The sequence below is a fragment of the Toxotes jaculatrix genome, chromosome 21, assembly GCF_017976425.1.
Source record: "Toxotes jaculatrix isolate fToxJac2 chromosome 21, fToxJac2.pri, whole genome shotgun sequence".
In the NCBI taxonomy this organism is placed as follows: domain Eukaryota; kingdom Metazoa; phylum Chordata; class Actinopteri; family Toxotidae; genus Toxotes; species Toxotes jaculatrix.
The window spans coordinates 19,401,862-19,690,219 of NC_054414.1; the positions used below are offsets into that span (position 1 = coordinate 19,401,862).

At 40.8% G+C, this 288,358-nt stretch overlaps 11 protein-coding genes across 22 annotated transcripts in view; 5 read left to right on the top strand and 6 right to left on the bottom strand.

The window, feature by feature from the left end:
- Positions 1–472: 472 nt before the first annotated feature.
- Positions 473–22,705, top strand: aatkb (apoptosis-associated tyrosine kinase b). 5 transcript variants are annotated; one of them, XM_041067168.1, is made up of 13 exons: positions 473–601; positions 6,491–6,632; positions 10,997–11,076; positions 11,785–11,903; positions 12,191–12,278; positions 13,224–13,357; positions 13,776–13,860; positions 14,309–14,430; positions 14,560–14,709; positions 15,074–18,629; positions 19,012–19,138; positions 19,252–19,458; positions 20,822–22,705. In XM_041067168.1, exons 1-13 carry the CDS (start codon positions 557–559, stop codon positions 20,848–20,850), a joined length of 4,884 nt encoding a protein of 1,627 aa, XP_040923102.1. In that variant the 5' UTR covers positions 473–556; the 3' UTR covers positions 20,851–22,705. The 5 variants fall into 5 exon arrangements, with proteins under 5 accessions (XP_040923102.1, XP_040923098.1, XP_040923100.1 ...); XM_041067164.1 differs by lacking the exon at positions 473–601 and adding an exon at positions 3,980–4,243; XM_041067166.1 differs by lacking the exons at positions 473–601; positions 6,491–6,632 and adding an exon at positions 10,026–10,188.
- A 38,738-nt stretch (positions 22,706–61,443) lies between these two features.
- On the bottom strand, positions 61,444–120,984 carry baiap2b (BAR/IMD domain containing adaptor protein 2b). 3 transcript variants are annotated; one of them, XM_041029427.1, is made up of 15 exons: positions 120,739–120,984; positions 104,303–104,378; positions 99,746–99,832; positions 87,275–87,336; positions 86,012–86,083; positions 84,743–84,880; positions 76,727–76,879; positions 74,088–74,324; positions 72,947–73,151; positions 72,079–72,280; positions 71,598–71,678; positions 71,141–71,309; positions 69,908–69,945; positions 64,377–64,420; positions 61,444–63,985 (listed from the first exon to the last, which is right to left on the bottom strand). In XM_041029427.1, exons 1-14 carry the CDS (start codon positions 120,811–120,813, stop codon positions 64,393–64,395), a joined length of 1,623 nt encoding a protein of 540 aa, XP_040885361.1. In that variant the 5' UTR covers positions 120,814–120,984; the 3' UTR covers positions 61,444–63,985; positions 64,377–64,392. The 3 variants fall into 3 exon arrangements, with proteins under 3 accessions (XP_040885361.1, XP_040885360.1, XP_040885362.1); XM_041029426.1 differs by lacking the exons at positions 61,444–63,985; positions 64,377–64,420 and adding an exon at positions 66,976–68,950; XM_041029428.1 differs by lacking the exons at positions 61,444–63,985; positions 64,377–64,420; positions 99,746–99,832 and adding an exon at positions 66,976–68,950.
- A 3,322-nt stretch (positions 120,985–124,306) lies between these two features.
- Positions 124,307–128,374, bottom strand: chmp6b (charged multivesicular body protein 6b). 2 transcript variants are annotated; one of them, XM_041029533.1, is made up of 8 exons: positions 128,177–128,374; positions 127,564–127,673; positions 127,000–127,087; positions 126,836–126,922; positions 126,678–126,743; positions 126,272–126,352; positions 126,011–126,078; positions 124,307–125,685 (listed from the first exon to the last, which is right to left on the bottom strand). In XM_041029533.1, exons 1-8 carry the CDS (start codon positions 128,237–128,239, stop codon positions 125,634–125,636), a joined length of 615 nt encoding a protein of 204 aa, XP_040885467.1. In that variant the 5' UTR covers positions 128,240–128,374; the 3' UTR covers positions 124,307–125,633. The 2 variants fall into 2 exon arrangements, with proteins under 2 accessions (XP_040885467.1, XP_040885466.1); XM_041029532.1 differs by having other exon boundaries at positions 124,307–125,683; positions 126,006–126,078.
- A 2,494-nt stretch (positions 128,375–130,868) lies between these two features.
- On the bottom strand, positions 130,869–149,649 carry abca5 (ATP-binding cassette, sub-family A (ABC1), member 5). Its single transcript, XM_041067061.1, has 38 exons — positions 149,523–149,649; positions 148,281–148,447; positions 146,775–146,961; positions 146,445–146,618; positions 145,756–145,853; positions 144,910–145,136; positions 144,654–144,795; positions 144,282–144,470; positions 143,828–143,975; positions 143,548–143,725; positions 143,071–143,129; positions 142,379–142,665; positions 142,125–142,244; positions 141,814–141,952; positions 141,213–141,303; positions 140,793–140,932; positions 140,394–140,513; positions 140,064–140,265; positions 139,546–139,712; positions 139,074–139,201; positions 138,680–138,817; positions 138,462–138,575; positions 137,822–137,992; positions 137,515–137,628; positions 137,131–137,268; positions 136,912–136,980; positions 136,727–136,818; positions 136,342–136,465; positions 136,034–136,151; positions 135,833–135,924; positions 135,454–135,629; positions 135,187–135,262; positions 134,872–134,966; positions 134,558–134,677; positions 134,319–134,471; positions 134,120–134,199; positions 133,941–133,996; positions 130,869–133,700 (listed from the first exon to the last, which is right to left on the bottom strand). The coding sequence occupies exons 1-38, from the start codon at positions 149,533–149,535 to the stop codon at positions 133,560–133,562; spliced, it is 5,043 nt and encodes a 1,680-aa protein (XP_040922995.1). The 5' UTR covers positions 149,536–149,649; the 3' UTR covers positions 130,869–133,559.
- A 77-nt stretch (positions 149,650–149,726) lies between these two features.
- Positions 149,727–153,772, bottom strand: asb3 (ankyrin repeat and SOCS box containing 3). 2 transcript variants are annotated; one of them, XM_041067283.1, is made up of 10 exons: positions 153,681–153,772; positions 153,279–153,483; positions 152,704–152,874; positions 152,420–152,532; positions 152,207–152,339; positions 151,863–152,040; positions 151,129–151,347; positions 150,711–151,013; positions 150,488–150,621; positions 149,727–150,394 (listed from the first exon to the last, which is right to left on the bottom strand). In XM_041067283.1, the coding sequence occupies exons 2-10, from the start codon at positions 153,478–153,480 to the stop codon at positions 150,162–150,164; spliced, it is 1,686 nt and encodes a 561-aa protein (XP_040923217.1). In that variant the 5' UTR covers positions 153,481–153,483; positions 153,681–153,772; the 3' UTR covers positions 149,727–150,161. The 2 variants fall into 2 exon arrangements, with proteins under 2 accessions (XP_040923217.1, XP_040923216.1); XM_041067282.1 differs by having other exon boundaries at positions 152,704–152,877.
- Positions 153,773–153,824: 52 nt separating this feature from the next.
- c21h10orf88 (chromosome 21 C10orf88 homolog) lies at positions 153,825–160,329 on the top strand. 3 transcript variants are annotated; one of them, XM_041066406.1, is made up of 9 exons: positions 153,825–154,016; positions 154,492–154,684; positions 154,997–155,194; positions 155,483–155,552; positions 155,724–155,915; positions 156,440–156,574; positions 156,910–157,033; positions 157,304–157,514; positions 159,655–160,329. In XM_041066406.1, the coding sequence occupies exons 2-9, from the start codon at positions 154,536–154,538 to the stop codon at positions 159,872–159,874; spliced, it is 1,299 nt and encodes a 432-aa protein (XP_040922340.1). In that variant the 5' UTR covers positions 153,825–154,016; positions 154,492–154,535; the 3' UTR covers positions 159,875–160,329. The 3 variants fall into 3 exon arrangements, with proteins under 3 accessions (XP_040922340.1, XP_040922341.1, XP_040922342.1); XM_041066407.1 differs by having other exon boundaries at positions 156,440–156,568; XM_041066408.1 differs by lacking the exon at positions 159,655–160,329 and adding an exon at positions 158,700–158,771.
- A 2,461-nt stretch (positions 160,330–162,790) lies between these two features.
- On the bottom strand, positions 162,791–181,502 carry htra1b (HtrA serine peptidase 1b). The gene is made up of 10 exons (XM_041066617.1): positions 180,930–181,502; positions 175,332–175,431; positions 174,851–174,965; positions 174,527–174,616; positions 167,201–167,395; positions 166,627–166,659; positions 165,988–166,102; positions 165,288–165,345; positions 164,526–164,621; positions 162,791–163,456 (listed from the first exon to the last, which is right to left on the bottom strand). The coding sequence occupies exons 1-10, from the start codon at positions 181,378–181,380 to the stop codon at positions 163,288–163,290; spliced, it is 1,422 nt and encodes a 473-aa protein (XP_040922551.1). The 5' UTR covers positions 181,381–181,502; the 3' UTR covers positions 162,791–163,287.
- Positions 181,503–188,393: 6,891 nt separating this feature from the next.
- plekha1b (pleckstrin homology domain containing, family A (phosphoinositide binding specific) member 1b) lies at positions 188,394–203,193 on the bottom strand. Of its 2 annotated transcripts, XM_041066620.1 has the most exons (13): positions 203,114–203,193; positions 199,724–199,909; positions 198,977–199,033; positions 198,594–198,639; positions 197,494–197,591; positions 196,828–196,953; positions 196,329–196,466; positions 196,082–196,150; positions 194,210–194,274; positions 194,021–194,084; positions 193,753–193,842; positions 192,307–192,380; positions 190,268–190,670 (listed from the first exon to the last, which is right to left on the bottom strand). In XM_041066620.1, exons 2-13 carry the CDS (start codon positions 199,862–199,864, stop codon positions 190,412–190,414), a joined length of 1,227 nt encoding a protein of 408 aa, XP_040922554.1. In that variant the 5' UTR covers positions 199,865–199,909; positions 203,114–203,193; the 3' UTR covers positions 190,268–190,411. The 2 variants fall into 2 exon arrangements, with proteins under 2 accessions (XP_040922552.1, XP_040922554.1); XM_041066618.1 differs by lacking the exon at positions 192,307–192,380 and having other exon boundaries at positions 188,394–190,670.
- A 4,378-nt stretch (positions 203,194–207,571) lies between these two features.
- LOC121201251 (wings apart-like protein homolog) lies at positions 207,572–232,491 on the top strand. Its single transcript, XM_041067001.1, has 20 exons — positions 207,572–207,867; positions 208,681–209,192; positions 212,636–213,383; positions 214,173–214,540; positions 215,197–215,321; positions 219,674–219,769; positions 219,906–220,076; positions 220,202–220,338; positions 220,514–220,625; positions 220,736–220,981; positions 221,537–221,648; positions 221,749–221,846; positions 222,444–222,520; positions 225,353–225,489; positions 225,690–225,805; positions 225,919–226,092; positions 227,014–227,230; positions 227,364–227,452; positions 228,007–228,102; positions 228,892–232,491. The coding sequence occupies exons 2-20, from the start codon at positions 208,703–208,705 to the stop codon at positions 228,955–228,957; spliced, it is 3,675 nt and encodes a 1,224-aa protein (XP_040922935.1). The 5' UTR covers positions 207,572–207,867; positions 208,681–208,702; the 3' UTR covers positions 228,958–232,491.
- Positions 232,492–260,038: 27,547 nt separating this feature from the next.
- LOC121201540 (stonustoxin subunit beta-like) lies at positions 260,039–262,484 on the top strand. The gene is made up of 3 exons (XM_041067418.1): positions 260,039–260,129; positions 260,234–261,694; positions 261,798–262,484. Exons 1-3 carry the CDS (start codon positions 260,039–260,041, stop codon positions 262,337–262,339), a joined length of 2,094 nt encoding a protein of 697 aa, XP_040923352.1. The 3' UTR covers positions 262,340–262,484.
- Positions 262,485–272,681: 10,197 nt separating this feature from the next.
- The window catches only part of grid1b (glutamate receptor, ionotropic, delta 1b), a 297,936-nt gene continuing 282,259 nt past the window's right edge, over positions 272,682–288,358 (top strand). Inside the window, exons 1-2 of the mRNA XM_041067268.1 lie at positions 272,682–272,763; positions 285,220–285,375. Coding sequence (XP_040923202.1) covers positions 272,682–272,763; positions 285,220–285,375 — 238 coding nt within the window. The remainder of the gene's footprint in view (positions 272,764–285,219; positions 285,376–288,358) is intronic.

Consider the following 288,358-nt stretch of genomic DNA (forward strand, 5'->3'; position numbering starts at 1 on the left):
AATGCATGAATTAATATACATCAGAAGGTAAGAATCTGATAAAGTCTGTGCTGCGTCTCCCTCTCTGTGAGGTGACAGTGATAAATCAACACATGCATTTTTAGCCTGGTTTTCTGTGCAGAGGTGTAATGTGGTTCATTGTGTGCTGGATAAATCTTCCAGGGCTCTGATGTTTCGGAACATTTCATTTTGAGCAAAAACATGACGCCAGGATATAAATCAAACATGTGAGTGTCTCTAAATGGAAATATAATCCCTCCTGAGGAAAGAGTCATTTCATAAGCTCCTGTATATTTCATTAGAAATGATGCAACGGAACACATCCCTTTATTGTTGTACTCTAATTGCTCTCTTATGTCATATGTGCTTTAATATGAATTTGATCACATGACTGCACTTCACAAAAACAATACAGAGTCTTATGCCTCAGTTAATGTTCTGTCTGTCTGTAACACTGCTTCCTGCAGATGGCGCTCCGCTGAGTGAGCTGTCCTGGTCGTCGTCCCTGGCTGTGGTGGCCATCTCCTTCTCGGGCCTCTTCACCTTCGTCTTCCTCATGCTGGCCTGCCTTTGCTGCAAGAAGGGCAAAATCGGCTTTAAGGTAAAGGTTCCTGAGCTGATGTACAGAACATCATTCCTCATCGGCTCCCACGAGAAATATGAAAAATGAGGCATAAACAAACTGACACAACTCTGCATCCTCATACACACACGCATTAAATCATATGAAGTTTTTTATGGAGTCTTGCGTAGAGATACACGCTCTAACTTTTTTGCCCAGGAGCATTACTGCAAACACAGAACATTCCCTGTCCTCTCACTCACGTCTATTATACTCTGTACGGAAGGTCTCCATCCATTTAGACTCAGAAAATGTTGATGGGATTTAAACAGAGTAGCAGACAAAGGTGGTAGAGGCAGTGTTGATGGAGCGGCAGGAGGCCTGCAGCTTTTCAGGATCATCTTGTGTTGTTGATGTAGACCCCATTTCTGAGCAGCAGGCTGAAATGGGTCACGGCCCCGGAGAAAATAGGACAGGAAACAAGGAAGAGTGTGTGTGTGTGTGTGTGTGTGTGTGTGTGTGTGTGTGTGTGTGTGCATGTGTGTGTGTGTGTGTGTGCATGTGTGTGTGTGTGTGTGTGCATGTGTGTGTGTGTGTGTGTGTGTGTGTGTGTGTGTGTGTGTGTGTGTGTGTGTGTGTGTGTGTGTGTGTGTGTGTGTGTGTGTGTGCATGTGTGTGTGTGTGTGTGTGCATGTGTGTGTGTGTGCATTGGACGGATGGTGGGACCATGCATATAACTGCAAAAATGCTTGGATGTGTGTCTATGTGAATGTGCTCTTTCTGTGTGAGTTAAGGTGCTGGATGTGGAAACGTGAGTGCAGTGTTCCTGCTGATTCACCTACAGGTTCAAACTTATCAGCTTATGGAGTTTTCTTGTTTATGTTTGCTGTTTTTCACCAAGTCTCATTGTGTGTTTACTTGAGGCTTAACAAATGTGATGGCATGTACATCACGTTACCCATGTGTGTGTGTTTGTGTGTCCCCTGAACATCAGACAAACAAAACGGGGAATCATCAAAACTTTGCTCCTGAGCTTCACTCGAGGTTAAGCTCTCCACCGTGCCTTTAACTGTCATTACAAACACAACACATAATACAACATGGACAATGTGACACTCTGATGTAGCACTGAAACTGAAAATTCAACAGCCGACAGTTGTAGCAGCTCTGTACTCAATGTGATCATAACGTATCGGACAAATTAAAATATTGACCCGATGAATGAATGACCAAAGTTATTACACTAATTCCACTTGGGACCATGAATGTCTGCACAAATATATCCAATAGTTCTTGATTTCAGTCTGGACAAACCGACAAACTGCCTGACGTCACCGTTTTCTTTGCTTTAAATCTTTGCTAACTAAATATCTTTTGTTTTTGGACTGTTGTTGGACGAGATAAAAAAAAAATGAATAAGTGACCTTTGGCTCTGGAAACTTATGAATTACTGAAGGATTATTAAAAACAACTGACACATTTATCACAACTAAAAACTAGTTACAGTCCCAATATAATACATTACACCTTTGGCCTTTCTTCTTCCATAGCATGTCTGTGCTGTGATTCATATTCCTGCACGATACTTGGACTCTGTCAGAAGAACATGAGTTATTCCTCCACTTTTGAATTTATGTCACAGCATTATATAAGCAATTACATACATAATTCAAGTTGCTTTAGAGGAAACTGCATGAACGTTTATACCAGTGTGAGACAATGAAGAGAACCACACGATTAACATGTCAGATGACTTTTCTCACAGAGTCGGGAACATGTAAGATTATTTTAATAATGACGTTAGTTCACCTCTGGGCACATCTCCATCTTCTCTACTCACTCTCTGTGCCTTCAGCCTTTCTTTCTTTCTTTCTTTCTTTCATTTCCTCTCCATCCTTAATGTGTCTGAAGAAAAACCACACTGATTACAGGAGTGTCTGTAGCCATATTACATAACATCCTGTTCTCTCTTGATCACTGTATGTGTTTATAAATGTGCATCTCAGTGACTTGTTTTGAAGCTGTATCCAAACTGACGTGTGTCAGATATATACTGTATGTGTGATGTGCCTCGTGTCTGGTTTGTGTCCAAGGCAGACTGGACCACCCAGGTCGGACCTGTCAGGGTGTGTCGGGGTGGGAGGAGGGGGAAGAGAGAGGGCGCGAGGGCGTGAGGAAGGGCTTACCCATGAGCCCACAGTGCATCCGGCCTCGGGGCCCCATCTGGAATTAGACACAGCCTCTCCCAGAGCAGGAAGAGGGAATTTCAGCGGTAAAACAAAAAAACAAAAAAACTTCAAGAGGAGACAAGAGAGAAAGATGACAGAAAGATGAGGAACTTCCTCTGGTGGTTCTCACTGCTGTAAGGGCTGAGTTTACTGCTGATAGGCAGTAGCATTTCCCCCTGTTTCCAGTGTTCAAACTCAGCTAAGCTAACAGGCTACTGGCTGTAGCTTCGTATTTACCATACATGAGAGCCACAACAGCCAAATCAAAAAATTTCAGTGCATTTAGAAGATGCAGGACTTTGACCTGGGGACCAGAACTAGAGCTGAATTCGCTTTTTTTAATATGGTAAACAAATTCAGACTCAATGACCAGGAGAAACATCCTTTGAATAAAATAAACTGCCTCACTCATTCCAATAATGTAGATACACATATTCCAACTTTAGTGCCTCAAATTTCTTTCAGTTTGTAAGATTCAGGGACAGTGGACCTAAATGAACCTTAATTCATGTTATTAAAAAGCCTTTATCATTAATTCATGCGAGGATTGAGGCACAAAAGCAACATTTGGGCAAACCATTTGTTTTTGTTACTCATGTAAATCCTCCTTTAATTTTAAAATGAAAGGTTTAAAGGGCTTTTAAGGTTTAAAAAGAAGGATGTTCTGTTGCCTAATGAAAGTAAAGCTTAAGGATGTCAGACTGTTTAGACTACAGATTAAATGAAAGGGCGAAGACTTGGGTGGAGTTGAGGGTGAAGGTCAGGTTCAGAGGTCAGGAAGAAGAAAGCAGTCAGTGGATGGTCCTCACAAGTATAGTGTTAACAAAACTAGGTGTGGGAGTGTGTTGGTGCAGTGGGGAAGGGGACTGCCCTGCAGATGTTCTTTGGCTTTTGGGAGAGAGAGAGAAAAAGAGAGGAAGAGAGAGTGATGTCACAAGTATAGTATGTGAAACCCCCCACCCCCTTCCTCCCCCTCTTCCTCCCCCCTCTCCCCACTTGTATTTTTCTCCCTCACATTTTTGCGGGGGCTCAGTTTCTCTCCTCTCCCTCAGGAGACGACCACAGGTTTGGTCTCATCTGTGAACTGGGAGATACTGCTCCTCCTTCTTCCTCCCCCCTCCTTTCATTTTCTCTCCCTCCATCCCTCCATCCCCAGCAGTCCCAGGGAGAGTCAGTGGTCAGCTACAAAGCCTCTTCCTCCTTTTCCTCCTCTCAGGACTCAACAATGAGACTCTCTCTGCAGAATGATGAAGCCTTTTTCTGCAGCCGTTCTCCCTGGCACCGCCAACCTCCTGCTGCCCTGCACCCATCACACCAATGGGAGCCCTGGGGGCGCAAAGAGTGTGTGGGGTTTTATGTGTGTGTTTGTGAGAGAGAAAAGCAGACAGACTTTGAGACGCTGTAACCAAAGCTGAGGCCAGTTGGCATCCTCACCCATGGACTCTGAGGAAAGGTAAGTTAGCAGGGACTCTGTGGGGTCAAACACTCTGAGCTGAGAGCTGATTGTTCTACAGCAGGAGTCTTTTTTTAGAATTCAGATGGGAAGGGGGATTAAAAGGACAAAACGAATCTATACATATTTTTGTCTAAGAAAGTAATCATATGATTTGTAATGTGTTTCTGCCATCACTTCACTCAGTCTTAGCAAATTTCTATGTGAGAAGCAAAATGGGAACACTTTCCTGCTTTGTTTTAAAGCAACTGACTGATTAGTGGAGTGACTGAAACTAAAAAAACAAAAAAGTTTAAAAATTCCAAACTCTGGTTTTATCTTTTCAAATTTGATGATTTCCTGCTTTTTTGTCTGTTTTATAGCAAAGTCCAGCAGCTTTGTTCTGTCAGTCAAAACGAGTCATTTGTAATGTTACCTGCGTTCTAGCAGACCTTTTTACTGCACGATGTGTGAAAAGTGAGAAACAATCTATTCAGTAAATGGGGTGTGTGTGTGTATGTTTGTGTGTGTGACCATGTGTGTGTCGATGTGAAGAGTGAAACCACATGTTGAATTAGAAGGGCGAGCAGGGCCGTGTGAAGATTTGGATGCGAGGCTGTGGGAGGGTGTGCAGTGTGCATGAGACTGCGTTCATTCTTAGGGGACGGGATGAAGTGAGAGATGGAGGCGTGTGTGTGTGTGTGTGTGAGAGCGAGAGAGTGTTTGTGTGTGTGAGTGTTTGTGTGTGTTTGTGTGGGTGTTGCATAGGGCCGCAACAGGTCACATTTTTCCAGCATTGCGACCCTGCTGCTCTCCAGCTTCCAACTAAGAGACTTTTATTCTGACATCCGGTCTGTGGATGCAGCCAACTCCCTCCCCTCCTCGTCCTCTTATCCTGTGATGTGTCACTACGATCAGCAGACATAAGGATTCTTTCAGGGCTCCTTGCTGCTTTTCCAGCTCAGGCCTCAATGTAACATGCTAACCTGGAAAACTCAGAAAAAGCAGAAAAGAGCCACAGAAACCTGGCGTGCGCATCTGGAGGGGTTTTCAAAAGCCAGAATCCAAAAACATTGATTGGTTTATTTCTTTTGGAATTCATGAAACAAAATGACTGTAATTAAATGATAGACTTAAGACAAGCAACCTGAGTTTGTGGCAAAATCTTCAGTTTTCAGCTTTTGAAGAGTGTTGCACCTTTTATTTTTCATAAAATGGTTTAAATTTTCTGTATATACCTTCCCGAGTTATTGTTTGGAGTATAAGGTTATTTAAATTTTATTGTCCATATCATTACTCCAAAAGCAGCTGTGTAATTACAGAGCAGTTTTTCACTTTGTGAAAGATGCTCCATCCAATGAGCAGATCCATCAAAAAAACAAGAGCAAGAGAAAAAAAATAATGCATGGATACAAACTTTACAAAGTTTCCTCAGGTAGTAAGAACTAGTTCCTCAGTTCATAGTGATTTCACACAGTTCAGCACAGTTTTATACTGATCTGTTTTGTACATAATTATGGTTAATACATATTAAAAGTTCTTTGTTGCTGGTGATGTGAGTGAGATCAGGCCATCAAGCTCTAATCCCTCTCTTATCCACTCAGAGTTGTGAGGATTTATTGATCACTCTTCTGCCATGTGCCATCTGGGGCCTGTTAGGCTGAGCACTGGATCAGAGGCCATTTTACTCAAGTGCAGGAAATTCAGTCAAAAGTCCTTTTCACTTTGCTCATTATTTTTGTAGATCTGCATGGTCAATCTTGATATATATATAAATAACATTCTTTCTGAGTGAGAGTGAGTCACAGAAATTTCACTGTTTTCAGAAAGTATCTCAACACTAAAATCATCCGGCTTAATTGTGAAGTAGAGGATTGAGATACTTGTAATCTTAGAGCAAATAATCTTTGGGTAAATCAGACTGGCTTTGTTTGCACTGGGATGTTCCAACAGTCTCACAAACAGCTCAGAGAAACACTGAGCTGTGCCAGGACAGCTTGCTTCACTTCATCCCAGTTCTGCTTCAGTGGTCGAGCCAAGTATCATCAATTTTCAGTTATGTTCTTGTATTACATTTTCTTTTGCTTTCAGTGCATGCTATGTACATACATTGGTGCAGATTAGGGCACGTTTGTGAAGTTTGTTTCCACGTTTGCATCTTCATGTCCTCACATCTTTGAACTTAGAAGCAAAGAACAGTCTAATTAAAGCAACCTGTTCTTTTTCATGACCTTTGACCTCTTCATTTTTTGTGCACGTGTGTTCCAGGAATTCAAGAATGTGGACGGGGAGGAGTACCATGCAGATATGTCCACCTTGGCCTCGCCGGCCTCCCAGGGCAGCCCCGACGTTTACATCCTGCCACTCACTGAGGTGTCCCTGCCCGTTGCCAAGCAACCTGCTCGATCAGGTGAGTCAACATTCAGTTCAGTTCAATTCAGATGAGTCCTTCAGTGGCTCCACCTGCTGTATACAAACTCATGTAATATGCAGCCAAGCACAAGGAAAATCGTATAGAAGTGAAATCAAAATGTTTTTAAAGAAAAAATCTGGCGTTTGAGGAAATATGAACAAAATGATTCAACAACAACAACACTGCCATATTTCAAATGGTGACACCATGAAAAAGTCTTGAGGTTTAAAGAATCATACAGAGAAATCCCCACTCTACATTTAAAAAGATTTACACTTTTTCCCTTTCTTTCAAAAGAGATCAAATTTAAGATGAACGGCTGGTCGAAGAAAATCCAATCATGATATCATGTTTGATGGTTTTGTCACTGCTTTGTAATTTATGTTTCTAATTCTTTGCTGCAAACTGATGCAAACCTTGCAAGAACTTTGTAGAAGTGCCAGAGCCATACACAAGCAAGTGTATGTCAAGGGTGTGAGAGTAATATAACAGTGAGGAGGGCTGTGTATCTGGCATTAGTCAAAGTTTGTCCCTGGAGTGAGCACCGCCCTCACGCTAGCCTTGGCCAGCTGGGTCTCCACCTATCCCACAATCCCGCACTGCAGGTCCCTACAGAATGAACTCTGTGCTCTTTAACTTTCACTCTCTCCCACAAACATCTGCCTGTTGCATAATAAAGTCCAGGCAGCCAGCCTACACTGCTGCTTGTTGGTATGTCAGGCATGCAAGAGCACAAAACCCCAGTGAGAATATGCCTCCTTCACTCTGTCCCCTTCTTTCTCGCGTTCTGCTACTGTGTGACAATGGGCCTTGTTGTGTGTCAATGGGCCGATGCCTGATAAACTTGACAGTGGAGTGTGGTGAGACTTAATGGATCATGCCCACGCAGTTAACTCGTGTACTGGTCCACATCAAAGCTCAGATGTAAATGTGAACATTTCCATAGGGTTTGACCCACACTCATCACGTGGGCAGTGCATAAAGGACCAACAGATAAGAGCTGGTTACTCCTTCTAGTATCTAACTATGCAGACAGGTTTGGTTTTATTTGCTGAAGCTTTGAGATACCAAAAAGAAAAAAGGAGGTCTCTGATGACACTTCAGTACAGGGAAGGTTAATGGAATTTCACTTGTGGAGTCCAGTTTATTGAAAAACCAAAAAAATGCTACAGTTCCTGGTGGGAACATTTTCAGAGGCAGATAATTCAAAACCTCAGCTATTTAAACCAAAACTATCTGATTGGCTAATTACCACTTGGGGTAAGTTAAACTATTTTCTCTCTATTGTCTGTGATATGGCTGAGTTGACCCTTTAACATATGCTTTGTCTTCTGTGAATAGTAGAAACCATTAGAGTTGTAGTAGAGGTCAGGGATTTATTACTGCACCTTGAGGACAGCCTCACCCAGTGACATCATTACAGGAAATTATTTTCTGTTTTTCTAGCAGAAATTGTAAATCATTTTATTGTACTGGTCATAGCTTTGTCTTAAATTTTTTCATCTGTGTTTGCTGTTGTTTTCTGTCTTTTCATCTGCATTTGGACTTGTTTTCCTTTGTGGCTCAGGTTTATTTGTATATCAACACTCTATATAAATGCAGTTCAAAGTGCTTTGCATGGTGATAAAATATTAAAACGAAAAAACTAAACATACAGAGTGAAGGAAAGAATAGAAGAACAGAGAATAGCACAAGAATCAAAAAAGCAAAGGGGAAAATAAAAAGAATGCATAGGAGCGGTGATTGTTCAAGTAAAAATATAAAAAATAAAAAATGTATGAGTACCAGAGTGAAAGGGTCTTCAGGTTGCTTTTAACACAGTGTATGTGCAAGTCTCAGATTTCCAATCTCTAATAATTCTTAAGATCTGAGGTAGGTGTGGAGATCAAGTTCTAAACAGCTATGAGTAAGTCTGGTTACTTTCAGCCAATGTTCCCATCTCCTCTGTCATCCTGCTGAGCACTGGGGCTGCTGAAGGACTATATAGATAGGTGGAGTTCCTAATGAGACGCCAGTCCTGTAAGAGCTTGGCTCAGTCCAGGGCCCAGTCCCCAGGATCCACCCTGATGCAGCTGTTCTGTGCTGCAGGCTGCACTGCAAAGACAAATGGAGCTCACGCCCACCCAGAGGACACATGTGAAAACACACAAGTTCTCATGTTCATGTACACACAAACACACACACAGACATTTCCTTCCACTCAGAGCTGATACATGTCCTCCATGGATCCTTCTAACAATCACTTGCATACATCAACCTCTAAATCCTCACCATGCAACCACGTCTTGTTGTGTTACACAACAACAATGGGCAAATGTCTTAAGTGACTTTAAATGATTGTCCAAGGACAGCACTCCAGCTCAGCACCTCAGCAGAGAGTGGACCAGGATGCACTGGAGTGAAAGAGGATAATGGGAATTCCATTTGGCTCTGAGTGATTTAGCTGCTGTGCGTCTTGCTAAAGACTTCCTGGCTACTATAGCGATTAAGCGAGATGCATTCTTCAGAGAGATGCTCAGTAGCACACAGCTTAGAAAAGGCCAGACAGTACTGTCAAATTTATATTGGGTTAGTGTATTGGCTGTAAAGAGATCTGAGAACTTAACAGGGTAGTCAGAGTATTTTCAGTCACAGTGAGTGTTTTTGAAAAAAATAAAATTGGAAAACACTGAGTGAGTGAACATTTTCCCTATATACTGGTGTAATTAAATCCTAAAAAAAAAATCTTATAACTGTAACAAAAACTCATCACTTGTTCTAACCCATGGACAAAAAATCAAGAAAGTTTTTTGTGAAGAGACAGAACAAAACACAAGACTGAAAACAAAACCCTGGCTGATGAAAAACATATATTATAGTAAAGTCTTTAACACATCCTGGGAGGATTGTTTCTCTCCTCGCTCATTGTTCCATCAGTGTTATGAATATTTGAGGTTAACATGATGGCGTAGGTTGGACCTATTGCCTGCTGCTGTTATCCGCAAAACTCAGTTCATTCCTATGTCAAGGAGCTGGTGGATAATAGCCCCAGTGTGTGCGTACTAACTGGTCCTAACTGGTGCCATGCTGCCCTAAGCAGCCAGACAATGGTGGGTATTCTGCTTTTGGATGGAGAGAGCGTGAGTGGGTGTAAGGAATGACCAGTCTGTGGAAGGAGACAGGGGTGTCCAATATGGCCTCCACACAGTGACTGGACTGTGTGGCAGTCTGGAGGAGGAACGCAGCACCACAAAGATGTGTCTGTCTTCCTCTACACCCAGAATCTCAGTGTCATCGTGGGAGATGCAGAAAGAAAGAAAGGAATATATGGTGAGGGGCGAGAGATGGAGGGACGGGGTGGGGGAGCTGTTGGCGTCAATCCTGTTTAATTTGTCTGAGCTGGGGCAGGACGGTCGGGTGTGTTCAGCAAGCAGGAAAGACTCTGGGGATGCTGACAGAGATGCATCAGGGAGTTGGAGGACAGTCAGACAGATCGGTGCCAGTGAAGGCTCAATATAGAATAAGACCATGGGCATCGTCCACTGCCGAGTTTGGATATTACATTATAGAGAAGGTTAATGTCAATCGATTGGACAGAGGATGGATTCTACTGTGGCCACTTAAGAACCTGGATGTGGTGCGTTTTCTCAGGTTACTGTTACGAGTTATATGTATAGACCTATGTTTATATAATTATTATTTTTTATTATTTTCTTCTTCTGTGTACTAAAGCAATAAGTCCCAACATCATATTGGAAATTAACTTATCTCGATATGAGTTCATCCATTTAACGTCAACTTAAAATTTTTAGTTCTCAGACTGATTTCAGAATTTATTTATGAAAGAAGACTTAAAATGGTGAGTGAATAAAAAGTGAAGGCTCTAATGAGTTCACTAATCATTAAAGTTCAGTTAGCATAGGCTACACTCCAGCCCACATTCTAAGTGGTGGGTTAAACACTTCAGGAAGTCTTACTTTTTTCTAGTTTGATGAAAGATTGCAGCACACGTACAATGTGTAGTGTGTCTTTTTATTCATGGTACAAAAATGGCTCCTAACTTAACATAAAAAGCAAAAAAAAAAAAAACAATTTAGTGGCCCTGAAACTAAAACTGAAAGAATATGAAAAGAAGGCAAATCTGACTGTGAAGCGTTTTTATTTACTGATATATTATTGTGATTATATAACTTGGCGGGACAAACACATTTGCATCTCTGTAACGCATTAGTCTTCAAATCAGTTATCTGTAATGGAACGTGTTATTTGTAGTAAATGGGATGAAGCTTGCACAACCACAAGTGTAAGTCTCCATCAAGAGGCGGCTGCTGGAGGATTCTCCATCACTGTAACTCCTCTTCCTCTCTCCTCTTTTCCTCCAGTCCAACTCCTGAAATCCACAGATCTCGGGCGACACAGTCTTCTCTACCTGAAAGAGATCGGGAATGGCTGGTTTGGGAAGGTAAGCCACTTCAAACACCTCAGTCTTCATAACTACCTGCTGGTGGTTTTAACAGTCGCTCCTGCTGTCCCTGCACCTACCTGCCATGTAGATGAAACGCAGCATCAGTGAGCCTAACATCACGGCTATTAGGTTTTGCTGTGATCTCTGCTGTGTTTAGAATGTGCTCAGTTAAAAATGTCCGACACGCTGTGTTACCTGTAGTGTCTCAGTGTGTAATACCAGCCTGAGCCTCGTGCCTTTGATGTCAGTTTGTCCCAGAAGTGATAGTCTTAGTCCTTGAGAACAAATTTTTTATACCTTGGTAAAATTAGTGGTAAAAAAAAGTAGTAGCTCTCCACTGCAGGCTGACCCATGAGGTGTGCTTTTACAACCAGATAACATGTTGTCACTCTCTCTTGTTCTCTCCCTCTGCTTCTTTGTCTGTTTCTCCTCCTTTTCATACTGTTCACTCATGAATATACATCCATCCTTTCCATCCTTGTGTACCTTGACTGGGTATGTCCATCTGTGTCTGTCTGTCTGCATTGTTCTGTCTCTGCGCTCTCTTTGAATTCTCTTTGCTGAACTCCTGCATGACTGCTTCATGTATTCCTGTCTGTCTTTGTGTAATGGTCACTCCCATCCATGCCATGTAACCGGTTTGCTTGTGTGTAAATGTCCTTCTGTCTTCTGTGTGCGTATATGTCTCTATCTGCACTGTTTCAGGTTCTGCTCGGGGAGGTGAACGCGGGCCTAAATACCACTGAAGTGGTTGTGAAGGAACTCAAAGCCAGTGCTAGCGTGCAGGACCAGATGCACTTCCTGGAGGAAGCGCAGCTATACCGGTACACATTTACCTCCATCACCTGTCTTTCAGGTTGAATTTATGTTTTGTCAGAGAAGTAACTCCTACACTTACTGAAGTACTGTACTGTCAGTTTTGAGGTGGTAGAAATGAATTTTCCTCCAGTACAGAATATTTTATCTTTTTGCTGCACCTTCTTGCTGGAGGGACCAGAAACCTTGTGAAGGCAGATTTTACTTTTCATGCCTGAGATAAGCTCATAAAATATTTGTGTTGCCAGGTGAAAGTATCAGTCTCATGCTCTTCCTCTGCTCCTCTGCTCTCCAGAGCCCTCCAGCACCCTGCCCTGCTGCAGTGTTTGGCTCAGTGCACTGAGGTCACTCCCTACCTGCTGGTGATGGAGTTTTGTCCACTGGTGAGTATCCAAACCCACAGGCCAGTGTGGTGAGAACGCTTTACAGTATGTATAAAGATATTTTAATTAAGATCTGAGATGTTATTAACATCTGAGATAATTACACACCAAGCGCAACTTCTGGGTAACATTTTCTTCAAATGGAGGATTATGAGAGGAGTACTATTTTAATGAAATCACCATAAATGTACTTTTGCTGCTAAAGGTTTTTTAATTAAGCTGTACCACATTTGGTGCATAGAGTGTTTTTAAAAACGACAGTATGAAATATGTAGTTTAGGAAAGGGCCTGTCAAGTTCTTTGACCCCTGTTTTTAATTGAAAGTCTGTATTACATCCTTTAATGGGTTCAGTACATTAAGTGGATTGAAAACATTTTTGTTAGATTTAATTTATGGGGATTTTTTTTTTTATTATTTTTTGTTAATTATTTTTGGCAATAAAACTTTCTTGGCAGCTGCTGAAAATATTTGGCAGCCAAGACCAAAGTTACCACTAAGTCACGCTACACTAACATCACTCAAACAGCAGCATAAAATCCATCAGCTCCTCTGGATTGATTAGCTCAGTGGATTTAAAACTTAACAGCACTTAAAGCCATGACTTCAATAAACCACTGAGATATACCTGAGGAGTCTGTTATGGTTTGTAGGATCAGACTTATAAAGGCCATAAGATGGAGGAAGACAAAGGTTCTGCCAAGCAGCAAATTTCAGTCCAAAAATGAGCTTCATTCACTGAGGAGGCCAGAATGATCCAGTCATCCCAGAAAAACAAAAGAAATCCCATGTACATTTGTAACTGAGGACACCAAGACTGTTAGTTGGTGGACCTCCATGCACATTCTGATTCCAAGCCATTTTTACACAATTCACAGCACAAAAACAACACTGCCCTCCAGTGGCCAGAGGTTGTAGCACACGTTTTATTTCTCTGTTGTATCCAGGGAGATGTGAAGGGTTACCTCCGAAGCTGCAGGACTGCAGAAACCATGACCCCTGAGCCCTTGATTCTTCAGCGGATGGCCTGTGACATTGCCTCAGGACTCTTGCACCTGCACAAACACAACTTCACGCACAGGTAGTGAGCAGTTTCTGCAACTGAATATCACATACAACTTAAACTCACTGTGCCAGTGCTGAGTTACAATCAGTAAATTCTGCCGTTTGCTTCTCGGTTGCTTCCTGGAACAATATCCTGGTGCTGCCTGAGTGCTCCCTACAGACTCCAGCATCAGTGATTTTGTTGCAGGCGGTGTCCTCTCATCTGCAGAACAACTCAAACCTCCACTCAGTCTGTGGCACCTTTTTCAGGAGTGGATGTCAAAGTGTGTTTTCCAAGACAGGAGTGTTGAACTAGGCCAAATCTAAAAGATTAATTATTTTATCTTGCAGTCGGTGTTAGTGCATATTGCATAGTGAATATTTTTGTGCCTCAAGAAATGTGACCAATGTGAACAGCTGTTTACCTCCCTCCCCATCACCCCCTCTGTCACCAGTGACCTGGCTTTGAGGAACTGCTTATTGACTGCTGATGTCTCAGTGAAGATTGGAGATTATGGCTTGTCCCACACTAAGTACAAGGTCTGTTTATCAAAGAAACATGCACACAGAAATATATGCAAACATAAACAGTATTATTCTGCAAGTGTATAATTTAATTTGTCCAGAGTATTTGGCTGAATTTGAAAAAGTCATAGATAAGACAAGCAAGGGATTCTGGTACAGTTTGTTGTCTGTGATGGATGAGTGCATTAATGAATGAATGAATGAGTAAGTGAGCTTGTTAGGGAGTTACTATCCTTACGTGCCTGAGTTGTTTTGCATCTACAAAAGATCTAACATTTACTCCACCCAAGTGAGTTTCTACAGATTATTTCATTCCTCACTCTCATTTATCGTCTTCAAGAATATTCAATTTACCAAGATTATTAACAACCCTGCGAATAAATTAGTTTAGAATTTTGGAAAAGTGACACTTTGTGAGTCAGAATTAAATGGCTGTTAACTTTTTACTCACGCCTCCTGTCAGGATGATTACTATGTGACATCAGATCAGATGTACGTGCCGCTGCGCTGGATCGCTCCTGAGCTCGTGGATGAGGTGCATGGAAACCTGCTGGTGGCTGATCAGACCCAACAGAGCAACATCTGGTAGAAACAAAATAACCAAAGACTATTTAGGAACTATTAGTATGTGTACATAGGGGGAACGATTCATACTTGTTCTGATCACTGTTTAATTTTTAATCACCACAATGTCCATGTTGTCCTGTGTCTCAGGTCTCTGGGTGTGACTATCTGGGAGCTGTTTGAACTGGGTAACCAGCCCTACAGACACTACTCTGACAGACAAGTCCTCACCTACGCTGTGAGGGAGCAGCAGTTGCGTCTGCCCAAACCGCTGCTCAACGTGCCCCTGGCTGAGCGCTGGTGAGACCCACACGGAAACGCATTTAGAAACGTCTTTAAATTATTTAACAGGAAGGACAAACACAACAAAACACAATTAAATCTCTTCCAGCATGAGTGGATTCTCATTATAATACTTATCCTACTAGTTTTGCTTTCCTGTCCTGGGGAAGTTTTTTTTTCAGTTGCCTATTTAGTCCTGTTATTACAATATTACAACTTAATCAAATGACTGATTAAGTTTTAAGATAAAGGTTTTTTAGTTATTTTACTGCAATGGGCCACATTACATGTATTGCACCAGAAATGTCAAATGTTCTCTTTCATATTTTGTTTCATACACGACTGTCTGTTTTTCTTTTCATCTCATTTTTGGGATTCTCAGGTATGAGGTGATGCAGTTCTGCTGGCTCCAGCCTGATCAGAGACCCAATGCAGAGGAAGTCCACTTGTTGCTCAGCTACTTGTGTGCCAAGGGGGCCAGCGAGGCAGAGGAGGACTTCGAGAGGCGCTGGAACTCACTGCGTCCCAATACTGGATTCAACAGCCACCGTGGTGCCTCTGCAATGTCACGAGACCACCCTTCATCAACCTCCTCCTCGTTCCCTCTCCTTGAGCAGTTTTCAACAGGTGATGGCTACCACTCAGAGTCTGGGGATGACATACTAACAGTCACTGAAACCAGCCATGGCCTGAACTTTGAGTACAAGTGGGAACAAGCCAGGGCAGACCAGTCCTATAGAGCCCCAGACTCCTCTAGTAGCCTGGGTCAGGTCAACCATCATTGCCAGGAAGCATTTTACCCACCAGGGGGCATTGTGGGAGGCTGCCCTATGGAGAGCCTCAGCCATGGAGTTTCTCCTTCCTACTTCCAACCAAAACATTTACATGCTCCTGGCGTACTTCCTGTCCTCAGTGCCCATAGCCCCTCAGTAAGCAGTGAATATTATATCCGCATTGAAGAGCCAGTGGATTGTAACATTGATCCGGACTATACCATGTGTTCCTACAGCCCAGACTATCAGGGTAGCAGTGGGAGCTTCCTTACTGGGAGTGCAGACTCAGGCGAGTGCATGGCCTGCCCATCACAGGCTAAGAACATGGGTCCCTACTGGTCAGCAGACATTCATAAGTCAGATATCTACGACTCCAATGACTCAAGTCCTGCCATCTCCCTGACAATGGAGCCCCTTTTGGGGCAAGTGTCGGACAGCAGCCCTCTGCGACCCTGGGAGTCTAGTCACTATGTGTCCTATAAAGACAGAGATGGGGGTTACTACTATGAGCACTCACCACCTTTGGGAATAGGTCACTATCTGGTTGGAGGTGAGCTCTCTCGTGAGCACCATCAGGAAAGCTGGGGGTCAAGGAGCTTGCGTCAGGCCTTGGGTGAGTTGGAGAATCCACTGGGTATATCCCCATCTGTAAGCAGTCCACCTCAACAGCCCTACAGAGACGCATACCTGGACACAAGTCAGTCCTCCATCATAGGAAAGAACGTGACTGGGGGCTACTACGACATGATGGGCTCCCTTAGGAAGACTATGCCCAGCCACACCAGGCACAACAGCCACTCTGTCAGTATCAACATGGAGACAGAGAGGGCACTCTTCATCGGGCACAGAGAGAGTGAGTCAGAGGAGGAAGAAGAAGAGGACATATTTGTGGAGAGACACACCTGCAACACCTGGCCATCAAAACACCGCCACAGCAGTGTGGGTCACCACAGACGGGCAAGCCACAGCTGCAGACAGGACGCTTATGTGGATTTCCACTACACAATGCCAAGTACAGACATTGAAGACTCCTGGCCGGAAGAGCACAGCCTGGCTTTCCACTCACTACCCAAACCCATTGATTATCTTGAGCCTCATCAGGCCAAAGACAATAGTGCCTGCCTTAGTCTGAGTAAACACCATGCTATGGTGCCTTCAGACAACTGCAACGCTTACATCTACTTGTGCCATGAGGGCGAGACTCAGTTGCCAACATCTGGAGAGTGCTGCCACTCCCACTTTGTTGACCCACTTACTGGCTTGCCAGTCAGAAACAACAGCTATAGTCACAGCTACAGTCACAGCAACTACATCAGAGATAAGATAATTGACATCCCAAGCAATGAGGAGATGATCAATCTATCACCAGCTCCAGGAGGTCCCATTGTAGCCAAACCTACCTTGATAAAGACTGAGGACAGTGGAGAGCAGTATGTTGACCTTACATCTGATGATACTCCACTGAAGGAGAAGAGGGAGGATGTAATCAAGGAAAATCTAATCATGCAAAAACCAACAGAGCCTAAAATAGAAGAGGTGACGCTGACAATGACCAAAACCACTCCTCCTCCTTCAGACAACTTGCATGTGATGGTGGCCCTCACAGATCCGCAGTCAGACTTGAGTCACACTGGAGATAGTGGTGTCGACCGAGGCAGCTCCAATGTTTGCCTCGCTGACATCCTCGACTGCAGTGACGACGACGACGATGACGATGACGACATCACAGACGATATCACTGATGTTACCTCAGGCATCTTCGCAGATGAGTCCAGTGAGCTGAACGCTTCTCCTGCCTTCAAGTCACTACAGAAGCAGGTAGGAACTCCTGATTCCATGGATTCCATGGATCTACCATCTGCAGCTGGGTCTTGTGAAGGCTTCAGCCCTGCGTCCTCCCACCCTTCCAGCTCGCCTAAAGCTATGGACAGTGGCTATGACACAGAAAATAATGAGAGCCCTGAGTTTGTACCCAAAGAGCCTCACGAACCCCGTGAACAACCTCTGGGAAAGCCTACCATTGATACTAGCCTGGAGGAAGATGAGGGGCTGGAGGAACATGGAGTTGAAGCTAAAGCAGTGTCCACAAAGGGTGAACCATCACTGGGTGAAGATTCGGCCTCACAGACAGGTGACCACATCTTCTTACCACTAAGTGATGAGACCCCATACAGAGACTCTGCTTACTTTTCAGACTATGAGAATGAAAGGCAGTCTAAGGATGAAGGGGAAGAATTATCAGAGAGAGTAAGAGATGAGCAAAATGTTGAAAAGGAAGAGCAAATGGAAGAAACAAAGGGTGAGAAAAGGAAGAATAAAGAGGAGGAAGAACTTAAGGCCACTTCAGCAAACAAAGACATTAAACTTGAAATGAAACACATATTAACAGGAGGAACAGAAATTTCTCCTCCACAAGAGATGGAGCCATATTTGACAGAGGAGTGTGGCCAGGATGAGGAACTGGGGCTGCCTCTGGAGCCCTCTGACACTGCTTCAATAACAGAAGGAGGACTGGATGAATGGCCATCCCAGGAGGAGAGCTCATCTCTAGGAGACTGGGCCGCAGAGGTGGTGGGGGCCATGGAAGAAGCCATTGGGGCCCTAAATGGAGATTGTACCTCTAACATCAAGGTAGAGGAGGAGGAAGCAGACGTTATGAAAGACTCTATTCAAACCTCAAAAACAACAGAAGAGCCAGAAATCATGTCAATTCAAAACAGGACATCAGGGACATCCAGTGACATCCCGCATACTTTACCCAAAGATGAGGTGGCCTTGCAACACACAACAAACACCAGGCGGTTTTCTTCTTCCTCTCCTCCACCTCCATCCACTCCCCCTCCTCCACTTCCTACAACAGAGGGCCGAGGGTCTCCGGCTGATGGGGAAGAGGCAGATGAAGAGGACGGTGACACAGATGACAGCGACGAGTCAGATGAGGAGCTGCGAACCTATAGTGTGCAGGAACAGAGCGGAGGGGAAGACAGCGAGGATGAGTGTCACCCGGTGCCCATTGTGGTGAGCGACGACAGCGAAGCCCACAAACTACGCAGCCTCCTTAAGATGCCAACTCTGCTTACAACAGAGAACCTGGAGGAGGAGCTTGAACGAAAGAAGAAGACTGTGTCTTTCTTTGACGATGTTACGGTCTATCTGTTCGATCAAGTGAGTAGCAAAGAGAGAATATACAAATCGTTAATCAAAATCAATTTTGTATTATTTAATCATACATTAATCAATACATATATTGGCATTAATCTGACTTACTGTAATGTGTTTTAGTGTGATATAAAAGGGTCATTCATAGTTTTATTTATTTTGCTGTGTCTGTGAGTTGTAAAAGTAGTCAACTGTTTGCTAAGATGTTAGTTATAACAATGAGTGATGAGCTAGTGGCAGTGAATCTGTGAGCTAGTTTAGATGTGATGCTACCCCCAATGGCACAAACCAAGTAGGACAGCTTTAACTGACACTTGCCCAGATCTGATGTTAAGTCTATCTAACAAATACTTTATCCATTTCTTCTACTTTACTTCACTGTCTGTAGGAAAGCCCAACTAAAGAGCTGGCTGAGCATGGCTTCCCTTTGGGGGCAGATGGTCAGAGTTCACGGAACAAATCCCAAGAGAAGGTTAATGCCTCAGATGACTCTGATGGGAACATCTCAGAGGAGAGTAAGTACAAGAATACAGTTTTAGTTTAAATACAGCGCTGATAAAAAGAAAGAGGTGATTAATCTGCTTGTATGAGCATCAAGAAAACTCATGTACTCACTGTCTTCTCTCAGGTGCAGGGTATGAGTGGGAGGATGACTTTCCCCTGCTGCCTCTACCAACATCCTCAGTATCCTCTGACTCTCCTCCAACCCGCTCCATCCCCAAGGCCCCGGACACCAAACCAGCCGTGCAGTACTCCCGCTTCACTGTCTCTCCCTCCAACGTGTCCCGTTTTTCCATCACTCACATCTCTGACTCTGATATGGACTCAGCAGGAGGTGAGTCCTCTAACAACTAAAATAAATTAAATTCTGTTACCTGTATTAGTGGCAGTATTTGAAACTGGCCCTTTAAAGATGCCATTGTTGGCTACAACATATTGCCAAAGAATCAGAGTTAAATGTACCACATAGGATTGGGCGGTAATAAGGTATTCCGCGAGGTCTTAAAAATAGCAACGTATCAGTTTCAATACGTCAGTAAAAAATGCAATGCACTTACAGTAAATAGGAGATAAGGATTAAATATTAAACATAATTTATTTAATGCCTTGTGTGGTTGAATTTTCAGTTTTACTTCAGTAGTATAGTATGTTTTACTTTTGGAGACGTTTGATAAAGTTTATGAACGTGACGTCATTACGTGACAGCGCGGAGAAGACCGTGCATGTTGTTATTGTTTCAGTATTTGTGTTTAGTGTTCAGCTTCTGAACGGTGCAGGCACAAGCCAACGGTTTGGTGACGCCGTCTGAGCCTTACGTTCATCATTTTTAATTCAGGGTTTCCACTCGAAAAACCTGGCACCGGACAACAACACCGGCAGGTTTTCAATTTACCGGACAAATGTTTTTATTAAATGTTTGTATTATCTGAATTTATTGAGATTAAAATGATAAATGATATGCAGGATATATAAGAATGATATCAAAGTATGTCAATTTAGAATCTTTATGTTGAAAAGTATAGGCTGTATCAAATAAGTGCCGTCAACTGACTCCCATGCGTAACTTCTAAAATAAATATTGCACAAAGCTGCGCTCTTTTAACATGAATATAAAGAAAGTACTCTCAGATAAAACAATTTTCATACAAAAAACACACCTGGACTGGCACATACCATATAAATAACGCGGCGTACTGCCAACTTTAAATAAAAAAAAAAAAAAAGTCCGTTCGCTATATGCGTATTCAAATAGCTCAGGGGTCGGCAACCTTAAAAACTCACAGAAAACTTGCATGCTATGTATAAAAACTATAGTGTGTTGTGTTGAACTGATACGGAGATTACGAAATTTATATTTGCTAAATAATAGCCTTACATTTAAAAAACGAACGAACTAAAATAAAAATACATTTAAATGAAATATTCATTCTTTATTTTCCAAAGTCACAGGGAGCCACAGCAGAGGGATGAAACAGCCATGGGTTGCTGACCCCTGAAATAGCCTATATATACAAACTGAAAAAGATTTTTTAATGTATTTTTGCTGCAGTGAATTGTAGGCTACAGCAGCTGAATTAAAATCAAAAGTGTGCAGTGTCTCTCCGCAACTTGCAATGTGCATTATCCCATAGGCGCTGTTTTGATGCGGTTCTGTAGTACTTACATTAATTCTTTCTGCCTCATTTTGTCTTTTGCAGGAAGCAGCGAAGATGGAGAGAAAGAGTAACGAGCTGTGGATATTTACTGCCTCACTCTGACAGCAACTTGGCCTGCTAGCATGACTTATGATTTATTTTTTAACGTCAGGTTTTAGAAACACAAGACAGTGCCTCTTACCGCCTGTGGACACTTTTGAAAAATCTGTCTTACCACAACGTCGGACTGACATAAGCTGTTTAGAATACTGAAAAGAGTATGGTTAATATATACAATTTACAGAATAGTAATATATACTGTGTGTATGATGTAAAGACTCTATGAAAGCAAATGTGTGTTGAATTCTGCATATGTTTCAGATTACAGAGACAAAATGGAAGGACATGCCTTTGGAGAGCATCACATTTGCCACCTCTTTCACTTCTTAATTTATGATAGGGAGTATTGATGAGTGTGGAACCACCTGGACAGTTTAACTGTTGTGCCAACTGTTGCAGAGTAAAAGACACAACATCAGCTTTTTGGCTTTTTGACAAAGGATCAGCACTTTGAACACGACTGTACAGCGCCACAGACTTTGTACTTTTTTGAAAACTGCTTTAACTTGTCTTAATGAAAATCAATGAGAATCCTTGAGGTATCACAAGTAATATAATGTTAATATTTGGGTTTATTCAGAGACAAAGAACATGCTAGTGTGACAGAAGGAAGCGAAGGGAATTTTAATGGCTCCTGTCGGTTACAGAATGTTTTTTGTGGAAACAGCTGATCGAACTCGGACAACCTGAAATTTTGACTGTGACTTTTTCTTTCTTTTATGTATCAGGATCACTGCTGTACTGTTTTACATAAATATGTGGCTCATTCTCTCAACCAAATTGAGCGCCACCACTACCAACACAACCAACCCTTCTTTGTTGAAAATCAAGCTCTACTCTGTCAATATAATAAGAAGTGAAGGAAAAAGTTCAAGATTTCAAGGTTTAACAGGTTTTTAAAATATAACAATGCATGGTTTCATGTAAGTAGAAAACAGTACAAGAATTTTCTGCTTAGAGACAAATAAGGACAGTGTTTTTGTTTTCTATTTTGGAGCAGAGACAGAAACACATGGTCATGGAAATCCATTTCCATGTTGCAGGTCCAAAACAAATTGGCAGCAAAAGGAGATATTCAGTATTTGGACTGCTACAAAGACACTAGTTCTGCAGTAATGACATGGGCCAATAGTCTTGGCAATACAGAAGAAATCTTCATCACAGTATGTGTAATACTATATTACAATAGTGATATACAGTGCATCGTGACATTGTACATTTCCTGAACTTCAGTTAAGAAACCAATATAATGTCTGTTTTTGATGAATCCAGTCAAGTTAAATATCTGACAAATCAAAGTACTTCATCACATTGATGCAAAAACCCCCGTAAATCCAACATTTCCAGAAAGCAGCAGTGCTAGTTGATTTGCAACAATATCCACAAGTACTCATACAGGCAGAGATATTAAAGGGACAGATAACTTGGTACAAATAAATCTTTAACATCCATACTGTATGTTTCGTAATAACGCCCAACACAACAGGCCAGTATTTCCAAATACAAACCTGCCCAACAGTATTAAAAGGCAGTGAAATTATATTTTTGTCAGCACAGAGGTTAGTCTGAACAAATGGGATTTTTACATATGTAAATCAGCACATTATACATCCAGTATTGACAAGCTTCAGCCCATCTCTACCATTTTATCTGTTTGTAAGAGAAATGAGAATGAATGCCTGACTATTGTTACTGACACTGTTGCTGTACATTGGCTACAATGAGCTTGTTTGGAGCAGTTTTATATGATTCTGTTGTTAGAAGCTGAACTGTTGGAAAAAAAAAACGTTTAAGTATAATTTGGTTTATTTAAAAAAGGGAGACAAGTGTGCAGCACATTGAAACAATAAGTAAAAACATTTAGAACTTAAAAGTTTGGATTAAATATTTAAAAACTTAAACTTGTTGAGCCATGATCCTTTTAGGTGGGACAGATCAGTTCAATGTTAAGTCTTATTTGTCTGATCAGGTGGTTGAAAGGTGATGGAGAGTTGATGTCAGGATCATGACTTCTTACAGTGCTTTGTTTTCTGTGTGTGTAAATGTCAGGAAGTTAAAGGGAAGGTGGGAAGGTGTGGTTGTCAGCTCTGAAGTGACGAATAAGCAGGATGTCACCTTTCAAAACACCCTGTGATCAACATGCAGTGTCTTCTGAGTGTTTGTTTGCCTTCCAAGGCTTTATTATTCTGTAAGAGTTAGCAGCATAGAAACCCTCTAGACCAGGGGTCAGAAACCCACGGCTCCAGAGCCGCATGTGGCTCTTTCATCCCTCTGCTGTGGCTCCCTGTGACTTTGGAAAATAAAGAATGAGTACTTAATTTAAATGTATTTTTATTTTAGTTCGTTCATTTTTTAAATGTAATTCTAAATTTGAAGATTATGGTGATCTTGTAACATTAAAATAAAAAGTTTTCAATTTTTTGTGGCTCAAAATACGCGTCACAACCGCCGATGTACAACACCCAGCGGCAACATTTTCAGGTTGACAGCTGAGTGCACACTTCAGTACCACTCTGCAGCGCCCCCTAGAGTGTGAAAATATTCACCGTAAGACCTACGGACTTGAAAATCGGTACACAGATGCATCACGTCGAGATGAGAAAAAAAGCCTCTTGGAGAAAAATTCCATGATGTACAGGAAGTCGGCCATTTTGGAAAGACTACACCATTTTGCCTTTCGCACTCGCCGTACTTTGACAAACTCCAAAAAACAAACTTTTATGACATTTTGAGGCCGAAAAAATTGTGACTTTTTTTGCCCGAAAAAAACGCCTTACTATACAATGACGTTTTTTATGACATTTTGAGGTCGAAAAAATTTTTGACTTTTTTTGTCCGATTTTGACACCTTACTATACTATGACGTTTTTTATGACATTTTGAGGTCGAAAAAAATTTTGATTTTTTTGTTCAATTTTGACACCTTACTATACTATGACGTTTTTTATGACATTTTGAGGTCGAAAAAATTTTTGACTTTTTTTGCCCGAAAAAAACGCCATACTATACTATGACGTTTTTTATGACTTTTTGAGGTCCAAAAAATTTTTGACTTTTTTGCCCGAAAAAAAACGCCATACTATACTATGACGTTTTTTATGACTTTTTGAGGTCAAAAAAATTTTTGACTTTTTTTGCCCGAAAAAAACGCCATACTATACTATGACGTTTTTTATGACTTTTTGAGGTCAAAATTTTTTTTGACTTTTTTTGTCCGATTTTGACGCCATACTATACTATGACGTTTTTTATGACTTTTTGAGGTCCAAAAAATTTTTGACTTTTTTTGCCCGAAAAAAACGCCATACTATACTATGACGTTTTTTATGACTTTTTGAGGTCCAAAAAATTTTGACTTTTTTTGCCCGAAAAAAACGCCATACTATACTATGACGTTTTTTATGACTTTTTGAGGTCCAAAATTTTTTTGACTTTTTTTGTCCGATTTTGACGCCATACTATACTATGACGTTTTTTATGACTTTTGGAGGTCAAAAAAATTTTTGACTTTTTTTGTCCGATTTTGACGCCTTACTATACTATGACGTTTTTTATGACTTTTGAAGGTCGAAAAAATTTTTGACTTTTTTTGCCCGAAAAAAACGCCTTACTATACTATGACGTTTTTTATGACTTTTTGAGGTCGAAAAAATTTTGACTTTTTTTGCCCGAAAAAAACGCCATACTATACTATGACGTTTTTTATGACTTTTTGAGGTCGAAAATTTTTTTGACTTTTTTTGTCCGATTTTGACGCCATACTATACTATGACGTTTTTTATGACTTTTTGAGGTCCAACATTTTTTTGACCTTTTTTGTCCGATTTTGACGCCTTACTATACTATGACGTTTTTTATGACTTTTTGAGGTCGAAAAAAATTTTGACTTTTTTTGCCCGAAAAAAACGCCATACTATACTATGACGTTTTTTATGACTTTTTGAGGTCCAAAATTTTTTTGACTTTTTTTGTCCGATTTTGACGCCATACTATACTATGACGTTTTTTATGACTTTTGGAGGTCCAAAATTTTTTTGACCTTTTTTGTCCGATTTTGACGCCTTACTATACTATGACGTTTTTATGACTTTTTGAGGTCGAAAATTTTTTTGACTTTTTTTGTCCGATTTTGACGCCATACTATACTATGATGTTTTTTATGACTTTTTGAGGTCCAAAAAATTTTTGACTTTTTTTGCCCGAAAAAAACGCCATACTATACTATGACGTTTTTTATGACTTTTTGAGGTCCAAAACAATTTTGACTTTTTTTGCCCGAAAAAAACGCCATACTATACTATGACGTTTTTTATGACTTTTTGAGGTCCAAAAAAATTTTGACTTTTTTTGCCCGAAAAAAACGCCATACTATACTATGACGTTTTTTATGACTTTTTGAGGTCGAAAAAATTTTTGACTTTTTTTGCCCGAAAAAAACGCCATACTATACTATGACGTTTTTTATGACTTTTTGAGGTCGAAAAATTTTTTGACTTTTTTTGCCCGAAAAAAACGCCATACTATACTATGACGTTTTTTATGACTTTTTGAGGTCGAAAAAAATTTTGACTTTTTTTGCCCGAAAAAAACGCCATACTATACTATGACGTTTTTTATGACTTTTTGAGGTCGAAAAAAATTTTGACTTTTTTTGCCTGAAAAAAACGCCATACTATACTATGACGTTTTTTATGACTTTTTGAGGTCGAAATTTTTTTTGACTTTTTTTGTCCGATTTTGACGCCATACTATACTATGTTTTTTATGACTTTTTGAGGTCGAAAATTTTTTGACTTTTTTTGCCCGAAAAAAACGCCATACTATACTATGACGTTTTTTATGACTTTTTGAGGTCGAAAAATTTTTTGACTTTTTTTGCCCGAAAAAAACGCCATACTATACTATGACGTTTTTTATGACTTTTTGAGGTCGAAAAAATTTTTGACTTTTTTTGCCCGAAAAAAGCGCCATACTATACTATGACGTTTTTTATGACTTTTTGAGGTCGAAAATTTTTTTGACCTTTTTTGTCCGATTTTGACGCCTTACTATACTATGACGTTTTTTATGACTTTTTGAGGTCGAAAAAAATTTTGACTTTTTTTGCCCGAAAAAAGCGCCATACTATACTATGACGTTTTTTATGACTTTTTGAGGTCAAAAATTTTTTTGACTTTTTTTGTCCGATTTTGACACCTTACTATACTATGACGTTTTTTATGACTTTTTGAGGTCCAAAAAAATTTTGACTTTTTTTGCCCGAAAAAAACGCCATACTATACTATGACGTTTTTTATGACTTTTTGAGGTCCAAAGAAATTTTGACTTTTTTTGCCCGAAAAAAGCGCCATACTATACTATGACGTTTTTTATGACTTTTTGAGGTCCAAAGAAATTTTGACTTTTTTTGCCCGAAAAAAGCGCCATACTATACTATGACGTTTTTTATGACTTTTTGAGGTCCAAAATTTTTTTGACTTTTTTTGTCCGAAAAAAGCGCCATACTATACTATGATGTTTTTTATGACTTTTTGAGGTCGAAAAAATTTTTGACTTTTTTTGCCCGAAAAAAACGCCATACTATACTATGACGTTTTTTATGACTTTTTGAGGTCAAAAATTTTTTTGACTTTTTTTGTCCGATTTTGACACCTTACTATACTATGACGTTTTTTTATGACTTTTTGAGGTCAAAAATTTTTTTGACTTTTTTTGTCCGATTTTGACGCCATACTATACTATGACGTTTTTTATGACTTTTGGAGGTCCAAATTTTTTTTGACCTTTTTTGTCCGATTTTGACGCCTTACTATACTATGACGTTTTTTATGACTTTTTGAGGTCCAAAAAAATTTTGACTTTTTTTGCCCGAAAAAAAACGCCATACTATACTATGACGTTTTTTATGACTTTTTGAGGTCCAAAAAAATTTTGACTTTTTTTGCCCGAAAAAAACGCCATACTATACTATGACGTTTTTTATGACTTTTTGAGGTCCAAAGAAATTTTGACTTTTTTTGCCCGAAAAAAGCGCCATACTATACTATGACGTTTTTTATGACTTTTTGAGGTCCAAAGAAATTTTGACTTTTTTTGCCCGAAAAAAGCGCCATACTATACTATGACGTTTTTTATGACTTTTTGAGGTCCAAAATTTTTTTGACTTTTTTTGTCCGAAAAAAGCGCCATACTATACTATGATGTTTTTTATGACTTTTTGAGGTCGAAAAAATTTTTGACTTTTTTTGCCCGAAAAAAACGCCATACTATACTATGACGTTTTTATTGACTTTTTGAGGTCAAAAATTTTTTTGACTTTTTTTGTCCGATTTTGACACCTTACTATACTATGACGTTTTTTTATGACTTTTTGAGGTCAAAAATTTTTTTGACTTTTTTTGTCCGATTTTGACGCCATACTATACTATGACGTTTTTTATGACTTTTGGAGGTCCAAAATTTTTTTGACCTTTTTTGTCCGATTTTGACGCCTTACTATACTATGACGTTTTTTATGACTTTTTGAGGTCGAAAATTTTTTTGACCTTTTTTGTCCGATTTTGACGCCATACTATAGTATGATGTTTTTTATGACTTTTTGAGGTCCAAAAAATTTTTGACTTTTTTTGCCCGAAAAAAACGGCATACTATACTATGACGTTTTTTGACTTTTTGAGGTCGAAAAAAATTTTGACTTTTTTTGCCCGAAAAAAACGCCATACTATACTATGACGTTTTTTATGACTTTTTGAGGTCGAAAAAAATTTTGACTTTTTTTGCCCGAAAAAAACGCCATACTATACTATGACGTTTTTTATGACTTTTTGAGGTCGAAAAAAATTTTGACTTTTTTTGCCTGAAAAAAACGCCATACTATACTATGACGTTTTTTATGACTTTTTGAGGTCGAAAATTTTTTTGACTTTTTTTGTCCGATTTTGACGGCATACTATACTATGTTTTTTATGACTTTTTGAGGTCGAAAATTTTTTGACTTTTTTTGCCCGAAAAAAACGCCATACTATACTATGACGTTTTTTATGACTTTTTGAGGTCGAAAAATTTTTTGACTTTTTTTGCCCGAAAAAAACGCCATACTATACTATGACGTTTTTTATGACTTTTTGAGGTCCAAAAAAATTTTGACTTTTTTTGCCTGAAAAAAACGCCATACTATACTATGACGTTTTTTATGACTTTTTGAGGTCAAAAATTTTTTTGACTTTTTTTGTCCGATTTTGACACCTTACTATACTATGACGTTTTTTTATGACTTTTTGAGGTCAAAAATTTTTTTGACTTTTTTTGTCCGATTTTGACGCCATACTATACTATGACGTTTTTTATGACTTTTGGAGGTCCAAAATTTTTTTGACCTTTTTTGTCCGATTTTGACGCCTTACTATACTATGACGTTTTTTATGACTTTTTGAGGTCGAAAATTTTTTTGACCTTTTTTGTCCGATTTTGACGCCATACTATAGTATGATGTTTTTTATGACTTTTTGAGGTCCAAAAAATTTTTGACTTTTTTTGCCCGAAAAAAACGCCATACTATACTATGACGTTTTTTGACTTTTTGAGGTCGAAAAAAATTTTGACTTTTTTTGCCCGAAAAAAACGCCATACTATACTATGACGTTTTTTATGACTTTTTGAGGTCGAAAAAATTTTTGACTTTTTTTGCCCGAAAAAAACGCCATACTATACTATGACGTTTTTTATGACTTTTTGAGGTCGAAAAAAATTTTGACTTTTTTTGCCTGAAAAAAACGCCATACTATACTATGACGTTTTTTATGACTTTTTGAGGTCGAAAATTTTTTTGACTTTTTTTGTCCGATTTTGACGGCATACTATACTATGTTTTTTATGACTTTTTGAGGTCGAAAATTTTTTGACTTTTTTTGCCCGAAAAAAACGCCATACTATACTATGACGTTTTTTATGACTTTTTGAGGTCGAAAAATTTTTTGACTTTTTTTGCCCGAAAAAAACGCCATACTATACTATGACGTTTTTTATGACTTTTTGAGGTCCAAAAAAATTTTGACTTTTTTTGCCCGAAAAAAACGCCATACTATACTATGACGTTTTTTATGACTTTTTGAGGTCGAAAAAATTTTTGACTTTTTTTGCCCGAAAAAAGCGCCATACTATACTATGACGTTTTTTATGACTTTTTGAGGTCGAAAATTTTTTTGACCTTTTTTGTCCGATTTTGACGCCTTACTATACTATGACGTTTTTTATGACTTTTTGAGGTCCAAAAAAATTTTGACTTTTTTTGCCCGAAAAAAGCGCCATACTATACTATGACGTTTTTTATGACTTTTTGAGGTCAAAAATTTTTTTGACTTTTTTTGTCCGATTTTGACGCCATACTATACTATGACGTTTTTTTATGACTTTTTGAGGTCAAAAATTTTTTTGACTTTTTTTGTCCGATTTTGACGCCATACTATACTATGACGTTTTTTATGACTTTTTGAGGTCCAAAAAAATTTTGACTTTTTTTGCCCGAAAAAAACGCCATACTATACTATGACGTTTTTTATGACTTTATGAGGTCCAAAGAAATTTTGACTTTTTTTGTCCGAAAAAAGCGCCATACTATACTATGACGTTTTTTATGACTTTTTGAGGTCGAAAATTTTTTTGACCTTTTTTGTCCGATTTTGACGCCTTACTATACTATGACGTTTTTTATGACTTTTTGAGGTCGAAAAAAATTTTGACTTTTTTTGCCCGAAAAAAGCGCCATACTATACTATGACGTTTTTTATGACTTTTTGAGGTCAAAAATTTTTTTGACTTTTTTTGTCCGATTTTGACACCTTACTATACTATGACGTTTTTTTATGACTTTTTGAGGTCAAAAATTTTTTTGACTTTTTTTGTCCAATTTTGACGCCATACTATACTATGACGTTTTTTATGACTTTTTGAGGTCCAAAAAAATTTTGACTTTTTTTGCCCGAAAAAAACGCCATACTATACTATGACGTTTTTTATGACTTTTTGAGGTCCAAAATTTTTTTGACTTTTTTTGTCCGATTTTGACGCCATACTATACTATGACGTTTTTTATGACTTTTTGAGGTCCAAAAAAATTTTGACTTTTTTTGCCCGAAAAAAACGCCATACTATACTATGACGTTTTTTATGACTTTTTGAGGTCCAAAATTTTTTTGACTTTTTTTGTCCGATTTTGACGCCATACTATACTATGACGTTTTTTATGACTTTTTGAGGTCCAAAAAAATTTTGACTTTTTTTGCCCGAAAAAAACGCCATACTATACTATGACGTTTTTTATGACTTTTTGAGGTCGAAAAATTTTTTGACTTTTTTTGCCCGAAAAAAAACGCCATACTATACTATGACGTTTTTTATGACTTTTTGAGGTCCAAAAAAATTTTGACTTTTTTTGCCCGAAAAAAACGCCATACTATACTATGACTTTTTTTATGACTTTTTGAGGTCCAAAATTTTTTTGACCTTTTTTGTCCGATTTTGACGCCTTACTATACTATGACGTTTTTTATGACTTTTTGAGGTCGAAAAAAATTTTGACTTTTTTTGCCCGAAAAAAGCGCCATACTATACTATGACGTTTTTTATGACTTTTTGAGGTCCAAAAAAATTTTGACTTTTTTTGCCCGAAAAAAACGCCATACTATACTATGACGTTTTTTATGACTTTTTGAGGTCCAAAATTTTTTTGACTTTTTTTGCCCGAAAAAAACGCCATACTATACTATGACGTTTTTTATGACTTTTTGAGGTCCAAAAAAATTTTGACTTTTTTTGCCCAAAAAAAGCGCCATACTATACTATGACGTTTTTTATGACTTTTTGAGGTCAAAAATTTTTTTGACTTTTTTTGTCCGATTTTGACGCCTTACTATACTATGACGTTTTTTATGACTTTTTGAGGTCGAAAAAAATTTTGACTTTTTTTGCCCGAAAAAAGCGCCATACTATACTATGACGTTTTTTATGACTTTTTGAGGTCCAAAATTTTTTTGACTTTTTTTGTCCGAAAAAACGCCATACTATACTATGACGTTTTTTATGACTTTTTGAGGTCGAAAAAAATTTTGACTTTTTTTGCCCGAAAAAAGCGCCATACTATACTATGACGTTTTTTATGACTTTTTGAGGTCCAAAATTTTTTTGACTTTTTTTGTCCGATTTTGACGCCATACTATACTATGACGTTTTTTATGACTTTTTGAGGTCGAAAAAAATTTTGACTTTTTTTGCCTGAAAAAAACGCCATACTATACAATGACGTTTTTTATGACTTTTTGAGGTCGAAATTTTTTTTGACTTTTTTTGTCCGATTTTGACGCCATACTATACTATGTTTTTTATGACTTTTTGAGGTCGAAAATTTTTTGACTTTTTTTGCCCGAAAAAAACGCCATACTATACTATGACGTTTTTTATGACTTTTTGAGGTCCAAAAATTTTTTGACTTTTTTTGCCCGAAAAAAACGCCATACTATACTATGACGTTTTTTATGACTTTTTGAGGTCCAAAAAAATTTTGACTTTTTTTGCCCGAAAAAAACGCCATACTATACTATGACGTTTTTTATGACTTTTTGAGGTCGAAAAAATTTTTGACTTTTTTTGCCCGAAAAAAACGCCATACTATACTATGACGTTTTTTATGACTTTTTGAGGTCAAAAATTTTTTTGACTTTTTTTGTCCGATTTTGACACCTTACTATACTATGACGTTTTTTTATGACTTTTTGAGGTCAAAAATTTTTTTGACTTTTTTTGTCCAATTTTGACGCCATACTATACTATGACGTTTTTTATGACTTTTTGAGGTCCAAAAAAATTTTGACTTTTTTTGCCCGAAAAAAACGCCATACTATACTATGACGTTTTTTATGACTTTTTGAGGTCCAAAGAAATTTTGACTTTTTTTGCCCGAAAAAAGCGCCATACTATACTATGACGTTTTTTATGACTTTTTGAGGTCCAAAGAAATTTTGACTTTTTTTGCCCGAAAAAAGCGCCATACTATACTATGACGTTTTTTATGACTTTTTGAGGTCCAAAATTTTTTTGACTTTTTTTGTCCGAAAAAAGCGCCATACTATACTATGATGTTTTTTATGACTTTTTGAGGTCGAAAAAATTTTTGACTTTTTTTGCCCGAAAAAAACGCCATACTATACTATGACGTTTTTTATGACTTTTTGAGGTCAAAAATTTTTTTGACTTTTTTTGTCCGATTTTGACACCTTACTATACTATGACGTTTTTTTATGACTTTTTGAGGTCAAAAATTTTTTTGACTTTTTTTGTCCGATTTTGACGCCATACTATACTATGACGTTTTTTATGACTTTTGGAGGTCCAAAATTTTTTTGACCTTTTTTGTCCGATTTTGACGCCTTACTATACTATGACGTTTTTTATGACTTTTTGAGGTCGAAAATTTTTTTGACCTTTTTTGTCCGATTTTGACGCCATACTATAGTATGACGTTTTTTATGACTTTTTGAGGTCCAAAAAATTTTTGACTTTTTTTGCCCGAAAAAAACGCCATACTATACTATGACGTTTTTTATGACTTTTTGAGGTCCAAAAAAATTTTGACTTTTTTTGCCCGAAAAAAACGCCATACTATACTATGACGTTTTTTATGACTTTTTGAGGTCCAAAATTTTTTTGACTTTTTTTGCCCGAAAAAAACGCCATACTATACTATGACGTTTTTTATGACTTTTTGAGGTCCAAAAAAATTTTGACTTTTTTTGCCCGAAAAAAACGCCATACTATACTATGACGTTTTTTATGACTTTTTGAGGTCGAAAAAAATTTTGACTTTTTTTGCCCGAAAAAAACGCCATACTATACTATGACGTTTTTTATGACTTTTTGAGGTCGAAAAAAATTTTGACTTTTTTTGCCCGAAAAAAACGCCATACTATACTATGACGTTTTTTATGACTTTTTGAGGTCCAAAAAAATTTTGACTTTTTTTGCCCGAAAAAAACGCCATACTATACTATGACGTTTTTTATGACTTTTTGAGGTCCAAAATTTTTTTGACTTTTTTTGCCCGAAAAAAACGCCATACTATACTATGACGTTTTTTATGACTTTTTGAGGTCCAAAAAAATTTTGACTTTTTTTGCCTGAAAAAAACGCCATACTATACTATGACGTTTTTTATGACTTTTTGAGGTCCAAAATTTTTTTGACTTTTTTTGCCCGAAAAAAACGCCATACTATACTATGACGTTTTTTATGACATTTTGAGGTCCAAAAAAATTTTGACTTTTTTTGCCGGAAAAAAACGCCATACTATACTATGACGTTTTTTATGACTTTTTGAGGTCGAAAATTTTTTTGACTTTTTTTGTCCGATTTTGACGCCATACTATACTATGACGTTTTTTATGACGTTTTGAGGTCCAAAAAATTTTTGACTTTTTTTGCCCGAAAAAAACGCCATACTATACTATGACGTTTTTTATGACTTTTTGAGGTCCAAAAAAATTTTGACTTTTTTTGCCCGAAAAAAACGCCATACTATACTATGACGTTTTTTATGACTTTTTGAGGTCCAAAATTTTTTTGACTTTTTTTGCCCGAAAAAAACGCCATACTATACTATGACGTTTTTTATGACTTTTTGAGGTCCAAAAAAATTTTGACTTTTTTTGCCCGAAAAAAGCGCCATACTATACTATGACGTTTTTTATGACTTTTTGAGGTCAAAAATTTTTTTGACTTTTTTTGTCCGATTTTGACGCCATACTATACTATGACGTTTTTTTATGACTTTTTGAGGTCAAAAATTTTTTTGACTTTTTTTGTCCAATTTTGACGCCATACTATACTATGACGTTTTTTATGACTTTTTGAGGTCGAAAAAAATTTTGACTTTTTTTGCCCGAAAAAAGCGCCATACTATACTATGACGTTTTTTATGACTTTTTGAGGTCCAAAATTTTTTTGACTTTTTTTGTCCGATTTTGACGCCATACTATACTATGACGTTTTTTATGACTTTTTGAGGTCGAAAAAAATTTTGACTTTTTTTGCCTGAAAAAAACGCCATACTATACAATGACGTTTTTTATGACTTTTTGAGGTCGAAATTTTTTTTGACTTTTTTTGTCCGATTTTGACGCCATACTATACTATGTTTTTTATGACTTTTTGAGGTCGAAAATTTTTTGACTTTTTTTGCCCGAAAAAAACGCCATACTATACTATGACGTTTTTTATGACTTTTTGAGGTCCAAAAATTTTTTGACTTTTTTTGCCCGAAAAAAAACGCCATACTATACTATGACGTTTTTTATGACTTTTTGAGGTCCAAAAAAATTTTGACTTTTTTTGCCCGAAAAAAACGCCATACTATACTATGACGTTTTTTATGACTTTTTGAGGTCGAAAAAATTTTTGACTTTTTTTGCCCGAAAAAAACGCCATACTATACTATGACGTTTTTTATGACTTTTTGAGGTCAAAAATTTTTTTGACTTTTTTTGTCCGATTTTGACACCTTACTATACTATGACGTTTTTTTATGACTTTTTGAGGTCAAAAATTTTTTTGACTTTTTTTGTCCAATTTTGACGCCATACTATACTATGACGTTTTTTATGACTTTTTGAGGTCCAAAAAAATTTTGACTTTTTTTGCCCGAAAAAAACGCCATACTATACTATGACGTTTTTTATGACTTTTTGAGGTCCAAAGAAATTTTGACTTTTTTTGCCCGAAAAAAGCGCCATACTATACTATGACGTTTTTTATGACTTTTTGAGGTCCAAAGAAATTTTGACTTTTTTTGCCCGAAAAAAGCGCCATACTATACTATGACGTTTTTTATGACTTTTTGAGGTCCAAAATTTTTTTGACTTTTTTTGTCCGAAAAAAGCGCCATACTATACTATGATGTTTTTTATGACTTTTTGAGGTCGAAAAAATTTTTGACTTTTTTTGCCCGAAAAAAACGCCATACTATACTATGACGTTTTTTATGACTTTTTGAGGTCAAAAATTTTTTTGACTTTTTTTGTCCGATTTTGACACCTTACTATACTATGACGTTTTTTTATGACTTTTTGAGGTCAAAAATTTTTTTGACTTTTTTTGTCCGATTTTGACGCCATACTATACTATGACGTTTTTTATGACTTTTGGAGGTCCAAAATTTTTTTGACCTTTTTTGTCCGATTTTGACGCCTTACTATACTATGACGTTTTTTATGACTTTTTGAGGTCGAAAATTTTTTTGACCTTTTTTGTCCGATTTTGACGCCATACTATAGTATGACGTTTTTTATGACTTTTTGAGGTCCAAAAAATTTTTGACTTTTTTTGCCCGAAAAAAACGCCATACTATACTATGACGTTTTTTATGACTTTTTGAGGTCCAAAAAAATTTTGACTTTTTTTGCCCGAAAAAAACGCCATACTATACTATGACGTTTTTTATGACTTTTTGAGGTCCAAAATTTTTTTGACTTTTTTTGCCTGAAAAAAACGCCATACTATACTATGACGTTTTTTATGACTTTTTGAGGTCCAAAAAAATTTTGACTTTTTTTGCCCGAAAAAAACGCCATACTATACTATGACGTTTTTTATGACTTTTTGAGGTCCAAAAAAATTTTGACTTTTTTTGCCCGAAAAAAACGCCATACTATACTATGACGTTTTTTATGACTTTTTGAGGTCCAAAATTTTTTTGACTTTTTTTGCCCGAAAAAAACGCCATACTATACTATGACGTTTTTTATGACTTTTTGAGGTCCAAAAAAATTTTGACTTTTTTTGCCTGAAAAAAACGCCATACTATACTATGACGTTTTTTATGACTTTTTGAGGTCCAAAATTTTTTTGACTTTTTTTGCCCGAAAAAAACGCCATACTATACTATGACGTTTTTTATGACATTTTGAGGTCCAAAAAAATTTTGACTTTTTTTGCCGGAAAAAAACGCCATACTATACTATGACGTTTTTTATGACTTTTTGAGGTCGAAAATTTTTTTGACTTTTTTTGTCCGATTTTGACGCCATACTATACTATGACGTTTTTTATGACGTTTTGAGGTCCAAAAAATTTTTGACTTTTTTTGCCCGAAAAAAACGCCATACTATACTATGACGTTTTTTATGACTTTTTGAGGTCCAAAAAAATTTTGACTTTTTTTGCCCGAAAAAAACGCCATACTATACTATGACGTTTTTTATGACTTTTTGAGGTCCAAAATTTTTTTGACTTTTTTTGCCCGAAAAAAACGCCATACTATACTATGACGTTTTTTATGACTTTTTGAGGTCCAAAAAAATTTTGACTTTTTTTGCCCGAAAAAAGCGCCATACTATACTATGACGTTTTTTATGACTTTTTGAGGTCAAAAATTTTTTTGACTTTTTTTGTCCGATTTTGACGCCATACTATACTATGACGTTTTTTTATGACTTTTTGAGGTCAAAAATTTTTTTGACTTTTTTTGTCCAATTTTGACGCCATACTATACTATGACGTTTTTTATGACTTTTTGAGGTCCAAAAAAATTTTGACTTTTTTTGCCCGAAAAAAACGCCATACTATACTATGACGTTTTTTATGACTTTTTGAGGTCCAAAATTTTTTTGACTTTTTTTGCCCGAAAAAAACGCCATACTATACTATGACGTTTTTTATGACTTTTTGAGGTCCAAAAAAATTTTGACTTTTTTTGCCCAAAAAAAGCGCCATACTATACTATGACGTTTTTTATGACTTTTTGAGGTCAAAAATTTTTTTGACTTTTTTTGTCCGATTTTGACGCCTTACTATACTATGACGTTTTTTATGACTTTTTGAGGTCGAAAAAAATTTTGACTTTTTTTGCCCGAAAAAAGCGCCATACTATACTATGACGTTTTTTATGACTTTTTGAGGTCCAAAATTTTTTTGACTTTTTTTGTCCGAAAAAACGCCATACTATACTATGACGTTTTTTATGACTTTTTGAGGTCGAAAAAAATTTTGACTTTTTTTGCCCGAAAAAAGCGCCATACTATACTATGACGTTTTTTATGACTTTTTGAGGTCCAAAATTTTTTTGACTTTTTTTGCCCGAAAAAAACGCCATACTATACTATGACGTTTTTTATGACTTTTTGAGGTCCAAAAAAATTTTGACTTTTTTTGCCCGAAAAAAACGCCATACTATACTATGACGTTTTTTATGACTTTTTGAGGTCCAAAAAAATTTTGACTTTTTTTGCCTGAAAAAAACGCCATACTATACTATGACGTTTTTTATGACTTTTTGAGGTCCAAAATTTTTTTGACTTTTTTTGCCCGAAAAAAACGCCATACTATACTATGACGTTTTTTATGACATTTTGAGGTCCAAAAAAATTTTGACTTTTTTTGCCGGAAAAAAACGCCATACTATACTATGACGTTTTTTATGACTTTTTGAGGTCGAAAATTTTTTTGACTTTTTTTGTCCGATTTTGACGCCATACTATACTATGACGTTTTTTATGACGTTTTGAGGTCCAAAAAATTTTTGACTTTTTTTGCCCGAAAAAAACGCCATACTATACTATGACGTTTTTTATGACTTTTTGAGGTCCAAAAAAATTTTGACTTTTTTTGCCCGAAAAAAACGCCATACTATACTATGACGTTTTTTATGACTTTTTGAGGTCGAAAAAAATTTTGACTTTTTTTGCCCGAAAAAAACGCCATACTATACTATGACGTTTTTTATGACTTTTTGAGGTCCAAAATTTTTTTGACTTTTTTTGCCCGAAAAAAACGCCATACTATACTATGACGTTTTTTATGACTTTTTGAGGTCCAAAAAAATTTTGACTTTTTTTGCCTGAAAAAAACGCCATACTATACTATGACGTTTTTTATGACTTTTTGAGGTCCAAAATTTTTTTGACTTTTTTTGCCCGAAAAAAACGCCATACTATACTATGACGTTTTTTATGACATTTTGAGGTCCAAAAAAATTTTGACTTTTTTTGCCGGAAAAAAACGCCATACTATACTATGACGTTTTTTATGACTTTTTGAGGTCGAAAATTTTTTTGACTTTTTTTGTCCGATTTTGACGCCATACTATACTATGACGTTTTTTATGACGTTTTGAGGTCCAAAAAATTTTTGACTTTTTTTGCCCGAAAAAAACGCCATACTATACTATGACGTTTTTTATGACTTTTTGAGGTCCAAAAAAATTTTGACTTTTTTTGCCCGAAAAAAACGCCATACTATACTATGACGTTTTTTATGACTTTTTGAGGTCCAAAATTTTTTTGACTTTTTTTGCCCGAAAAAAACGCCATACTATACTATGACGTTTTTTATGACTTTTTGAGGTCCAAAAAAATTTTGACTTTTTTTGCCCGAAAAAAGCGCCATACTATACTATGACGTTTTTTATGACTTTTTGAGGTCAAAAATTTTTTTGACTTTTTTTGTCCGATTTTGACGCCATACTATACTATGACGTTTTTTTATGACTTTTTGAGGTCAAAAATTTTTTTGACTTTTTTTGTCCAATTTTGACGCCATACTATACTATGACGTTTTTTATGACTTTTTGAGGTCCAAAAAAATTTTGACTTTTTTTGCCCGAAAAAAACGCCATACTATACTATGACGTTTTTTATGACTTTTTGAGGTCCAAAATTTTTTTGACTTTTTTTGCCCGAAAAAAACGCCATACTATACTATGACGTTTTTTATGACTTTTTGAGGTCCAAAAAAATTTTGACTTTTTTTGCCCAAAAAAAGCGCCATACTATACTATGACGTTTTTTATGACTTTTTGAGGTCAAAAATTTTTTTGACTTTTTTTGTCCGATTTTGACGCCTTACTATACTATGACGTTTTTTATGACTTTTTGAGGTCGAAAAAAATTTTGACTTTTTTTGCCCGAAAAAAGCGCCATACTATACTATGACGTTTTTTATGACTTTTTGAGGTCCAAAATTTTTTTGACTTTTTTTGTCCGAAAAAACGCCATACTATACTATGACGTTTTTTATGACTTTTTGAGGTCGAAAAAAATTTTGACTTTTTTTGCCCGAAAAAAGCGCCATACTATACTATGACGTTTTTTATGACTTTTTGAGGTCCAAAATTTTTTTGACTTTTTTTGTCCGATTTTGACGCCATACTATACTATGACGTTTTTTTATGACTTTTTGAGGTCAAAAATTTTTTTGACTTTTTTTGCCCGAAAAAAACGCCATACTATACTATGACGTTTTTTATGACTTTTTGAGGTCCAAAAAAATTTTGACTTTTTTTGCCCGAAAAAAACGCCATACTATACTATGACGTTTTTTATGACTTTTTGAGGTCGAAAAAAATTTTGACTTTTTTTGCCCGAAAAAAACGCCATACTATACTATGACGTTTTTTATGACTTTTTGAGGTCGAAATTTTTTTTGACTTTTTTTGTCCGATTTTGACGCCATACTATACTATGACGTTTTTTATGACTTTTTGAGGTCCAAAAAAATTTTGACTTCTTTTGCCCGAAAAAAACGCCATACTATACTATGACGTTTTTTATGACTTTTTGAGGTCCAAAATTTTTTTGACTTTTTTTGCCCGAAAAAAACGCCATACTATACTATGACGTTTTTTATGACTTTTTGAGGTCCAAAAAAATTTTGACTTTTTTTGCCTGAAAAAAACGCCATACTATACTATGACGTTTTTTATGACTTTTTGAGGTCCAAAATTTTTTTGACTTTTTTTGCCCGAAAAAAACGCCATACTATACTATGACGTTTTTTATGACATTTTGAGGTCCAAAAAAATTTTGACTTTTTTTGCCGGAAAAAAACGCCATACTATACTATGACGTTTTTTATGACTTTTTGAGGTCGAAAATTTTTTTGACTTTTTTTGTCCGATTTTGACGCCATACTATACTATGACGTTTTTTATGACGTTTTGAGGTCCAAAAAATTTTTGACTTTTTTTGCCCGAAAAAAACGCCATACTATACTATGACGTTTTTTATGACTTTTTGAGGTCCAAAAAAATTTTGACTTTTTTTGCCCGAAAAAAACGCCATACTATACTATGACGTTTTTTATGACTTTTTGAGGTCCAAAATTTTTTTGACTTTTTTTGCCCGAAAAAAACGCCATACTATACTATGACGTTTTTTATGACTTTTTGAGGTCCAAAAAAATTTTGACTTTTTTTGCCCGAAAAAAGCGCCATACTATACTATGACGTTTTTTATGACTTTTTGAGGTCAAAAATTTTTTTGACTTTTTTTGTCCGATTTTGACGCCATACTATACTATGACGTTTTTTTATGACTTTTTGAGGTCAAAAATTTTTTTGACTTTTTTTGTCCAATTTTGACGCCATACTATACTATGACGTTTTTTATGACTTTTTGAGGTCGAAAAAAATTTTGACTTTTTTTGCCCGAAAAAAGCGCCATACTATACTATGACGTTTTTTATGACTTTTTGAGGTCCAAAATTTTTTTGACTTTTTTTGTCCGATTTTGACGCCATACTATACTATGACGTTTTTTATGACTTTTTGAGGTCGAAAAAAATTTTGACTTTTTTTGCCTGAAAAAAACGCCATACTATACAATGACGTTTTTTATGACTTTTTGAGGTCGAAATTTTTTTTGACTTTTTTTGTCCGATTTTGACGCCATACTATACTATGTTTTTTATGACTTTTTGAGGTCGAAAATTTTTTGACTTTTTTTGCCCGAAAAAAACGCCATACTATACTATGACGTTTTTTATGACTTTTTGAGGTCCAAAAATTTTTTGACTTTTTTTGCCCGAAAAAAACGCCATACTATACTATGACGTTTTTTATGACTTTTTGAGGTCCAAAAAAATTTTGACTTTTTTTGCCCGAAAAAAACGCCATACTATACTATGACGTTTTTTATGACTTTTTGAGGTCGAAAAAATTTTTGACTTTTTTTGCCCGAAAAAAACGCCATACTATACTATGACGTTTTTTATGACTTTTTGAGGTCAAAAATTTTTTTGACTTTTTTTGTCCGATTTTGACACCTTACTATACTATGACGTTTTTTTATGACTTTTTGAGGTCAAAAATTTTTTTGACTTTTTTTGTCCAATTTTGACGCCATACTATACTATGACGTTTTTTATGACTTTTTGAGGTCCAAAAAAATTTTGACTTTTTTTGCCCGAAAAAAACGCCATACTATACTATGACGTTTTTTATGACTTTTTGAGGTCCAAAGAAATTTTGACTTTTTTTGCCCGAAAAAAGCGCCATACTATACTATGACGTTTTTTATGACTTTTTGAGGTCCAAAGAAATTTTGACTTTTTTTGCCCGAAAAAAGCGCCATACTATACTATGACGTTTTTTATGACTTTTTGAGGTCCAAAATTTTTTTGACTTTTTTTGTCCGAAAAAAGCGCCATACTATACTATGATGTTTTTTATGACTTTTTGAGGTCGAAAAAATTTTTGACTTTTTTTGCCCGAAAAAAACGCCATACTATACTATGACGTTTTTTATGACTTTTTGAGGTCAAAAATTTTTTTGACTTTTTTTGTCCGATTTTGACACCTTACTATACTATGACGTTTTTTTATGACTTTTTGAGGTCAAAAATTTTTTTGACTTTTTTTGTCCGATTTTGACGCCATACTATACTATGACGTTTTTTATGACTTTTGGAGGTCCAAAATTTTTTTGACCTTTTTTGTCCGATTTTGACGCCTTACTATACTATGACGTTTTTTATGACTTTTTGAGGTCGAAAATTTTTTTGACCTTTTTTGTCCGATTTTGACGCCATACTATAGTATGACGTTTTTTATGACTTTTTGAGGTCCAAAAAATTTTTGACTTTTTTTGCCCGAAAAAAACGCCATACTATACTATGACGTTTTTTATGACTTTTTGAGGTCGAAAAAAATTTTGACTTTTTTTGCCCGAAAAAAAACGCCATACTATACTATGACGTTTTTTATGACTTTTTGAGGTCCAAAATTTTTTTGACTTTTTTTGCCTGAAAAAAACGCCATACTATACTATGACGTTTTTTATGACTTTTTGAGGTCCAAAAAAATTTTGACTTTTTTTGCCCGAAAAAAACGCCATACTATACTATGACGTTTTTTATGACTTTTTGAGGTCCAAAAAAATTTTGACTTTTTTTGCCCGAAAAAAACGCCATACTATACTATGACGTTTTTTATGACTTTTTGAGGTCCAAAATTTTTTTGACTTTTTTTGCCCGAAAAAAACGCCATACTATACTATGACGTTTTTTATGACTTTTTGAGGTCCAAAAAAATTTTGACTTTTTTTGCCTGAAAAAAACGCCATACTATACTATGACGTTTTTTATGACTTTTTGAGGTCCAAAATTTTTTTGACTTTTTTTGCCCGAAAAAAACGCCATACTATACTATGACGTTTTTTATGACATTTTGAGGTCCAAAAAAATTTTGACTTTTTTTGCCGGAAAAAAACGCCATACTATACTATGACGTTTTTTATGACTTTTTGAGGTCGAAAATTTTTTTGACTTTTTTTGTCCGATTTTGACGCCATACTATACTATGACGTTTTTTATGACGTTTTGAGGTCCAAAAAATTTTTGACTTTTTTTGCCCGAAAAAAACGCCATACTATACTATGACGTTTTTTATGACTTTTTGAGGTCCAAAAAAATTTTGACTTTTTTTGCCCGAAAAAAACGCCATACTATACTATGACGTTTTTTATGACTTTTTGAGGTCCAAAATTTTTTTGACTTTTTTTGCCCGAAAAAAACGCCATACTATACTATGACGTTTTTTATGACTTTTTGAGGTCCAAAAAAATTTTGACTTTTTTTGCCCGAAAAAAGCGCCATACTATACTATGACGTTTTTTATGACTTTTTGAGGTCAAAAATTTTTTTGACTTTTTTTGTCCGATTTTGACGCCATACTATACTATGACGTTTTTTTATGACTTTTTGAGGTCAAAAATTTTTTTGACTTTTTTTGTCCAATTTTGACGCCATACTATACTATGACGTTTTTTATGACTTTTTGAGGTCCAAAAAAATTTTGACTTTTTTTGCCCGAAAAAAACGCCATACTATACTATGACGTTTTTTATGACTTTTTGAGGTCCAAAATTTTTTTGACTTTTTTTGCCCGAAAAAAACGCCATACTATACTATGACGTTTTTTATGACTTTTTGAGGTCCAAAAAAATTTTGACTTTTTTTGCCCAAAAAAAGCGCCATACTATACTATGACGTTTTTTATGACTTTTTGAGGTCAAAAATTTTTTTGACTTTTTTTGTCCGATTTTGACGCCTTACTATACTATGACGTTTTTTATGACTTTTTGAGGTCGAAAAAAATTTTGACTTTTTTTGCCCGAAAAAAGCGCCATACTATACTATGACGTTTTTTATGACTTTTTGAGGTCCAAAATTTTTTTGACTTTTTTTGTCCGAAAAAACGCCATACTATACTATGACGTTTTTTATGACTTTTTGAGGTCGAAAAAAATTTTGACTTTTTTTGCCCGAAAAAAGCGCCATACTATACTATGACGTTTTTTATGACTTTTTGAGGTCCAAAATTTTTTTGACTTTTTTTGCCCGAAAAAAACGCCATACTATACTATGACGTTTTTTATGACTTTTTGAGGTCCAAAAAAATTTTGACTTTTTTTGCCCGAAAAAAACGCCATACTATACTATGACGTTTTTTATGACTTTTTGAGGTCCAAAAAAATTTTGACTTTTTTTGCCTGAAAAAAACGCCATACTATACTATGACGTTTTTTATGACTTTTTGAGGTCCAAAATTTTTTTGACTTTTTTTGCCCGAAAAAAACGCCATACTATACTATGACGTTTTTTATGACATTTTGAGGTCCAAAAAAATTTTGACTTTTTTTGCCGGAAAAAAACGCCATACTATACTATGACGTTTTTTATGACTTTTTGAGGTCGAAAATTTTTTTGACTTTTTTTGTCCGATTTTGACGCCATACTATACTATGACGTTTTTTATGACGTTTTGAGGTCCAAAAAATTTTTGACTTTTTTTGCCCGAAAAAAACGCCATACTATACTATGACGTTTTTTATGACTTTTTGAGGTCCAAAAAAATTTTGACTTTTTTTGCCCGAAAAAAACGCCATACTATACTATGACGTTTTTTATGACTTTTTGAGGTCGAAAAAAATTTTGACTTTTTTTGCCCGAAAAAAACGCCATACTATACTATGACGTTTTTTATGACTTTTTGAGGTCCAAAATTTTTTTGACTTTTTTTGCCCGAAAAAAACGCCATACTATACTATGACGTTTTTTATGACTTTTTGAGGTCCAAAAAAATTTTGACTTTTTTTGCCTGAAAAAAACGCCATACTATACTATGACGTTTTTTATGACTTTTTGAGGTCCAAAATTTTTTTGACTTTTTTTGCCCGAAAAAAACGCCATACTATACTATGACGTTTTTTATGACATTTTGAGGTCCAAAAAAATTTTGACTTTTTTTGCCGGAAAAAAACGCCATACTATACTATGACGTTTTTTATGACTTTTTGAGGTCGAAAATTTTTTTGACTTTTTTTGTCCGATTTTGACGCCATACTATACTATGACGTTTTTTATGACGTTTTGAGGTCCAAAAAATTTTTGACTTTTTTTGCCCGAAAAAAACGCCATACTATACTATGACGTTTTTTATGACTTTTTGAGGTCCAAAAAAATTTTGACTTTTTTTGCCCGAAAAAAACGCCATACTATACTATGACGTTTTTTATGACTTTTTGAGGTCCAAAATTTTTTTGACTTTTTTTGCCCGAAAAAAACGCCATACTATACTATGACGTTTTTTATGACTTTTTGAGGTCCAAAAAAATTTTGACTTTTTTTGCCCGAAAAAAGCGCCATACTATACTATGACGTTTTTTATGACTTTTTGAGGTCAAAAATTTTTTTGACTTTTTTTGTCCGATTTTGACGCCATACTATACTATGACGTTTTTTTATGACTTTTTGAGGTCAAAAATTTTTTTGACTTTTTTTGTCCAATTTTGACGCCATACTATACTATGACGTTTTTTATGACTTTTTGAGGTCCAAAAAAATTTTGACTTTTTTTGCCCGAAAAAAACGCCATACTATACTATGACGTTTTTTATGACTTTTTGAGGTCCAAAATTTTTTTGACTTTTTTTGCCCGAAAAAAACGCCATACTATACTATGACGTTTTTTATGACTTTTTGAGGTCCAAAAAAATTTTGACTTTTTTTGCCCAAAAAAAGCGCCATACTATACTATGACGTTTTTTATGACTTTTTGAGGTCAAAAATTTTTTTGACTTTTTTTGTCCGATTTTGACGCCTTACTATACTATGACGTTTTTTATGACTTTTTGAGGTCGAAAAAAATTTTGACTTTTTTTGCCCGAAAAAAGCGCCATACTATACTATGACGTTTTTTATGACTTTTTGAGGTCCAAAATTTTTTTGACTTTTTTTGTCCGAAAAAACGCCATACTATACTATGACGTTTTTTATGACTTTTTGAGGTCGAAAAAAATTTTGACTTTTTTTGCCCGAAAAAAGCGCCATACTATACTATGACGTTTTTTATGACTTTTTGAGGTCCAAAATTTTTTTGACTTTTTTTGTCCGATTTTGACGCCATACTATACTATGACGTTTTTTTATGACTTTTTGAGGTCAAAAATTTTTTTGACTTTTTTTGCCCGAAAAAAAACGCCATACTATACTATGACGTTTTTTATGACTTTTTGAGGTCCAAAAAAATTTTGACTTTTTTTGCCCGAAAAAAAACGCCATACTATACTATGACGTTTTTTATGACTTTTTGAGGTCGAAAAAAATTTTGACTTTTTTTGCCCGAAAAAAACGCCATACTATACTATGACGTTTTTTATGACTTTTTGAGGTCGAAATTTTTTTTGACTTTTTTTGTCCGATTTTGACGCCATACTATACTATGACGTTTTTTATGACTTTTTGAGGTCCAAAAAAATTTTGACTTCTTTTGCCCGAAAAAAACGCCATACTATACTATGACGTTTTTTATGACTTTTTGAGGTCCAAAATTTTTTTTGACTTTTTTTGCCCGAAAAAAACGCCATACTATACTATGACGTTTTTTATGACTTTTTGAGGTCCAAAAAAATTTTGACTTTTTTTGCCCGAAAAAAACGCCATACTATACTATGACGTTTTTTATGACTTTTTGAGGTCCAAAAAAATTTTGACTTTTTTTGCCCGAAAAAAACGCCATACTATACTATGACGTTTTTTATGACTTTTTGAGGTCCAAAATTTTTTTGACTTTTTTTGCCCGAAAAAAACGCCATACTATACTATGACGTTTTTTATGACTTTTTGAGGTCGAAAAAAATTTTGACTTTTTTTGCCTGAAAAAAACGCCATACTATACTATGACGTTTTTTATGACTTTTTGAGGTCGAAAAAAAATTTGACTTTTTTTGCCCGAAAAAAAACGCCATACTATACTATGACGTTTTTTATGACTTTTTGAGGTCGAAAATTTTTTTGACTTTTTTTGTCCGATTTTGACGCCATACTATACTATGACGTTTTTTATGACTTTTTGAGGTCCAAAAAAATTTTGACTTCTTTTGCCCGAAAAAAACGCCATACTATACTATGACGTTTTTTATGACTTTTTGAGGTCCAAAATTTTTTTTGACTTTTTTTGCCCGAAAAAAACGCCATACTATACTATGACGTTTTTTATGACTTTTTGAGGTCCAAAATTTTTTTGACTTTTTTTGCCCGAAAAAAACGCCATACTATACTATGACGTTTTTTATGACTTTTTGAGGTCCAAAAAAATTTTGACTTTTTTTGCCCAAAAAAAGCGCCATACTATACTATGACGTTTTTTATGACTTTTTGAGGTCAAAAATTTTTTTGACTTTTTTTGTCCGATTTTGACGCCTTACTATACTATGACGTTTTTTATGACTTTTTGAGGTCGAAAAAAATTTTGACTTTTTTTGCCCGAAAAAAGCGCCATACTATACTATGACGTTTTTTATGACTTTTTGAGGTCCAAAATTTTTTTGACTTTTTTTGTCCGAAAAAAACGCCATACTATACTATGACGTTTTTTATGACTTTTTGAGGTCCAAAAAAATTTTGACTTTTTTTGCCCGAAAAAAGCGCCATACTATACTATGACGTTTTTTATGACTTTTTGAGGTCCAAAATTTTTTTGACTTTTTTTGCCCGAAAAAAACGCCATACTATACTATGACGTTTTTTATGACTTTTTGAGGTCCAAAAAAATTTTGACTTTTTTTGCCCGAAAAAAACGCCATACTATACTATGACGTTTTTTATGACTTTTTGAGGTCCAAAAAAATTTTGACTTTTTTTGCCTGAAAAAAACGCCATACTATACTATGACGTTTTTTATGACTTTTTGAGGTCCAAAATTTTTTTGACTTTTTTTGCCCGAAAAAAACGCCATACTATACTATGACGTTTTTTATGACATTTTGAGGTCCAAAAAAATTTTGACTTTTTTTGCCGGAAAAAAACGCCATACTATACTATGACGTTTTTTATGACTTTTTGAGGTCGAAAATTTTTTTGACTTTTTTTGTCCGATTTTGACGCCATACTATACTATGACGTTTTTTATGACGTTTTGAGGTCCAAAAAATTTTTGACTTTTTTTGCCCGAAAAAAAACGCCATACTATACTATGACGTTTTTTATGACTTTTTGAGGTCGAAAAAAATTTTGACTTTTTTTGCCCGAAAAAAACGCCATACTATACTATGACGTTTTTTATGACTTTTTGAGGTCGAAAAAAATTTTGACTTTTTTTGCCCGAAAAAAAACGCCATACTATACTATGACGTTTTTTATGACTTTTTGAGGTCCAAAATTTTTTTGACTTTTTTTGCCCGAAAAAAACGCCATACTATACTATGACGTTTTTTATGACTTTTTGAGGTCCAAAAAAATTTTGACTTTTTTTGCCTGAAAAAAACGCCATACTATACTATGACGTTTTTTATGACTTTTTGAGGTCCAAAATTTTTTTGACTTTTTTTGCCCGAAAAAAACGCCATACTATACTATGACGTTTTTTATGACATTTTGAGGTCCAAAAAAATTTTGACTTTTTTTGCCGGAAAAAAACGCCATACTATACTATGACGTTTTTTATGACTTTTTGAGGTCGAAAATTTTTTTGACTTTTTTTGTCCGATTTTGACGCCATACTATACTATGACGTTTTTTATGACGTTTTGAGGTCCAAAAAATTTTTGACTTTTTTTGCCCGAAAAAAACGCCATACTATACTATGACGTTTTTTATGACTTTTTGAGGTCCAAAAAAATTTTGACTTTTTTTGCCCGAAAAAAACGCCATACTATACTATGACGTTTTTTATGACTTTTTGAGGTCCAAAATTTTTTTGACTTTTTTTGCCCGAAAAAAACGCCATACTATACTATGACGTTTTTTATGACTTTTTGAGGTCCAAAAAAATTTTGACTTTTTTTGCCCGAAAAAAGCGCCATACTATACTATGACGTTTTTTATGACTTTTTGAGGTCAAAAATTTTTTTGACTTTTTTTGTCCGATTTTGACGCCATACTATACTATGACGTTTTTTTATGACTTTTTGAGGTCAAAAATTTTTTTGACTTTTTTTGTCCAATTTTGACGCCATACTATACTATGACGTTTTTTATGACTTTTTGAGGTCCAAAAAAATTTTGACTTTTTTTGCCCGAAAAAAACGCCATACTATACTATGACGTTTTTTATGACTTTTTGAGGTCCAAAATTTTTTTGACTTTTTTTGCCCGAAAAAAACGCCATACTATACTATGACGTTTTTTATGACTTTTTGAGGTCCAAAAAAATTTTGACTTTTTTTGCCCAAAAAAAGCGCCATACTATACTATGACGTTTTTTATGACTTTTTGAGGTCAAAAATTTTTTTGACTTTTTTTGTCCGATTTTGACGCCTTACTATACTATGACGTTTTTTATGACTTTTTGAGGTCGAAAAAAATTTTGACTTTTTTTGCCCGAAAAAAGCGCCATACTATACTATGACGTTTTTTATGACTTTTTGAGGTCCAAAATTTTTTTGACTTTTTTTGTCCGAAAAAACGCCATACTATACTATGACGTTTTTTATGACTTTTTGAGGTCGAAAAAAATTTTGACTTTTTTTGCCCGAAAAAAGCGCCATACTATACTATGACGTTTTTTATGACTTTTTGAGGTCCAAAATTTTTTTGACTTTTTTTGCCCGAAAAAAACGCCATACTATACTATGACGTTTTTTATGACTTTTTGAGGTCCAAAAAAATTTTGACTTTTTTTGCCCGAAAAAAACGCCATACTATACTATGACGTTTTTTATGACTTTTTGAGGTCCAAAAAAATTTTGACTTTTTTTGCCTGAAAAAAACGCCATACTATACTATGACGTTTTTTATGACTTTTTGAGGTCCAAAAATTTTTTGACTTTTTTTGCCCGAAAAAAACGCCATACTATACTATGACGTTTTTTATGACATTTTGAGGTCCAAAAAAATTTTGACTTTTTTTGCCGGAAAAAAACGCCATACTATACTATGACGTTTTTTATGACTTTTTGAGGTCGAAAATTTTTTTGACTTTTTTTGTCCGATTTTGACGCCATACTATACTATGACGTTTTTTATGACGTTTTGAGGTCCAAAAAATTTTTGACTTTTTTTGCCCGAAAAAAACGCCATACTATACTATGACGTTTTTTATGACTTTTTGAGGTCCAAAAAAATTTTGACTTTTTTTGCCCGAAAAAAACGCCATACTATACTATGACGTTTTTTATGACTTTTTGAGGTCGAAAAAAATTTTGACTTTTTTTGCCCGAAAAAAACGCCATACTATACTATGACGTTTTTTATGACTTTTTGAGGTCGAAATTTTTTTTGACTTTTTTTGTCCGATTTTGACGCCATACTATACTATGACGTTTTTTATGACTTTTTGAGGTCCAAAAAAATTTTGACTTCTTTTGCCCGAAAAAAACGCCATACTATACTATGACGTTTTTTATGACTTTTTGAGGTCCAAAATTTTTTTTGACTTTTTTTGCCCGAAAAAAACGCCATACTATACTATGACGTTTTTTATGACTTTTTGAGGTCCAAAAAAATTTTGACTTTTTTTGCCCGAAAAAAACGCCATACTATACTATGACGTTTTTTATGACTTTTTGAGGTCCAAAAAAATTTTGACTTTTTTTGCCCGAAAAAAACGCCATACTATACTATGACGTTTTTTATGACTTTTTGAGGTCCAAAATTTTTTTGACTTTTTTTGCCCGAAAAAAACGCCATACTATACTATGACGTTTTTTATGACTTTTTGAGGTCGAAAAAAATTTTGACTTTTTTTGCCTGAAAAAAACGCCATACTATACTATGACGTTTTTTATGACTTTTTGAGGTCGAAAAAAATTTTGACTTTTTTTGCCCGAAAAAAACGCCATACTATACTATGACGTTTTTTATGACTTTTTGAGGTCGAAAATTTTTTTGACTTTTTTTGTCCGATTTTGACGCCATACTATACTATGACGTTTATTATGACTTTTTGAGGTCCAAAAAAATTTTGACTTCTTTTGCCCGAAAAAAAACGCCATACTATACTATGACGTTTTTTATGACTTTTTGAGGTCCAAAATTTTTTTTGACTTTTTTTGCCCGAAAAAAACGCCATACTATACTATGACGTTTTTTATGACTTTTTGAGGTCCAAAAAAATTTTGACTTTTTTTGCCCGAAAAAAACGCCATACTATACTATGACGTTTTTTATGACTTTTTGAGGTCCAAAAAAATTTTGACTTTTTTTGCCCGAAAAAAACGCCATACTATACTATGACGTTTTTTATGACTTTTTGAGGTCCAAAATTTTTTTGACTTTTTTTGCCCGAAAAAAACGCCATACTATACTATGACGTTTTTTATGACTTTTTGAGGTCGAAAAAAATTTTGACTTTTTTTGCCTGAAAAAAACGCCATACTATACTATGACGTTTTTTATGACTTTTTGAGGTCGAAAAAAATTTTGACTTTTTTTGCCCGAAAAAAACGCCATACTATACTATGACGTTTTTTATGACTTTTTGAGGTCGAAAATTTTTTTGACATTTTTTGTCCGATTTTGACGCCATACTATACTATGACGTTTTTTATGACTTTTTGAGGTCCAAAAAAATTTTGACTTTTTTTGCCCGAAAAAAACGCCATACTATACTATGACGTTTTTTATGACTTTTTGAGGTCGAAAAAAATTTTGACTTTTTTTGCCCGAAAAAAACGCCATACTATACTATGACGTTTTTTATGACTTTTTGAGGTCGAAAAAAATTTTGAATTTTTTTGCCCGAAAAAAACGCCATACTATACTATGACGTTTTTTATGACTTTTTGAGGTCCAAAAAAATTTTGACTTTTTTTGCCCGAAAAAAACGCCATACTATACTATGACGTTTTTTATGACTTTTTGAGGTCCAAAATTTTTTTGACTTTTTTTGCCCGAAAAAAACGCCATACTATACTATGACGTTTTTTATGACTTTTTGAGGTCGAAAAAAATTTTGACTTTTTTTGCCTGAAAAAAACGCCATACTATACTATGACGTTTTTTATGACTTTTTGAGGTCCAAAAAAATTTTGACTTTTTTTGCCCGAAAAAAAACGCCATACTATACTATGACGTTTTTTATGACTTTTTGAGGTCGAAAATTTTTTTGACTTTTTTTGTCCGATTTTGACGCCATACTATACTATGACGTTTTTTATGACTTTTTGAGGTCCAAAAAAATTTTGACTTCTTTTGCCCGAAAAAAACGCCATACTATACTATGACGTTTTTTATGACTTTTTGAGGTCCAAAAAAATTTTGACTTTTTTTGCCCGAAAAAAACGCCATACTATACTATGACGTTTTTTATGACTTTTTGAGGTCCAAAAAAATTTTGACTTTTTTTGCCCGAAAAAAACGCCATACTATACTATGACGTTTTTTATGACTTTTTGAGGTCCAAAAAATTTTTGACTTTTTTTGCCCGAAAAAAACGCCATACTATACTATGACGTTTTTTATGACTTTTTGAGGTCCAAAAAAATTTTGACTTTTTTTGCCCGAAAAAAACGCCATACTATACTATGACGTTTTTTATGACTTTTTGAGGTCGAAAAATTTTTTGAGTTTTTTTGCCCGAAAAAAACGCCATACTATACTATGACGTTTTTTATGACTTTTTGAGGTCGAAAATTTTTCTGACTTTTTTTGCCCGAAAAAAACGCCATACTATACTATGACGTTTTTTATGACTTTTTGAGGTCCAAAAAAATTTTGACTTTTTTTGCCCGAAAAAAACGCCATACTATACTATGACGTTTTTTATGACTTTTTGAGGTCGAAAATTTTTTTGACTTTTTTTGTCAGATTTTGACGCCATACTATACTATGACGTTTTTTATGACTTTTTGAGGTCCAAAAAATTTTTGACTTTTTTTGCCCGAAAAAAACGCCATACTATACTATGACGTTTTTTATGACTTTTTGAGGTCCAAAATTTTTTTGACTTTTTTTGTCCGATTTTGACGCCATACTATACTATGACGTTTTTTATGACTTTTTGAGGTCCAAAAAAATTTTGACTTTTTTTGCCCGAAAAAAACGCCATACTATACTATGACGTTTTTTATGACTTTTTGAGGTCCAAAAAAATTTTGACTTTTTTTGCCTGAAAAAAACGCCATACTATACTATGACGTTTTTTATGACTTTTTGAGGTCCAAAATTTTTTTGACTTTTTTTGCCCGAAAAAAACGCCATACTATACTATGACGTTTTTTATGACATTTTGAGGTCCAAAAAAATTTTGACTTTTTTTGCCGGAAAAAAACGCCATACTATACTATGACGTTTTTTATGACTTTTTGAGGTCGAAAATTTTTTTGACTTTTTTTGTCCGATTTTGACGCCATACTATACTATGACGTTTTTTATGACGTTTTGAGGTCCAAAATTTTTTTGACTTTTTTTGCCCGAAAAAAACGCCATACTATACTATGACGTTTTTTATGACTTTTTGAGGTCGAAAAAAATTTTGACTTTTTTTGCCCGAAAAAAACGCCATACTATACTATGACGTTTTTTATGACTTTTTGAGGTCCAAAAAAATTTTGACTTTTTTTGCCCGAAAAAAACGCCATACTATACTATGACGTTTTTTATGACTTTTTGAGGTCGAAAAAAATTTTGACTTTTTTTGCCCGAAAAAAACGCCATACTATACTATGACGTTTTTTATGACTTTTTGAGGTCCAAAAAAATTTTGACTTTTTTTGCCCGAAAAAAACGCCATACTATACTATGACGTTTTTTATGACTTTTTGAGGTCGAAAATTTTTTTGACTTTTTTTGTCCGATTTTGACGCCATACTATACTATGACGTTTTTTATGACTTTTTGAGGTCCAAAAAAATTTTGACTTCTTTTGCCCGAAAAAAACGCCATACTATACTATGACGTTTTTTATGACTTTTTGAGGTCCAAAATTTTTTTTGACTTTTTTTGCCCGAAAAAAACGCCATACTATACTATGACGTTTTTTATGACTTTTTGAGGTCCAAAAAAATTTTGACTTTTTTTGCCCGAAAAAAAGGCCATACTATACTATGACGTTTTTTATGACTTTTTGAGGTCGAAAAAAATTTTGACTTTTTTTGCCCGAAAAAAACGCCATACTATACTATGACGTTTTTTATGACTTTTTGAGGTCGAAAATTTTTTTGACTTTTTTTGTCCGATTTTGACGCCATACTATACTATGACGTTTTTTATGACTTTTTGAGGTCCAAAAAAATTTTGACTTTTTTTGCCCGAAAAAAACGCCATACTATACTATGACGTTTTTTATGACTTTTTGAGGTCCAAAAAAAATTTGACTTTTTTTGCCCGAAAAAAACGCCATACTATACTATGACGTTTTTTATGACTTTTTGAGGTCCAAAAAAATTTTGACTTTTTTTGCCTGAAAAAAACGCCATACTATACTATGACGTTTTTTATGACTTTTTGAGGTCGAAAAAAATTTTGACTTTTTTTGCCCGAAAAAAACGCCATACTATACTATGACGTTTTTTATGACTTTTTGAGGTCCAAAAAAATTTTGACTTTTTTTGCCCGAAAAAAAACGCCATACTATGACGTTTTTTATGACTTTTTGAGGTCGAAAATTTTTTTGACTTTTTTTGTCCGATTTTGACGCCATACTATACTATGACGTTTTTTATGACTTTTTGAGGTCCAAAAAATTTTTGACTTTTTTTGCCCGAAAAAAACGCCATACTATACTATGACGTTTTTTATGACTTTTTGAGGTCGAAAAAAATTTTGACTTTTTTTGCCCGAAAAAAACGCCATACTATACTATGACGTTTTTTATTACTTTTTGAGGTCGAAAAATTTTTTGACTTTTTTTTCCCGAAAAAAACGCCATACTATACTATGACGTTTTTTATGACTTTTTGAGGTCCAAAAAAATTTTGACTTTTTTTGCCCGAAAAAAACGCCATACTATACTATGACGTTTTTTATGACTTTTTGAGGTCCAAAATTTTTTTGACTTTTTTTGTCCGATTTTGACGCCATACTATACTATGACGTTTTTTATGACTTTTTGAGGTCCAAAAAAATTTTGACTTTTTTTGCCCGAAAAAAACGCCATACTATACTATGACGTTTTTTATGACTTTTTGAGGTCCAAAAAAATTTTGACTTTTTTTGCCCGAAAAAAACGCCATACTATACTATGACGTTTTTTATGACTTTTTGAGGTCCAAAAAAATTTTGACTTTTTTTGCCCGAAAAAAACGCCATACTATACTATGACGTTTTTTATGACTTTTTGAGGTCCAAAAATTTTTTGACTTTTTTTGCCCGAAAAAAACGCCATACTATACTATGACGTTTTTTATGACTTTTTGAGGTCCAAAAAAATTTTGACTTTTTTTGCCCGAAAAAAACGCCATACTATACTATGACGTTTTTTATGACTTTTTGAGGTCCAAAAAAATTTTGACTTTTTTTGCCCGAAAAAAACGCCATACTATACTATGACGTTTTTTATTACTTTTTGAGGTCGAAAAATTTTTTGACTTTTTTTTCCCGAAAAAAACGCCATACTATACTATGACGTTTTTTATGACTTTTTGAGGTCGAAAATTTTTTTGACATTTTTTGTCCGATTTTGACGCCATACTATACTATGACGTTTTTTATGACTTTTTGAGGTCCAAAAAAATTTTGACTTTTTTTGCCCGAAAAAAACGCCATACTATACTATGACGTTTTTTATGACTTTTTGAGGTCCAAAAAAATTTTGACTTTTTTTGCCCGAAAAAAACGCCATACTATACTATGACGTTTTTTATGACTTTTTGAGGTCCAAAAAAATTTTGAATTTTTTTGCCCGAAAAAAACGCCATACTATACTATGACGTTTTTTATGACTTTTTGAGGTCCAAAAAAATTTTGACTTTTTTTGCCCGAAAAAAACGCCATACTATACTATGACGTTTTTTATGACTTTTTGAGGTCCAAAATTTTTTTGACTTTTTTTGCCCGAAAAAAACGCCATACTATACTATGACGTTTTTTATGACTTTTTGAGGTCGAAAAAAATTTTGACTTTTTTTGCCCGAAAAAAACGCCATACTATACTATGACGTTTTTTATGACTTTTTGAGGTCGAAAATTTTTTTGACTTTTTTTGTCCGATTTTGACGCCATACTATACTATGACGTTTTTTATGACTTTTTGAGGTCCAAAAAAATTTTGACTTTTTTTGCCCGAAAAAAACGCCATACTATACTATGACGTTTTTTATGACTTTTTGAGGTCCAAAAAAAATTTGACTTTTTTTGCCCGAAAAAAACGCCATACTATACTATGACGTTTTTTATGACTTTTTGAGGTCCAAAAAAATTTTGACTTTTTTTGCCTGAAAAAAACGCCATACTATACTATGACGTTTTTTATGACTTTTTGAGGTCGAAAAAAAATTTTGACTTTTTTTGCCCGAAAAAAACGCCATACTATACTATGACGTTTTTTATGACTTTTTGAGGTCCAAAAAAATTTTGACTTTTTTTGCCCGAAAAAAATGCCATACTATGACGTTTTTTATGACTTTTTGAGGTCGAAAATTTTTTTGACTTTTTTTGTCCGATTTTGACGCCATACTATACTATGACGTTTTTTATGACTTTTTGAGGTCCAAAAAATTTTTGACTTTTTTTGCCCGAAAAAAACGCCATACTATACTATGACGTTTTTTATGACTTTTTGAGGTCCAAAAAAATTTTGACTTTTTTTGCCCGAAAAAAACGCCATACTATACTATGACGTTTTTTATGACTTTTTGAGGTCGAAAAATTTTTTGACTTTTTTTTCCCGAAAAAAACGCCATACTATACTATGACGTTTTTTATGACTTTTTGAGGTCCAAAAAAATTTTGACTTTTTTTGCCCGAAAAAAACGCCATACTATACTATGACGTTTTTTATGACTTTCTGAGGTCGAAAAAATTTTTGACTTTTTTTGCCCGAAAAAAACGCCATACTATACTATGACGTTTTTTATGACTTTTTGAGGTCGAAAAAAATTTTGACTTTTTTTGCCCGAAAAAAACGCCATACTATACTATGACGTTTTTTATGACTTTTTGAGGTCGAAAAAATTTTTGACTTTTTTTGCCCGAAAAAAACGCCATACTATACTATGACGTTTTTTATGACTTTTTGAGGTCGAAAAAAATTTTGACTTTTTTTGCCCGAAAAAAACGCCATACTATACTATGACGTTTTTTATGACTTTTTGAGGTCGAAAAAAATTTTGACTTTTTTTGCCCGAAAAAAACGCCATACTATACTATGACGTTTTTTATGACTTTTTGAGGTCCAAAAAAATTTTGACTTTTTTTGCCCGAAAAAAACGCCATACTATACTATGACGTTTTTTATGACTTTTTGAGGTCCAAAAAAATTTTGACTTTTTTTGCCCGAAAAAAACGTCATACTATACTATGACGTTTTTTATGACTTTTTGAGGTCCAAAATTTTTTTGACTTTTTTTGCCCGAAAAAAACGCCATACTATACTATGACGTTTTTTATGACTTTTTGAGGTCCAAAAAAATTTTGACATTTTTTGCCCGAAAAAAACGCCATACTATACTATGACGTTTTTTATGACTTTTTGAGGTCGAAAATTTTTTTGACTTTTTTTGACTGAAAAAAACGCCATACTATACTATGACGTTTTTTATGACTTTTTGAGGTCGAAAATTTTTTTGACTTTTTTTGTCCGATTTTGACGCCATACTATACTATGACGTTTTTTATGACTTTTTGAGGTCCAAAAAAATTTTGACTTTTTTTGCCCGAAAAAAACGCCATACTATACTATGACGTTTTTTATGACTTTTTGAGGTCCAAAATTTTTTTGACTTTTTTTGCCCGAAAAAAACGCCATACTATACTATGACGTTTTTTATGACTTTTTGAGGTCGAAAAATTTTTTGACTTTTTTTGCCCGAAAAAAACGCCATACTATACTATGACGTTTTTTATGACTTTTTGAGGTCCAAAAAAATTTTGACTTTTTTTGCCCGAAAAAAACGCCATACTATACTATGACGTTTTTTATGACTTTTTGAGGTCCAAAAAAATTTTGACTTTTTTTGCCCGAAAAAAACGCCATACTATACTATGACGTTTTTTATGACTTTTTGAGGTCCAAAAAAAATTTGACTTTTTTTGCCCGAAAAAAACGCCATACTATACTATGACGTTTTTTATGACTTTTTGAGGTCCAAAAAAATTTTGACTTTTTTTGCCCGAAAAAAACGCCATACTATACTATGACGTTTTTTATGACTTTTTGAGGTCGAAAAAAATTTTGACTTTTTTTGCCCGAAAAAAACGCCATACTATACTATGACGTTTTTTATGACTTTTTGAGGTCCAAAAAAATTTTGACTTTTTTTGCCCGAAAAAAACGCCATACTATACTATGACGTTTTTTATGACTTTTTGAGGTCGAAAATTTTTTTGACTTTTTTTGTCCGATTTTGACGCCATACTATACTATGACGTTTTTTATGACTTTTTGAGGTCCAAAATTTTTTTGACTTTTTTTGCCCGAAAAAAACGCCATACTATACTATGACGTTTTTTATGACTTTTTGAGGTCGAAAAAAATTTTGACTTTTTTTGCCCGAAAAAAACGCCATACTATACTATGACGTTTTTTATGACTTTTTGAGGTCGAAAATTTTTTTGACTTTTTTTGACTGAAAAAAACGCCATACTATACTATGACGTTTTTTATGACTTTTTGAGGTCCAAAATTTTTTTGACTTTTTTTGTCCGATTTTGACGCCATACTATACTATGACGTTTTTTATGACTTTTTGAGGTCCAAAAAAATTTTGACTTTTTTTGCCCGAAAAAAACGCCATACTATACTATGACGTTTTTTATGACTTTTTGAGGTCCAAAAAAATTTTGACTTTTTTTGCCCGAAAAAAACGCCATACTATACTATGACGTTTTTTATGACTTTTTGAGGTCGAAAAATTTTTTGACTTTTTTTTCCCGAAAAAAACGCCATACTATACTATGACGTTTTTTATGACTTTTTGAGGTCGAAAAAATTTTTGACTTTTTTTGCCCGAAAAAAACGCCATACTATACTATGACGTTTTTTATGACTTTTTGAGGTCGAAAAAAATTTTGACTTTTTTTGCCCGAAAAAAACGCCATACTATACTATGACGTTTTTTATGACTTTTTGAGGTCCAAAAAAATTTTGACTTTTTTTGCCCGAAAAAAACGCCATACTATACTATGACGTTTTTTATGACTTTTTGAGGTCGAAAAATTTTTTGACTTTTTTTTCCCGAAAAAAACGCCATACTATACTATGACGTTTTTTATGACTTTTTGAGGTCGAAAAAATTTTTGACTTTTTTTGCCCGAAAAAAACGCCATACTATACTATGACGTTTTTTATGACTTTTTGAGGTCGAAAATTTTTTTGACTTTTTTTGTCCGATTTATACGCCATACTATACTATGACGTTTTTTATGACTTTTTGAGGTCCAAAAAATTTTTGACTTTTTTTGCCCGAAAAAAACGCCATACTATACTATGACGTTTTTTATGACTTTTTGAGGTCCAAAAAAATTTTGACTTTTTTTGCCCGAAAAAAAAACGCCTTACTATACTATGACGTTTTTTATGACTTCTGGAGGTCCAAAAAAATTTTGACTTTTTTTGTCCGATTTTGACGCCTTACTATACTATGACGTTTTTTATGACATTTTGAGGTCGAAAAAAATTTTGACTTTTTTTGCCCGAAAAAAACGCCATACTATACTATGAAGTTTTTTATGACTTTTTGAGGTCGAAAATTTTTTTGACTTTTTTTGTCCGATTTTGACGCCATACTATACTATGACATTTTTTATGACTTTTTGAGGTCCAAAAAATTTTTGACTTTTTTTGCCCGAAAAAAACGCCATACTATACTATGACGTTTTTTATGACTTTTTGAGGTCCAAAATTTTTTTGACTTTTTTTGTCCGATTTTGACGCCATACTATACTATGACGTTTTTTATGACTTTTTGAGGTCCAAAAAAATTTTGACTTTTTTTGCCCGAAAAAAACGCCATACTATACTATGACGTTTTTTATGACTTTTTGAGGTCCAAAAAAATTGTGACTTTTTTTGCCCGAAAAAAACGCCATACTATACTATGACGTTTTTTATGACTTTTTGAGGTCCAAAATTTTTTTGACTTTTTTTGCCCGAAAAAAACGCCATACTATACTATGACGTTTTTTATGACTTTTTGAGGTCCAAAAAATTTTTGACTTTTTTTGCCCGAAAAAAACGCCATACTATACTATGACGTTTTTTATGACTTTTTGAGGTCCAAAATTTTTTTGACCTTTTTTGACCGATTTTGACGCCTTACTATACTATGACGTTTTTTATGACTTTTTGAGGTCCAAAAAAATTTTGACTTTTTTTGCCCGAAAAAAACGCCATACTATACTATGACGTTTTTTATGACTTTTTGAGGTCCAAAAAAATTTTGACTTTTTTTGCCCGAAAAAAACGCCATACTATACTATGACGTTTTTTATGACTTTTTGAGGTCCAAAAAAATTTTGACTTTTTTTGCCCCAAAAAAACGCCATACTATACTATGACGTTTTTTTATGACATTTTGAGGCTAAAAAAAATTTTGACTTTTTTCACAAACAGCCCCTACTCGTGAAGATGACATGTCTAATATACATGTGTATGTCTCTGTATATCTGAAGAGCAGATGAGATTAGGGCTGTTGGAAAGCAGATTTTTTTGGATCTTACATCATCAATCTATTAGCAGGGCACTGCAGGGAATTGAACCCCACCCTAGTGTACTAGGTGTACCATAACCAGTGCCTTTTGCACCTGTGTACACTAATACACTAAAACATTCTCAACCTCCATCCACAAACTCTAACCAACACTAAGGTGATTTACAAATAACACACTGTCCATCAAACTAAATTACGTTTTATCTGCACAGATAATTCATCTTACAATGCAGATCAACATTTGTACTGCCAAAATAACCCCCATCTAACCAAAAACCAACACACTATACAAATTATACAAAGCTTTAACTATTATCAAATCATCCACATGCCAAAAATGTCTACCTAAACTCACACCACTGAACCAAACAACTAGTCCCACTCAACTATAGTCCCACCTCCCTACATCCCTAATCATGAAATGTGTATGGTTAAAATACAAATTATACAATGCTTGGAAAAACAATGTCTAACTTTTAGCAACAGGCTCCATTAACCTGCTTCATCAACATCTCTCAAACTGAACACTGTGTGAGTTATCCTCAAACAAACTTCATGATACTTTTTCTTCTTTCTTGTAACCACATTACACATGTAGTCAAATAAACACAACTCACTCAAAGTACAAATGTCCATTAAAGTTAACTTTTTCATATATCCACAAATACCAGGATATTTTAAACCAAGGAAGTTTTTTTTTCCCCCAATTTCTGGCGCCCCCTGGAGGAACAGCGCCTTTAGCATTTGCCTATATTACCTATAGCACGGGCCAGCCCTGACCCAGCTAAGACCAGGTCCAATGTCCAATTTGACAAGTCTCTCAGGAGTCACTGCAAGAATTTATGAGTCTGATCACTTGATCTGACACAGAGACTATTTTAAAGACAAAAATATTGTGGAGCGTGATCCCAGCACTGCAGTGGAAACAGACCATGTACAGAACACTGTGGGTAAATACTTGATTCTTTATTGTGAAAATCAAATTGAAAAACAGACACTGTGTTCGCCATCATATCACATAAGGATACAGTTTTGAGTGTCGTACATACATCATGTGTCACTTAGAGTTACACCAATAAAGGTTTTATCAGTTTAAATACCAGTAGACTTTGAGAAGAGAGAAGACATAACTGCACTGGCCTCTGAGTTAAAATCTGTTAAATGTCTGACCAGACCCAAGACCACATCTGTGATGCGGCTGGTACCACAGTGCCCCGTGCAAAACCCGCCATCCTGCGGCCGCAACATGACCTGTAGAGTTTCACAAAGTTCAGTTCTGCAGCATCCGGAACCCTAAGACCCAGAGCAAAGCGAGACCAAGCACGAGGCTACAGTCCTTGCTGGTTTCCAGACGCTGCCACCTTTTCTCCGCCATAAAACAAAAGTGGACACACGACAAATCCACTGGCACCACCTGCTTCAGACCACGCACTCACTTAGGTGTAGTCATTGTTGCTGGAGGTCACCTGGCCATGATGATGGATGTGGTCTGATGTTAACAGACTTGAACCCTCCAGCCCATAGAAACCAGTGCTTTCATACTTTGCCCCCACACAAGGTTTAAAGTGTTTGCTCTAAATATCCTGAACCTAATGAAGCACTAACTGTTCATGAGTAGAAACTGATTATAATGAGATGAATTCTCAGGCACATTGCACTTAAAGCATGACAGTGTCCTACCTGCAAAGCAAGTTGTGAAAGTTTTGTGAGACTGAAAACTTTACACTGCCAACACTGGTTGTATGCAGCAAATATTCAGACATTCAGATCTTACTTTTAAATGTCTGAATCATTTTTATAATCATGTGCATTTTTAAAATTTACCTTTCAGATTTTGTCCTTATTCTATGGGTTATGCAGAGAAATTAGAGGGAAACTAAAACTCTCAACCAAAAGTTACAAATCAATATAACATTATGTTGCATAGCTGTGCCTCCATCAGGCTGACAGCAAATGAAAGAGGAGGTTCACCCAGATTAAGAAAGAACAGATTTTCTCACTTACCTATAGTTCACAAAGCAGACAGTTGTCCAGGTTTTGAGATAAACTGCCTGGCTCTGATTTCAACCTCCACCCCTGTAATCATTAAGGTAAATGGAAAGCAAAGCAAAAAACAAAACAAAAACTAAATTTAAAAGAATGTGGAGGCAGAAAACTCTCATCAATTCTCATACCTTTGATTTTAAAGAAAATCCAATATCAGCTCAGACCAACCGATAATGGCCTATATTAGTGTAACTCTGTTTCTCTCATCAGTCATAGTTATCTTAAACAAAATGTAATCACAAAGTTTTTCTCCTGTTGATTGTATTAATGTTGCTTTAAGAAGATCTTACAAACTGCTTGTTCACAAGAATAATATTATTCAAAAATGAATCAATGAAATGTGAGAACCAGTACAGTACATCATTACTGTAGGTACAAACACCTGCAGAGCTGCTTATAACTAATATTACAGAATATAAGATTTCTTGTGAATATAGAATACGTTGAAGATACAGTACTATGAGTAGTGTGCTTATCAGTTTTGAAGCTATCGCTCAGCACAAATTTATTCCACAGATACTGTTGATTTTCTGTATAGTCTATTTTCTCTGGTGTGATTCAGTTTTTTTTTTCTCCCCAAACATCTGACCTGTCGTACTTTAGATTATCCCCCTTCATTCAGACACTTTTTTTAACAGACATTTCTGTTTCACATACCTGCCCTTTAAGAAGGCAGTATTAACAGGCGAGGCCAAAAGGTGAGACACGTGATGAGATGTACAGCTTAGCTTACCAGTGTTAAAGCCCTTTTGCTGACAAGGCAGAAACAGGAAAGCTGAGTTTTAAAAGCACAAAGACTTCTTCAGGTGACTTCACAGACCAGATACAGACCCTGTGAGTCTGCAGTGGATGGAGCCGTCAGTCATCAGTCTTTGAGTAGTGACAGAATGTGAGAGGCAATAATTCAGGCTTTGAAAGTGAGTCACACAAGTGAACACGTAATCTTATCCTTCTCACTTCACACCACATGCTCCTTTTATGTTCTGAAAGTGAAAATAATGCAACACCTCCACTTCTGTCCATCACCATGACCGAAAACTGTGAGAAATAGAACTACAGAATCAAGAGAAAAGCCTGATTTCTATATTGTTCTGGTTGTCAATGTGCTTTCCATGCTAGAAGATCAAATACAATCAATTCTAGCTCTTATTTACATGATCTCTCAACTAATTCAGAGATGACTGTAAATGTGAATTGTTGTGAAGCAGCTCATTTGTTGGTCATATTTAATTCTTATTATTTAGTAGCACTATGTAATAATGTGGCTGAATCAGAGCTTTACTGCTGAGGGGAGATGGTGCAGTTGTGCACCAGTGATCCACCTACAGCTGGTTCAAACTGAGGGAGAGCTCAGTAGTCGTCTGGGTGAGTCGAGGCCTTCTCCAAGGAGTCATAGTGAGCTTCATCAATGTGATCATCCTCGACTTCCTCCTCCTCATCATCGGAAAGGGGCGGTTTGGCTGGGGCCTCCACGGCCGGCTCAATGGGTGGATCATTGCTGGGAAAAGTAAATGAAAAATACAAGTCGAAAAATATTTTGCTTATTTGTTATTAGATAAAATGTAACGCAGATCATGCATCAAACTGGAAAGACTGTCAGAAAAAGTCACAGACAGCAGAAAAAAAGTAGTTAAGTAAATTAAAGTGTGATGAGGCATGCAAAGAAAGATGTACAAGTATCATGCCCACAGTCAGTGGATGAGGTCAGTGTGCAGTCACATCACATAAAAGAAAAAAAAAAAAACCAAACACAAAACACGGTGAAATAACCCAGAAACCATTCCACAACACCAAGAGCAGACATGACAATGAGGCAGTTTTTAGTGACAATGAAAAACTGGAGGAAGTGGTTGCATTAAGACCTTGAAGAACCAAGGTCAGTCACTTACGATGGGTTTTGGTCACTCAAAAGCGGGCGTAATCAGGCCCTGTACTGAAAGGCAAAGACAGTCCCTGTGTGTTAACATCCAGGATCTTCCCAAATACCCAGCAACATCTTATATTCTAATATAATACATGGCAATGCAGAATTATTATATACACTATCAGTTCTTACACAGCTTTACATTAAACAGTATGTATATTTAACTACTATTAACTTAAGCTGTCAGCATTATTAAAGGGGCACTGCAGGATTTATGATGCAAATGAATGAGACCATGACTGAGATGACTGGAAGCCTCTTCTTTATTACAACTTTTACTCCACAGCTACAGGCGTTACAAATAACGTCTGAGATTCTGAATTTACTTTCACCATAAGATAACTCAGTGTATAACTGTTGTCTCACAGCACGGCGGTCTACTCAAAATGTCTGAGGAACATACACAGTTTTCAGTTATCCTGCTCATATAGTCCCTTCCTTTGATTAAAGCTGCCTGAAGCTGTGCTCGGGATTACATGGTGTCACCAAACTACATAAAATGAAAGTGAAGGAGACGATCAAGTTTAAACATGTTTGTACATGTCCCAGCACCTGGATCAGACACCTCATCAGCTAAACTAAGAGAAAACACCTGTAGAGGTTTTAAAATAAATAATCTCACTCTTTGGATAATTTTCAAAGTATTTTTAAAATGATGTGATCAGCTGATAACAACTGATTAAGCAGGAAATATTTTGCCATCGTGGCCTTTCTACTTTCCAATGCAATGATCTGAATGTTTCCTTCTCTACTGACAGTGATGCATAATGTACAGAATGCAGAGTTGAGACTGATTGTTGAGGCTACCAGTCAGACTCAGTGATGGTCTGATTTGTTCATGGTAAATCTACTAATATATCTAAAATGACTGTAATAATTGAATGTTATTAAAAATTTACATAAATACATTCAGACACAAACATCAGGACTCTACAAACTCAACACCGCTGTGTGTTACAGTAACATGGAAATTATGACCCAAATATATTCACAGTACATTCAGAAAGTATTCAGACCCTTTCATTTATGCTAAAATAATTTTTCCCCTCATCGATCTACACTCATACACCCATAATGACAATGTGGAAACAAAACTTTTATTACAGTTTTTCTTTTTTAATAAATTTGCAAAAAATTCAAACATTTTGTTTTGACTTTGTCATTATAACAATTTCAGCTGCAACATAAAAATAAATACATTTTTAAAAAGTGAAGAGGTCTGAAAACTTTCTGAATGCATTTTATGTCAGAACAAAGGAAACCAAAATAAAACAGGCAGGCACACAGACAGGCAAAGAAACCACAACACAGTGAACAAAAACAAAACCAGACTCTGACACTCGAAAATGAATGTGCTGTGATTAGGACACACAAATACACACAGTTGAGTTGAAAAAGGTACCTTTGCTAGCAGCAGGAGGAGCAGGCCAGTGGGTGTATGGCATTGGCAGGTCAGGGCGGGTAGGATGCAGTGGAAATACTACTGTGCACTTAACACACACACACACACACACACACTGTACTGTACATGCAACAAGGCTGGTGGGAGGTTATGATGGGAACCGTTGCAGTTCCAGAAATGTCGAGAAATGAAAGCGACACCAAATGTGCATGAAGAGCTGCTGGTTAATGCGTTAAAGCAAGAGGATGATCCCCAATTTGTTAGATACGAGAAAGGAACGTTCATGATTCTCAGGCATTTGACGCTGCCACAAAAGTAAGTTCAGAGTTTCATTAAGTGTAAACGACTGTAGAGTACTCATTATAAACACAATTAGTTTTACAAGCTGAAAAAAAAGTAGAACACATTTGGTCTTTGAAGACAGCATGTAATCTGGAGACAAAAAAGTAATTTTCAAAGGCTGAATTCTTCCTAACTGTCTCTCAGAATGAAAAAGACCTCTGGAAAAAATAAACCAATGGAAACAACAAAAATGTCCAGCTGAATAAATTTATTTTATACTTTACTCTTAGAAATTCACCATACATTTGAGGTCATCAATTTTACACTCTTTGGTGCCCCCAAAGCATGCATACCCATAAATTCTCTGTACAATATTTAGATTTTTTTTTCTTTCACAACAAAACTCCTCAAAATAAAAGCACATCAGTTGATGCACGAGTTATTTGGCCACAGGTGATCGGTGTGCTATCTCTGCAGCGATGGCAGTCATACCTTGGACTTATTTTAGTGGAGAAAGAAGAAACACTGGCAGCTTCCAGTCGTTTGCACTCGACTTTTGTCTCTAAATTAATCAAAACAGAGATGGAAAAAAGGAGGGTTGGCAAAGCTGAGGGGGAAGACAAGTGTTAGGTCACAGACGAACGGAGAGGAGAGGGACAAGACAGCAAAGAGACAGCAGACAAATGCAGCAAGGACAACATTTCTACAATGCAAAAAAGTCCACCCTGACTCATCTCCAATTAAGTCTTTCTTAGGGAAAGTAAAAACTACACAGGATCTGGAAAGTGAAACTGAAAATCTTCAGAATTGTTAGAAATAAAGTATCTGCACTACTTAAAAAAAAACTATTTTAAAGAAAAAACATTTTAACACCCTTTAAACAATTGATCACATTAAATATTTGGTAAAGACAGACATTTTTGCAGAGTAGGAGGCATGGGAGAGGTGCACTGTGTAAATGATCACCTCTTCTTGGTAAAGACAGTGCTTGGATGAGTTTTTTTTTAACCAGACCAGTTCCTAGTGAGCTAGTTAGTGGACATCAGATGTCAACAGAGGGACAGTGGTTAGTATAGACAGGAACTAATTGTACCGACATACAGACAAGCAGACCAGCTTCTTTATTAAGCACAGAGAATCAACAAACAGTTCTTTAATCGTCAAAACATGATGCTTTTTACCCACTGAGGTTTTAAACTCACGCCTTTATTCGCAAAGACCAGAGTACAAGAAGGCTGAATGAGGTTTCAACATCAAATTAACTCCTCTCCCCTTCAAGGCTGCAGAGAGGCTGTGCCATAAATCTGTACACTGGATAAATGTGGCACAGTTACACCACTTTGACACCAAATACCCTGTTTCAGTATCACAATACTGCTGATGCCTTATTTGATCCTCTGGATCCAGAGGTTCATCAGCATTTCTGCTACTGACCATAACTTTAATTCTTAACTTGAAAACATTCACATTAGTCGTGTAACTCTCAGTAAGAGGCACTACAACATGTCGACATTCAGAGAAGAATTTTAAAATTCTTATTTGTTTCGGGAACACGTGCACTGAGCCAAACAAAGGTACCAGTTGTCTTTTCTTTCATGCATGAACGACCTCGGGCTGCAACTATTAATCCTTTTTTCTTTTTTTTTGGCAACTGATCAACTGCTTACTTTTTCAAAAATAATAAATATACAAACCATAAGTCTAAAACTCAAAATAGATTCAATTTACAATGATATAAAACTCAATCAGTTTCACTCAATCAACCAATGAACCAATAGTTTCAGTACTAAACCAACTCAGAGCCGTTTATGTCTGTCAGGGATGAGGGTTAGTTGACCCCATTCAGCCTTGGTATGATATTCACACACCACAATAGATAAATGAAGGACCCCAAGCACCAGGGTTAGTGTGTCTGAGCACAGTGTCCCTCCATAAAGATGCTGGAGAACAAGTTTGAAGGTTGATACTGAAAACGTTACAATAAGTTTGTTCACAGAAGATCAGAAATATAGACTATTACTTTTATAAGGTGCGTTTCTTTATGAACTGATCATAGATAGTGTAAGACAAGCACTTCTTTATGGCACATTTATGTACAGTAAACACTCCCATCGCTCCATAAGTTAAAACATTTACATTAGCTGTTCACTACTCGTGATACATAACCTCTTATCTCAGAGGAATACAAAACCTCACAGCATGAAAAGGTAAAGTTATTGTTAAATACTGAAAGACCCAGTAAAAGTATTGATTGTAATGTCGTTTTTACATTATGAAAATCCTCTTTGGGATCAACAACTTTAATTTTACACCCTGATTTACATATCCTTCACATTGTCATTCTGATGGAGAGCACGGACATTTGAGAATTTCAGCTTCCTTTGGTGGGGAAAGATGATCCCCAGCGATATATAAAAGAAATGTACATGCATGAAAGACAAGCAAAAGATACATTTTCCTCAGAGAAAATGTCCATCACATTGATTTTGAATGTTCAGATAGCACAGAGTCCGTTTTGTTCTGGTTTGGCTTGGCGTGGTTGTGCACCGCGGCTTCACCAGCGGCCCGGTGTGGCTACCGGCCAGTTAGACAGCACAAGGCAGGATTAGGGGGAAAAGGGGGGAGATCAGAGAGGGGAAAAGATATAGACCCAAGCCTCTTCCTTACATTGATCGGCTTAGGAAAGAGTTTGCCGTAAGCAGGAAGTAGGGAGGCGGGAAACAGGAGGTAAGGATGAGGGGAAGGGGTTGGCTGAGGGGCGGCAAGGTGCCTGTCCTATCGCATCGTCTGGCTGAGTCTGTGCCTGTTTGTCTGTCTGTCCTCACACTGTCGAAATCAATTTGCCCTCTGTGGAACTGTGGACAAAGAGAGGGACTCAGGAGGCTGGCTCAGGAGAAACAGCAGCAAACACAACCAGGACACATGGAGAGGCAGAAACCACGTCTACCCTCACGAGAAATAAACCCCACTGAACAGTCTAAACTGAGCTGAGCTTGATTTGAACTGACTCCTAACTTCCTGTGGTATTAGGGGTGGTTTTAATGAAATTAACTCTGAATGAGAAGAGGTTGAAGCAGGGTGAGCTTATTAGGGATTGGGTGGGTGGGTGCAGTTAGCAGGTGGAAGCACTACTGGGGCTGCATGGTGCATGGGGGGCATGGAGAGGAGCTGGGAGGTCAAAGCGTGCCAGTTTTGATTTTAATGAACAAAAAGAAAACTTAAATCAACTTAAACTTAACACATAAAACAAATTAATTAATAACATGCCTTAAAATATCAACTATTTTTACTATATAAAAAAAATAAACAATTATTTCTAATGGCTCTATATAGGTTGAAATGGATCACTTGTGTAACCAGCTGTCTTGGGTAACCACTATGCTCTTAACACCATATGACATTATCACTTATTGTATCTTCTCAAACAACCGTAAACAGAACAGAATGGAAACATAAAAGAACACAAAACAACATAAAACAGAAATGAGGTGTGTCCTGCTGGTTGTGTGTTTGCAGGTCTGGACTTTAAAACGTCCCAATCCCTCAACTCTCCGTCTTCAGCTGCTTCTACACGGTTAAGTTCAGTCAGTTCATTCTCCCAGAAAGGAGTTTCACCAGAATGGTGCATGGAAGATCTCAGCATTCAGCCTAAAGGACACAATCCCTTGGCTTTCTACCCACTAACACTTCCAATGGAAACACGTCAGCTGCCTACATATTTGAATTTTGATATTCTGCTTGAACTGACTGAACTGGAACAGTATAAATCCAAAACTGAAAATATTAACTGCAAAACGTTAAGTGGTTCTTACCTTGTGGGGAAGCGGGGCTCATACTCTTCAACTCCTTGCTGTAAATACAAAAAACAAGAGAGGAGAAAATTAGCCACAGAATTTTATTCTGCACCAACATGATAAATACTTAAAAAACTGTCAGTGGAGCATTGTAATGAGCACAGCAGCAGATGGCAGTAAAGAGATGTGGTAGAAGAGATGCTGCGACATCTCAGCTGTAACTGTAAACAGCCTTGCTACAGCAGCCTCAGCTGGATATCGAGACTGATGCAGTGAACATGAAATTGAGCTGTGTCTCTCAATGAAAGACAGAAAAACCAACTTATGATGTTCGTGTGATTTCTCTGACTGAGGTCTCTGCTCCCAGTGTACAGTTCTCTCCAAGCTGATCCGTTACTGGCCTTTTTGAATGTGTATTGGTTTGGTGATTTGTAGGTTTGTGTAGAAGTTTAAATGTGTGTGTTGTGAACCAAATGGCTTTGTCTTCTGGCCCACAAATCATCCAATCAGCGGACAGAACTCAGCTCTCCTTAAATGTCAGCAGAGATGTTTCCATCCCTAAATGCTGTGAGGCGGAAATAACTGTTTAAGTTGTTACATGACTGCTGAGCAATTAAGCATCGCCCACGTGTAATGTTCCAGGTGAAGCGTAGGATGGAAGCTGGGCTGATGGAGAAGGGTTTGGTGTTGTGTAAGACTACTTCTGATTTTACCTTCAGAAAAATTTGCCCCCTCCCTCATCACCATCGCTGCCTTCTCTCTCCCTCCTGTTTCCCTCCTCTTTGCTTCCCTCAGCTCGGTGAACCTCACTCTCTTATCAACGGATGCCTGTCAGACGGACTTCCCTCAGAGACAGAGGCAGCAGAGGTGGGCTTCTTCAGTCTGAGCTGTGCCACATCTTACACTCAACCCTCCATAAACAGCAACGTGTGAAGTGAAGTAGAACTGATTACTGTGTTCATATAAGCTAACGTAGCAGAGCGTTCTCTGCGAGCTGTGGCACAGGAGAACGCTCAGTCCTGGTAAAGTAAGAGGCAGCCTGTCAAAGTAAAGCTATTCCTGTACTGCACCTCAGGTCAGCAGCACGCAGGGACAAGCTTCCTCCAAAGTTTCTTAGACAGACAAGCGCAGATCTTTGCCAAGTTTCATGCGACGGCTCAGCTCATGTGTCATGTGTGAACTTGTGTGGGTAGATGCCAGTGTGTGTATGTGTGTACGTGTGTTTGTATGGTTGTTTTGCAGGCCCCCCACCTGTGAGAAGCCTGGCACTGCCACGCTGTAGGGGCGTTGCTGTCTGCCATGCATCGCAGCAGCGCTCTGTGCCGCCATACGGGAGTGGATGCCGTAATCAGGGACGGGGAGAGCCATGTCCTCTCTCTCTAGAAGGTTGCCTGTGCTGCTGCTCTTCCCATGGTGGAGGCTGGAAACACAGGTGCACAGAAAATGAGGAAACAGTAAACATGTTGTTCCCCATGGCATTGCTCCCGGGGGCCAGTCAGGAACAAATGTTTGTTGTTTGTGGGTGTTTATGGGGAAGATCAGCAGGGGGCCATCAGTGGGTTGTTGGTTTTGAAAGTACTTTCTTGATCAAATATACCTACAAAATGAATATATGAGTTCAATTTCACAACATTTACCAACATTTGGTTGAAACGTTTGTTTCATAAAGTAACAACTTATTTAATCTCCCAAACACCTAAATACCTACTTGTGTACTCGAAGTTGCCTCATGGAGTCACCATCACCGTCGGCGATCACCCTCGTGTATGAGAAGGGAAACCAGCCGCGCCTGGAAGAGGTGGCACCAGATATTAACCACACAAAAAAACAAACTCACTGAAAACTTTTATGTACCAAACAAAGTGAAGATTTAATGAAATCTACCAAGTGTCAAAGAAACATTTTGTGACCATTATATTAAGAAAAATGTAAATCCTTTTATTTTGGATCTACTTTAAGTGCGTTCTACATAAACAGTTGCAGCTGCACCAAAAAAATAACCACTGGTTCCTGTGCCAAAGCTCTTACTTTGCACCAGATTTAATTAAAATCTGTTGAGCAGTTTTTGAACTATTCTGAGCAACACTAAGTATCAGACAGGCGGGCAAACAAAAATCTGACTGTAAACGGGATGCAATAATCAGATCAGGCAAGCTGAATTTTTCTTTGAATACAAGAGTTACACTCACATCCTCGTCTTCTCATTCTCTCCATAGTGCCACCCATCGCGGGCCTCAGGGACCAGCAGGGTTATTACATCGCCCTCAGAGAAGCTGAGCAGGGTGCTGTTGTCTCCGGCTGCGTGGGAGAAGATGGCCTGGACACGAGTTCTCCCATTTCTCTCCAGCCCTGCAGCCATGGAGCTGGACCGGGGCAGTGTACGGGTCTCAGCTGGTACAAATACGAGGGGGGGGACAATGTTGACTGGTGTAGAACATGGTGTGTTGCGACTGTGTCTCTACAAACAAGTTAAGGTCACTCATCTATTGTAATTTACTAGAACAGCTTTCTCTTGAAATTTTAAATTACTCCCATTTTTTGTGAAACCTGTTTCTGTCCTACATCTATTTTTACCCGTGATCTCTATTCCTCCTTTTTAATATTACATCTCCTTCTATTCCCACTTGCTTTGGCCTCTTTTTTATTAAAAGTGTTATAGAGGTTGCGTGTTACATCGATGCACATGCATTCCATGAGTTCTTATAGATTCAATAATACTTTCCAATAAATACACTAATACAGTACACTTGCTCTGATAAAAAGAATACTGAGCACCAAGTTAAAAGGGACATTAAAAGAGTTTTCCTTTTTGGCCACTAGGAGGCAAAAGAAATCCACAACTCTCTGGCATACCCACAGCTCTGACATATTATTGGATCAAAGTCGTAAAAGCCAGCAGATTGTCTTTTTACACATCCAGCGGACAGAACATCACATATTCATCAACGGGACAAAAAGACAATCTTGGAAGTATCTGTCTCTTCAGCTGCTCCACAACTTTCTGCTCAACAACGTTTAGAGCACAGTTGGACATTAGTGCACTGTGTGTGTCCTTACTCAGCATGGTCTTGCTCTTGGCTGGGGCGGCCTTACGCACAGGCAGGGTGTTGGAATAGACCTCCCCTCCGTGCCGCTGGGTCTGGGGTGAGGCCTTGCCCTGGGCCACCTTGGCCTCCATCCACTGCTGGTAGTCTTCTCCTCCGTGGGCACCGGCCGTACCGTTCATCACCGGCATCCCTCCTTCTACACCTCCCATCAGCCTCTGTGAAGATAAAGAAATTTGCACACAGGCAATTAAAACACTAAGTCTTTCTCTCTTTACATCACCCAAAGCTGTTACATAACATCTTGCAGGTCATTAATAATAATGAACACGGTGGAGAGTGGATCTGGGTCAGGAAATGCTGATTAATGAAAAGGCCACATTTGAGTGTATGTTGGTTTAAAGATAAACATATGGAATGGCTACAGGGAGACCACAAAGAATTTCAAAGCGTGTTTAATCTGGGAACATAAAACGCCTCTGAATGTGCACCACAGTTTTTAATGAGATGCTCGGGCAAAACTGAGACACTTTCATGTAAATATTCACATTTTTTCTTTTCCAGTAACCAGGCCTGCAGGCGGAGGAGGGGGCAGAGTGTAGAAGAGCCAGAGGACGTGTGGAATTTAAGCCTCTTCTGTGCAACAAGCTAATTAGCATGGTTCACTAACGATGTCATTTGCATTCACCAGAGAGTTTCCATCACGCAGCAGCCACATCCGGGGGCAACCACCCTCGACACACTCCGGGTCCTTATTAAGGGTCATTAGACAAAACTTACCTGTTTGTATCTGTGTGCGTTGTGCTTCTATCTTTGTGAGGGCCGATTTGAGTTTGACAGTGAAAACACTTTTGAAAAGTGGGTATAATTGGTAACTGTGGACACTTCGGTTTCACTTGGTCTCACTTTCCTCAGGACTTCTTGGAGATAACTTAGCCTAAACCTGATTCTATGCTTAAATCTAAAACTAAAGTTAGAACTAAGGAATGCAGTAGAAGTTCAAATGTGTATCAAGCATTCGAGAAACACAAAATCCAAAGACACCATTCACTGCTCTTTCTATCTCTCTTTCTAACACTGTTGTCATATTAAAGGCTATAAATAGTGCACAGTGCACAGGCCTCAGGTAGACTGAAGGATGATGAGAAACCGACCTGCTGTCCCATACCCCCACTGGCCCTGAGGGCTGCCAGTTCTGGAGGTACTGGCAGGGGTTTAGCACCAGGGATGGGTTCAGAGATGGGCATGCCTGGATGATGAGCACCGGGAGCCATGGTGCCCGCTGCACCGCTCATCTGCTGGGCCAGAAACATGGCACGATCTGGCAGTTTGTTGGGCTCAGCACACGCCTGCTGCCACACTGGGATCTTCTGGGATAAAAGCTCCTTCCCCTGCAGGAAAGAAGGAAGAGAAGCGATGAGGACGGGGATACATTGGCTGGCAGGGTAGCCAATATGTTGTTTCATTCAAATAAAGCAATTCATTAGTGGATGATAAAAAAAAAGAAAGCTCAGGAATGCCCTATCTGACAATGCTAATAAATCCTTCACTGTTTTATTAGATTGACTTATACTGAAATCTCTTTACTAGTTTGAGATATTCTGCTAACAAGCAAAGAAAAAACTGAAAGAACTGAAAATATTCTGTGTGTAACCTCCAGAGGTAATGCAGCTTTTAACGGAAAGGGAGAAGGGGAGGAACATACAGTACATGCAGGCGGCAAGACATGAAAAGAGAGATGAGAAGCAGGACAGCGTAAGATAAGAATCCTCTGTATGAAAGCACTAATTTGTGAAACTCTCAGCCAGTGCTTGTTCTGCTGAGTTACATTCCCTCCATACATTATACAGTAGGGCAGTTACATAAAGATACTTCTCATTTGCATCTTCGCATCATCTGTGAATAAATGAGGGAGTCTTGAATCCATGAATATTGGAAGGACGCTGAGGAGAATCTGCTGTTCAAACAGTTTTAACTGCACCAGGGCTGGTGTGGAGGATAAACACAGTGTGCGTCCAAGGTTGTCTGGCCCTGCTGAGTGTGTGTGGGCCGGCAGTGTCAGGTGTTAGGGTGTGGGTGGGATGATCAAATAAATTAACACATACACAATTACAAAAGGTAAAGCAAAAACAAAGGCACACTAACAGAGTGAGCATCGTGTTAGTTGGGACTCATGCTCTGTCTGAAATAGCTTTTTATTCAACAAGTTAAATGTAATTGAGTTTATTATGATTTCTGATAGTTGATGATTTCCTCATCACACCGTTCTTGTTTCTGGTGGATATGAATTTTCACAAAAGGATATGAATGTGCAACATAAAATGTCAATCCAAGAAAAAATAAATTAATCACTTATACACATATGTGAACTCTAAGAACCGTCAATCATACTGAAACTAAACACAACAGATCAGAAGGAAGACACCGGCAGTGCTTCTTTCTTGTGGGCACAAGACAAAAAGGACCTGGGGTGAAAGGGACATCACCCATGAATTTGTGTGTGTGTGCACCAAAATCTTTCTCAGTGTGTCTTGCTGCTGCTGTAACTGATGAGTCACTATCACCTCAGTTATCCCTTTAGAAAAGCTAAGGTGGAGTGTAGGTGGTTAGTGCCTTTATCTGTGTGATGATAAAATCGATGGTGGCTCCATTTCCTTTCTGCTCATCAGCCACAGAATGTGAGAAACACTCGTACAGAAAGTACGAGTTTGTGGGAGATTTGACAACTTCTGAATGTACCGAGTAAGTTAAGAGAGTTCAGGGACCAAAAATATCAATGGTCTCCTCACAGATCATTTCCTCTGGTCCTCTTTACCAACACTTCGACACGGACTAAGTCACAGTCAGTGGCCAATATTATTTAAAATACATGTGCTTCATTCAGTTTACTGTCATATATGACAAAGAAACCATCAAATCTTCACTTTGAAGAAGCTGGAACCAGAGAATGTTTGGCATTTTTACTCTGAGACTATTAATCAACAAGTGAAATTATTTCTGTAAGTTTTCTTGTTCACTGACTGATCAAACGATTAATTGATCGACTAATCGTAACAGCTCCATTCTAAAGTCAAGTATAATCCATAACTTAGTTTCACACTGACTCTGTCTTTTTCTGCTGTTGATGCATCATCACGTCAGCAGTTTGTGCTCTGTGCTTCCTCCCTCTGTCTATCAATCACTCATTCAGACACTTTCACACCCTCACACTGAGTCTGAACCAAGTGTTCTTGCAGAAGTAGGTCATTCTCTCTCCTGCTGCCTCCCCCCTTCACCCTCCTCCTCTCCATCCTCTCTCAGTTCACTTCACCACCTCCCATTTCCCCGGTGTGCGGGAGTGAGAGGTGGGAGAGACACTTCACTTATCAGTTTGTTGGATGATATAAAACTCCAGGACATAACTGCACAGCACCTGGGGTCATTTCTGGAAGGAAAAGGATGAAGACATGCAGACGGGCAGAGTGTTTGGGAACGATGTGAAGGGAACCTGGGAATCATACCTGCTCATGTAACAGTTTTACATGCGTGTGATGAAAGAGCCAGTTAACAGTACATAATGACACGTCTCCATTTATAATTAGTTTTCGTATAATTAGTTTTTGTCCATTAGGTAACTTAATGTCACACGAGTAACATTTCACACACTTGTATATCCGATTCTCTGCTGTTGTATTAACACACTATCCCAGGGATCAACATGGTTTCAGCTGATCTATCAAGGTGTTATCTCACCATGACATATCTGATTACTACTATATGAACAGGTAGAGGAAGGTTAGTGGTTCTTTCTCACCTTGTTGTGGTAGGCACTGCTGTTCTTGGCCACAGCACACTGACGGTCCACCAGGAAGCAGTACCTCCTCCTCTCCTCAGACAGAGCATTCTTGTAGCCCTCAGCGATGTAGTTGTCCAGCTCACTCTGCTTATTGCTGATGGCCTCCACATACTGGGGAGAGGAGGGAAAAGGATGGCATGAAAAACATGGCAGTTAATGTCCTTATTCGGACATTAACTCACTGCTCTGATTGGGTTAAAGTTACGAGATCTGAGAGTTTGAAGGGCAACATCTAAACAATCACAAACTGAATCGAGTTCAACTTTCAAACATTCAAAACATCCAACAGCAACATCAACTTCTCTCCCCAGAAACAATGTCCTGATCACTCTGCAGAATATAGAGACCTGCGAGCACCACAAAGAAAAGCGCTTTGTGTAAAGTGGCTGAATCAACCCTGTGACAGCTGAAACTTTAAAGGATTTCAGCAGATAATAGATTCTGATGGATTCTCATGATGGACTCGAGGTCGTACTTAACTAAACCAGGCATCATGCATCGCAATCATTAAAGATAAAGGGCAGACAAATTGTGCTTTGCTGTGCCGCCTTGAAATTCAAAATCGCTGTGCATTTGTAAAATGTCACAGCACAACAGACCTGAAAACCATGAATTAGAGAAAAAGAAGTCGAGCCCCTCAGACTGTCTGATCATGCATGTGTTTGTTAAGTGATTATGGAGACGGGTGATCTGTATTTCCTGTAGATTAGCCAAAGTGAAGCACCTGCCTTTCCGATTCAACTCAGTCACACTTCAGCTGTATCTGGCTTTTAAACCCATTCACCCTCCATTCTTTCATCAGCTCGGCCCATTTAGTCCTCTTAGTGCTTATATCTGGGTGCAGGACTGCACCTCTCAACCAAACAAGTGGAACCACTCATCCATATCTAGCATCGCTCTGACGTGCACAACAGAAAAGGTAGAATACAGTGAACCCAGCTTTATGCTCAGGTTCACTTATGTAACTGAAAGCATTTGAAGATTCCCACGGTGTTGAATAATGTGAAACAGCATTCTCCAAGTGCCAGACAGCACTGAGCTCCAGTATGAGGTGTTAATGATCCAGGCTGGGTTGTCTGCAGAGAGAGTCAGCAGCCTACGCACTGTCATATGTGACTAGCTGGTCAAACTAACACCAGCTCTGTCGAAGGCTTAAGTCTAGATGTAAAAAAACAAACTGGTGCTGATAAAATATGATCTTAAATGAGAGACTAAGGAGGAAGTTACCTAACGCTGTGCTATAATCACTATCGCACATTAAACATCACCAGACCTGCTAATTAGGTAATTAATTAGACTATTTCATGCATTCATTAGTAAATATTTCTGCCTCAACAACATTTTTAGATTGACATTTAAAACAAAATTCTTTAAAGGGGCACGCTGTGATTTAGTGGAAAAATGTGCATCTGATGGATGTATTTCCAGAGACTGTATAAAAGGAAACTTTCAGTACAAACTCTGCACTAAGGCTCATTTACCATTACAGGGATCTAAAAGCAGCAAAGCAGAAACTTGGTCACTGAACATGGACATAAAGCCATCCTTCATATGGTAAGTGTGCTAATTAAAATGTGAACATGGTGCTGTAGAGGCTGAGGGATTTAATTAAAAGATCATCTGTGGATATAGATGTGGGGACACAAAAATTCACTCTTTTCAAAGGGCATGTAATTTGATTTTCTGTAACCTAATGTGCAGAAAGCAGCATTAACACAGTCAGGGAAAGGAATCCAGTTCCCTGTTGCTTTGATATGATTCACTAATGCTGCAGAGATGATTTCACTTGTTTTTAGGAAATTAACACTTTTTGGATTAATAATAAACTATAACAAATCATTTCCATGCAGATGGAGAGGGTTCATCATGGGTTAACTGGTGAAACAGATAACTCATAACTACTTGATCTGTCTACATTTTAATCGATCTCACACAGTGAGGACAATGAAAAGGCTCAGTGTGGCTCTTCAGACATTTTTAAATCAAACTAAAATCTATCTCCTAATATTCATGGGAAATTCATAGTAAATCAGCAAGATCGTTGATGATGAAGAAGCTTCTGTTTGGTATAAGATATGGATGGATGGATGGATGGATGAATGGATGGATGGATGGATGGATGGATGGATGGAAATTTGACTTGGACTCCACAAAGCTAAATTTTCATCTCTAGAGAAAAGACTTTCCATTAAATGTCAGTCTATGTTACACTCTCATTGTTCATAGCCTCTTCAGGCAAAGTGAGAGGTTTAGTGGTTTTCAGGGAGACTACACCCTTCCTCTGATCGACTGTTTCTGTAAGTGCTATCCACGTCTCTTTAATGAGCCTAATGGCCCAGGATTGACAGGGAAGACGAGACTGGAGGAGACACGCAGCAATTAATCTCACCCCCTCACCCTTCTACACAGACTGATTACAGAGGGATGAGGAGAAAAAATATGGCTCCTCATTAGTACTGAAAAAAGGTGGAGCAGAGTCCTGATCTCCAGATGACTGTATGATTCTACTGTGACAGTTTAGTCAGGGAAAAGTAAAATAAGAGCCAGTATATTTAGACTATTCCAAAATCTAAATGAGAAAAATAATGATTGAGTGACACTGTTCTCTTATGATATGAGAGACCATTCTACTTGATGCTTTAATTAGTGAAAGCTGTGTATGGTGTTAATGCAGAGAGGTAAACTCCTTTCACAATTTAAACTGAAATGTTTTTTTAGACATAAAAATGACTGAATATATAAAACTTATATCACTTATATTCCCATTTTCATTTCCCAGTTTTGACCCATGATTTAGGACAAAAACATCATCACATTACATTTTCCCTGCACTCTCCTCTGCAGTTCTGTCTTAAGTATGTTTCACATGTGGGAAACAATGTCGATATACTGATGTGCCACATGGAGGAGCCACAGTGTCACCTCAGATCTATAAAATCTGTCATCTCTCATTCCTGAATATTTAACAGTTCCTCTTCTCAGACAGGAGCATCAAATCAAAATGCAACGGAAGAGAAGTTAAAGGAAATCATCTGCCTGAATATGGTCATTTAGCAAGAAAAGAACAATTTCTAACAACTGAACAAGGTCTTTGATGTGGGCGCAAATAGGCGGAACATGCACTGATCACCCACAGTGAAATATTAAATGGTGACAAGCCAAAGTGGCAGCAGCAGAGGAAGATGAAGGCCACTTATGAATCATACCAACGGTGGGGGAGGAAAAGCTTTCAGGTAGCCTACGAAAACACACAGCAAGATTCAGACCACACTCAGACCAGCATGCTGAGGTCAGGGCAATCACAAGGGAGCTGTCAATCACCAGGGAGTGAGTGGCAGGCAGTGAGCTGGAGGGTTTAGACTGTGTGGTTATAAGAACAGTAAACAGAAAATCACACAAGGGTCATAAGAGAGAAATCAATATGTGGTTTACCCTGGAGTTAAAGTGTGTGTGCTTTGCTTTGTTTACAGAACCAATCTGTTAAATTCCTCAAGATTATACAACCTGGAACGCCCTGTGAGCCACAACAAGGAAACAAGCACCATGTGGGGGTATAACTAGAAAGCAAAAGCTGTCAAACCTGTCTCTTTTACCCCAAGCACAAAGGTTTCCTCACCTGGAATCAGGTAGATACAGTTTCTGTTCACAGACTGTTTGGTTACCAGGCAGAATATAAATATTTGAAAAAAGCAGTTTACATTTGAGAAGCTGGAAAGAATTTAATTTCAGTCCTTTGTACTGATGTTACATGTGCATTAATAAGAAAAAGTATGTAGGCCATGAAATGCTTCACAGTGCTTCAAGCACAGTTTTATAACAGGTCCCAGGAGGACACCACTGCTTTAATTTACATTAAAGTACATTTATCCACCGCAGCGCACTTCCTTTTCTATTATTTAAGTAGCATCAATACATCAGGTCTGTAGTATGCAGCGTATGCATGTTGTGATCGCTCTCAGATACAGAGACCTAAGTAGTTTCCAACTGGTCTTTCATGCCACTGCCAATCAGCCACTCTTCGCCTAATGCCCCCTCTTTACACAAAATATAAACCAAGCCAAAAGCTGCTCCTTGTTTCGGCTGACGGTGAGCACAATCAGCATTTAAGACGTGAGCTGGGAGGGGGAACGCGTGCTTGTGTGTCCAGTATTTATTGACTTATTTCACATTGGAAATGGTCTGAACCGTTGGTACCGCGGCTGCAGAGAAACACTGAAACAGACGGATCAGTAATTATACTTAGTGAAAAGTAAAGCATTTTTAAACCAACCTCACCCGAGTCCATCAAAGCCTGCGTGATGGCATGCAGATTTTTGATGTATGCTTTGTGTGGAGCTAAATGAGAAACTGTACTGCTCTAATGAATTTAGACTTTTGTGGTTTTCCTCAGCGCAGCATCTGGAACTGACAAACCTGTGTCTCACTGAGATGGAAGAAAACAGGAACCACCAAAACGATGAAAAGAATAACAGACCACTGTGCTCCAACGTTTCCTGTCAACTTTAAAAAATGGAGATGAAATTGATTTTGGTGTTTCTGGCCTGATGCCAATCATCATTTTTATATACAGTTAACACCTTTAAGAGTTGGCTCAGCTGCACTGAGATATCTATACGTACACAGGTTTAGATTTGATCGAAATGAAACCAGATTTTTTTAAAACAGTTTTACATGAGGGACAGGTTTGGTGGTCATAATTAATATAGTGCCATCTGGTGACATAAGTGAAATTTTTATGTTCAATTTTTATTTACGTAAGTTTATGTAAGTTGACTTCCTGTTTTTAGGAATCCCATGGAGAAACAGGCTTAAGCTTTTCTTTGTTAAACAAAAGGTGGAACACAGATTCAGGCACAGAGAGAATCTCAGGGTTATTCTACCAGAGTGAAAGCAGAGGAAACTTTTAGGCAACAAAAAGTTTCCTCTCACTCAAACTAATGAATCCTAATATAACGTCTCCTTTTCTGCCACACTTCACCTTTTCCAGTTGAGGTGTAACCAACATGACTCAGTCAGGGATGCAGCTAATATCTATCAATCTTAATTACATCTTAATATTTTATCAATTAATCATTACATGTCAGAAGACAGAGTGATTTCCTTTACATTAGTATCATGTAAAGCAACACACATCCCTTTACCACCAATCATGCTTCTGTAACAAATGTACTGGAGGATTTATCAGACTGTATACTGTGCTCAGACAGCAGCTCCGTGTTTTATGGCCCTTGAGGGTCTCTGTAGTAAACGGGTGACTTTCCATCACCTATAGTTTTAATGTTAACATCAATCATGAGCAGGAGAAGTGAATGGCGATGACTTTAATATGTGGTGCTTTTTTTTGCTGCTCCAAAAGCCTCTAGTGAACTGCAGTAGCACTTAATTAAAAGTTGGACGATGGCAGGATGCGTGAAGAGAAGGAGACGCTTTGGTGGAGTATACACAGCCTCATTATGTCGAGGCAAGCAAGCCAACACACATTCAGACAAAAGGCAAACTTTCAGGATTTGCACAAACATTTTGTCTGCCAGTACCCAGCCACATTCATATGCCATATTGTACATTCAAAGAGGCAAATCTGTTGCACGGTTCAGGCCACTGGTGTCTCCTGTTCCTGCCAAGACCTGGTTCCCATGAGGGCCCATATGATGCACAGCAGGAATCTGGCTACCTAAACGCACTGTCTCCCTCAGTACATACACATGCTACTCAGGAGGTCCACAACGCACGTTAGAACACACCAAGGTCCAAACTAGACAGTTCTTAGTGTAGATACCTTCGTCAAAGCTACACAAAGACACAACAACATGACTTTGAAATTCAAATTCTGTATCAGAAAGACACTTTGGCAACGAATGAGCTGAAAGCAACACACGGACTGCACCTGTTTCCACCAGGGTTATCACAAAAAAATGTATACCTTCAAATTATCTGAAGGATACAATAATCTATAAGATTCTATACATGGCAGCTTTAATATGAGTCAGGATCAAGACCTGTGTCAAATGAAGTCATTAATGAGAAAAAAATGAAAATGTTAAACCTCTGGCAGTGTTAAGAAACGTTATTCAAAAAAATCTCTGCATCTGCACTGAAAATAAATCCCATGTTTCTTGGCCCACGGCTGAACCTTCTACCAGATTTCATCCTGCTAACCAGCAAACACACAAACAGGACTGAAACAAAGCTTTTTGCTGGAGGAAATAAAGCCACACTTGCACACACTGATCTCTGAAACTGAAATTAGTCAAGTGTTAGATTTTGGACGCTCATTTCTGGAGATGAAACAGACACTGAAAGGCCTGGCCTCTCAGCTGAGAGCGGACCTTTCATACCCAATAAGCCATTAAAGCCCAAAAGAACGGCAGGACTTTGGAGCTGAATGTTCCTGAGCTGCTTTTCCTCATAGCTCCCCGGTATCGATTTTTGTAACGACCAGCCGAGCCGCCCCTTTCATGCTCCACCAGCCATCCATCGCAGCAACACTAACAATTACACAATAATTACCTCCCCTGCTGCTCCAAAGCAGTGTGGGCCGACTGCCTCAGCCTCTGGAAGTGCTGCACAATTAGCCATTAACCTCTGACACCATGTTTTCCCTGCACTGCGATGACGAGTTAAAATCGTACAGTGTCTGGTACAGTTTCAGTGTAGCTATGCTGCAGCTTCTCAGTGTGTGTAGTTCTATGTAGTTCCAGCTGAGCTGCAGGTGAGTAGGTTTTCTGTACTGAGCAGACAGGCTGTCAGAGGATGAAGCCCCGTGTTCCCGGCTCCATTGTGAGTTTAATTATTTGTGTCATTTGATGCTTTAAGTGCTGACAAGGCAGAAAGATCACAACACTCATCAGCTTCAGAAGTCCATCAAACATAGATTCAGCCTGTTACTGGCAGACGAGGTATTCGTCCTAATGCCTCATATACAATCCATTACAATTTAAAAGGATAATATCAAACACATAATACGAAATACTGATAACATGTAGGAACTCATGAAATAGATGTAAGCCATGGAAGTTATGGGCAGAGTTACAAAGCAAATGTAGTTAAACACTGCTTTTTTAATATATCCGCATAATGTGCATTTACACTGCTCTTTTACAGTATAGTTTTATTTTTAAAGTTTTATATTTAAATATAGTTTTATAATTTTATTTTTTTCAGTCAAACGTTTTAATGTTTTCTTAATATTCTAAATTTTCTATTAAGTTCTGTAACATGCCTCATCTGATCATTTTCAGCTATTTGTTGGGTCAAATCGTTGTATTGGTTGTTGTTGTTTGTTGCTGTTCAGCTGTTCAATGTGTTCTTCAGCAAGAAAAACAACTCAAATATTTGACACAGTAAGTTTTAGTCCTTCGCTATCTCCATTTCTCTCGCTGTGAAGAACCTCGCAGACTGGCACTGTGTGCCCAGTCGGAGGTCCCATCCCATTCAGCTCAGCATGTCCTATCCCATCACCACCAGCAGCAGTCATGGATTACCAGCCGCACTGAAGCTCAAATCCCATTAGGAGGAGGGAAAAGCATCTGAAAGCCAACTGAGTGTGTGGTACATACAGAGGAGTCAGCATGGGTTCGCTAAAAGTCTGCGTTGGTGATTCTAGTTCTACTTTACAGAAATAAAGATGAAGTGAATTATAAGAAACCAGATCTATTCTCTGGAGGCTGAGTGGCAGGTTGTCTGCAGCACATATCGGGCTGAAGTCAGTGGGATCGTATTTTCCTGGCACTGGCTGCTGTATCTGTGTTGTCACATGTTTTTAAGCGGTGGTCTTCGCTGGGAATAAGGATCCTCTATGAGCCACAGAGCCAGGACATCTGTTTAACTCCTCAGTGAAGCTTCACTAAACCAAAGAAGCACCAGGGTCTATATACTGCACCATTCAAACCATCTGACACTTCAGCCACCTGCACACATCTGAACACATTTACACACTGTAGTAACTCACAAACACACACACACACACACACTGACCTGCATCTCCTTGTCTCCATATTTAGAGGGGTGTTTGCTGCCTTGGCTCTTTCTGCGCAGTTTCTTCAGCTCTGCCTGGCACTTCTCCAGACTCTCCCCTTTGCTCTTATGCTCCATCTGGTACTTTTTCAGTGCAGCCTGAGGGGGGCAGTACAAAGTCAGCAGGAGCACGGCAGCACTCGCATGTGTCAGCATCCACAGATGATATTTTACACTGATGATATATACAACAATACTAATGTGTCTGCGATCTATAACAGCGTTAAAACTATGTATGTGTGCTGTATGTGTATGTATTATGATGTGAACTTAGAAGGAACACGTTAATCAAATTTAAATCATGAGTTCATTAACTGGCTTTAAAACTCATTTGAATTTGAAAATATCATCATTTTTGACAGTAATGATCACAGTGACATTCATCATCATCAGAGCCGTCCAAACGTGTTGGTACATCCCCCATCTACAGTGATAAAATGCTTTTGGGACTGATTCCAAACTACTGATCACCATAAATTAATTTGCCTATTTAATTTTTTTTTTTTTTTTTTCAAAACTCCTCAGTTTCACAGAATGAGTCATAATTCACAGGGCGCAGAGTGGGAAGTAATTTATGTAACTTGCTGCAGTGGTTTGGATCAAAGCCGGTGGGAAATTAAGGAGAGAGTGTGCAGTTTGTCTCTGGCCAATGATTTTATGAGAACATGGCTCATACTGTATTTCCCAAAACTTCTCCCCCTGGAGAGGCCGAAGTGACGAGCAGCGGAGTTAAAAGTGCTGTTGCAGTTAAGCACATGGTGGGTCAGGTATGCTGTTTCACAGTGAGTCTGAGTATGATGCCATGTGGAACTGAACAGTTATGATTATGCTCTAAATAAAAGTCATTCAGTCATTAATTTATCTGGAATTGTAGTTTTACTTCTACACTGAAACAGTGAGAAAGATGAATGGGGCCTAAAGCAGCTGTGAATAAAGCTGCTGAATGCAGAAAGACACAGCTCTTACATATTAACACCTTACTGAGAGTTTATCACATCATAACATGTTAGCAAATACCTGCCAATCCACACGTTTTAGCTCTGGTTTGGTCTCTATATTAGCTCCTGACAAAAACCTCTGACTCTTTAGCAGCTAATTGCTGGGCGGGTGGTGCTCAGTGACCGTCAGAGCTGGTGAGAACTCTTTGGGTTTTCTCTGGGACTGACCACTTTTAATTTACACACAGGCTCGAAAAAGAGAGACCAGCTTAATAGAAGGGTGGAACCTCACATTCAGGTAGCGTGCATCCAGCTCGACCTTCTTCTCCAGCTCTGTCAGCAGCTCGTTGTGGAAAGACTTCAGCTGCAAAAGACACAGAAATTTTAAAGACAGTGTAACACACACACAAAATAAACTAAACCTCAAGTTCTTACATTCTTAACCACTGTGGGCTATTTGCAGTGTTGTGGTACAATGGGAAATGTCACACCCAGGGGATCAGGGGAGGATGCCTGGTATGTAAAATGCAGGCCAAAGTCATCTTGTTGTCTCTGTGCATTATAGTGGTTGTGTTTCTCTGTACGTATGTGCGGAGGGCAAAGTTAGTGGTGGTGAAATATTGTCAAGGAAACAATGTTTGTCTATATATAGCACATTACATTCTGCATTGCTTTCTGCTGACAATCTGCTAGACCCACATAATGCATCTGAAATGATTAACAGAAGTAAAATGAAAAGCATTCTGATGTTAAACTTTGTGACCTCTTGCCTTCATTCTTTCCCTCTTATCATCTATGTTGGGAGACATAATATTTTCTTCAACTACTATCAGCAGGATATTCACTGAAAAACCAGGAACTTCTGGAAGTTCAGATTGTTAGGAACACTTAGGTCAGTGCCTGGAAATGAAGACATCTCTTTGTGGGTCTCAGTGAAGAGAAAGTTCAGAACGGTGTTATACACATTATTAATATATTAATAACATTTTGTGTCATCAATGTTGCATTAAGTCTCAGCCTCTCTGGAGAGAGATAAGAATCTGTTCAATTCCTAATTTGTAAATTGTACCGTTGTACAAAAAACATCACCCTTGTATTGAATCTTTGACTCGCATCACCCAAAAAATCATGTTGGGTGATCATTTAAAACAACTTTTACAACATACTTTGCATAAAGGAAATAGACTGCTCCTCACTTCTTCTCTTGGTTGACTGGATGTTTCCTGCTAATGCACAAATTTACTCTTTAGAAGACTCAAATAAAGATGTTTGAGATGAGATGAACAATGTTTTCAGTCTGCAATGGTTGTAATGTACATCTCAGAGGATCAGTAAACAAGCCCTACTTAAGAGAAGCTGCTGCCTTCAGAAAATGGAAATACACTTGAACCTACTCAAGTACAGTGAAGAGTGTGTCTTGCTGAGTATTAAATATTAAAATATACCCTGTGATGTGGAGACGCTAAAGAAACAGGCCCACAATCTGTTTGGCTCCCAACTCACAGCAAAAGAAGGGCAGATTCTAGCAATAGCACCACCATCACCACATGCTCACCATCTCTTCAAGCTGGATCTGGATCTGTCTGTGCACTTCAGCCATCTGAAAGAGCACCTCCCCTGCAGAGAGAAGACAAAGAGAAGAAAGACAATAAACAAAAAGAGGGAGGGGAGGCGGGGGAGAGAGAAGAGAGAGTGATATTAAATCTTTCCAATATCTCTGAGAGCTACATACATCGTGCAAAAAAGACCATGCAGCCACACAGAACAGATGAGAGACAGGTGTATGGTGTCAAGGGAGGAGGAGGAGGCAATGGACAAGATGAAACATCGTCAAGATACTGATGAAGCAGACACAACTCAAAACAGTGACAAAATCAAAAGAACATTACAGAAATACGCAGCACGGACAGAATGAATAAAAAATCAAAGCGTTAATCCAGAAATCTACTCAACATTTTAAATACTGAAACAAAACTAAGATCAAATATGAAGGATTTTCCATTATTACCAACACTACTGCTAATAAACACACAGGAACAGCATGATAATAAAATCTTTATAAATCAAGTATTTCATTTTTTAAGACATATGTTGAACTACAACATAACAGGGGAAAACACCAAAAAGCAGAACCCAGAAATCAAAAGTAAAAAAAAAAAGAAAGAAAAGAAAAAACACAAAAGATAAGTTGAAAGTAAAGGATGATTCATGCAGCCAGGGAGGTGCGTGTCGTTTTAAGATACCTACATGCTGCCTCTTCTGAATATGCAATGCATTGTAAAAAAAAGGAACAAAAAGATCTAGTTTGAGCAAAGAACAGAGGGATAGAGACCTGGAGAGACAGTGACAGATCAAACTACCCCAAGAAAAATGAGACACACGACAGGTTTTCACACAGAAAAACACTCAGACAGGAAGTTAGTCTGACTCTCCCATTGCTTACACACCATCTATACACTGAGCTGTGTGAATTCCTGAGAGCTCAAACAGATACTGGATTTTTCATACTGATGTTGAGACTTGATAATAAAAACTATCCAATTATTTTATTAACTATCGAATAATGTTTCTGTTTTTTTTGTTTGTTTGTTTTTGGTTGTTTTACCATAAACAGCACATAAACATTTTTGACAAAAAACACTCAAATGTGGTTGTTACAAAAAGTTATGACAAGGATATGTACTGAGCAGAGCCCGACCAGTACGTTGATGTATATCAGCCTTTAAGTAACAAGAAATCACAACACAGAAATGCAGAGGATTTGTTTGAGATCATTAAAGAACAGTATTGCCATTACATCCAGAGAACAGCACTGACAAGTTCACATTTCCACTGTAAAATATCCTGCTCAGCACATGTCTTAGTCACAATTCTTTCAATAAAATATTGGTGTCATGTGTTTACCTTTATATCCAGTATGAGTTGAGCTCTAGTGCTATTAGCTACTCAAACTTCACCATCAGTGACAGTACAAGTAATTATAAGTAACATAATATTAACCAATAATATTATAACTGAACTTGGTTGAGCATGAAAACATCACTATAAATGTTACTATATATAAAACAGAAATCAAACTAAATATATGCAACACTGGATTTAAGAAAATAAAGAGTCAAATAAAATGCATCTTATAAAACATACTGTCTATGTACTGCAATTTATTGTTGCGTATTTAACATTGCAATGCTGATACAGTATCTCTGTGGTAAGATAATATCAGGACATGCGATATTATAAATGTAATAAAGAGCCAAATGGCCTCGGTACATTTCTGCCGTATTCTCCAGCTGCGGCACCACAAAGCGCTCAGTGCTCATTTATTCTAAAGGGGCATTAATGGCACTCATCTTGTCTTTGCATAATCTATGCTGACATCAGATAATGTATGTTGCTGCAGCACTGATGTGAAGGAGCGCTGAGGGAGACATGTGTGTGGGTGGGTGTTGGTGGACCGGGGGACACTGGACAGTGGACAGAGGGGTCACTGTGAGAGTGGGCTGTCTGAACAGGATTAATGGGCTTAATGGAAGTGCTGCGGTCATGCAGACGAGACTCAGTTGGAGTTGAAGGGATTTAGAAAAGGTTGGAGCAGAAGGTGGGGGCAGAGGTGGAAAGGAAGGTGTTAGTTCTGGACTTAAGTACAATTTTGAGGTGCTGAACTTAACTTGAACATTTCCTCAACTACATTTGCTCTGGTGTTTGAGGTCATCTTGAGGTCATCCTGACTGCCCTTAAACCTTCCACAGAAACACAGACGTCACACACACATGTGGAGGTAAACCGGTGCACAGAGAACACAGAGAAACCACCACCCCAACCTTTGTGCTTATGAAAACGCAGCGACAGCTATAACACTGTAGAAGTGTTTGACTGCTGCGGGACAGGGCATCATGATCAGCAAAGCAGATAAATGCTCTGGCCTGTACTTTCAAAGTCTCCTTTGATTCTTGGAGGGAGCCCAACACACACTCCACCTCATCCATTAATAAACAGCCACTGGTCATTGACAAGCTACGGCAACTGGGCCTAACCACACACAGACACACACAGACAGACAGACAGACACACACACACACACACACACACACAGTATCTCTTATGGATCAAATTCTTTCTTCTTTTAACCTTACACTGTGCACACTTCCTCTACAGATCAGTTACTGTGCAAAGACAGAGAAAGAGATATCAGCTCATCCCCACTCCGTCTTCACTGTGCTCCCTCACTCCCACTCTGCCAATACAAGCTGGGAATGAAATACAGCTGTAGGATTAACTACACTTCACACTATGTTTGCTTTCATAAAATGGAGCTTTGGTCATTATTTCTGTAACAGATGTGTTCATCTATAGACTGAGGTCATTCTTTATTGATCAGTTTGGGGAAACAGTGCTCCCTCCTGTTCTCTTCCTCTGGCAGGTCAGGGTTCAGCTGCAGAACAGTACTCTGAGAACATCAATGTTCAATTTGTGTGTCAATTTGTTCCTAAGATAAAGGCATGTTATTACAAATGGAAATGAAGACCAGAACTACAAAGGTAAGACCCAAGTTGTAATAAAAGCTGTATCATCCTCTTAATACAATCAGCTGAAAGGGAAACTGCTTTTAAGAGTCAACACGTTCTCAAACTGCAGGTCTGTATCAGTATGTCCTCAGCCAATGACTTTATCCTGCAGGTTTTCGTCACCTGGAAGATCCCCAAATTCCTGGATGTTCTTGTTTCACTGAACCCATTTAATCCAAAAACCTTTCCACCACGCATTGCGAAATACTGCACCTCTACCCACCAGAACTAAGCTGCTTACTGATAATCAGAGCAGATCACAACATCTGAAGCTTAGAGGGGAGGAAAGCACATTGTTGTCTGCACCCGGAGCACACAGGGCCGGATCAATTACCAAAGACAGAAAAGCTGCTATTGTCTACAAAAAGTTTTCACAATTTAATAGTAAAAACATCCCTAAAACTGCGGATTTGTCACAAAATTAATTATATTTTCCTCTACTTTCAAAGTCTGACACTCTTTAGGCTTCTTGCTTTTTCATGGCAGTGTCTGAAAATAAAAACAAAAGACAGGATTTTAATTGAGTGTATGGCCGTTTCATCTGGCAAACCAGAAAAATACCAAACCAAACGGGACATTATTGTTTGTCTAATACACACAAGATCCATCATTAAGTCTGAGATTCAGAGATTTGCGGCACACGTGGGGAGAAAAGAAATAAGCACCTAAAAACAGCAGCTTCCAAATTACAGCTCACAGAATTCAGTTCAAGAATTATGGCTTATGTATCAACCTGATAAACAAAGCTGGGGTGAAGTTCATTCTGAAAACAACCTGAACCTCAGCGATGAGTGCAGTATGTGTGTGTTGAGCAGTTCTGACTGCAGGGCGTGAAGAAGCCCATTTATTCAGTATGGCTAACCCAAGGGCAGTGCTCACATCTGGGTTTATTACCCCGGCTACTCTCCATGTGACTCCTGGGCTCAACAGAGGGTGAAAAAGAAAGAGAGAGACAGACATGCCGTTCATGGCGCATGGAGGAGGGTGTTTTATGTAGAGTGCGTCTCTGTATTATAGGAGCCTAAAGTAAACACAAGCAGTTCTAATCCAGAAAGCTGCGGTGGAGGGTGTACGAGGTGCTGCAGGGAGATTTGTCCTCCTCAAAGCCACATGATTGACACTGTTATTGTTGTGCTCCTCTGGGTCTTTCATTTTTCTAAAACACTGGGCTGCATCAGCATGCAAGCGAACACACCCGAGGACATGTGCACACATTTCCACAAAGGCAGATACAATGAATTATTAGTCTTTACACTTTAAGCATCTACTTGACTACAGAGTAACTTCACAATGACAAGTTTTTGTTGCAGTTGTGCGACTAATTTATCAACATTGTGTACATCTGCTGTCCAGCAGTAAAGAACCTAATCCTGGACTGTGCTGGCAGTAATACAGAAGTTCAGAAGAAAGTTCAGAAATACTTGCAGCCTGATGACACAAGTGTGTGTCGTGTCAGAACTGGCCTCTGTTTGACAGCTCTACTGCTGCAGTGTACTGAAAAGAAAAATGAATCCTTTTAAAAAGGAATCAGGCTACAGAAGATCAATAGGAGTGACCAGCTATACATAATCATTACAGGGTGTCTGATGGGGTTCAGAATGGAGACTGATTATCTGAGACAGCAGACTCATGCTGGAGGTAAGGGATGCAGGGCATGAGGGGAGATGAAACCAGCTTTTTGTGTTTTGACAAACACACAGACCCCAGCTGGTCAATACAATTCCTGGCACCTAACTAATCATTTCTGGCCTTTAATCGGGTCCCCGCCGAGAAAAATGGGCAAGTACAGACTTTTTAACTGTTTTTTTCCTAGAGATCCGTCACATGGTCCGTCCCTGTCACAGTTTGTCTCTATCGACTTAACACAATGAGTCACAAACAGTGGGGTAAAAGGTTGTCTAACTCAGGCTGTAATAAGGACTGCAGGCGTATGAAAAAAGGCAAATTGTTTTAAAAGAAAAGTGTGTGAGGATTCACCAACTCACTCACTCTACAGTTTAGTAACAATGACCTGACAAGGAGATGACAAGCACCACGATGTTCAGTTTTTAATTTGTAAGCTAAGAATCTGTTAAAGAACAGGCGTTAAAAACCTAAGAACTGGTTTACAATCCGTCTTTTCCTGTCTGTAACATCAGAACAGTAGGTGTGTGTGTGTGTGTGTGTGTGCACCAGAGGTTTTGGCAGCCACTGTAATTCTGCAGTGTCTCGGATCAGAGCCTGTACTTCACATTATAATCAGCATCATTAGTCACCATTTGGCTGAATCCCCACATCAAGGACAATGCGACACCTCAAGGACATTTCATAGAATCTAACACGTTAAGGCCACAATTAACACCCTATTACACTGATTTGCTAAATCAAACTTACACGATACATCCCTGATCTTGTTTTATAACTTAACTGACACTCAGAATGGCCTGTTTGAAGGTGCTGATGAATGTGACACTCGGGACAGAAATATAAAATGCAGTCAGAAGAAAAGCAGCAGACAGGCGGTGTGGGTTGTTGTCATGAATGATGGGTGGGGGTGATCAAAGTGCTGCAGCTTGAGCCTGTGTGCTCAGTTGGCAGCACGGTTTTGATTTGACCAGAGACTGTCTGAAGGCTGCTAATGAGGCAGGAACACATCGCTCTCTGCGTTGTCTTCTCCTTTCTTCTGTGTCTCTCTACTCATTATGTGTCTCTCCTTCCTTCCTCTGTCTCTCTGCATCCTACCTCACCTCCTGGGGTGACTCGAGGACAAGGACTTTCTAAAGGGCAGCAACAGTAAGTGAGAGCTAAATTGGTACAGTGAAGTTTTTCTGATGATGCATCACCAGACGAAGCATAGCTCTCCAATCTGAGACTGGTGTCTCGGGTTTTGGTGAAGACATAGTAAATTGACCCTGGACGGAAATTAAAATACATGACAAGTTGGGAGTGCGTGTGGTTACTTTACTAACTACCCAACTGTGACCATTAGACAAAAACAAACCCCAATCCTGCACAGTTAAAAAGATTCTGCCCCAAGAGAGTTTGTGCAACTCTGCACAGAAAGAAAATTTGAAGTTTTAGATAAATCCTTCTCGTCTTGAGATGAAACCCGAGCATGTAGATGAAAAGAACCTCTCCACTCAAAAGACTCAATCATCCTGTACTTTCACAGCACATCACCGTTCCCTCAGCATTATATAACTCAATTATGTCTAAACTCCAATAATATCCCTCAGTTCTGACTTTGTTCACAGACTTGTCACCAACTCATGATTCAAAATGCCACAATCAATCTTTTTAAGGTTGGACATGAACAGAAACAATTCCTGGTAGGATAATGTGTGTGGGAGTACAAGAACTTTTACATTGTGAGATGACAAGGCGGGTAAAAGGGAAAAAAAGCTTTGAAAGAGCGCTCTCACTGCAGTTTCCCTTCGCACAGTCCAAATGCTGGCTGAATTCAGATTGGGGTTGAAGCTCAGGGGAAAATTCAGCCTGTGCAGGCTCAGAAAAACTGGGGTTCACGGTGAGGTCATCGGTTTTTCACCAACGTGAGATTTGAAGCGAGACACAGTCCGAGGGAAAACAACAACGAATATTGTGGAAGAATTTCCCTACGATATGCTCGGTGACTCAGCAATATAACAGTCACAGTGTCACCAAGGACGCTGCTTCCCCAACCCTGTTTATGAGTCTTCGTTATTGCTTTCATCTTCCGTTTTCTTTACCTCTGCTTCCAGGAGCAAGTGCTCATATTGTTGCTGCTGCCATCCAGCTGTGCAGAATGCAACGTGATTTAAACCACTTCTCTTCCAGACAAAGTACAATTATTTGAGAAACAAATGAGGAGAAAATTATACAGTAAAATCTGCTGATGAATATTGAACCACAGGAAGGAGATATTGTCATTTTGACCCATCAGAATCACATTCTGCCCTGCAGCTGCCTAATTAAGTCGGTGGTATCTTTGCCTGCATCTGAGCCTTGTGCCCACTTTACAAGGTCTGTCATCTTTTTACAATATGTCTTATAAAGTGGAAGAGCATGCCTTGAAAGGCAAGACACTTCTAAATCATGTTCCTATTAATTAACTAAAGGGTAATTGTTTCCTGGACCTCAAATAACCATCTGAATTAACATTAAACCTTAAATTGTTTTAATGTGATGGATGGTATGGTACAGTATGTTCAGCCCTTGGCAACGGGAATATATGAGAGAAAGATGAGAATTAGATGAGGAGAGGGATGGAAGTAAGATTAAATCAGAGCCAAAATGGAGAATAAAATATGTGGATCCACTTTGTTAATTCGCTCATGGTCAAGCCTAGCAGGAAATTTCTAGTAGAGAATGTTTGCAGGGGTTCTGGTGAAAGTTGGTCAGGAGTCATTAGGTGTCATTATTTTGGTCTTATCATCTAGGAATTTAGAGGCTGTTATTTTGATCTGAACATGTCTCATGTCTCAATCTAGTGGTAAAAATGAACAAGGAGTAGACACTGTCATCTCAGAGATGTGCAAGATGTGTCCTGATGAGCTGCTGCTGTTAAATGCTGCAGCTGTGCAGACACTGTCCAGACTTTTTCCCCTTCTCAAGCCATAAAACCAACAGTACAGTGGATATGACAGGTGCAGAAATGTAGACTGTATAAAATGGAGGTTTGAATCCAGAAACTACTGATGTGAAATCAGTTAAATCCTCAGAAAAGCCAAAATGGATGCTTTCCGTTGTGCTTGTGCTTCCTTCAGGTTTGTGTGCCAGAGCACAGACCTGAGTGAGTACCTCCTCTGCCAAAATTTGCATTTAAATGGTGGAGCCCTTATATGGTCAGAGGGGGGAACCGGAACTGCAGGAGCTTCCTATTTTTTTTTCCTCGCAACCATGTCCATATTTAGTATACGGAAGAAAGACGATGTCGTTTTCAGACGTACTGACATCACCATCACCATTTTTGGGCTGCACATCGAGCATCGTACTCCGTCTCTCCTCCTTCGGAGTGGCTCTGGTCGAGGCATTTTGTTTCATCTATTTTTAGAAATGTGTGCAGAGTTGGCGTGTTCTCCCAGGGCTGCCTGAGCTCCCACATCAATGTGGGGGCGTTCGCAGACACAGAGAGAGCAGTAGTGAAAGAGGAGGAAAGGATGAGTGGGATGACACTCCATTCTGCAGTCATGGAGTATCTCATCTCTCTACACAAGGAGTCATGCTGCAGAGCAGTTGTTCAAACTCTTACAGGATCGTGTAAATTAAGAATAACTGAATGAAACACACTGAGGCATCATTTCCTGTTCCTGTGCCGAGCTCTCAGGACTATGTGTTATCAGCTGTGCTAAGTGATAAACAATACCACTCTCCAAAAACGAGTGTCCCCATGAGAAGATGTGAGTCAGTTTATTTCGGGCTACAAAAGTGGATAATAATCTTGTCATTTTTTTCTTTGTATTAATTACTCAGTTTGAGCTGGCCTGTGGGGGTGTGTGCTTGTACAGTAAACAGTATGTGTATCTGAGAGTGAGTGTGTGTGTGTGTGTAGGCAGCTTAAATCTACCATTAAACTGTTCCCGTACTTCTGCTGCTCTTTCTAAAGTTACACACTGAACTGCCAAAGCATTCAAGTGAAAATTACAAGGTACACTCACAGACACAAGAAGCCTTTCCAGTGTGATAACTTCTCCTGCAGTTCGCCTCACTCAGACAACTGGATTACAGAAACCTGGAGTTAAGACATCAGAGCTGGATAATGTAAAATGCATCTAGACTGATCTGGTTTAATTTCTGAAAATGACTTTCAGTGGGTGAAGTTTTGAACTGTTGAGCTTCTACCTATACATCACCAACTGTCCATGCTATCCATGTATAGCCTAGTCTTTGCCAATACAATAGACAGGAGTTTATAAATGTCCCGTCATGGTCAATACACCCCATTATCGCTTAAAGGTACAACATTAAATTCAAGTAAACCATTTGTAAACCAGAAAACATCCAACTGGTTCACGGCAAGATGAAGAATATTTAAATGTCTTTGTTTTGCCTTTTAAACAAGAGATACTGTTTAATGACAACACAAGCAAATAATACCAAACTCTAAACCACATGGATTCTCAGACACATTTTTAAAGCCAGAGGCTGCAGCAGGTTGACGTTTGTGTTTGTACGTTTCACTCACGAACAGATACCAAACATATTTCCACAGCTATGTTCACTATGTTCAGCTATGCCGCAGTGAAAACTCCTGAGTCTATTTCAGTCCAAATTACTACATGGTCCAAAATTCTAATTGCACAAAATTCATCCCAACCTGCAAAATTAGATTAAAGACTCCACCTCACCATCAGCAACTCTACAAACAAAAGCTCGACCAAAGGTGACATTTGGGTTACACTTATGTGTTGCTCGTGAAGTGATAGTATCCATTTATTATGGATATTATCACTGATGCTAATGTGTGAGCTAATTTATCAACAGTCCAGTGATTCTCCACCCTGCGTGAGGTTCTTCACTTTCTCCATCAACCTCAATTTCTCAAACCCTGCTCTCTGTCTTCTCCTCCGTTTGCCCCGTCACATGCAGGTCCACATCCTCTGTTCATGTGCTAATGCCATTAGCTGCTGTTCATCTTAATGCTCTGATTAATTACATTACAGTCTGAGGTGGCAGAGCCTTTCTGCCAGAACTCACTCAGAGTTCAAGCAGTTTAAAGTCCGACCCTGTAAATTCAGCCCCGTCGCGCCCAGACATTTTCCCCTCAACAAAACCCAATTAAATGAACAATTACAAGTTGGCCGATTTTACAAATCTGCCTTCGGTCCTCATCAATTATGAAGTGCGAGGTAAAGCCCTGGGTGAGTGATTATCCCTGACAAACACACACACATTCCTCATCTGTGACTCTGTGGTCTTTGTCATAGTTGGAGACACGTGCCTGCTGTGGAAATGTACAGCCAAACACACGCAAATGCACACACCACAAAACGCACAATCCTTGTTATTTGCTAATTTGCTGCTAATTAATAAGCTAACAAGCTTGAGACTATTTTCACTTTATGCCACAACAACAGCGCTCAACATTTCCCCTGACCTCTTCTACACCAAAACAAGACAGAAAAGACAGGAATCCTGACTTTTAATAAGGAGCCACAACCTCTCACTATGACACATTAACAGGCTGAGAGAGGCTCATTACTTCAGATCAATCATCTTATCAACCCTCAATACCTACCATTTATTTTTAAATGGTATATAGGTAGGTTTTTTACCATGCAGAGTTTTCCCTGATACACAGTTAACCGGATTATGTTCATATCCCTTTATTTATTATTATCATTTGCCTTTCAAAAGAATGTTAGGATATATAGCTGTGCAAGTCTGTTGAAAAGATACGTGTGCATTTGTAGAGACTGGGAAAAACGGCTTCCCTGCTGGCTGCTGGAGACAGCTCATCACTTAGCTCTGAACGTGTCAGAGCTCCCCACAATCACATAAACGCCCTACTCAAACAGAGATACTCCATCTGTGGGTAACATTGTCATCCATGGACTCATCTGACAGAGCTCTTATGTACATATCTTATAACATTCCTACAGACTGACGACATATCCAACCTGAAGTATAAGAATCCTCCTTAAACTACATTTTGCTCTCTATGTGCCTTTTGCCAAGTAATTTGCATTTTCTCAGGTAATTTACTGAAGCCATGAGGCTCAGCACAAGTAATGGAATATGCTAAAGCATCTGCAAAGCAACAAGCATTGTCTGAGAAATTCCCCCCTCAGTGTCCACAGAGCACAGCTGCTCTGAGCCGTGCTGATATGTGGAGACAGCATCAATCCTTTCTGCACAGCCTGGTCTATCATTTCACTGGAGGCGGAGGGAGGTTCTGCTGAGTTGAAGGGCTGCTGAGTCATGGTTAGGCAGCCAGAAAAATAAAATCGAAAAGGAATATAAGGCAGGCAACCCCAATGCACATGCAGACAAAGGACTACAGATGCAAAGTCATGCCAGACATGAAGGCACAACAGCAAAGTAACCAAGGTGATGATAATGAGGATGCACAGATGGATGATGGGATATCCTGTTAAGGGGTTGCCAACTCAAATTATTTTTGCATGCATTTTTTTAATTTGTCATCATGATGAGCAAAAATCTTCCACACTGACTCAGATGTATTTTCCTTTAAAACAACAGGACTACATAATTACAAGTTCATACTTCACCATACAGGTAACATTAATTCATGAACATACAGAAAATTTATTTTGAGCATTTTGTCAAAATCAAACAGCTCTGAAACTTATTAATATTATAACAGGAAGTAGATGAACCACTCTGCTTTAAAGATCCATGCTCTTAAAATGGTTGGAGCGAAATCACTGTGGAGTTGAAGCTGAATGGAGGGACAGTAATGAGCTTTTCACTCGTCAAAATTAGAGTGGGAACACAAGCTCAAGTGAGTATTTACTCAAACAGACACAGGGGGAAAAAAATTAAATGATGAAGCTCCAGAAGAAGTGCAAGGGAGCACCAGAAAAGGTCTCCCCATGAATAATGAATGCAGCTTTTATAGCCTCCTCACTCGCCTCCAATATCTCAGTTTTACTCTCCTCCCTCCCTCTCTCCCCTCCTCAGCTGTCTCAGTCCACAACTGCTATCTCAAGTCACATTAAAGTAAAGGAATGAAGAGGTTGCAGTGACCCAGGACTAACACAGACTCCTTACACTTCCCAGCATGTGACTGGGTCTACAACTAAGACACAACTTTGCACAGAGTGCGACCAGGATACAGAGGCCTGACTTACTTCATACAGATGTTCCTACCTGTGTATCTGCTAGAAATGGGTCTTAAATTCTCACCTGTGCAAATTAGCACTAAAGGTAAGTCTATAATGAGCGGAACCAGAGCTGATCCAATTGAAACCAGACAACACGCTGTGCAAGAGCTGAGAGAGCTGGGAAAATTGTTCCTCACATCCTGCTGGAAGCAGTGTTCAAATGAAAGGGCTTTTCGTTTCCACTGTCTGTGTGTATATTGAGGATTTACTATGAATGGAGAGCCAATCCACCTTTCCATGTGTGCTATTCTGAATTTCAAATGCCAGACAAATTTGTGAATTTCTTGCTCACAGTGGTGCAATTTAAAAACAACTGGAGAGGCTTTATTTTTCCTGAATGTGAGGGAAGCAAGAAATTAACCAAATGGGCATGCTGTGACAAACATGCAGATTTAATTCTTCCCAAATCAAAATGCGTCTGACAATATGAACTACATCAAAAGAGCTCTAAAGTGCAATAAATGGCAGACTAACCTGTTTTTAAGATTTAAGAAGATACAGACTTTAAGAAAAAAATGGCTGTGTGTATGTGTGTGTCCGGTTTCAGGTTGGTCATCAGCTGCTTCTGCTCTACAACTCGAGCCATCCCATCCACCATCTGCTAGTGAAACCCCCCTCCACCCCACCGGGGGCGCTACAGCCACTACGAAGACTCACCAAGATCCTTAGAGCCTTGACTTTCGCTGGCCATCTCGCCCATCCGCACCAGAGCGTCGAAGTAGCCCTTTGCAGCATATGTGACACCTGGAAACATGGAAGCATTGGGCATCAGATCAAGGGTGCGGAGTTGAAATGACGTCTTCTTCAGCTCTGCAACCCTCCCCTACAGCCCCCCCAGAGAGGTAAGGTTGGGCATGGGAAATAAAGAGCAACAGGCGGAAATGGAAACGAGGCAGGAAAAGAAGAAGCTCTATGGAGGCAACTACAGCAAACAGAGAAAGCTATAGAGACAAATCTCAAGCACTTTGAGTTCAAAGAGGAAAACCAGTCTTCAGCACAAACCACATACGACTTTAAACCTTTTTAAAAGGATTAATTTACCCAAATTACACAAAAAAATCTTACTTCTCATAATGGTTTCCAGCCATGCAACCAGTTTTAAATTTTAATCTATCTCTGAAACTTCTGCCACCATAAGAATTGGGTTTTGGTAGCCAGTTCCATTTTGGCACTTTCTAGGTCAGGAAAATAAGCAGAACTGCTAAGCTCAGACACAAACAAATATTTTATCAGGTCTTTTATCTGTACTGTACTCCTTCTTTCTATTACATGTATTGATATGACAATGTTGGAGGCTGCAGATTATATCAGCTGGAGCTAATTAACGTAAAATCTGTGAGTAACGTCCCTAAATGCCAGTGTGTCGTTTATATTCTCTTTTGAAGTGGACTGGAAAAAGGAGCGCCGCCCTGTAAGTAGGTGTTTATAGACTGAAAAGAGGCTGCCTTGGATGTGAGACACTGCGCTGGATGATGTTGCCCTGCACTGGTACCCCAGATAAGAAAATATATCCCATTTAAATAAATAAAGGGTCTGTATTTTAAAATTCAGGCCTGTCTGAACACCATACTATCACCAGTGGAGAGTAATGAGTCCTCCAGTGTAATGATCTTGCTGATTGTGTCCCATCGATTTCAGAGGGTTCAATACTGGGACTCATAAGATTACATAACCTACGTCACACAGAAACCCTAGCAATCACCCTGGAGATGAATCGAGTTTAATTCATGCTTCTTAAAGCATTAAAAAAAAAACATTTCACCACATGAAACAAAAACTAGTTACATGGCTAGATACCACTATGGGTATGCATTTTGATTAACTAAATCTTTGAAATCCTTAACAACACCATGCTAACAACTCACTACTTGAAAATATTCTGACAAAACACTTTCCACAGCAATGATGTCAAAGCACTCTGCAATTCAAATACTGTATGTCAGCCATTATTCTCTGCAATGCATTGTCACACAAGCCAGGGGCACCGGCTGAGACATAGCGGTGATTCAGGCCTTGAAAAACAGGGACAAGATGGCCTCAGGCAGCAGCAAAGGTGAATTAAAGCAGGTCAAGGGTTAGCTGCACAGAGACTGACAGCCTTGATGACAGAGGACACATGTCCAGTCGGGAAATACATATGGATGAAGGTTTTCTTACAGGGCCGTCATGTTGATGCGTGTTTGTGCCCTGAACTGCCAGAGAACATTCATGCAGAAGACCCAAGAGACCCAAGTACCCAAGTATTTAAATCTCCACATGGAAAACAATGGTAATCTATTCTGAGTTCAAGTTCACATCTAAGCTGTTTTCGTAACACGACTGAGTGAAATCCACAGAGACACTGAGCGAAGCACACTGTTATGCAAGTTATTGTTCTGAAAATGAAGACGCTGTTTGGCCGCTCACTCTGTAAACATACTTAACAGTTTCATTTCTTCAATAAGACAGTTTGGAAATTGACATTCTGCTCTCACCTCCTTATCAAAACCTGAAACTGAAAAAAGGCAGTAAATCTTTACACAGCAGTGCAACCATCCTTGGTAAGCTATGACAGACGAGCCAAGACCCTTCTCTGATTTTCTTAAGCCTAGCTTGAGTTAAGCCCAGGTGGGATATGAGAGTGTGAGGGAGCAAGAGGATGGAGGTGAGGCTAAGACAGCTGGGTGAGCATGGCTAATTTAATCGATGTCTGGAAAAATCTCAGCCGGCAGGAGAGCAGGGCCAGGTGGGGCAGGATTAGCTCAAGGAGATGCTTTGCTTGTCTGTCAGCTGAAAAGTGACAGAAGTTGGAAGGCAGGGGAAGAAAGGAAGAAAGGAGGAGAGGAGGAGGAGGGTGTGCCTGTGAAGAGGATTAGAACAGTGATATAAAGCCAATACAGAGTGTCAGCGCAAATAAAACATAAACAAGACAGAAGTCTACATCAGCTGAGATTGGTGATGAACCGCGTATGAAAGGTGTTCACTCTAAATCACATCTTCCACAACCTCAGTAAACTTCCCCTCTTACATTCCCTCCCAGTAAAGAACTGGCTTAATGACTTACAGGCCAGAAGACTTCCAGGTTCAAACTGGGCTGAAAGTCACTATAATTCAAAATGTAGTTAGCACATGCATCACACTGTGTCACATGATTAATCAAAGGTTTTAGAAAAAACATTAATTGACTAATCAATTGACTAGTATTAGAATAGTTGGTAGGTTGCCAGATGATAAATATAATCATTAGTTGCACTCAAGATTGAAATATAATCATTTAAATCCATTTGAAACAAAGGTCATGTGTAATCCAGATCTCTCTTTAACCCAAATGTAACCCAGGTTTAACCTTGAGTGTTGTGACCTTCAAACTACAGAATCACTTCTTCCTGGGCTCATTTCCTTCACACAAGTGGCACCTGCCAGGTGAGAGGGTCTCTCACAGCTGCTGCCTGCTACAGTGCTGCACTAAGCCTCAATTAAGATTTTAATAAAGACAGAACTTGGGCTAAGCACCACATCCCAAACCACACTGCCCACCTCCAGCCCAATCAAGCCCAGATGATTTTAAACTTGAACAAACAATGCAGACAAAATCAGCTTCCTCTCTCCATCACATCTCTTCTCAGTCCCCAGGGATGCACACCTGCCGCCCCAGTTCCTCTTACAAAAAAAAAAAAAAAAAAAAAAAAACTGGCATTTTTCCAGTCACAATAGATGCTCACTGGGTGCTCAGCCCTGCTCTGCACTGCTCTACTCTAAATCCTGCCTGTGTGCCGCTGCCTGGCATTGATGAAGTGTAATCCCCACTCAGGGAGTCGCAGGGCTATTTTTAGCCTTATCTATCAGACTGGAGTGAGGCCTTCTTTATTGGTCTTGCAGGCTGCTGAGTCTTCCCTGCCTTTCCCCTCCAAGCACATGGAAGAGAACCCTGCTCAACACTGTGCACACAGCATACCAAGCACGACTGCGCCATCACTGGAAATATGATATGATCCCGATAACCTCCTCACTGCAGAATGACGTGAGAACAGACGGGAAAAGAGATTTTCTTATCAATAAATGAGCCGAACGTGGCTGGAGGCTTGTTTTATCTAAAGACATGTACATGGTAACACATGGAAACATGAAATATCTTAATTGATGCTGACTGGGCGATCCTAATCAAAGTCCATGAAACACTAATAAGCTGCAGGACATTCTTTAGGACAATGATGAAAGCAAAGCAAAGCAAATCCAATACACGTCCCTTTGTTTCTGAATATTACTCTCTCACTCTTTTCCTTCAACTCTTCCTGTTTTTTATTTTTTACGCAGCTTGTCCTGGATACCAGTCCCGTCTGTTCTCTTTTTCTCTGCCCCACGAGAAGCACCGTTATTCTCACGACTCCTCCTGTTCCACTTCCCATTGGCTTATGCTCCACTTAGCTCCCCCAAGACATTTCCAATGCTTTTGTCTTTAACCTTGAGCAGGTTCTGCATGTACACCACAGTCTCTCCATCTTCTTCTCTCTCTCTCTCTCTCTCTCTCTCTCTCTCTCTCTCTCTCTCTCTCTCTCTCTCTCTCTCTCTCTCTCTCTCTCTCTCTCTCTCTCTCTCTCTCTCTCTCTCTCTCTCTCTCTCTCTCTCTCTCTCTCTCTCTCTCTCTCTCTCTCTCTCTCTCTCTCTCTCTCACACACACACACACACACACACACACAAGACCACACAAACACATCTGTGCAAGCCACACAAAGCAGTGACAAAGGACGCACAGTCAAGACGGACATCTAAGATTGATGAAGTGGTGGCAGACAGCAGGGAGGAAGACGTGGACATGGACATCATCAACGAAGCAATCAGAGGACATCAACCCAAGAGTGTCATCTCTGACAAGCAAATCTGTGACTTTTGAAAAAGATCTTAAATTTTTATACTCAAAATATTTGATGACTACCTCTGCCGGGAGACATCACTGCTGTCACTTTTGTAAAACAGCAGCAAAATAGCTTCAGTAGTTCAAAGCCTAAAGGATGAGGATTCTAGATGGGACTCTGTGTTGATGTAGACATGGATAGCACTAGAAACTACTGAATATCGTGTCGTGATCACATCTCATCTTGACTCGAGATCAATCAAAGGACATAAAAGTAGCTCCCAGTGTCAGGTCATTTTGTCCTCTGCCTGGACTACTGGATGGACAGAAGCAATGAAAAAGGACAAAGACAAAGGAAACCAAGAAATAGTTGGTGTACTCACTGGTCAGCGCCTTCTCATAGCTTTTTCCCATGGCTATGAAGTTCCGCAAGCAGGGGTTGAACTGCTCCATGATGGACTGAAAAGGGAAAGAAAAAACAGCACGTTCGGTTAGTCAAGAAGCAGGACAGATTCTGATACAAACACTGATATAAGCTACAATGACAGAGCACCACTCTTTACTGGGGCATGAACACACAGTCATACACATAGCAGAGTCAGCTGAGCCAACAAGGAGGACGAGGAGTGGAGCAGGGATTCGTTTCAAGCTCACAGGGAGGACTGGAGGGATGAAACGGAGGGAAGAAGAATGAAAAAGAGAAAGAAAGAAAGAGAGAATAAGTCACTGGGTGGGCTTGTGTGTATATGTTGTGTTGTGTTGTGTGTGTGTTTGTTGGGGGAAGCTGTTTCCTCTCACCTCCCCTGCTGTCTCTATTAAAATAAAACCTGGTTTTGGCTGCTGACTCCCTCAGCTCAGCAGCAGACCTGGACCCATCGCTGTTTCCCTCCATCTCCCTAACATTCACTGAACTCTGGCACACTGCTCCTGCTAATTGCTTTTTTTAAGGGTCAGTTCACCCAAATTATAATAAAACAAGTATTTCCAATGGTATCTAGCAACAATAGCATCATCAGAGACAGATATCTGAAATTCTGACAAATACAACCCAGAGAGCACCGAGATAAGAGTCCCTATAAAACTCAATGTGATAATTTAGCACCACAATTACACCTGGTCAGATAAGGATATGCAATTTTGGTCAAATACACACACACAGACACAAATGCACACATTTAAAGCCATATATAAATTTAAATGGCCAAGTACAGGTCAGCACACAGGCATGAGATTATGTCGGCATCCACAACACACAACAAGCAGGGCCCTGAGCCCTCGTTAATAAATGAAGAAACAGCCAAGAAGGAGCGTATAATGAGTTTTACTGTCTCTGTCTGTCTCTGCAGTGACTCAGCCTCCCCCTCAGTCCAAGCTGCCCTTTCACTTCTGCTCTATCTCCGGAAAAACCCAGCAATTTAAAACCCAGCAATTCTCTCTCTGACTTTCTTCCTTAACTTTGAAATGACAGGATTTTTCACACAAGCAACAAATAATGGAAGCAGAAAAAAAGTGAAGGGAGTGAGGGATGAGTGGGAGATGGAGGAGGATCCAAGGCGCAGAAAAGATGATGAACATTTAAACAACTAAGCGGCTGTTAAATAATGAAGGTCTGATCAAACCAGCATTTAAAACTGCAAAATTTTGGGACATAATTCTTTCACTGTGTTCTGGGGATTTGCTCTCAAGGCCAAAGGAAATCCCCACAAACTTTTTACATCAAGTTCAACTTTGGTGAATAGCAAGCTGCCCTGACAGTGACAGTGCTGACCTTTGAGGGAACAGAGAGCCAAAGGGCACAAAATGGAGGAAGCTCTTGTAGCTTATTAGCCGTGTTGCTTATTTTATCCTGTTTGAATATAAACTGCTCCACAAAAGAGGAATGGTTTGCAGACAATAACAGGCAGGAGTCCATGTTACAAATATGTCTTTTGAATAAACTCACCATTAGCAATTGAGGTAACAAACTTGCAAATAGTTGGCACAGTTGCCCCCCCTTGTCAAAAATAGACTGTAATGAAGGATGTGGAGTAAACATCACAAAGACAACATAAGAAACTCTGGAGATGTTGTGACTGACTAGGTCTAGCATTTTCCCAGCTGGCTAGCTCACTAGCTAACCCTGAAAGTAGCCGCTGTGATATCAAGCATCTAGAACCAGAGACGTGGTGTGCCCAGGTCATTATCCAGCACTAGTGCAGTTAAAAGGCAGGAGGAAAACTTGTGTCTTTAGGTTGAAAGACGTGAGTGTGGGAGGACAGAAGGAAGAACATAATAAGGGACAGAGAGAACAGAAGAATGAGCATAAGGCAGAGGGAGAAGAGGTTACAGCTGGGGGTGGCAGACACATCTTTTCATGGCTGTTCGCTATGAGGGATGCCTGCTAATGCCCGCCGGCTGACGCACAGTCACCTTGCTACGCCAACTTCACCACAACTTCAGAAAAGGAAAGTAGGAAGTGAAGCAGAGAGGGACATGGATTGAAACTGACACTAATTACATCAGAAGTGGAGAAGATTTTGATCTGTGTGAGGCTGAAGCTGATTTAAGGTCATTTCTGGATGGAAAACTGGTTGTACTTCTGATCAAAAGCACCCTGCTGTGGATTTTCCTAACATTTCCGTCCTGCCGCAAAGTCTGATCATAATCAGCAAGTGTACACACACACACACACACACTTGAAAAAGAGGTTAGTGGTGTTTCTTTGTGCATTTCTGGGGACAAACAAACCTATTTATACCCCAATTCCCTCTTGCCCCTCTCTCTCATCTCTGGGTGTGTTTCTGTTACGTAAGGCTTCGGCTGATGAACAAACTGAGTCAGTGGAATCGCTCCAGCAGCAGTAATCATCGCCACGTCTGTACCACCGCTTGGCAGGAAGAGAGGGACGATCAACAAAAGAATAAAAATAGAAGATGGAAAGCGGCCCAGTTCTCATGTCTAAATAAACAGATGCATGAAGGGAGTACTGGGCAAAGACTCTGTGACTAAGTGTGTGTATAAGTGTGTACATGCATGTGAGTGTTTTCACACTAGTGAGTGAGTTAGTGATGAGGTGTGTTATGTCAGACAGGTCCAGCTTCATGTACCACATTCCTTCACTGATGGAGGAATGTGATTTATGATCTGTGGCTGATTTACTTACTGACACTTACTGACATAAACACACAGATTAACATGTCACAGGACTTTGCAGATGAACAATGAAGGTTCTTTTATGTTCATATTTCTAAATTTTTTTTTTGAGGTATCCCAGTGCAGATAGTTACTCACTTTCTCCCTCGTGGCAAGCAGCAGAAAAATCACAGTGGCTAAGCTGACTTGTATAATTTTGCCCTTCACACACACAAACCATGTTACAGCTGTGAATAACGTCCAGAGTAAAGACTCTGATCAGCACTGAAACAGGCTGCACCTGTCAATCACCATCAGTGCTGCCCTGCACATACTGATGTTAAACTTATTCATGAGTTTTCCCCCCATCACAACGTGCTCATACGGTTTAGGGGATAATTTAATAGGATCATTAACTTGGCCAGTCCTGGCTTAATCCACATTCAATCAGCTGAGCTTGTTCCTTCGGCTGCAGGGACTGAGGCTGATTAGCATTCCACTGAATGAAAGACCATATTTGACTGAGTGCATGGGAAATGAGAGGGATTACCAAGCAAACACTGCTTTGTCTCACTGTGCCTGTGTGCTTCGGTCATGTGTTTTAATTGACTCACTAATCACCCTCACCAATTAAATGCCAAAACTCGATTACAATACACTGATTGTCTTATCACGTTGCAGTGTTGGAGCAATGCTTTCCTGAATGTGCTCCATCTCCGACAAACACAGCTGAATGTTATCTGGAAGCCAAATACAAGAATAATAACAAGCTGCACGTTATCTTTCGCTTTGCTGAAACGGTCATCCAGATAAAAACAATGATAAAGATCCTGATCTCAGTCTGATTCTGTCCACAGATGATGATACGCTGTTTTTTAATCAATCCATTATGCAGCCTCAGTCTCACCGAGGCAGCATTTTTAATGTCCTGGTTCTCAGATAGGAGCAGACTAAATGCCACGATGGAGCTAATCACTGAATACTTTGAAATCTACCATGAAGCATATCACTGATCCCACAGGGAAGATAGAAATATTATTTTAAATAAGTAGATGAGGTGAGACCAACGTGGAATTAACCTTTTGAGGGAAGTGTGATAATAGATAGATAAATAAAACAGACAAAATAATAAACATTTCTAATCATTAGTTTTAGCCCTACAGTCAAACCTGAGCTGAAACATGAGGCCAGTCTCACTGCAGCCTTTCAGGTAACATGGGGGGGGGGGGGGGGCTGAAGCACGTGAACATCCACATGCCATCACACACAGACACACACGGGGACTCTAGAAGAGAACAGTCCATCTCACACTGACATGCTGTTGGTCTGGCTAGTGTCTGAAATATTTATCCTCACACGGAGAAGAAAACAAGTCACTTGATGTCTTATGAAAGGCCGGTTCGGCTGGTCGGCGAGGCAGATGTTCATCCTGGAAGCGTCTGAGTACAACAAACTGTGCGTGTTTGTGTGTGTAAGCATCACTCTGGAATATAATTCTGTTTGTGTCAGTTTAATGCTCATGTGTGTTCATCTGTGTGTGTGTGTAGTTGTTCACAGTGCACCGTGCTGGCAGGCACAACTGGCTGCCATGTAGCATCAGTTTCTGCAGGAGAGATGAGGATTTGGGCCTGTGATTGTTTTGGGGGGTTTTATTCATCTGTAGAGGCACTTTGTGAGCAACACTTGACAATTTTTTGTGAAAACAAAGCATTTAATCTGTTTTATCCTCTGAGGTTTGACAGGGTGCCACGGCAATAGGCCTTCACACCCGAACAACAAAGCATTGTTCCATCATATGGTTATTTGGCTCTGGCAAACCACCCAAATGACCAGTCCAAAAATGAACAAGCATTTTCTGATCTGCAAGCTTCACGGTTAAGCTTAGGCCATGGTTTGGCAACTAGTTAGGTATATTATACTGTTTCTGTTTTTTCAGTCCCAATTTCCAAATTCAACTGGAATTGTTAACAGTGTTAAAATTTTTATTAGGTGAGACTTCTGTAGCTGGAAGCAGAATTTGTGTGTAATAAACACACTTGGCCGAAGTTACGCTGAGAGGTAATTCACCTTTGTTTACAATTAATCTTGGTAGAGAGGTGTGATTTCCCTGTGCTTGTTTTCCCTGTGTTTCAGTTCACTCTCAGAGGATCAACACATTAGTTTTACATTACAGTCTGTGTGATATGTGGTCATTAAAGACAGCAAGCTTCCCCATAACAGCTTAAATCCAGCCATGTTTTACTTGCCACTGTAGCTGTAACAGATGGATGTTAATGTGAGGAGAGGGAGATTGAACAGGTAGCAGCAAGCCCTCAGCACCAAGGTTAATAGATCTATCAGAGTAACATGGCAACACATGGACACCATGTCCCATGACAGATGATTGATGTGGAAAAGGGCCAAAGGTTATACAAGCTATTACTAATGGAACAAGAGGAGGCATAAAATGACATAAACCAACATTTCTCTGTAGTGTTTATGACAAGCTACGGCGTATGAGGACATACTTAATAAAAATTACCGACAACATTAGGAACATTTTGTGCAACTACATTCACAGCTAGGTAGCACTCAGATCTCTTACTTCATTCAAATGAGTAAAACCACAATGGGAAAAGTGTTCCATTAAAAGTCCTGTGTACAAAATTTGATGAGTGTTCAAGTATGAACAGTTAAAGTAGAAGAACTCAAACCACATCAGGGTTAAACCCTCTAAAATCCTCTAAAGCAGAGAAAAACAGTCTAGTTTGTTATTTTCTCCTGTTTTTGATCAAGGAAACAGAATGAAAGAAAAAGAAAAACAGAGATGATGGCAATATCTGCAAATAAACCGGTAACCAGCCAAACAGAATCGGCTGGTTGGCTGGTAGAACTGTGGAATAAAAAGCACAGTATGTAGTAGTAGAAGTCTCATTAGTATAATGGGCCTACTTAAATACACCTACTATCCAGGAGTTACATCCCACACAGGTAAGTAAACTCACAGCTCGACACCTGAAAGAACAAAGGCAAAAAAAAACCAACAAAAAAACAAGCCACATTAAGAACACTGTGACCTAACTGGCTGTGCCACAATAGTGTATGGAGGGCAGTCTGTGTGTATGTATTAGTGTGTGTCTGTGTGTGTGTCAGCTGGCGGCAGGAGACGAGTGCGTGGGGTGAGTCAGAGCCTACATAAACAGCAGCAGGTTCATATCATGTTGGGGCGTAAATTACTGTAAAGCCGAGCCAACCATGTGGCACCATTAGAACCTGCTGCGCCGCTCACTGCCAAACAGATTAACCAGCAAGAAGGGACCTGGCAATCCCAGCAAGGGAGGGAGGGACAGGGACAGACTAGGTGGAGACAAGACAGACAAAAATGCAAAAATAACTGGCTTCAGGCGATGGATTAATATTTCTAATATCAGAATTTACAGTATCCAGTTGCCACTGAAAAAGAGCTGTTTCCTGATCAGTTGGTTGGAACACCTCAAACTCTGGTTTTAGAAAAGTGATTAAACTGTTGATAGCAGCAGTGGTGCACAGTTTGTTAAATGGCAGGTACCAGGAAGCACTGATTTGGTGATTTGCAAGTCAAACAACGTGCACACATCAGTAAAAACTGTGTGTAATATGGTTCTCAAGACCTTCAAAGGTCTAGTAGAGTTGTGAGTCATGCCAGAACCGGTCAGCACCGGAGGACCAGCAGAACATTAGGCACAGCTGGTCATAATGTTTTCACCCCTCAGTGTTTGTAACCAAATTATTTTTCAATCAAATGTAGTTCAATTTTAACCCAAACATCTAAATGTCTTTTGTTGTGTAACTAAATCAGCTGTCACTGGGTAACCAAGGTGACTGTGGGTAAAACTGACGATAAATCGTGAACTGAACACTGCTACACCACTCTCCTTCAGGCCCTTTCAATCAGACAGTCCCAAGATCTAAACAGTCAAATGGACTAAAGGTTTCTCCATCTCCAACATAGAAAGGATTTTTTTTGATGGTGTGCTTGGCTGGATGTAAACAACTTTACCAACAGCAAACTGTACTGCAAACTTTTTTTTATGATTCCAGACTTTTGTAGCCTCATTGCTGCAGGGCTGGAGTGTGTTGTCAAGAGGAGCTTCCATCATATCATGAGGATATTTAATAAAGGCGTGATATTGGCTTGATAAATGGGTCAGCTGTTCCTGTTCCTTCATCTCTGCCTTCACTTCTGTCTGACTAAAACAAAGGTCGCTTCCTCTGAACACAGACGATTTCACGCTCGAGTCTCAGAAAACTAAATCATGTGAAATGTGAAATTCAAACATTCACACAACAGTTGCTAAAGAAACAGTGCAATCACCACAGAGTCAACAGTTTCAGTGCTGATAACAAGTAAAGTTCACCCTTTGCTTTCCTGCTGTTTAGACATGTGTGAACTCTGGTTGGGATATGAAGGTTAACTGGAACACACACACACACACACACACACACACACACACACACACACACACACACACACACACACACACACACACACACACACACACACACACACACACACAAAAGGTCATTTACTCTAGGTGGTCGCCCTGGAAACAGGGAGGCTAGTGCAGCGCTGGGGTGTGTTTGGCTACTACTCACAAGTGAAGGTGACCCCCTGTCATCAAGTTTTATTGTGTGTGTGTGTGTGTGTGTGTGTAAGCATAACCTGCCAACACACTTCCATTTCTCACCATGTACACGTGTCAGCTGTTTCATAAACACTCATCACTCAGTTCAGAAGCAATTTGGCATCAGTGCATGACGTCTCCAATCAAAGAGAATACGTAATGTCCTGAACAAACACACATGTTCTTGTAAAGACAAAACTCTTTTAATTTTAATTGATTTTAACTACACAATTATTGTAATACGCAGAAACACTTGTCCAAATACAAGCTTATTAATAAATCTATATAGAAAGTGGATGCATCACTTCCAGTGTGAGTCTTATTCAGTGGTTATTCAGTGAAGCCAGTTCTCTGGTTAAAGCCACATTCCACACGTCCTCATGTTTTGTTCCAATGTGTGTTTTATCACAAGCGTCCACTGATAACCACAGAAGTGTTTCTGTTCACATGAACCCTGACGAAAACTTTCCAAACAGCACGAATGGGTTAGAACGGAAGCTGCTGACAGCTTCACCTCGTGTGCGTTAGTCTTTCCTTCATGAATACATCATCCAACCTGAATTACAACATGCTCTGTTTAAAGCTCAAGAAAAAAAAATCATGAAAAATCTTTCTGAACTACAAATGTTGTAATCTGAGTAAACCGGTCAGGCAAAGTGAAATCATGTGTTAGGAATTTAAATGAAAGCTCAAATGTGTCATAAAAATGCTTTGTTTCTTTCCTCTGGTGTTAAGCTGAGGTTACATGTGTCAGAGTCACATTCAGCTGTGTGTGTGTTTCACCTCACTTGCTCATTCACAGCTTATTACTGAAAGCAGCTTATTGTTGCAGATGCCTCCAGGCAGCCCCGCAGCACAGCGTGAATACAGAGGAACCTACAAACATCTCTTTCAGAGGTGAAATCATCAAACAATGGAAACTATGAAGAAAATAGTCGACTTCTGAATGCAAACTCAATATTTTTATATTTTATACTGAGATTTATTGTGCAGATTGGAGGAAACCTTGGCCTCTGACTGAAAAAGGAGCTTTTGTATGTGTCTGTCTGTATATTAAATGAACAGCAACTCTGAAAAAGTAATTTAACAGATTTCAATTAAATCTGGTCGAGCATTAGGCCATGGGCCAAGAAACAAGCGATTAGATTCTGGTGCAGTTCCATGGATCTCGTTAAGTATTTTTAAGATTGTGAAATGGGCCGTATTTATTTTTGCTATTTTCTTGCGAACTGCTGAACTTACTGGGATTAAAGGAAACATGGTTATTTTCATGACGTGTATTTTGATTCTCAACTGGAAAATTTCTCAATATTAGTCTCGGTGATAAAATAATTCGGTGATGAAATAATTCTATGGGGACATTTCAGGACAGTTTAGTCAACTGAAATGTTTTTAGTGTAAACTGAACTGAACTAAGCTGCGTTCAGGTTTTGACACATGATTTGAATCCTCAGTTTTAATACATCTGTATGTGTCTAATGGATGAGGGAGCCTGACGACATGCCTTCCTACAGGTGTACTACACAACATGTATGGAACACACAAACCTTACAGTCATGTGTGACTGCAGAACATCTCATCCTAAAACCATGAGCATTAATATGCTGTTGTTACATCCTTCAGTGGGGAGCTCAGGTCAAAACTTAACTTCCTCACCAAAATGGGAAACCAGTGTCTGTGTGGAGCTGCTCATGTCAAAACAGGAAAAGAACAAACACAACCTGCTGCCACAAAGTTGGGATTGGAACTAGACATCCATATGTCCACATACTTAAGGCCAACTATTGGAAATAAAACCATACTCAAGTCGGTCTACAGCTGAACTGGCTTTCATCTGCTGTTTTTCTAATCTCTCATATTTCATCATTGAATATTTCTAATACTGATTTATTTAAATGCAGCTCTTTAGGGCCACCGCATAAATTATTCACATAAGATTATAACCTCACTTCATCACACATTTCCACTTTTTACAATCCAAACCGTCACATTGCATACACACCCAAATATATACAGAACATGCACAGATGCATTGTGCATAACAAGCAGTGGAGAACATTACTGCCCTGAGAGACGCAGTATATATATTGTATGTGAGAGTGATAAGCTGATGTATAAACATTATGTCCATTAGTGTTTTGCTGCTGTCCCTCATTATTCCGTTTCCCAGGAAATGGACATTATTTGCTTCTGCTCAGTCAGTGTGACAATCACCGCGCTAAAGCTGCACTGCTTCAACGCCCTCAGGAGATGGAAATTCAGCGCTGTGTGTGTGCGTGCGTGCATGTGTGTGTGAGAACTCAGTCAATTTCCCTTTCAGATGAGCTCTTATCTGCGTGCAGGCGAGCACAGGCAGAGTCAGCGCCCCCTATTCCACAGATCCAGTTTCAGAAGGAGATGGGAGGGAGGGGGCACTTCCGGCACCATATATGGTACTGCTGGAATTCCCCCCCCCTCCCATGACAGGACAACCCATCTTTATTCACCTCACGTTCAGCTCACACCACAGCAAAGCTGTTGGGGTGGTGGGCGAGGTGAGAGCGAGGAGGTGGCGGGAGGGAGGAAGGAGTCTCCACCGTCGCCATGTGAGCGAAGGTGGTCGTCGTCACCGTCTCAGAGTGACGCATCTAAAGCATTTTACACAACCTGTTTTTCATTTTACACACATACATGTGAATGAACATATGTTATATGGCAAGGTGTTCATTCAAAAAAAAAAAAATCTGGCATGGTCAGGTTTTAAAAATGAAAACGACAGGGAGAGATTCATTTTGGCAAATTTCATGTGCAACGACCCAAAATACAAATATCTGCACGTGATGTACAACATGCAGGAGAGTGTGAGAGCGTGTGTGTGTGTGTTCACGAAATCTGAAAGGATGCAGCCTAATACAGCAGTGAGATGGTGGTGTAATGATGTACCAGCTTTAAAAGATCTCAGGACACCTTGTCATGCCTTCTCTTCCCTTTCTGACCTCAGAGTCTGACCACACACACTGCAGAAGAAGATTTCAGCCTTTTCTTGCCTCTCAGGCCTTTTCCCTCTTAATTTCAGTCTAATTAGAATCAGAGAAGAACAGTGGATCCATCTTGTCTCGTCACTCCACTTCCATTTACTCTGTTCTATCCTCTGTCTCCATCCCAGTAACTTTCCTTTCATCCTCTGCCAACCTCCTGCTCCCTGCCAGCCTCCACCTCTCCCCCCGGATCTCCCTCCAGCTCAGGTTAGATAACTTACTGATGTGCTAAAGGCTGACGTACTGCACACAGACAGCAGATGTCAACATGTTGTATGACAGCTATGAAAGCTGTGTCAAAGCAGAGCAGTTGTTCAAATCTAAATGATAAAGAATAGCTCCATACACTCCACACCTGCACTGAGCTGCTGCCTTCGGAATGTTCAGGGCCCACCCTGGGCTTAGAGGCTTACAATCAAACATCCAACTCGTTTGGAAAGAATGATGAGAAGACAAGCTACACAGAAATTCTGCAACATCTCGTCCCAAACCTTAAATCTATAAAGCCGGAGCAATCTTTCAACCATTAGGTGACAGGAAAAACATCAGGGTACATTTTGTTCTTTGTTGCTGTACTGCTCTTATTCCCACAGAAAACTGGCCAGACATGCCCCATAATCTGCACATATGCTTCTATCCATCGAAAAACAGCTGAACCAGTGTTGATCAGACAGCTTTTTCTGACTGTCAGCAAACTGAACAAGTCAATGAAGTGGCTGACTTCATAGCTATCTATGCATGTATTTACAGAACACAACAAAACTCAAGAAACACTGCTGCTCGAAAATGGGCCCAAAGTACGACCTCAATACAACAATCAAAAAATGAATGCACCTGTGATCGCTGCAACAAAGTTTACCACGTGTGATTTTTTTTTTTCAAGGTTGTAAAATAACTGATGAATTCCACAGATTCCTCAGCTGGGCAGCATCTAATACAACACTGCTTCACACAGTAAGGATCTGAGCAAGTAAGAAACCAGACTGTGAGATTTCGTAAAGACAGCAGAGGGTATGTGAGTATCAGGAGGACATAAACACAGCTGCAGCAGTGGTTAGGAGATCCAGGTAGAACCACTAACAGTAAGTGCAGAGGCCTGATGATGTAGCAGTACAGTTGATTTATCAAGAAAGCATTTAATTCAACGCTAATATCAAAAATAATGCTTAAAGCTGGTTAAAATACAACACTGTACCCCTTACATAACACAACCATAAACCCCACAACACTGTCAGACAGTGGCACAATGACGCTCACAAACACTGCTGCTGCCCAAAGATCAGTAACAAGGCAAAAAGCTAGAGCAAAGCCTGGAGCTTGAGGAGGCACAGAATTCTGCAGGGGACAGAAGCACAAAGCCAACGATGTAGCTCAGAACAGAGACAACAGAGGTGAAAGCAGTGTGACTAATCAGAGAGGAAAAATCACTGGTTTGAAACAATCACACTGGAGGAATCCTGCCTTAGAAGAGCATTTGGATTCAATACAGTTCTTTCCACATGAGCAGAGCCTCGAGGCTCGGTTTCCCCTCAAATGACCTCAAACATGAACAAAAGGCACAGGAGCGGCTCAGTCTGCCTGATCAGTGCCGAGGCTGCACATGACACCAGGGTTTCTTTTCATAGTATGCAAGAGAGAAGAGGAGGGCGACAACATACAGAGGGAGATTTCTGCCAAATCTCTGCCACCCTTAGCCCATCTACTGCTGCTTTCTCTTTCCCACAACAGATGCCCTGCCTCTCACCTGCAGAGCTCTGCCTCCAACAACAGCTGTCCGCTTATGAGCTGGAGAACACACAACCAACAGGTGATGGCTGATAAGACAGCATCCTGATCACAGTGGTTATCATACAAAGTATTTAATGTTTGAAAAGAAAACAGCTGGAAAACAACTACTGCTGACTGAAATTCTCCATTTTTTGTGTCGCTGTTCAAAGAAATGAAAAAGCTCTGGAGGGAGAGGAACGTGAACAGATTGTACTCGTGTGACTGTGGGGATAAAGTGTTCAGCAGCATTACTCACAGCCCCCCACACATTGGACAAAAATCCCTCCCTGGAGAACAAAGAATTTTGGCTTCACATAAGTACTACCACAGACCTGGTGTCTCGCGGAGGTTGGACTTGTAAGCATGACAATATTTACGGAGGCTCCATTCACTTCAGGACACTCCAGATAACAACAGATAACAGTCAAGCAATACAAAACCAACACAGCGTTTCTGTCATCTTATCAATATCAAATTTACTGAACGTCCTTCAGAAACGTGAAATCACTACACACAGAGAACAAGCTGAGCCTGAAGGGGAACTTCTCAAGTTACAATCAACTTTCCAAACTTTTCTCCTCACAGTGATGTTCACATACAGCTAATGTCCACTGGCAAAATGTTTCATAAGAAATGTTATCCCACCTACATTATGTTTTCCACCAATACAATAAATAAACTTTTCCATTGATTAGAGATGCAGCTAACAATTATTTCACATCTGGCTTTGGAACGTGTAACGAGGATGTGATGAGAACAAAGACCTGGACACAGATAAGGCAAAAAGGTGGCTGAACGAGTGTGTACACACAAACGCAAGCATATAAAACATAAAGAAAGCTCTGAAAACCAATCAACTGACCACGTGATGCCTGTATAATCAAACACATCAAACCAACTCCAGCCAGCCTCACCCTGACACTCGAGCTTCATTCAACAAACAGAGCTTGCGGCACTGTTGAGATTACAACGCTTGGCTGAATACACTCCTGAACAAACATACAGATGGTGTTTGTTCAGCAACCACAACAACCTGAGGAAACACAGTTTACCCACGTTGTCAGTGGGTAACAAACTCATCTCCATGCAGCATCTAAAACCTCAACGAAGCGAATCCAGAGGGATATTTGACTCCACGGTTCAATCCACACCGACGGGTGAATTCCCTTCCTAATTTGCATGTTCTGATGTGAGATTGCATATCATTACAGAGCCAGATCCAGCGCCAGCCACTCTACAGTACACTATGGGTGCTGACAAACAGGCAACACACAGACACACACAGTCGTGAGACACTGCCCACACACACACACACACTCGCATCCGCCAATGTGAGTCATCCAAAAATTACATTCAGCATCTCTTGTTTCAGCAGCAGGGCAGAGGGGTTAAGGCTTTGGTCCTCTGCTGTTGAGTTGGAGTTATTTTATTCTGGCGGCTAATAATCTAACAAACAAAGAAAACAAACAACACACGGAGGAGCTGGAAAACCAAATCACTGTTCATCCACAGAAGGGTCATCATGTTCTGTCCGCACAGTTCGAGCAGAAACACATGGGAATAATTCACCACATTCTTTTAGCAATCATCCGCTCATAACAGTTGACCTGTCGTAGGCTGCTGAGGAAAATTATTCAAAATGCAAAACTTCTACTGAAAAACCTTCATGTTTTATCTGTGGGTTAAAAAATCCAGAACCTGTCAAAACGTCCAGATGAACTTTCTCTGAATCCACCATCACGAGGCCATTTAGAATAATTAATGTTCTGACTCACAACCAATTAACTCTGAGACATAAAACATTTTTCTTTGGGATTCTTTGGTTCAAGATGAATATTTCAGTATATTAGCTACAGAATTTCTGCCTGACAGAATTTCATTTGGTGAATCTGGTAAACTGCCATAATGACACATTCATGACAGGATTCAGGGATAAAGGTATCCAAAACATCTGTGCAGACTCAGCCAATCAGCATGGCTGTCTAGCAAAATGCTCATTCTGATGGACATTTGGATCTACAGTCAATGTAGATGAGAAATCATTTTGGGGTGGGGGGTGGGGGGTGGGGGGGGCAGTGATCTCTGAAACCTTTCTCCATGACCCTTCACTGTGATATTGTGTTCTGTGACTGATGTTCCTGAACACCATCTTGGTGCTGCCTGATTTAATCACTGACATTTTCCATCTCTACCTTCTCTCCTCAGTGGAGAAACAGACCTGAGTGTTATCTAATGGGAGCTGGCACCTCTGGGCCTCTTCATCTTCCACATCTTTAATGAATTAATAAAGACCTGTTAGTTTCTCTAAACACAGTGCCTCACAAAGCTCAGCACCCTCATTGGATCAGTTCAGAAACTCCCCAGGCATACAGCGCTGCAGCACCCATTGCCACACCAACGAGCATAAGTCTCCTACAATCAGCACCCAGCAGCGGGTCAAACTGGCAGCAGCGCTCTGCTTCTCCTCACTCCTGCTGACTCCATAATGATGTGGCCTGCTGATGACAGGAAGAAACCCCACTGCTGCATTTCTGCATGATGGCATTTTCATACTCTACCCTCTGGCCAAGTCTGGCACCTTCTCTTCCCTTTGCATCTTCCCTCTTAACAGGGATTTTAATCGAAGCTGCAACTAATGGTCATGTGTTCTTTTATTGATTAACCAGTCATCTATTTTCTCAAATAATCACTCAGTTTGGAAAATGTCAGAAAATAGTGGAAAAAAAAAAAGCTCATCACACGTTCTCAGAGAAGCTGGAACGAGTGTTCAGGTATGATAACTAACAAACTAACAAAGCTGCCTCGATATCTGCCGTTAGCATTAGTGTTGTCCATCTTCCTTTCCTCCTTCACCTCCCTCCACCTCCTCCTCTGCGTGGTTTTCTCTACAGTTACTAACAGTCTAAAGAAACCTCCCACAGGTCACAGCATCAGGCACCTACTCACAGGGAACCATGAACTCTCACTGACCTGACCTCAAACACATCCTTGGCTCAGTGAGCACACATGCCCTTCTCCTCCTGCATCGACCAGCAGCTCTCCCGTATGAAGAAGCTCTCAGGCACTCTGGCTCTCTCCAGGCGTTTTTGCAGAGGCGTGTGGAACAGTGACAGCTTTTCTCAAAGAAAGGAAAACCCTTGTCGTGCTACCGTTGCTGAAATCTGCCTCAGAGAGCTGCCCTGAGTGCAGTGTAACTGAGGAGTAACACCTCTCCACCACTGAAGAGGAGCTTTGTTGTGGAAATAACAATGGAGGACCTGAGCGTTTGTCACCCTTTGCCTCTCAGGTTTCAGCGAGCGCAGGGTGGTCCATTCAGTCAGCGCCCAGATTTCCCAAGAATATCTCTGACATTTAGGAAGGGCTGTCTTTCTTTTCTCCTCCTTAGAGAAAAGCTGCCTCTGAACTTGAACTTGCCCTACAATCACAGATAAATATTCCAGTTTTGTTTTTGGCCAGTTTGAGTCCAAAGACCTATAGAAATATACATGAAGTAAGTGCCCACTACAGAGACCCCCACTGAAGACTGCTGGGTCCAGCGAGGACAAATCTTCAGATGTAAAATCTACATAAATTATTAAATGATGGACATTGACTGGAGCGGATAATGTCTGATGATGCCTGGTTCAGATACTTCCAGCGGGATTCCCCTGTGGTGGAGACAGCTGCTTCTCTGCAGTGTGTCCAACTTAAAGTGAACCTGGGACAGTTTGGAGGTTTGACTGAACAATTAACCAGGGACAGAGAGAAAGCTGGAGCCTTCAAAGATGCATCCACCTGCTGAAAGGATCTATTAGTCCACACACAGACAATTAATCGATTAAAGCTCGGTTAACTGCCCGCGTGTGCTACCTCCTCACTTATTTTGGCTCTGATCAGGCATTTTACAGACAAAATAATAAAGTGATTCACCTTTAATGAAAATAATCATCCGCCTCAGTCTCTATGAGCCGCTTCACCACCGAGCAGCCTCAGACTGATCGAAGTTTAACCGCATCGTTTTGAGGAAAAAGGCGAATAAACGCGTCCTTGGTTTCTCTTGGTGACTAAAGATCTTTTCTTCATCCTTAAATCACTTCACATAAAGGTGAAGACAGTTATGTAACCAAAGTGAAAGGACACAGGCTACGACACCAGTGAGGTCAACTGAGTCAAAGTTATCCGCTGTCTGTCCTCTGCCACCGTCCCTTAATCAGCCCTCCACCCGTGCAGCAGGTGTCCCTCCACGGTAGGAGGACGCGCGGTGACCGGCGCCGAAACAAACTACCAAACAATCCGTCTTACCTTGTACACATTCTCCGTTATACGGTGCACCTCGTCGGTCCGGGACATCCTTGTTGGAGCGTCAGTCAGAACCATAGACTAAGATTTCCTTTGGATGGGGTTGAGATGATTTTCCCAAATGTGGAGGGAGAAATGAAGAAGCTGTTCGCGGGGAAACGCGGCTCCTTTCTGCCGATGACTGACAGAGATGAACTCGTCTGTTCGCGGGATCCCTGCTTTTATAGGAAAGTCCTCCGCTGCACCCACACCGGCTCCCCCGCAGCCAGTCAGTCAGTCGGCGCCTCTCGGTTGGAGCGCAGAGGCGGACTCACTGGAAGAGGGGCGGTGCTGCCTTCAAGGACGGCGGGAAATTAAGCCTGCAATGAGATCCTGTTGAAAGGATTGCACACGTTCTGTTATCATTAAAACGTTTTGTACAATGAACAGAGCGAACAGAAAAAGCAAAAAGTGTTTAGCTTTAGACTGGAAAACATTCTTCATGAAGGCCAGAGGAGTTCAGTTATTTTCTGCTGAAATAACCAGATTCACCTGCTGAAGCCACACAGGGCAAAAACAAACTGCCGGGCCCCCATGAACCCTCCAGCCCCCACACTGTCTTCATGTTAGGATAGCACCGGGCTCCAGTAATACTGCGTGGAAATGGAAATAAACACACTTTAATTTGGCATTTTTTAAACATATAAGCAAAATGTTAATAATGAAGACAGTGAACGTTGGCTTTGACACAGAACATCCTCAAAGAAAAGGCCTCCAGATGAGATTATAGAGCAGGATCTGGCTTTAGTTCCCCATCATGTCAGATGATGTTGTGCATATTTCCACACAAACTTTTAATGGCACAACGCAGCTGATAAAAGGAGTGGCGGCTGGCAGGTGCCTGCTTGTCCTGGTTGATAATCCAGCCATGGTCACTGAGAGCCAGGTGCTCTTTCCAACCCATTACCTCAGCAGCTGATTCCAGATGAGCTCTTTACTCAAGTGAGCGTTAATTAGTCAGTGCAGCCTTTGGTTAAAGTGAAAACCTGTATGCTGCTCTGTTGACTCTCCCTGGAACGTAGTTAAACACCTGTGATGTAGGGAAATGCACTGATACAGTCCACTGCCTTTACACGAGCAACCCTAACTCTTTTAACTGAACATTTTACAGGCTGTGTTTAAGTAATAATGAAAAACACATCTCCTGCACACAGAATGTGAGACAGTGAAAAGGATTTACATTTTTTAAATTCAGGTTATGCTCTCAGATGTGCCCCGGTTACATATTCATGTTTGAGGACAGAGCATTTTTTGACATTTCGCCAGGGAAGAAAATCTGACAAGTCTCAGAGACCTGGAGTCAGGTGCATGGGACTCATCATCATATCGTATTATTATTATCAGTTAATCCTAATTAAACCAAACCTAAAGCACAGGAAACTGTGACACTGGGATCTCGGCGATTTACAGTGACTCCGTGAACGCAGCATAGCATTTAAACAGACCACGCCTGCTCCGCTGTGTCACACGCTGCCCACGCCGCCTCTGCTACAACCATTCAGAAGACCTGAGTCCAGGAACTGAACACTGAACAGTCTCTACCCATGGAGTCATTATTATTCCATATATATAACAGTATGTACGTTTCCTTCTGATCTAAAGCCGGCGGCTGAGAAATCCACCTGCAGTTCAAAATGTCATAAACCCAGAGATAAGAGTTTATCTGCTGTGTTTTGATTTGTTTACCCTGCTCTATATTAGTGTGGCTCCTCTGCTTTCGGCTGAGTGGGCTCTGGTTGGGATGAGTAGGATGGAGCCACATTTTCTTGGATTTCAAAGCCCTGTTTGGTGGGCTGGGGGATCCCACACATTTTAGCACATCACGATCTGAAGGCCTTTGAATGGGGATTTATGAAAAAGAGCCAAAGCAGAAGATAACAGTGTGAAAGAGGACAGTCACGCCTTTTTTATTCAGCAACACATTTTTAGTGAGATAAAACAGATATTTCGGGGCTGCTGGATTTCATGATAATAAAGTGGAACCTCAGCTCTCCAACACAACAGACTGATTTTGTTTTGACTGTCACATCTGATTAAAGCAGATCCCGAGGAGACCACACTGCAGACGGTCAGTGAAAATCAATCAGGCATGTTTGGTCTCTGCCAGAGCAAACAGCAACTTTCCCACTGTCAGAGACTCTATCGACTTACTCCTCTGCGAGAATTCAATCCCTACAATTAGTTTCCATAAATGAATGCAGACTTCCTTGCTGTTTGCTGACCACCACTCCATCCTCTGTAATTATACACAAGTTTAGATAATGATTGTTAATTGTGGCTCAAGTAATAAGCAGAGCTGTCGACTTCAGACTCAACTTAAAGTCACAAACTGTAATTGACAGCTTGAGACTTTAACTCTCAAGTGTTGACCTGGTAAAATCCAGCAACAGCCGCACATCTTGGGTATTTAATTATTTCCATGTAACACGGGTCCCCAGCTGGACATCGCAAGATCCGGTACCATAACGCCGAGGCCACCAGGGTCCCTGACCTCACACCTGAAAACCATCCGAATCAGTCACAGATGCAAAGACCAGCAGGTCATTCATTCATTCATTCAAGAATCGTCCTTGACATGAACTTGTCTAAAATAGTATGAGACTTGGACCTGCCCATGAAGACTTCAAAAAGTTCTGCCTGTGTGCATATTTAGCACACAGTGGAGGTGTAGTGAGGTAGGCAAGACTGAGGTGGGCAGGACACACACACACACACACACACACCTACATACCTTAAGCATCCATTCAGCAGCGTTTGATCTCCCCTTCATGTCCATCCCACTCACCATCGTCCTCTCAGGCTTTTTCTCCGCGCCTCAGATCCACCTCCGTGATTCATCAGCCCGGCGCTCTGACATGCAGGTTCCTCTCTGTGCGTCGCCCACTCCCACACAGCACCGATGGGCTTGTAGTGCTCAGTCAGCCGCAGAACGGAGCCAGTCCATTCAAAAAGAGCACGTCCCTGTGAAGTGGATTTCAGTAACTCGACAAAGACAATTCAGGTTATTTCAGGCTCGCAAAAGGCCTGAAAACGATGGAACGTCGACACACTTCAGAGCTATAAACTGAAACACACGGTGTCGTCCTTTTATTTTGTAAAGGTGAAGCTGAATAGGTTTTAGTTCTCAGCCTTTATAACAGCAGTGAAGAACAAGGTTTCTAAATTTAACCCCCTGAAGCCTTTATGTCTAAATTAAACCTAGCTTTCATAAATGGCCAAAAGTGTCTGGACACTCATTACACCCGATTCGTCCACCAGATGCTGAACCTGCTGCGGGGATTTGCTCCCATTCAGACACGAGAGCATCGGTGATGATGAGGTCTGATCCACAGTCAGTGTTTCAGGTCATTTCACAGGTGCAGCGTGTGGCTGAAGTCAGGGATCTGAGCAGACCAGTCAGGCTCCTCCACATCAAACTGGGGAGGAACCAGTTTGTGTGCGGGGTCATGTTGAAATAGGAAACTCAAATCAACGGCTCTCGGCGGTCTGTCCCCTGCTGCCACCTTGTGTTCAAATGAGACAACAGAGGATATGACAATAAAAAAAAACAGACAATTTTATTGTAAAAAGAATGAACAGAGGTTCGAGTCCCAAACCAATTTCAAGACGATGAGTTTGATGTGGTTGTGATGAAGTGACGTCCACAGCCTGACAGTATTAGTCAGCAGTGTTTTCTGTCTGCGAGATGAGCTGATTTACAGATTAGTTAGATGGATCATGAATGTAGGCCATCGCTCTCACTGCAGTTCAACACAGACCAATATAAGTGAATCTGAGCACGATATGCACAGTAAAATAATTACAGGCCGCTGCGCTGATAATACTCGGTGGGTAAAGATTCAGGTTGTGTCAAGTTATTACCTTGAAGAGATTAACAGCTGTTGTCTGGGACTCAGAGGTAAGCCCACAGGCGATATGATTAGCCCTTTCTCCACTGACACTGAACTAATCCACACAAGGGGAGCACAAAATGAAATCAGTCAAACTGCTTGAAAAGGGTCAGACTGAGGGAATATTCTCTGAAACGGATGCTTATGCATTTTCATATTAGACATTAGAAAACGCTGCAGTGTGAGTCAGTTTACTGACACAGTGTCAGACTTCACAGGGCAAAGCTCCCGCCTTAAAGGGTCAGTTCACCTAGTTCTGCCTGCTAACGTGGATGGTTTTGGTTTTATTCTAAAATCCAATTAAAATCACATCTAGATTTGATTTAATTTAAAAAGGAGAAAAAGACTTTGGGGAACTTTGTCTTTGCAGATGGAGAACTAACATTATCCTGGCAAGTTAATGCAAAGGTGCAAAATCATCAGATCAGATTTGACTGTTCTCACAGTGTTTCTGTGGATTATTCAGAGATGTTGCTGCTCTGTTTTTTTAAATCTCATATTTAAGTTTCAGAGTGTCACAAATGAAACTCTCTTTTTTCGATTATACTAAAGGTTGTAAACCAAACCCATGAGAAAAGATATAGACAGAGAGATACTTTGATGAATTACAGTGAGTAATATGTACATGCATTTAAGTTAAGTCAGTGTATGTAAAATGATTTCGTGGTGAGCACAGAGAAAGAAGCAAAGGTTAGGCACAGTTATCTAATCTCACAGGTCTTCATGGTTCAAAGCAGCATTTCTCCAGGCGGCTGCACTGAACCAGCCCCGACTGCCTTCATGTGTCCGTCTGCAGCAGACGAGGACGAACTGTGACTGGATGATATGGAGGAAGCTCAGTGTCTGAAAGCAGCTGCTGTCACTGCACCGCAGACCTCGGACGGACAGAGGCCTCCGCCAAAATGTTTGTGTGGTTGTTGGTTCATGTCGAAGTGTTGCAGAGCAGCAGCTCGTACGTCAGTCACGTTCTTATGCAGCGAGCAGCTCTCGCTCTGGTTTCTTTCGGGGACGTTCCCTCTCTGAGACAAAAACAGATTCAGTCTTACTAAAGGCAGCAGGACGGAGAAACAACTGGGAACTCACTAAGAAACTAGTGATGCACCACTCGGACGTTCTCTCTCCCAAACTCCTTATGTTAATGTGAGACTGTAACTATAAACTACCAGGATCAATAAAAACAAAAGTGTTTAAGGCTGACGTTTCCTATACAAATGGCCATGACAGCACCCACACACACACACACACACACACAGATCATAAAACAGGAATAAGATCAGAACAACACAAGGAAGCTGTTTGTCACAACCAAGGTCAGAGGTGAACTGAAGGCTGAGAACAAACCTGGCTTCTTCTCTGTGGCCTCCGGGACGTCAGGCAGTTTGTCTGAAGGAACCTCAGGCAGCTCGACGTCTCCCTGAAGAACAGTTTGGAAACAGATCAGATGTGAAGAGACTGAAGAGCAGAGAACTGCTCTGGATCCTCTGAGCCTCTGATGTCAGGTTAGTTTCAGTTTCAAATACAGATATGGTTTAATAAATCGGAGTTTTACAGTCAAACCTCAAACACTGAAGTTTAAACACACACACAGTGACACTGATGAGACTGACCTGAGTTATGGCCTCCAGCTCAGCCAGCACAGCATCTTCATCTTCTTGTGTTAGAGAACCAGCCAGCATCTCGTCTATTTGCTGCAGAAAAACAAAAAGATCTGAGTTAACAACAAAAAGCTACGACCTCATCTCTCCTGACACGTGTGTGTATGTTTTAAAGAAAGATTCAATCCCAGAGACTTTTATTTATCTGCAGCATGAAATTCATTTGTCAACACTTTCGAAACTTCCAAATTATGACCTGAAATTTTATTTCCCGAAGGCTGAGCATCATCATTCGTTTTCTTTTAAATTATTATTATGTTATTATCACTTTCTCTGTATCTGAACATCATCTAAATAAACCCAAAGTAAAAAAAAAAACAAAACAACCCGTAAAGCTCGTGTTAATGAGGGGACTTACCCTTTGGTACTCAACGGCGTCTTGGGTTTCATCCATGATCCTTTCTACTTCTTCAATCGACATCACCTAAAGTGAGAAACACAGTTCAGCAGAGCCCGTCGATGACCAGCGACACAGATTCACTGAGAGACTCCTGTGACCTTTGACCTGTCACCTACCTCATGCATCTTTTTCAGACATTCATTTCCAACCTTCAGCCCATCGATAACTTTCCTTTCAATCTGGGCAAACTCCAGGTCTTGAACCTGAAATAAGCAGCAAAGCGAGTTACTTTTAGTTTCCCTTCAGACCTGTTGTACACGCCGTGACTCAGATCACTCACCATGCGCTCCAGGTTGCTTATCTGGTTCTCTGTCTTATCTAGAAGTTGGTCCTGGTAGCGCTTCTTTTTCAGTAGGAGCAGAGCTTTTCTGTTTGAATCCAAAACACAGTAAAATCAGAATCTTAAAGCTTAAAGCTTATTCACAATGAAAATGGGACAAGGAACAGAAAAGTACAATATGTGACCTGATTAATACCAAATGATAAAATCTAATAACTATGCTATATTTTAGTTTTATGACATATATCATATGTTTTATGAGTTTTATGAAATTGAACAAAATCAAATCATTGTTTCAAAAGCTGCTAAGAGAAAAAAGACACAGATCACCTTGTGGGTGTTTATAAGCAGTTTCTAATCTGAATAATTGAATTAAATGTTCTCAAGATTTCCTTCCCCAGACAGTGTTGGTCTACTGCGGGAAACAGCTGTGAAGTTAATCTGGCTGAAAGGAAACAACCTTCACTTTAACAATAACATGATTTTTCATTGGTGAACCTGTCCTCTGTCTTCCTGTCTTCACTTCTCTGTAACGTTGGATCAAAGGACAGATTCTACACTCACTCTTTTTTTCCATCTTTCAGCAGCTGTTTGGCTAAAAGTCTCTCCTTCTCCAGCTGCAGGCTGATCTTCTTCTGATACTGTCTCAGTTTATCTCTTTGCTGTTTCAGTTGCTGCACAGAGGAAACAGAGTCATGAGAAGACAAATTAATTCATCAACATAACACAGCAGCTTCTTTCTCTGATCTACAACGACCTCTGTCCTTAAGGTGTACCAAACCACAGCAACTAAAACCTAAGTATCTGCTTTCAAACATCAATCCTAAGACAATTGACTGAAACAGCAGCGCCGGACACACGTTGAGTTCCTCTGATTTCATCGGCCTACAAACGGCTAAACGCCACTTCTGTTACAGTAGTTAACTGTTAAAATGAGTTTGCTCCGTCTCTGAACCGCACGTTAGAGACGTCTTCAGTAAGACTCAAGCCGAATTGAAGTAAAGATCATAGAAAGTGCTACACTGCTGAATATATGTTGATCAACCTGGATCTGTACGATTATTAGTACGCAACATTTTTAAAATACCACATTTCTCAAAGTAGATTAGCATGACTTACTCATGTTTACGCGACAGGACGTTCAGTGCAGCTAACGTTAGCTAGCTGTGACTCTTACCAAAATCGCTTTGTCTTGTTCTGTCACTCGGGTCTGTTTCTTTTTTCCGAAAAGATTTCCCATTCTGACACAGCATCCCAGCTACAACCTGCAACCAGGAGAGAACCCGGGAACTACGACGCGGTTTTCAAATGTTTTTCTAACTTCTAACAGGAACACTACTGTAGCTTCTCCTCCATTATTTGTGTAGTCATCTGTGTCCACACCCACATCAGGAAGGACGGAAGCCGGGCAGGTTCAAAGACCGGAGCAAGAAGTACTGCCCCCCTGTGGCCACAAGATATACTGCAACACCACGTTTGTCAAGTTGGCGTCAATGAGACGATGCCAAAAATAACCTCTTCCGGTACTCGCTCTCAAAAAATAATCCTATGTCCACGCAAGCAAGGAAGCATTATGAATTTAGCAACATAGCGAAATATATTTTAAAAGAGGAACCAATGGAGCAGATAGAAATTCATGACAGACTAATAAAAAGCTAGTTTCTGTGTCGCCGTTTTTTGTTGTTGTTGTTGTTTTTTTGTTTTTTTTTAACCAGTCATGCTAATCGTGGGCTCCTTCGTTTGTGTAATTACACCCAATGCACTTTTCAACAATTACACTGATGAATTGTCTTTTTTTCACTTCACGGTGGTCTCCTTATTTTTAAAGTACTTACCGGAAGTTTTACTATGCTGTTGTTCCTGCATTGACGCTGCTTTTACCAATTTCTCATCTTGCAGTTCTTAAGCGTGACCAATAGATGGCAGTAAACAGCCGCGATGATACAGTCGAAATGATCCTAACCGAGCGCCGTAGGCTCCTGTGGGGCGGAAGCATCTGAAATCCATAAAGAAAAAGAAAAAAACGAGGGTTATGTTCCGGTACACTTGCTAAAGTTGATCTTAATAAGAAGTATCAATGCCAGTGGAGAGGCTTGTTAGCTTGAATGCTTGCTCTGTTAGCTCCGTTAGTCAGTCGAAACATCGTGTTTTCAAGCTAATTTCTGTTTCTTTTTTTATCAATTTGGCTTGTTCGCCGTATTTTGAAAATATTTAACGGAAGTGCAAATTTCCTGTAATTCTGCATTGACGCTACTCTTACTAATTTCATGTGCTGTAGTTCGTCACTGTAGCCACCAGAGGGCAGTAAGCACATCACGTTTGTCAAGCTGGCGTCAATGAGATGATGCCAAAACTAATGTTTTCCGGTACTCGCTCTCAAAACTAATCCGGTGTCCAAAGGGAAGCATTATGAATTTAGCAACATAGCGAAATGTATTTAAAAATAAGAACCAATGGAGAGGATAAAAATTCATGACAGACTAATAAAAAGCTACTTTCTGTGTCGCCGTTTTTGTTTTGTTTTTTTAAAGAAAAAGAAAAAAACGAGGGTTATGTTCCGGTACACTTGCTAAAGTTGATCTATCTTAACAGGAAGTATCAATGCCCGTGGAGAGGCTTGTTAGCATGAATGCTTGCTCCGTTAGCCCTGTTAGTCAGTCGAAACGTCATGTTTTCAAGCTAATTTCTTTCTTTTTTTATTAATTTGGCTTGTTCGCCGTATTTTGAAAATATTTAACGGAAGTGCAAATTTCCTGTAATTCTGCATTGACGCTACTCTTACTAATTTCATGTGCTGTAGTTCGTCACTGTGGCCACCAGAGGGCAGTAAGCACATCACGTTTGTCAAGCTGGCGTCAATGAGATGATGCCAAAACTAATGTTTTCCGGTACTCGCTCTCAAAACTAAAATGAAACTGTGAGGCGGAAGCATCAGAAATCCATAAAGAAAAAGAAAAAAAACCGAGGACTACATACCCGTACACTTGCTAAAGTTGATCTATCTCAATAGGAAGTATCAATGCCGGTGGAGAGGCTTGTTAGCATGAATGCTTGCTCTGTTAGCTCCGTTTGTCAGTCGAAATATCAACTTCCGTGTTCATTTTGAAAATATTTAACGGAAGTGGAAATTTCCTGTAATTCTGTATTGACGCTACTCTTACTAATTTCATGTGCTGTAGTTCGTCGCTGTTGTACGCTCATGAATCTTACTTTTTTCAAACGTATCCTGTTTGTTTAAAACGTTTCCAACAGACATAAAAGTAGTTAGACACTATAGCCACCGGAAGTTGGTGTGTGAATGGTAACCTTCAACATTTTTTACAATAAAGTTTCCAAATATAGCAGCAGTTACGGACTGTGACCGCTCCACCAGCATCAAGGCAGAAATAACAGTATAGTAAAACTTCCGGTGAAGACTTTCCAAATAAGACGCGCAAATAACATTACACTAAAGAAATGATCACATTAGACTGTTTTGACATTTTTTAAGAACCTTTTTTGTTTTTTTCAAATAGAGTGTGTTACTGGCCATTATTTGTTTAATCATTTATTTTACTATATTCATGTTTTAAGATCTATTCGTCAATTTGAGTGATTTATTGAGTGATTTTGTTGTATTTCATGCTTTGTAAATGTTGAACGATGCTGTATCTGTATATTATAGTGAAATGTTCTGTGTAAGCTGAAATGCTTTGCATACAGAATGGAACACATAAAAAAAAAAAAAAAAAGCAATAATCTGGATTAACATTTATTCATGAAAAGGTCATATAGAGACCACAGAGTTCATTAATCACAAGTGTCCATCCAGACCTCAGGGCGATACAGGAGGAAAATACAGCACACGGCTAAACACAGTCTTTAAAAAATAAAATCAGTGCACAGATAATCTTACAAAGATTGCATAATATAAAGAAAGGTTAGAAAATTTCCCAGAAATAGTGCAATTTTACCACCACCAGGAAAATAAAATGAAACATGCTCCACTTTCCACAGAGCCAAAGGATGTTTTGGTTTTCTTTACGTGAAATTCTTCTGACTAAATGTGACGAATGCTTTTCGTTCTGGCAGCAGGGGAAGTGCAAAAAGCCAATGTTTTCCAGATGGCTACATGTTACTGAAACTGACAGATCAAAGAACACACATGAAGGCTGGAGCACAACAAAGTTCAAACAATATGCGCTTCTGTGAACACAAACCCGACATTGCACTTAAGAAAATAAATGTAAAATATACGTAGTGTGACATCTCACAAACCCGACCATCCTCACCACATGCTGATGTGATGCAGAGCCAGAATTTGTCCCGTTTGAGGGAACAAGGCTACATGAGTGCAAAAAAAAAATGTGCTGACAGGATTTAATTTTCACATTTAAAAGGACATAATAGACCCAACAGTACATGGACAGAACTTCAAGCATTACTCCCACTCACTTTCTCTAGTCCAGTGTATTTACTGTGTATGTGTAGGTAACGTGGTCTGATGTCTGTAGTGCATGTTTGGAAAATCAATCAGCGTCAGACTCGTTTCTTCAAACGTCTCACAAATCTTTAAAAGCCGATTCTGATACTTGGTAAAAGCAGCTCTTACTTAAATTCAGTGAACGATAACAGAGCAGGTAAAAAACAGCAAATAAAACCAGTTACAGATAAATGGAAGCTGCTGCATGAACACGTCACAGTAACTGATCCCACACACCTCGAGCAAGAATGAAAAACCACAACCACAAAATATCTAACACACGACGGAGCTCGGGACAGAAAATAAATGTATTCAAATGTCTATGACTCTGATCAAAAACCTTAAACTGTCGGTAAAATAAACGTTCAGCTGCTGCTCCCTGACAGAAGAAAGACAGAATGTGATGATTCTGTCCGACAGAGGTGAGACAAAAGAAACAAACTCAGCAGCTGAACTTAAATCCAACACCATCGCACTCCAGAGGAAGCTCCTCATGCAGCAGCAGTCGACAAATATCACCCAACAAATCACATAATTCTCAAGTCTTTTCAACAAAGTGTCTTAAATTCCCTTTAACCATCGTCCTCACACCTGAACGCCACGGAAAAATTACAATTCATCGGTTTGGTGACAGGTATTGCACCAACAACCCACCTGCTTGTACAAAGATTAGATTATGAAGAAATAGCTGCAGCTACACACAGTATATACAACACAGAACACACACACACACACACACACACACACCAAACAGGCTAGATAGTTAATAAAACACAGCTGCGTGATTAAAAGTGGCACCAAAGTGAAACAGAGTGACGACAGCAGCTTCAGAGCGTCACTGCCGAGTTACAAACCCTCCTCTCACTGGAAGCCAAACGTACATTCAACATCTGTTTCCATGAATCTTCAGAAAACCTGACTGAGGGACAAAGAACGTTTCATCGAGCTCCATCTGAACCCAAGCTTCACCTCTCCACGTCTGAGGTTAAAGGTCCCAGTTAATGTCTGACGAGGGCAGTGTGCTACATGTACTGGTGTGCATATTCTACATCACATTCCTAAGCTATGGGCTCTAGTTCAAAACTAAACCTGTAGAGAAGAAGGCCACAGGACAAAGGTCATCAATCCAAAATCCTCCTCCCAGCATCCACCTGCCACATTTCAAAGTAACCAACCTCCACGTGAGCGTGCATGCTCAAACACTCAGTCCTGGTGAAGGCAGAGTTTCACTGTGGGTCTGGAAGTTAAGACGTGCACGTTCATGTCATATGAGGAGGAGGAGGGACTCTGTGCTTCAACCTCAGAGGAAAAACAAACGTGCAGTTTGTTGATTAGGGGGCGTCGCGACGGTCTAAAGACTGTAACACGTCTCCTGCAGTGTGTTAAACAGACAGGTGTTTACTCCACTGCCCCACATCAACAACAGAACTATTATGCAAACTAGTTATTCACATGCTACTGACACTAACAAACAAAAGCCCTGCTCAGTGTCAATGTGTGAGGAGGTGTGTTAGTGTGTGGTTCAGAGATGTGCTGCTTTGGTACGAGTGTGGATGGATCCCATTTCTGGTAGTGCCTAAAAACTGTTCCACAAGCACGACAGACAAAAACATCTGAGAGAGACGAGCAAACGTTTACTGTGATGCCTCCCACAGACGAGAACGGAGGGAGAGGATAACAAAGCATAAATACTTTATATTATTTATATATATTTTCCTTTTTTTTTGACTCCCTGTGAAGATAAAAAACACCATTAGAAAGAGGAGTAGGTGTCGCATCAGCGTGTCGAGAAAGACTGCAGGCCCTTCGGTCAGTGCGATTCAGAAAACACGGAGCACCAGTGGACGAGGGTTACACACATGCACACCTCAGACCCACAGAAAGGAGCCATAGCAGCTCCGAGCCCAAGTAAACACACAGTCAGTCCCAGTGTATGCGAGCCCCCACCCAGGCCTGTTCCGTTCATCTCAGGGTGGTGGGCGTCGGGTTGCGTGGAGCGGGCGAGTGCTGGCGTGAGCCCTCAGGCACTGAAGCCTGGCAGGACGGGTCGGTCGGTCAGTCCTGGTCAGTCACCAGCCTGCTCCCTCTGAGGCGGAGTTCAAAGCTGGTGCACGATGCTGTCCGTGTGGTTGACTGAAACGGAGCCGTCCTGGCGCAGCCGCTGCCACTGGAACGTCGTGCTGAGGGAGCCCACCTCGTCCTCCTCCTTCTCCTGCTCCTTGGCAAACTCCATGAACACCTGGAGAACGACATTATCAGGTAGAAACAGAAAACGGGGACAAAAACAGTCAACACAAAAAGATGCTTAAAGTGACGTATTCAGTGAAAACCAAGGAAGTTTCTTGTTTTTGCTTCTAAATAATTAACTGATCATTAACTGATGATCAGTTACTGATCGTTAAACACTTTTTTCTATGAACTTGACACTGGTGTGATCTGTGGTTGAGTCTGAGACCGGCAGATTGTTTTAACCACCTACCTGCTCCAAGGTCGACTGGGAGAAGTTATACTCTTCAAAGTTGAAGGTTTGTTTGGCTGAAGACAAACAGAGATAACAAAGATAAATTACAGCGAGTGAGATGTGTGTGTGTGTGTGTGTGTGTGTGTGTGTGTGTGTGTGTGTGTGTGTGTGTGTGTGTGTGTGTGTGTGTGTCTCACCGCTTTCTAACTGAGAGAAGGACTTGGCCAGTGATTTGACGTCCTCCATGGGGACCTTGTAAACCATCAGAGTAGCAAAGCTGCAATGAAAGCATCAGCCGACAGAATCAGACGTGCACATGCAGCAGTGTGAGTGTTTTTCACTCAGCCATGAACAAAGCACTCACACACTCACTCATACAGTTGGGCTGGGCCTCACCTCTCCTGTCGGGCAGCGTGAGGGAAGATTCGGAGGATCTCTTTGTGCAGCAGCGCCACCTGCTGAAGCCCCGTCAGCTCCTCTCTGAGTTTCACCTCCAAACTGTAGCCTCGCCCGTATTTCCCTTTTAAATGTTGGATAGAGCCGATACACCTGATAGAGAAAAACAAACAGAGCGTTAACTGATCCAGAATTTTTTTTTTCTTTCTGAAAGTCTCATCAAATAACATCACATGTACCTCAACTGGCCAGAAACCATGATGGCCACGCGGTCGCACACGGCCTCCGCCTCCTCCATGTAGTGTGTGGTGAGGATGGCTCCCCGCTGACGGTTCTTGAAAGCAGCTCGTATGGCTCTCCTACACAAAGGACATACATGAGTCCTCAAGCCAAGCACGACATTTATTTCCTGTAGCTGAACCTTCTCTGGTACCAAAGTTATTACACTGGAAAACTACTTCAAAAACCATGTGGGGGAAAAAAAATTTGTGTTAACGTTGATTGGCCCAAAGTGAAGGCACTAAACAGTGTAACACAAGTTCACTGTTCTCACCACATCCGCTGTTTAGACTTGGGGTCCATCCCTGATGACGGCTCATCCAGTAAGACGATCTGAGGATTCCCAATCATACTCAAGGCAAAGCACAACTGGAGACAAACAGGAAAGAAACAGAAAGAATGAACACGTGTTAAATGTGTTTCAGCAGAAAAAAGTGTTTTTATTCATAATGAAACTTCAGCCGAACAGAAACGGCTTTTATTCTGAAAGTCAAGCGATGAAACGCTGCCTGCGTCGAGTCCTTTCAGTCACTAAGGATGTAAAATAACACAAAATCCACTGGACTTAAAATGGAGGAAATGTTCTCACCTTCCTCTTGAGTCCTGCTGACAGGCTCTTGGCTTGTTTGTCCAAGTGATCCTTCAGCTCCAGAGCATTCACCACACTGACCGCAGCAGTTAAATGACAGAGGCATGAGTACACTGAACATTCCCACTATGGGATGGATATTTGAAACAGATAAGATCGTCTCATTGGAAGACAACTGAACAATCATCTGTGGCTGCATGTGGTTCAGTACTGAGAGTCTGAAATGCTGAAAGTGTGTCTGTGAATGAGCTGGAGACGGCGACGTACCGTTTGATTATCCCTGGTACATCCTGTCCTTTCAGCCCCTTGATGGCGGCGTAGATCTCCAGGTGCTCCTGCAGAGTGATCCTGGGCCACAGAGGGTTCACCTGTGGACAGTAGCCCACGTGCTCCAGGGGATTGTCCACTTGACGAAACTCTGTACTATAGTCCCCCATCAGCACCTGGGCAAAGGAAAACAGACGGTCACTGAAGCAGTAACTATGTTTTTAGTTTCATCCATCAGTTTTATTTTTCTGGGGCGATATTGTGTTTCAAGGTCACATTTCTTCAAACTTTAACAGAAAGCTGTTGTATACATGCAAATTTCAAGTATATTTTCCAGCAAGTACTTATTAGTATTATTCCACTCTAATCTGTCTAGTACCTGTCCTGCAGTGGGGTCAGTGTCACCTGACAACATATGCATGACGGTGCTTTTTCCTGCTCCATTGGGGCCCAAGAGTCCAAGAACCTCACCTGAAGAAACAGCAGTCAGGTTATGGTATTAGTGAGTGAGCTTCCTCACAGATTTCTGATCAATCTAAAACCTTTGTAGGCATGGTAACAGTAGTTGGCCTTTGCGTACCTTTGCGTACACAGAAAGAAATGTTCTTTGTGGCCACTTTCCTCCTCTTGTTGAGAGAAAAACCTTCTCTCCTGCCCTTGTACTGCTTCCTCAGGTTACTCACCACCACAACTGGTTTCTGAATGGACACAGAATGAAGAACACCAAAATAAACTTCAGTTCATACCTCATGAAGACAATGTTCTCAAGCTCACCTTTTAAAGCGTAAAACATTATTTTCAGTCAAAAACTCTTAAGTAAAATAGCCTGTATGTGGGTTACCGACAGCTCCTTATTTTCCTGTACTAAAAGATGAGATATTCACTCACCTCCTCACAGGACTGGCAGCTGAGGGCCTCCTTCACTCTGGCCTTCTCCATCTGTACATCCTCATCCTCGTTCAGACCTTCTTCTGGATTCTTCTCCACTTTGGGCTTTGACTTGGATGAGATCCTGCGAAAATTAAACAGAAAAGTCATTAACTTTGGCTCTTAGTCAAACAATTTAGTTTGTTTTAAATCAATAAAGTTCATTCAAATTCCATTTTGTGTTGAGATATCAAATGACTGGAGGACTTGAACTAACTCATCTCAATTCAGACTAAGAAGCTCACACTGTTCATTTGAAATACAGAGAAAAAAACCTCAGTGTTTAAGATCCAAATGTACTGAAGCTTCCTGTAATCTGAGCTATGACCTGAAGTCTGATCATCACCTGCAGAACTGATCATTTTTCATTGTCCTCCCTCCGTATCGGATCTCCAGCCAACGAAGCAAGAAGAGCAGCAGGATGCACTGGAGATAGGGCTGAGCACAGAAACAGACACAGGTTACGGCTGAACACACTCTGCTGCCCCTTTATCAGTGTTTTGGCGCAAGTATTTCAAATGAGATACATACAGCTATAACCGCAATGAGCAGGTTCTTCCACAAGAAGTTCTCCTCATAGAGAGAAGGGAGGAAGGTTGCCTGTAATTGGTTAAAAAAGAGCCAGAGAGTATTAATCACACAGTCCATGTGGACCCAAACAATGGGCTAAAAGTTGCATGGTAACGGAGAGCTGGTGTAATCACTACGAGCGACTCTTTCACATCATACTGTCTGAAACATAGCTCCTACCTTGGTGATGCAGTTGAGGCAGCCCATCAGAGGGTACAGAGGGTTGAAGAAACACAGGGCGTTGTGCAGGTTCCTGGTCAGACCGGGGTTGTCGTTCACAAACGACAACTGAACCAGCGAGGCCGATACCACACACACCTGATTTAAAAAAAAACTTTCATGTCACTCTAATAAGGACAAACACCCAAAAGTAGAATTATACAATAAAGCTGCTTTGGTGCCACAGTAAGAATCTGAAACTGAACCTTTCAGAATAAACTCATGTACAGTTTGACATTAGAGTTGTGCGACTACAGCAAACATAATAAGCTCATTTACTTCTTATGTATTATCATAAAATACACTATTATCATTCTCAATGATTTCAGGAACACATCGACTCACCATCATGGAGATGACAGAGAAGAAATCCCTGTTGCTCTGGACTCGGGCGAAGCCAAAAGAAAACACATAAGTGGAGAGGATCATGGCTGGACCAAAGCCGACAATACACAGGACCTGGGAGAGAGGAGAGGAGAGGAGAGGAGAGGAGAGGAGAGGAGAGGAGAGGAGAGGAGAGGAGAGGAGAGGAGAGGAGAGGAGACGAGACGAGACGAGAGGAGCTGTTTTAATTTTGAATAAAATTATCATGTGTTCTACAGTGGTTCAGTACGTGTGCTGAAGCCACAGTGTTTAAAGCAGCAGTACGGACCACAGCAGTAAGGTTGCTGGAGGTGAGCAGGTTTCCAGTGTGGAAGGAGAAGAGGATGATGGTCATGCAGCACAGGATGAGGTAGTAGAAGGGGATGTCCACCGCGGCCTGGCCGCACCAGTAGGCTGATGGTACCAGACCAGAGATACGCAACGTAGAGCGACACTTGATCTGAAGAGGTAAAAGCAGGAAAATATACAGCAATATTATCTGACCGCTATCATTACTTCAAAGTGTAATAATACTAATGATAATGATAATATCTAATAATCACTATCAGGATATGAGATCACAGGACAAGTCAGGAGTAACAGGACACTGTAAATTTAAGCCTTACGTCTTCTATATGATCTAGAATGGGGGACGAGCAGGTTCACTACTGGAGCAACTGAAACTTTTCTGACATTCTGCTGAGCCAGCAGTCTACACCAGAAGGGGGACAGCAAAACCCACCTGTGTGTCTACACAGGACAGGTGGAGCTCTGGGTCACTGACTGGACATTAAGTTGACAGTTAATTCAAGCCAGTGTATTTGGAGCATTCACGTCTGTTGATTCACTGCAGAGCAATGAATTCACTGATCACAGCAATCCCATTTTAATTAAATCATTTTGCTGTTATGAATGTGTTAAGTGGTTACCTCTCGGTCACGAGTGTGGTCCATTGCAAAATATGCAGGCATTCCAGCTGCCAGCATTCCCAGTATGATGGCCTCTATGTACACCAGAGCGTAGGACGTAGCATCTGGGATTTGCTGATAAATGTCAGAGTGGGAAAATTTAATATCTTGAATTGGCACAGAGAAGCACGATAGATGAGACCTGTCACATCTGCCTCCTAAATCTGCTAAATACTCACATAATCAAACGGTTTGGTCCAGGTTCGGATGTGCCCAGTACCATTCAGGCCTCTTAGAAGAGCGTTGCTCAGTATATTGACAGCCATAGGCAAAGAGTGGACTGTGGTGCTGTTAAACGCAACGCTGTATCTGAAACCCTGTTAACAGAAAGAAAATAAAGGGTTAATGAGACACATGTTGGCAGGTGAACTCCACTTCATCTAAATAAAAGGCTCTCAGTCAGAGGACTCAGCAGCCCTCGAACAAAGGGCCCTTCATCTGGAACACAGCCACCACATCAACTGTAGGTGGAGGTGCAGCAGGAGAGGTGAGCCCACATCTGATTCTCTATTTTCATTCTCATCAAATATCTGGTATCAAAAATAAATTCAATCTGTCCAACGTTAAGGTGACCTTGCTGGATCCTGTTACGTTGATGGCGGCGCTGTGGGGAGCTGCGGCCATGTAGTCACTGTGTTTCATCATTTCCACTTTGATGTCCTGAGACTCCAGGTTGTGAATAAATTCAGAAATATCTGAACCTGTGGACACAAGGAAAAAGAAACACTGTTAGCCCACAGAGAAAAAACTGCACTGATGGAGGAAGGGTGTAGGGATATTCAGTGGCTCATGATCTGTACTGTACAGCTGTACATCCATCAGTGTCCCATCACAACATTTACAGCAGCACTTTCTGACAGAAAGAGGATCCGAAGTCTCCCTGAGAGGACACATTATAACAAAACCTGAAAGCTGTTCCATCCTGTTCCATTCAAAACAAGGTTTATGTTTCTTATTTTCAGGATGAATCATTCAACGTGCAACCCGTTTCCTTCCAGGACACAAAACAAAACCTTATCCACTGGAAAATCTCCAGCGGACCCACCTGAGGAGTTCTGAACCAGGAGGCTGGTGGTATATCTCCGGGCGGCCTGGTTCCTTCGGAGGAGGTAAATGGGCAGAAACTGACGGTCCGGTGAGTGAATCTGGATGTTTCCTGTGGCCAGAGACAGGACGAGCACTGCAGCAACAAACACCAGGAACAAGGCCAGACTGCAAGAGAAGGGAGGGGGTGAGAAACGACGGGATGAACGGAGGGGACAATGTCAAAAACACACAAGCACAGAATATCGACCTCTTAATCATCTATCTCTTGATCAGCTCCATCTATCTTTATGTCAATATATGTTAATGTCAGGTTAATTGATTAATAAGTTCATTTAAGGAAAGTAAACAGCAAACAGGTTAGAGTATATTCAGTATGTACATAGAATCACAGCTTATACAACATTTTAATAGTGCAACTGTACGCTGTCATATTTGACAGCTAGCTGCGTGCGTCAGTCCTGAACTGACCTGAAACTGTATCTTGTTTTCAGATCGTTTCTGTTGCTGAACACTCACGTGTAAACAAAGGCCTTCCTCTCTCTGCGCATGTTGATAATGTGCAGCCAGGCCACAGTGCTGAACTGCTGCCGCCACAGAGCGTGACCTGACACAACATCTGACTTGTGGTCTGAGAACGTGAGCAGCCGCTGGTCTGTATCGTCCAGAGAGGCACTGTCACATTCATCCTCTGCCTGCTCCCGATTAAACACACTGTAGTCTGGATACAAGAAACAAACACATGGGGAAATACTCATTTGGACAAATCCAGTCACCTTCTTGAATTAGGAATTAGTTTGGCCTTTTTTAATGTAACAATACTCTTCACTGCTTCAGTAACACACTCACCAGCTTGGTCCACTTCAGCCTCTGCCTCCAAACGAAGAAAAACATCCTCCAGTGTTGTCATGGAAACCCCGTAGTTGATAATTCCCAGATTGGGTTGACAGTCGAGCTCAGAGAACAAGCCTACAAAAGACAAATTAATCATTACTTTCTGCTGGTTCACTGCTGCTACAGTGAAAGCTGAGTCAAAAATGAGTTGCACTAATATTTTTAGCATTTGTCTGGATGGGGTTTGCTAACTGACTGTGTTGACAGCAAGAGGCTGGACAGCATGCAAATGGACTTTCAGGCACTTGAACAATCGTTAAACGAGCTGATCCTTAATTTGTTCTCTTAAATGTGCGATTTCAATAATTTGTATCAGTGTTGACTTTACTGCATGTCTGTATAGTGTGATCTGACCTGGAAATGTGTCCATGCTCTCAAAAGGCAGAGTGAAAGTCAACTCTGCTTCGTGCTGCCGAGACAACTTTGCCTTGGGAACATGCTGCTTGACCAGTGACGCGATCTTTTCAGCTTCACACCTCTCGTTAACTGACATTCTGTGAGAGAGGCAAAAAACATTTATCTTAAACTATATGTCTTACAAATTATGATGCATGGTTAAGACACAGATTGTTAGGACGTGGGCATTACCAATCTTAAATAAATCATAAAGAACAGCAGCGAGGTTCACATGTCAACAACTTATTTTTCTTTTTATAAAGTGGCTCACCAAAGGGCCACTAAGTTTTCAAATAGCAATGGGCCATTGCTCTGAGACAATCTGCCAAATTTGAAAGCTGCTACAATAAAATACATCAGGACATAAAATCTACTTGCCTGAGATGATATCCAACACCACACTTGACCTTCAGATACAGGGAAGAACCAACACATTTCAGCTGTCCTTGAGAGATCACAGCTTTGCGATCTGGAGAAAAAAATAACATCTGTGTTTAACCACAACAACAGATCAAGTGCAAACTGTGATGCTGAAAATGCTGCTGGCAATAAACAAATGACACTTCTTCCAAGTGCAACTATGAGTAGTCAATATTTCTTCACACGCTGACATGAATAATGTCAACATTAAGAGTATGAATCCAAATACTAAACACTAAAGTAAAAATTCACACCTTGAAGTTGCTTATTCAAAACTGCTACCAGCTAAACTGAACTCATTCACTGTAAACAAACACTCTGCATTATAAATATTATAAATATTATAAACATAAGCATGTCTGTAATGCAAAAATTATTTGCTTTCTAATTTAATATTTCATAATATTAAGTATAATTAATCTAGACTTTTAAAAAGGATAAAAGTAGAAAGACTAAAAGCTAAATTTGACCCTTCCATTTTCCAACTTGGGATCACCTCTGTGTAATGGGTTTGGTGCCCGTGGGTCTGTGTGTGTTATGTAACAGAAACAGTTCATACCAGCGAGAATGTCAGCCTCATCCATGTAGTGTGTGCTGAGGACAGTGACTCTGCCAGCTCTGCGGCTCTTCAGCAGGGACCAGACCTGGTGTCTGGAGCACGGGTCCATGCCTGCCGTGGGCTCATCCAAGAGAAGGATCTGACACAAACAAATATGATGCAGACTGCTCAGGATGGGACGAGCGAATGTTCTCGTAGTAGGGTTGTTGGCAGAGTTACTGATAACTCCAGCATTTTACAGACTTTGTAGTCTGAGATGAGGATACAAACACAAACAAGTGAAAGTGTATGATGCTACGAGCTACAGGTACCTTGGGATCTCCTAAAATGGCAATGCCCACAGACAGCTTCCTCTTTTGGCCTCCACTCAGATTCTTGGCCTGGGCAGTCATGATCTTTTCCAAGTCCAGATCCTTCAGCACTTTGGTAACCTATCAAAGAGAAACAAATATACCCATATATCCATATATATCCATATATATATATATATACACCATGAAAGTTTTTATTACCAAGTATAAGACAGAGGCTCTTCAGCCAGTGGTCAGGCCTCTCATCACACTACCTCTGTGTCAATGTCTGCTGGTGGGATCCCTTTGATGGCAGCAAATATCCTCAGGTGCTCCTCCACAGTCAGTACATCAAAGATTATGTTGAACTGGGGACAGATTCCCACCAGCTGCTTCATTTCTGACCCATCTGCAATGTCCGCTACAGGGGAGCCGTAGATGGTGGCCGAGCCATTAGTAGGTGGACAGATACCACACAGGATGTTCATGAGAGTGGACTTTCCAGCCCCACTGTGTCCCAGCAGAGCAGTTATCTGGCCCTCATAGATGTCAAATGTCAAACCTGGGGACAGAATGAAAGACAGAGAAATACGGCATAATGAAATCAATCAGGAAATACACATCAAGATGGGAGAACACACACTGAACAACAGTATATTGTTTCAGCACTGACATTTCACTGTAGACAAGTGCAACAGGATGTGATGTAATGAGGTAAAACATGGGACACTACAGAAACCATTTTTCTGATTAATAAAAAATAAAAACTTGCACACAATAAAATAAATTAGAGATGAGATGATTATGCAAAAAATGCAGTGTATTTTTTTTTAAATTTTGCTTGACCTACAACAGTAACTGGAAACACTTGTCAACTGATTTATACTGTGAGAACCGGATCACATCACAGCTTCTGCTATCTGAGAAGCCTCTGACCTTAATTAAGTGTTAAGCGTTCAGGACTCACCTCTCAGAGCCTCCACCACATTGTCCTTCTCTTTGTACACTTTCCGGATGTTATTGATGCTGCCAGAGATTGAGCAAGCCATGAAGAAAAAATATAAGAGAAATGAGAGAAGTGTAAACACAGCAGGAGTGTCAGAGTGAAGAGCAGCTCTCCGGTTACAGGTTGGTCCCATAGGCTCTCCTCAGCCTGTGGAACAGTGGTGCCTGGCACTGAACCAAGAGCAAAATCAGGCTGCATTTTTAACTGAGCCTGACACGGATCTCTAATGAAAACACTTCATGCCTGCTTTTCTCTCCTCAGGCTTCAATATCAAAGAGCTCATCCCCTGAATCCATGTTTTAGACATTATTTTGTGTACAGTATTTAATTTAATTTAATTTATTAACTATCCAGCAATGTAACAAGCTGCGACACACTTATTGTAACACACTGCAAACACTCAATACAAAAGATAAATTTCCAAGTTCAGACTTTTACCGAATGGCTTCTTTCCCTCTGAACTCAGGTGAAACAGGCTCAACAGACTCGTCCCCACCAGGAGTGCCGTTCACCTCTGCATCGTATACTGAGCTCACTTCAACGTAGCGCTTTGTGCGTTTGGACCAATAGGATGGTTTCAGGAAGTACACCAAGGACCTCCTCATTCCAAACTCACCTATAAACCAGACAAATTGTAATAGGTATTTCACTCAATAACAGTATTGAAATAAACTGGTTGTAAATTGTACTGACGTAAACAATGTGTGTGTTCACTTACCAGGAAGCACCTGGTCCAGGTAGACAGCCAACATCAGGTAGAGGATGCAGTCTAGAACCAGCATGATCAGGGGCACGTAAAGAGGATGAGGGCCTTTGGCCAAGGAAGAAAACACAGCACCATCTCCCTGAGCTTCCAGATAAACCACCTAACATATGTATACACACAGACACACACACGGACACACACAAAATTATACAAAGTGCTTTGAATTCAAAACAAATAAAATGGACAGAAACAAGTTCAATGGCAGAAAAAGCTACGTTAAAAGTTGAATGTTGGATGGAAACAGAACCTGGCGATAGCAAAGGATCATGGGAGGGAAATAATACCAACAAGTCAGAAGTAATTATATTCATGGAGAAATTTCCTGGCTAATAAGGTACTTCATTACATGGCATGTACTCCAAGGTGACAAGTAGACAGTGGGTGTGGATGTGATTGAGCGCGTTACCTGTGCAATCCCGATTGAGAAGGCGCTGGGGGACAGCAGGCAGAGGAGCCACACCAACGGCTGTGGGAAGTCCTTCATCAGCACAGTGAAAAGCGACAGGCAGCCAAACACCACTGTCAGCATGGAGCCCACTGTGCTGGCGAACTTGGGCTTCTTAAACAATGGAGTCAGCATGAAGGAGAAAAAGATCTGTGGAGCAGGAGACAGAAATGATGCAATAATTAAAACCACCTGCCACACTACATTTTTTAAAGGCTGGGAAGAAATCACCTTCTAAAATGAGGAACAATTTTAGATAAGGTTATGTTTGTAATGCTGCCCTATTAAAATTAATAGGTATCTCTACCTTTCCTCTACCACGGCTGTACTCACAGATGATATTCCATAGAGGAAGATGAGGAAGAAAATGACAAAGAAGTCACTGTTAGGGAACAGCGCCGTGTACGTAGCAATAATGGACATCAGGATGGACATCGTGGTCACCAGAGCAGCATACAGGAGGCCCCATGACAACCTGTTGTACAACATAAAAACGTAAGTATATACACAATCACATGAACACAGGAAGCAGGTGCTGAGAGATTATTCAACATCCGAAACTAGTGACTGAAACCCTCTTCTTTTTTACCAGAAGGCTGTGTCATAGAGTCCCATCATGGTCATGGTGTCTTTAAGACGGTGTTCCTTCTCAGCTGCCACGTTGACAATGAGGAACGTGACAAAGGGTGTGAAGGCCAGGACCAGGTATATGGAGATGAGGGCGTGGGGGAATTTCTGCACCTCCACAGAACCTGGCTGACCCATCATGACCACCTTCAGGTCCATCTCACTCCACACTGACCGCTTTGTTTGCATCTGTACACGAAACAAGACAATCACCAGGTCAAACAAGGTCTGCAAAATATCTTCATTAGCAACAGACTATTTTTTCCAATTAAATGATCCGTCTTTTAGTCTAGAAATTGTCAACAACTATGAAAATGTCATGTCATAAGTTCTCAAAACCCATGGAGGCATTTTCAAGATGCTTCTTTTGCCAGACCAACCGTATAAAAGCCAAAGATGTTTGAGATACGATGATGAGAAAAGAGGAAAAGAACCAGCAAATGTCATTGTTTCATTCATAACAATTTATTGATTGCATGCAATGTTATTGATAAAGCTGCTTGTTTTCTAATTGATAACAGACTAATGATTTTCCATGAACTTAGCCACAGATCACACACTCTTTTTGTACTTTCTCTCAATACCTAAAAAATGTACAATTAACAAATTTACTTTCAGTACTTCTTTTGGTAGGAACTCACTGACTCATAACATCAGTATATTGAAAATACAGATCTTCAAATCAGCATCATAAACTTCAAATCCTTTAAATCAGCACCACATTTTCTTTTTAAGTGAACAACACAGACAGTGCATCTTTGCTCCCTCTTTAGTGTCAAGTGGCTTAATTCTAGAAAACGTGTCTCACCTGGATGATGGCTGCATCGATCAGAGACTGGAGGCGGATGAAGCCAGAGTACCAGTAATTAGCTGCTCTGCAGTTCACTGAGCTGGTAAAACAGTTGGCTAGAGGAAAACAAGCACAATGACAACAAAGCCTATTTCAGATATAGATGACAAAAACTTTATACTTCAGCTCTAGTAGGTGATAACCTTTCTTGCAGCTGTTTCTTTCTTTACATTAAATTTAAAAGTTTTTCAGTAATTTTGTTCTGTTCCATCTCACTCAAGCATAGAATTCAAAACGCACAACTTCTTCCCAAACCCCCCCCCCAATGACATCTGATTTGGACATTATTCGTTACAGAACCTCTCAGGAAGGATCGGTATGGGTGAAAGGCACCCGCCAGGATTTTCCACAGATTAGCAATGAGTTTTAAGTCTGGACTTTGGATTAGCCACTTAGGAACATTCACAGACTTCTCTTGTGACCTTTGCAGCATTTTCAAGATTGTGTACTTCTGCTTGTTTTTGTTGAAAATTGACCCAGCTTGAGATTGTGCAAGCTGTAGATCTCTTTTTCCCTTCTTTCAGACAGGAGTAATAACTGCCTTCCTCATCAAAAAAAGATAAAAAAAACAGACTGAACCCAAATTAAATCTGCATATGAGAGAATATAAATACAATAAAATAAAAGAAAGTCACATCAGATTTTACCAATAGATTCTGTGTAATCGCTGGGAAGGGGCAGCTGGTTGTACGGGAAGCGGAGTCTGTACGATGTGGCAGAGCTGTCCATGAACACAACACCAACATAGCTGGAAGGCTCATATAGGCTGGCGTTCTCCAAGTCCTCCTCACTGGCAAACATCTCCAAACGATCCTGCATGTCTGAAAACACAAGGAAGCGTCATGAACCAAACTTTGCTTTCGTCTGTCATCTGCTCGAGCCTAGTTGATATAGATCAAAAGCTGTCACGAACAACACAGTGTTGTCTTGTACAGTAAGAATGTATTTAAAGCATAAGATAGGTTTCAGACACTTACGCATCTCCTGGGCCACCTCTTCCATGATATGGTTGGTGATGTTAGTGATCGGTGTGTAGCCCAGGCCCTTGAAGAAGTGTTCCTCCCGCTCCAGCTCCATAGTGCTGATGCCTCCATAGTAAACATGAGGATTCAGGGTACTGATGAGTATCAGGAGACCCAACAGTAGCAGAGGTAAGATCAGTTCCTGTACAAACACATAAAGGAGCAGCTGATGAGAAAACCAACAATTTGCCATAGGTCATCTTTGGAGGAAATTTTGTCTCTAGGATAGTCCAATCACACACATACTAAAAACAATCTTCAAACTACCACTTTTCCATTCATCTTCTGCTCCTTATTCAGGTAAGTATCCTTTAGACTGGGCTTCATTCTCACCACCACAGAACAAATGCTTGTTTTTATTTCCTAGTACTGAACTAACACTGCCTGTGTTCGGGGGCTTTAACTACTACATCAAACCTCATGACAAATGACAAGAGGCATTTCTCTCTCCTCCAACCAATATACAATATGCTACAGCTCGACCTTGAGCACCACAGTAAATTGAAACAGTAAACTGGGAGCCACTGGTAAATCAAGAGCTCGTCTGGGGCCTGAGAACTTGACCGTGTACTGTGTTAGACGATCTAGGCCTCCAGTGATTTGTTTCACCTGGGATTATCTGTGTACACAAAACAACGAAAATCTCATTTGGTAAACACTTTGCCCTCCAAAACAAATCAGATTTTCCTGTCAAGCTAACAAAACAAGTTCTCAGGGCAAATAGTTATACAAGCCTTAAACAGCCAGCGACAAATATTTGGCACCTCTGGTATGAAGTTAGTAAGGAGTATTATTTACACTGCAGCTCAGAAAATCCCTGGACTTTCCTAAAAGCTCTTGAAGCTGCAGGAAGTCCCACAGTGATACTGCTCAAAAGAAATGTTGATACACAGAGCCATTAAAAATACATCAGTGCAATCTAGCTGTGGCTGAGGTTTCATTGGAATAGTCACTGAAAGGGCATTCTCAGAGATCCAGACACAATATCGACCACAACTGTGTGAACGGCGTGTGGAATGCAGGGTCATGGAATATCACTGGCAAAACAAAACCCCAAAACATTACAGACACTCTCTCAGTAGTCAGAGTTAATTTTTTTTAACTAGGAGAGGTAAGACAGTTAGAATCTAAAAAGAATAAAAACGGACAAAGCACTCTTTTAAATAAAATGATAAATATTCTGTTTAAATGCAATAAAGTGAGATAAAGAATGGAAGTAAATTTTACAGGCTTTAGTTCGTGAATATATAGTCAGTATCTATCATTTAAATTACCTAGGTTCTCCATTTTACAATTCCACAAACTGTTATCCACAAACTACAGACCTAATAAATTCTACGCTTATTTTGCACACTATCCGCTATTGCTCAATATTTCAAGCAAATTAATGACTTTGCTGAACAACAGTCATATGTAAGATAAAACTCAAGACAGCAGAACAAGTTTGAACTCTGAACAGACCTGAAGACTCTGTTGCTTGGTCCTCCATTTGATGAGAAGATTCTTGTAGAGAAGACTTCGTGTTTGGTGCCAGACTCCAGCATCTCTTCTATACATGGGCTGCATACTTCCAGCATGCCTCATCTGGATGACGTATGAACGAGAAGTCTCCCTAATGCTGGCCTCAGCTGCAAGTCAAAGAAATTCCAGAAGAAATAAAAAACTTCCACCCTAGACATTACTTAATGTTGATTTATAACTTACTATACACAGTAAAGCTTAAACAAATGTCAATTAATTGCTGTCTATTGACATAAAATTAATCTGCAATTTGATATCTAATTTTTCATCTGCTGGTTCCAGCCTCTCAAATACTAGAATCTGGCTTTTTTTGCCATATATAATAGTAAACTGAATATTTTGGGGGTTTCTAATGATTTTCAAATTAAAAAAAAGGCAATCTGAATATATCAACTTGGGCTGTGAAAATTTATAATGGTCATTTTACACTAGCAGCAGACCAGCAGATTAATGGATAAAGATAATAATAGTGGCAGCCCTAACAAACAGTATGTGCTATAGCGTTATGATTCACTGAATAAGCTACAAACTACAGTAAGCATTTTCCGACAGGGGGACCTCTTAATCAGCGAGATGCTGAGATGCAGAGTTTAGTTCCTTCATTTGCATATATACCTAACAAGCAGAATAATCTGGATGCTACACCAGCTATAAAACTACCTCAACCGCTCAGAGAGAAAGCAATCTATAAGTCATCCGCTTCCTCAGAGCAGCTCACATTTATCTCATGCTGTGCTCGCAGTGTTGACAACTGCACTGCCACCATGATGGTAAAGTGCCTTTTAGTAAACCGTACCGCCAATGAAACCTATCAACTCAGGGTTTAGCTGGTTATCATTATTAGCTAGCTAACGTTAGCTTACAAACTAACGCTAACCTGCTATGTGGTATTTTGGCACCTTTGACAAATTGTTGGTTTGAATTCGAGCAGCACCGTGCACGCCGCTTTGTCCTGATGCTGACTGGAAACTAAAACAAGTGTAGCAAGATACAAACGCGAGGCTTCACGCACAATAAACTGCCAGAAATTAGAAATTTGTTTTTCCTGAGCTAACGCGCTGTTTGCCAGCCACAGCGTGTGTGTGCAGAAGGAATCATGCTAGCAAGCTACAGCAACACTAGCTAATATCCCTGGGAAAAAATGCAAATGCACTGAGAAAAGCGAACATTTAACATACTCACGTATGAAATACATTAAGACATATCTCTCCTCAATTTGCGATTTGAAGACCTAACATTACAGATGCTATTTTATGTCAAGTAAACCTCCCGAAACGAGCTCCTTGTTTCTTGCGTCGCTACTTCCTCCTGTCAAAAACAGAGCCCAGAAAATATGACGTTGACCAATCAGATCAGTTCTATGTGTTAATGGCGGTTTGCACCAATCAGAGAGAGACGAAGTGGCTTTTATTTTCACATCACAAACAGATCAATGTTTAAACTGAACACATACAACTTGTTTGGGGATACACACACACATCTACACACACACACCATTGCAAATACTTCAGTCTGATGGAATGGTGCAGCCATACAAACTTGGACTCTTGGGTCTGAGAATTGGACTCAGTGTAAACATCATATACTTTCCAGGAGGAGCTCTAACAAGCTCGTCACACCAAATATGGACTGATTTGGGTTTTTTCTCTTTACTTGTATCAAGTTCATTGATAAATAAAAACTATTCATGGCATTGTTTTAAGAGAATCCCCACTTTATTTTTAGTGCCTGTTGCACAGCGCTGTTTAACACTATCAAGTTGTGTGAAATAAGAAGATTTTAACAACCTTAAAGCAACACAGAGTGGAAAACTGGATCTAGTTATATAACATGTCTATGTTGGTGTGTACTGTGGTATTCCTGTATTAGATTTAAAAGTGGTGGGGGTGATGAGTGTCTGTAGGAAACTTCTTGGATGCTTCTGAATTGAAGGAAGCCATGAAGTGGGGAGGGCACAGGGAGCTGCTGGACTACATTGGTCCTCATCAGTAGATCTGGTCCCAACACTGCCCTAACCTTCAGTCGGCAGAGGTGAGAAAGACAGGGAATGGAGTCTAGAGACAGGAGAGAGGATAAAAATAGTTACCACACAAAGTTTACTTCAGATTAGTAGAAGCAAATTTGCAGTATATATTATGTCACTGTACCAAAATCTTGACATGGCTCGCAGGTCTTTGTGACTCGTCTTTGATCCAGAATATGTTTTAAAGGGGCAGCCAGGGTTGACCAGTTTACAAACTCTAGCAGGTAATTCAACACATCACTATCTGCCTGTTCCAACCTAGAAAGTATAAAGGACAGAGAAACACTGATGAAGAGCTGCCTCTATTAACTGACCAAAAAAGTGCAAAAGTGAGAAGAGAGCTTTACATGTGAGCCTGAAGCAGTAGAGAAGGCTCCAATCCCGCCTTCAGAAGCAGAGGAAGCCAGCAGGCAGCAAAATGTACTTGGTCTAGTGCCACACAGAGCAGCTCCCTTAGTTCCTGCAGCTTCAACACAGTTTTCCCATGATGATGTGGTACAGAACAGTCCTTGATCAAAGTGTCTGGTCGAGGGATCCATCTGTGCTCAAGTATCAGCTGCAGCAAGTCTGTTTTGTCAGTGGCCAAGGCATAAATCCAGTTCTCCTCGGTCACAGTTGCTCCTGCAGCTACCAGCAACCTCACTGATTCACTGAAAGAGATTTCAATCATAATCAATCGCACACACATCATGTTTTGCATATGTTGATGGAGTGTGTATCATCAAAATCAGTTTTTTTTTTTTGTTTTTGTTTTTTTTTACCAACCTGAATGGTTTGTTGGTTGTATGACACAAGGCGAGAGAGAGTGGTGAACGGAGGCCCAGGGTGTGTGTGCAGTCTTGGGCATCTGGGCTAAAACCTTCCTTTAAGAGCAGTTCGACACATTTGCTCTGACGGCTGTATATTGCCACGTACAGTGGACTCACCATGCCATCAATGTGGCCACAATCACAGTCTGTTACAGCAATCAGCCTCCTGAGGACACTGGATGAATAGAATGACAGTTTCTGGTAAGAAATATGAGTACAGTTGTTTACAGCATCTCTAAACAGTACAATATGAATCAAGTCATTTATCAAGAAAAAATGTAAAATATTTTCCTTTGACAGACTCATCAATGATGAAAAGAGTCATTAGTTGTGGCCCTAATGACGATGCACTAAACCTGTGACTGAGCCCAGCTGCCCTGGGAGAATGACTGTACAAGGTTCTACCTGTACCCAGTGACTGTTTCAAGATGATGAACAGGATTGAAAAGCACAAAAATTTTCTGACATACAGAATTGTATAGTTTGCAGAATACTGTTTCTCTGATCTTTCTTTTTCCCTCTTCAAGTTTTCTATGAAGATAATAACAATTCATCTTTAGTTCAACAGTTGACAACCCAGTGACAAATGCAACACATTGTGAGAGATCAAAGGCAGACACTGCTTCTTATTAAGGGTTTTACCCCAAAATCCTGCCCAACGATGCCTCAATAAAAGTTATAATTCAGTACCCAATGTGGCCAAACTCAGCAGCAGCATGAATGGGAAGCTGGGGCCAGTCATTACTGCAGTTTATGTTAGGATCTGCCCCATGGTCCACCAAGAAATCCACACACGCCTGGTGGCCCTCTTGAGAGGCAATCAGCAGTGGTGTGGCCAAATCAGCTGCCTGGATGTTCACATTGGCACCTAAAGTGAAAACCAAAACAAACACAATTCATCAAGAGAGTGAAAAGAAGAAGCAGAGAGTAGCTGAGACACAAGAAAATTCTCTGCTCAACAGTAAATTGAAACATACTTTAGCTATGAACAAATGTGCACATACATGAAGGTATAAAGAAAAACAGTTATTTACCAGCATTAACAAGGATTTCTAGGCATTCCTGCTGTCCATACTGTGCAGCCACAAAGAGAGGGGAGATCTTGTGGTCATCTAGTGCCTCCAGGTTGCACACATTAACGAGTATCCGCACAATTTCACTGTAACCCTTAAAGAGTTAAAGAGTATGTTTATTAATAGGTCAGTTGCACCACACAGAGTTGGGTGTGTGTTTGTGAATTTCATTACCTTATAAACAGCTTGATGGAGGCAGGTCCACCAAGATGAGGTGTGTTTTCTATTGACCTCTGCACCTTTACTAACCAGCAGTTCCACAATTTCCTTGTGCCCACCATCTACAGCTGTTGGAAATTAGCAGCTGATAAATACTGCAGATAGAATTCACTCAAATTTACCTTTATTATCCAAAAGAGAAAATTAATTTGGTCAGAGTTGCATCCAGGGGTGAAAACAGCAAAAAGTAACAGCACAGAAAATACACATCACACCAATCTGATAATAATAAGTGTTACCTGCATACAGAGGACAGGACAAGTCATTAGTTAGCTGATCAATGTTAGCATGTGCCTTCAGGAGAAGTCGGACCACTGCCAGGTGTCCACGCTGTGCTGCCAGGTAACATGCAGATTCCCCCTCATGTGTCAAAGTGTTCACATAGGCACGGCAGCCATGGGAAGATCCTGCTGCTTACGGTCAGAGAAGGAAAAACAAAAGCTGTGTCTTAACTTCAAGGCATATTTGACTTTGAATAAATTATTTAGTTGATCATTAGAAATTTATTTGATGACAATTTTGATAAGTGATAACTAACTTTTTAAAATTAAGTACATTTAGGTTTTAGACTGTTAATTGCACAAAACAAGCACTTGGAGTTTTTGAGCAATTTTCACTATTTTATAGATTAAGTGACCATTTGAAAACAATCAACAAACTGACTGACAATGAAAAAAAACATTATTGACATTTAAGACTTATAAGTCAGCAATGATGAACAATGAGAAATGTTCCAGTTGTGTGGTTTGTCACCTTTTGCCACGATAAAAGAAAGAGAACTACAACCCTGACTTATACGAGGCCTTTTTCTTACCGCCGGCAGCAGACAAAAGTTCCTGCACGCACTCGGTGCTGCCAGCGGCTGCTGCCTCATGCAGGGCGTTCCAGCCGCGGTTGTCCCGACAGTCCACACTAAAGCCTCTCCTTATCAGCCTCCTCACCCGCTTCCTGCTGCCTGAACGAGCTGCAGCAGCAACCCTAGAAACGGTTCCTCCGTAGCACTCTGTGAAGTCCATCCCCTGCACCAGAAAGAGTTGTTATGCCATAATCTGTCTCCCAGTTAGCGAATAAAATAGAAGATAAATCCTTTCACTGAAACATCAAAACACAACTTTAGCCACGTAGCTAACGTTGTTTACGAATCACGATTTAGCTCGTTTATCACAATTCACAATACTGTGAAACTTTGGTAATGTTTTTACACAACACCACATACCGTTCTGATTAAAAATGGCACGACAAGTTATTTGTTTAACTCTCACAACAGTGCTCCGGTGACAACACCTGAACCAACATTTCAAAAGTCGCTGCTTAATAGCGTCACACCACAACAACGCGTCACGCGTAGCGACACAGCAGCTGTAGTTCGGTGCGCTGGATTTAGCGCTAGCGACATAATTCCAGTTAGAAATTCACCGTTTAGTCACCGTTTGTACCTGCGAGACAAGTTAAATCGATCGTTTTTCAATGGGTCTTAAGAAATGTGATGAATAAAATTCAGCAACCTGTGACAAACAAGCTAATCAACGGTTTCAGCTGAAGTTATCTCAAGGTAAATGTAAACAGTAGTGAAATGGCTTAATATTAGCGACTACGTTGTTTATTGACAGTTAATGCTGTTGTAGTAAAGGCTTGATTTATATCTAAATATAATGAATACTATCTGGAAATAAAGAACGCTGGTCAAAACTTTCCAGTATCATACACGTCAAATGCTATTTCTCATGTTCTGCATAAATTAGAAAAGGTTTTGTAAAAACAAGCATCTCCACAAAATATGTAAACCGGAAATTAAACCTCTTGACACAGTTATAATGGTTAAGCTTAAGGTTCATTTGTTTAAAAAAAAAAAAAAAAAACGTCAGAACTTGTGTCCTGGTTTGTTTCTAAAACTGTCTCGGTGTCTGCTAACTTCTGTCCTGTCTTTATTCATCCTTGTCTTAAAACTTCTACTTTTGCTGTAAATTGTCTCCTGATTATTCTTATTCATTCTTGTCTTCTAAGCTGTTTCCTACCTTGTGTCCTAGCTTGTCTCCCAGTAGGTTACAGTCCCTGTGACCTAGGCAGAATCATGGTGGACATCGCTGTAAAGAGCGGAGCTGCTTGGGTCTGTCCTGCTCAGGGACATCACCTGGCTGATATCCTGCTGCCTGTTCACCTCAGTAATGAAGACGATTATGAAGAGGAGCTGGGTCAGTCAGGGGGAGATGAGAAAAACCGGTAAGAGGTTTTTACCTCACTAGCGTATGTGAAAGCAATGAGTGAAGAAATGAGTGTGAACACATCAGAAAAAAAAACAGATTTTTTTGTTTTAATGCCAAATACTTATGTAAAAATTTAGATTGCTTTGACTAGCATTGTTTGAGGGAAATTTCCATGCATGTCACACAAATGCTTAGTTCACTGTGTGTGTGTGTGTAACAACCAAATGTAACCACCATTTCTACTAATGCGAAGGGCAAAGATGACTGATACGTGGATTTCCTAGTTTTTGAGTGAACTGCACCTTACGCACCAATCTTTCTCTGTCAGGTGTAGCCCGGTGCTGTTGGAGCAGACAGAGGAAGGGTCTCCCTGTGTCCTGACAGTCCACTGCAGTCCCAGCTCCCCTGCTGCCATCACCCGTCTGCTGGTCATCAGCGAGGCTCGAACCATGGAGCTGTATAACCAGACAGGAGAATACTGTGGCACGGTACGGGGGAAGAGGGACGACAACATCCAACCAGACGGGTATATACACATATATTTATCATCACTTGAGCTGCAGTTGTAGTGGTAGTAGTTACGTTTTTTAAATTTACACAAAAGAAGCTTTCAGTTCATTAGGTGTTAATGAGTTTTAAGTGTCAGTCGTCAGCATAGTTAGTTCTGACTGTAATTTTAGTATCATATTTTAATTAATTTAAATAGAGTTAGGTTTAGGATTTGGGTAATTCCATACCAACTCACGTAGGGCCTCCCAGTTCATGTCATGGATTTTCTTGAAAAATGAAAACCTCCTCTGTTTTCTGCTCACAGTGAAGACAGAGGGCCTTTCTATAGGAAACAGCTGGTCCTGGAACACCCATCATCTGCCTGTGAAGTGAAGGTGAGTTATATTCAGGGTCAGAGGTCAGTTTTAACACAGAGAGCAGGAGTAATGTCAATGTGCTGTCTTAGCTTTGGACATTTATTGGAGACTCTTGTATCTTTCATCTGGTTGTAAATGATGAGTTTAGTTTAACAGTATGGGTCTGTCTCCCTCTGGTCGGTCTCCCAGCTACTCTCCCTGGCTGGTAAAAGCAGTGTCTTGGTTTGTCGAGTCATCGTGGGTCTTCAACCATTGCAGCCCAGCCCTGTCTGTGGCCCTGGCATTGACATGCAGCAGGTGCAGTGTCTGGTTGAAGAGATGGGAAAGAGCCTCTCACCAGGAGCCCAGAACCTCATGGACATGGTCCAGTTCCAGCAAAAGGTAGGGGTGAAGGAGCAGGGTGTTATTTATTGCCTTTATCAAACTCTGGAGGTGTTTAGGAAAAATTACAACAACAACATAAGTTAAATGACTATACTGATGGATTACAAATATTTCACTTCACTGCTGATTGTCTTCTAAAGGGTGACATTTCCACTACTTATCAAAATACAGGTAGCATTTGGTTTCAGGTGTTTTCAGTTTGCAATGAAAATCAACTTGTGCTACTTTTAACTTGCAAGCAGGGCCTGTTTTACAATCTCTCCTTCTTAATCTTCAAGAACGCCTTGACATTTGAGCCGTGGGAATGACCTGCTGAGAGTTTGTCCTCTGGATCTGATTTTCTGGCAGTGAAGCTAATTAATGTAATGCTTTTCTGCATCCAGCCCAAATCCTGGATAATGGAGTGTCCTGGCAACATCAAAAAGTGTTGTTTGAAGACGACCTGAACACGAACTTCCAGCTTCATTTTGTATCTGTTGTACAGAGATGAACCCAAAGTGAAGTTGGGTGTTTCTTTCCAGAACCAGACCAGCTCTCTGGGTGGTTTCCTGCCTCTCCTGATGGGCAGTGGAGCTTTCTCTGTCCTGGCTCGAGGAGCAAACGTCTCCGCAGCTGCTGTCAGCAACCGAACCCAGTCTGCAGAATCCACGGTATCGGTATTACCTGTGCTGTTGTTTGCTCTCCTCCCACAGAAGAGTATGATCCCTCAGTTACACATGGTGTTGATTGGAGTGTGGAGTTGAGCTGCCGACAACAAGATAGAGAAAGCAGCAATTTTATAGTACAACTGCAAAAGATCAGCACTTTAAACTAAAACTCTTCATAGGTCATTATGATTAATTATAGCACAACACCAACAGATTAACCCATAATTTACCTAACAGGGCAGTTACTGAACAGCAGCCCAGATTTGCAGCCAAAGTTGTACCAGTGTGATTGTTTGTTTAGATATATATTGGATAGTTTCAGAGAGTCTTGTTTCTGTGTTTAGCCTCCAGTGGACTTCACCAGCCCTGCAGACGAAGCTCCGCAGGCTCAGAATGGAGCCATGTCCAACGGTTCAACCTCTTCCTCTCCAGACTGCCTAGTGTCTGGTGTCAACACTAAGAACACAGGTAAGGATTGTGATTTCTTGAACAAATGTACACAACAAGGAGTAAACAAGAAACAAGAAAAATTACTTTACCAGACATTTGTACTGAAACATTTGCCTCCAGTTTAGAGGTGGATTGTCTTGAATGTCGTGTAAACGTAGAAAAGAAAATTATTATCATTATTATATTAGAGAGTTTTATTTAATAATGAAGTCAAATACTTTACTTGATTTCACAAATCATAGCCACTGACCAGTTTGGCGTTTGGATGAAACGGTCTCCTGTCTTTAGTGAGCAGTGACAGCAGAGGCACGGTGAGCCATGCCCAGCTGGCAGAGATGATGTCACAGCTCCTGAAAGGTCAAGGACACGGACAGGCGTTAAGCTCCGGCCCTGAGCTTCTGCCCATGCTCCAGAGTGTCTGTGGTCAGGTGACGCAGCTGAGGCTGGATGATGCTGCAGCAGCAGCAGAGAAAGAGAAGAAGATGAGAAATGGCTCATGGTAAGTGGACTTCAGTGAGTCCATCCTGTTAGACAGTGTGTTTCAACAATATTTCACTTTTGATAGAAAAGTTTGTGCTGATAATATTAGTCTGTTTCAGTATCAACTTGCTGCTGCTGCTCAAAGTAACTATAACCAAAATGTATTCAATTCTTCTGGTCAAACTAGTTAATAAGCTCACCCTGACCTCTCACACCCACCTCTTAACATCTTATCCCATCTCACTAAATCAAGAAATACAGTAGCTCCATGTTGATGATCTGTGATCAGATAGATTAGCACCACCTTGTGTCAGAAAGATGCTACTGTTTGGATCCTGTAGACAAACGCTCAGATAACTGAGGCTAAGAAACACGGAGGCAATTTATAAATAAAGTATTTTAAATCAGAAATAATACAGAATAATGATTGCAATTATTACCACTACACCACACTACTACTTCTGCTTCTTAGTACCACTACTAATAGATATAGTATGACTATTATACTGTAATAATCTGTTTTAATGATGACTATAATGATAAAGTGTAGATATTCTCCTGTAATGAAACAATTTCAAAGTGATTGTCGCACATTGTTGCACAGTCACGTTGTAAAGGGAGAAACAGAGACTCGTTTATTGGGATTTTGTGGGACAATAGTTTTGGTTGTCTGATGTCACGTTGTCAGCTGAAAGTTTAGAGCTGCTGAACATCAGCAGACGCCCAAACATTTCCCACTGATTCATGGTAGAATATTCACAGATCTCACAGCTGCCTGGCAACACTTGTCACATATCGTGGTGCCTGTTGGGGTGAAATCCCACATTGTTCAGGCCAGATTAGACAAAAATGGAAATAATCACTGAGGTTGTTTTTCAGAAAACATTCTGGTAACAACTCTGGTTAGTGAACAATTGGCCAACTCAGCTATATAGAAGGATCGGGGTTGAGCCAGTGGTTGTTAACAGCACAGTGCTGACACAGAGACAATAGAGTTCATTTATCGGCATTGCCAAATGTGTGAATCATTAAAATGTTGGCAAACTGCACCAAATTAAATGGAATAAATTATATCTTTAGCTGACACTGATGCAAAGGCTCAGTATCAGCTGATACCAGTTTCACTTCAGAAATTAAACAATGAAAAACGTCTTCTTGAACTGGTGCCACTAACTGCAGCTTGATAAATGAGCCTCTTTGTCAGAGCAGAACAGCACATGTGGGTTGAAAGGGAACATCAGCTGAGTCTGATTCCACATCGAGGAGAGGACAGCAGCTTAGCGGTACGTCTCCACCACAACACATCAGTCAACTTACCACAGGCTTAAAGAGCTTAATACTCTAAATTAGATTCCAGAAAAAGGGAAAAGTAATGTCTACTTTGAGAAAATGTTTGGCAGCACAGAATAACATAATTATTAAACATAATTCTAATTTGTAAAATAAATATTATGAGTGGTTTTTCATTTAAAGGATTCTGATAACAGCTATAGTACAATGTTAAAGAACTGTTACTGGAGATAATTCTACTTTTTATTCTTTCACCTTTTTTGTGAACTAACTATCCTCATACCTGCCTTGTTTACCATCTTAAAACTGAGCAATTTCAAGGATCAAATATGACTGCAAGAGCAGTGGGATTGGCTCAAGAAAGACCTGAAGGTGGTTTGAAGATTCTTCAACATGAAGAGTAATGTTGTTGGAATCTACTTAGAAACCCCCAAATGCAAAGACATGCAAAAAGACTGGAAATGTTTGAGAAGCTGGAAAAAGAGAGGTTTTGAATTTTCCCTCCAGTTGGTTAGGATGAATCAGACCCACAGTCAGCTGTCTGAGAGTTTCATACAGGAAGTCTGCCTGAGCAGGATGGAAACAACAGGGTTTTTAGGTTAGGAGAAGATTATGGTCAGCATTGACTGTGTGTGTGTGGTTTACTTTTTGTGTCAGTAAAGTTTATATTTTGGCTTTGGTCTCTGATGTGGCTTCATGTTCATGAATTGGTCACAGCTTACCTCTCTCTTTCCACCTAAATACACCGCTCTGCTCTTATTTTAGTGCCTAATACCAACTCACATAGTACAGTTATTCTTGGAATGAAACTCACCCTGAATTCAATTTGCTTTAAACAAATGTCATCTTGTTGTCCCCTCTCTGTACAGGGAGTTGGACTCAGCTATGGAGCGCCGTCTGGAGGAAATGGAGAGGAGGCTGAAGGAGCACGTGGACCGTCGCTTGGACGCTCTGGAGCAGAAGCTGGAGAAGGCCCTGCTGAGCGCCCTGCCACTGGTCGTCCTTAACCAGGGAGGTATGAGCAGTTCAACAGTAGGACCAGCATCCACCGGACCTGCAGAGACCGCCCCAACACCAGCCATGCACTGAGATCAGAACTGCTAAAAGATTAACTTAACATATACCCTGGAGGCCTTACTGCCCCTGGTCTCCCTAAAACCAGACCTTAGTGTCAAAGGGGAGGCAGAGCAGGACGCAGGCACTAACAGAGATGCAGTAATAGATGAAAGGCTGAAATGGGAAATGTGGAAAAAATTAACACAATAATTCCAATAACAAAAACCATGTTAAACCAGAAGTGTCTCAGTCTCAGCGTCTGTTATGGTTTCTGTTAATCTTTTATCTCTAGTTAAAAAAAGCAGGTGAATGCCAAACACACCAGCCAGCTGCTGTGAATGTCCTGGATGTACAGTACAATTGTCTCCTCAGCTTGTGAACATGATGTAATGGTTATAACAATGGAAACAACATATAATTACGGAAATTCCATATCCAATTTACAAAAAAAAAAAACATGTCCTGTGGCTGCACTGCATTCTGGGCAAGTTTGGCCACATGAAAACAATCAGAAAAAGGAAAAAGGCCATTTAAAACAGCAAAGACGCTTGTTGAAAACCTCAGAATGAATACAAATACTCCTGTCACAGGAGTGCGTATAGACGGTGTAACTGATTTAAAATGTATTTTAATATGGCACTGTAATGTTTTAAATAATGTACATGTCTGTAACATACCTTATCTCCCAATGTAAACTATAAACTGTTTTGACCTGTGATGTGGATGGTTTTAATAACTGTACTGACGTAAATAGCAAATAAAAATATATTTATACAGATGGATGTACTTTTTTGGGATTGTGTTGTAACTTTATTTATTCTACAGTAAAAGGCATTTGGACCAGAAAGAGGAAAGAAGGAAAAGTGAGATCCTTCTCCTTTGAGCAAGGTAATAACTTGTAAGAGCTAATTGTTTTACTGTCCCAAATTAGAAAGCTGTAGGACAGTGAGGCATAAAGTATGGCAGCTGCAATAAGCAGAATCTTTTTGCTGTGGATTTGATATCTTTGGGCTTCAGTGCTGCATTTTCTGACTAAAATATATGAGTCAGAATACTTTATGAGTTGACAGTGCTGATTTATGGATATGTGGGTAACAATGGCAGCTGGAGGAAAATGTTGCTCAAGAGTTTCCCCAAAGGTAAAATCAACTTAGCCGACCTTTCCCGCCAGGACTTCCAGTAACACTGAGTCAGAAATGGGTCAGAAATCAACCATCAAGGCCACTAAAGTCTTCTCATGTGGAGAACCACAGCAGTTTGTCCAGTCCAGTCCAGTCCAGAAGACTGACAGACAGACAGATCTGAAGAGAATCCTGCTACATAGAAGGCCTAGTTCCCAAATTATAAAAAGGAACAGAGGAGGTGGTTCATGCCATGGTACTTTGCACGATACTTTGCAGCCGACTGACAGCCGTGGGCTGAGTAATCAGAAAGGAAATGGGTCAGAGGTTACATAAGGAGGACACCAAATTATAAAATGATGTGTGGATGTTTTGTTAGGCATGTGGAGAGCATACACTGAGTCAGCAGTGGAGAGATTTGGAAGAAAATCTGCTCTGTCTATCAGGACAAACTGGGTCACTAGTTCCATTCAATCTCATCCCTCTGGGGTCAAAAAGAAAACTCTGCACATCTTCTCCTGCTGGTAAACGTCGTCTATCTGCATTCCAGGAGGTATTTCCAGATTATGTTGGAATTCATTTTTAAATGCTGAACCCACTTTATCTTTCAGCCTAACCTCTTTTATAAGTGTGTGTCAACTCTTCAGTCACATTTGCATTACAGCTGGATGACACAATTTCTTAGCATGGCCAAGCAAAATTAGCTGCAAGATGGTGCCTGAATCCACGCCAAGATCTCCATATTACAGAAGATCAGGAGAGACTAAACGTTCGCAGAGACGCTTTGTCAGAACTCAGCAAAGCATGTGTAATTTGAGAGTACAATTTAGTAGTTTGTGGACACAAATTATTAAGTAGAGAAAACAAAATAATTCAAGGGGAAAATAATTGTTGACCAAAAAATCTAAACAGAAGATCCTCTCAGTCACTGTTCTGGAGCTTACGATTGCATCACATAATCTTCCTTGATTTCCATTTTCTGACCAGTTAAAAGATTTCTGGTCCATGTTGCTGTAAAAGTTGAGAATGAAAGTTTGTTCGTAATGTTAGGAACAGCAGTTGATTAAACAATCTAAAAAAAAAGATAAAATCAACATGATTGATCTCATTTAACAAACAAATCAGTGACTGTCTTTAACTTTAACAAGGAAACTGTGGGAAATGTCTTTTGTTTTGCTCCTGAAAAATGACAGAGACTTTCAGTTATGAAATTCCTATGGGTAGCCCTTTGACCATATCACCCCCCAGTAATAATAAGGTTTTAGCTTCTCAGAGATAAAATAACTTGTTTGCATTAACAACATTTTCCATAGTCAGTAACTGGCACGCCTAGTGCCAGCTGACATTGGCTCCAGTCCCACTGTGACTGTCATAAGATAAGCGGTACAGCTAATGGGTGGATGTAACTGGGGCAGCGTGAAAGCATGTGAAGCTGGAGATGATGAATGTTAACAGATACGTTACATTTTTTTCTGAGATGCTAAAATCTTACAGGCCAGAACAACAGTGGATACTCATTTATCTTAGAAGTTGACTGTGTGAAAAGCTGTGACTCTGGCTTACATCTGCTGGCCTCCTCCATGAACCTGCACTGAGCACACATCACTAACCTCAGCAAGTGTTACGTAACACCTTTGCTCCACTGGGCCCCTCACTGTCTTCATGAGCTGTCAACCAAAACTGTCAAAGAAAAAAAATCATGGAAATGAGAATGCACATATACAGAACATTCAAAGCTAAGACTGTTAGTTCCTTCTGAATGACTGAGGAACTTGTTTGAGATCAAACATTGGTTGGCAGTCATTACATCAACACTGTTAATAAAGACAACACTTTTAAAAATAATTTTATTCCCTTTGTCGAAAAATTGTCATCAAACACATAGAGGGAAAAAAAATACTATTAAAAAATATTCCATCAAGAACAAACACAACAAAACTACGGTAACCTGCAGTAACTGCTTTGTAGCAACAGATGGTGTTAGTAGAATATAAAAGGTCGGTGATGATGGAAAGTAAATGGGGATTAGAGGAAAAAATAAAACTAATATGAGAAGTGGAACACCAGGGTTGAAGCTTCACTTCCCAGTGTAATGAAGTTGGACCTCTGAAGGTGTGTGTGAGCGTAATAGCATGGAAGAGAAGTAGTAGAACTAATAATTACAAGTTCTTAAACGCAGTAGGTGCGGCCCCGGACACACATGCCCCTATTGGTTGCCTGGTTTTTCAAAGTGTTCATGATTAGTTGAAAAACACTGAGAGCCAGCTCGACATTGGTTGACTGGATAATTTGTTGAGTTGGTTGGTTTTTCAGTCAGCTGTGAGGTCAAGGCTCGATCTCCTCTGGCACGATGGTGAGGATAACGTCCTCGTTGCCTCGCCTCACCACCATTCGCAGTGTGTCGTCCCGCTTTATGGCGGCGCTGACATCACTGGCCGAGGAGACTCGCTCCCCATTGATGCTGATGATAACATCACTCTCCTGCAGACCAGCTCTGAAGGCCAAAGGAAAGAAGAGTGAAGGCAAATATCATAAATGTTTTTCTATTGCACAGGGGTCACAAAGTGTAATTTATACAAAGCAACCACACTATATCTGCAGGCAGGTTGATAAGGTTATGATTAATATGGTTGGAGTTCCTACTGGTTACTTCTACATGTAGATAAGGGTTATAGATTAATGAACATACTTAACTGTAATTTAAAAGTTCACTTCCCACTTTTGTTGCAGAAGCTAGCAGCAACCCAAAGTCCCAAAACTTCCCTCCAGGAAACTATTTCATTTATTATTTAAGTTACACACAAACCAGTGAGGGACAATATAACAATATATAACATGGTTGTTTGTGACTGCTAAACTCATGAGTTGAACCCATAGTGGCCTCTTTTTGTTCTTTAAATCTAGAGGCTCCACTTCCTGAGCCGATGGAAATGATGCCAAAGAGAAATGAGGATCTGCTCAGCTATGACTGAGGCAGTTTGTCCTCCCTGCCAGAGGGAGCTGGACAGTCTGGGTGGGAAATATTCACGATTCTGTGTTCACGGCCAGCTTTCAGCCCCGTTCCAAAAGCAAAACAGCAGCTTTAATACCCGAGGTGAACTTTCCATATCCTGCAGTCTTCATAGAAAGTTCAAATCTCATAAATGTCCTTTCAGCAAGATCAGACCCTCATCATGACTTCTTCCTGTGTCCCACACAAACCCACCAGACAACAAGAAAACAGACTCTACCTGCTATTTTCTCAGGTGGAACGCTGCGGTTTGCTTTCAGCAAGCTTTTCATGTGGACACCACAAAACTTTCCAGGGAAAAATATATTCTGCAGGAGTGAGTCTACAACCAAATAACACTCTTCTATCTATTTTCGCATTTGTGACAAGCTTCATTACTGAATGTGAACTCCAAGAAGTGAAAAATGAAAATCAAACCGACTCCAGATTATTAATGTAGACTTACATATCCTATGTCCTTCTAACCTGCTTGTGTAAATACAACTTTTTGATTGACATCTGGCAGTGGACACTGCATAATGTGGGAATGAGACGTGATGAGAGAGCCACTCACGCCTCAGCTGGAGTTCGACTGATGACCTCAATGACATACGCCCCGGAGGTGACATCTGGGAAGTCTGACTGCCTCTCCTTCAGCTCCTTTGCCAACCTGAGGTGAGAAAATGGTCAAAACATGAGCTTTTGTACAAACTGTTCTCAGCACACCCGTCTGATTTTAATTAAACTTGAAGGCATGATGCACACTATAATAAAACCGCTAATTTAAAACTTTGTTACTAGCATAGTGAAAGTTAACATTAACTGAAACCAATGGCTGCCAGAAGGGAAGGTAAAATCTATGATGCAATCATATAACTTAATATTAGTAATGTAACATATAGGTGGTTAATGGGCTGAAACCCACTGGCATTGTTAAAATGCTTTAAAGAGCTTTCATAAAGTGAAGCTGTTTTGGTGTTTTCGGGTGTTTCCTTCTCTGACCCACACTGGAGGGTCAGCCTGGGTGTTACTCTGACCTGTAGGCGATGGACGTGGCCTTGACTTACATTCCTGTTCAAACTGGTCATTTGGCAGAATGTATCTAAAGCTGAGGTCACTTTTTCGATATGATCACCACCCTTGTTAAGTATGAAAGTCAGGATTGAGAAACACGGGTTTCAGGGATCTGGGGAGGTCAGACTGCAGAAGTTCTCTCACAGAAATGCAAACATTACTGTTACTTTCTCATCACTACGTGTATGAAAAATTGAGGACTGTGTGGATTTCCCAATATATCTGACCCCCACCTTCACAAAAACTGTAATCAGGAACTTACGTTGGAGTGAGACTCATCATTCTAACGCCAATGTATTTCTTCTTTGGTGATGTTTTACCTGGAGAACAAAATTAAATATGTTTGATCAGATGACTTTGAATATTTAGCTTATAGTTCATGTCTGTCCAGAAAACATATATGTTAAAATAATATTCATAAAATTCTGAAATTGTTCACACAGAAACACAGACAAACATTTACAAGCAGAAACCTCCAAACTCTCTCTAATGGTGGAGAGAAAATAGACCCCAATAAAACACACATGCTTTTAATACATTTTTGGCTCAGCAGGGGAAATACAGTTTAATACCCTGGTTTGAAATTAACTGTTTTACTAGCTGCTGCAGCAGACTATGTTTTACTGCTATCGCCTCCCTTATTGTTAACTGTAAGGTAGAGTATAGTTATTTATTTATTTCTGTTTTATGCCAAATATTTGGCCCATCCCACCCGTGATCCCATCACAGTGTCTCTGATCAAACAAAAGAAATATAAAAAGACATTTTCTCACAATGTTTACGCTCGAAATAAAAAAAAAAGCAGTCCACTCAACAGCAGGAGAAAAGACAGAAATGCTACAGCCTAAAGTTTATCCTGATAAAGGACCTTTTCTCAGGTAGCTGACTGTGACCCTGTGAAACTGTCTCTGTCGCTGATAACGTGATGAAATGGAAGAAAATCGAGTGAAACTGTTGCAAACCTTTGGCCTGTCGGTCGTGTGACTCAGCCAGGAACTGTCTGATCTTGTCTGAGGGGATGGCGAAGGAGATTCCTGCTGTGACCTTCAGAGTGTTGATGCCAATCACCTCTCCATCCTGCACGACACACACACACATTAATTTGCCATCGTTCCTCGAATGCCCCAAAAAAGTCAAAGTCAAATTTCCACATGAGTCTTTATAAACAGTGTCTCTGTCGCCACATTGTTCTTCGTTTGGTAACACAGCTGAAAACAAACTCATAATCACAGTCAGCTGTGGATGAGGTGTGTTCGCCAAACATTACCTAAACGCTTTATTTACCTCTCCTAATAAGGACTTTATGGGCCCTGGTGTTTGTTTATTTGAGATTACGTACATCCCTGTTTTGCAACATAAAGACGTGGTCCCAGTCATAAGCAGCTCTGTTTCTGTTTCACAGAGAGTGAGGAGAGGTAACAATCATATTACCTCTAATCTCAGGGTGAAATAAACAGCAGGACCAGTAACAAAACATTCATTTTCAACTGCCTGAGCAAAAGATGAAAATATATTCAAGTGATCTTTTATCATAAACATTTCGAATGTGATCATATTCAACATCTAGAAGGAAAAAACACAACATTTTTTCCTTCACTTACCAGATTGACTAGTGGTCCTCCTGAGTTGCCGTACTGCAAGAAAACAAATAAGCAAACACAAAATGTAAGAGTGAAGAAAAATAGTAGGTCTTTTTTTAAAATCCCTATTAGTTTGTTTTCTGAAGTAAAGTAAATGTGATGTATTGATTTGATTAATTTGAATAAACTGTTTCCATTAGCAAATCATTGCAGTCAGGCATCAGTGTCATAAAAGAATATACCTATACTCCTCCTGTACATCAGTAGCTTTGGATGACCTCACATTACTTCTGCATGAGTTTCCCATAATCAGTCACTTTTAATATCCAGCCAATCAGCAGATCAGTGTGGAGGATTCTGACCAATCAGGAAACAGTGGAACTGACACAGAATCACCTCAGACTGCATCAGACGTGGTCATCATAAACATAAACATGCAAACAATTTAGGCCAATGTCAAGTTCAGTTTTGGAGAATTTGGAAACTTTTGAGAACAAAATTGCTGAACTTCATGAAAATCCACGCAAGTTTTTTATCCTCCCCTGAGTGTGTTCCCGCCTCGGGGCCCGTCTCACTGTTTGTCTGTCTCACTCACGTTGATAATGGCATCGGTCTGGATGTAGTCCATGTCAGAGTTGCGGAGGCCCAGTTCCTTGCCTCCCCTCTGAGTAGTGCTGACGATGCCGGTGGTGACGGTGTTCTGCAGGGAGAAGGGGCTGCCGATGGCGACCACAAACTCACCAGGCCGCAGGTCCGCTGACCGGCCGAGCAGCAGCACTGGCAGCTTCATCTGTTCCACGGAACACAGGAAGAAGAAAGAGAGAATATGGTAGTAGTAGTAATAATAATAATAATAATAATAATAATAATAATAATAATAATAATAATAATAATAATAATAATAATAATAATAATAATAATAATAAACCTAACAATGTTTTTCATCCAAATTTGGTAGAAACAGAGAGGAACACCAGCGTGATTATGGGGCACTAGGCAGGGAATGCACACACACACACACACACACGGGTAAACACCAGTTTATTCTCTCTAAGCTGTTGGATACAGACGCGGATTTCCGGTGGAGAGCTGAGTCAGCTCTCAGTCTGGACGAAACAACCCAAACTCACCAAACTCTAAAGTGTAAATCTCCACTGATGATGGCTCAGTGGCAGTCAGACTCACTGGTCTGTGTTTGTAGGATTTCTGACTGTCACTCTAAATTCTTTCACTTTTTCTAATTTTGTTTGGGATCAAGTTTTTACACAATGGGCCACTCCCTCCATTCAGAGGTTCTGTGTGAAAATCACACACAGACTCTGGTTCATTCATAACAGTTACTACAAGTATCTTCCCAAAAGCCTCACCCAAAGGGATCTTACCCACAGTTACCTGTTAAATATGTACACACCCACTAAAACGTCTTCAAAAGTAAAGCAGCTATAGTAACTGCACTGAAAACAAGACAGTTTTCAAACGCATCACTGCACAACCATAACACAACAAGATCCGGCTCATCTTCAGCTGCCTTTGAAGACGTTTTGAGTTTCTGACTCTGACCTGAGGCTCAAACTTAAAACTGAGAAAGCAGGCTGCTGCGGTGACCTGGTGACCAAGAGGAATAAGCCACTGACCATGAACCAAAATGTCTCTGGTTTGAATCCAGGCTGTGACCTTTGCTGCTCGTCCATCATCTCTCTCTCTTTCTGTCCTCTCTTTTTGTCATTCTCAAAACTGCATAAAAATCTCTCACAAAACACTTCAATAAACATCTTTTCCCATCATATCAGTGAACATGTGGTCAGTTGGCAGCTTTCTACAGTTTTAAGAACTCCCCTGTTCCCTCTTCACCAGACTGTCGTCATGTCAATGTGCAAAAAAAAAAATTAATCAGGCCCATGTGCCATTACAGCATGAGTGTGATGTTATTTTGTGGTTTTACAAATTGCTAAGATGGGAAAAGAAGTCAAATAAAGTCCAGAACAAGTCCGGCTGGATGTGTTTTTGCATTATTGTTTGCGTGGCTGCAGGTCGCAGCTCTGCCTGCATCTCTGATTAACTGGCTCATAAGTTTCTGGCGCTGTCTTATTAAAGCTGAGTAGCTTTCTCCTGTAGCACAGCACAATGAAAGCAACTGTTCCTTCCTGCGTCTAAGCCCCGGTGAAACCTTACACACCAGCATGACCCTTAAGCTCCTCTGCTTCTGAACGATTGACTGCCCTGTTTTATAGTGGTCAAATAAACTTCATGTTGAAGAGACGAGAGTTAATTTACCACTAAATTCTAGTATTTACTGAGCACATATACAGTGTGACTCAGTACGTCCTGTCAGTTTACAGACTTTGCTTTTGTAAAGTTGGTTTAAGCTGAAAAGGGGAAAATGCTTTTTAATCCACAGGAAGTTTTTTCATTGCAGCACCAAGGCTGAGCACCGACACTGGAAACAAAGCTGGACCAATGTGCCATATCCAGGTCTTTCACGACATCTACGATTTTCAGACACGTTGGCTTTGGCTCCAGCTCTTAGCCGATGTGTTTGCTGATTGGCTGACCCTCCATGAACTGAGTGCTGGCATGCTCCACGTCGTCCTACTAACCTACTTCAGCCCCAGATGTGACGTGGAACAGAAAAACTGAGACATGTAGCAGCCGTGATGCTAGGACCCAACTTTCATCAACACCACACTCCATCGAGCATGACAAGCGTCTGTTTGCCCGCCAGCGTGTGTGTGTGCATCTTGTTTCTCTGCTGATGACAGACACATGTGTTGCCCATTTCCTCTGTTAAGAAACAAGCCTGAAGACTGACCCACTTTTACTAAGGTTTAGTAAGAGAGAGAGAGAGGGAGGGAGAGAGAGGTAGAAACATACGTATCAAGGGAGATGGAGAACAAAGGAGCAACAAGATGAGCAGGAGAGTAAGAAGGAATGAATGGCACATGAAATGAAGCAGAGAAACAAGTGATGACAGACAGAAACATATGCAGGCACATGTGACAGATGTGTTTTACACCTCAGGGCAGCTGTGGAGTGATGAAAACATTAACAGACATCCAGTGAAGAACAAACTCAAACTTTTTCTCTCTTCTTCTGAAAACACAGGTATGTTCGACACATCTGTACATGGCCAACACCCTGGCCTGTGGAGTTTCTGCATTAATGTCAATTAATGTCAATGTGTGTGTGTGAGAGAGACAGACAGACAGACAGACAGAAAGAGAACGTCTGTCCTGCAGTCTGGATGAGTCATGGCTGTGGAAGCAAAATGAAATGTGGAGCCTGAAACAGAAGCCAGAGTCTGTGATTAACATGCACATTCACTGCAGCCTCACTCTACCTTTCTGAACACTTCGCTCCAGGACAGTAAAATGAAATCATGTTTAAAAGATGATTAGAAAACTGTTAAGAAATTAAAGACTGGCATATATTACAGATGTAATGTTGCTGTCTATGAACTTATATCGTCTAAATGATATTCAAGTCATATTATAATGAAAAGGTATCAAAATTATTTTCTCTGGTTTGTCTGATGAGCAAACAGTGGAAAAAATCCTGTCATGTTCTGTTGTACTAAAATAAATGTAACTTAACTCATAGATTGATTAATGGACCACTTATATAAGAAATCCCAGTGGGAAATTGCATAAGTTATTCTAATGAGGTCAACATGCCATCACACACACACACACACACACACACACACACACACACACAAACTCCCTCCTAAATCAGCATCAAGTATATACAGACATAAACAACGTGAGCCATGGTTCTGAATGGATTCATTCAGCCGTTCTAATCAGAGCTTTACTCCATCAGTTACATATAAAGCTCCTCTGTTCGCCTGTACTGGACCACAACCAGAACTTCAACCATCAGAAGCCTCCATCCAGCACACAGCCTGTTCAGCTCCTCCCACCAAGAAAATGACCATGTTTCCCACTATGTGGTTTTCAGGATGACAGCGCTTCGTCCGGAGTGAGATTACAAAGCCGAGGGGCCGTGTTCAGTAGTAATTTAAGAGAAGCCAACCCAGCAGAGTGCAACAAAGCACCAAAACACAAAGACCACAACAACAACAACAAAGCAGTGGTTTTGTTCATCCTTCGTCTTCTTCTCTCATCTTTGCCTCCTTTTCATTATCTCTCACTGCTCCATCTGCATTCCTTCTGTCTCAGGCTTTTATTGTCTCTCATGATGAAATCAGTACAAGAACTGCCAGATGTCCCTGGTCCACTCTCACAGAACCTTCGTATGATCCAGTTATGCACAATGGAGATGATTTCGTTTTAGTGCTCGAAGCAGGCAGCTGTGTCTGCTAACTAACACGCTGAGTTGACAGTTTGTGCTGCCCCCACCCTCAGCAGTGATAGGATTTCTTCACCACAGACATTTGGACATGTCACTACTGGAAAACCACGGGTGTAGATAATAAAGTTAATGATGGCAGAATTCCATTTTACAGTGTTGGTATTCTCCATGCTGACCCACTGTCACACTGTCATGATTTACTGAGGCACTTGGAAAGAACCAAGCATTGGTAATGTTACTGGGGACACCTGTGCTTTCCCTACACTGACAGGTCAAAGCATCTGCTGCACAGATCCAATGTACACTCCCACAAACATGCAGAAGAAACAAGTTTCTGTCTTTTCCTTGTGTTTTCTTGTCTTGTCTCACATTCTCTCTGTCTTTCATGCAGGACAGAACCAGACCTTTCAGTCGTCTGGTTAAACAAACTGAGTGGAGATTTGCCAACTCTCTGAGGAATTTGCTGAGGGGATAAAGCCTGTGAATTGAAAAATAACACAAAGAAATTCACTCTTCGTGCAAGCAGTTATTACAGACATGAAAACATGATTATCACCAGATATCTGTCTCCTCCAGATATCCGTATTTAAATCTCTGTAATTCTAAAATGATCTCTCTTGCTCTTTGGAAGGCCATACTGCCTGTCTCATCAGTCCAGCTGTTACGATTCACTGTGCTGGAAGTGTCTGCAGCGGCAGTAGCAGTGCAGTCATAGTAAATAGTGGTATTAGTAGTAGGAGTATGGATCAGATGCTGCCGTTGGCCTTCAGGCGTCCTGGCTTGATAAATCCTCTGAGCTGATCAGATCAGCTAAGAGCAGTTTCCATAAGCTGCACCTGTACGCATGTCATGGAAAGTGATCAATCCTGGATCAAGATGGAATACTGCCGCAAGCTTTACTGGATGAGGCAAGATTGAAAACAACGCCTAAAAGTTCCTGTCTGCACATGCTCAGAGAATGCCTGCCTCAGCAGACACGCAGCAGCCCGAACTGCTGTCTGACAGAGACTTATCCAAAGATCACAAGGAGACAGTCTGACTTAAGTCCAGGTCACAATTCTTATTCCAAAAATAAAAGTGTGGACTTAATGACATGAGGAAAAATGAGTCGGTGAAGATGATGGATAGTGATGCTGACAAAACTCTGTCTGTGTGCTCTGCTTTAATAAAACCTACTGTGAATGCTATAAAGCAGAATCCTCCCCTGAACATGCAGCTACTGTACATGTCTCACTGCTGCATCTGCAAACACTTTACAGCCATTTCCACCTAAAATCTGTTTCACCTGCTCTGCACAGATCGAGGTGACATACCCGAGTGTAACATACTGTGAAAGAGAGAGAGAGAGTGTGTGTGTGTGTGTGTGTGTGTGTGTGTGTGTGTGTGTGTGTGTGTGTGTGTGTGTGTGTGTGTGTGTGTGTGTGTGTGTGTGTGTGTGTGAGGGTGGAGGCCTATAAGTCATTTTTGCAGAGTACAGTAGCCTCTTGGTTTCTGTGTGCTTGTAAATCCAAACCACAAGTGCTGAGCAGTTTGTGGATTTCAGAACAATTTCATCCCCTAAGGTCCAGTTACACCCTGCTGCCCGGCCCAAACATGCCGGGGAAAACCATGATTGTCTCTGTCTGACTGGCAAACATGAACATGTTTGTGTATGTGTGTGTGTGGGCTGTTCTCAGTCTGCCCATCAAACATCATTTCTAAAGTTAAACGTGAGACACACCTGTGTGACTTTCATTAAACTTCTCTCTCTGCAGGAACAGAGAGAAAACAACAACAGGAACAGAGAAAACGTCTGAGCCTTTATCAGACTGTCTTCAGTTCAGCAGTGAGTTCAGCCTCTTTCTGGTTCTGACAGAGCTGCAGTACAAAACTAGCTCATACGAGGTTAACAGTTCAGTCACCTCATATTTATAACTGACTCATCAGTTCATCGGTTTGTTTCTGCGGTTTTCGTGGTCTTTTAATGCAGAGCTAATGAACTGTGAATCACAGCTGAGGTGATAATGGTGGTGCTGCCCGTCACCAGTGAGGGGAGCTACTCACCTGTCAGTGACACTGGTGTGTAAGTGTAGTTTATTTTAAAGATTAATTACTCTAGATTTGTTTGTATATTTACTGAACATCTCAAATTCAGACTTGCAGACACTTTTTTGTCAAATCCATCAGATGAATATTTGCAAAACAGCAAATCATAAAAACTCAACTAGATCATTTTGCAGTAAAGTAAGTAAAACTACCTTTAACTAAAATTAAAAAAATATTGTAACTTAAACTAACTTGACATTAAGTGTAAAGTTTAAAACTGGTTACAAAAAAGATCACAATCACGTCACAATAGAGTTTTATTGTCTGTTGTTGCTTTGTTTGCCTTTGCATGTTTGTGCGACTCTGTGGAAGCATCTTAACATCCCTGCTCCAAAAGCTTGATTTTGGCTGATGGCGATTCAAGATGGCAGGAAGGATGTTCGTGTTTAGATGGCATTAACAGATCTGAACCTGACAGACAGGCTGGAGGGGCCAAAGACACAGCTCAGTGTTACATACTGACTGCTCTATATTTCTTGAGTTTTGTATATTATAATAAATTATCATTTATTTTTGTGATTTAGGAAGGTGGAAACTATTTTACATTACATTTTAAGGTCCAATGTGAATTCCACAGTAAGACCTTACATAACTCCAAAACTCAGGTTTGTGTGGGTCTTTATGACTAAATATAACATCTACATTTAAAGGCCATAAATGATAAGAAAGTTTCTTAAATCTTGTGTTTTCAGGGTTATGAAAACAGAAATCTGAGTTGCATAATGCATCCTTTCTGCTTTCATAAGTACAGCTGGATTTCATTTCCTTTGATTCGTGGCCTGTTTTCTCTTATTCTATTTGTAGAACTACTACTTTAATAAAGTTTAATTTAAAACGTTACAAACGTGCTGCTTTTGAAAGCTTTGGTTCTTGTATTTGGGGAAGAGCTCAAACTTCGGTGGGATTAAACATTTGGTAGATTTTACCTTTGAAAACTGGTGTCATTCCCCTTTAAGTGTCTGACCTTGTGCAGGCTGTAGCAGCTCCGACCAAAAATGAAACACACTGACCTTTTTATGCTAAAAATGTTTTTCCATTATCCAGATTTTGTGGAAAACCTCATTTCCTGAATTGAACCCAGTCATCCTCTGACCAAAACAAAGAGCTGTGAGAAAATGAAAACCCAAATTAACCCACATGAAAACATCCCCCCATCTCCTGACCTGCTCCACAGATATCCACTTTCATGAGTCATGATATTATTTTGCTGAGGCGCCTTGCCTCAAACATCCCACTAAGCTAAGATTAAAACCAGGCTTTCCATTTCCCCAAGTTCAGGTCAGCGGTGTCTCAGATTCTTGGATGACACTTTACTGTAACTATACACAATTAGTGATAAAGTGCACAGGTGAATTAATAATTCTCTCAATATTTCATCAAATCCAAGTATTAAATAAGCTTTGCAGCCAAACGGCTCATCTTTTTAACACCTGATCGACCCTCTGCACATGCTCCACTTCATGTGTGATAGACAGAGACGCCGGCACCACAACACAATTAAAGATTTCACAGTATCATGGCTCACCGGGGCATCGATCTTGATCAGAGCGATGTCTGCCTTCTCATCCACGTCTTTGATCTTTGCGTCAAATGTGGCTCCGCTCTTCAGCTCCACCTGGAGGAAGAGGAGGAAACATGATCCTGATCAGAGACAGACATGTTGTCTGTGCCACTGACAAACTGCTGTTCCACTGGACATTCTCCGGTCATCCATCTATCTATCATATAATATGTATGTATTTCTAAAATAACAAATTAAAAAAAATAGCCCGCACATTAGGGCATTGTGAGTATGACTCTCCTGCATCCTCACTAAAGCTGTACTCCTAACATGTTTTGCTTTGCATACCTTTACTCTGTGCTTATTGGCCACGACGTGGGCGTTGGTGACGATGAGCCCGTCCTCTGACACAACAAACCCAGAGCCGCTGGCCACTGCCACCTCCCGCTTAGAAAAGATCATCCTGAGCAGAAAGAGAGGGAGACACCAGAACATGTCAGTGATGGACACTGTCTTCATTCAACTCACTTCACATCACTTAATGTCAGAATAATGTACAATGCACTGATCATCAAGTCCGACTTGGACCTGGGAAAATTCACAGAGAAGTTATAGCTGTCACATTCTTAATGTCTCAGGCTTAGAGTTTCAACATTAAGTTAATGTTTATTTTCTGTGCCCTTAAAGACTAAAAGCTGCCAGTAGATCATTAACAACATATTATACATATTATATCGAATTGTCAGATTCCAGTGACAAGAAAGGCAGGTTGTTTTGTGTGTGTGTGTGTGTGTGTGTGTGTGTAGTTGGATCAGGGAGTTTTTCTCACTTGCGGTAAAGTTCAATATGAACGACAGCAGGTGCGATCTTTTCCACCACGTCAGCGATGAAGTTGTACTTGTAACGAAGACTGTCAGGGTTCTGCTGACCTGAAAGGGCGGAAAACACACCGTCAATGAAGTGTATCACACACACACACACCGTAAATATCAAACCATGGTTACTGGGACCCTACAAAGTGTAGGAAGCAGAAAATCGTGGGCTTGCGTTGCCAGATTGGATAAACACAAAGTCAACAAACAACAAACATCAACGTCTGAATGTCACTAACTTGTGAGAGCATCATCAAACGTCCATTATCAGGTGTGATGCCCTGTCTGAGTTTCCTGAGTTTCATCTGAAGAGTGACAACTGCACGAGGTGCAGGGTGGTGTGATGTGATCCAGACTGTAGCTGCTGTGTTAAACCAAATCCAGATGTGGAGTTCAGTATATGAACTGTAGGTCTGAGAGCAGCTGCAGACGATCTGCTGCTCCCACTGATGCTTATAAAACGAAGGAAATGACTCAGAGACTAAAAAGACATAGAGACACAGCGGAGGAAACGTTTGGATGATTCTGATTCTATCAGTTCATCCGTAACCGTCTCTGTCACCTTACATAACCCCCCCCTCTCCCCCCTTTGGTTTCACTTCAGCAGCACAACATCTGTCACTGCTGAAGATCTTTGTTTTCTCATTTCACTGCTTGTTTGTAAGTCGCCCCCTCCCACTCTGACCTGCTGGAACCAGTTAGGAGACACTTTCCTCCATCTGTGTGTGTTGGTGTCAAAAACATGATTTCTCAAAGCAGAGTGATGTAAATACAGCACATGGGACGAGACACGAAGACATTGAGGCCCTAAACAAAGCCATGACTGTTTACGACCAATTGCAGGAAACCAGGGCTGATTCGAACATGGATGAAACATGTCACCTACTGCAGATATAAGCTGTAAATGAAAGGATCTGCTCCTCATTTTAAATGCACCGCAACAACCAGTCCCATTGTTGAAAGAAGTGTCTCTGCATAGTTCAGATAAACTGATCAGACCTGTTGATTGTGTGCAGCCTTTGGATCTTCAGGATCCTTCTTCTACCTGCTTCAGCACCCTGCGGTTCACAGCTCACATCACAAAGCCCCGACCAAATCAGTGCATCGCTCTGAAGTCTCGTTTTTTTCGTTCGTTCATTTCTTATCTTCAGGATGCAGACAAAAGGTCTTGATTTTGAAGAAGATTTCATCAGAACTCCACAGCTGCCTTTTGTCTGAGTGAGAGCTGGTGTAGCTCAGGAAGCTCTCACTGCTCAGATGGTTCAGAAACAGTTTTCATCCTGCTGGAACCAAAAGACCTTCTTCTAAATTAAAATCTTTCATGTTCTTTTGTGTCATTTTTATTTATAATTTTAATGTTTTATGCACTTAACCATTAAGTCATCCATCAGTTAAATGAGTCGTCAGTGACACCATGTCCACTGTTATTCTATAAATCAGTGATATAACTTTGGAAAATGGTCAAATTATTTCTGAAAAATACCAAATCACTGGAGTGGTCTTTAAAATATAACCTCCAGCCTTCATTTTTACTGGTGACACAGGAAGCAAAGAGCTGGTAAAGACATGTCTCTGTGTCCTCAGGTCAGAAAATAAAGAATAAATTCAGCATAAGTCTGGCTTCAGGAGCCAGAGAAAGTCAGGAGAAAACCGTCCATGTGTCTAACACTTTAAACACTGAGCATTAAAATGACTTAAATTCAAAAACAACTGCCATTGTTGTTTGATTTATTTTATTTCAATAAGCATAAATAAATATTCATAATTAATCAGGATAGTAATATGTTGTTGAACATGGTCCTGTGCGTGGAGCCTGAGCTGAATCAGCTCACACAGACAGTTCATCTGAATCATGACGACAAACATAAAGTCTGTTTCTGTACATTATCTTCATTACTTTACTCATAGTCATTGTTTATGAAGTGTCCATCATGACTCGACATGTTCAGTGTGACCATTCAGTGAGTTTCAGGTCTCAGTCTTTAAAATCATCCTACTCCAGTGAAACCACAAAGCATTCATAAATAAATGATGTTAAGTCTCTTTTCATTTTGTCAAATTAAGATTGAAATCGTGAAACTCTTGACTGGAGTCTGACTCAAGTCCAGCACATGAACTGAGTCTTTTCTGAGGACCTCCCCCGGTGCTGCTGTCGAGCTTCTGACTGAGCAGCTGTTTGTTGTGAATGTTCACTTCAGCCTCAGATACACCTGACCGTCTGCAGGACACTGGTGTGTTTATGTGCGTGTGTTTTCCTGGCTACGTGTTTGGCTGGAGGATTAGTGGTGTGCCAGCTGCTGCAGCTTTGAAGTGAGCTGAATGGAGCCAGTCAGGCGAGCGAAGAAACATCCCGACCTTAAACACACCACAGGTGTCTGTAACGGCACGGCACAACGTGAGGTCAAAACACAGGTCAGTTCTGACTCAGTGAATAAAGCTGCCGCAGGTACATTCATTTCAGTAATCAGCACTCAGATGTCCGTGTCCTTGAATGCACCAAAAAGGAGAGTTCACAACAACAGAGCCTTTTCACGTCACCACAACATGATCTATAACAGTACATATTTTTCCAAAGGTTTCCAAACACTATTAAACACACACACACACAGCAGCCTGTTCTAACTCAGTCTACTCACCAACTGTGGATTAATCTGCCTCTGAAAATAGTCTCTTACAGATCAACTATTTCCTTCTGTTTGAGTAACATCTGCTAAAAATCATAGTGCTGCTGTTTTGTTTTGTTTTGTTTTTCTGAGTCTTTGCAAAATGAAACTATATATTTATGAGGTGATTTTAATGATTTGTGTCTTCAGTAGGAGCCAGTGCCACAGACGTTGGAGGGGGACCAACACATTGTTGGTTTTGGCCTTTTCACACAATTTGTAAATAATTACAAAAACATAGTATAACATCAGTATTATTCTTTATTTATTTAAAGGTAAATAAAGCCAACTGATTATTCATTGATGATATATTTGCAGGAAAGTTCAGATATGAACTAAAATCAGCTGATAAAGGAAATCAATCTAAAAACTGATGGTTTTCATTGGAACGTGATCAGCACCGATGGAACAAATCCGGCTTTTAACCACTTCTACACTTACAACTGGCCAAGTAGTTTTTGGTTTTTAACACAAAACATTTATCTCCAGAATGCAGCTCAGACGTGCCAGCAGAAAAAAAAGAAAAGAAAAGATGCCCTGGTTTGCACTTTGGTTTGCACTTTATGAGAAATCTCATTACGAGCTGGACGAGCCCGAACTGGGAAAAATTCCTCCAGTTCCTGAAAGAGTTGAGTCACTGTGCAACCGTGTTTTGTTGACACTGTATCCAAGCCTGTCAATCTAACAAACAGTTCACAGGTCTGCACAGGAAGCAGAAAAAATAAGAGAGAGGAAAAAACATTTTGATCCCTTCGAATCTGGGTTAAATAACTGTTTGACCTAGATCTGTGTCTGTTTAGGAAGTTACACAATGAACCAATCAGCTCCAAGAGATGAATCATTACAGAGGACTTAACATGACACTGACATCTTCCAGATTTCTGTCCACAGCTCAAGAAATTCAAATCCTGAGAGAGACGAGAGTCACAAAGTTGTTTGCCACTCTTGGTTAAAGAGATCACAGATGGGGGGATAGGAAAATAGAAAAGAGGTGAAGAAGGAAGGAAAGGAGACAAGGGAGCAGGAGAACAGAAAGTGAAGAAGATTTAGATGTCGAAGGAAAGGAGACAACAGAAAGGGAAAGTGACAGAAAATGAAAGAAGGGAGGAAATGAAGGAAGAACAGATGGAAGGAGACAAAATTAAAAGAGGAGTGAGAGGAGGAGATGATGAGGAGACAGAGAGAGAAGAATGACACTATTATTTTATCCCTCTTGAATCAAAGGTGGGAGGAGAAAAAGGCCACAGGAGGAGAAGAAGACAGGAAATGAGAGAAGAGAACGTTTGGAAAGAAGGGAATATGATGTGGGAGGACGGAAGAGAAGAAGAGTGGGAGAGAAGAGGGAGAACAGGGGAGAAAAGAGGAGATACCACAGTGTGACAAAACAAGAAAATTACTAAGATGAGAAGGAAAGGAAAGATGAGAGGAAAAGCAAATTCCTTCTCTTTTTCATCTTTCTATTCCTAGAGAGATGATCATTAATGAGACAGAGAAGAGGCTGAGGGAAAGGAGGAAAAGGAAGACAGATGAAAGCAAAGAGGGAGAAGAAGAAAATGAAAGGCAAGGTAAAGCGATAAATAAGAAGAAGAAGAAGAAGAGATGGTGGAGAGAAAAAGAGAAGGAGGAGAAGGAAGACTTTGACCTTGTTGAACTCCACTGAGAGTCTGAATCAACCCGCACTCAGCAGAGTGGTGTGTTCACAGCTGCAGCTTCACTGTGTGTGTGTGTGTGTGTGTGTGTGTGTGTGTTCACTCCTTAATATGCCTTCATTACTCTCTCTCACACAAACACACACATACACACACTCACTCTTTGGAGAAGACTGTTTGTTTTTGCAGCTCAGGGCAGGCACTCAGGATATCCTGGCCAAATTTCTCGACATTATGGCCTTGCCTTTTTAGGATAACAAGAAGTGTGTGTGTGTGTGTGTGTGTGTGTGTGTGTGTGTGTGTGTGTGTGTGTGTGTGAGAGAGAGAGAGAGAGAGAGAGAGAGAGAGAGAAAGAGAGATGGAGAGAGAGGGAGAGAGATCTAGAGTAGGGAGGCGCCAAACCAGATCTGACTGATCAGCAAATGGAGTGATGCCAAAGACACAGAGTGAGTGAGGAAGGGCAGAAGTAAAAATGCAAATGGCTTCAGATTCTGAGAAGTGAAGCTGGATCTTGTCAGAATATTAAAATGTCCTATGTCATTATTTGAAGTTTAGTTTAACTGTGTTAAATTTGCATTTAATCAGATTTAAACTTGCTGCTGTGACCAAATAACAAACCACTGAGATGCTGCGAGTTCTGTTCATCTGCTTTAAACTGTGCTGTCAGGACACCTGCAGCCACCTACAGGCTTCTGATGGGAAGAACCAGAGCAAGACCATAACATTCACCACAACACCACAGCTGACAACTACACTCTAAAGTTCACTAACATTCACCACTGGTCAGGTCAGACCAGGCCAAGTGAAGCTGCAGCAGCTAAACCTCAAACATCAGTTCAAACATCTCTAGTTCCATCTTTTTAAGTGTGAACATTTGCACAGGGACCTCTGTGATGAGTGAATCATTAAAATCCATGAAGTGCTGAGGATGGTGGCTTAGCTTAGCTCAGGGTAACTAAAGAGATTCAGGGTGTGCTCCATGAATGCGTCAAATAAAATGATTTAAAAGTGTGTGTGTGTGTGTGTGTGTGTGTGTGTGTGTGTGTGTGTGTGTGTGTGTGTGTGTGTGTGGACTGCTGCTGCGGTCAGACCCACAACACATCACACACATTACTCAAATATTTCAGTCTTATCAAACTCCGGCTCTCCCTTCACTGTTCCTGTTTATTTCTAAAGATACAATCTCTCCGTCACACACACACACACACACACACACACACACACACACACACAGAACTCTCACCTTTCCCGCAGGCACCTCTCTGGATGAAAATCACCGGCGGCTGCTGCAGCTTCGTCGCCCGGTTGCTGACGCGCTTCAGCTCGCAGATGTTCCGGTACGAGACGCCGTCGCTGCCGCAAACAGGCTCGGAGCTGGTGCACACGCACACGCCGGCCTTACCCCTCCGTCTGACGGTGGAGGACACTTCCACGCCATCGGTCACCACACACTGCATGCCCTCGCCGCACTCGTGGTCTCCACTGCCCCCGCACTGCTCGCCTTCGCCGGACGCGCACACCGGGCAGCAGTCGCAGCGGTCCAGCACGTCGCCGGCCAGACAGTCAGCGGGGATCGGGGCACACTGGGACTTGTCGCACTTTTCCGGGCAGCCGATGGCGAAGCGTTTGACTATCCGCGCCTCGGCCACCAGAGCCAGCAGGGCCACTGTGCACAGGACAACCCGGAGACGCATGATGGGACACTGCAAATGAAACTGGGAGCTGGACTTTAAACTGATATGAAACGCGAGTTTCTGGGTAGGAAATGTTAGAGTGGGTAGCGCGGAGGTCACAGCAGCGTTACCGGCGGGACAAACTGATGCAGTGTGGCGCTGTCGTGGTTTATAAAAGCTGCAGGATAAACACAGGAGAGGATTGGTGGGCGTGCGTGACGTCTGTCAGAGGAAAGGAGGAGACACTGGGCTGAAGTTGTGTTCATGTGTTCAAAGTTGTGTAAGGTGGAAATTAACTTCAGGTGTTTTAGTTCTGTGCTGCTTTATACTCCTACTCCACTACATTTATCTGTCAGCAGTGAACAAACGATCAACCTCCACAGATTAAACCACAGTGTAAACCAAACACATGCTGCTTACACAAAGTAACTTACACACGCGGAAAGGGGCCATTTTACATAATGGCAACTTTGACTTTGTTACTTTAAATTTAAGTTTAACATTTTGAGTGCAGGACTGTGAGAGAGTATTTTTCTATAGTGGTATTAGTTGTTCTAGTCAACTAAAGACCTGGTTTCTTGTTCCACCACTTAAACATTAAGGAATCAAACAGCTGAATTCACACTAGGCCACAGCAGCCGGTCTCAGTCTGGTCTTCAGGATTCCAGGTTTTTGGCTCAGACTGAACTTGATTCCCAGAGTCCTGTGTTGTCTGCTTAAATTTCCCCTTGAGCTGTTGAAAAGTTTGATGAAAAGTTCATTTATTTTCATTTTCTTTGAACAGCTGTTTCTGCTTCTCCTCAGTTTTACAGAGTGATGTTGTAAAACTAAAACGAACCTACTGACGCCTTCTGCTGTTTCCATGTCTGTCCACCTTCTACGTCCTTCACTCTAACTGCGTTTCATAATCAGAAAGTCTGCACGTTCCCATTGACATCCAGTCAGTGACTGCTGGTGTGTGACAATCGATTTTTCCAACAACAGAGACAAGTCAATACAGTGACTGGAGAGTAATTGTGTTCTTGATGTTTTCCTCGTGTGTGTTAAGCTCAGCGTCTGTTGACAGCACAGCAGTGTTCACAGTTCTGTTCAGAAACACACAGATTAGTGATTTCACTTCACTGAACTGAATCATTCAAAATGAAATGAATCTCACACCTGCTGTTACATCAGTAGTGATGTGATGCACAAGCTGAGTTTTGGAAACTATCAATTGTTCTGGAGCCTTAACAGTCAATGAGAGCAGATGATTGTTATGTCATTATCTGACGTTCAGGGAAGCACAGCCTAATGGATCCTGGATGAATCTCTGCAGGCGACGTCATTTATTTCCCTGTTGTGTTGCGTTTAAGTGTTTAAAGCCAGTTTCAGAACAGTTTCTACATTCTTTTACAAAATGTTCATTTGTCTTGCTAATGCTGAGGCCTGAGGATGTGCTTCATTTCATCCCAGTACGACACATTAGGGACTGTATGAAAAACGATTTCATTTTTATAAAAGAATCAAAACCATCTCCAGTGTTATTGTTATTTTCTTTGCATCCTGCCCTTGACTGAAGCAAAGGTCAAAACGGTCTGAAAGTCTGACTGCATCACCAGAGTTGTAATTTCCACGGCCATGGCTGAAACCACTTTTTCTGTCATACGATTGAGCAACTTCTGCTGGGTTCATTTCCTTCCAGTCCAACTCGGCTCGCCACGGAGCTGCTGCTGCTGCTGTGTTTGGGTCAGACGGCTCCAGTGGCTACAGGGTTTTTAGAGTTATTGATGCAGGAGGAAGCCAAAGAAACCCACCCAGAGTCTGATCCCTGAAGGGTGTGTGTTCCAGTGTGCGTTTATGTGGGTCTAGAAAAAATGCAATGACATATGAATCCGAATGATAAAAGACAAGAGAGCCATGGAGTGAAAATGAGGACCATTATTTGTTCCCACAAACATGACAGAGTGAATGATTTTAATGTGTTTGAAACCAGCTTCAAACAGTTTGTGTTCTCAGCCTTTATGCATGTGTTTTCGTGTGTGTGTGTGTGTTGTATGTACTTGTCTGACCTCAGGACTTGATGTACATCCATGTGTGTTTCCTGTACATGCAGCTGAAAATGATATAGTCCAGGTGTGAAGAGTGAAAGTGTGACAGTGTGTTAATGTTGTGTAATATTTGTGGGTGTGTCATGGTAGGCGAGTGGATGACACACATGTAATTGTAATGTGCATAGTACGATTCCAGCCCAGGACCAACCAGGAAATTACAATAATGGAGATTTGTATTAGAAATAATAAGATGGAAGGAAACATTGCACAAACACCAGGAAAAATCAGAATAAAGTTTCTTTTCAGTTTGAGAAACAAGAACACAAGACTTTAAAGCGTGTCACATACTGGTTAGTAACACCTGATCAAGGTTTGCTGTAGGGAGAAGCTTTTATATCCTCAGTCTGGTTTTATAAACATCCTGTCAGATGATTCGATGACTCTGGACCCTCAGGGCAGTTCAGCTGCTCCCGCTGCATCTCATCAGTCCGAGGGAAGACGCGATGCTGAGGGGATTTTCATCCATCTTTCTGTCTCTCTGTTTGTGTGTATTGCTGTTGCCACCCTCATCGCCATAGAGACATACTCAAGATGATCTCAGGATGCACTGACAGAATAAAGAAGAGGATGTGTGGATGTGCACTACACAGAGGTTCTTAAAGGCACCCATGAGTCTTTTAAGGGGGTTTCAGGGTTCTCTGAGGGGATTCAAATGGTCTCTGAGGGGTGCCAGTGGTCACAGAGGACGGTATAAGGGACTCTGAAGGCCCTGCAGGGATCTTTGAAATAGTTCCAAGAAAGCTTTTATGGAGACCCAGGAGTCTTTGAGGGGCTCCAGGGTTCTAAAGATCCTTGAAGGATTTCCAATGATCCACAAAAGGGCTCTATCAGTCACTTAAAGGCTTCCAGACTGTGACAGGGTGCTACTAGCCAGTGAAGTAGTCAAAGAGGTCTTGAAAGAGTTCCATGGAGCCTTGAAGAGGGTTCAGTAGTGCTTGGGGGACTGCAAATGGTCTTTAAGTTTCCAACATCCTTGTATAAGTTTCAGTGACCCCAAAAGTGTTTGATTGGTCTGTAAAGGCGTTCAAGGGGTGCTTCCAGAGGTCTTGAAGGAGTCCTGTGGATCCCTGAAAACCCTGAAAGTGTTTCTTTGGCCCTTGAAGCCCCCCCAACATAAGGAACAGCTTAACAAGCACAGATGTTTCCAAGAGTGTATGTGGTCTAATGTTTTTAAAACATGATTTAGATCTGTTATATAATAATTAATGTGCTGGGGGAATAATGTGATCTTCTCCTCACACTCTGTCTGTTGGAGGTTTAATTTCCTGTCACATGATACTGTGGAGTAACAGCAAAGAACGCGTACTGGAGAAAGTTTGGCAGCTTGGAACAAAACTGTTCCACTCAGTTTAATTAAGTTATGTGCATTTCTGAATAAAGCACTCTGTATTCTGTAATGGCTTTGTATTCAGGGCCTACAGGGAGGGGAGTAACATAACAAAACTAAAAGTGACTTTTTACCCAGTTTTCCATGTCATTTGCTGTTTGTTTAAGAATATTTACAATGAACGTTGTCTCCTTGTTTTAATGTTAATTTCATATTCAACATTAAGTTGTGTCAGACTTTCATCATCATGGAACTGTCAATTTCCATTTTTTTTTATACCACTTTGGAAACATGATTTTAAAATATACATTATGAGCCATGAATGGCAAATGCTTCTGAATGAACTTTAAACAGATACAAGATGAGGAAAAAGCTCCGGTCTTAGTGGATACGTCCTCTGCCTGCCACTCCCCAGCTCCAGCTTCAGTTGGACAGCTCATCACTCCGGTTTATGATGTGAAGCGCACTGGAGGCCATTCAAACACTCCGCTCTATTTTTCTGGGAAACCCAGAGTGTGTGTGTGTGAAATATCAGTCTAAGTCCACTCGGGGTGAGTCAGTCAGCAATAATGTTTTGATTTGTGCATGTGCGTGCCCAAGTCGAGGGAGAGAGCGTGAAGAAGACAAAAGAGAGAATAACAGAGTCAGAGCTGGCGTGTGTGCATGTGCAGCTGTCAGGCCTGTACAGAGAGTGCTTGTGTATATGTCTGTGTGTGTTTGTATATGTGTGTTTGTCTCTTAGATGAGTCAGGCCTCCTCCCATCTATCTAAACAGTCCAGTGAAGTATTCATGTCAGAGCCAGTCTGCAGCATTCAGTTTCCCTGCTGCATCGTGTTTGCGGTTTCAGAAATTGGCTGCATGCTAGTGAAAAAAAAATCCGACCTTTGTGGCTGATTTTGGTCAAAATCAAGACAAACAATGACGAATCTGGCATTTCCAGATCAGACGGTCAAATCAGGACAAATCTACAACCAGAAACAGATCTACAGAGGAAGCAGAAACACTTCCTTTGGATTTCTGGACAAATGTAGACAACTTTTTAAAAATGTGTTTCTCAGTTACAAACTGTCTGTAAAGTCAGAGACCAGACCCCCTTTTTCTGGACTCCTCTGGGTCCATTCAGCCATTGCCCAGTTGCTGCCAGGTCTGTTGGGGTTCAGGTCTGAGTGGTACCTGGGAAATGTCTGCTGAGGTGCAGGTACATCAATCAGGGTCCAAGTGTAAAGATTAAAGCACAATACATGGGGCTAACATTCTGTATCACACTCGTGCCGCTTCGCTTAAAAGCAAATAAAGCAGATTTTAGTTTGATGTAGAGGGTGTGTGACTGAATTTACTGCAGCGTGGATCCAGAGCAGGACTCCTTGTTTTGCTCTAATGTTCGTACTGGCAGCATCACAGCTCATCCTTAAATCCTCAACTGGCAGCACAGGTTGATTTCTGTCTCTGTCTCTTTTTAGGAACGTACAGTCCTTTCCTCTTTAGTCTATCAGCAGGGGCCCATTTAAAATACAAACTCAGAGCCAGCGCCTCCCTCTCTAACATTTGTCATGTTAGGTTCTGAGCAGCGGTGGCTTCATTAGTAGGATTAGAGTCTGTTGAGTCCAGAGCTGATAATGTTTCCGGATTCTGCTGAACCTAAATCACAGGTTGTGAAACAGGGGACAAAGCTTCTTTCTTGTGTTTCAGCAGGAGTGTGTTAGATTAAGACTGACATTAGATCAGTGTGACCTGACTGGAAGACGTACTACAGCTTCATGACTGACTGAAACTGGTGTAATGAAAATAAAAGAGAGAGTTGAACAGAATGAGCAGGACTCTGTCTGAACAACAACAGATGGAGTGTGTCCAGTGGAAGTGTCCAGGCAGCCAAACGCTAAATAGGCTTATGTAAACTCATGTAGGCTGATGTGCGTTTTCTACACATCCTGACATTGACCCAGCTGAGAAACTACGGCCTTCATTGACAAGCATGTATCCAAACCTAATGTGGAGGAGCTTTCAGGGTTTTTATACAGGAGAAACAGGTGATCCACAGGAACAACCAAAACCAAGACTGCTCGCTCCAAAAGAGCTATTAAAGATGCTGCTCTGTGGTTCTGGATCAAAGTGGTCTTTGGCTGAGCGAGGGGCCAACCTCGGTCATGTTAACCTTTAAATATTTGATGTTAGAACAATCTATGCATCATTTGAGAAAGTGACTCCTACTCTCACAAAACAGCATGAAATTGTTACAGAACATGAAAAAGTCACAGTCAGTTTTAGAGTCATTGGCTCGTAAAACGGGAAATAAACCTTTCCTTTCTAAGTGCTGCTGATGTGGTTCTTTCAGTGGAAACAGGAGGATGGTTCACAGTTGAATTCAGTCGGGTGATGTGAGGTCCCAGTTAGTGCTGTCTTTCCAAAATACACTTTACACTTCTCTTGATATCACTTCACTCCAGATCTTCTGTATGTCAACAAGAGAATTAAAGGTGGAAAACCTGTAAATCCATCTGTGGATCAATCCCTGTGTCTCTGAGATTCTGTCTGTAAACAACACAGACTCATCGTCACAGAAATGAAGATTAAATATTTGCTGGACATAAAAACAAAGACTTGGCTCCTCCTGGAGCATCAACACCACATTTTCAAAATGGAAGAAATACCTGCAATGTATATGTTTGACATGGATTAATTTGGGGTGGACTTTACGTCTGATAGTTTCAGTCACTGTAACATCTTCTGACATCAGACTTCACTGTAGCTGCTGGAAACATCTGGACGAGACATCATTGTCTCTACACTTGGCCGGTTACTCTCAGGAATAAATAACCGAGAGTCATTTTGGGGAGTTTCCCTCTGAGGTTTCAGCAGTGCAGATAAACTGAACCTGATTTGGAAATATTTTGTGGGTATTCTAACAGAGGTGACGGTAACAGCTGGAGGAGAACAGATGTTACATAAGGAAGTGAAGGCAGTGTTTAGACGTGTGCATCCTGGTTACAAACACATTTGCATCTTAATTAAGTTAACATAAATAACATTTATATTTCCCTATTTTATTTGACACACACTCACTTTTATTGTGTTTGTTCAAATTTGTTGGGTTTTGATTTTCTAGCTTTCTTTTTTTTTGATGGTTTGTTTATGAATGAATTATTTCAGTGATTTTGGTTATGTTTTGTTTCTTCTGCCTTTTTCTGGACTTGAAGCCATGTTGTGGAAACAGTATCATCATCATCAGAAAAAGTCTCTGTCATGACTAAATGATGTGAAGGTAGAGTGAATAACACACTTAAATGAGTGTATTATTCACGTGTATTCAAGTCACACCATCACGTTGATAGCTGTTTAATTTGTGTCCCTGTGAGCTCTGTCATGTTGGGTTTCACAGAAATAAACTCGAGAGGACGCTGCAGTAATTCAAACAGGATTGCTCAGTGTTTCTGTCCAACAGACACATGCACTGAGGGCTGTGCAATAGCCACATAAATGTCTCAATCACATTCTGCCTCAGTGATGTTCTTCTTGTGCAACTCCTGTAGGTGTGGGACATGACTGCAACCTATTCTGCTGCAGTGGGACTGATGCTCTGCAGCCATCGTCCAGAAATCATGACCTAACGACCAATAGCCACCTGAGAAGAGTTTATTTGGAGAGCGTCCACCCAATGAGACAACTGAATGAAGAATGGAGGCTTCCTCTGCCCCTTACATTTGGAAACAGCGACACCCAGTGGACTATTTGCTTATAATTCTTGAGTGTTTTTACACTTTCAGTAAGAAGTAACAGGGTTGGAGCTGAAGTGAGAAAGTATAGAGAGGAAAACGAACACACTGTTTCCATCTTTTTGAGGGATTTGTAGAAAAATAAAGAAAATTGACCAGACATGTTACTCTCCACCACAAACCTCAAGTCTGACATCAGAAACATCACTTCTTTTTATATCCAGTGTGAGCTCATGTCACCACTGTCTCTTAAATCCCTGTTAGCAAAGAAAACACCTGAATCCAGGTTCTTTCCAAAATTCTTTCAATAAATAGAGCACATGGTCTTAGAATCAAGTTCAGACTAAAAAGGGTCAAAACAGCTCATCATTTTTTTCCCTATCATCTCTTTAGAAAGAACAATGCAGGCACTTTACCCAGCTTATGTTTAACAGAGTGGGGGGTGGGGTGGGGGTATGTGCATGCAAACATGCACACGTGTATAAAAGTCAGTAAACAACATATATATGCAGATATTTTCCTCAAAACCATCTGATCACTGTGAATAATAAAACCATCAAAACTAAAAGCAAATGAGAACAAAAATACCCACAACCAGTCTCCAGCACAGAGTGTGAGAGCCCACAGACACCAAACCTGCAAAAATGAGTCCAAAAACAACATTTACAGATCAACAAATCAACAATGTGAGTTTGGTTTCATGTCTGTTTCATATCTTTAAACTAAAAACACTAAAACAAATGCATCAACATCAGGTGGAGCTTAAAAAGCAACGGTAACATGAGTGTATAGTGCAGGAGCTGAGGTGAGTAAAGCTGGTGAGCAGAATGAAAGTCAGCTCAGCTCTTCGGTCCACACCAGCGTCTGATTCATTAAAGCCCCTTTAAGTCGTCTTATCTTCGGTTTGGAAACATTAAAAAACGTTTGACTGTCTGAGGTCACATCATTTACCAAAGTCAAATGCTGCATATTGTGGCTTTGGTAAATTTCATGTTTTCACCATTTTTTTGTTGTTGTTGTTGTTGTTTTCTAAGTTGTATGTTGTAAATAGAAGATTTTCTCTAAAATTTACATGAAAAACCCAAATACAGTAAGTTACCTGGAGATGAGGAGAGGATGATGAGGCTGAAGGTGAACAGTTGTTCATCTCTTTTTATATACATTTAATAAAACAATTCATGGCTCCACATTAATTATAATTATAAACAAGGCTTCAGTCTAATATCAGACACTAAATGTATTTGGATATAAAGGTGTGATGGACTGTTTGTCTGCGTGATGCTGTTGGTGAATGGGTGAATGTGTCCTTATTTAAACTCCGGTGATGCTGAAAATGTTTCATCTTTAACTTACAGACACTATAAGTGAGAAGCTGGATTAGTCAGTTTCTCAGCAGAGTTCGATGCAGATGCTGCAGAAAAACCACGACGGCAAACTTTGGTTTGTCTGTTTCTTATATGAACCATGGAACCCGCCCATCATCGTGTGACGAGCGGGTTTCATGCTTCTTACGCTGCTGAAACATCTCAAAACTTTACAATATCTAAGGGTTATTTTTCTTTGCAGGACAACATGGTTTTTGTTTGTAAGATTTTATCCCACATGTGCACTCACGTACAAACAAACTGGTCCCAGGAAGGACCCAACTGGTCCCAGTTTTGTAGGAGGATCATTTGGCAAGTCAGGTAGTTTTTTTAAGCACACAGAGCAGTCTCAGCACAAGGAGCTTGTGTAGAAGTGTGTGTGTCCTTTTTGATGATTGTCAATCATCATCATCAGGTTCATCATCATCAAATCAGGGTAATGTGCAGGTCAGAATTCTCAGTGGTGCAGCGGTTCAGCTCCTCCTCACCACCACTGCCAACAAACCCCAGCTCAGAGATTTGGCTGCGGAGTTTCCACAGGGACTCGTCTCCCCCCTCCGTCACTTTGAGGACTGCACCGTCTCTTGCAGCGACAGGCGGGAGCGTGCCGGAGGGAGGGGCATCATCACGGACTGGACACCGCTCAGCCTCCACGGAAGCAGGCCCAGGAAGTTGTCCTGGTGGTGTGTGTCCAGTGTGAGGCTGAGCGCCCGCTGAGGAGGGGCTGGAGGAGGATTGTGGGTGGTGTAGTTCCTGGTCGAGGGGGTAGTAGAATGTGGAGGCAGATGTTGGGGAGGGAGAAGAGAGCTCGCTGCGCTCCTGGAGAGAGAGAAGGAAGTGGGAGAGGAAGTTAGAGGAAGGAGAGCGATGGTTGAGAATGATAGACGGACAGATGGATGGATGAACAAAGCAATGCCTCTGTGGATGGATGATGAATGGATCAGTGGAGGTGAGATGGAGGAGGACGGGATAAAAGTTAAACTATGTCAGAGTTCTTCTCTTCAATCAGACGGGAGTGTCTTATCGATCTACAGATCAGAGTCTGAGTCACTTTGCCAAACTAAAATCTTTATCATTTACTTTAGTGAAGGAGGGAAGGATATTTGTGTGACACCTTATCTACTGTGGCATTAATGGATTTAACAAAATAAAGAGAGAGTGAATAGAAGACACACAGAGGGAAGAGAGTGAGGGAAACCTCTCGTTCTGGGTTTTGTCAATATGTCAGTGCTCCTCAACACAGAGACACGTCTCCTGAATACTACAGATTTATGGCCATCAGGCTGACTCATGTCTGTTTCTCAGAAATCATCGTTTCCTGAAAGGCTTGTAACACAAGTGGCTCGTAATACTACGATGCCCATGGGCCTTAGTCTGTGATGCTTTTTAAGAACTTTGGCCATGTTTTCAGTTAAGGTAACATTTTACCTGATAGCTTTATTGCTGAGATATGGGGTCACACTATCCACCTAAATGAAATGTGTGTGACTGTAACACAAGGGCTCGTGCAGTTACAAGCGACACGTACGAACGAGCGAAGCTGCAGTTGCCAAGGAGCAGGACAGGAAGCTGAGAGGCAGCGGGGCTTGGTGACTGGACGATGAGCAGCAGTGGAAGGGACAGGAAGTAGGCAGCAGGACTCAATTGGGGAAGGTTAGTACGTCACTGTCAGACCTCACTCTCTGAAAAGCACCCACACAGACACACACAGACACGCAAAGGAAAAACAGAAACACAACATGACAGAGGGTTAGCGGGAAAAAAAAGAAAAGGCTCATGAAGAATTTGGTTTTGCGGCGTCCTGCTGGGAGTCTGGAACACTGTAAATGTTAAGACATGAATAATGACACACAACATGAAAAAACAGCTGAGACAGGGAATTAAAAAGTGAAGACATGAGTGCTCATGTTGTGAGGATGAAAAGGAAAGTATAATCGGACTCGACTCGCGTGGATGGATGGATGGCTTCTAATTTTGTTGGTTGCGTGTCAAAGTAAAAATATCAAAAAGAAAAAGAAAAAAAAGAAGCTGGGATGTAAATGGACCAGTGAGTTAATCAGTCAGTGGCACATCAATAAGACAGCGATGACACCTGGGTGGGATGAGTTATGATGGTGGACGCAACATACAAACATCATTCAGACATGAAATGTTCAGGAGTGTCGAGGAAGCACATCACCTTGTAGGCCTGGGTCATACACCTGGACTGATCTACACCTGGTCAAAGGTCAGCTAACATGTGTTACGTATGTGTATACCATAGAGGTAGCAGCAACTTTAGGATGGAGGAACATTACAGGGTTCACTCTGGTGTTTGTGCTGCTGGCTAAAAATAAGAAGAGCTCATTTGGAAAACCAGAGAACTCCTGTAGTGTGAAGGGTAAATGCTCAGAGAGGAGAGGATGGTGGCTGGGGAGAACAGGGGGGTTCAGGGAAAGGGCACGGGGTCACATACGTGCTGCCTTCACCACTGCAGAATGGCGTATACCTCTGTATACAAGGGCTGGACAGCCTTCTGGCCTGACGAATCTGAAAACAACAGTTTACAGCATTGCTCAGTTACAGTAAGGTGAAGAGCTTCTTTCCAAAATCCATCCACAGAGGCATTACTGCCCGAAGAGAAGCCAGAGAGGAGGAGAAGTTATACTGTCCTGTTAAACCCTTTTTCACCCGTTACCATTTCTGTGCAACCATTTGGCATTAACTTGTGTTTTGGAGGGAAATGTGATGCTGCCCAGATCAGTACAGGAGAAAGAACTTTCATATTATAAATGCTGGCATAATATTACTGCTGTTTCATCGATTGTTCCATTATGTAAAGGTCACAGAGAGTCTTCCCCTCTGACTGGCTGGATGCTCTGCATCATTGTTCAGTTTACTGAACGGCTCTCATATTTTGTCTGAAGTACTTTAAGCTGTTAAGAAAGTTGCCTTAAGTTAGTTGACAGCTCATCCCACCTGTTTAAAGTAGTTAGTAGAATACTGTAGAAAAGTAACACTTGCAAGTTTGACAAAGACTTGACAACACAAAGTTTGTTTTCACAGTGAAAGTTTGTGCTGTGAAATGTTGAAAATTTCCTTTAAAACGTCCAGAATCCTTAGAACGAGAAACCATCAAATGAATTTCTTTTAAATCTGTCCATGAGAGAAAGAATGAGCTTCCATCTCACTGCATGATGAGAAACAAGACCTGACAATATATATTCACTGAAATCTGTCAACAGGTTCGTAAGATAACCTGCTAATTAGCAGAGAAAGTCACAGGCCCAAAGACATAACTGCCTTGGTGAAGTTAATAAACTCTTCTGGCCGGAATTACAACCCACAGTGTTAATGAAGTGTGTGTGTTGAAGTGTCGCTGCCTATGAATGTTGTTAGTTTCATTTATATTAATGCCTCATGATTGTGTTATTTTTTTGTTCCGGTGGATAATTGTGTGGTTCTGGAAGGAAACTCTTCAAACAGAGAGAAGAGACTGAGGGAGTGTGAGTGTGAGTGAGTGTGTGTGTGTGTGTGTGTGTGTGTGTGTGTGTGTGTGTGTGTGTGTGTGTGTGTGTGCTGAGGTAGACAATTTGTACAAAGAAAAGTGAAATACTTCAGTGTATGAAAACACGTTTCAGTCATCGTCATCATCAGGCTGTGAAAATCCTGAACAAACATGCACTGATTCTGACAATGTTTCCGGCACCATGTTCATTACATTAAAATAATTCACATACATGTTATCAACTGACAACACTCACTGCCTAACGCATAGTGACTGAATATGACTGAGGTCAAACTGATCTAAAGTGGGTTAGAGATGTTTGTCCTCTGCAGTAATCTCTTCTGCCACAAGATGGAGCCACCTCACCTGATATGACATGAACACCATGAACCATGAGTCTGATGGAATACCTACAGTGTTAGCTGAGCGTCCGGGGCCACGCTGAGCCACGATCGCTCCTGAGATGGCCTTAATCCAGCTGTGCATGTCCTCTGGGCTGTCAGCCTGACACACACAGAGGGAGAGTGTAGATGCATGATACAGCTGAACTGGGAAACTAAAGAACTCAACTATCATTTGATATTTCTTCACTCACCATAATGTGGTGAACATACATATGAAGTGTTTAAGAGGAAGGAGCCAAACTACAGCTGAAGAGCAATAATATGTTTATGCGTGTTACCTGAATGTAGAAGGTTCTGGAGCTGGTGACCATCTCAAACAGGTTGTCCCTCATCATTAGCTCACTGCAGAACACAGGACAGGGACAGAGCAGCAGCAGTTTTTAATCACCTGTGATGTGATGCCCTGAACTGACCCAAACACCTGGAGAGCAGCAAGTATTCACCTGCTGACGAGGACTTTAACTGACCTTTGTTTGCATTCCTGAACTTTGTGAATCTCCTTCAGCGGGATAACTCTCAGCGCCTCCCTCTCCTGTGGGGAGGAGAGAAAACAAAAACATTTTACTTCAGCAGCTAAAAGAAGCAGAACCACAGATCTTAAAATCTCTTGTGTACTAAGTTTCTCCTGTATTTGGTGAACTGATGCAGATTTTTATCTGGTCTCACTCAACAGGAAACAAAATACTTTGTACCAGCATCCTTTACTCCAGTGAGATATAAGACTGAAACAAAAGTCTGCAGATGATTCAGGGATAAATATCTTGTATTTAGGCCCAAGTGCAGAAAACAACAACAACAACAAAACAAACAGAGAACTTTTGAATAAAGATCCTGAACTTTGCTCCGAGCAGGCGAACACTACACTTCTACTATTCGTATTGTATTTGAACATGTTTTGATGTATCACACTGTATGAATCAATCAGCCAATCACGACACAGGAGCTCGCACTGAACATGAACATTACACAAATATTTCAAGATCCACAAACATGTATTTCTTTTATTTGTGGTGAGTAAAATCATAACCACAAATCATATCTACAGATCAGCTGCGTCATGGACAAAAACCAACAAAGAAGGAAGTCACAAATGTCACTGGGCCACAAAGTGACAGGAAGTGATCCACAAATGTACAAAACGTGTTTCACATGTACAGACGGATCCACAAACGTATAAATGTTCAGTTTACAAAAGTTTGTTACAGAGCAACTGTTCATTACATTTACTTTTATTTATTTGGCAGCTGTTTTTGTCTGAAGTGACTGACTCGGCAGTGGCCTCCCTCTGCTGCTTACTGAATCATCATAGTTGGCAACTAATAATTAAAGGCTATTTAAAGATCTTTTCTACTTGTGGTGTGCCACGTTTGATTCTCCTGTTTCTTTTCATGTATGTGACATGTGATCTGTATGTCACTGTGTTTTATGAAATTACATTAAGGCTATGTACAGAACATTTTTATGAAATCCTTGTTGCATTCATGATTAAACACAGTCAAACATGTCCTCACAGCTTTGTCTCTCTGCGTCCTCGTGAACGTACCAATCAAGTTTCTCTGACAATGACTTTTGTGATATTTTTGATTCAAGAAATGACATTTTCTCTGCAGCTGTGATCATCATGTTGCTCTGTTTCATGCCTTTAGTGGAAAATATAAAGGCATGAACGTGCAGCCAGTATGAGCACACACATGCATACACACACGCATACACACACATACTCTGGGTGTGTCCAGATATGTGCACAGACAGGCTGTGGTTAGGACATGCTAATCTGTCCACACGTGGATCGCATGAGGAGGTATTCAGGAAACATGCTGCTGCGTGCAGACACACAACTCCCTGAAGGCACAACAAGCCTCACTGCGCACACACACACCACACACACACACACACAGCCCCTTACCCTAAACCTAACTCTAACCTTAACCATAAAATGTCCACACAATACTGAAATATCCTCACATGGTCTCAAACATCCACACAACCACACAGAAAGACATGTACCCATGCAAACACAGACATACACACACACACAGACATACACACACAAACAAACACACAGCTTATTAGCTTGTGTGTGTGTGTGTGTGTGTGTGTGTGCTTGTACTTCTATCTTTGTGAGGGGCTTTGGTTGGTTCAGGTTAGAATCAGGTCAGGGTTAGGCATTGAGTTTGGATGGTTAAGTAGAAGTGTGTGTGTGTGTGTGTGTGTGTGTGTGTGTGTGTGTGTGTGTGTAAAATAAGCCAGCAGTCAGTGTGTTCACATGTTACACAGTATCCTGGTTACAGGCTGCTTTCTGCTCTAACATGACTCTTTTAAAAACCGTAGTTTCTCACCAGCTCAGATTTGTAGTAGCTGAGAGCATTTTCATCCAGCATGAAATATCTCCTCTTCCAGTTCTTCATCTGAGGAAGAGAAGCACATCTATCAACACCGTCGTACTTCTTATTTAAAACATTAGGAATCATTCTCTGGACACACAGACATTTGCGTACATGAAGGTTCAGAGGGATCTGGACGAAAGTGTTGGACAAACCAAATAAAAAAAAAACATAATCCACAGATTAACGTGTGTGCACTCACCACAGCTCCCTGTTTGACACAGTATCCGGCCTTGATGATGGCCTGGTCCTGCGCTCCTCTGGACAGGAAGTAGGGCAGCTGATTCTGACACCGCTTCACGCCTCCACGCTCTGCGCCATTCTGCCCCTCCCCCTGCTCCTACAACACAAACATGCACAAATATTCTGTATATGGATCATAGTCTCAAAATACTCATGACACAAAACACTGGTGACCATGTTGGCACACACACACTTATTTACACAGAATTTTATTATTTTCCCCACCAACTCTTAAAGTGCTCCGCAGTATGTCTGTGTTTAGTTCAGTCACCAGTGTTTCAGTGAAGGTGCTTATTTCACTGGAAGCTTTTCAGTCATAAAATTCAAACCAGCCATCACTTGTCTGTGCTGATGCACACTGGGTCACATGCTTGTGGCTGCATACCAGTGCAGACAGGATTGAACCTGCCGAGTTGCTGCCAATATAGCACACACAGAAGTGTGTGTGTGTGTGTTACCTGTGTAGCGGTGATGATAGGGACTCCTCCTATGATCTCAGTCTTGTAGGAGACCTGTTTCATGGCTCCCAGTGCTTCCTGGGGAGTCTCTGCATGGACGGTGTGGCCCTCGCCAGGCTTTGGCACCTAAAACACAGCAACACCTTCAACACACTTCTGTCAAACACAGATTAATGTGGATCAGTCCACTGCTAACAATAGTCCCTAACTTCTGCACCATTTCCTCCTGTTGTTGAAAGTATCTATCTGTTTTAGGAAATGATCAAAACTTTTAAAAATAATAAATAATAACTATATATTTGTGGAGAGGAAAGAGGAACCACTGTGTTTCACTACGTTTCACAGTATTTGCTGAACACCAAAGTTATCTTTAAAAGGACCCGCTTCACAGTGTGAGATAACACTTCAAGGACCAGATATTCGTGACCCTCCTCCGCTGACCGGAGACCTCTGCACCTGCAGGTAAATATAAAACCATGGCTTTCTTGTTCTATTTGCCTTTACACTCTGTTAAGCCTGAACTGAACTTTATCTCTCTGGCCTGATGGGTGATTTTCCATCTGATGTAGCCTGAGGCAGATGACAGAGCGGCATACAACAACAGGAGAAACAGGGTCATCCATTGATCCATCAGTGTGTGTGTGTGTGTGTCTGTGTGAGGCTCACAGTAATCTTGGTGGCGTTGTTGAGAACATTGATCCACTCCACCAAATCCTGCTGGTCATTGGCTTGCAGATAAAACTTTCTCATTCCTGCATTTATAACTTCAGAGAAAGGGCAGAAGAGACAGAGACAGAAATGTGAATGTGAGGTTTGTTGCCTTCGTCTTATTTTGAAACATTAGACTAGAAAATGCAAGAGGAAGAAGAGAAATACACTGAACTTCATGCAAATCATGATCTAAAAATATCAGTTTGTTTCTCGATTCTCAGAGGCGGAGGACGTGTGTGTTACTGCGTATGTTAACATCCCATTCTGATGCAAATACACACACACACACAGGTCAGGTCAAGGTTATTGTACAGTTTCCTCCTATTGAGTGACAAAATGCTACCGTTGGCCACCAGAGGAAAAACAACAAGTAGCAAGGGACAAAAGAGAGGAAATAAACCTAACGGGAGAGGAAAGGAGGGAGGGAGGAAAAAAAGGACAAGAAAGGGCAGAAGGGGAGCAACAAGGAAGGAGTAAGAATGAAGATTGGAGGGGAAGAAAGGAAGGAGGAGAAAGGGTAGAGGAGAAGAGGAACAGGGTGAAGAAGGTAGTGAAGTAGTAAAGGAAAACTGCACCCATCTGTGATGGTCATTCTGAAACCATGCGCATTAATCTTCTGCCATAACAGCCCCCATTATTCTGCTCTCAGTCTTTGCACCAGATGCTGAACCTGCTGCAGGGATTTGCTCCTGTTCAGCCATACAACCGTTACTGAGGTCCAGCACTGACACTGCTGATGAGGTCTGGCTCAGAGCCTGTGTTAGACGGGGTTGAGGTCAGGACTCTGTGCGGGCTGTTCAAGTTCTTCCACAACAAACTGGGGAAGAATTTCTTTATATGCACGAGGTCATGGTGACATGGTGAAACAGGAAAAGCCTAAACAAAAACACTGGAAGCTCACTGTCATCTCCAACTGGATTTCACTGGAACTAAAGGGTCTTAAGGTCACCAAAAACACGTTAGTATGTGGATAGAGCTACAGTGAAGGTTAAAAGGGGAAAAGAGGAAACAAATGTAGAGAGAGAGGTGGAAGAAGAAAAGGAAGGTGAACTTACCAAAGCAGAACTCAGCCTTTGGTCTGAGTTTGGTGGCATCACTGACCTGAACCAGAGAGCAGAGGTCATAAAGGACTGACTCGGCTTACAGACAGTAGACAGTTTAAAAAAAAAAAAAAAAGAAATACATCGCAATGAAGACAACTACAAACTAATGTTAGTGTGCTACCACCCGTGATACCACTGTAACATGTTTGTGATGTGTAATCTTTATGATGATCTCTATGATGTTTATGGCGATCACCATCTTAGTTATCACCTCAGCACACACTACAATTGGCTGATTAGCACTAAATATAAAGCACAGTTAGGTATTTTATCTGAAACCAAAGTATTAGATGCACTGAAATTGTGTGTGTGTATGAATTTGAGAGAGGACTCACCTTGGAGATGTAGGTGAGTTTGAGAGATCCCACGTTCTCTGCACCTTTAGGCAGATTCTGAACAAAGACAGAAATATCGTCATTACCTTTGTTATCGTTGGTATTTGTTGTAATATCAGTAGTAAAAGTCGTCAGCCTCAGTCAAAGATCTGCATCAGTGCCACCTGCTTTCTGACCGAAGACACATTGTTTGGGGAACTCCCCACTATGGGAAATATAAATACTACTACTTACATTTTCAGTTTCTGTTCTGGTTCCTCTTTGTCAAACCACTAAAATGTGTTTAAGAAGGATTTATCCAACTCATTACACACCTTTCACAGATTCAACCAATCATATTAGAATCTGTGTTCAGTGTCGTCCTGTCTTATAAATCCACAACTTTCTTTTTTACACATCATATTGTAAACACCACACATCTGGTTACATATCTTCTACCTTACCACGGTATTTTGATTTATTCTTTATACTGTAAAATGTATTCAGACTTGTGTGACTATGCACTTGAAAGAGATGAGGACAGACAGAAGTTCAGAATCAAAATCAAGGAAACTTGTTCTCGTACCAAAATCCTTTCTAATGACACTAAACACACCACAAACACACACAGACAGAACATACAGAGTATTTATAGACACAGCGGTTTGCTTGGCTGGTTAATATGTTTTCAGTGCTGACTAATAAAAGAAGAATTTGTACAGACATTAGAAACATGTTATGTTATTACACACACGTCCACAGCCTCACCTGTGGGTTGTCCATGTACCACAGCAGGCTGCCGTGCTGAGTGTCCAGGATGAAGTATCGGCGCAGGAACCTGCCGCTGCTCTCATTCTCCTCGATGTCCAGGAAGCCGCAGATGCGATTCTGTCGGTCCACGTAAGGCATCGTGACCCCGGCCAGCTCAGCCCGCCCTGGGGCATCACAGGAATACTGCCGGGAGGACAGACAGCTTTACATTTATCAGCTGACACTCATTCAGAGCAAATTACATCAAGTGCATCAGGTTAAAGGCACTATTTCAAACTGTCTATTTTAAATATGCAGTGAGGCTGACAGGGCTGTAAAACTCAAATGAACATGTCGTGTCCAGTCACAATTTGTAGTTTTACTTCAGGGATAGTTACGTTCTGGAACAACAGTCAGGCACAGTCACTGAGTGCAGCGTCTTCATGCTAAGATAAGCTAACCACAGCCTGACTGACCGTGCAGCGATGTGCAGAGGTGGATCTTCTCACACTGCTCTCAGAAAGACAACAGATAAGTGTGTTTCACAAAATGCTGAACTTGTCATCGCACCTAATATCTGGCGTCATGACACTGTGGTCTGTGACTGTGTGGAGTCTCATCAACATCAGCAGACACTCTGTGTCCTCCCTGCTGATGAGACTTTGCCTAAAACTGAGGGACAGTGTATAAAAAGGGTTTCACTTCTCATACATTTTACATTCATATGGTGTCTGTGGGGTTTGAACAAAATCTGAGCGAGTAACAGTCCAGCTGCTGAGATTCATGCCTTCTGAAAGCTTCAGTTCCCTTTCAGACAAAACGTGCAGCTACAGGCAGGTGACCACCCAAACCTCCTACACACACAACCAAGAAACACTTAAATAAGGATTCAAAGAAGCACCTGTGGCTCCTGTGATGAATCGTAATCTTGCAATGTCAATTCAAGCAATTTTTCTGTTTCAGGTTTGTTTGTTTTTTTATTTCACTCTGTTACAGAGGAAGAATTTCAAAATGCAGGAAAACACCTAAAAAGTCCTGAACTCTGAAGGAAGCAGTGTATTCTGTGTGTGTGTGTGTGTGTGTGTGAGAGAGAGAGGAAAAAAAAAGTTCTAGTGCTACTTAAAGCATGCAGCAATTAACAGAGAAGATGCTTGGTAAGTAGACACACATACACCCACACACACACATACACCCACAAACACACACACACACAATAAGAAAGGGAAAAAACTGAATTTCCTTTGATAGCGAAGTGAGACCCACTGTGTGTGTGTGTGTGAGTGTGAGTGTGAGTGTGTGTGTGTCACTGCTGTCATTGTTCAGCATCACATGAACACTATATACACACACAGCCATAGAAGTTAAAGACTCTATTGTTTTCTACTTCAGGTGCTGTGATTTACACACTCAGCTCGTACCGACTGATTGGAATCAGTGGTTGTGTGCAGACTTTCTGTGGGAGTCTTCACTCTGCTGACAGCAAACCTCTTTTTTTTTTTCTGGTACCGACCAACATGTGTCGTAGCGATGAGTATCACAGATTTTCAAGAACTGAAAGCTTGCCCTGAACATCTGCTCAGATGTGTCAGATATTATTCATGTGGACTGGTTTGTGAATCACTCAGTAAAGTTATTGGTTTTCTTGTTAGAGTAAGACGAGATGTATTTTTTTGGTATCAGAGCCAAACCCAGGTATCACACTGTTCTAGTATAAAAACCATATTCAGTCCTACTCACCTGTGATTCTGGATTTTATGGAAAACCTGATTTCATTCATCATCTAATGCAGAACTGTGTTTGTATTCTGCCACGTGGTTGAACAGCCGTAGTTTCTATCAAGATATGAGTATACAGCAACACTGCCAGCCAGAGTACTGCCGACCCACCCATCCACAAAAATGGAGACGGGAGCTCGGGATGGAGCGGCCATCTTTTAAAACACTATTGTTGTGACTTCAGCATCTGTTTCCCTCGTTGGCTTGGCTCTCATTGGCTGTTTATTCCTACACACTCAGGACACATGGTGACTTTATTAGACAGGCCTGTTGAGTCTAATCAAGCCTGAAGGTTACTACATCTTTAACAAATTTTAAAAGTGTTAAAAATCATAAAATTCCACATGCTTCCACATCATGGTCCACGTGATTCTTTACACTCCCTGAAAATTATTCTGGTGGAGAGTATTAAAGTCATTTAATAGTAATTTACTGATTCTTTTTTACTTACACCTGCCTTAAAGATGCAGTACATGCAACATATGTGAAATCATAGAACGTAAACACCTACTGACGACATGTCAAATTCCTAAAGTTATTATCTCTGACATGACCTCAAACACCCAGTAGTTTTTCTGTGAGTACCACACCTATGAGTGTCAGAAGGAACAGTTGTTCTCCAGTGGGTGGTCAGGTCAGAGGACTAGAAAGCAAATGGGTTTTGGTTTCCCCCTAAAGGTCTGATGTGCTTTTCAATCCAAAACTACACTGATCTCACACAGACGTTCAGATCATAACATACATGTATGACAGGCCAATTCTACAACTTCTTACAGCTGCTAGAACGAAAACCAGAGATCAGAAAGTCCAACAATGGGAGGAAAACAGATGAGCTCACTATCCGTGACAACAGGTTTATATTCATTATTTGATGAGTATTTTCTCAATTAAGTGATGAGTCTATGAGCAAGCAAGAACGAAAAGAACATTTCTGATTTAAAAAGAAAATACTCAAAAAAATGAATCAGCTATCAAAGTAGTTTGCGCTTCATCTTCTTTTGATCGACCAATCGATTAATGGTATCAGCTCTATCACAGTCTATCACAAAGACACAAGAATCTACAAGAAAGTATGAAAAGCAAATTCAGTGTAAAACATCGGAGCAAACACATCAGAGCACAGACACACTGTACATCTCTGTGGGGGTTTCAGAAGAACTACAGGACATTTTAAATGTCTTAAAGCGTGAAACTCACCACAGGGACACGCGATAGAGATTTTATCAGAGGAAGAACCTGGAATTTCTCAGAATGAGCGAATCAAAGGGAAACCTCCAACAGTTTCCTCCATATTAATCACCCTGGATTATTTATCAGAACTCCACTACTGACGCCGCACTTTCCATCTGGATCTCACATCAGCGCATAGACCCACACGTAGGAACACCAGTACAACGACCACTGCTGTGAATAAGTGAATTTACAGACAATTCCTCCCCGTGGAGATCAAACTGTTGTCACGGGCCTACAAACATCGTCCGATTTCCTCTCCCGCCTCCATTACCCGTCTGTTCAACACTTTATACTGATGATTTATTATTTTTTTTGGGAGAATATTTATCAGTGTAAAAACAGGGTCTGACCGTGCGGCGGCACACGGGCTGTAACAGCGGCGGATCGTGGGTTTACTTACACAGTCCGGCTCAGTCCGAGTCCAGTGTGGCAGCTGTCCGGCACCACCGTCAAGTTACAGGCACAACAACACACTGCTTCCGGTGTCAGCTTCAAAAATAATCGTGCGTTGACAGAAGAGTCACTTCCATGTGGACTTCAAAGTAAAACACCCTGTAGCACAAGGGCTGAAAGTAAAGAGCATCATTAATAAATGTGAAAAACTCGTCCTTGGGCAAAATTACACATCGTTGTGTGAATGTATTTGTTTGCTTAAATAAAAAGCACTGTATGAACGTGTGTGTGTGAATGGATGAATGTGACATGTAGTGTAAAAGCACTTTGAGTGGTGGAAAATACCAGAACGTTCTGTATAAATGCGGCCCATTTACCATTTAATGAGAATGACAGTGCCCATCGGTGGGTTCAAGAAGCTGGAATCAAGGAATTGATTTTTAAGTTAATACTTCCCTTCAGCTTCAGCTGTACTTTGTGTTCAGAACAAATTAGCAAATGTTAGGATGAGATGATGAACCTGACAGGCACACACCAGGAGGCCTTTTCACAGCCTGGTGTTTGCTGATAAGCTCTTTGTCCTGATGGAGCCTTAAATAAATGTTTAGGGCCTAACTTCAATGTGGCAGCACAACATTTGACTCAGATTTTCTGAAGATAATGTGGTAAATGAAATAATTTAGGTATTATTCAAGAAGAAATTATCAGTCAGTGGTTCCCAACCTGTGACCCCCCAAGCATCTTCTTATCCATCATTGCAACCAATGTGTCAACTATATTACAAATGTGTATTTTCTCTCTGTTTTTGTTTCAGTAATTTTTTTAATGGATGCTTCAGTTTTTTCTTGTGGCTCCTGGAGGTCGTGACGCTCAGGTTGAAATCCAAAGATCTGTGTAAAATCATCACTTTCCTGTGAATTTTTGCTTTTATTTTGACAACAGAAATATGTCCTCATAGTCTTATTGCTGGCAACTTGATGCTGCAAATTTTCAACCAATCCAGTGTTTTGAACTTTTTCCCCCTTGCTCTCTTTGCAAAGGATCATGGTAAATGCAGTCCCACAAAAAAAGGTGCTCTGAGGCACCGTGTTTCCCTCCATCAGGATGTCAGCAGTCAAAGATCAACTGAAGAACAAGCAGAGAGTCTGTGCCTTGCTCAAGGGAAAGATCCATGTGATTATGATATTTTTGTGTAATTTTAAGTCACACACACACACCTCACAGAGTTAAACTGAAACACTAGCAGAGAAGGAAACAGCATCTGTAATGCAAAACTAGGGGACTTTCCCTGGGTTGTACCTGAACTTAATTGTGTATGTGTGTGTGTGTCTCTGTGTGTGTTGTTGTTGTTTCTGAGTGTCTGGAATCATTTCAATGGAAAGGCATTTTTCTGTGTGTGGATAGTGGCTCTGTGAGGATGAAGTGGGGAAAAAAAAAGAATAAACAGGTAGAAGGACAGACAGGCTGCATTCACAGTCAGCACCTTCTGATTAGTTGCTGTGATTTCTATGAGTTAGCCTCATCCAGTTCTGGCCAAACTGTCTGGTTGGACAGAACCTTCTCTTAAATCAGCAGATTCTGGAAATGTGACAGCCAGCCTGTCATGCTGAGAGAAAGTTCAGAATGGTCTTTCACCTCAGCATTCTTTAAATCAAGAAGGTAATTTAACAAGACAATATTGTTCAGCGAAATTAAAAAAGATTTTTCACTTAACAAATATAAGGCCTCTTTAAATCCAGCACACACTGCACAATTTTCTGTGTCAAATTCAGCTAAAACATACAGCAGGAAATCAGAGTTCACTTCCTTCAGTAGATTATAAAACAACAGGAAGGAAGAGTGAAAGCAAAGGAGGTGAGAAGAAACAAAACCAAAAAGACACTGGAAGAAAGGAAAAAAGAGAGACCAGACAGGAGGACATGAACATGCAGAATTAGATTATGTGTAAATTCTGACATCTACTGGTAGAAGACAAAAGTCACAGCAGAGGAAATCTTTGCTCATGTTCATGACAAAAGTGGTTGTCCACTCATGGGACAGTGCAGCTCAATATCCCAGAGAATAATGTACATGTTGGATAGTTTTGCTTCTCATGACTTATGACATGGCATCATTCCGTGTCAGTGCAGAAAGTAGTGACAGGGGAATGTAAGGGTGTGACGGTCAGGGTAGTGGATGGGTATGTGGTAGACCAAAGTTTGCATCCTGTCATGGACCAGTAATTCATGTTTGAATCTTTATTACCTGTATCTACATTCTGTCCCCAACCATGTTTCATTTTACTGACCTACACTACAACCAGTAATTTTTTTGTGATTGTCACAAGCTCTTTAATCCTTAATCGTGATATGGGGTTTTGCAGAACTGTCCTCTACTGATGTTCTTGTAGAAAGCATCTAAAATACTAAAACTAAGAACAATAATCTAAACTCTGGAACTTGTGGAAACAGCATCTGGTCTCTGAACTATCACCTCCAGAGAAGTGAGTGGATACGGGTGCTAAGTCATTTGGCTTCCCTCCTCTTTGTCTTTGCCAGAGCTGATCTTATGGCTGCTATCTGCTGAATGTCAAAGGCCTAATTGTTTCTAAAGAAGGTGGTGCCAGCACAGATGCCAGCCCCTGTGCCAATCTATTCTTCAGAACCCTGTGATGCCTGGACACTCCAGGTGCCACCGCTAAGCTCTGCCAGTTTCTCAGGGAGCTTTTGGCATCCTTGTGAAAAAGTCTGATCTGTTTTTATTGTCATAATATCAAACCCCCTTGTGGTACAGTAAAGTTGGTCTGTTGGCTGGCAGAACGGCTGATGCTGGCACAGGGGCCGCAGCATGCCACGCAGGGATTTCAGCCAGGCTTAGTGCTTGGTAGTAACTTTTGGAGAGGTTTCTGCAGTTTGAAGAAACAAGGCTTGATGCCAATATGACCTGACTGCCCTGAAGAAACAGACAGCCATAGCAGGGTGTATGTCAACAAGCACTGGGATCATTTCAGGTCCTTTGGCAAACGGCAAGGAGCAGCCATCCAGCTCTGGTGTCATCGTCCCATCTCTCCTCAGTAACCAGAAGACAGAGACACATTTTTCTACAAAAACAAAAACCTTGTTTTCTGTGGTGTTACAGATCTGTCACATTGTCTTTCAGAGAATGCCAACAAGGAATGGAGAATGAGGATAAAAGCAGTTACTACATGAGAACACAGAGCTAGCAAAAAAACTGGATGATGGAGGAGAAGTTTGAATCTTTGAGCAGAAAGATAGCAGCTCTGTCAGACACAATCAGAACTGCAGAGGAGGAGCTGGGACCTGAGGATGATCGTGATTTTATATGTGATTTGCCTACATGTGCTTGTCATACATAGCAACACTGGAAATGTATGAGAACACATATAATAAGAATGACTTCAATCATATCACCCAAACCAAGTTGTGTGTCTCTGACAACAGTTGGCGGCTGAAGGAGCAATTAAAAAAAACAAAACCATTGCATGGATCAATTACGGGGAAGGTTTTCTTTCAATATCAGGTTATGTCCTTAATTTTTCCTTAATAATGACTCTGTTGTTTTGTATTTGTCTTGATTAGTAGAATTTTGAAATATCAGCCAGATGTCTCATTTAAAGTTTTGCTATCTACTCAGTGTTAACTAGATTGTTTTTGTATTTGCCTTCATAGCTGGATTTTTGAAACACTGAATTTACCAGAGGACATGTTATTATGAAAATATTTTTTAGTTTGGACAATATACTTGAAATTGTTGTTGTTTGACCTTTCTCCCCATCCCCTCTAGTTGAGCTTAAATTTCATTTACCATATGTATTTAATCAGTTGACAGTGGAACTGCTTCATTGCTTATGATTTAGTTGTGATTGTAGCCTGTGGCTCCAGTATAATGATGATGTTGTCGCATACTGTAAATTTAATGTTTATACGTTTTCTACAGTATCTAAATAAATTATTTTAAATTATTTTTCTTTCACTGATGTTGTAGACTTGAAGTTCTTTTTTGTTTTGTTTTATTTTTTGATTTTGCTCTCTCTAAGAGCTGCAGAATTATTTATTCTTTATTTTATAGCTGTCATTTGAAATGTACCGTTTTACGATTTTAATGGGAGTACCTGAATGCGCCATTTGAAAAGATAAGATTGATGAAGCTGCTGGTGTGAAGGTCAAATTAACATATATATGTAGTTCCGGTTTGAATTTTAAAAATAAAGAAAACAACAAAATGCACAGTGCCAAAAAACGGGAAAATAATGTATATATGTGTCACTGAATAATATGTAGATTAAAGGCTGTGCATTAAATCCACACTTTGCAAATGTCGCTTTACACATAAATACTTCCATGATATCTAGGTTGGGCTACAATGTTCTTTTCTTGCGTTGAATCCACGCTTTTATTTTTAAGGATAGATTGCCAAGTTCCGGTAACATTTCGCTATCTTCGGTTGACTTGACGCAGCGGGGGAGTCCAATGGAAGCCTTCGTCGCAACCCGGAGGAGACAATCGAGTTTGATTTAGCGTGAAAATAGGAGACAATTTCGTTTGATGAGGTTATAGACCGTATATTTTTTCAACAGTCTTGATTTGCGGTTTTCTCCGCCGTGTTTCAAAGCCGCTAATTTGCCGTTAACGGCGTCTGTTCGGCCTTGTTTATACTGTGCAGAGCAGCTTGAATCAGGGAAGCAGGCCCGGTCCTGTGCGAGTTCAACGGCCGTTTGGGTCTGGAGTGTGTTTTGTGCGGATCGGCCCTTTAGCTCACCAAGTAAGTGGAAATACAATTAACAGTTAGCGTTCGTATATTAGTAGAAAATGGTTTATGATTGGGTTTTTTGGTTGTGGCACGACATGATGTCAGATTGTAGTTATTGTTAGCTATTAGCTTCAAGCTAGCGGCTTGCTAGAGTGACGGCTCCTGTCTCCTCCGTTGAGCTTTTTGCTAATGCTAGCGGCTAAAACTCGAGCTAATGATAATTGTAACTTGAGATGTGTTATATTTTTACGTGAAACACATCCTGGCTCGTACTTACACGGATTCACTGTCTGATTTGTCTCACACCAATCAGTATGCTTTCTTGTTTCCATTAATTTTTCTGCTAGCATCCTGCCAATACTGGTAGCATACACTTAGTACCATTAGCTCGCTGCCAAGCTAATATTAGCCTTGTTTTGTCAAACCAGCTGGCCGAGAAGCACTCAAACCGTTAGCTAGTCATTTTCACAACTAGCTGCCCACGTTCTTTATAAACAGGATTAGAAACTAAATTGCGATGGAACAACGGAGAAATCAACCGATTTTACATTTTCCTTGCGGAGGAAATAACATTAAGAGGCCAGTCTTTTGTCATATTTAGGTCTATGATTCTGCAAGTATTTGATCATCTGGTCAGTGAGTATTGCTGACACTGGCTACTGTTCAGTTGCTAAGCTGAAATAAAACCTAAATGTATGGTTTTTGAGTAAAACTGTCCAAAGGGTTCATTTGATGAGTTGCATCTGTGATATCGGTAAAAAAAATGTTTTTGTCAGCTCTTAAATGATGTACCTTTCTTTTTGCTCCCTTATCCTCTTGTCTTAGAGAATATGACCCAGATGCAACAATGACATCCAGATTTGGTAAAACCTACAGCCGCAAGGGAGGAGAGGGCACTTCCAAGTTTGATGAGGTTCTGTCCACCAAGAGAGGCACCCTTAGTACCAAATGGGGTGACACCACCTACAAGGCCAAGGTTGGCTCCAAGCGCCCCGGTGCTACCAAAAACGACTCTGTTCTGGAGGTTTACAAGAGGCCCCGTCCGTGTGGTGATGGCTTGGAAGATCCATTTGGATTTGACAGTGACGAGGAATCCAAGCCGGTGTCGTCTCGGAGTGGCAGCAAGTCATCACCTGCCAAGCCGGCCTCAGCAGAACCTCCCCAGGCTGAAAGGCCAGGAATTTCTCTGGACATAGGGAGCAGGTCCAGCCTCCAGGGAGTATCCCACACTTTGGCATCTGCTCGTCATGGTTCGTCATTTCCGGCCAGTGACAAGAACCAATCCAGGGTGATGGAGGACACAGCTCGGTTCTTGAACAGCAGCAGTTCTAGCATAGGTAATGCAAGGAGTTTGAAACCTTTAACATTAGAATTAGGAAAGCATGTGTACTACCAGTATTTATTACTGATTAATCTGCTGATTTGGTCGATAAAAATAATATTAGATCCCCATAAGAGGTTACTGGAATTCTAAGTGACATCCACAGTTGTGCTAATTTAATTTTACTGACAGTTAGAAAAAACTTCAAAGATATTCACTTAATAGAAAGTGTTGCTCAGTTTGGTTTTGAATGTCATTGGTATAATGGCGACAGTAAAATGTCTCCTTGAGACTGTTGACTAAACAGGCGCCAGTTGTGGTGCTCTCTGACTGTCAGTCTGTCAGTTGTAGAGACTTGAGCTTCGTTGATGGAATCACATCTGGTCAGGTTTACTCCTGATTGTCATTCAAACACAGTTGAACATAAACATAGATGGGCAGATATGATGGTTCAGTCTGGCAGCATCCTGAGGAGAATGTTTAACGCACACATTACTTTCACTGAGTATTACTGGAGCAGGAGACAGGCATCGTAACACTGCTCAAATCTGGAGACTGATGTTGCGTGTTGTGCAGCTTTGCAAGAAATTGTTTAAGCATAAATGACAGTTGATAAGTGCTTGCGGTTTCCATAAATGTTTTTTGTCAGGTGCTTCAGTTTTTGATTTCAGTGATTTCATTTTTGACCAAACAGCATCGGAGAAATCAGTTTTATTGTCTGTCCTCTGTCAGCCAGTCGCTGTCAGTGTCGTCGCTTTCAGTTTGACTTACCCTCAGCTTTCCATGATCGCTGCTGGCCACCTGCCAGAGATGCAAGCCACTCCAACTGACTCTGAACAACAAGCTGTGCCACAGTGAGCTCTTCGGCTCAGAGTAACATTTCCACAGTATTAGGACATTAAGCCATGTCAAAGAGAAGCCAGTGTGACACCGAAGTTCAACTGAAACACTGCCATCATCAGTCTTGTTATCTGCTTACTAAGACTGGTGATATTAATTCAGTAGATACAACAAAATTGTTGACCAAATAACTCTTTTGGTTTCTCTGTACAGGCATATTTAAGAGCAGCAATTTTAAGTGCAGTGAGTTTATCTCACAGGCTTCATTTGTGAGTAATAGTACATTGAATTATTGCAGCCTGTAGACATTCAGCGTACAAACCTTGTGTGAGGTGATATTTAGATGAGTTTTGCTTCAGAGAATCTGACTTTGTGTTTCAGAATCTGAAATTGTTAACTTGATCAAACCATTTTCTGCATTAATGAACATCCTAAGCAAATCCACAGGCTCGGGACTGAGGCCAATCCAGGCATTTTTTAATTGCCTGGCTAAAGCCTGATCCCCCTCTGATACAGGACACTGTCTGTTTGTTGTATGTACACCAGCTGTCAAAACCGCCTTATTGTCGTCTTTCAAAACGCTGTTATCCTTTCCTAATAAACAGTGTTGTGAGTGAAAGGATAGTGAAGTAATGCAAAATAAACAGAAGCCAGCAGTAGTAGTTAATGATATATCAACATGCGTTAGGGAGCCATCTGAGCAGAGAAAGTCACTTTCCCTTTATTTTGGTGACGTTTCTCAGCTGTCCCACAGCACTTAAATGCTATTGTTGGTTGAAAAGTTTGAACAGTGTTTTTTTTTCCTGGTGGGTAAGAAGAGAGCCTGTCCAGAACCTGTCCTTACTTCCCAGTCACAACAGTTATAGACTGGCACACATGGATAAACTGTAAGAAACTATTCAATTATTAAATGTTTTCCTACTGTTTTTAGACCTGCACTGTGCTGTTTTGCAGGCTTTATTTTTTCAGTGCAGGGACATTCATCTGTAAAACAAATCAGTTGAATTATGTTTAAAAAACAAAATCTTGTGTTTAAAATATATCATTTATATTCAATCTGAGGTGGCACACCCAATTTCCAATTCAGTTTATCATATTCATCTTTCTGAGACACCACACCCAGTCATTTGGGCTCAGGTCATTTCTGATAGCCATGTCACATTCATTTTCATCTTTAAATGTTCATCTGCGAAGGTTTGCCCTGCTGTCATTTTTGGAGTATATTTAGGATTAGACTTCTCAAAGGAAGGTTCCAATGTGGAATCAGTCCACAACTGAATCATCAGAAACCCCCACCACATCCAGCATGTCCTTGAGCAAGACTCAAATGCTTCCTCCTGCTGTCACCAGCCTCTCTGAATGCGAGTGTTGGCTAAAGGCCTGAAATGCAGTGAAACCGTTGATCAGTCTTTGCCATCATAGATTTTGTAAGTTTCTTTATAAAAAGCTGAGGTCGACCTAAAATCGGTGTCAAGATAATTATACTAAGTAAAGAAAGATGGACACCGAGACTGACTCAAGGGACTGAACAGTCTTGTATGCACATGTTTATATGATGACTGTTCTTGAGTTTGGCCCCTCATCCATTGACCTACAGTGTTATGGTCAGAGCTTTCAGCTTTAAGGCCAGCCTCATGCTCTGGAGCAGTTGTTCTTCAAACATTTTACCTTTTAAATTTTTGTAAGTCAAATAAGGTCAGAAGAAAGTGAATAAGCGGAATGTCCCACTTTCTTACTTTGCTGCACTTATGCTCCGACAACACAGCGTTCAGAAAAGCCACAGCTCCTTTACAGAGCAGATACAGTTATTCTTTCATGTTACACTGTGAAGCAATTTCCTGTCTTTTCTCAGAGTAACGAGTCCAGTATTGTTACCCGTTCGTTATCTTTGAAAGGAGAAACAACCCGGGGTGCTAATAACCGGCGTGTGCATGCTGACCTGGCAAGTGGGCCCAGACCCTTCTGGTTTTCCTGAAGAAATATGTCAGGTGGCAAATGAGTTGACAGTTAGAAGTTCCAGCTGTGTTGATGTGTGTGACCCGTTTTCAGCTGTAAAGGTGCTTTCTGAAATGGTGCAATCATCATGTACACCATCTTTCTGCAGAGCAGCTATTGCAGTTCACCGTAAGCTTGATTTTTGGGCACAGTGTTGTTTCACTGATGTACTGGATAGTGTTTTGTAGATTGCAACACAGCATTGTTTGAATGGTTGTAAAAAAATCAGGTCCAGAGAATACAAAATCTGAGCATCGTTTATTGTTGACATTAAAATAAATTGACTAATTGACCAGATATTCTCTGGTTCCCACTCCGTGAATGTTAGGATTTGCATTTTTCATCTGCATTTTTCCGTTTTATATCATCATTAATTGAATATCTTTGAGTTTGGAGCTGTTGGTGAGACAAAACAAAGAGGTCAGCTGTGGTGGTTGTGGTAGTGCTTTTTTCTGTGATAAATCAGACCAGTTGTGCTTGTGATGCTCTGATTATTGAGCTGATAAAAGTTGAGTTAATTTGCTATTAAGTTAATTCAGCAAAAACATACAAACAGTTGATACCATCAGTTTATTATATTTGTTAATGTTGATTCTGAATTTGATTTCCATTTCTTTTCCATAGGAAAGTCCCAGCAGAGTTCCTTGTTGTTATTGGAGAACCAGCACAGCTACTCATGGTACCAAAATGCTTCTGAGAGTGACAAGAAGCCCCTGGCACAGACCACCACCCTGAAGACAGGGTCCAAGGCAGAGTCCACCTATGACTCCTGGGATGCCATCATGGGTCTCCGTCCTCCCTCACCCAGCCAGGAACCTCGTAACCCAGCCCCCACGCTCTCTTGGGCTTCAGCAGGTGTCACCACTGGCAGCTGTGGCCTGGCGCAGACCCGGAGTGAGAAGCCCCCCTCTCCTCCACGACTTCAGGGCCCCAGCGAGAGCGAGGACCAAGGGGGCGACTCAGACTTCCTTGTCGAGACATCAGACTACTCCCAGACATCGTCCTCTACATCACTTGTAAGAAACTCTAACTGTCGGACGTACAGGAGGCCTAACAAACAGAGCTCTGGCAAAGTTCCGGACTCTAGTGGCTTTGCCAGCACTGCTTTTGGCACAGATCTTCCCAAATCCTCATCTGCCAGCAGTAATAAGACAGCAGGTAGTGGAGGGGGACGGGGCAGGACGAGGGACTACACAGTGCTGCACCCCTCTTCCATGTCAATGTGTAATGTCACCATCCAGGACCGAGTGGTGGAGGAGTTTAGCAGTGATGCAGCACCCGCTAGTGGTAGCAGTAGTGCTGGGTCTGGCAGTACAACAGAGCTGGGAGAGGCGGGATGGCAGCGGAAGAAGACAGAACAACAAAACACAAGGTAGGACAACGTGATGTATGAGGACTGTGCCCTTTCTGAAATGCTTTGAGATGTTTTTGTTAAATGTAGTAAATAACTGAGCACGGTCTTTCTGGTAAAAGCTGAGTTTCAAAGTGCATTCTTGATTTTGGAAGCAGCACTTGAGGAAACCGTCTGATTGTGTCACATGATCAACCCCATGTGATTGAACAGGGCAGCCATAAAAGTATGGAGTCTTGGGTTTGAATGTTCCACTCAGTGGAAACTTAAGATACCTTCAATATACTGGAGCACCTCAGCAGGAGGTTCCAAGTTAAAGCGATGTTTCATTTGTGTGTCATTTGTGCATTCAACTCTCTATGCATGTTAACCCCATTGTAGAATCCCACTCTCTCACATACACACACACACTTCTTCTACTAAGGACAATAAAAGCACAGTATTTTAATTTGTGTGAAAATGATGCCACAGTCACAACCGTGAAACCATCCCTTGCCGTCACAGGAATTTAAATGAATTTGCCTTCATTTCCCAGGTTGAAATTGATAAATTAGTTTCCTCAGCAGGAAAGAGTCTTGTGAAAGTATTAATTAAAAGTTCTTTCATGTCAGCTAATGTTGAACACAGTTTACTGCAGCCTGAAGCTGGAAAGCAAGAAATGCGCTTGACAAGTGTAAAAACTCCAGGATGCTACCTCACTGCATAATTTTTCAATTCATTTTTGAAATTCATAAACAAAACCTGACTTTGCCTTTTTCCTGGCTACAGGCTGTGAACAGTGTTTTTACTGCATACCTGTCCTCTCTGCAGGTTCAGACAGACCCATACCAAGTCAAAGAAGGACAGTAAGCTGGACCTGTTTGGTTTCGAGGACACTGATAGCCATCAGGAGGAGAACAGCGCAGACAACACAGACAGCAAATCCAGTTACAAAATTAAATACTTTGGCTTTGATGACATGAGCGACAGCGATGGTGCTGACGATGATGACGGCAGCTTTAAAGAGAGGAGGAGGGCCAAGAAGGCTGCCGTTGCCAAGGCAGTCCCAGTGGTTACCGTGGAAGAAACACCGGCCCACGACCCGCCAGATCCCTCTGAGAGGCTGGAGAGTCGTGAAAGGCGGGCAGCCAAGGAGAACAAGAAGAACACTGAGCAACAGGAAAGCAGGATACGAGAAGGTTAAAACACACCCACATTCTCTACGTACGGAAAATCTTTGTGTGTTGTTGGACAACGCATCCTAAAAAACACAGGGAGCAGGCTGTAGGGGGTTTGGATCAGTTATGAACAAGATCACGTTTTTCATGCAGGTCCGTTACAGCACACATCTCATGCCTTCTTAATGGCTTTATCATTTTAGTTATTACAGCCCACTTACACCAGCGCTCAGCCAACGTCTGACAGGGTCTAAAGTTTTGTGTAGTAGGGCTACCAGCATGATTCGCCTGCATTTCTGTCTAGAGGTCTTTTTCTTCGTGTGATGTTTATACGTAATGTCAACACAAAGCCCCACACCAGCATTAACATACAGCACTTTTTTTTCTACCCCCATTCCTACAAACACCATGAACCCATCCTCCCCCCACACACACACAGGACTTTATGCCCTAACAACACTAACAAACCCTGTCTGAGCTCATCCTTAGCAGCCAATTTCTGTGTGAAGTGTCAGAGTGTGGTGTTTTATCTGGTCGGACTGAGGCCACAGGAGACGCACTGAAAACCCTGAGAACACAGCAGAATTGAATAAAGACACATCCATTGCCATTTCAAGTCATTTCTGTCTCATTCAGGATGTAATCAACATCAAATGTGTTCTGTGTTTTGTCTGCAGATGTCCTGGACTTCTCAGAGGACGGCCTCAGGGTCGTGGCTGGGGCTCCCAGGAGGCCGCCTCAGGGCAAACCGGCTGAGAAGAATCCAGACACCTTACGGAGGATCTTCAGTGCACACAAAAAGGTCAGCCACAACACCACGTTCACCCACATCACTCCAGAGCCAAACGAACACTGGGTTCACGCTGCATGAATGCCCGAAAGTGTTGGCTGATGGTTCATGTTACACCCCCTGAGTTTGGTGTTTTCAGCGTGCTTTGAAATGTCACTTGTCAGAATACCTGGATCTGCTGTGAATACGGTGGCCAGGAAGTGAAATGATAATGCAAAAGGTAAGCAGATTGTCATAATTCTGCTGCCTATTGACATATTTATCTATATTAACTAAAGAAAAAGGCTGTCAACAAATCTTGTGAAAACACCAGAACCAACAAATAAGTGATCCTACTGAAAGTACTGTGTGTTTCCAAAGCCTGATATATCTTATTCCTCAGAGCCATAGAGCTCCATCATTTCCAAAAATGATTAACAACACCTCAGTGAGCCACTGTTGCCATGAACACACACACACACTGTAGTCTATTTTGACTCAGTCACACATACACACACACACTCCATCCTGCTGCCCCAAATACTCAGCACTGCACCAATTGTGGATTAATCCACTGATGAATGTTGTCCTGAACAAATGCACTATTTCCTCCTGTTTGAGAAGCATTTGCTGCAAACGACAGTGGCAGAGCACCTTTTATAAAAAATGAAGAAGATTTGTATGTTTGTAGGAATCAGTGGGCTTAGGGCTGACAGGATAGGGAAGTCAAAAAATATTCTAAGTAAGGCAGTAAGAAAAATGTGCCATGGCACCATGCTGATCATTTAAATATCAGTTTACAGTGTTTGGTTTTCCAGGCATTATGCATGTGATAAAAACCTGAAATGTTACTGCTTTATATTTGCCAGGCTTAAACATACCTTTTAAATTTCTGAAAAAAAGTTGGTTTTCAAAATAATCAGTAGCAAAAAGTTGATCCCATGTATTCAGCTTAGTTTTCAGATGAAACACTAAATACAAAGGCCACATTCGAAGGACATCTGAAGCACAATGAGTGTCAAAGTCAGCTGTTTCACTTTTGACTTATAAGAAGATAAAGTAAATCCACATACAGGTCATTTAATGCACGTGAAGCACTCAAGTGAAATATTTTCATCCCCAACTGTAAAATTTTCAAAAAGAGATCTGCGTGGACTTGTGGGGTTGGGGTTGTCCACCTACACCCAGTATGACTCAGTACTCAGTGTGTGTGTGTGTGTGTGTGTGTGTGCGTGTGTGCGTGTGTGTGTGTGTGTGTGTGTGTGTGTGTGTGTGCGTGCATGTGTGCGTGCATGTGTGCGTGCAAAGAAGAGTAGAAAAGCAGAAGAGTTCAGCTCTAGTTTATTCATGGCTGGATGAGGGGATGGATTGTGCCGACTCTGAACATGTCTGGATGTCAGACTCTATTGATTTCATAAGAGCCCTGTGCCTTTTTATAGTAGAGACAGATCAATGTCATCAGTTCAGATTAATGGAAATGGAAGTCTTAAGTAACTGCACATGAATTGTCAGTGTTTCATGCTTGAGTCTATATTTAGCTCTTACATGAAGCTTGCAGCAGTTGAAGTCTTACATCAGGTGTAAAACTTGGATTGAACTGATGATTTGATTTTACGCTTGTTATGCTGTAGGAGAGTTGTTAATTAGACCCAGTTTTCTGTTAGTTTGCTGTTGTAACAAGCTCTGCAAGGCCTCTCTTCATCACAGCCGCTTGTTAAATGAGTTCTTTCTAGTTTGCAGCATTTTAACTTTATTGGAAAAATGATGCAGGTTTGTTGTTGTGATTAGTGAGACAAATTTCTGAATTCTAATTGGTTTTGTAGAGGGAGATCGGGATTATCTGGAACAGTCATTTAGACACGAGTCACTGTCTCTGGTGTTGAATTACAGTTTGTAATATTTTTTTCATAGGAAAGAGCCAGGGTTTGCTGTGGCCTCATGTGAATGAATGTAACTGATGGCATTATAATGACACTGACAGTGAAGCAGTAGGTAATATTGGTTGGTCACAGCTGATATCCCATCTGCTTAATAAGCACAGCACTGGTGTTGATACTGATCTGGCCTGTTGGATCGGTCCATCTCTACTCCATAGATGTCAGACAGAAAATATCAGGAGTGTTTGTCGTGAGCTGTCACCTCCTGCTCATCTTTACTTTACTCATATCATCAACACAAAGTCACTTACTTCAGCACGGGCTTTGTTTCCAGCCAGTGTAGCTAAAAATGAACACAGAAACATGTTTTGAAAATGCAATAATTTCAATTTTAATCACGCAAACAGAAAAACATTTTATAGTTTAAATAACATTTCATCTTAAGTAGCACTGCTGTAAGCAAACTGTGTTTTGTGCTCTCTTGTTGTGTCTTCAGAAACTTTTTCAGAAGCAGAGATAACTTTGTTGTGAAGTTCTCTTTCCCAGCACCTGCAGAGAACTTTTGAAGCACCAAAGTATAAAGTTAATTTCCTCTGCGTCTGCCCATTGCAGACCAGTGGAAAGAGTATTAGCAGACACATTGCCCATAGGAGCATAATAATGTACTCTCTCTTGTTCTCCAGTTTCATGCCCTCATTCTCACAATAACTTTCCTCCCTCTCTGTTGAGTAATGTATTCTCCCTGTCTCCATCACTTCCTCTTGACCACTTGGTCTTTACTTTTTATCTCCCAGAGTAATGTTCTGTACCTCGTCCTCCTCCCTGCTTGTTCTCTTATACTTTCTCTCTAACACTGTACATTCTGCCTCTCTTGAGCTCATTATAAAAACAATAGCCCTTGGAAGTGACCAGCCTTCGGAGGAGTTGTCAGAACTCTGCCTCAATTACAATTACTTTGCTTCTGTGGCGTTGGCGGAGTTGGAGTGCTGTGAGGTTATTGCACCGAGGATTCTGGGAGATATTAGATGTTACCATAATGACGGCATGTAGACGGACTCATCCATATTTAGGAGATGGTGTTGGGTTTATTTGGGGAAAGATTTTATGGGACGAGCAGTTATTACATCCATAACAATGACCCTCTCTGGAGTTCCAGTGTGGTTCTTTACACTGTTGTACCATTAATGTGTTTGTAAGGGGTTGATACTCTGTGTTACCAAGACATTTCAGTGACTGAAAAAGCTCTAGTGTTTGGTATTTAATAGTAATTTATGTGTATTTAATAGCAGTTCATAAATAATGGGATTAACGAGCAAAATTGATAATGGAACAGAAAATGATTAAAGTCATTTCACTGCCTATTCACAAGCTTGTGTTGTCGACTGTGACTAATGAGAACGCAGTTTTATGTTAATGTGCATCTTGCAATGCCAATGCTACAGCCAGACTACAGTCTCTGTTTTTCTTTTGTTTTGTCTTTGGGGGGTTTTTTTTTCGGGCCACAGCAGGAGCATGTCCACACTCGCCCACCTTCTTCCCTCACTCTCATCTCTCCCATGCTGCTTAGCAACAAGTGGGTGGGGCGGGTGGGGTAGGTGTCCATCTGTGTCATTCAGATTACTGTAGGAGGCTTTAATTTGGTGTGTTGGTGTTCCAGCACAGAAAAGCTCATCCCCAAACTCCCCTTTTGTCTCAGCTTATTAACCCTGCGGTGCACTACCCCCAAAGTCCCCACACACCTCCCTCAGCACTCTGCTCTACAGCCAGCTCTCTCTTTCTTCTCTCATTTCTTCCTCTCTGTCCTGTCCTCCCCTCGTTCTCTCTTTTGTTTTTCATCATGAATGCCCCGGCAACCACCAACCACAGGTTTGGCAAAAATATATAGAGAGGACAGGAGTTGAGCCAAGGATGAAAGGATGAGGGTGGATGGTAGTGTGGGAGGGTGTATGTGGTTGTTGTAAGTGTATGTGTATCATGCTGTTTGATCAGTGCTGGCGGACTCTCGCCAGTTTAATCCAGTCATCCTGTTTTCCCTTCTTCTTTCACCTCTTTTTCTATTGCTTCTCTTTTTCCTCTCCACATTTTATCTACATCCCCATTTCTGCTTCTGGCTCTCTGAGCACTTCTCATTCTTTATGTGAAATTACTGAAGTGTGAGACTAAGAAATGAGATGTCTTTTAACGTGGAGAACCACTTGTGTGAGCCTTGTGTGCAATCATTCCCCATTGAAGACATCGTATTTCCTGAAAAACAAGAAAACCAAAACAACTTTGTTAACTTTGATATCGATGGCAAATATTTAATATTTAAAGCTTTAGTGGCTGATGTGGAATAAAAAAGTTATCATCGGCATTAAAATGGCTAGTAGCAGTTTCTACCATGTAAATCCTGTTTTCTCAGCTCAGCAGTGGGACAGCCTTGACAGCAAATGAGTTGTTGAGTTGAGATGTTTGTTTCCAGCTTCAGAGATGTTTATCTTGTTTTATGTGTGTGTGTTCATGTTACAGTCTCCCACCAAAGCAGTGTATAATGCCAGACACTGGACCTTGGCGAGTGAAGAGGAGCCCCCTCCACCTTTCTTCTCAAGATCACAGACAACTCCTGTAAATTCACACACACTCACACACTTTCACTTCCAAATCCATTATGATTGTGAGTCCTATGTATATCATGAAATGCATACATTTTATGTTTTAAAAAAAAAATCTATTTCATGTCAACTCTCCTCCATCTTTCCAGGTCGCAGTCTCAGCAGGAGGATCCAGTAAGGAGCCCTCTGACACTCAGAAGGATGATGGCATCTTCAAGGCTCCGCCTCCTCCTCCTAAGGTCACGAAGTGTCTCACTGTCCCCACAGACCCCTGCCAGGACACCGTCACCACACTCAAATGCCGCAAAGAGCACAAGGAGGTACACAAACAATGTTGATCTGTCCTGGGTTTGAATGACTTCAGTCCATAGTGTAGATGTAAAAATATTTCAGAAAGGTATTTTTGGCCATGTTCCACTCATTCACTGGTCCCTGTGTTTTGCAGCTGTATACAGTGGTCCAACATGTGAAGCACTTCAATGATGTGGTGGAGTTTGGAGAGAACCAGGAGTTTACTGATGATTTTGAGTATTTAGCTACTGGTTTGAAGAGTGGACAACCTCTCAACACACGATGCCTTAGGTAAGAACTTGCTGACGTGCCCCCTGCAGGGAATGAACCACACCATGCTCCAACCACTTCTGGCTGTCTTAGCTTACTTCACCTTCCACTCTAAAATACTTACATAAAACATAAATGTCAAGGTACTTTTTTCAACATTTGCTCATGCAAATGTTTGTATGTGGTGTTTCTGCAGTGTGATCAGCCTGGCTACGCGCTGTGCCATGCCCAGCTTTAGGATGCACCTCAGAGCCAGAGGGAAGGTGGCTCAGGTCTTCAAAACACTCAACGATGCCCCACAACACCCAGTAAGGATCAGATACATCAATTAATAATGTCAATATTATATATATAGTTACATAATTAATCATGTCATGTATTTATTCTCTGTTTGTTTATCTCTCTGTCATTTCTGCAGAACCTGGCTCTGTGTACGGCGTCCCTTATGTACATTCTGAGTAGAGACCGCTTGAACATGGATCTGGACCGGTCCTGTCTGGACCTGATGATACGGCTGCTGGAGCTGGACCAGGACCAGGGGGGTGGGGCTGGGACAGACACCACTGCTCAGTTCAGCGCCAGAGAAATCGCCAAGATGAAGGAGAAGATCAGGAAGCTCTGCGACACCGTGCACAACAAGCACCTGGACCTACAGAACATTACGGTACAGAAAATGGATAATCTGTCCTACTGAAACTAAGGCTGCTGTTTTTTAGTTTTATGTGAACATTTATCACAGTGGAACATTTTAGTACTGGTTTGTTGTTGGGCAGAAAAGCCTTAAAACAGCATTAAGACCGTTACACCTCTCCACTGAAACCTCTGACTAATGATATTCTTTTAGCAGCTCTTCAGTCAGCGTGACTCACAGCCGCCCACATGTGTCAAGATATTTGTAGGAGCTCCGCTGGAGCTGAAGATCCTTTGTGATCTAAAACATCTGAAGTAAATATCAGATTGTGGTGTCAGTCTTTCACAATCAAAGAGGGAGGGTGTCTTTCTTTGGCCGCCATTTTATAACAACAGGAAACATAAAAACCAAATCTTCACACAGACCAGAATGCATGAAAATCTTTACATCACAAAATAACTTGAATTTGCTGAACATCACAGAAGTGTTACCTGTTTGATAGTGTGGACTGGTTCATCACATAGTGGAGGTGTGTGCTGACTGTCGACCGATTGTGTGCCTCCTTTTGTCCCTCCTTTCCCCCTGTAGACGGGTCATTTAGCCATGGAGACGTTACTGTCCCTGACTTCAAAGCGAGCAGGAGACTGGTTCAAAGAGGAACTCCGGCTACTGGGAGGACTGGACCACATAGTAGATAAAGGTTAAATGTATTATAAAGAAGTTGTATTGATTCAAAATAACTGATGACGATGCATCTGGTTTCTGATTGTGTCTCCCTGTTTTTATTTTGCCGTCCACAGTGAAAGAGTGTGTTGATAACTTAAACCAGGAGGATGAGAAGGAGAAGCTGGTGTCGTCTCTGTGGGGAGCTGAGAGGTGTTTACGGGTCCTGGAGAGTGTAAGTATGGCACAGACTAGATGTCTCTGTGGAACCAGAAAAGCAGACCTAACCAGGGCATGCCATAAAAACATCTGATTCAAAATAGTTTGGGGAAATTTCTCCCATGACCTGTTCACACCACTAAGTTTTGATTGAACACTGATAGTCCGGACTTCTGCAGATGGAGGTAAAGTGGAGACTGTGTAATGAACCTGGTGGAAAACCTCATTAAAGTTTTTAGAATTAAGACCTACTTCCTCTGGGACTGTTCATGTCCCAGCTGGTTAGGTCTGTTTGTGTAGAGGTCTGTCTTTTCTAATTTCAGATTAAAGATCCATTTTAGATTTAGGTCTAGGTTGATAAGTCACAGGCCTGTTACGGGTCAGGTACAGTGCCCGCAACAACCATCACGATAAAAAATTCACATGTATTCACATGTTGCTGCTTATTTGCCAGAGTGAAATGAAAATGTGGATTTCATAGTAAAATAATCATTAGTGAAACTGGAAAACAGTTAATATCTTACTCTAATACCCCACTCGTGTGTGTGTGTGTGTGTGTGTGTGTGTGTGTGTGTGTGTGTGTGTGTGTGTGTGTGTGTGTGTACACATACAGGTCACAGTCCACAACCTGGAGAACCAGAGCTACTTGATTGCCTATAAAGACTCATCACTCATCATCTCCTCTGCAAAGTGAGTAAACTTACATCCATCCAACCATACATCTTGTTTATCCTCTTTTTTTCCTTTTCTTCTTTTGGCCTCTCCATCATCGTGTCATTGAGTTTCTAAAGAAATCAATACGAGTTGCCGGGATTGAAGATGCTTACACCGTGTTTCAGTGTCTCGTTATATGTCAGTTTTCACACAATCATCGTGATGCACATAAATGATCTAGTGGAAAGACGACTCAGCTAAACAACTGTGCTATACACTCTGTGTGTGTGTGTGTGTGTGTGTGTGTGTGTGTGTGTGTGTGTGTGTGTGTGTGTGTGTGTGTGTGTGTGTGTGTGTGTGACTCAGTATGCCTGATGGTTATTATGCGTATCACTATCAGGGTTTTGTTGTTCAGTTTCCTGGTTGTGACATCCTGTCAGTCATAGCAGTGACCTGTGGCCCCTGAGCTTGGCCCCCACCACTGGCTGAGCATGAGGAGAGGGAGCGATCAGTTCACTGTGGAAATGACCTGACCTTGCTCTCTCTCTCTTTTTTTTTGTGTCTCAGCCCTCGAGTGTTTCAGACACAGACTGGTTTTTCTTTTAGAATGATCTGAGTCGGTTTAAGAAATAATCATTAATTTCTGACATGAACTGATTCGTACATCGTGACTTTTCACAAAACTGTGTGAATTCTTTAAATTATTCTGTCTGTCAATCTTGTTTTTAATCACAGTATTACTATTCTCTGATCACAGGAGCTACTGTTGGGTTCAGCTTTGGTACAGCTTATTTGGCTGAGATCATAGAATACCATAGAAGACAGAAGCTGAGTCCAGAAATCTATAACAGTGAATTAAATCTCTGAGTGAGTGAGTGAGTTGAAAGCCTTCTTCCTTGATACGTGAGGAAAAATATGATGGTTTAAGTCGAAATCTGAGCTTTTTAAATGCCGTTCAAACCCACTCAGTGATGTGGGACTAACATTTTATTTTTGAGATGTGCTCCCCACCCGTATGTTTGCTCTGTATGTCAGCACGTGTTGGTTACAGTTCTTTAATGAACAAATTTTGTGGCATAATTTAAAAAACAGTTTCTCTCAAATGTAAATATCTGCCTCAAAAACTCCAGGCTGGGTCAAACAGAATAGCGCTGAATTAATTTACCTTCCCGCTCCTCCTCCCTCACCCTCTGCGTGACCGGACCTTCGCCCCCTACAGAACGTCTGCAGCGAGGGTGGGGGCGAGGATGAGGATGAAGGCTGAATGGGTCAACAAAGAGCTGCTGTTTCAGTGGGTGACACAGGCCTCAGTCTGAGCATTCAGCTGTCCCCTCTGTTAACTCGATTAACCCCCCAAACCACAGGGTGAACCAGAGAGCGAGCGAGCACTGCCACCTAAACTCTGCACGGGCTGACACACATACACACACACACAAACAGCTGTGTATTCATGTAATCCTTGTTTTTCTTTTCCTCCTCGTTCACCTGACTCCACTTTTCCTTCACCTTTTCTCTTCCTTTTCTCTCCTTTCTTACTGTATACTCCTTCCTCATTGTTTCGACCCAAACTCACCCCTTGCCTCTCTGAGTGTTTCAGCTGTCTGCGGGACTAATTCAATAAACTCCCAAACCACCCTGTTTGGCAGCACACACACACACACACACACACACACACACACACACACACACACACACACACACACACACACACACACACACACTCACACTAAAGTCCAGTTGCTTATTCACTATCGTCATCTGCGTCTTGACAGGAACCAAAATGTCTTTATTACAGGCGCAGTGACATATTACACTTTCTTTCTTATTTTTGTAGTTTCATCCGTTAATCTTAGACGTAGAGGAAGTTTAGCCCCTGAACATGAAGAATAGAAAGAAAAAATATTGTTGCTGCATGGACTCTGTTTCCCAACAAATGATTCCCCACTTTCCAACAATTTTTTCTCTACTGTAATTTTACTGTCCTTCTCCCCTTCTCTCGTCTCATCACATCCCGTCTTTCTGTTTCCCTCCATAGCCCAGGTTGAGTTTTGGACTGATACCGACTCGTCTTTTTTCTCTTAACTTTTTTTCATTCCCTTCATCTCACTCTGTCCTTTTGTTCAGACTCTGGTTTCTGCTCTGTGTTCACTCACTGCCGTCATTAAATTTAATTTAGTTATTTACATCTGGCTGCTGCCCTGCTGTGTGCCTTCTGCTGCTGCAGTCGGCGCGTGTGTGTGTGCGTGCGTGTGCGTGTGTGTGTGTGTGTGTGTGTGTGTGCATGCGCATGCTCGTGGATACATCTTTCTATGAATGCTGCTCTGTTTTATGATGGGGTGAATGACAGAGGAGAATCACGTTGAGACCGGTCCAGATGACATCTGGATGTGAGTCCAGTTTGTTTGTGTTGTTGATGAACAAGTGAAATTATTTTCACTTCTTTGATGATGAAGTGAATCTATAGGAAAAGTTATTATGAATACCACTCACTGCCTGTGTCAGTGCTGCTTTATTTTATTTACTTTCATGGGGCCATTTGCCCGATGAAGCTTTAAGTGTGTGTGTGTATAATATATGTATATAAAGGACGTTATATCAGGTGGACCAAAGCATTGTGATAAATCAGTTCATCAAACCATGGTCCCGTTTTACAGTGTTTTTTGTTGTAAACAGAATTTAAGTTCCATAAAAAGTTCTTTGGATCCTCCATCGTGTTTTTGTTAGTGTTCATCCCTTTGATCCAAACACACTGGAAAGATGTTGGCTTTTAAAACAGAATGTTGTTTTTAACTGTTCTCCTTTCTCCTCTCCTCTCCTCTCCTCTCCTCTCCTCTCCTCTCCTCTCCTCATTTCCTCCCCTCCCCTCAGGGCATTGAGGAGGTGTGAGGAGATGATCCAGCGTTACAGCAGGGAGGTGAACTCAGACAGAGGCACGGTGGGGAAGGCTGTAGAGAACTGTATGAGGGCCATCATAGGTGTCCTGCTCAACCTGACGCACGACAATGGTTAGCAGCCACACTCTGAACACACCAGAAGATAAATCACACTTTACTGCCGATGATTGTTGCCCCATAAATGTGTTTAGAGGACAGTTTAACTAGAAACACAAAGGTTGATTAATCTGAATGGATTGTTTAATTATTACAAACAGCTGTGCTATGCTCAGTAACAGTATGTACTCACATGTTAACCTGTGTGTGTGCAGAGTGGGGCAGCACGAAGACAGGAGAACAGGAGGATTTAATAGTGACAGCTCTGAACTGCGTTCTCAGAGTCCCTCAGTATCTTCCACAAGAGCAGAGGTTTGACATCCGTGTTCTGGTGAGTAACTCACACATGCTGTAAAAAGCACAGAGACAATGACAGTGAAAATTAAAATGACAGTGAAGGGGACAGAAGATAAATTCATAACTGACTGTGTGTGTGCTGTTCAGGGTCTGGGCTTGTTAATCAATCTGGTGGAGTACAGTGCCAGGAACAGGTACTGTCTGATGGAAATGGAGATGGAGGGAGGTCAGGGTCCCTGCGACTCCACCGTCCTGCTCAACCCTCAGCACCAGGACATCACCAGTACCGGCCCACTGAGCGCCATAGCTGCACTCGTACAGGTACGCCAGTCCTGTGTGTCCAGACCACACGAAGAAGCAGCTGAGTGTCAGCCCAGAGAATGTAGTGAAAAATAGCCAAACTCATTTCACAGCCCAAGGTCACGTTTCTTTGACAGTAAAAAGCAAAATTAACATTCAAACTTGACCCACACTAACCTGGCTAAACTGTCCACAGAGCAACAAACAATCCTGAGACAGGTCTTTCCTACACTACCTCTCTTCCCACTTTACAGTGTTCAGTGAAGTACAAGCAGGTGCTGTATGAGAAAATTTCAAGCTGATCCCATTTATCCTGAGTGCTCACAATTCGTCTCATCCGTGTTTTGCTCTTTGCTGCTGTGTCAGCTCTGTTTCCCATGAGCATCATTAAAGCTTCATTAAAATCGAATCATCCCATCTAATCAGATTTGGCTGAAGCTCTTATCCAGACTGACTTCCAGTGAGGTCAACAGGAGAATCAACAACAGCAACTTGGGGACACAGAGTAACAGGGACTAAGAAACGAGAGGAGAGGTGGAAATGGTTTGTTGTATTGTCTCAGTATAGTAGCAGTTTATGAAGTTTAAGATCATTAGGAAGTTAAATCCACCTGTGTACAGAATGTAACTGAACTTAACTGATTAGTAATTAGTGATGTTGACAGGAGGACAAAGCAAAGGTGCTGGACGTCATTTGCCAGTGAAAGTGTACATGAGGAGGAGTTCTGTGCTGCTTGTTTGCGGTTTGGATTCAGCCATCCATTTTCTCTAATACAAAGGCCACAGGAAACACTGAACACCTGGGTCGCCAGATGTGACCGCTAACAGCAAGAATTTATGACTTTGGCACCACCCAGTGGTGGGAAATGCTAACCTGCTACACAGGTTTAAAAAACGTACCGTTGCAGCTTTAGTGAACTGTCTTCTTGTTTGTCTTCCTCAGCTGTTCCTCCAGCGGGAGCGGGCCGCTGTCCTGGCTGAGGCGCAAACCGATGACCTCATCAAGGAGGCGCCGAAGGCTGCACTGGACCAGAGTGGGGAGTGGCAGGAGACCGGCGGGGAGATTCAGTGGGTCGCTAACGACAACGACTCAGACAAACAAGATGACAGCAAGAAGAAGCAGAAAGACGAGGAGGACGAGGAGCTGGACCTCAACAAAGGTACAACTATAACCAGAATTTAATATCTGTAACCTTTGTTTATTTATTTATTCATTTAACTTCCAGTAATTTTAAAGATATAAAATAATCCGCAAATGTTTTTTCCCCCTCATGATCTCCCTGCTCCTGTCAGCTCTGCAGCATGCAGGGAAGCACATGGAGGACAGCATCGTGGCCTCCTATACAGCACTGCTGCTGGGCTGCCTCTGTCAGGGGAGCCCGGTGAGTGACACACACACACACAGTTACTCGCTTATGCAATTTTTTTTTTCATTTCAATTCAGTTTTATTTATATAGCAATTTCCACAATCAAAATAGTCTCACAGCGCTTTACAGAGACCCAGAGTCTGACCCCAGATCAGCACTTAAGGCGAAAGACAAAAAGGTTTTAAATCTAATTTTAAAATTAGAGAGGGTGTCTGCTTCCCGAACCCAAACTGGCAGTTGGTTCCACAGGAGAGGGGCCTGATAGCTAAAGGCTCGGCCTCCCATTCTGCTTCTGGGAACCATAAGCAAACCTCCATTCTGGGAACGAAGCAATCTGTTGGGATGATATGGTGCTATCGGCTCTTTGAGATATGAAGGAGCCTGACCATTGAGGGCCTTACATGTAAGGAGAAGGATTTTAAAATCAATTCTGGTGCTAGATATAGTTGTTATTCAGCAGTGTATCAACAGTGCATTGATTTTAGTCCAGCATTTTCTCTGCAGAGAGCTCCTTTGTATGGTGTGCATCATGTTTTTGACTCACTCTCCGTCTCTGTTTCCTCACCAGCTGAATGTGAGTACTGTGAGAGAGAACCTGCCTAAAGGAGATTTCTCCATCATGACAGAAATGCTGAAAAAGTTCCTCAACTTCATGAACCTCACTGTGAGTCTCAGGCTTTGAAATCCAGCATCACCTGTGTGTTTAGCACTGTCTTCTAAAAACTTCAAACCAGCAGTGATAAACAGTCCCAACATTTCTCCCATCTAATCCTTTACATGTGCAACGGTTGTACAGTTGCTGTAATGATTAAAAAGTTTTAAAAATAAAGACAAAGATGAATTTGCCATCAAATTCAGTGTATTTTCACAAAATATCAAATCATGTCACGTGTAAACTTCAAAGTGAATAGTTTGTTATGCCACATGTCCATTATTTTCATGCACTAATAATAAGATTCACATTTTAAAATGCAGAACAAAATCAAATCATTTCATGTACATCAATCTGATGTGCATTAGTTTAATGAGTACATTTTTTTCAGTAATTAAAACATTCTGTAAATTAATTTGAAAGTAAAATCTGTGATCAGAAAAAATGACCAGTCAGATCTTGGAATTAATGAAGAAATGAAAGAAATAATTAGCAGGTTACTTAACTGAAACAATCACTTCGTTAATGAGGGGATTCATTATGATGGAAAACAGAAATGGGAATATATTATTTGTATGATTCATGAATTAATTCACATAATAGAGTGAATGAATTTGTGAAATGATCAGTTCATTCTAATTATTGAACAATGTGATGATCAGTGAATATTACAAACCCATGTCCTCAACATAGACGTCTGTGTTTGTGTGTTTGAATAGGCTTTTTGTATGCAGATGGTTTTGTGTGTGTGTGTGTGTGTGTGTGTCTGTGTGATAACTGACCTCTACTCTCTCTCTGCAGTGTGACGTCGGCACCACAGGACAGAAGTCCATCTCCCGGATCATTGACTATCTGGAGCACTGCTAGAGAGAAGCCTGTCTGATACACACACACACACACACACACACACACACACACACACACACACACACACACACCGTGACCACCACCATCACCATCATCTCCTCAGATTAAGTTCACTGCTGGAAACAGGCGTGTTGCTTTCTTATGACACACACATCTTCATCATCACCTTCCTCTCCGTGTTGTGACCAGACGTCCTCCTCATCCGTCAGTTAAAAGGAACTTTTATTTTTTCAGAAATGGAAACTCCATCAACATCATAACTCAATGAAAAGTATTTTTCCCGAATTTAACTTCACCTGAACTTAATTTTTTTCTGACTTCATGAGGCACAAAGGCCTCAAACATCAACACCCGCCCACCTCTGCCACCTGCTGTGATCATTTTTTAGTTTACATTTCTGAAACATGGAGTCCACTTAGGTGTTTTATTTTTATTTCACCCTTCTGCTATTTATAAAAGTTGCATTGAAGGATGTGTGCTCATCCTTTGTTTTTGCCTTTGATAGATTTCCTGTCTGAGGGTCATAGTTCAGGTCCTCTCTTACCTGCTCGGCCCCCTCTCCACTGAAAACATCCCGCCTTTGTATCTATCAGTGACAGATTGGAGTGAAGCTGTCGTTTTCTCCGGCCTGTCATCAAAGCTTCTCACCCCTCAGCTCTGCCTCTGGAGCATCTCCAAAAGAATTCAAGTGGTCTAAAAAAAAAAGTGCTGACCAAATTAACCACTCTGCTTTGAAACTGATGACCTTGACTAATTTCTGGCCACCTCGTTTCTCTCGTGCTTCTTCTTCTCTTTTTGCCGCTCTGACCTCTTGACTCTGTCAGAAGGAGGCAGTTTGAGGCTGAGAAATCAATTTCTGGCCAAAGAGCAAGGAAACAGCCCAGGCCCTGAATTACAGGCTTTTGTGAAGTTAAGGTGGTATTTTAAGGCGGAGCTGCCGGTAAATGTTTGCGTGAGGTCTGTTTTTAGGTGTTTGTATATAACCTGAAATGTTCTCTCTTTGGAAGTAAGAGCTTCTCTTCCCTCTTCAGCCTCTGCAGCAAACTAGCTGATTTTAAAGCCGATATCAAAACAGAAACTTCTCCAATCATGCCGATCACTCTTCAGCCAGACGGCACCCAGCAACACACCTGAGACTAAAACAGAATGACCCTCGAGGTTGTTAAAACTCTCTGGAAACTTTGAACGACCCCCACCCTCCCCAGAAGTAGAAACTTTTCCCTTTCAAAGAATCGATCGCCCTCTCGCTCAACATCAAAGCTTTGTGTCTCTGTGGGACCCGAGCCCTCTGGACCAGAACCTGTCCTCCTTCAGCTCCTTTCAATTACTGCCCGTGTGTGTGCTCGCCACTTGGAGAAGAGCCCTCAATTACAGCACAAAGGCAGCCGAGACGCCCCGGTCTGAGAGGTGAAGACGAGCTGCTTTTCTTTGGTTTTGAACTGAACCACAAGCGGAGAGACTTTCAGAGATCAAGTCAATACTTTCCTTTTCCTGTTCTGTTGCTTTTAGATGGTAAGACTTCAGCTGTAGCTGTTAAATCCCGGTTCACAGTTTGCAGTTAAACTTTATGGAAAAATCCTCCTCTGAGCCTTTTGACACTTTGACATCTCATCTGTCCAACACTTTGCAGCAGGGAGTTTTTCTTTGAAGCGCTGTATTTTTCATTTCCCTTGCCTGCGTCATCATTCCCAGAATGCATTACAGCCACCTCGAGAGGAGAGTGACCATGCTGCAAACCTGTAAATTGTATGAATTAGTCGTGTATTTTTTACTCTTGTGTGGATTTCTCCCCGTGTAGTCGTTGAACATCAGTCCAAAATAGCAACTAAAGAAGAGGAGACCAGTTAAATAAAATGAGGAAGTGCAAAGTACATCAGCAGCATTTTGTCAAAAGGTCTGAGGGGGATTTCTGTTCCTTTTCCATTTCAGTACTACATTCTGACAGAGGGTTTATGAATGGGTTTTATTCGTGTTAATAAACCATTTACCTGTTTTATAGACCAATAATAAGCATGAATAGAAAAAAATTAGCTTCCCACGTGGTTACTCTTATACACACCTTTAACAGGTTCTAAATGTTGATAAGTCATTAATAACAGGTTCTTTCAGTAATGATGCTGTAGCAAGATAAAGAAAAAGTGAAAGCTGTTTCTATTGGCGTCCTGCAGTGACCTCCATACAGTCTCAAAAGCTTCATAAGAGATGGATTACAGAGAGACTGGTCAGACTGGAAGCAGCAGAGTCTCTGATTCTCTGACTTTTAGTCACCACTGTGGGTCAAGCTCCACAAAATGTCTTTCCCACCTCCTTCACTCAAACCCCACAACTTCACTTTGGCTTTCTGTTGAAGACTTTAAGCCCTGAGCGCAGTCTGAGAGTCTGTGATGACCCGATGGCTTCTCTCTGACATCTGATGTTCTCAGACTCCTTTCAGAGCCACAGACGACCCAACTTTTTACAGTCATTCTAACCATGATGAGTAAACTGATCTTCATGTATGAAATTGGTCAAGTCTTATGGCTTATAACTGATTTACAAAGCATTAGTAAATGATTTATTAACCATCAATAAGCCCATTAGTTTTAACTTATAAACTTTTTGTAAAGTCTGCCTTATTAGAAAGCCATACCAACCGTTCCTTGGTCCGTCTTGTTCAGTAGAGAAAACGTTTTTCAAATATGAAAAATGTTTAACAAAAACTTTCAAAAATGATCTTTGGCACTTGCGAGTGAAGAACAAACTTTACCTTTAAAATAAAAAGTGATGAAAAAAACCCCAAAACAATGTGACTTTCTAAAATGATGTGATAGGAAACACATGCGTCTCAGCTAAATAGCATTTTAAAGGTTTCAGTTCTGATTAAGAATTCGCTCCTTTATCGTGTCCAGAGTGTTTCAACTCTCAGTTCCCCAAGAAACTCTGTAGTTGTTTAGTCTGTATTTTTTTATTATTAACAGTGGGTCAGATTCGAGCTCCTGCTGGAGAATTTACTTTTGGTTTGGTTTTGTGTTGTTTCTCAGTTCATCAGCTGTTAAAGTTTGAAGCACGTCATGAAGCATGTTCATACCGTTATTCTGTATTTGTCTGTTCCCCTGTGATCATTAACACACTGTCTCATACACACTCTCACACACACAGTTTAACCCTCACACTCCTTAAGAAAAAAAAAGTTTACAAGAGCTTTATTCACAGACGTCTGGAAGAATGAATGGAAGAGTTTTTGTACATAGTTCCTGTACATAGATTGATTTCCCCATGTAGGAGGAGTGACTGATGGGTAAGGGGGTGGGTGGGATTGTGGGTGGGGTGGTTAAATTTAAATTTAGACCGGTAGACTCTACTTTTCTGAATCTGACTCTATTTTTCATTTTCTAAAGCCTTTTCTCCCAGTCGTGTTGTTGTTTTGGACAGACAGACAGAGAGCTTCTTAACAAGCCAACTGCAGGAAAACTTGATCTTTGTACCAATTTGCAGACTGATGTCTTTGGTTACCTGTACATAATTTTAAAATAATAAAAATTGCTACTTTCAGTACTTCCTGCTCTTTCTATTTGCTCTTTGTTCACATTTTGTTTGTTGGTGATGATCATTTCTTAAAGAATCATCTACCCTGAAGATTAAAAATACCAACTTATTTTTTTTTTTGGTAGAATTTTGTTAAATATTTTTTTCTTTTTCATCTGCAGTTTTCTTTAGTATTATTTGAAAAACACAAATTCTGCTTTTTTCAGAAAGACAAACAAAGAAAGACAAAATATATGTTGTATAATAACATTATAATGTCAGAAATTCACGGTCTCTCTGTTACTGGCAAGAAAAATATATTTTAACTCATGTACAAATACAACAACAAATCTTGGAACTTTGTCCTTTTTACTGCAGGAAAACAGAAAACAAATAATTACAAACAATGGCGTAGATAAGTAGAAAAAAGTCTCCTTTTGAAACGTTCATTCATTCTTTAAATGTCACTTCGTCCCACTCGTCCTCTCCCTCACGTCCCCATCATAACTCCTCTGTGCGCACCGGGCCTCCGCTGCTCTTCCCGGTGTGAAAGTCCCTGACTGGCCCCGATGGATCCCTTGCCAGCAGTGTGGTCCCCTGTGAAGGCGGAGAGGCCCCCGGGGGGCGCGGTGCCCGGGTGGGTACCGATTCACCGCAGGCGCCCTCCTGGAGCAGCTCGCTCAGGGTGGCGATGTAAATCTGTGCCATTTGGAGAGTCTCAGATTTGGAGAGCTTCTTGTCGCTTTCCAAGTTGGGGATGACGCTCCGGAGCCGGTCAAAGGCGACGTTGAGTCCCAGCATCCTCCTCCTCTCCCTGGCGTTGGCAGCGAGGCGTCGCCGTCTCTGAGCCCGCTCCAGAGCGCACTTGTCCGGCTGGAGGTAGTGCAGTGCGCCACCGGCGGGGCCTAGCCGTAGCTCCACGATGGCGCACGGAGGGTCTCGGTGGTCGCAGCTGCCTCTGGTGCGCTCTGCCCCCGGTCGCTCCTGCCCACGGCTACGCTGCAGTAGAGCGTGGATGTCGGCGTGGACAGCCGCCGGGGCCGCGGGGCCGACTCCTCCCTCCGGGTCCACTGAGATGAAAGGCGCAAAGAGGCTTTTACGAGGCGGCATCGCTCTTATTCCTCCGAGACCAAACACGGTCAGTTCACAGAGAACTTCCACAAAGTAACACACGCTCAACTTTCCTCACTTTGATGGGTGAATATATGGCCAGAGGAGCTGCGGGGACGCGCAGTGCGTGCTCCGGGGGCGTGGAGAGGGTCGTGTGCTGCCTAATGAACAGAGCCAAAGTCCGCTGCAGGAGGTCTATTAACCAAGTTCATCAAAAGAGGATTAGAAGCGTCTGAGTGCGCTGCTGTGGGCCGATACATGGAGGCGGCCAAGCGGAGGAGCCGTGTGGCCAAGGAGGAAAGGAAGGTAGGAAAGATGAGAGGAAGGATGAGGGAGGTGGAGGGCCAGTAAATTTAAAGGGGAGGAAATTATAACCATTCAGTTTTACCATAAGTCCTGCATGTATGATAAAGACTGAACTCTGCCCTTAATGATGAAAAGTACATTTTCATCTTACTTGGGTGCTTACGATGTTTCAGGTGTTTAAATAAACATGCTGATAAAGTGCAACAAAGACTTAAACAAGACTTACTTAAAGAAAAAGCTGTAATATCAGATATCTGTGTTTTAATGTGCTAAATGTTTCAGAGATAAAAGACAAAAAACTCAATTTACATCCTGAAGATTAAAATTAGAACGAAAGCATTCAGCAAAATGAAACATCAAGGTGTTAAACCGACTTCACTTCTGTGAGGGTCTGGGAACAAATCATTTATGATATTACAATAAAGCCTTTAATGACTGATGCATTTTAAAACTCCACCTGTTAAAGAGAAAAAGTTCAGCAAATGGAAAAGTTATTTGAGAATTGTGTTTGATGAAAAGTCCAAATAATTAGCAAACATTGGAGATCTTCTTTTTGGATAATGGTCACATTTCTTCTCAGAGTGTTGGGGGGTGGGGTGGGGGCTTTGGACTCAGGAGTATTTACACAATCCTGGCTGCAGCTCTGCTTTTCTTATACTTTGGTGTCACGGTCAGTTTTTTCTCCATTAAGCACTTTTTTTTAGTTTGGTTTGAAAAAATGCAACAAGTGTGTCTTTAACAGTATTTTATCTGTGTCCTCTACAGGTTGCAGCATTGTTGTCATGTTACGTCTCACATATTAAAACTCATCAGCTCATCTCAGTGATTCTTGTTTTTAAGGTTAATTAAAAGCGTTGCGGCTCCCTGAGGTTAAAGCCTGATGATGACTGACAGTAACTGGCAGCCTCGTATCATCTGGACAGACTCTAATGGGATTTAGCAGCGTGTCCTGAGCGCCGTGTGCCAGCACTCTGCCGGGCCAGGCCTTTACAAACGCCACAGCGTGGCACCGAGCCGGCACAAAGATGGCTGCGTGACACACAGGAACATAATAGACTCCTTATGGCCAGGAGGACCCTCGCTGTCTGAGGCTGCGGGTTTGTTTCTTTTTATTCTCCAATCTGGAGCACGTGGGGAGGTTTGGCTTCACAGCTCAGATGACAGTTGCTGGCACGCTCCGCTTTATTAAACCCAATGAAATGGCTCATTGCAGCCAGCCGACGGACACAGGCCGCAGATCAAACCCTCACACCGCCATGACAGAACTGTTCAGTCCTCTGACCACATGGGACCTTCTGTTTCTCTGAGTTTGAAAGTTTGACTGTTTAGGTTTGGAACAAACTGAGTGAAGCTGCAGACATTTTCATTTTTTATGAGAACACACAAACGATTTGTGTCTTTAAACTATTTGTTAGACATCATGTCTTTCTTTGTTCAGCCTAGATTTTCACGTCTTGGTGCAGACGTTTTAAAGAAATCTGCATTTACAGCTGCACCTGTGTTTAGTTACAGTTTTTGATGGTTGGGTTTATGTTGAAATTTTCTGGTGAAAGGAAAAAGCTTCCAGAGAAATGTCCCGGTGGTTACATGTATGTTTGTCGGTACGACACTGGTGATAAACCTACATGTGACTGGCAGAAAAAAAAGCCCATCTGAGAGGAAAGAGGCAGTATCTGAAAAACTGGTGTTCACCCATCTGAACAGCCAATCAGGACACACCGGAAAAACTACAGGTGACAGTCGTCCACACACGGCCCAGTGACGGCCCGGGGTCGGCTCGGGGTGTCGGGACTCCAAAGTAACAAAAACTCTTTGATGTTGTGATGCAACAGGAACAAAACACACACACACACACACAGATAACATATACAGATCAATGGCCATAACCACAGAAACATGGAAGAACGGCCACACACAAGAATGAAGACAAAAACACACACACAAAGCCTCGGACACACTCATTTGTCTCATTTCACACCAGTGATCCTTCCTTCCTCCCTCATTGTGTCTCCCTAACACACGTACACACACACACACACACATTTGTTTCACTATACATCACAGACCTTCCTGCTTTCTCCCTCCCAGCAGGTCTAATTACTAATCATTGATTAGGCCAGGTGTGTGTGTGTGTGTGTGTGTGTGTGTGTGTGTGTGTGTGTGTGTGTGTGTGTGTGTGTGTGTGTGTGTGTGTGTGTGTGTGTGTGTGTGTGTGTGTGTGTGTGTGTGTGTGTGTGTGTGTGGGGCCATGAGGAGTTTAATCAGGCGTGTTGCCCCACTAATGAAAGATCAGCCTCCTCTATCGACCCCCGTGTGTGTGTGTGCGTGCGTGTGTGTGTGTTTCAGGGAGTAAATATGTGTTTGGGTGTGTATTATTGATGGTATGTTGCTGTGAGGTGTTCACTGTCCCTCTTGTTCACGTACATACTTGTACTTCTGTACATGTGACATGTACATGTGTGTCATTTGTTGGAAGTTAAATTTCTGTTGTGGTCGCAGCGGTGAATGAATTTATTAGTCTGAGCTCCTCTGCTCTGACTCCGTCCTCTGAGCTGCTCCACCGGATTATAACAGCACCCAGAGACTCTTCCCCTCATGGCCGTTGGGAAATTAGTCTTCTCTCCAGTGTTTTAGTGGAGCTGCAGAGTGAGTGTTTTTGTTTGCAGTCAGAGAAGTTCTGTCTTTCTTTCTCCTTTTCTGTTTTATCTTTCTTTCCTTTTTCCCAGTTGAACCAGGATCAACCTGCAGCGTGACGGCATCTTACGTGCTGCGGCGTTTGCACACAGGCCTTATGGAAACTCACATGCTCACCTGTTCCTGGATCATATGTCACTCTCACAGTACATGAATACCCCCCACCACTGCCCCCCCCCAGTTTAAATCAGTTTGTCAAACCTGGCCATGGATTCAAACACCTGCCAGCCAATCAGAAACAAGTGTTTGTTGTCCTAACATGTTACAGCTCACATCACATCTCCCCATGTGTCATATCATCACGTTGCATCATATCACACTCTGTTTCACATCCTGGCTCCTGCTCTGATTTAGTTTCATCCCGTCTTCTTTTGTTTCAGACCTCCTCCCCGCTGCTCTGAGCTCCGTGTCTCTCCCGGTTTTCTCGGCTGTCTGTGGCTTTGACAGACGATCCGTTCAGGCATGTTTTTCTCACCGTGATAACTTGACCCTTTGACCTCTACCTGTTTCTGCCCAGCTGACGCTGCTCTCGTAACCCCCGCTAACTGACGATTAATTATAGATGCAGGAGGCGGGAAGGAGAGGAGATGTCAGAAACGTCAGGTTGGATTATGAAAACAGCCTGGGAGGAGAGAGGGAGACAAGCCAGAGGATAAGAAGCTAAATTATAACTAACTACACTCACATTTCTATTTATCATTTATTTTGTGTTTCTACTTATGAGACTTTTTACTGTGTTTCTGAAAAGGACCAGAGAAGGAAGGAGCTTTACGAGTTCACCTGTCAGTCTGGTAAGTTAAATACTTAAATGCCTTGAATAATAATAAATTACTAATAAGCATGAGTGAATAAGCATGAGTCATACCTGCACTGTGCTGAATGAAAACCTAAAATCTGCACCTGGAGCCATGAAAATACAAAGTTATTGGATACACGTACCAAAGAGTTTTCTTTCAAGTTTATTGGAATATTTCACAGTGACAATGTTCAAACACACCTTCTCCCAGCATCAGGAACTGACCTATTGGAAAGGACATACTGGAGCGGGAGGACATTCTAAAAAGTGGAGACAATTTTTGAAACCTGACACACTGTCCTCACTTCTTTCAAAGGACAGTTTAAGACCTGTTTTCAGGCTTTAGAATGAGGTTTTGATTAGTTCGATTTGATTTTTTAATTATCTCAATGTGGTCCTCACAAGTATGGAAGTATAGAAGTACAAACACATGCTGGTGCCGGCTACATCAGTGATCCGATGGAGGGAGCTGTTGTTCCTGAGAAACTGTCTGACAAGACTGAGTGGTTAGGAGGGGGAGGAGGGGGGAGGAGGGAGGGAGCCCTGGGGATTTTGTGTGAGAGACCCAGAAACATGTTGAGAGGATTTAGAAAAGAAAAAGGGAGGAGTGAATCATAAAGTCTTAACACACACAAACTCCACATCAGCACAGAGCACTTCCCAAATCACTCCATCACTTTTCAGATTTCAGTTCATTTCTATGAAAATCAACTTGCAGATTTGCTGTAGAAGTAATAACCTCACATGGAACATCGAGTCATCTCTTTTTATTTCCCGTTTTTCTACAGTGTTTGTTTGTTTGTTGTTGTTGTTGTTTTTATGAGCAGGACCATTTTTAAAACTCTGTGCTCAAGGATGGTTTGACATAAAAGATTTGAGTGTTTGAAAAACCGATCATATTCTCAAACTGTCACAAAAAGAAAAGAAAAAGGAGTTTGAACGTTTCTTGAGGTCGCTCTGTCAAAGATCCATCTGAAAGCACACGTGTCAAATGCTTTTCAGAAAACTTTCCAGCAAATAATCATGTTGTGATGGTGACATGGAGTGGCCAAAAAAAGAGTAGAGTCAAGTCTCAGTAAACACAGACAGTCTGAGGAAAGGAAATCAATCTAAAAACTGATGAGATATATAATATTTATAGAAAAGAAGATAAAACATGCAAAAACATCTCTTTGACTTCAGAGCAGCTGCTGCATGAAGCTGCTGCTCATAATGGAGCTGTGTGTGTTGCACAGCAGCGTCCATCCACTTTAATCTAACAGAGTGTGTGTCTGTGTCCCGCGGGGTCAATACACTCAGTGAAGACAGGACGTTGTATTCAGAGTGCATACGGAGTTCTGTTCCCTAAATGAGCTTTGGTTCAGGTACATTCACACACAGCAGGCTGGAGGTGTTTTCACACACAAAGAGAGTTGTGTACTTTCGGTTCCTTTGTCGTAAGTAAAATTTATTTGTGCAGAGCTTCTCACAGACATGAGTCACAAAGTGTTTTACAAGAGCACTATACAACATACAGGAGAAAATAATATGGAAGATGAAGAGACCACATAAAATGTACGAAGCTAAAATCACAATGCATCATCACACATGCATTCAGAAGATGGTGCGTTTGAACATTGGGAGGGACATGTCCCGCTGGACTGAACCTTGGTGTCTCTGACATGACCTCGGTGTCTGAAACCTTGACTTCACCTTTCCAGCTCCACCGGTCCTTGTTGACTCAGAGCAGAGCTCAGTGTCTTGGAAATGAATTTCAGACTGTTGAAGGTTTGTGACCTGGATCTGATCTTGGTGACTCTGACCTGGTTTCAGTGGCCTTGACCTTTGTGACTAACTTTTCTTTGGTGACTCGGCCTCAGAGCTTCAAAGTTCACTTTGGAGTCTTTGACCTCAGAGTTTTCTGGATTGGAGCTTGATGACTCAAGATTTAATAATTGAAAATCTCAGTCGTTTGGTTTAAAAATGTTTATTTTCTTTGCTGCTTTTGTCACTCAGTGAATTGATTTCATTTATACACACACACAAAGGATGCTGACCCACGTCGAGTGTTCACTCCCATCATGCAGCCACTCTGCTAGTTAGTCACCCTAATTCGGTGTGTGTGTGTGTGTGTGTGTGTGTGTGTGGTACCCGGAGGCTTGCATGGTTCACCACTCAGTCTGATGTGTGTGATAAGAAACTGACACAGCAAACATCGTGCCTATTAAGGGATTTCTGGATTTAACCGGGAGGTCGTGTAATTACATTTCTTCCTTCTCTCGCTCTCGTCCTCGGTGACTCCAACTCTGTCAAGGCTGTGGGTTCCATTCCCACTGGAGTCATTCAGGCAAAGTAAATGTGGCCACTTCACCTCAGAAAACAGCCTTTAATTGGTGTTTTTAAAGCTGGTGTTCTGCCTGATTCCCACACTTCATCTGTGAGTGTGTTCACCGTGTGTGCTCAATTCCCACTGCTCTGCTGAAGGTTAGTTAAAGCCAGCAGGGCGGCAACCGTGGTGATGAGCCTGAAGGTGTGTGTGTGTGTGTGTGTTGTTTATGTGTTGGGTTGAATAGCCTCGGGGGTCATTCTGTCCATCTCTGTGTACGAGCACCTGTGAGTGTTTGCATCTGTACACTTATAATTTTGTGTTTCTGTGCTTTATGTGTAATGGGTTTCTGTCGACCTGTGTGTGTGTGTGTGTGTGTGTGTTGTGTCTTGGCCCGCAGGTGGACAAGTGAGACAGGCTTAATGAGATGTGATTGGCTCCGACCTGCCAGAGGAGGACTGCTTAGTGACCAATCAGGTTTTGGCTCGTAGCGGCTTCATGCTGACAGACGAGAGTTGAAGCTTTAATGTCCTTCACACAGAAATGTGAAATCTGATTCACAGACCTGGCATCACAGAAGACGAGGACAGATGATGTTTGACATTAAAACATCAAACATAATCAAAACTCAAATCTGTATGTTTCCTCAAATTGTTGGGGTCTATGTTTGGTTTTAATAAGCTGGGAGGAACTACTTTTTTTTTTCAGCTGTGAATAGCGCCTGCAGTTTTTCTTTAAGGCTGCATCCTGCCCCAGGAACCTCCACTAATGAACCTGAGAGGCATTACCCGGGGAAGTAAAGTCCACAGAAAACTTGGTGCTGCTCATAAACTTATCGCTGTGAGTGCACAAAAAAAAAAAACGAAGGTACTGTATCAAAGTCAAAGCTTCTCTGGTCTGGATTTTGGCAGCTGGACAGTGAGAGGACACAGCTCAGAGAGATTTGAATGAAAAAAATCAAACTGAAACTGGTCAAATGAGAAGGAAAGTACGTTCCATACTGGAGCTGCAGTTATCTACTGCCTCACTGTGCTGTTCTTCCTCAGATCAGCTGTTCAAACAGTAAAAAACTGTATTTGAGATAAATTATTTTATGCAGTGACAGAAGAAGTGACAGGATTAATCAGGAAAATGTCTATAACCTCACAGATGTTACAAATAATAAATTACTTAAAAACATTATAGATTTAATTTTTAAACTTTACATAATGTATTACCAGTGTTCTTAGCCATGTTCTTATTCCAACCCTCAACTCTGAATATTTTTAGCTCCCAGCACTGATTTACTGAATGAGAATATCTGGCTCACTGTGAGATCTCAGTCAGTGTTTTCCTGCTGGAGATGTTTCAGCAGCGCTTCAGTCAGAGGAGATCAGCCTGAGGTCGTGTTTTCTGATGATTCAGCTCCTGGTTCATCTCAGCTTCAGGGTTTGACTGACAGCTGTTCCTCTGCCTCGTCTGTCAGAAGGAAACTGAGCCGGTGTTTCTTCAGCAGTCCACACCAAACTTTTGGGGAATTCAAAGTGGCGTGTTTTGACATCCTGTCAAAGTGTCCTTCAAAGCCTACATTATTCATAGACTAAAGAATTCCACCGGTCTCTCCTGCTGCTCCACCTCTGCCATTTACACCTCAGACCTTAAAGACTGAACTGTTTGTACGGAGATGATGCAGCTGCCACGGGCTCGCTGTCCTGTTAAAGGTCAAGCTGCCAACACATCTGCACATGTTGAAAAGTTGCTTTTGTAATGTGATGATTTTATCAGTATCAGTGTGAACATTTAGCTACAACATGCATTTCTGTGCTTAATGCATCAAACCGCACGGAGAGTGTCTGGATCATGTTCACATAAACCTGCATCACTGCACCCAGAACACACCAGTCTCCATAATTACTGCAGTGGCTTAGTTTTTAGTGTTCAGTGTTTTTCAGCACATCAACCAGACAGAGAATAGCTCTTCCTCCTCCTCCTCTTCCTCTCAGATTAGCATCCAGCCCCCTGCTGAGGCTCCGTACGTAACATCGCCATCAGCCCAAAGGGGAAAACACCAGAAATATTAGAGGAATTCTTCAAATCCAGCAGTTGTTGTTGTTGTGAAGGAGTGGAGGAGAGGACAGCAGAGGAGCTGTCAGAGTCCAGTAAACTGAGAACACTCTGTTTCAGTGCAGAGGGAAGAGAAGAGCCAATTAACAGCTGCCTCACCTTCTATACACAAACACACACACATGAATTCACACACTGTGTTTAAAGAAAACGAGAACACAACACTCAGGATGATGCAGCATGTGGAGAAGTGGGAGATTTTCAAAAAGGAAAGATTTACAATAACTGCTCTTATAAGATGATGCAGGTCCCTGTGTGTGTGTGTGTGTGTGTGTGTGTGTGTGTGTGTGTGTGTGTGTGTGTGTGTGTGTGTGTGTGTGTGTGTGTGTGTGTGTGTGTGTGTGTGGCTGTGGCTGTGGCTGTGGCAGTAAACAGCACAGCAGACTGTTGGTCAGGCAGCAGTGCCTAATAACCAGGCTGACAGACAGCAGCCAGCAGCTTAAACCAGCTGCTGTTCCACTTCTAATATTCAGCAGGGAGACACACACACAGACACACACACACACACACACACACACACACATACAGACACACACACACATACAGACACACACACACACACACACACACACACACACACACACACATACAGACACACACACACATACAGACACACACACACACACACACACACACACACACACACATACAGACACACACACACACAGTGGACAGTCGTACTGTGACGAGGCTGAAAACCTTCAAATTTCATTCCATAAAATTCACAGTGAATAAATCAGAAAATAAACCAGTAAATAAAGAAAGAAGTGATCAATAAACAGATGGAGGTTTTGAGACTCAGCTGCACAGATTCCCTGTTAACACGTGTATATTTTATTTTTAATGACTTATGTTTAAAGTTTTATTACTTTCATGCAGTTTATTCAAACACTGGTTAAAAAGATCTGCATCTGTGGCTTACCTTCATGTAACCAGCGTGGACTGATGAAGACCATGTGACATGGTTGAAAGTGCCAGAAAAAGCGTCTCCAGCTCGTCTGGATGCCAGCTGATCCAGTAAGTGGAGCTTGAGTTGGGATTGTTTAATGAGACATCAGCACATTTGTTGGATGAGAGCTTGTTGTTGTGAGGTGCAGTGAACTTTGCAGCCTGTAGGGAGCACTGCTGGGACGTCAGACTGCCACACACCCCGTCCAGCCACTGTCCTGTACTTGTGTGTGTGTGTGTGTTGTGTGTTTTTGTGTCGGTGTTTGCAGAGATTTAAATCGATTCCTCAATGATCCATCACATGTACAGTAAAGTTTATTCACTGTACTACAGCATATACACTGAGTCCTACTGTAGAGGCACATTTGTGTGCACGCATGACTGTGAGTGTATGTTGTCATGTAAAAGCCTGTCTGTACCCGCAGTCTGCTGTGCGTCTGCAGTCACACGTGCACGGTGTGTCAAGATGCAAAGCGAGTCCTTGGAGATTTTGGTTTTCTCTCAGCGTCCCCCAGCACGAAGCCTCGGGGGAGAGAGGAGAGGCAGGGGACACTTATCAATAATTTAAAGTGTGACGCTGAAATCTGTCCCCCATGGAGCTTTGTGTGGGGAAAAGTAGGTTCCCACATGTCCACGGTTTAGAAGGAGGAAAACACGGCCAGACAGAGCGATGGACTGTCAGAGAGACAGACAGAAGGAGACAGGAGAAGAGGACGAGCAGAGTCGAGGGAATTCTTTAACTTTCTGCACAACGCTGGGTGGTTCCAGCACTGAAGAGAGGGAAGTCTGAAAGTGTTGGAAGAGGAATGAAGCGGGGAACAGATAGAGAGGACATTCAAAACAAAATAAAAATGTACTGAGGCTGAAGTGGAAAGACAGAGAATCGCACTGCAACTACTACATATGGAAAAAAATATGTGGACAGCGGTCAGTCTGTGGTCCCGTCCTCACCCGTGGACATAAACCGAATAATGAGATCACTGATACAAGCAGCCGAATGGCTTCCCTTTGGCAGGTGTTTGGGCTCAGCCTCAGGGAAATGGTGAGGAGCTCAGACGTCCAGGAAGAGCTTGGACTGAAGATGCTGCTCCCTCATGTTGAAAGGAGCCAGTTGAAGTGGTTCAGCATCTGATTAGGGATCAGGATCTGGGCAGAGGCCCTGAGGCAGACTCACAACACCCTGGGATCTGCCAGGAGGAGCTGGAGAAGGGGTCTGGGGAGAAGTGGTCTGGCCTGGCAGAACCAGATGAGCTGTGGAGGGGCTTTTCAGAAACTGACTGTAGATGTAACCGTCGCAGGATCCCAATGAAAATCACTGCTTTGCACAAAGACAGAGGCGACAAACTGATGCTGGACCTAAATTAGCACCAGGCTGGTGAACAGGTCAGACTGTGGGCAGCTCCTGCAGCTGATTTCCACAGTATAATGTAATCACAGAGCCTCTTTGGATGTAGTGTTTTATAAAAGGAACAGAACAGAGAACACAGCTGGTTAAAAACAGGGTCCAGATAAACTCACACCTCCTGTTTTATTCTTCAGCCTTTATTTCCACAGTTTACAGAGATTTTTTTTTTTTAGACTCAGTGATCATGAACAATTCCTCCACATCTGTCTTAACTCTAGTAGCTCTCTCTGTTGGCAGGTTTGTTTCAAGAAAAACACATTTTAAAGTTCATCATAGGAACAAAACATGCTGTTGTTTAAAGGATCGTATCAGTGGATTAACACATTTAGGCTCATTAAGTATAAATCAGGTGAGATAACACGATTGTCTTTCACTGTGAAAAGTGTTACTTGTACACTGAACACTGAAATGTGTTCCTGTGGAGAAACAGTGTGTTCCTGTCGCTGGTGAAAACAGACGCTGAAGACAAGTCTCATGGGAATTTCCCTCAACCTTGTGTGAGGAACAGGGCGACCACAGCGAAGCTAACAGAGACGGAACAGAGGGAAGTTTTGAAAGTGAGCAGGAGGGAAGAGGTCGAACACAGAGGTCACCCACTGATGGTGTTTGTTTGGGATAAAGTTTTAGCAGAGCTGCTTGTTCTCAGCAGAACTCCAGGTGAAACAAGTCCCAGACAGAGAGGGTGAGATGATTAGTTCTCCTGTATGTTAGTGTGTCTGCTTATATTTCTATTCTAAACTACAAAACATTTCAACAAACTTTGGCAGATTAGCAGATAAGATTATGAAACATTTTGAACTAAACTTTGAGATGTAGAAGCAAATGTTTACAGAATAACTTTAGCCAGTAAAAACCTACAATTTTAATCAAATCTTCACCAAATTTGGTAAATAACATGTTTGGAAGCACCAAAAAATGTTCAGTATTTGTTTATTTGTCGTTCAGAAGCATTAAATCGACTGTGAATCATCAGCAGGTCTTTCAGTCAGGATGAGGATCTGATGCAGATTCAGGCGTAAACTGAAAATATCACACACATTATTTTTAAAATAAATAATTTAGAGGACTGTGCAGCCTCACTGATCCACACACACACACACACACACACACACACACACACACACCTGCTCACTACAGCAACAAATATGGATTAATCAGTGAAAACAGTCCTAAACTAATTCAGTTTCCTTCTGTTTGAGCTGTTTGCTGCTTTAAAAAACATTTCTGAAGCTTAAAAAAAGAAATTTCAGAGCCATTTTAATAATTGACATCTTCAACAGGAAACAGTGAACTCGGTGCTTCCTGCTGCAGACGAGTCAGAAGCTACAGGGAGACGAACACAGACTAACGCAATGTTGGTTTTCGTCTTTTCATGCAGAAAATCACTGTGATGTATCTACTATACATCATGCATAAAGAAGTACACGCTCTGTTACTGACACATGTTCTCACACACACACACACACACACACATACACACACACACACACACACACACACACACTCATACACACACACACACACACACACAGTGCATATATAACTGAACCCTCATACCTATAAGCACTTGTGTTATTTCACTGTATCCAGGCTTCCATTGGGTATAATGATCCACACACACACACACACCTATACACTCTCTCTCTCTCTCTCTCTCTCTCTCTCTCTCTCTCTCTCTCTCTTTCACAGAGAGAGAGAGAGAGAGAGAGAATCCTGTGGGATTGGTGTAAAGATAAATTAATCATTGAAAGCCAAACTTGCTGTAGGCATAGCCTGCTGCCTTGAGATGAATTTTTTACCAGTGAGCAGATCTCTGTCTTCATCTTTCCTTCTTTCTTCATCCCACTCTCCTTCTTTTCTGTCTTCCAATAAATACATTTATTTTTTAGCTCCTCTCCTGCACTCAGGTATTCGCAGGCTGCAAGTTCACAGCATCCATAAACACACACTCATCTGCCAGCTACACACTGAAAAACTGGCTGTACTCTTTCTTTGTAAGCTACACACACACACTTGCTGTATTAAGCAGAAGAGCTGAAGCATGTTGTTGAATTTTTCTCAGCATGTGGCGTCGCTGCGATAACAACACAACCACGCTGACTCCACACACTGAGGCTGTAGCAGGTGGTTTGCAGAATTAGGTTTAATGGAAAAAGTTCTGGGGTTAGAAGTTAGAGAGAGTCAGTCAGGATCCTCACAAGTAGTTGTAGTAGTGTGTGTGCGTGTGTGTGTGCTTGTGCGTGCGCGTGTGTGTGTGGTGCCATGATGTGTTTAGTATTCTGGTTTTCTTTCATCCATTCTGTAGTATTGATGAGCCGTTGCTGCTCTGCTCAGCCAATCAGGCTGAAACATTCACCGACTGCTTAGCAACACAAACTCGAGCCTGATGTTCAGGTTACACGTCTGTTTCTCCTCATCACGTCTGATTTCACTGAACAAAACATGAAGTAAAACCAACATCACATCCAGAACTGGATTTTTATTTAAAGTTGCTATAATTAGTATTTGGTGTGAGCAGTGGATGAAAGGAGCAGGTGTAACACGGATCCTTACCTGACTCTGCAGCTCTCTTCAACTCTACAGAGCCTCAGAGTCTTTTAGCTCACTGTTTTAGTTTTATAGGGATGTTTCACTCTCACAGCTCTCACCAGCATCATGCTTCAGGCAGCTGCTTCAGGCAAAGTCTGATGGTTTGATTGTTAAGTCCTGAAAACAGTCGTGCTCCCCTGAAGATGAGCCTTTTTGATTTTAACCCTCAGGACAAACCTGACATTTTAGCTCCGCTGCCTGTGGGGCTCTAAGAATAATTAAATGTTGTCATTTGTCTGTCTTGTCAGACTCATCAAGAAAAGGCTGCTATAACAATGACTTTCACAGAAAGTTTTGTTCAACACAAACACGTGTGTGACACATGCAGCAAAGCTTGGACCACCCAACAGTTGGTGTGTGTGTATCTGTGTGTGCATGTTTTTGTGTCTCAGGTGTGTACACATGTATGAAGAAGGGTTAAAAAGCAGACAGATGTGCTGGCTCATTAACTCTGAGTGTGAAATGCAGCCATCAGATGTGTAAATAAACATTTGCTGTTAATGCCTGCAGATAAAGAGAATTATAATGATTCTGCCTAAAAACCTGACGCCTCCAAACTAAATAAATATGAGAGTCACTGAGGTTGGAGCACTGACTCCAGCTACACTGTAAGTTTGAGCCTGAATATTATTATAGTATCAAATATTTAAATCTCTTGGCGTTAAGCTGAGAGCTTGTGTTTGTTTTCATCACACTGTGAGAGTTTTATTAATTTGTGTGCTAAGAGTCCAGTGTGGTTTCTGTGTTTTGCTGAGTGGTTTTTAACGAGCTTTGGGTTTTAATGTCGGAAAATGTATCTTTATCAAAACTGACTGCTTGAGATGTTATGCTCCTTTTAGCTTAAACTGCAAATACAGTGGATTTTACTGACACACACACGGAAACATATTTTATGTCAAAAAGTGTTTTCTCAGGTTCAGTGAAACATTTCGTAAAGCTTTGTTCATGTTTCACTGAAAGTAAGAAGAAATATACAAATATACATCGATGCAACAAAACAGAAATGCACACAAAGTGAACCTGTCTGTTGCTGAGTCTTAAATTTAACTTTAACTTAGAGGAGCACAGTGATGGGACTGAACGGAACAGAACTTCAAAAACAAAACCCAAGTTGTAATAAAGTGAAATTAAAATGAGCAGCAAAGTTTGCGTGTGTGTGTGTGTGTGTGTGTGTGTGTGTGTGTGTGTGTGTGTGTGTGTGTGTGTGTGTGTGTATGTGTGTGTGTGTGTGTGTGTGTGTGTGTGTGTGTGTGTGTGTGTGTGTGTGTGTGTGTGTATGTGTGTGTGTGTGTGTGTGTGTGTGTGTGTGTGTGTGTGTGTGTGTGTGTGTGTGTGCTGTCTTGAAATGTTTGGGCTGACAGATAATTTGCTGTGAGTGCAGCGGTGGTGCTGGGGTGAGGTCGGGGTTTTTAGTTCAGCTGTGTCGTTATTATCTCTGGTTGATGCACGCAAGTTTGTGTGTGTGTCTGTTTCATTGTATGTGTGTCCATCAGTGTATGAATGTTTTCCTCTGTAATTCAATTGTGTATGGATCAGGGGTTCTGCTTGTATCGTGTGTGTGTGTGTGTGTGTGTGTGTGTGTGTGTGTGTTAGCCCTGCAGCTATATTCACCTGTCAGTCCACGACAGTACAGCTCCAGCCAGTTCACGTTAGCTCCTCGCTGTTTGCTCTGATCCTTCTCGATGTGGTTTCCATCGACTGAGGATCAACAGTCACATGTGACTGTTTTTACAGCAGTGAATTAGGTATAACTGTCATGAAGAGAGTTCATGTGTAGACATGAGCAGTTTGAGGTCATATTAAAGTCTTCTCTAAGCACAACAACACAACAGAGTCAGAGCTCAGTCGACTCACATTTAGTTCAGTTTCCTCACACACTACTTTGACCAAAAACAAATCACATCAGTGCCCATGTTTTAATGTGAATGCTTGTTATCACAGTGTTGTGTTTTCTTTGACAACCTCTCATGAGAGTCTTGTTGATCCCATAAAGAACGAAGCAGCAGAGCAGCTTAAGGCTGCACGTGGAGTCTCCCTCAGCTCTGAGTTCACAGCTTGTCTCGCAGCCATTAAGTGGCCAAAACAGTGAATTCATGCAGCTTCAAACAAATGTTATTGTGAGGACACAGCTAACTATCTTGAAGGTTTGAATTTTCCGGCTGACACTTGGCTCTGAATCAAAGTGTTGTTCTCTGTGCAGTTTGCTCTGATGGTGGAGCTAAACAAGTTCATGGGAGGTGAACAAAATTTAAACAGTATGATTCATCTCCTCAGGGGCATAAATATTCAAAATAATATTCATAAGCAGTTGGAGATCTGGACCTGGATCTCACCACTGGTAGAGCAACAGATTCAAACTCTGACAGGCAGCAACTTCTGAACTGGTTTTCTGAATGTGAACATGTTGTTGCTTCTCCTGCTCCTGAAAACCACATTTCAGTTGTAAATTAATTACTGTGAAGAATCAGTGAGAGCTACAAGAAACACAAACCTGAAACACAAAAGGACACAAAACGTCAAAGTGTCATGTTTGGTGGAGGATTAGTGAACCACAGGGGGAGTTAGCGCACACAGAGCCGAGGCTATAGGAGTGTAATAATCAATAATTCATTTTCAGGATTTGTTCTGCTCTGCAAAGCCGACTGTATCCTGTGTAACTGTGGCAGCGACCTGTGTGTGTGTGTGTGTGTGTGTGTTTAATCTGTTTACATGGATCTAACAGCCTGAGACAATGCTTCAAGCACCCAGTGGGAACTAAACCACAGACACACACGAGGCAACATTGGTTTTATTCACTGGAGGACAAACACAGAGCTAATACAGTAAAATCAGACACTACAGAGGACACTTTGGAGAGACAGCCGTCTGTGATCTGCCGTTTAACAGAGTGAAATCTTCGTTTTATTGTTTTCTGAAGTCTGTTCACTATTTTGGCACAAACCTACTTTCTGTGCCGACAAAGAAAACTCACCATCAGCAAACAGCAAAGTCTTATTCATAGTAACTTTATCTCTGCTGTTCAAAGACTTTTCCAACCATCACTTTGGATTTCCGTTCTCCTCTCTGCCTAACCATGACTCACCTCACCTGAACTTTTTAAGTCTCATTTTCATCCAAGTCTGTGTGTGTGTGTGTGTGTGTGTGTGTGTGTGTGTGTGTGTGTGTGTGTGTGTGTGTGTGTGTGTGTGTGTGTGTGTGTGTGTGTCTCCTGCTTGCTGTTGAAGTCCTGGATGTCCTTTCTGTCCCCCACCTGTGCCTGAGGCTTACCGTGGTCCAGGTTCCCCGCTAACTTCTCCTAATGAATAGTGAATGCTGTTGTCAGGGCTGATCAGACGGAGCAGCAGGGAGACGGGTGAGGAGCAGGGCTCAGGGAGAGGTGGGGGAGTTTGGATCGGATGGTCGGGATGAGGAAAAATGATTTTGGTTCTCATCGATCCACTTCTTAAACGCTGAGTCTGAGTCTCAACAGGAAAGATGAACACACACTGATACAATCAGGTGGACACTCAAAGTCCAGTTCTTCCAGTGGACAGACGCAGACGGTGCATGGAGCTGATGTTTGGTTGTGTGTGTCAGAGATTAAACAGCCAGTGTTAAGACGATTGTCTTACCAGAGGACAATCGTCTTACATCAGCATAAAGTCGTTAGGTGCTACAGGTGGTGCAGGATCACACTGGATGCCAAAACTGACGTAATGCCATGCTTGTTTGCCCCTGAAGCTCTGATCCTGATCACACTGGGGTGTTTTCTTTCAAGGAGAGGCCTCTTCCTGTTGCTAAGCAACTCCTACTCCATCGCCTGTTACTCACTTGTGAGGCGGCGAGCTACACATTTCAACTATCAGCAGCTGCTACACCCAAGAAATGAAAAACTCGGTGGAACATGTCTAACACGTGTCTGTGAGATCAAACCTCAGCAATGAAAACTGGACTTTCCTCAGTTTCTGCTGTTAAAGGTTCAGTTGTGCAGGTTTGGAGAATCTGTGGTGATGTACAGTGTTAATCTGCTGCAGCCTGGGTGGGGTTATAGTACAGGCACTGACGGCTTCTGCTTTCACACTATCAGTGTTGTTGTCAAGCTTGATGCACTAAGCTTTGACACCAGCTATAGACGACTATTCCACTTACTGCACAACTGAATCAGGAAAGCAAACACACTCCATCCAGCAGCTCAGCTCTGGCTCTTTTCTCAGAGAGCAGAGGGATCAACAGTTAAAGTTAAACGTTTAAATTCAACATTAATGCTGAATATACATTTACTCCCAGTGTTTATCACCATAATCTTGATTTAGTCGGGATTATCTGTTTTTTATAGTTACAAGACAAATATAAAACGATGCAGCAGCCCACAGTTTGTCCTGCTAACCATCTTATACTGACTCATATTTGCTCAGCTGTATTTCAATCTGTGTTTACACAGACACGTTTATGTATATGTCACTGTTTGTGTGATAGTTTTACCTGTTTATGTAACATTTGATTTAGTACTTTTATTTTGAAATGTGTTTGTGGTGCAGTGTCCTTTGGAGGCGGGCCATTTATGTGTCTCGTGTTCTCATTGGATAATTCAAACATTCAGCCATCTTGGAGAGTATAAATGAGCTCAGTCTTTGCTCCTTCTGTAAAACACCCTGATGGATTGAACTCAGACCTGAAGACGCTGCCAACAGTCGTGAGTGTTGCTGCGTTATTTTTCACTCTTGATCCACTGGTTCTTGAACTGGTTGTTTCTCCACGCTGTGGAAAGTGAAGGTTGTAAATCAAAGCCAGTTCATCTGAGTGTGTCTGTCTTTGGTTTACTTCACTGGGCCCAACGTTAGTAATCCTGATAAGTGATCTGGCTCTGTTAAATATGTTTGTCAGTCTAATCCTGAGAGCATCCATGTGAGGGGGTGTTGTTTACGCAGCTACATCATCTGAACCATAAACAAAGCACTCGATATGAAAAGAGATGAAATGGTGTCTGATGAACAAACTTTTATTTGATGCACCTCAGAAAGTTAAAAGCTGTGTGAAACTGTTTCTGCTGCCAAAGCAAAGCAGAGAAAACGACTGTTTCTCTGACTGAAACGTTGCCTTTATAATCAGGGGAAATATTTAACAGTGAATTGTTTTTTCTAAAAGGCAAAGGGAGTTTTAGTTTAATTAATTATCATTACAAAGTCTTCTCATGTTATTGTTAGATACAGAGATGGAATAAAAGTATAAAACACTGACACTGTCAGGAATCAAAGAAACTTTAAAAGCCAAATAAAACAGCCACTGGTCAGTGGTGGGGCCTTTGGCAGGTTTTGATCCGATCCTGTGAAGTTAGCGTGCGGCACAGATTTCCATCTGATTTACCCCAGTGAAAAGTCAGGCAGCTTTGTCACACAGGAAACATGAATTGAACCCAAAGATGGCAGAACAGACGACAAACTGATTCCGCTCTCATGTCTGTGTGAAGCCAGCAGCTGGTTAGCTTAGCATAAAGACTGGAAACACAGGGAAAGAGCTGCTCAGGCTGTTGATCAGCACATCTAAGCATCACTGATGAACATATGTCATAAAAACTGGAATATAAAAACAACAGTTTGTGGTTTCACAGAAGCTTTTGTGCTGGACAGTCTCTTCCTGTCTCTCTCAGTAAAGCTGAAGTCTGTGTATTTTCTGTTTTGTTCCTGCAGAGAACAAAATAAATGATGTAAAACATGTGGATGGGACACTGTGCTTCTGGTGCAGCTGCAGTGTGGCACTGAGGACGATGAACTGTTGGTCGTTTACATACAGACTCACTGTGTTCAGTTTTTTTTTATAATGATAGAACAGTGACCTGACTTTGAACTGATGAACAGGCAGAAATGAAATTCAGCATCAGGGGAGAAAAAGATGTCGATGGATGGAGTTTCGTTAGATCATCGCCACCTGAACACTGTTTCTGTCTCACACACATACACACACTGACGCATACACACACACACACTCACTTCAAACACGTGTGCTGTAGCACACCGAATACACACAACAAATGTATACACACATCCTTAGGCATAAGTTTTCATTCACTAACAAATCCTGACACGCACACATCGGGTCTAATCCTTTGTCACCAGGGCAACCACACAGCACAAAGCCAAATCACTGGCCAGGCACATAAACAAACCCATCCAATAGGAGGAAGCCTCGACGCGAAGGGGAGTCTGACAGGGGACTTCAGCTGCGCCCCTCCTCCCTCCGAGTTTTTTTTCATCTGTTTCCTCCTCCTCTTCTCTTCATCTCCGTCTGTTTGTGTTTTGTTTCTGCTGTCCACTTTAGGGACAGCTCAGTCACCCTCGCTTCAGAAAACGGCTGCGGCTTAAAAGACAGAGGCTCAGAGTCAGTGGGGGATTCGCTTTGAAGCACAGTTCAACAGCATCTTTCAGTAAATGTCGGGGTTTGTATTTGATTGGAGGAATGTGGACACATAAAAGACAACAGAAATATTTGGATGTGAGATCCAGTGTCCCGGTGGACAAATCTGATTATTTCTCTTTTTAAGGCATTGTATTTTTAAAGGAGTGAGACGTCTTTGACCCTCACATCCTGGCATGTAGAGGCATTTGAGGAGAAGTGTCTCAGGCTTAAACTCAGAGTGACTTGGGAACTCAGAGTCCTCTCAGTGGAAGTAAATAAATGTCACAGCAGTTGAGAGATGAGCCTTTTTAATACAGTGCTGACTTTGTTTGACATTATTTACAGTAGAGTGGGGGGGTGGGGGGGGTTGTATCAGGCGGTCACGGTCCCGGGTCACCCCTCATGTCTGCTGCAGCTTCATCTGGTCCCTGTGTCTGTGGAAGGTGGCGTGATTTTACATGTTAGCCCAACAGCGTGGAGTGTGAGGATCAAAAACTACAAACGATGAGTCAGTTCATTTAAGCCTTTTCACTGTTTTTCTGTATTGTATAATTTTAAAATGTTATCATTCCATCCAGTTCGTTTCTGTTGGTTGAGTCTGATCTGACAGTTATTATTATTTATTTATTTATTTTTCTGTCCGGACCACAGTGATTGACCGACTGACTGACGTTGGTTTTCCTGGAGTCATGATGAGATTCGCTGGCCGGTCATTAAATCTGAGGAAGAACTCTTGTTTTCTGAGTCAGGATGTTTACAGCGAGACATTCAGAGTGACTCAGCTGTTTGTCCTCTGGATTTTAATAACACCCCCGTGTTTGTGGATGTTTTGGATGTTTTTAGCCCAAAACTGATGAGAAATGAAAATCTGGTTTGAGGTGAGACAGCTCACTGTGTTGCTGCTGTTTGTTTGTGGTTGGTTTAATGAGCAGAGCAACCGTTTGTCAGGCTCTGTGATCAATACTTTGCTGATCGATTCGGGCGTTTGTTTGGCTGTGCAGAGTTTCACCGTGTGACTTGGTGAAAACTTGGTGTAAAATCATAATGAAATTGAAACTTGTTGTTTTCAGATGTGCACACAGTCCTGTGCGTGTCTGTGCAGCTGTGTGGTGATTGTGTGGTGATTGTGTGAGCAGGTAGCAGTGCACAGCTGTCTGTGAAGATTCTTGATCGTTCTCTGATGTGTTATTGTCAGCATGGTTGAGTGGCTGTAATCATTCATTTAGTAGAATTGTTCTTTTTAAAATGCAGATCAACATTCCTGCTCAAACAAGCCTCTGTCCTCGTGTATCTCCGCTCATCCTGCAAATGAACGCTTCACCAAACGAATGCTAACAGCTCTTTTCATCAGTCTGACGCAGCCTCTGGTTTGAGCCTCAGGTCTGAGAAAATACCATCGTGCAGACGGAAAACCTGAACAGTTTTTAGTGATAAAACTTTAAAAACGTGAAAATTGGTTCGTCTCTCTCTCCTCCCAGATGATTCTCTGGAATTTCTTCATTTCATCACCTCCTCCTGTTTCGTCTGGATGTGTCGGTGCTGTGCTGCGGTGCTCTATCGAACACAATGCCCCGCAGTGCAGATAAATAACACTCCAACAACACAACATGAGCAACACACAGGTAGCAGGATGTGTGCACTGTAATTGCACTATCTATGCATGTAACATCACAAAAGTCTTATTTGTTGTGAGTCTTTGCATGGGCTTATATGATCACACACACACTTTGTTCTCACCCTCGTCCTGTCTTTTTCTGTGGAGACAGATCGATGCCGTCCATCTTTGGGGCTTCTGTGTGCTGAATGCTGTAAATACGGCTCCAACTGCTTTTACAGACTGAATGAAAATTCAGAAACCATCAGTGTTTGATCTGTTCTTCATCCACGAGTCTCTGCTGTGGCTCCGTGTGCAGAGGCGGCGTTAGCGTGTCTCATACAACATAAAACAGCCCCGTGTGACTGCAGACATTTCAGCGTGTTGGTCGTCCTGCCACGATTGTAGTGTGATTTTTGTTTGTTTGTTTGCTTGTTTTACAGCTCTGGATACTTTGCATGAATGAAATCGAACTTGGCCTGAGACAGCAGACAGCTGCAGACAGCTGCAGACAGCTGTATTAATGAATGTACAAGCAAACTGTGGCTGAAACACTTCCAGTGTAGACAAACCTTCCAGTTACCACCTGGAAATCATCTGAAAAGCCCAAAGATTCAGCTCAGAAAACACACAGGTCTAAATGTTTCATGCAAGAAGTCATTAATTCCGTCCTGAGGACTGTAATGAAGAATCTTTATGAGCGTGAAGCTTCTGTCTTTACCATCTTTCCTGTCCAATTTCATCAGTTGCTGTTTTCCTCCCAATGCTCACACACAGGCTCTTTTAAAGCAGCGTCTTAACATTTCTATATGCATCCAGGCCTCTGTTACTACAGTTGTATGCCAATACTGTCTGTGTTTGTCAGGAGCCACTGAGGCAGAAAATAGACAGAATATAGAAAGACAGGAGGCAACTAAACAGATCCATGTGTGTTGAATGGGAATGAGGCAGAGAGAGAGGAGGAGCAGTGAACCAGTCAGTAAGAAGTGGAAAGAGCTAGAGGGAGTAAGAGAGTCAGAAACCGAGAAAGTCACCGTCAGCTGGAGCCTTCAGACGAGCCCCAGGGTCAAAATCAGGACAGAATTTATCCACAAAGAAATCACTGTCACTACATTTTCATTTCCTTTCAAAATGGAGACAAATGAAAAATTAAACTACTTTTCTGAGATGGTAAAAAAAATGATCCAGCAAAAACAAATAAAATATTAAATAACAATACTTGGAAGAAGTAAAAACAGTTCAGTTAAAAGCCGATTTAAAAAGATGTGTTTTTAGTTGATTGGAGTTCAGAGGCAGCTCAGTCCACAGTTCAGGAGCTAAAACAGTGATAACAGTCTGTTCATAGTCTGGACTGAGGAACTGTGAGAAGAGCTGCCAACTGCAGAGTTTGTCCTTGAGTGGAAGAGACCTAAAGCTCAGAGATGTAGCTTGGAGCCAAACCACTGAAAGCTTTATGACTGATAAATAAAATTAGAGCAATGAGAAGCCAGTGAAGAAACACTCAGACTGATGTGGTCGTGTTTCAGGAAAAATCATTTTGGAGCAGCTGAATACGATCTGATGCTGCGCAGACGAGTTTATATGGCATCATGACAGATTACGTACAAACATTTTCTCTGTGAACTACTGTTCACAGGTGAATTTGTATGTGACACACATCCTTTTTTTATACACCACCTTTGATAGACGTCTGTCAGCTCTGGCTGCTGATGTGACTCACACTCCAGAGAGAAACAGCAGCTTGTAGCTGTGATAGTGCTGAACCAGGCTGTACACAGTGTTAGCTCCACAGACAGAGAAATCAGCTGTGTGTCAAAGCATCAGCTGACAGCACCAGTTAACCTTAAAGCACAACGTTAGCATAAAAACCCAAAGTCCTGCTGTTTGCTGCTGCTGGAGTTCAGAGCTCAGACTCACTCAGTATGAAAATCCAGCTCTTTCCTCAGAATATATCAGACACTGTTAATGCTAAACGTACAGAGGTGAGGCGTTAGAGGCGACTGCAGTGTAAACAGGCTGAGCTTCACTCCTGGCTGTTGATCAGCTTCACACGATCGTGAACAGAGACTCTGATTAATGTTTCCTCTGTAAAATCATAAACATAAAAACACTTTTTCCATCCAAAGCCGTGAATCTGCTTCTCTATCAGCATCACTGATTCCCCAGCTGAAACTCTTCAAATCAATTAGAGGTTAAATCCATTCAGGACAGCTGTGTTGTAAGTGAGTTGTAATAAGAGAAAAGTCTTTCCCACATTGTTGAAGGGAAACTTACGTCGGTGTTTAAAGTCCTGTAGTCGTCCACGTTCTGAAACTGTCTAACCATGATCAGCCATCTGAGCTGATGGACACTGAACCGCTGAAGCTTTCCATTTTAAACTGTGTTATGTTTCCAGTCGTGTCTTCTCCACGTAATCCTTCCCTGCAGGGAAGACGCATTTCATGAATTTCTCACTCTTGACGCCCCTGAGCTCTTTGATATGTGCATTTTAAGACACGGTGCTCATGTTGTTGAAGTGCATGAGACCAGTCTGAGAAAAGAGAGAAACAAAACCATGAAGAAGAGGAGAGAAAGGTGTGTCGGAGAGGTGTATCGTTGGCAGGAGAAGAGGAACGAGGCCATAAGTAGCTGCAGTCTTATCAATACCTGCCTGCCCGACTGCACAGAGCACTGAGCTCTTTCAGGTTCGTGTGTGAAGACACTTGATGTGTGATGCAGTGGTTTGAGAGTGTGTGTTAATCTCCGAGGCACTGTGTGTGTGTGTGTGTGTGTGTGTGTGTGTGTGTGTGTGTGTGTGTGTGTGTGTGTGTGTGTGTGTGTGTGTGTGTGTGTGTGTGTGTGTGTGTGTTAATCTCCGAGGCACTGTTTGTTTGCAGAGTGAATTGTAGAATCTTTCCAGCATCTTTAACAAATACACTACTACTCTAGAAGTGTGTGTGTGTGTGTGTCCATCTTTGCTGCAATAATATCCTCAGCAGCTTAATCAAGTGTGTAACAGCTTTGTTTTGTGCTCTAACAGCAGCGTTTCACTGTTACGCTCTGTCTTATCTAACTACAGCCGCGTGTGTGATGAAATGAATGGAGTCCTGTAGTCACAGTGTGTCAGATGGCTGTAAGTAGGTGGGGAGGGGAGTGTGTCTGTTCAATTACCCTTATCAATTTCTCCCGTGTTCAAAAGGGAAGAATGATAGTTTCCAGTGAATAACTTCATTTCATTTTCTTTCTTCCATCAAAGCAAATTAAAGATGGAGACACATAACTGTAATAAATGGATGTCTGGCACAAAAGCGAGTTCAACTTATTTTCAATATTAAAAGTGCGTTTTATTATCAGGGTGGGGGGGGGGGGGGGGGGGTACGCTGTAATATATCCTGTTCCTGAAAGTGATGACTATGATTACACAAAGAGGATGTAAACTTGAAGCACCACTTTTGAAATGAGACAGTAATGTGCACATAGGCACGTTAAGATTTCAGCAGCTTTTTTCCCACATGAACAACACAAGAATAAAGACAGATGTACTGTAGATTAAGTAGGAAGTGGTTATGAAGTGTTCACTGTCCTTCATGATCATAAATATACTGATTGCTTTAACTTGTTTTCCCTGGAAGTTTCTGCCCCTTGCCCCTTTAAATCTCATTCAGTAAGGTATGCACAGCAGAAGGAAGCCTAAACCAGTGTTCTTCAGGTTTTTCTTTGGAATCCGACTCGGGTTGTGAGATTCAGGAGATCTTATACAGGAAGGAGAAAGTCGAGGACTCACGTCCAGCTGCTGTCCTGTTCTGTTTTTTATTTGCTGCACAGACATAGAAGAACAGACTGAAGAGAGAGAAGCAGGCAGAAAAACAAATTCAGTGACAGACTGAGAGAGAGAACAGGCAGACAATGGATGGACAGTCTGAGAAACACGACGAGATCGAACCGCTAACAAAAGATTTCTTATCTGAGTCAGGAGGAGCAGTCCTCAGCAGTCCTCCCTGGCATCTCATCGTATTGTGTGGACTCCTTTTTCACAGTTTGAGGCGACTTTTTTCTTCTTCTGTCCTCCTCTCTGCTCTGCCACACTCTTCTTTAGCTTGATGGATAATGTTCCCTGCCAGCGCTGAATCACAGCTCTCTCTACGGCTTTAGGACATTTAAAGTTATTTGTACGCCAAAAATCACATCCAGAGACTAATGATAGCAACTATTTGGTTGTTTATTCTTTTGTTTACTGACTTTGTTCACTTTGTTTTTTCGACTTTTCCTCCTCTCTTAATTTGTTTGTTTTTTTCTTTTATTTAATGCTTTTGGACTGAGGAGGCCTGTGGGCAGAGCACAGTCCTCTGCTTTGGTACAGATCAGGGAAGAAGTTATTCCATGACACTTCTCCATTGGCTGGTTTGAGTTTCATATCTAAAGGTTTGGTACAAACAGATGATTTATTAACCAAAACCTCCTTGGATGAATTGTTTCTGTGATTTCTAAGGGCTTAGCTAAGGCATTTTTCTCCTGTTAGCAATAATAAATTGGTTCTCACTGAAGACACACACAGCATGTGGAATATGAAACCAAACACAGTGCATGTTCACCATGAAGGGGTCAAACTCCGGCTGCCTCCGGCATTTATTTTCAGGAAGTCCCTCAAAGAGCAGATTTTGCAAACAAAAAAACCACAGTGTGAAACATGTAGTGAGGCCTAAGAGGAAACATGTCAGTCAAACGTGACTGAGAACATGTGACAGAAAGTATCCCAGCACAGCTTTGACAAAAACCTTGTCACGTAGACCATCGAAAAGCAGAAACTTCATCACGTAGACCATCAAAAAGCAGAAACTTCATCACGTAGCAAAGCACAAAACAAAACTTTAGACATGTAACCACTCACACCACCTGTTACACAACCAATGCAATGACCGAAGGAGGATGTCCATTTGGGAGGAGAGGAGCCAATATAAAGCAGGTCGGTGGTCTCAGGCTCTCTATCACTTCAGATTTTTTGTGGTTCCACTGATCAGGGAAATCATCTGCTCCGAGCGCTGAGGAGGGAGCACGGCTCTGAGGGGCAGCCGGAGCTGCTGGGTGACCTCAACAACTACTTTTTATTTTTGTGATTTTTGCTGTTTACAGCAGCTGCAACCAGAAACTGTGTTTTTGCATTTTTAACAGATTAGATTTTCACCTGATCCCAGCTGTGGGCTCAAGCCCATTGGAAGAGTGAGTGCATCACTTTAACTGTTTACTGTTTATCTGAGATTCAATCCATTTTAGTTGCTTATTGCTGTTTGCTGTTACATGTAGGAAAAAGCTTTTTTATATGATGAATTCTTCCATATGTATCTCTGACTTGTGTTGTTTCCTTTCAGGTTGGGCGACATGGCCTCAGATAATATGATGGTGGCTGCCCTGGGTCGACCTTTCACCTTAGGGATGCTATATGACGCCCGCAAAGATGAACTCATCCCAGGTAAAATTTGACTAAAGCTGCATCACATGTGAAAAACAGTACTACATCATTTACAGGATGTCAAACGTGGAGCGTGATGCTGATTGAAGTTTCATTTCCTGTAGGTATCACACTGTGGGATGATGATACTGTAGAAGCCAACATTCAGGAGAGCTCTCAGCAAACCAGTGACTTTAAAGTGTCTGCGTCTGATTCTATAGACAAAAAGTCTTCTCTTCTTGCTGTTGACGCCTCTCTGAAGGTCAGTTTCCTGGGCGGATTGATAGAAGTTGGAGGATCAGCCAAATACCTGAACGATCACAAGAAATTCAAGAATCAGAGCAGAGTGACACTTCAGTACAAAGCGACCACCGTCTTCAAGCAGCTGTCGATCACCGGTCGTGGACTGAAGAACATGAAACAAAAAGATGTGATTAAGAAGAGCTTGGCAACACACGTGGTCACCGGTATCCTTTATGGTGTAAATGCTTTCTTCGTGTTCGACAGTGAGAAGTTGGAGGCGAGCAGTGTTCAGGACATCCACGGCACCATGAAAGCTGTGATTCAGAAGATTCCTGCCTCTGTGAAAGCTCGGATCCAGCTGACTGACAAAGAAGAGGTTCTCACCAAGAAATTCACCTGCACATTCTATGGCGACTTTCTCCTTGAAAGCAACCCTGCGACATTTGAAGAGGCAGTGCAAACCTACGTACAACTTCCAAAGCTGCTGAGACAAAAGAGAGAGAGTGCAGTTCCAGTGAAGGTCTGGCTGATGCCGCTGAAAACATTTGACCCTGACGCTGCGCAGCTAATGAGGGAGATCAGCGTCGGACTAGTGGATAAAGTTCAAGAGGTTCTGGAAAATGTTAGGAAATTTGAAATGAGGTGCAACGATTGTCTGGAGGACAAAGTGATCAAGAAATTTCCACAAATTCACCTAAAGTTGAGAAGGTTCCAAGTCCTGTGTAGTCACTACACAGCTGCACTGCAACGCACACTTGCGAAGAAACTGCCGTCTGTTCGTGCAGGTAGAGAACCTGAGAGCTCACTGAGAAAACACTTTGAAGACACTGAGAGGTCGCCGTTCAGCCATGAAAGATTATCAAAGTGGATGGATCATAAAGAGAGAGAAATCAATGTCATCAGGTTCTGTGTAGGTATCATGGACAAGACCAAGACGAAGATTGTCTCAAATAAAAATGAGCTGGATAGAGAGGTTCTCTCTCAGGGTGTCGACGACGCTCTGTGCTTTGTTTTCACGTCCATGGATGGTGATGACCCCTGCCTTGATGCGATGGCCAACTACTTGGGCTCAGCTAAATCAGGAAGCACCAGTGAAGACCCGTGGTACTTCTCAGATAAAGTTTTATCTGAAATGAGAGGAAAAGCCAAAGTTTTCCATGATCTTGCCAAAGCGCTGAAGAACAACAGCAGATTCTGTTTCCTTGTTGCAGCCATAACAAATAAGAAATACAAAGGAGCAGCCATCTACCATTACAAGGACGGCATTCTGGTCACGGACAATTTCACAAAGCCTGACGTCACTAATGTGAAGGCTGTGAAAAACAGAAGAGATCTCATCTGGTGTAAGTTGTTTTTTATGTGTTTGTCACTTTCTCTTCTGTAGAAATCTGATGCTGAACTTACACATAAACTATTTAATGAGATGTGATTTGGTTTCTCCATCAGACGCCTGCGATCTGACCCTGGACCCGAACACTGCACACAGCTACCTCACTCTGTCTCAGGGAAACAAAAGGGCGACGTGTGGAGCATGGCAGACATATCCCGATCACCCGGACAGGTTTGATACACATCTTCAGGTGTTGTGCAGAGAGGAGCTGACCGGGCGCCATTACTGGGAGGTAGAGTGGAGTAATGGCTACTCTGATGAAGTTGGTGTAGCTGTTACATACAAAAGAATTGGCAGAAAAGGAGGGGGCACGTCGAGCAGGCTGGGACACAATGCTGTGTCCTGGTATTTTGGCCACAGATACGGGCTTTATGCATGGCATAATGCCAAAGAGCACTGCGGCCCTCTTCACTACGAGGACTGCAGAAGGGTCGGAGTGTATCTCGACTGGCATGCAGGCACTTTGTCCTTCTACAGAGTCTCTTCTAACAGATTAAGTCACCTCTACACCTTCAACACCAGATTCACTGAGCCTGTTTATCCAGCCATCTGGGTTTGGCAGACATCCAGCTCTGTTGTCCTGTGTCCTTTTGAATAAGAGCAGTTTGAGCGCACACACTGAAAATGTGTAGTACGCCGCCGAAACTGAGCCGGTAAAAGATTTTCACTAACAGGTTTCACACTGTTACAATCTATATTCATATTTCTTCTCAGTTTCTTCATCCGTGTTTTCACCCTCACAGAACGGAAAGAAAAGAAAGAAATAATGGAGATTTCATCAGTTTGACATTTCACTGTGTCACAGGACACAACATGGAGCAACAGTTTTGCATCTTTGTTTAGCCTTTAGCATCTAGCATCTTAAATTTAGACTTGATTGTCAAACTGAAATTAAATAATGAATGAAAAAAGACGTGAAACCTATATAAACATATATCATTAAATGATCCAGACTGTGAGAACGTTTTCATTCGACAGTTATTCACCTGTTCTTTTCTGTTTTTTTTTAAGCATTTAAACAAATATAACAAACCAATCAGAAAAACCTTTTTCTGACCAAGAGTCCACGAGTGACTGAATCATAAATTACATTTGAATTTGTGATACGAATAATAATAATTTGACACACTGATATAAGACTGTGTGTAAAATGTAATGTAATGTGAATTTGGTTGTCTTCAGAATTAAAACCTGCTCTCACACGTCACATTTACTGAACCTATTAACAACAAATGATGTTTGATCCTGGGTCTGGACTAAAAGAGAAACCCAACCCCCCCATTTTAACTTCGACACACTCACATTCAACATAAGTAAAATCCCAACAACAAAGCAGCACATCACACTGTTTCTTGAGGAGCTACATAACAGATGAATGGAACACGTAACAGCTGCATGAAGCCACATTATGAAGAATATACCAACAAAAACTGCACCATCAAAACACATTCAAAGTAATATAACAGTCAAATGAATTTAAAATGCTCTGCTCCGAGTATAACAGGTCATGACAACAATGCTCACAGGCAGCACAGCGTCACAACAAAAATAAAAATGGATGTGCAGGGATTTCTGTTCTCTAAACGAATCTCTTTACATTCAGTGGTTCATTAAAACACATTTCACGACACACTGAGCTCAGAAGAGCTGAGATTAAAAGGCTTTTTTCTGAGGTCAGGCAGGTACGAGCAAATCCTTCAAAGAACGTCAACACAGCCACGCAAAGAAAAACCTGATTACAGTACAAGTCATTTAACAGTAAAGAACTGTAATATGACTGAAATGAAGAAAACCAACCAAAGCATTACGCCTGTTAGTTATGTGAACAAACCATTTTGTTTCCAGTTTCCATGACTTTGGTGTTTAAACGCTGTCTCGACTGTAATGTGGACAGATCCACATCACGTCAGCTGATTCTGAAGAATCTGAAGAACGGCCTGCAGAAGCAGCGCTACTGACACTAATGTTAAATTCCACTCTTTATGTGTTCAGGCAGGATCATTACTGGGACATTTCCAAATGTCACAGAACTCCAATGTTCCAAGGTGTGTCGTCATTTATCAGAGAAAACACTAACTCTTCCACTGAGCTGTCTCTGTATGTTTAAGGTCATGAGCAGCAGAGGAAAACATCACTTCATATCAAACCAAACACTAAATATCTTAGAATAAGAGAGATACATATGTGTAAAGACTCTCCTGCCGTGTAGATCACGGGTTTATTTACTTGGCCAAATTGAAATGTTGAATGAGTTATTTTTAATGTCTCATATGATACATAGGTACTTATTTGACATTGAACCCAGTTGAAAATGATTCAGGTATTACCTCAGGTGTTACCTGCACAGCTGCAGTCCTTCAGACAGTTTGGTGATTTTGGTGTTTCGCTGGCAAAAGAACCAGGAAGACGTTTGTCTGAGTCACGTAGCAACAACCACAAACAGCAGCCTCCTCGTGTTGTTGCTGGTGCATACAGGTACTCTGAGTCTCTGACACCCACAGCTCAGCTCCTTCTATATAAGCAGGTAAAGCTGGCACAAAAAATGGCAACTTTTTAAAGAGTAAACAGCAGTAAGCCTGGGAACAAGACGTGCTTTTATCAGACTGTCTGTAGCAGTGTGTGTTCAGATCAAACACACAAGACAAAGGTTTTTATTTATTCATAGGTTGTTCAATAATAAATAAGTAGTGGGAGTTACAATTATTAAAATATATTCAGTGACTGCCTGTTGGCTTGAATAACCATGGGGTGGATGAATATGGTTAATCTCGTTATCAGCCAGACCGGTGGTAGATTCTGCAGAGTTTAAAAAAATCACCAAAATGGAAAACAGCTGTGGGAGAAACGCAAACATGATCTGTCAAAGCCGACAGCATCCAGGTGTCCAGGGGGAGGGGTCAGCAGGTGACCTGACAGGATACGAGACGTCACACAGAAACTCAGACCATGGAGGCTCCAGTTAAACGTCCACAACTCAGCTGGTCTACACAACGTCATCAGGTGAAGACAAACTGGGTGGAAAGAGAAAATAAGACAAGAACTGAACCCGATCAGTGTTCAACTGTCTGATTACCGTCTGTTTGATTACTTGTCTCTGTTTGTCTCTTTAACCCATGATGTTGATTTTTTCCTACAGGTTGGAGACATGTCCTCAGGTGTCTCTGTGGTGGGTCGACCTTTCTCCTCAGGGACGCTCTGTGATGCTCAGCAACATAAACTCATCCCAGGTAAACTTAAAAAACGGTTGTCTGAAGAAGCTGATGAATTATTTTAATTCTGTAACCAAAACACACATTTGAATTTAAAATTGCATCATTAGAGCAAAACACACATCCAAGTGTCTACACAACATCACACACCCAACCAAGATAATATAACTATCTCTGAACACATGTGGTTAGAAGCTTGTAGCTTCTCCTGGATGTGAGTCATGTTTTTTTTAATAGAACCTTTTATTTCCTTTAGACTTTTTATTTTATTTCTCCCTGATTCTTTTGACGGGTTCTCCTGACTTCATCCTCACTCAGGCTGGAAATTTTATTCAAACTTTTAACAGGTCATAAGTCTTTATAACTTTAAATAGGAATTTTATTCCTTTTTAAGATGTTGCTGTCGATGATTGATTGTCTTTTCATCATCATCACTTTTCTCAGATTTAACACTGAAAGTTTCTGACTCAGCGCCACGGTTCTTGTTGAGGGTGTGGTTTATGGTGCTGTTTAGAAACATTTCGTTATCTGTGTTTCTAATATTTTATCGTCCTCTGTGATAAAATGTTAGTGCTCAGACGTCAGCTGACACCTCAGCTTCCTTTCTTTCTTTTTAGCATTCACATTTCAACAGACACTTCAGATCTTTTGGTGCCTTCAGTCTGCATTTTAAACATCTCTGAGCCTTGAACAGTCACTTTTCAGCGCTTCCACTAACACTTCAGCTTCATCTGCTGCTTGAACTCCCACTGACGCTCAACTCCAATAATAAAGGAAAAAATGTTTTTATAGCTATGTTAAAGAATGGTTCACAGATACAGGATGAATCTACAATCATTGGTTGAGGACATGTCTCTGTAAAACGTGTGGATGGTGATGTGGATGAGTTGTAACAGACTATGTCTTGGTCTCTCCTTCAGATGACTGTGAGCTGACCCTGGACCCAGACACAGCACGTCCACTCTGAGAACAACGAAAAGGTGGAGTCTGCAAAACAACGATCGTATCAAGATCAGCCAGAGAGGTTCGTACCTGTGTTGGTGTTGTAGGTGTTGTTCTTGCAGGTGTTGTGCAGAGAGGGGCTGAGTGGGCGCAGTTCCTGTTCGTAGGATACGTTCATGGGATTTGTTAGGAAAAATATCAAATATGTTTAAATATCCTTTTTCCTTGTTTGGTGAGTGAATTTCTTGAACTAGTGTTTTAGAGTTTTATATTCTGAGCAGGTTTGTGCTCCTCATTACGTCCCCACAGATCTCAGCTGCCTGGAAAGTTGAACAAAGAACCTCAGACAGGGTTCCACGTATCGACAGCTGAGCCCTGCCTGTTGCCTTCAGTCAAAGAACAAACCATTTTTTTGGATTTGATGAATAAGGATGAGGCACTGACCTCACCAGCATGTCCTTGCTTTCCCAAATGACTTGACTTCCTTGTTAAAATCTAAACTATTTCAGTGTTGTGTCAATTTGAAAAGGTTGCAGCAACAGCCCAAGGTTTTCTGCTTTTGCCTTAGAAGAACACGACTTGAAGTCATGACAGAGACAACACTAGACCGGCCATCCAGTGTAGCAGAGGAGTCATCAGCCTTAATGAACAGATACAAAAATTGGATTTGGTTTTTAAGTCAAATTCAAAATTCATCTTATTTTCAGTCCGTCTCCCTTTCTTCTTTTTTAAATTAATATTCTCATCTCTGCCGTGAGTCTTTATCCTCCAGTACTTTTTAAATGAGAGAGAAGATAAGAGCAGGAGAAATGCAGAAAGTCTCAGAGTTGTCAGATTGCTTTCACATTCTTCTGTCTAATGAACACCTTGTCTATTAGGAAGAAGAAAGTATTTTTTTCTTTCTCCTTCTTACTGAGGCTGCTGGTTAATGGCTAATGTTCTGCCTGTGTCAGAAAAGGTTTCACACAGTGACAGAAAATATAGTTTTTGTATTACAGTATATAACATTAATCCCTGTATAAAGAAAGACGAGACACAGAAGCAGGACCTGTGACAGTGGACACATGTAAGGTCACGTTCCTACAGGAAATGGCTTCAGGTTGAAAAGGTCTCTGCTCCTGAACGGGCACTTTTCCAATAGGCCAGAAACTGCAGCTCTGAACGTCACTGACAGGTCAGACACAAACCACAGCATGTGCACAGCATCAGTCTGCTAACAGCCACGGTTTGGTCTTAAAACGGACGATCATCTTTTCTTTTTCACCGATCACCCTCTGAGGGAAGAGAGCTTCTTCAGAGCAAAACAAAACGAACACTGTTCCTGAAAAAGATGTAAGAGCAGAACAATGCTCTGCCCTGTGATTTGTGCCTCTCCAAAAATAGATGAGCACAGTACGTCATCAAAATCTCCTGACGTGAAAGCAAAATTATTTATTTTAGATTTTACTAGAAAAAAAACACATGAAAAAGCTTCAAACTTACAGTGACGAGAGTATTTATAGTTACTGTCCTCCCCTGCAAACACACACACACACACACACACACACACACTCACACACACACACTCACACACACACACACGCTCACACACACCCGTCCTCTGTGACGTGGTTTCCAGCTCTGAAGTCTTATTGCAGTCGGCCTCAGACAGCCCTCTCGCTGCTGATGGATGCGATCTGATCTGTCTGCTGCTCCCTGCAGCTCAGGCTAATCTGCACTACATTATTGCTTTGTTTGGAAAGTTGATTACTGCTCCTCCGCCGGTGGTTGAGGAAACAATGTGGTGCAGTCGGCAGCCAAATGATCCTCAGAGTGTCTTCTGAAATCAACATGCTTGTGTTTGTCTTACTACACTACACTGAACTTCATTCAGTGCCTTTACTTGTGAGCGCCTTCGTGTCCTCGTCTCCTCATCTCCTTGTCTCCTTCACATCACTTCTCTAATTACAACACGGACTTTCATTTAGTGTGATGTTACAGCTACGATAAATCTCTGGAACAGAAACAGGATTGTATCTTTATGACCCGTGATCCACACTGCAGCCTTTTTGTGACTGATTGATAGATTGATAGATTGATTGATTTTTCAATCCTGCAAGTAAATGTTGAAGTATAAATTTGGACATTTTTCTCAGAGGAATGTGGAATTTGTCCCCCATCACTCACATTAGTGATGACCATGATGCATCACACAGGAGGAACGATTACAACAAGCAGAGATTACATATGAGAACCTAAAAAACAGCCCCCCCCATACCAGGGACAGCATCATGGGGGGCATTTGTGGGCCTTGCCGTGTGTCTGTGTGTGTGTGTGTGTGTGTGTGTGTAAGAACCATAGGCTGCTGTAACTGATGTTAAGGCATTTTTAGCTGTGTGGTGCCACACAAGCCTCAAACAATTTGCACTTTCCCTCCATCACACAAACACACACACACACACACATATATTGTCAGTTATTGTCAATATGTGAGCTGCGCAGGGAAGCAATGAAAGTGTGTAATGATGCTACCTGACAGCCCATTAAACCAGAGAGAGATGAGGATGCAATTAGATTGTCACCGCCGCTGGAGTCACTGCCGACAAAACAGATGGAGGAAGTTAAAGGAGAGGAGGTTTATTTTCGGAGGGAGCGGAGTCTTTTCAGGGTGAGTGGATGATTTCTGTGCAGACATTTGACATGATATCACATGATTGAGAGCTGATGATTATTGTGTGTGATCAGCTGTGTCATTGTGCGTCTGTTCACTCTGGGTTGATTCAGCTGCCGAGTTTAAAAGACAAGCTGAAGATTAAGTTTCCATCGGGGAGAAGTAAAGTCTCTCCTCTTTACTTCTTATTAAAAAAACAAAGCTTTCATAACAAAAGTGAGACTTCGCTTTGGATGGAGCTCAGATTCACTTCACTCACTGCTCAGTCTCAGAGGTAAATTCATTCGAATGTGTAAATGACTGCTGAAAAGCACAAAGACACATCAGATGACTAAACTGTGGCAGCGGCAGAATACAGGTGATGAGCTGAACCAACACATGTTAATGAGGCCTGAAAGTCAAAAAACGGGCTCTTCATCCCACACTTTCACTTCTAACTATAAAAAGAAGTGTGCGCGTGTGCGTGAGTCTTTCAGTCTAAAAGACTTGCAGTAACAGCTTGTTGCCAGTAGGAGGTGTGATGTTCCATCAATGGACCCTGCCGCCATTTCAGCTGTGTGTGTGTGTGTGTGTGTGTGTGTGTGTGTGTGTGTGTGTGTGTGTGTGTGTGTGTGTGTGTGTTGTTTTTGAATCCACTGAAACAGGTTTTAAAATGATTCATTTGACTCAGGAATCAGAGGAATCAGGAGAATTTGCCATGATACAGTTTTATATGTTTAGAAATGAATGCAGCACAGAAATATTGACAGATTGAATCACTTTATTTCATCCATAGTTTTTACATAATGTAATTTATGATGATAAATCCAAAATATGTAAAATATTCAAAATGATTAATGAATTAGACGACGGTGCCACATGATGATGATGATGATATTACAGTACTGACAGTGATGAAGATCACGGCAGTATTCACGACACTGATGATGAAGAGTGTTGATTGTCTGGATTTGTGCCGATGTATTGATCAGTATTGATAAAGATGAGGCTCGTGATGTTATGAATGAGCGTTGCTCTTGATAAGAATCTGTTTGAGTTGATGTATTGATCCTTATTGGTGACGATGGGGTGGAAAGTGTTGAATATGATGACAGGTATTGATTGTAATGGTGAGGATGTAAACTTTGTTTTAAGATGAGTGCGAACAGTCAGTGATCCTGATGTGTGTACAGAGAACGTGGCTGACGGTGAAGTGCAGGTGTTTCCACGCGTCACGCCTCCGTTCAGCACCTGAATACTGAATACTGTGAAGTGATTCATCCTGAGCCGAACTCGCTGATCAGAGTTCAGGGATTGTTTCAGAGCCTCGTCAGCTCGTATTCAGGAGCAGATTCGGACGATTCGGACTCAAAACAGATTCATTCAAACACAGCAGATGTTTTGGCTGATGAGCCGAGAACTGATGGAAAAAACCTGGACTGTGGTTGAATAAACCTGCTGTATGTTTTGGAGTATTTGGTTAAGTGTGATTTTGACATCGAAATGGGACTTAATAATTCAGAGGTAGAGACTCAGGCCACTGATGTCACTGTCCGACGAGTCAAAAACACAACGAACTACAGGAAAACTAACTAAATAATAATGTGACGTTAAAAAGACTCATAATTACGTCTGAAGATCTGAAAAGATGTTTAAAATATATTAGTCTGGAGCAGTTTCTCTCTGCATGTGGACTCATTCTTGGCCTTGGTAATGCTTCCACTGTGTTTCATCTCTGACTAAATATTCTAAACTCAGGATGCAGCTTTTTTTCGGAGCCTTTCGTGGTGTCTTCGGCTGTGTCCCTCTGCCTTCCTCAGCACATGACTCATGAATCTTTGCTTTTTAATAAATTCCCAACTTCTTCTTCAGTTTTACACCAGTGTTGATCAATTTAATTGGATGAAAAGGGCGGGAAAGTGAAGGAAAGGTGAGGTGAAAAATTCTGGATGTTAAGTAAATTAGAATTTTTCAAGTCACTGAGTTGAAAATTAATTTTATAAAGCAAAAAGTTTTTTTTTTAAACTTGTCCTTTTGTAATATCTCTGTTTCTGGATGACTTGACTGGATTCATTAAGAGATACTGAGCTCACACTGTTCTCATTCCTTTCATTCATCAGATTCATGCGGACACATTAGTCACCGCTGGGACTCCACACAAACAGTGGCTGATGACCCCCACAGGAGCCGCCCGGTCCGGCGTGGTGCTGAAACTGTCCTGGATCATCAGCAGGAAGCACCAGCACAAGTTCTGTGGAGCTTCACCTCAACACTTTAGCCGAACTAGACTTAACCAAACAATTAAAAGACATTTCTGAGTCACATTCATTCGCAAGAAATATCCTTTAATTGTAAGGTCAAGAGTAGTAATCTTCAGTGTCCGTCTACTTCCCGCGGAGTGGAAACGACCCTCCGGTTCCCACAATCCACTAGAACATCACCTGGAATGACATCACGAGAAAGGTGAGAGACGTCACATGCCGGGGATCTGTGGGGATCTGTCTGACTTGATTAAACCTGATCAGAGCGCTGAACCTGCAGCATCTTACCAGAGCAAAGAAACCGCGGAGGCAGCAGCGTCAGTATGTGAGAGTCGCTGCTGCTGACTTGTTGAAAACTCCCTGGCCGCATCCTGCCGTGAGCACCGGCGTGTCCGAGACTCCCCGAATCTCCTTTCCCGCAGAGCTGAGGAGTCCATCTCCCCATTTACTCACATCTATTCCGTCCCCAAACGCCCCGCTGTCACGACTCGCTGTCCCACCTCACTGCGCGTGATTTCCGACGCTTCGCTCCAGCTCCGCGTCTGGAAAATCCTCCGTTCAACGCTGGGGTGATTTTACGCACGGGGCGACGCCGGAGCCTCAGCTCGCTTTGTATCCGGACGCTTGAGCGCAACATTAGAAGTGAACATGTTCGTCTGTCGGAGGATTGTTCATTCCGAGCGTCAAAGCGGAAGCTGCTGGGACACTGGGTCCCCTCCTGTCTGTGCGCCGCGCGTCATCGACAACCTCTCCAAGCTGCCAGGGGGAAATACCGCTTAACGCCGATGTCACACTAGATCCGACATTTATTCAGGATTGTGCAGCTCTAAACATTTACACAAGAATCAGCCTTAGTCGGAATTAGGCTGGTCAGGCTATCTGTTATGGAACTGCTACATTCTCCTTTTCCACGAGAAAAGAAGAGAACGGGGCAAAACCAAATGTGTTCAAATTACGCACGGAAATCGAAGTCACACGCACGAGCAGAGTAATGCGATGTATCTGCAACACACTGAGTAAATCCAGCGCATGCAACAGCTTCACTGGAACGCGGCGGTGCAGCGGTGACGGATCCTCTGGTCGGCACCGAATGAACGAACTTCCGTCTGAGGGCAGAGCGCGTGAAACGTGAAGTCGGGCTGCCGCAAGTTCATTACCGGCACCGACGGTCTCCCCGCCTCTCCGCTCTCCCAGTCATCCAGCAAAACCTACCGACCAGCGAGTGTCCGTCAGGGGCGCGACTACCTCTGCGTCTCGCTGCCTCTCACCGCCTCTCATCCCGTCTCCTCTGCGGTGCGCACCGGCTCGCATCCATCCCTCCATCTCTCTCCATCTCCATCCCTCGCCTCTCTTTTCTCCGGTCGAGCTCCCAGCGCCGTAGATAGAGGCTCTGCAGTCACGTGGGTTGGGGGAGAGGAGAGAGAAGGGGAGAGAGATGAGGAGAGAGAGGTAGAGAGAGAGAGCGTCCCTCCTCCTCCTCCTCCTCCTCCTCTGCAGTTTGCAGTGTGTTATGTCTCAGACTCGGAGGTAGAGAGTCAGAGCTGTTCGTCCGGCGGATCTCAACCTCTGAAACAAACCCCCGGTGTCTCCTCACATCCTTCCCCGCTTCCCTCCTCAGTTACCCGGGTTTGTTTCTCTCCGGAGCCCTGGAAGATTCTGTTTTCTTTCTTTTTCTTCCCTTCTTCTTTCTCTCGACTCCGGCCGACAGTTAGGCATTTTGGGATTTGTTTTTTGTTACTACTGGTGGCGATTTCACTCAGCACTGTTCCCCGCTGCTGCTGCCGCCGCTGCTGCCGCTTTTACGCACCGACGCTTATTCTGGATTTGCTCATCACTGGAGAAGAACACCGAAATCAGCGAGGTGGATCCGTGGATGCGCCTTTTTGGCTCAAACTGGAGATGGAAATGCTGATATTGTTATTTCATTCCCTGTGGATATTGCAATGCAACACAGTGAGCGCCGACTCCATCATTCACATTGGTAAGACACCAGCCGGGGCTTCTTTTTGGTTCTGCTGTACAGGGCTTTGGCTGTGAGGAGAGGCAGGCTGGTGGCTGCGTGCAGGGACGGTTAAAGACGAAATGTGAGCAGAGAAGCATTTTACTGATGGGTTTGTGAGATGTGGACAGATTAGTGGTGTTCAGGTTGAGTTGTGGCAGATATTGAACATCAGAGTTTCCGTGCATGCACTGATTGTCAAACAATCGGCCAAAAATGACCCGACCTCACATCTGATTATCATTCCGATCCGTGCCAGGTGTAGGAAGGAGGGAGGCTGTTGCATCCAGGCTCAGACACACGCAGCGCAGCCTGGTATAAGTGCCCGCAAAGTGTTGTGCCTCGCCATCCCTCCAGCCATCCCTCCACCCCTCCATCCATCCCTGCTTCCTAGGCAGGGAGAGCTCATGTCGATGCATATTCACATTCACATGCAGAAAACCTGAGGCTGGCAGGAGAAACTGGCCCCGGCGTGGGTGTTTGGAGGGTTTTGCTTTATCCAACCATCCATCCTCCCCCCTCTTTCCCCCTTCTGTTACTCCTCCTCCTCCCCATCCCTCTCACTCGCCTCCCCTCATCTATAAGCCTGAACTTTGAATTGGACGTGAGTGAAATGTTAATCAACTCTGCCAGGGGAAGAGATGACAGAGGGGACAAACGCCGACTGTTTGGGCTCTGAAACAACATCGCAACCGAAAGCCTGTTGGCGAGCAGAGGAAGCCAGCACCACTCTCTGCTATTTTTCCTTCATCTGATTTCCTGTTATTTAGTCATTTCACTTTAGTAGTAAAAGCAGGAGTTGAGGGGAGGATACATGGGAGTCAGGAAGGATTGGAGGGGATTTTGAGAGTCGAGCAGACTCAATGAGACGCCACTGATCACACACACTCAGAGCCGCACGCACCTTTCATATAAACTCCCCAATTTGCACTAATTCCACTTAGAGGCTCCGCTTCGTCCGGACATGATTGGATGCGGCAGGCGGCGGCCATCAGCCTAGAAACGAGCCATTCAGAATGAAAAAGGAGGAAGTAAAAAAAAATTATAATCCAAGGGTTTGACATTTCAGATCTCTGCTGCAGCTCAGTCCATCAAACCCGGCCAGTGGCAGCACTGCGGTGGCCTCTGTGGTTCAGCCAGGAGAGGGGAGGAGGAAGCGGATAGGGTGGGAGGGGGGAGGAAAGAGGGGGGGAGGGGGGGTCGGATCCATTCAGCTATAAAGAATACACTTCCTACTTCAAATGATTTTTCAAAAGACACAGAGACAGATTAATTTTAAAAGCCCGAGTCTCCATTTTGGAAAGATGTCAGGTCCATATTTGATATAACAAAACAATTTCTATTCTACAACGACTAAAACTGAAAAACGAATGTTACATGAGATGACTTAATTTCAGCACAAACCAAGAATGTGATGAATATTCATGCAAGTAGTTAATCTGGACGAGTGGGAGTCTGTTTTCCTCTCTCTCCTCTGGTGAATGTCTAATTATAGAATTATCTTTATTTGTAGACATTCAGATGAAATTCACTGGAAATAAAACACTGAGGAAAGGCTTCGTTTTGCAAGTATAGTTTGGCCACTCCAGAATATGTTTCCAGTGAATCTCAGAGTATGGATAGAGGGATGAACTGATGGACAGATGGATGGATGCTTCACTGTCCCTCAGGAGAAGATCTGCATTCAGTCTGTACATGGAAACAACAGAGAACAGTGATACAGGATTAGCGAGAACACAGAACAGTAAATACAAGATACACCAGATAAAGGGGGTGATGCCAAACAGTGAGGCCAGACATGAACATGCACCCAAACTGGTGCGGCTCAGGCACTGGGACGATTCATGGACCAAGGATGCAGATAGAAAAGGAAAATCTTTGCAATGCATCTCATCAGTGTCAGCTGAAAACCTACAGCAGATACCTTCCTCGTGTGGAATCTGTAAAATGTTAGTGTTTCAGTGTTTATGGTTTCAGAGCAAGAATTTTCTCAATACGAGGAGAAGCTTGTGGCTGTTCAGCTGAAGCCCAAACATGAAGTAAGATTTATAACATGCAAGTGCGACCCTGGCCTGCGACATCTTGCATGTCTGTACCCGCCGTGCAGTGGATCCCTGCAGGTTCTAGCCGTACAAATCACAGCCTGTAGCTTGGAGACCTGTAAACTCCCTCCAGTGATGCAGCAGCAGGAATCCTCACACAGTCAGCTGCAGGATGCTGAAGTCGCTGCAGATCCAACATGTACTTCTGCAGGATTTTCAGCTATTGAATGTTTTGGTTTCCTTCAGGCTGGATCCTCTGTCTGTCCCTATAAGCAGATTATTTCACATTTGTGTTAAAATACTGTATATTAGCATATGCTCACTGGTCCGTGCACAGCCATTGTCACTGCCATGAAAAACACACTCTGGTTTTATACTCTAACAATTGTGAGTATAACATTTCTTGGCCAATAATCCACCATGTTAAAATGGTTCCCTGTGGCTCAGCACTGAAATGGTTTTGTAGAGAACCTTCATGGTTCTACAAAACACCCCGGAGTCAACAAGAAAAGCTTCCAACCAGCAGGATCTTTGAACAGTTGAAGAACAACATTGGATTCATTGTTCTGCGTTTTCTTGTTCATAACCAGAAGCAGCACCTTTAAGAAAAGAAACCACCCACTGTTTGTTTGTTTGTTTTGTCATCAAGATGCCATCAAAAAGTTTGGTTGAACAAACCAAATGTGTAGGTGCATAAATATGTAGCCTTGTATTCCTGTATTGCAGCCATCCAGCCTTGGATGGCTGAACCAACTGACAGTCTGACTCTGACTGACTTGGCAGCGTGACACAACGCCCAGATCAGATGTGACAGTGTTCCAACCTCAGCCCCAAAACCCCTGCCTGAGCATCTGTCTCTGCACGGCTTTATCGCCTGTGACATGTCCCGGTTTGTTTGTCCCTTCCTCTCCTCTGTTCCCTGCAGAGGATCAGTGGCAGGCAGTGGGTGTCACAGGGTGGCAGGGGGTTCTGATCTGTAAAAGAGCTGATACAGATGAAAATGTGGAGCTTGGACCTCCAGTCAACCTGCTTCGTCCTCTGACCCACTTACTGTGTTCGTGTGCGTCAGTGGTGCAAAGTCCTGCACTGCTGAGGTTCAAGAGTTTGCCGGTTTTCTTCTGATTTGATCACAACAGCAGCTGGTTTTCTCTAATTGGTCCTGCCCCCCTGTTCTTTGGTTGAATGTGTAAAATTGGTGAAAACAGCTGCTGCAGCGTTTGGTTGCGACTGAAAAGAAGGACTGTCAGTTTGTCTGGTTGAAGGTGAGGGTCAGGAGCAGCAAACAGGAGGAAACAGAGCTCCAATCAGTTTTGGCCTTTTATTAAATATCAGATATCAAGCTGTCAGTGAGGTCCGCTCCTGATATGATGTGCTCGAGGGACTGAAGCAGTCTACAGACATGAGGTGATATCAAGCTGTTGTTTGTAGAAAACATAACAGAGATTTGTGTTTGATGGACCTCAACACATGGACGTACACTTTCCACATTTTACCCAACAGTAACAGACAGAGGAGAAAAATAAGACTGAAAGGAAATAACACCACAGCATACAATCATGTTTTCGATAACTGTGCTCTTCCAACTTTGTGGTTTAGAGAAGATCCTTGGTTTATCCGGTTTGATGTGGAAGAACTTGACTGGCCTGAAGAAAACAAGGCCCCTGTTCTGGATTCTGCTGTTTGTTCATAATGTTATCCCGCCTTAAAGCTGCAGAATTCACTCTCTGGCCATTAGAGGGCAGAAGAACACCAAAACAATCTGACAAACACACAACCTTGACATGTTATCACCTCGTAAAGTTATTGCTCATTTATTTAAGACAGTGCAACATTAGCATCCATTTGGGTTGATGCTTGTGTCGACCTTCGTTGTTTGGATGTTTGGCTGCTCCACGGTCTGTCTCCTGTTCAGTGCTGCAGGGTACAGTGGGTTTATCAGAGCTGCGTGCTGCTGCTGGTAACGAGTTTAATGAGAACACTGGTGGTGAGAATCCTCTGTGGGTCCAACACCTTCACATTACACATAGTCATTTAATGTGTTGATGTATTTTTTTTATAATGCAGCTTTAAAGAGCCTCTAACACGGAGAGAGGTTTTCCAGTCTGTTTTCAGTGGAGGCTTTTACTGCCCCTCGAAGGTCCATGTCCATTTAAAACCCATCACAAAAGAAAGTCTGTAAACAAACTCTGAATACTGATGCACAACTGTCATGTAAAAGATCACATTTAAAATACTGAAGGAGTTGTCAGGTCTCGGTGACTCACTCTAAAAAATATTATCATCTTCCAGAGGCTCATATGAGACTGTGGTTGTAGCTTTTTCTGTCCCCTGTGGACTGTTTTCCGGGACTGAGGGTCCTGTAAACGCCCCTTAGGCCAAGGGGATAACAAGTCACTTTTCATAAGGAGCCTGAGCAGGAGAGATTGCCCCATCCCATGAGCCAGGCAGCTGACGAGGGATGATTTACGGCACCGGTGTAACGGCTAGCAGAAGGAGAGCTTTGCTTATCCATCGCCGGGGTTTGGAGAGGCGAGCTCGAACTGCAGGAATCCAATCTGTTGAGGCTGGCAAAGCGAATGAACAGCTGCGGCCTTTTCTCGCCCCGCCACTAAATAAGATAAACTAACCCAGTTAGGGAACAACGCAAAAGGCTTCCCACACTGTCTCAGCATAGACTCAGCCAGACCATTTACCTCCACCACCTGCACACACACCCACACATTCATACAGATGCAGGCACGGACAGAGAGCGGCAAAGCCATCCTTCTAACATAATGCTGTGGCCTCATTCAGTGGATTGAATAAACGTGGCATGTAGCAGAGTGTTTGACCCTGCGAGGGCATTGAAATACTCTCGTAAAGAAGCATTAGCATTCCTTCAAATTCACTGTGACAAACAGGTACAGCAGAGACTGTGTGGGCAGATGGAAAGGAACAGGCTTGGAAAGGAAACTGGTTAGACTACTAACAGGTTTCTGAAAGATGCTGGTGATGCTGAGATTTTTATACTGAAGGTGCCAACATTGCATGGTTTGTGCTGACATTGAATGTCTTTAAATTTGATTTATATCTAGCAAGAAATGACAAGTGTGACTGATGTTCTGGTTTAAGTGGAGCCTCCGATGTTCACATCGACTATAACGTCAGGAAGGTTAGTGAGTAAATCTTTACTTTGAGGAAACCTCAGTTTTTATTGGTTAAGATGCTTTTGTGAGCCCATAATTGTTGGTGATAGATGTTGTTGGTCATGTACACACTGCCTTAACCCCCTGTGTATTTCAGCTTTAAAAAAAACAAAACTAAAAACATCGTGTTTTGTATTTTGAGATTGTTTATGCATGTGAATGAATTGTTTCTGTATTTAAAAACCCATTTGGCTCAAATCACCCCATGAGCAGAGTGTTCTGAATGAATTGAGTAATTGCTGTCATTTGGCTAAAAAATCTCCCAGAATTCACTGATTATTTACAGGATGCAACAATCGTATGTTTGGCCTGGGACTGAAAGTTTTAATGGGACTGAAAGTTTTTGAAATGAAACTAATGAAATAATTTCATTCTGTTTTTTCTGGAGGCTGCTGAGCTGGTGCAGAGTTATTAACTCTTCTGTTCTGATGTTTTGTGGTTTCACTTCATTTTGTAGGATTTCTTTCTGTCTGCCTGTTGAGTTTATTCTCTCTTCCCGGCCTCTTTTACCATTTCTTCATCCAAACAAACTGATGTGAACTGATGTCACATGTCCACATGCGCAGACTCTGATTGGGTGACAGAAATATATTAAGGAGTTTTGCAAACTTAAGCCAAGACTTGCCTGCATGTTTGCCAGCCGGAGCTTTTTAATTATAATCATGTCCTAATTACTGGTGTGTTTCACATGAGATACTGAAGCTCTGTGCAAGGTTTAACACACTGTTTACAAAGTGTGATTATATTTGTGTTGCCTCACAGTTTGCTCCTGGCTTAATTTAAAGTTTTCAGCTTCTCTCAAGTTAATTTTGTACATTAGATTGTGCTGTATGCTAATGTTTAACAGTCTAACAGCTGCAGTGCCGTTGTGGATCTTTCTATCCACCATATTATCTCCAGAGTGGTATGAGTCTTGTATAAAATTGCTGGTTGTATGTGCCAAAGTGGCCAGTAGTGTAGGTAATCTCAGCAGATGCTCATTTCATTTGCATTAGGTTGGTGTCAGGATCTCACATCTCGTGTGAAAGCTCGTGGGCTTGTCAGTGAAAAGGCTGAGAACGGAGTTCAGCTTCAGGCGGATTCCTATGGTTTATTTCTGCAGCGCTCGCTGTCTGAGGCCGATGATGCCTGACAGCGTGGAAACATATTTTGTGTTCTTATCTTGTGTTTTGTGGTTTTCTTCCACATTCTTCCTCTTTGCAGCAGCAGCAGGTCACAGAGCTAAAACATGACTTGTTTGGATGTTTAATTATGATAAGAGCTCTGCTGCACTCACCACCGGCCCGATGGGGGAGTGCCGTCCAAAATCCTGCATATTATAAATCTTGTTGTTGTACTTTATGTCATACAACATTTTTTGGTCCCACATTATTCATTGTGCTTTTTAAAAATCTCCTCTGACTCAGGATCAGAATAATTTAGACTGGTTAAACAGAGCGAATGTGAAAACAAATTCCTTATAGTCCCTGACCCTGAGATTTTATAATCTGGGACCAAGCCTGCTGTATTTTTAGTTACAGTCACAGTATATTTTTGCTGCAGCTTCCAGTTACTTCAGCTGATGCCCATACAGTACAGGAGGAGGTCGGGCTGAATGGAACAAGATGTCAGACTTTGACATCATGTCGACTGAAGAAATGTTTCCTATTTCTTACCAACAGCAGACATGTGTTTTTTTTTGTTTTTTTTTTTAAATGAACCACAATTTTCAGAGTTTTCAGTCATTAGTATTCTTATCTAGTCAGTAAGTTATCCAGGTCATCACCTCTCACTGGGAGGGAGACTTTTTCAGTCTGTGTAAAGTAAAATGTAAAAGACAAAGATTAATTTATATTCTTGTGTGTGAATACTGCTCCAGTGGTCTGCTACTACTACTGCTTTAATTCCCTCATGGTTTTAGCTACCAGTGATTTGCCACATGGGCAGCTTAAAAGATAAATGACACCTCTTGTATTACTACTGATTAAGTCCTTAATAGGAATGGATTTGGTGGGTGATGAAGGGAAAAAGGCCAGTAAGTATAACTGCATTGACTGTGTGAGCAGAAATTGGGCGTTTCTGTCGAATAAAGAGTGATCAGAGATGTGATAGAAGGTGGAGCAAAGTCAAATTTGTTCTTTAAATTTCCTCATAAAAATATGAGAAGAGTCCCACTGTGTCAGTCTGTAGAATATAGCAGCACTTATGGATGACAGCCTTGATTTTTCCCTGAATGTTCCTCACAGTCTCTTTCTGTGGTTTTCCTCTCCACAGGACTAAGTGAGGCTGTGTCCCTCTTTCTAAACTTGTCTGTCACTGTAGCCTGTCAAAAGTGTCAAATGTCTATAATTATATTCAGATTCTCTCTGAAGTCCTGATTCTTGTGTCAGAAAATCACAAACATCACATCACTGAAATCACATCAGGCCCGCCGCTGTCCGTGGTGCTGAAGGTGCTGAACAAGGGCCAGTTAAAACAGCAGTGTTTGGTACTGAAAGGACGTCTCACACCGCAAGCTTCACAGAATCTGGGGACAATCTACACTGTCCATACAAACCGAAGTTTGTTATGGACAAACACACACTTACAGACAGATACAATGGGCAAGACTGTGATTTCAGTTTACTTGAGCTGTAGTAGAAAAAAAAAGAATAAAAGAATTTCATGATTTTGGCAAAAATACTACTAATAATAATACTAATAATAAACAGAGAGAAAGTGTATTCCAAATAAAATCTATAAAATCTCCTGCCATTCAGAAAATATTGTTTATTTTTGAAGAAATAAAATCTTGGGATGTTTTCATATTTTCAGTTTGCAGGGGGTGCTTATGATAAAATCTTAGAATACTGTCACCCAGTGAGAGTCACAGCCTCCATAAAGCTTTTCTGAGATTAATAGGTCCAGCAAGAAGCCAGAGTTTATGTTCCCAGATCACAGAGGCTGCTAAATCCCCAAGTAAACCAGCCGCTGATTCTCTGATTTTCCAGCCAGCTAGAGCTTTGGGACACAAAGCCCCGCACTGCTATTTGATTACCTGCCAGAGAGAGGAGGAGGCCTGATAAACTTACCAGCTACAATACATTGTTTTTGCATTATTGGCAAAAAATTGTATTTGGCGGCTGGTTGGTGTGAAGTTCCCACCCTGTATGTAGCATAGGAATGTTTGCAAATACGCTCGAAAGGCCACAAACTCCAAATCACACATTCATTTTCCAACATGAACAGGATTTTCCTGTTTCTGTGACATTTATTAGCAACTCTGCTCAGTTGTAAATTCAGTATTCTGACCTTAGGGATTTGAGCATGTGTATGTATCAGAAAGAAATGTTTTCAATAAAGCACAATATTTATGCTAAAATATCAAGTGATGTATCTTGGCATTTCTTTTCATGTACAGACTTCTTTCTACCTTTGTATGTGTTCATGTAACATGTGCTGTTACTTAAATGGAAAGGAGAGAGAGTGTTACGAACAGAACGTTAAGAGGATGAATTGATTGTTTTCACGTGCTGGTACAACAAGAACTGATCTTCGGGGAAGAAGAAGGAAAGGTTGCCATACAATTGCTCTTCAATGGGTGGAAAGTCTCTATTTTCACAGATAGGAAATTTGTTTTCACAATCTGTTCACATTCATGTCGCACAAGAAAAACCATTATCACAGAAGGGACAAAGCTCCTGCCAAGATGTACCCTCCTCCATTTTAAAGACCTGCATCTGTGGCCAGATGGAAGTATGGGAAGTGTGGATTGAGGGGGTGACTGGTGTCACTTCCTATAGTGAGAGCTGTGCATGTGATAGCTCTGCTGTTGGGCTCTTAGAGCTCATGTGTAGGGAGGCTGATGATTGTGTAGGTATGGCTGGACAGGATTTAAACAGAAACATGAAACAGTCAGACTTTGAATGGGAATTCTGTGTGTGATTCAGCTCATTGATGAAGGTAAACTGCTGTTTAAGATGAATTCATCTTAACTTCTAATCAAATGTTTCATACATTTCAGCGCAGTGTGGTGCATCTCACAAGGCACAAAGGCAGATAAAATAAATGAAGTCATAAAGCCCATAAAGGTGAAGACACACGCTAAAAAAAGTTTAAAACTACACCATAAAATTATAAAATATTCATAGGTAAAATAAATTATGCTTGTTACTGCAAACGTCTTCATGAATTGCATGAATTTCTCGTTGGCTCTTTCATCATGATGTGTGTCTCTTACATTGGAGGTGAATATATATTTAGATGTATAAAGTTATCTCCTTACAGAAACAGTGTCATATGTTTTCACTGGAACTGTTTCTCATGTATGTGAGCTGAGTTTCCTTTCCCCTGTGCCGTGCTGCAGGCAGAAATCTCAGAGACAGAAATCTGAAAACCTGGAGAAATTAAACCAAAACCATCTGCGCGTTAACAGACCAGACTAAGAACCCAAACCGCCCCCCCTCCTCCTCCACCAGGCCGGTCACAGTGGATAAGTCCAGGGCTGAATTTCTTTCCTGCTACATCCCTGGTGCTGAGCAGAGTTCATTTGGATACTCAGCAAGCTGAATGAGCACTAGCAGGCTGGCAAATTGAATTCTAACTTGTAGGCAAGGTTTTCTTAATTGTGCATGACAAATTGTCCGAGCAGAATCTGGAAAGTTTCATTCATCAAACCATCCATTTGTCTGCCTCTCTGTCCCACCATAAGCCTTTCAGTCCATATCTGCTCATCCATCCGTCAGGGCGCACATTTAAAGATTTCCCACTCGTACTTAAATCAGCAGGAACCAGCAACAAATGCTACAAAAATTACCAGGGACATTTTCATGTGAGTTTAATGTCTGCTGTGCTTCCCAGCACTGATTCCCCCTTTAGCCAGTTCAGGAAAATTAAACACATGCATCACTTCAACTACGGGACTCATGAGCATTGTTTACTAAAAACGAGCAACATTTCTCTTCGCCCAGATCCTGAGATGTTTCTGAGCTGCAGAAGCTCTTTTCATGCCACACAGAGGGAAGTGTTGAGAATACAGTCTCACCACAAGGTCCATTTAACGGTTGTTCTGGAAGTTTCAATCTTTGAAACTTTCTGGTTTGTGTAGAATAAATACACATAAACTGGTATTTAGCATAAGTTGTTTCTTGGATGCCACCTACCCCCTTAGGTTGACACAATTTAATTAAATTCAAAATTAACTGGGAATTGCACCATTTAAACAACCTTTAAAATCAACTAAGATACTAAAGCTCTGAAAACTAGACTTTTCTACCACTGTATTTCACAATGAAAGGCGCCCTGATAAAGAAGCCCTAAGGCTGTTATCATGTCAGGTGATAGACTTTTGATGTTTGTTCCCAAATATGTCAAACATTGCACCAAAACGTCTGCAATTAATCAGTTTAACACAAACCAAATGACAGCGAACCTGAGGCCGTTGCTGGACACTTTGCCTCAGTCCATGTGTCCAGTTTGTTCAGTGATTCAAACAGAAAATCACATTTCAGTCTGATTTTAAGGTTAAAATTAAGCTTCTTGTACTATAAACCTGACCTGTGTTACTGCTGTGTGTATCTATAAGAGCATAGCTTACTAAGTACGTTTATCAATATTAGCATAAATGTTTAATTATTCATGAAATTTGGAGATGAAAGAGCACAGCAGAGTTTGAATTTAGTGCTCATTGTCGCACAGTATGGCGTCGTGTTTTTTCCGATTCCTTTGATTTGAATCTGAAGGCAGCAGCTGCTGATTGGTTAGGACAGCGCGGCTTCTGATCACCTGGTCGGAAAAAAACCGCGAAATGTTTTTGGGCGATGTGTGGTGTGTCGCGGTGCGTGCTGAGTGGAAGTCGGTCGGTTGGTTAGCTAGCTCCTGGGCCGTCTGGTAACATAAAGGATTTTCCTGTAGCTTCTTGGCCTCCTTTCACCTTCAGACGGAACCGGACAGGTGTTTACCGTGTTACCTGCCGTGGTTCACCGTGTTACCTGCCGTGGTTCCGGCAGGTAACACGGCCTTAAAGCGGGACGCAGCTAAACTAGCTAAACTAGCAACTAAGCTAGCAAAGCACGCGGATCACGGACGGAAATCTTCAGCTGAGAGGAAACGGTCGGTGCCAGGTACATTTCAAACCCACTGCACTGGGTTTCAGGTCACATGAAGCTAATTCCCTGTAGGACGCTGAGCTAGCTTTCATTATTTCCACCTGTAATCACCTTAATTAAAAATGTGCCTCGTCCTTGTGGTCGCGGGCTGCGGTGAAACTTCAATATTCCATTAACTGTAAGTTACTGACTGTAAACTGTGAATGTTAGTTACACAACTACACAAAGGTAACTGTAGAGCTTTTTTTGCTGCTTGTGACCAAGAGGTTTCACAGAAACCTGGACGTGAAAAGTTTATGGAATGAGTCTGAGGCTAAATTTAAGCAAATTCAGTTATCAACCGTGCTCCCCATTTTTTTAAAAAACATTTTACAGTGGCATCAAAGATCACAGTCTGTGATACCAAGGGGAAAAATCTTGTACAGAGCCCAAGTAAATATGTTCATTTGAGCTACTAATGAGTCTGTGTGCTTACTGATGAAGATAAAACGTTGTGGTCCATGTTCTAGAAATAGCCTGTGGCTTCTGTGTGATGTTAGGAGCATGTGTAATCCCTGTCCCTGTGTAGTTTCACTGGTCTAATTTTATCTCAGCGCTCTGTGCGGTTACACGGACTCATGTTAACCTGGATATGCACTGATGAAAGATGAAGAAGGGCTTTATATCTTAGTTATGATTACTGGTCTGTGGAGTTCATCTGAAGCACCAAAGACTGACAGGATTTGGACTTTGATTTCCTGAGTAAATCACAAAACTCCATCTCCTTACAGTCTTTCCTGTCTTAACGTGCGGTACATGTTCTTTTTTTAGTCGCTGTGTTTTATGTGTCAGTTGAATGTAATTGTTAACACGAATGCTTGTTGGTAATTTCACCACGATTAAATAGCTTCGTTAGCAGCCTGTAACAGAAACAAAGCACATATGCTACGTGGTATTTTTTACTGTCATGATACTGAGCTGCTGTGGGAAGATTTCTGCTTTTAGAAGATTAATTTGGCTGTGCAGTATAATGTGAGATTTTTATGTCTTTGCTTTTTGTTTGAATTATTCAGTTGTAACCACAGTGTGACATGTACTGCCGACCGGCTGCTGTGAACCGGGTTCCACCAACTACTTCATTTCTTCTCCCTGTCTCTACCTGTCCAGGTGCGATATTTGAGGAGAGCGCAGTGCGGGACGATGAGGTGTTCCAGCTCGCCGTGTCTGACCTTAGTCTGAGCGACGACATCCTGCAGAGCGAAAAGATCACACACTCGATTAAACTCATCGAGCCCAACAACCCGTTCCAGGCAGTGCAGGAAGGTAAGGACGCTGTGTGAAGCATGTTTACATTGTATGACGGTGTGTGTGTGTGTGTGTGTGCGTGTGCAGCTTTGGATTGTTAATCTTTAGGTTTTGCTGGTTCTGTCTCTTGGTGAAGTATCCTCACAGCTAATGACCCAGGTATCAACCTGCTAAATGCTGTTTAAAATCGTGGCCGCCGCCTCCTGTTTCCTCTCTCAGAGGATGCTGTTAGACTTTGATGCTGCACCGCAGCGCCTCTCCTTCGCCTTCTCTTTCCTCTGTCTTATTGTTTCCTCCGAGACTGATATTCTCCATCTGAGTCTCTCTATCACACCCCCCCATTCCCCCCCTCTCTGCTGGGCCCTGCTTTCTTCTGTGCAGAGGAAGCTAGGGGGAAGCACTGAGTCGAGCCGCATTGAATCTGCTGTAATTTTCCATATAATTGCCAACAAAGAGGCTTGCAGGCCTCTTAGCTTTGAAAAGAGCTAATCTGATGCAGAATGGCCTTGCTGAGAGTGTTAATGCTCCGACTGGAGGCTCCAGAAAAGGCAGTGATGATGCTGATCATGAAGATTATGCTGGATGATGCTGATAAAAGCGATCATTGTTTTGGGATGATTGTGGTGCTGATAATGGATACAACTGATAATGATGCTGATGTGAGTTGAGGTGAGGATCCCTGCGGTGATTGTTATGATGATGAAGACAGTAATGTTTATAATGAAAATAATTAAAGCATATTAATGTGTGTTATGGTGATGATGATGCTGGTAAAGGCATGAATGTGATGATGATGATGATGATGAAGGTGTGCTTTTGATTGTGGCAACAATTATGATGATTATGTTGATGAGGAGGCTGGTGTTTAATGACAGTCGTGCTGTCGATGACGATGATGATGAAAAACTAAAACAATGAGATCCTTGCAGGTGAAAATGAACTTAAATCTTTGTGCAGCTTTAAACTTAATTGATGTTTTGAGTTGTAAACACTAACTTATACCTGACAACAGCTTTGTTACTGCACCATCTTTGGCTGGTCCGTCAATAAATAGTAACCTGAAAAAAAACCTCTTCCACAGCTGGAAATCAGAACATGTCAGAGCGGTAGCTCCGAGATGTTTGTGTTATAGAAAATTGACTTAGTGTGTATGATCACAGAGGTGACACGCTTCACTTCTTCTCCACTTCTTCTCCTTGAAGCATAAAGGCTAACGCCTCCGGCGGTGCCACTGTTTCATGCAGCTGTCGTAACAAAGCAGGAAACGTGCAGGTGTCTGTGCCCCCGGCATGATGTGTTTTCTTTCTACACTTTTTCTCTCACGTTGTTACCCAGAGAGCTGGCCGTAACATCAGCTGGCCTTCAGCAAGTTTGCATTCATTACAAGGAGACCAGGGGTCAGAGGTCGCAGCATCCTGGCGGCAGCTGAGACAAATATTTGTGTGACCAGAGACCAGGTTTCAGTGTTGTGTGGCGGAGGTGCAGATAAATTGAGATGGTGTTGTCGTGTGTGGGAAGCCTAAGTGACTCATTTAATGTGAAGGCAACACAAATATGACATTTGCTGATCATCAGTCAGTGAGATGAGTCATTGAGGTCGTATCATAGTATTTAACATTATTTTACACATTTTCCAGTTTTCAAAGCAAAACACTGGATAGCTCCCAATCTCTGAAGTCAAGACAAACTGGAGGAAAAGTTAGATTTCTCCAACTGTCACCTACACCCAGTCACTCACACCCAGTCTGGACACATATAGCTTAGTTGATGTCAGTGTGAAGCTGCTTTCAGATGAGAAAACCATCAGGCTGCAGCAGAGATTGCTCTTTTCTAAATGGAGCTGCATTACCAACACACCCAAGCATCTGGATTGTAATGACTGATATTTATTACGGATGATTACGAGTGGAACAACACTGATTTACACGTTCACAATACAAATTACCTGGAAACACACGTTTCCTGCTCATGTTCATGCTAATGTCTGTATTTTTAATAGGTGAGTGAAAGTTCATTCATATGAAGATGTACTTTAAAATTCTCAGGAAGTGAGTGGAACAGACAACACAACAGTTTGTCCGTTGACATCATCATTAAGTGATTAAGAATGAACACACACACACACACACACACTGGTGGCAGCAGCAGAGGTCATTAACATTAATGGAGGTATTTGTGTTCCTTGCATTTTAATTACGATGATGTGCAGATGCATATGTATGTGTGTGGTTGCATCAGTCTGGCTCTTTAAAAGGTCATGGAGTTGGGTCACGTAGACCACACACACACACACACACACACACACACACACACACACACACACACACACACACACACACACACACACACACACACACACACACACACACACACACACACCTGTTTATTGTCTGAGTCTGATCCATGCTAACTAGGTGTAAAGCCTGCTGGTCTTTGCCACAGACGACACAAACAACGTCTCCTAATTCCATTTCCTGTACCTGCTGTTCTGTTCCCGAGACACACACAGTCTCACTTTTCACTTTTCAGGGATGTTAAAAAAAAATGTGAAGAACTGCATCCGTACCTCCTGTATGTGGTGATGAATCAAAACGCAGCATTAGCCTGATGAGGAGTAACTAACACGTTTTATTATTATTTTTTTGCTGTAAATGTCATTGTTGTGTGTGTCTGTGATTTCTGTCTGTGATTTCTGTCTGTGCAGGATGTAGTTCAGCTGTCAGCCTCTCTGACTCAGACACACCTTGTTCTGGGATCAGTTTAGTTTCTGTCCTGAGCAGTAGCCCCTCCCATTAAATACCTGGCATTTGCAGAGTGGAACAGCACCTGCGCTCCTTCTCCCTGAAGGTTAATGTGTTATTTTCATTTCACAAAAGTAAATGAATGTTTCAGGATGTCAGCGCAGGTGTCCTTTGTTTCAGGCGCAAAACTTTTTCCATGACTTTTAAAATTATACTTTTGAAATAAAGAGACACACGAGAGTGAATGGAAACAGAGAGAG

Excerpts from the sequence above, each read along its gene's own strand:
- aatkb (XM_041067168.1), top strand. The coding sequence starts at position 557 with ATGCTGGCCTGCCTTTGCTGCAAGAAGGGCAAAATCGGCTTTAAG. Across the intron at positions 14,431-14,559 it reads ACCCAACAGAGCAACATCTG|GTCTCTGGGTGTGACTATCT; the intron begins GTAGAAACAAAA and ends CCTGTGTCTCAG. Across the intron at positions 18,630-19,011 it reads CGGTCTATCTGTTCGATCAA|GAAAGCCCAACTAAAGAGCT; the intron begins GTGAGTAGCAAA and ends CACTGTCTGTAG.
- baiap2b (XM_041029426.1), bottom strand. The coding sequence starts at position 120,813 with ATGGTTCTGACTGACGCTCCAACAAGGATGTCCCGGACCGACGAGGTG. Across the intron at positions 84,881-86,011 it reads TGGATGCACGCTACCTGAAT|GCTGCACTGAAAAAGTACCA; the intron begins GTGAGGTTCCAC and ends TGCCCCCCTCAG. Across the intron at positions 73,152-74,087 it reads GTGGGGGTATGGGACAGCAG|AGGCTGATGGGAGGTGTAGA; the intron begins GTCGGTTTCTCA and ends TTATCTTCACAG.
- chmp6b (XM_041029532.1), bottom strand. The coding sequence starts at position 128,239 with ATGGGAAATCTTTTCGGAAAAAAGAAACAGACCCGAGTGACAGAACAA. Across the intron at positions 127,088-127,563 it reads CTGAAAGATGGAAAAAAAGA|AAAAGCTCTGCTCCTACTGA; the intron begins GTGAGTGTAGAA and ends GGATTCAAACAG. Across the intron at positions 126,353-126,677 it reads ACGCCGTTGAGTACCAAAGG|CAAATAGACGAGATGCTGGC; the intron begins GTAAGTCCCCTC and ends GTTTTTCTGCAG.
- abca5 (XM_041067061.1), bottom strand. Across the intron at positions 138,576-138,679 it reads GGACCAAACCGTTTGATTAT|CAAATCCCAGATGCTACGTC; the intron begins GTGAGTATTTAG and ends GACATTTATCAG. Across the intron at positions 133,997-134,119 it reads CTTCTCTCAGTTAGAAAGCG|CCAAACAAACCTTCAACTTT; the intron begins GTGAGACACACA and ends GTTTGTCTTCAG.
- asb3 (XM_041067282.1), bottom strand. The coding sequence starts at position 153,480 with ATGGACTTCACAGAGTGCTACGGAGGAACCGTTTCTAGGGTTGCTGCT. Across the intron at positions 152,878-153,278 it reads ACTTTTGTCTGCTGCCGGCG|CAGCAGGATCTTCCCATGGC; the intron begins GTAAGAAAAAGG and ends TCTGACCGTAAG. Across the intron at positions 151,014-151,128 it reads ACAACCAACAAACCATTCAG|TGAATCAGTGAGGTTGCTGG; the intron begins GTTGGTAAAAAA and ends AATCTCTTTCAG.
- c21h10orf88 (XM_041066406.1), top strand. The coding sequence starts at position 154,536 with ATGGTGGACATCGCTGTAAAGAGCGGAGCTGCTTGGGTCTGTCCTGCT. Across the intron at positions 156,575-156,909 it reads CTGCAGAATCCACGGTATCG|CCTCCAGTGGACTTCACCAG; the intron begins GTATTACCTGTG and ends TTCTGTGTTTAG. Across the intron at positions 157,034-157,303 it reads TGTCAACACTAAGAACACAG|TGAGCAGTGACAGCAGAGGC; the intron begins GTAAGGATTGTG and ends TCCTGTCTTTAG.
- htra1b (XM_041066617.1), bottom strand. The coding sequence starts at position 181,380 with ATGCGTCTCCGGGTTGTCCTGTGCACAGTGGCCCTGCTGGCTCTGGTG. Across the intron at positions 174,966-175,331 it reads CATATTGAACTTTACCGCAA|GATGATCTTTTCTAAGCGGG; the intron begins GTGAGAAAAACT and ends CTTTCTGCTCAG. Across the intron at positions 163,457-164,525 it reads AGTCGAACTCCAGCTGAGGC|AGCTGGTCTGCAGGAGAGTG; the intron begins GTGAGTGGCTCT and ends TTTGGCCTTCAG.
- plekha1b (XM_041066618.1), bottom strand. The coding sequence starts at position 199,864 with ATGCCTTACGTGGACCGACAGAATCGCATCTGCGGCTTCCTGGACATC. Across the intron at positions 197,592-198,593 it reads AAAGGCTGAGTTCTGCTTTG|TTATAAATGCAGGAATGAGA; the intron begins GTAAGTTCACCT and ends CTTTCTCTGAAG. Across the intron at positions 196,151-196,328 it reads GTGTCAAACAGGGAGCTGTG|ATGAAGAACTGGAAGAGGAG; the intron begins GTGAGTGCACAC and ends TCTCTTCCTCAG.
- LOC121201251 (XM_041067001.1), top strand. The coding sequence starts at position 208,703 with ATGACATCCAGATTTGGTAAAACCTACAGCCGCAAGGGAGGAGAGGGC. Across the intron at positions 220,626-220,735 it reads ACGATGCCCCACAACACCCA|AACCTGGCTCTGTGTACGGC; the intron begins GTAAGGATCAGA and ends TCATTTCTGCAG. Across the intron at positions 225,806-225,918 it reads GGTTTGACATCCGTGTTCTG|GGTCTGGGCTTGTTAATCAA; the intron begins GTGAGTAACTCA and ends TGTGCTGTTCAG.
- LOC121201540 (XM_041067418.1), top strand. The coding sequence starts at position 260,039 with ATGGCCTCAGATAATATGATGGTGGCTGCCCTGGGTCGACCTTTCACC. Across the intron at positions 260,130-260,233 it reads CAAAGATGAACTCATCCCAG|GTATCACACTGTGGGATGAT; the intron begins GTAAAATTTGAC and ends CATTTCCTGTAG. Across the intron at positions 261,695-261,797 it reads CAGAAGAGATCTCATCTGGT|ACGCCTGCGATCTGACCCTG; the intron begins GTAAGTTGTTTT and ends TTTCTCCATCAG.